The following is a 288358-nucleotide window of genomic DNA, read 5'->3' on the forward strand; positions in this document are numbered from 1 at the left end:
CAACATGGCCTTTCCCATGGCTGCAGTCTCTCCAGGGGTGTACCTGCTCTCTTGTGGGCTTATCCATGGCCTCACACTTTGAGGTGCTCCAGCATGACCTCATGCACAGCCGCTGATGCTTCCAGGTGTACCTGCTGCAGCATGGACGTATCCACAGCCACAGATGCTTCGAGGTGTACCTTCTCCTGCGTGGGCTTACCCTTGGACCACAATCCCTTCAGAGTTACACCTGCTGTGGCACAGACATAACCACGGCCACAGACGCTTCGAGATGTACCTGCTCTGATGTGGGTTTATCCATGGCCACAGACGCTTCGGGGTGTCCTGCTCCCACATGGACTCATCCACAGGTCACAGTCCCTTTGACTCGAGTTCACACTGGAGTTCCAGCCTGTCCAGTACAGCAGCACAGAAACAGCAGCGATGCCCTGGCCATCTGCCAGCCCAGGCGCATGGCCATTGCTGTTATCAAAATGTTCCCAGGCATAGCAGAGTAAGATGATAAGCAGTATGGCAGTACAGCAAGCAGCAAAAGCAAAAAGCAGCCACTAACGAGCACTAGACTCTAATAGACAGTAAGGCAAGCAAGCCCCATGGCAAGCACAGGAGCCTGCCGATTAATAGCTAAACAGCAATAACAGCTATAAATTTGATCTAGCACATTCCAATCAAACCTGTCGTTATCTTGAACCCTTCGAGCCCCACGTTGGGCGCCAAAAAGGACTGTCGTGGTTTAAGCCCAGCTGGCAACTAAGCACCACACAGCCGCTCGCTCACTCCCCCCAGGTGGGGTGGGGGAGAGAATCAGAAGAGTAAAAGTGAGAAAACTCATGGGTTGAGATAAAGACAGTTTAATAGGTAGAGCAAAAGCTGCGCAGGCAAGCAAAGCAAAACAAGGAATTCATTCACCACTTCCCATCGGCAGGCAGGTGTTCAGCCATCTCCAGGAAAGCAGGGCTCCATCACGCATAACGGTTACTTGGGAAGACAAACGCCATTACTCCAAATGTCCCCCCCTTCCTTCTTCTTCCCCCAGCTTTATATGCTGAGCATGACGTCATATGGTATGGAATATCCCTTTGGTCAGTTGGGGTCAGCTGTCCCAGCTGTGTCCCCTCCCAACTTCTTGTGCACCCCCAGCCTACTCGCTGGTGGTGAGAAGCAGAAAAGGCCTTGACTCTGTGTGAGCACTGCTCAGCAGTAACTAAAACATCCCTGCTTTATCAACACTGTTTCCAGCACAAATCCAAAACACAGCCCCATACTAGCTGCTATGAAGAAAGTTAACTCTACCCCAGCCAAAACCAGCACACACTGGAATAGACTGCCCAGGGAGGTGGTGGAGTCACCCTCCCTGGAGGTATTCAAGGAACTTGTGGACGTGGCATTGTGGGATGTGGCTTGATGGGCATGGTGCTGTGTGGTGTGGTTTTTGGTTTTGGTTTTTTTGTTGTTGTTTGTTTGTTTTTTGGTGGTTTTGGGGTTTTTTTTTTTTGTTAATGGTTGGACTTGATGATCTTACAGGTCTTTTCCAACCTTAGTGATTCTGTGATTCTGTGATTCTGTGGATGCATTAAGCTAGAGAGAAATAGTTCATCTGCAGCGGAGCACTTCAGATAACAGCCCTGTGGGTAAAGCTCTTACCTGTCCCTGTTGTGAAATCAGCTCTGCCACAGCCTACTCATGGGCCACCTCGCTGACCCGCTCTGTGCCTTAGCTCCCTCCCTGTGAAATAGGAAGGAGGGCATCCCTTTTCTCATCCCCTTCTCTTGTCCCCACAGCCCGTGGGGTTTTCAGGTGGGGAATGCTTCCTGCTGCCTTTGTGCGCCAGGTGCTGTGCTTCAGCCTCGCCTGAGACTCTGAAGTGCTGCTGTAATCTGTGCTGTTACTATTATTGCCTTGTGCCTGTTGTTTAGGGGAAGGAAAAAATTTAACCCTTTCACCTCCACCTGAAAAACAACCACTTCTAGTGGAAAGCTGCAGGTTTTACGCTGGATGGGAACAGGGGAGGACCATGGGCATTGCAAACTGAAGGCGGGTGGTAAGTAAGTAGGTAGGTGGCAATTGCTCTGTGCTGGCCAAGGATCGGGTCTCTGTTCCCTGTCTAAACAAGGGCATCCACAGAGCTTCCAGCCTTGCGCTTACCATCCGCTGTGGAAATGCTCCCTGGTGGGTGGCGTCTCCTGCTTTTCCCTCCCCTCGCATCATGGAGGCATGGAGCAGAGTGAACCAGAGATTATTTCCCTTGATATTTCCTGAAGAGGAATTAGGCCACAGGCAGCAGATGCTCCCTTATGCACTGCTGGTACCATGTCTGGATCCTGCTTCAGTTCATCTTCTTCCCGCTCTGGGGATTTCAGAGCTGGTCCCCATCACATGTAGGATGGAGGACACCAAGAGGGCATCATGCCTGCATTGCACAGCTGGCCCTAAACATGCAAACCTCGAACACCTCAGCTCCATCAGACCTCAACACAGCCCTTGCTTTTGAAGAGAGCGCAGAACCTGCCACCCTGGCTCTGCAGTCTCCTCATTGCAGGGGCCAAACCGTGCCTGACCATCCCTCCACAGATGGCTCTCCCCCATGGCAGCCAGGAGAAGTGCCTCTGTGCAGAGGTTTGATTTTCCTGGGGAAGCAGAGAATCAAGTGGTAAAAAGTGGGGTTTTTTTCTTGCTTGGGCAAATGGGCTTTTTTCTTTTTTTTTTCCTTTTTTCTTTTTTTCCTGAGCAATAGCACAGCCACTGCCTGCATACTAAGCACCCTGCAGCACTAATTATCCTAGCAGCACAGACAGCCCCTGCTTTTGCTTATGACTGGAGGGAACCACTGGGAAGGCAGACAGAGATCAGAGGGAGACTGTGGGCAATGCGATCGGGATGCAGCAGCCAGCCCACCAGGTCAAGCCTGAAATCCCTCCGCAGCATTGAGTGGAGGGCTGGGAGTGAATAGTCGTGCTGGGAACAGGACGACTTGCACTGGGTCCATCCCAATCTGCCTGGAGGTCTTGATTGCTCACTGAGGGGTTGTGAGTTTCTCCCACCGTGTGACAAATAAGGCTGTGATGGTGGTAGCAGGCAGTGGAGCCTCTCCTGCAAGGTTATGGATCAGTCCCACATCCCACCAGTCATACACCAGTAAATGGAGGCTCTCAAATTTTGAGGGAATTTTGTACTGTGGAGCTCTGGGGGAAACAGCCAGGAGCCTCTGGTAGGAATTGTCAAATTGGCAAAAACCAAGTAAAATGAGGCCATTCTCTTCTCTCTTACCTGTTACTCAGCAAAAGCAAACTGGATCTCTGTAGTGGTTGTTCCTCATTTAATCTGTCCTGGTTCCTAAAACTTCTTTAATTAAGACCCTACTGGGGTCTCATATGATGCTCACAGAAAGTCAGTTCAGAAGAGGCCTAATGCATTTCCAGACTCAGACCAAAAAAAAAAAAAATATGCTGAATTGAGGGATCTCAATGCTGAAATCCCATCAGGTTCCAGGTGAAGGACTAGACAGCAGACTCTTCTTAACAGACTCTGATTATTATGGGTGTCTGCCAGTGAAAGCCAAGTCCTGTCAGCAAAGGGGGCATGGCCAGAGTCCAGTTCTCTGTGATGGATGTCTTCAAAATGAAGACAGCCCCTGGCTGAGGCAGCCTCAGTCACAAAAGATGATGGACTCAGTGGAATAGGGGAGTAATTCAAGGCTAGAAAGGACCTTTCAGATCAGTCTGAGCTCCTACATCACCCATAGCAGGAAATCATGGTCAGTTCTACTTGCATAAACTATGCTCATGTCTCCAGAACTTCCTTCTACATCCGTTTTTGATTAGGGGACAATCCACTGTCTCTCCAGGGTGAGGAATCCAGTGACCCCTTTTGCAGAATATTCCAATAGTTAGTCTCAAAATCAGTCTTTCAAATTATTTCCCTTTATTCCTCATTTGTGTATGTCCACTTTCCAGGAAACAGCAACTTTGCTTCAGTGGTCAGATGGAAGAGGAACATAAGCATGACACACTGCAGTGTTGTATTCTATTCATTTGTCTTTAATAGTATGATTCCCCAAATTTTCTGCCATCTGCAGCTTTGGTTATGATAATTGAGTCTCGGAGGGACCTTGAGACACACAGTGTCCAGCCTCAACCCTGCTGGGCAGTTCCAGATTGATGTGCATCTAATCCGCTGTGAGATTCCTCTAGTCCCTCGCAGACCATCTAGCCCAGTGTCACATTAGGAAATGTCTCCCAGTTCTTCATTTGTACCTCCCTCAATTATATTGTAGAGTTTCATGTCTTACCCCATGGAGTAAAGCATATTACTTTCCCTGCTGTGCCAGCCTTCTACAGATTGAAAGGTCGTGTCATGCCCCCTCCTCAGTGGACAAAACACTCCTACTTCTTCCACCTTTCCTCATGGAGAGGGAGCCCTGGGATCAGTCTCCTCTTGATTCTTTCTAATGGGTCCATCTAAATGTCATAACTAAGCTGAAGGCCTCCCATTGCTCCATCGAGTAGAAGAAGTGCATTGAGATTAAGTAACCCCAAACAAGGCTGTTGTGGTCAATCTTCCCTTCATGGAGGCATCAGAAGGTTGTGCTGTCATGTAAAATGCCTCTAACCATTTTAAAACCCAAAGAGATATATATTTTCATCTTCGTAACCAGCCTTGTATGATGCATCCAAGCTACTGTTTATTACCCTGGCAAGAGCAATCAACTGCAGTCCCAGCAAATGTAAAACAGACTGTCTTTTCTTCTCTTTCTTTTTTTTTTTCTTTTTTGTTTTCACTTTTTTCCTTTCCTTTTTTTTTCTTTTCATAAAAGCAATAAGCCCTGAATAATCTCAACATCACCATTGACTTTATTGGTTAATCAAAAGCCTTTTTTTCCCATCTGAACTAAGCCAAGCTCTTAACTTCATATTTAATGGGCAGATATTTCTCCAAATGCTCTTTTTTCATTCTCATAAGCTAACTGTGCTATGGATAATGGCTTCTTTTTCCTGTTGAAGTGGGCTCTTTATCTACCAAGAGGTTCCAGCTGATTTAAATCCCTCTTTTTCAAGATGTGTAGATGGCCAATATCCCTGAGCTGAAGACAGCCTGCATCTGTTCTCCAGACCTCTCCCCTGGCTCTCACTGGGTTTTTTTACCCTAGTGCATATGATAATATTGGCATTGTTGCCTGTATATAGTCATATATATCTACCTCTGTCTATATTTTCTGCCTAATTACCGGTGCATATCCATCACCAGGTCTGCAGAGCCCTCACACTACCAAGCTCCGTCCTTCTTGGTAAGGAGTGGACACCTAAAATGACCCAACTGCAATTTCAGCATGGGCACTAACACCACAGTGGGTGGGTTCACAGTGGGTGCCAACACCACAGGGTGGGTTCTCAGTGCAGCATTTTGGAACGGAGCAGGATGAAACAGAAGTGCTAGGGAACAGCTCTGCTAGACAGACCTTCCCAGCAGGCAAACTCTTACCCTGGTCTGTGCTGGGTGTGGAGTTATCAGGAGGAAGGGGCTGGCTCAGGGGCCTTTCAGCAACTCCAAGTTCTTGGTCCTCGTGCAGCTCCTTGCACTAGTTGTTTTTAACCTCTTTTCCCACTCTACAGCCAAACCTATCCACTCATCTGTCAATACACATAAGAAAATTCACTGGGGCCTTCTTAGCAAGAGAATCCCAATGATAGATCCACCAGCCTGGAGACCAGTGTTACTGCTTTACCACCTGGACAGAGAGTATCAGCCCCCAAACTTTCTTCCGTCTTGATCTGGCTGAACCACATCTTGGGAAGTCTAGGCTCCAAACTGCCTGTCTGACTCAGGCTTTCACAGGCAAGCAAGTAACAAGAATATCAGTACTTTAGGTGGCTTCAGAAGCACCCGTCTTCTGCAAAAAAGCACTTCATACATGAATGTTTTTCACTCCCAGCTTGGATTATTTTTTTCATCTCCCGTCTCTTTTTCTGAGCTCATTACTGGCTTGGCTGTTAATCCCTTCCACGACTCTATCCCTCATCTTCAGGGGCAGTTTAGCAGTCTCTCTGCCTGTGAAAGGGCCTTCAGATCTGGGATCACAAAGCATTAATTATGGATCTGCAGTATCAACTCTGTGCCACTTGCCACATTTGCAAGCTGCAAGAAATCAATGGGCTGTTTGTGACAACTGCTGGCTGTGATTTAAGGCTCCTTCACAGGGAGGAGTCGGGAAACCTCTGCAAGTCTTTTGAGAGAGAGGTCTGATGAATGGGAGGTCACTGACAGCTTGTGACACCGTTATTTGGAGGGGAAGGGATGGCTTTCCACTAACCAGCACAGCTGATGTGTGATGCAGTTGTGGGGTTGTCTTTGCACCTGAGCATCCAGGGACAAGCAAACCTTTGGAGCTGACCCCAGGCAGCAGCATCCTGGCCCCGTGAAATTGCGGTTTCACAAAACCAGCAGAACTGGTCTAAAATCTTTTTGACCTTGCCCCTTCCTCACTCATACCATGTCCTTGGTGTCAGTCTGGCTCTTGCACAAAACCTCAGTGTGCCAGTTCAGTTTCCCAAAGAGGAATAAAATAAACCCCTCCCAAAACCAAACCCAACCCTGGTTTTCTACCAGGTTAATGTCTTGAACTGGTTCAGCACAGGACCAGGCAAACATCCACACCAGATCAGAAGGAAGTAAATCTGTAGATGTATTTCACTGATTTAATGTAGTTCTGTTCCAGTTCTGCCTGGAGTCCCCAAAAAACCTTGTGCAAAATGCTGCCCAAACCCTTCCCAAACTCCAGCCCCAGCTCTCCAAGGGAGCTCACAGCCTTCACAGATAATACTGGGAAAGGTTTTACAGCACGTGCATGGCCGCGTAAAAAGCTAATGGTAAAGGCAGGGCCAGAAACCAAGTCTCCTGGGTCCCCAGCATCCTCCTCCTCCTCCCAAGGCAGGCTGACATTGGGACCCATCGCTGTGCTAGACAACAGGAGAGTGCAGTAGGCTGATGGAACAAGATGCTTTATGGGGTCTGGCCCAATGCTGCTACCCGAAAGAGAGCTGCTACCCATGGACGCTGCAGAAAGCATAAACCTCCAGGGACCAGCGTTCAACTGTGCGTACATATTGAAATTAGACCAAAGACAGAAGGTGTTGCTGCCCTCTCCTGCTGCAAGCAAGGATCCACCTTTCTCCCTGCCAAAGCAAAGGTGCAGGTGGAGCAGGGTCTTGGTCCCAGATGTCCACCTCCCTTCGTTGTGGAGCTCCCAAACATGACTTTTCTCCATGGCCTCCTCCACACAAAGCCACCCACTGCCTTACGCTGAGCAGCTGGCAAAAAGCCGGGGACAAGTGACAAGAACCCCTTGGGTACATCCTGAAAAAGGGGGGGAAGTCCCTGTGAAAAAGGTGGAGCCTTTGCTTGAAGCAAGGAAACATGGTCCCGTCTTCTGTCCGGTGCTGGCTTTCTCCTCACCTCAGCTTTGTCCTGGGACAGGTTCAGATGCCTCCTGAGCGTTGCCAGTCGATGTGCCCTAGGGAAGGGTCAGGATCTTTCAGGAAGAAGCTGAATTCCTCGGAGGGGGAAGCCACCACCTTGTGCCTCGCTGTGCTCTGCTGCAGCACGTTGCTGCCATCGTCAGTTCAGAGGCAGAGACTGTGTGTAGGGAACAGGGACAGCAAGGCACCCGTGCAAAGGTGCTAAATGATCCCGCGCAGCAGGGACGGGGTCAGCACTTCGCTTTGTTCATGGGGCCTTGCAGAAGTAGGTGGGGGGCTGCAAGAAGAACCTTGCTCTAAATCCAAAGGAGTCCAGAGAGAAAGGTCTGCCAATCAGTTTTGCCTGCATCCTCTCTAAGGCAGGTTCTGAGCCACCCTGGCTTAACTAAAATGTCCCAAGAAGTACTGGAGGCTGTCCCACAGTCCAGTAGAAACCTCTAGGTAGACACTCCTCTGGTATCCCACTGTTTCTCCAGTCTTGCCCTGTCCTTGGGGAGGGGGAAATCCCTGTGAGGAAGAGCCTTCCCAGACCTTCCTCTGTCCTTGCTTCGCCCTGCTTAGCTCCCTCTGATCTCAGCTCATAAACCAGTTCTTCCAGGCCACTCCACATGTTTGGTTCTCTTCTCCACTGTCCTCTCCTGTTCATCATTATCCCTCCCCGTGAGGACAGTGTCTGTGGTGGAGCACAAGGGTCCAGCTGCTGTGGTGGAATCCACAGTCTCTGAAAGAGCAATGCATCATGAAGTCCCCTGATTTAAAAGACCTTTGGACTAGGCACAACAGTGCCAGTGCCATGTCTGTAACAGTGAGCTGCAAAGGAAATCAGAAAAGCCTGGAGTATTTCTTTCTCCTTTTAACAGCATTATTTTCATATCTGTGATTTTTTTTCCTTGCTTTTTTAATCTTGAGGAAGAGCAGGATAGCATGAAGCTCTTCCCTCCTTGGGGAATGTTCCTCTGGAAAGCCAAAGACAGAAGCTCTTGATGCCTGCATAGCCCTTAACTCAAAGAGCGTGCTGGGTTTGTAGCAAAAGTGTTTCTCCTCCCAAACATTCCACAGGCATTTAAGTTACATGAAGGTAAATGACAAGTGCCAGTTAAACCAAGGCTAAGAAAAAATTCTCCATCCCTAAATATCAGTCCCTTCACACTTTTCAGTGTTCAATATTGCAACCCCATCAGTTTTCCAGTCACCCATGGTATCTTCCAGGAATATAAGACACATACAAACAGGACAAGAGAGATCAAAATTATTTCTAATGCAAAAGGCAAATGGGGAGAAAATCATAACCTTTTACATCAGTCTCAGACATCATAAGAAAGCTGCAAAAAGGATTTAATTCAGTTCTGCTTTTCTTTCAGAAACAACCCTTAAACACAAGCCCTACCTGTGCTGATTTGCCTGGGAACATCAATTAAGCATACCGATTTGCTGTTTACCTATTAATCCAATTACTTCATTAGGCAGAAGGGTTTTAGTGATGGAGCCTTGAGACATTCAATACAGATAAGTCTGGAAAGGCTCAAATGCATTAAATACATGCAACCTATGTTCAGGAGATAGCAGTTGAACAAAGGCTCTAACCAAAGAGCAGATCCTGACACCAGCACAGAAGTGGGTCTGGTACCATCCCCTGGCTCTGCAGGGAAGTGAGCATTTCTGGCTGAGCCACAAAAGGTTTCATGGGTTCTTCCTTTCACCCTCTCACTTGAATATTCACTGTTTCCCTATGGAGAGCTCCAAGTAAAACACCACTCTAGTTCCTACCAGAGCATCATCTCCGGGGTCGCATTTCCTGGGACACTTGAGCTTAAAGGCAATGCTACCAGCTCTGATGGCTATTGACTCTTGTGGCTTTCTGAAAGCCTCTGCTTCTGGAGTCATGTGAATGTATTTTCAGCCTTTCAGATTTGCTATATTTCTTTTCAAGTTTCTGGCTCTTGTGTTTATAGTGAAAGGCTGGAAATGTCAACATTTATGTATTAAGTGTTAGTTGTTAACCACTGATAGTTTGTTGGGTTCTGGAAGAAAGGATGCTGAGTGCTTCCTCTCCTTTAACCACAAATCCTGCAGAGTGGTTGCTTTCACCAAAATCACAGCGCTTCACTCGGTTCCTTCCTTCCCACACATGAGACCACAGGTCCACTCCCACAAAGGTGTTCCCAGCCAAGGCACTGGTCAGGCAATCCAGGATCAGCTCTCTCGAGCCCTGTGACAAGGAAATTGCCTGTCTGGAAGCATTAGGGCTTCTTTGATCACAGCAGCCTAACATCCTTCTCCCACCCTAGACAAAACACCTGGCAAACTATTGCTGCTCGTACGACGTGGGTCTGGTCCCCCAGCTGTGTCCAACATGGGGTCCCAGAGCAGGAAAGAGGATCTAAGTGTAGGTGGGAAAGGGGAGGTAGGGGACATGGTTGTGTGTGTGTGTGTGTCCCATTCAGGGCATGAGACTCAACTGCCTTTGAAAGTCAACCTGAGCAGTTGTTTAGCTCAAGCAGCCAATTTTTCACTCTTGCTTGCACTTTCATAGAGTGGTCTGTCTCGGCAGAGAGCTTTTATTGCTGAGATGGTTACTTCAGCCTTGTCTCAATTTGCTTTTAGACTAACAAGCAATGTAGCTGCAAATTAAAAAGATGGAAAACAACAATAACCAAAGCTCTGCCTTTCTCCCCATCCCTCCTCCCCTCAAAGAGGATGCTGAAAGATTGAAAAGTGAGTCATTTAAAGATCATTCTAGGTCACGAAGACCTTTTCCTAATGCACTGCAAATAGAGGAAGGAAGGCTTTGTGATTGCGGTGCTGGGCTGGGACCTGGGTTCAGATCCCCGCTTGGCTACAGACTCAGAGCGTGTTTTACGTCTCTTAATTACAGAACTCCAGGTGATTAATTTTTACAAAATAGGTAAATGAGTCCCCTCTTTCCAGATTGGCTGCTCTATTTAGATGGTCATTTCTTTGGGACACAGATTGCCTTTCTGGGGAGGCTACAACACCAAGTAATTGTGCTACACCCATCAGCAGGCTGTAAATCACAGCCACAATGAATACCGTCAACTGAACTACAAGAGCATCACGCAGCACTCCCTGGCCCACAACCACCAGCCTTTATATTTTCATCCAAAAGAAATTTCACTTCTTGGCATTAGCCATTAGTGACTGCAATCGCACTGTTTGTAACTGGGATGGTTGAACTATTTGTAGGAAGGGGTCTTTTCTGAAGGAGCACAGTCGTGGTATCTAAAGGACGAACATGCTTTGAACACAAAGTCTGTTCTTCAGGTGGGAAACAAAAATTATAAGCTCAAGCAAAGAGTCGGTTGGGATCAATTTTAATAGAAAAGGGAGAGAATGTGAAGCTACAAATCCTGAGTTCAAGCCAGCTTTCCATCCCTGCAGAACCCAGCGATGTGTTTTGGCCAAATGGTGATGACCAAGGGAACAACACGACGGCAGCTGAGCATGAGATGGGTGTGAGCTGGACGGAAGAAGTGGGACTACTTAGGAAAACACGAAAGGGGTTAACAGGTTAATGGGCAACACTGTGGAGTAAAAATATTAGGCGGGTGGGAAAAGCTCCCTAAACAGTCTCTTGGATACATGACTGTTTTCAAAGGGAAATGTTGGAAGCAGCTGTTCCTGGAGATATTTTCAACTTCGGGGAGGCCAAACGCTATGGGACATGCTGAAGGGAACATTTGCATTAGTGGGGAGGGACAGCTCTTTCCCATGTGTTATTTATCTGCTTTGCTCCTCTCCCACTAACATTTTCTCCCCTTCTCGGCTTTGAATGCCGTAACACAGCAGATACCCACTGTGTAGAGAAATCTCTCCAAGGAGATGTGTTTCACAGCCCTCAACATCCTTCAGAAGTGGTGTTTCCAGAGCTGAGGCAATATGCTGAGCCTCAGGACAGTATAACCCTTGGGCTGGGCCATGGAGGTTGCTGTTGGACCTATGACCTCAGAAGTTCTCCACACCATAGAAAAGGCCAGAGAAGTTGAAGAAATAGCTTCCTCTGAATGGGATCCTGATAATAATGTAAAAGAGAGCTCCTGGGACCCTGTGGAAAGGGAAAGCTGCGAGAACAGAAAGCATCTCCTGCAAATCTTTGCCTCTTCTTGTGTACACTCACTGTACAGCAACCAGTGCTGTGCATCAAACACATCTTTTTCAGCATCTCCTCTTGGAAAGAGGGCATGGGTATTTGAACCCTGACTAACTCCTTGTGTCACAAAGAACCCTGACTAACTCCTTGTGTCACAAAGAACCCTGACACACTCCTTGTGTCACTTTTCTGGTGGGTAAACTTAACTCATGGTCTGAGACAGCTTCACCCTCTATTCAAATCTCAGCAACACATAGGGTCAGCAAACAACAGAGCTTAAAGGGACTTGGCAAGATCACCTAAACCATTCCCTCTGCTCAAAGCCAAGACCCTCTATAACCCTGTTGCTCCCAGCTAACATCAAGATCGGTTGTTTATTTTTTTAAAAAGTACCTGTGTGAAAAGCTCCCAATTCTTCTGCGTTTTTTTTCCTCTGTTCCTGGATTTTAATTAAGTTATATGAGCAGCAGGTACATTTCCTCTCATCTTTGGTTTTCTCTATTCTTCTTGAGGATAGACAAAAACCGGGACAGACGCAGGATTTTTTAGTTGTCCAAAGATGTCTCTGACAAATTGGTTAGTTGTTACTGACTCTCAGTTTCACTGCTGTTTGTTTTTTCCTATAGAAGAAAAGGCCATGCCAGAGGAATACTTATGAGCCTGCACAATGGGGAAATGGCTTGTAAAAGTATCTACAGCAAAGCGCACCACAGACGAGTCTATTTGCTAAGGAGCAGGACCAAGTTACTGAATCTCGGAGCCACTGATGTATGCAGTAATAGCGTGAAATCAAGCTCCAGAATAAAATGTGCAGTCAGGCAGAGACCCGAATGAAATGTCATTGTGGGATACAAATGAAAAATTATCAAAGGATAAAATGAAACCCATCAAAACACAATGTCCTTCAGTCTGTTGTTTTTATTCTAATTCAGAAACATTTGGGTTTCATCTCCAGCCAGGCCTTAAACAGAGGCAGACTTGTATGTTGTATTTCAGGCATTCTTTCCTCACTCTTTTGTTCTTCCATTTCTTCTTTTTAATTCAATTTTTTAAAGTGAATCCAAAAAGAAAAAAAATTCCTCCTTTGTTTCTAATCTGAGCATTTCGCCCTTTGGCTGCAGGCTCAGCCCTCAAACCCCTACCCGTATTCAGACCATGCTCTCTGACCTCCCACGTTACATGTCCCGATGGCTTCGCCTTGAGCATCCTTGTGTTAAGCCCAGAGCCTGGGCTGGGACAAGAGGATCTGTGTAAGAAAGATATCCAGGCTTTCCTTTCCGAGATGAGAATCCACCTGGTCCCTATTCTTTCATTTCTCCTCTGCCCTCCACTGGTAAATTGTTCGACAGAGTAATTGCCCCAGTTTTAAACACTTACATGTATTTCTCCTTTGGCTGTGGATACCAGCTGCACGGATCTTATTACCCTTTTGCTTGCTGAATGACCGAGCTCTTTGCTCTAAAAATCACTTCCCTGCATTATCGAAGTGACTTGCAGAGAGGAATGTGGTTGCTTTTTAACCCATTCTGCAGTGATTAGACTGAACTCTTTAATGAAGCACAGGATTTCCAGTCTTATATCACTAAGAGACGCTGCCAGTTGACTCCCTGGAGCAAGGGGGGGAGAGTTACCTGTGTTGTACTTGACAGGGAAGGCAAATTATTTGCTAGAGGTGATTTAACTAATCAAGCAGATTCAGATTATCCAGATGTCCTTCTCCCTGCCTGTACACCACCTGGGATGCAGGCTTGGTGTAAGCCACGCTTGAAATAGTGGTAAGCAGCTCTGGAGCCATGGTTTGGCTGCTCTGCATAAGTATCTGGGTCTGTGTTGCAAGTGCTACCTGCTGTAATGCGTTGCACCTGCACGTGCTGTTCCTGAGGACAGACAGCCCTGGGTGCAGGCTGGCAGAGGGTTTTCGAGGAGATGGCTCTGGACACTTGGCTTGTGCTGATCTTCTGGGTCACCAGGAGACAGCCACCACTTGGGTTTTGCAGGGACGTTTTACATGGGAAGTTCAGGCACCAGGTTTGTCCATTGGGCAGTGTAAGATGGTAGGAGACTGAGATCATTTGGGCAGAGCCCTGTGAACTCCCAGGGCTGCCAGCAGTGTGGTGGGACATACCCTAAAACACTGTGTCTTGGTGCAGGCAAAACCAAAGAGATTTGGGGGGAAAATCTCTGTGGCAGAATGTGGGGAGATTTCCAAGCCTGACTGCTGAGGAAAGCTCAGAAGTACTCTAGTGTTCAGCAGCTTGGCTGTTGGGTGGGATGTTGTCCATCAGACACAGGGAAGCATTGAAAGGATCACAGAATCACAGAATCACTAAGATTGGAAAAGACCTGTAAGATCATCAAGTCCAACCATCAACCCAACACCACCATGCCCACTAAACCATGTCCCACAATGCCTCGTCCACATGTTCCTTGAACCCCTCCAGTGATGGTGACTCCACCACCTCCCTGGGCAGCCTGTTCCAGTGTTTCACTACTATCTCAGTAACGAACTTTTTCCTAATATCCAGCCTGAACCTCCCCTGGCGCAACTTGAGGCCATTTCCTCTTGTCCTGTCACTTGTCACTTGGGAGAAGAGACCAACACCCACCTCTCTGCAACCCCCTTTCAGGTAGTTGTAGAGAGCGATGAGGTCTCCCCTCAGCCTCCTCTTCTCCAGACTGAACACCCCCAGCTCCCTCAGCTGCTCCCCATCAGACTTGTGCTCCAGACCCCTCACCAGCTTCGTCGCCCTTCTCTGGACACGCTCCAGCACCTCAATGTCCTTCTTGGAGTGAGGGACCCAAAACTGAACACAGGATTCGAGGTGCGGCCTCATCAGCACTGAGTACAGGGGGACGATCACTTCCCTACTCCTGCTGGCCACACTATTTCTGATACAGGCCAGGATGCCGTTGGCCTTCTTGGCCACCTGGGCACACTGCTGGCTCATCTTCAGCCTCCTGTCGATCAACACCCCCAGGTCCATTTCTGCTGATCTGATCAACACATCTTGTTCTAGCTGTAAATTGGGGCAGTCATGCTACAATTCATCACAGAAAACCATGGGATTGCCTCTGTTGAAGTCAAGGGTTAGAATATGTGGAGTTTTTTCCCATTGAGGTTTTATCCTCAGGGCATCCAGAAACATAGTCTCAGAAATCTCCCAACAGCCACTTCTTTTTAAACATGCTTCTTCGTATCTCATTTTTTCACAGTCATTTCTTAGCTCTTCTAATGAAGACATTCAGATACTCTGCTCTTTTTGACCACACAGATCGTTTCAAGCACGTATTATTGCATTGCTATGGTTATATTAGTATTGCAGTTTGCCTTCATATTTGGTTCAAAATCAAAACCAATTCTTCATACATAACCAAGTGTTCCAACATATAGATATGGCAATTGTTTTTTCTAGCCAAAAACAAACATCACTTCAACCCTTCTATGTAATAGGAGGGCTGATATGTACCAATTTACCCAAGCAAACTTTGTAGTCAGTTAAAATTCAGCTGCTTAACTTTTAGCTGGGTAAAATTAGAGAAGATGAATGCTGGCTGAAACACTCAAAATATGATATTTCCAAGAGAACATGCTTTTGCAAGAGTACATAAGATGAACAGTGAACAACTGTTGTAAAAAAGGCTTTGAGGTCAAACTATTTAAGCCCCTTTCATTTGGGTTGATTTCTCAATTAACTCAAGTCCCAGCATAGGATTTGGGAGAAAGAATCTTTTTTTGTCAGAGATTCAAAATGCTGTTCCTTCCTGCTAAGGTGAAAATACTCACAGAAAGTAGTTATGAGACTCCTGCAAACATAGTCTAACAAAACTCAGGGAAAATGAGACTTGGCAAACCAATTCTGAAGGCCAAAAATTAGTCTAAGAGAAAGATACTCATAAAAAACAAAACCCTTTAACAGTCAAACTTAAAGCTAAGGGCATAAGAGCAACTTTTAAGCACCTTTCTTGTACATCATGTTGGTAAGGGAAAGGAATACGTAAGCCCCACCACTTCTCTGATTTGTTTCTGTCCATTTTATGAATTAGCTGTGTCCATCAACCCAGCCTAAAGAGGCAAGCAAAATGTTTGCAAAAGCTGTATGAATCATGTAAATAGTCTGGAGAGAGAAAAGACTTTTCAGCCACACCAAGGCACTTTGGTTTTCTTACACAAGCAGTAATACTTATTTTACAGCAAGAAAACCAACTAGAATGAAGCAATATTAGGTACTCCCGAGGGAAAGCATGGTAGCTGTATCTCTGAGAACACTGTGTCTGTGCTTAGGGCCATGTTAAACAGAAAATGAGAGCCATAAAGCCCCCTGCCTAACTTCCATACAAGGCACAATGATAATGAAAAATATGGAGAAGTGAGCAAAAGGAAGATTGTAGTGAAAATAGGAGTCTATCTAACCGATAAGAATGACTGAACCATGAGATATCGCAGGTACTAAAGGAAAGGGTTCAAACAGTCACACTATCAACAGATACATCAGAGGTTAGATCAGAAGTGTGCAAAGCTGGGATGATCTGGGTAAGACCAGTTATCACTAGTGTGTGAGCAGCCTGCCTGAGATGCACTCAGGTCAACCCCCTCTCTGCAGCATTACCTCTTTCCTCTAATGTTTGGGGTTTCCGTCTAGCACTACACACTCACCAGAGTGTGAAGGTCTGAAGACATTGTTGGAAAAAGATGTCTCAGTATGACACTGTCCCTTGTAACCCTATGGAGACCATGTACTGTCCTGACTAAGGAGAAATTGAGGGATCTCCGGTTGTGATGCCCATCGTAAGTGGTGTTAGGTACGTATCTTCAAATCTCCGGATCTTCAAATGATGAATAGTCATGAAGAGCTCTGGGTGGGCAGAAGGAACTCTGAGAGCAGATCTCAAGCTAAAGCGGACAAGCTCACCAGGAGACCTATTAAGCATCAAGGCAGGGCTGGATTTGTAGCTGGTTCCCAGAGCAAACTGGTACTGTAGAGTTCAACAGCCCCGCTGGACTCAGCCCTGCTGCAAAGGGAATTTGGACTACCCAGCAGACCCTGGGAGTCAGATGAAAAATTCTGGTATACATGGTGAGTGGTCATAGACACTGTCAGCAAGAACAGCTTAATGCCAGCTGTTGCTCATCAGGAAAACCTTCCCCATTGCCTGGACAGAATCTTTCCATCAGAAATAGGAAATGCAAGGACATCATCTCCCATCTGCCTGCCTGAAGGGACCTCATTATCCACCAGTTGCTGGGGTGCGGTGGTCCCACCACCAGCCTGAGTCCCTGAGCAGGATTATTCCATCCTGGGGTCTTTGGAGAGCGACTCTTGAGGCTCGTGGGGACTCCTCTTCATGCTTGGGACTAGTATAGTGCAAAATCTCAGCACCCTTTCTCTTCTATCATTCCAGCTCTGGGGTGTTCAGCATCACCACCTCCCATCACAGCATCCCTCGAGGCCCTCTTTTGGGACCAGCCTCAGTCGTGGAGCTTTAAAATAGGGGGAATTGCTGCAGGAGGCATGCTCAAGGCATTACTGCTATCTTCCTTCCCCCATCTCCCCCTCCTCCTTCACAGTCACAAATACATGCACACACATTTGCCTAATGCATGGGCTTCTCCTGCCCTCAGCCGGCTGCATGCTGCAATGCAAAGTGCCCAGTTTGCAAAATCACACCGAGTCTCAAAGTCAGCTCGGTTTGAATGGAAGAGGAGCCTTCACCTCAGCAACGCTCAAGGACTATTTGATGCAGTCCCTCTCTCCGACCTTGCTTAAAGGGAGACACAGTTAGTGCTGGGACCGTGAGACTGGAGAAAGGCTGAGCTGGGGCTCAGCAAGGGGCTCTCCGTGATGATCTTAATTACAGTATTACAGTTAGCAGGAAAAGCATTGGAAACATGGAAAGAACTTATAAGACAGAGGTCTGATCTGTAAAACTTCGAGGGTAAACAGAGGGGAAAAAGTGATTTATCCTTGACAAGTGTGGTGTGTAGTGTGGGCTTCCAGAACACAGGGCACGAAACTCTGTGGGATCAGCTCATGGGCAAGTGGAAGGGGAAAAGTCCTCCCACAAAACATGGTATTTAATAAGGTGACTTACTCTGGCATTGCAATATTACTCAGACACAAACAGATTTACAGCAATGCTCTTATTTAATGTCACTATGACGACATGGGACTGAGAGGACATGGTCCCCCCCTAGGCTGGTTGTGGGTCCACATGTAAATGAGTTTAATGATTAAAAAGTGTCTTAAAGGTAGGCTTTTTGGAGCAGTTCCCCAGGAAAATGGAAGTGTCTTTCACATGGGTTCTGCCGATGTTGTTTAGAAAACTTGCTAACTTAGGTTTTCCCAATAAAGCTTTGCATGGTTTGTTTAGTGAAAGGAACCCAAAATCAATATCAATAATTACAACATCTTCAAACAACAACCTCAGAGTTAATTTGTTTTCCTCCCAGCTCTTGGGGCAAGCCTCTCCCCCGTGCCTCAGTTTCCCTCACCTGTGAAATGAAGACATTATTATGCTCCTCTTGTCAGCATACCTGGGTAACCAGTGGAGACCAGACCCCTTCATGTTGCTGCTCGTTAGCTGGAGAAGCACAGCACGAGCCTCCACGTCTGCCTGGGAGGTGTTGCAGGAAATACCTTTGCAACAGGGAGATGAAATTACAAATGGTTGCTCAAAGTTACAGCCTCTGGCTGCTGTTCCTGGTTTTCTGGGTCATGACCAGTTCCCATCAGACCTTCAGGTGTATTGGTGTGGGCATTCCTCTGCTGCCTCGGGTCATACTGGCTGAGAAAACAGTCACATTACACCCTAGTTGTGCTGAAGCCGCTGCTTGGTAAGGGCTCCTAGAATTTGGGACATGAGTAAAATAATGTATTCCTAAAACAATATAGGTTGGAAGGAACCTCTCAAGGTCTCTGGCTTAAAGCAGGGACAGCTTTAAAGGTACACTGGCTTGCTCAGGGCCCCATGCAGTCAAGTTTTGAATATCTTCAAGAATGGAGCCACTATAAGCAACCTGGGCACCCACGCCTGGGTTTGAGCACTGTCATTTTGAATTTATTTTTCCTAATATCTCATCAGAATTTCCTGTCTTCCAACTTGTCTTCATTCCCTCTTGTCCTATTGCTGTGCGTCTTGAAGGAAAATCCTCTTTTCTCTTCTCTACAGGCTCCCATTAGGTATCTACAGAGGGCAATAAGGTCTCCCCTGCACCTTCTCCTCTGCAGGATCAGCAGACCCAGCTTTCAGCCTCTCTTCATATGTCATGTGCTCCAGGTTCCTGAATATCTTGGTGGCTCCTGCTGGACTTACTTACTCCAGGTCATCAGTGCTTTTCTTGCAGTAGGGAGCCCAAACTAGGCACAGTATCCAGATGCAGTTTCACAAATGCAGCCTCTGAAAATCAGTGACGCAGCAGGGTCAAGACAGAATCATCTGATCAAATGTAGGTCTTAATGGTGAGCCCAGTCCTCCCCATTCTTCCCACCTGCATTGACTGGACCTCCCCTGGCATTAGTGGGAGTCATACTCAGATTACAGGGAGACACCCTGATGGTGAGCATGGGGACACCATGAGCATCTTCATCTGTGAGCTGAATCTCAACCACAGGCTCTAATCATTGTTTGGGCAACTGAATCAACTCTCTAGTATCCTTTGAGATGCCCTAGCATATCCAAAACCTTTCCTTGGGTCTAGTGGATATAACACAGGACTTACAGGAGCCTTGCGTGCTTCTGAAATGTAAGCTGGAGGTTAAAAAAAAAGACACTTTATGGCATCTCAAAAGCACCAATATAAGGGCAACTGCGTTGTACTTCAGGGTCTCTTTGTAGTCCAAGAGATGTGGCTGTAGGGCACAGCTATCCTTGTTCCAAAGGAGGCGTCGCAGGAAGAACAGAAATGTCTGTTCCTGTCTGTTCTGTTTCACAGAATCACAGAATCACTGAATCACTAAGGTTGGAAAAGACCTGTAAGATCATCAAGTCCAACCATCAACTAACACACACCACCATGCCCACTAAACCATGTCCCGCAAAGCCACGTCCACACGTTCCTTGAACCCCTCCAGTGATGGTGACTCCAACACCTCCCTGGGCAGCCTGTTCCAGTGCTTCTCTGCTGTCCAAACTGTTTGGTCATGTTCCCAGGAGGTAATATCAGACATGCAGGCAGCTAAAGATGCCTGAGAGCCAACATTGCAGCCACCTGGATGGTCCATTTGGGAACAACCCAAGCCTCAGCTCTCTCTCTGGCCTGGGCTTCTGTAGAGGAGGAATCACAGCAGAGCTTTCTCCAAACCAGCGCTCTATGGGAGCATTTTTGGAGGTTTTTCAAACGTCTGTTTTCAAGACAGCAGTCTGCCCTCAGCAGTGCAAGTGGGGAGAAGCTGACACCAGCAAACTCCATCAGCACCATGGGGAGTCCTCCCTCACCAGCCACCCAGATGGGGTCAAATGCAGAAAGCACAGGCACTGACAGACAGAATTAGAGGGCAGAGGAAGGCGATGCCTTCACACAGCCCTGCTCCATGTTACACCTGCTATTGGAGTTGATAGAAATGCAGTTTAACATTTCTTAGGGGATGCAGGGAGAAAGAATAACTCCTGAAAACAAGTCCAACAGCTGGAGAGTCATTCCAGGGACAGAGGATAAAATGGTACCAGACCCCTGGCAGTTCCTATGACAGCCTGCTGACAAACCTGAGCCAGGCTGGACACCTGGTACACGAGGACATCAGATAACGGCAAAGGCAGAGGTTGCACAGAAGGTTCAGTATCTTTGGGAACACGAGGTGGTACCTGTGACCTGAGAAAGTTTCCCCGTCCCAGGCACCTGATGAGACATTGTCTTGTTTCGCTTAGTGAAACTCCTCCAATGTTTTGTTTCGTGGTTTGTTTTTTTGTTGCTTTTTTTTCTTTGGCGAACACTAACTTGGAGATGTGTTTCTTTCCTAGAGAGCAACTGTGCTAAGTTTGGAAGAGGATATCCCCTCACTCATCTCTTCAATTCCCAGTGCCTCTGGTCTGAATGCAAATGTTATCCAGGAATCCCACTCCAGAGTTTATCTTTCCCTGGGAATCCCCTAAGCTTGGGAAAGCCAGATGTTAGAAAGGGATGTTTCGCTAAAACTACCACGCGAGGGCAGCCTTTTCCACGTTCCCATGTTAAAAATCCCCCTTCAACCTCCCAAGTCCAGGATAAAAGGCTCTTTAGTTTGTTTGACATCCCTTGGTGACAATATTGCTCTAGTGATACTGACTGCTGGCTGATTTTCAACAAGAGATGTACCAATATGGCCTCGTTATGAAAAATGTCATCACAGGTCTCCCAAAAAGGATGCCTGGAGCTATAGGAATATTGCTTAAGGACCGTGTTAATGTATTCCCACACCTCAAATTGTGAACACTGAAAGTGTCTGGCTAATGCAAACATAATTAATGTTACAACTGCTGAGTAATGGTTGCGTAATGCTGTGTTCCTGAGCAAGCCATCTCCAACAGGGACAAACCAGAGTCTTCTGGCTCTTACAGCAAGAACCACTATCCACAGCAGATAAATAAAAGCTGGTTTTGCTACCCAGAAGTTGCGGCAGATTTATCAGCTGCTGTTTGATGGAGTTACCGCTGGATGGGGAGAGAACATCTCGCTGAAGGGGTTGAATTACACACATGGGTCAAATATTTGCCCTGGCTAGTGTCCTTTTCTGCCATTCCCTGGACCTTTGATATGTGCATTCACATCCTGGTGGAGGTAAAATACCGGCCTTCATGGAGCAGAGAGCAGCCGAAAGAGCCAGAGTGGTTTCTTTCAGTGGTCGTAGCACTGCTATAACCCTGCTGTGTCCAAGCTGGCAGCCCTGAGTGAGGATGCCAGCCTTGCAGTCAAAATCTCTGGAGAGAGAAGGAATAGCAGCGAATATCATTAAGTAAACTTGTTTCTATGAACGCTCCTTAAAGACTGGTCCCAGATTTCTCCCTGGGGTGCCTTTAAAGAATTTGATGAAGTGTTATGCTTAAGCTCTGTGTATACGATTAGCCTCTGGAAGAAATCTGCCTTCACCTCTCCAGAGAGAAAGGGGTTTTTCCCATGAACTGAGGCTTCATCTATCAAAGCGCCCGGCATTCTCCCATGCTTGCTCCAACGCATACACAGTAGATTTGCCAAAAAGACCCAGAGCACAACCTGATGAACTATCACGGTCCTGGCTGTGTCATTTGACAGTGTGTAGGAGCTGAATTTCTGCAGAAAATCAAGCCTTGAGCCTGATTCCCCAGTGCCTCAGATCTGCAGACTGTCCCAGCAAGTTAATCAGGAAGATTATCAATTTACACCCACTTTGCTTGAGCATGAGCAATTGGCTGAGTATCAGAGACAGTAGTAAATCTGGCACCAGCCTTAACATGTTAAGCAAATTAAGAGCTGGAATAAAAATCATTATATCCGACAGAGCAATTTGTGGATCAGGATGGTTTTAATTTGTTGGTAAGGAGGGAGAAAGGGGGTGCAATCCAGTCGCTGCAAACCCAGAGATAACTGCTGTGTGGTTTATTGTGGTGCCGATCCGTCCAAATAAGAAAGAAATCATCAGGCAACTGCCACAGGTAGATAAACATGCAAAAGAAGAATTGGCAGTTTATTGCAGAGAGATTCGTCATCTCATCCTGGCACCACACTGAGGGAAGATGATGCACGGGCTGAAAGTAGATTAGCATCAGGCCACCCCAGGAATGGTTTGTGCAGACTTCAGGGATAGCTGTGAAAGTGTCTCCTACCTGCTGTCTTCGGGGCTCAACCAGGTTAAAACCGGAGCAGCCCACAACATAGAGAGATCTCCAGGGTAGGAGTGAAGGCTGAGTGATGGAGAGCTGATTATTGGCATTTCCTTTGATCCAGTCTGTGCACTCAAATGAGAGAGATGATACCCTGGCTCTCACCTTACCTACCCATCATCTGTGTGGGAGGACATTTATTAGCCTGAGATAAGCCCTGCACCTTTGTTTCAGCATTATGGAAGTAAATTTTTCCTTATGGGTGCCTCCTTTCAGGCTGGGAAGTGACCAGTCATATTATGTGAGCTCTCCTGCAAACAAATAGCAGGTGTGTATTAGCTTTTGTGTAGAAGCGCTGCTATTGATCCTATAGAAAATCAGTCTGATAATATGACCGTAATGATTTTTTCTTGAGGAGAAAAAAGAAAATGTCAGTGCAATACAAAACCAGAATGTGTGCAGTGGTGGAGGGTCACCAGAGGAAATACCTGGAGGGGGTTCTGGACACAGTCAGCATTTCAAAAGCCTTTGTTCTTTCTCTTTTCTGAAGCTCACTTGAGACCTATCTGTGTTCACAGCTGCTGCATCACGTTGACTAGGTTATGTGAGTTGGGATAGATCTACCCCTCCAGCGAGCAGGTAAATTTAGACTCATAGGGGAAACAAGCGAAGTCATGGGTTACTGTATCACCAGCATGAAGGACTTGGAGGACAATTCATCAACCTGTCCAACAGAGCAGCTTCTAGATGTCTTCTTTAATCTTCTGCCCTTTTTTTTAGGCTGCCCCTCAAGTCTGAGACACCACTGTGGGCTGTTTTCAGAGGTTGATGTTCTTTATGGAGGGATGTCAAGCAGCATGAGGGCCTTGATGAAGGGTGTCTCAAAGCCTCTGCAGTATCAGGTGCTTTGAAGGAGCACAGCTGAGTTGGACAAGACACCAGCAAGTTCAAACCAAGCTGCCCTGTGCATTAGACCCTCCTCTCAACTCATGGTGATATGACAGGTCTGAGCTGCTCCTGCTTCATCAAGGGTTTTCTCCTGCGTTCAGTGCTTGTAAGATGTCTGTAAGGGGGAGGCAGGGACAGCCCAGTATGGAGCAACTGCTGAGATGTGATGCCTTGGAAAGCAGAGGGCTTGACCGGAGAGGATTGGCAACCAGCTGTTTTCTTTTTCCAGTTCTGAACAATGATCTTGAACAAATTCAGTCCACCTTTCTCCAGCCATTTCCCTTCCTCCATGCTTCATCTGACATGACTGTCTAATTGAAAGCTTTGGGGTCACTATGTATACTACATATATACATTTAGCACCTTGAAGGTGCTCTCACAAGAGGATGACATTGGCTGACGCTGTTCAAAAGCTGTCCTCGCAGCAGTGAGCAGAGCACATCTCCTTGAAGTGCCTTTTTATTTTGTGATGAAAGGGGCATCTAAGGCACATCCTATAGTGCCTGCCGGCCAGAGCAAGATGCATTCAGCTTCTTGTTCTTCCAGCGGGTAATTCCCAGCACCTGAGATCAGCTCAGTTCATGTTTCTGCCCAGCACAATTAATCATGGTGTCACGCTGACCAGGGCAAAGCACTGCTTCACTCAAAAGTGAAGAAAAACTAAATAAACACACACGTTCAGAGAAATGTAGGCTAAGGCAGAGCAAAAGTTTAGCATTTGATCAACAAACAGCCAGGACAAACCTGTTTTGATACAGGGGAGAGAATCTGCATCGTTTTAAGCTCTTAGGCTTTCAATCCCTAAGCATCCAAGCACTGGAGCAAGAAGGAGCCTGTAAAATGGCCATGAGGTTTTATTTACAGGCTATGTGTCAAAAGCTGAGAGATGGAGGAAAAAGAAAGAGTGCATTTTGCATTTGAGTGCATCAGGGCAGTGAAGGCAAACACGGTCTTGTATCATGTTGTCCATTTCTCTGGTGTCTGGGGAGTTGCTGTCAGGGATGAGTTGACCTCCAGCCAAACTCCACCGTGATACCTGCACTATGGAAGTGGGGAGATACCTGCAGGGAGGCAGCTTCACCAGGAAGCTATAGGACATGGGTGGCATGGGCGTTCCCCAGACTCCTCCCACCACCTGGGAAGGGATAGCTGGAGGATGCTGCTGATGTTGGCATGGTGGGACATGGTTGGGAAGGGCCTGTTTCTGTTCTCTGGTGGGCTGGAGCCATTCCCAGCTCTGCTTTCTCATGCCTGTGCATGCTGAAGGATGGAGACTCAAACATTTCCATGGTTTTATTTCAAGCAAACCAAGGTTTCCCTTGTCCCTTGTCTCCTGACACCAAAGGAGAGAGGTTGTTAATTTTTCTTCTTCTATAGCCAACATCCTTCTCTTCCCCATACTGGCACCTTGGCCAGATGCAGGCTGGAAGGAGAAGGCCCCTGGAGCTGTACTGCTTTAGGAAGAATCTAAAGCACCTCTATATCATTTTGATAGACCCAAAGACATCCTGAAGCTCCACAGACCACTTCCTTTTAGGAGAAGCTGGCTTACACTCCATGCCAAAGGAGGTGGCAAATGAAGAAAGAAAAAAGCTGTAACTCTGTGAACTTGTAAATCACCAAAGTCCTGAAAGAGAGAAAAAAAAAAAAAACAACCAACCCAACATGGCCTTTTTGGTTTGCAGATAAGCACAAAGTTTGGCAGGAAAGAGATTAGGGCTTTTTCCAGTCCACCTCGCAGTCGATAATCCCCACAGCAACAGAGCTCTGGGTTACAAACAGCCTCACATGTTCCCCCTGCAGAAAATGGGAAAGACCAGTGGGGCAGGGGGATGGGGCAGGGGACGGTTCATGTTTAACTCTGTTTACTTGTTATTTCTTCAGGAAAGAAAGTCTTTGCTACTGCAGAGATAATCGTGGCCGTTACTAAGGGAAAGTCCTGACTGATCCCCCCACACACCTTCTTCTGTAAGCCGGGCTGCCCTCTAGAGAAGCATTTTTGCTGTCTTTGCTAATTCAAAGCTTTGGGACCCCTGTGATGCTTCTTGGGAAACTCGTCTCACTCTATCAACTCTTGCCAGTAGCCAAGAGTCGTTATGATTAATGACAGAAGAAAACTGCCAATTGTAGACACAAAGAATTAAGCTGTCACTAACATTTAGAAATCAACGTTAGACCATGGGAGGGATGGGGGAAGAAGACGATGGTTGTACACTATCTGCATCTGCAGCCTCTGACGCTCTCCACAGTTCCTCCTGGGGTGGCCTAAATCCATCCTGAAAAGAAATGAAAATTAAATAATAAAAAAATAATAATTTTAATATCAAAATAAATTTAGACAGAAATGAAATAATCAACTTTCTAATAAAGAGATTCCTAGTGTCACCGGAGATGCCCAGGGTCCTGCCAGGCACCCAACTGCTGCCCCAAAGGATGGAGGTCTCCCATGGTCACATCTGCTAGCGCTGTGTGGACATCACAGTAACCCTGGGACATCTCCAGTGGCATCAGACAGCTGTGTTCAGTTAGCTTGGTCAGCTCCCTGCAGCTCTTCCTGGGGCACAGAAACTGGAGAACCAAATGAGGGAGAACAAATGAAAAAGACCAGGGATGATGGATAAACACAGCAATAAATTCAAGCTGAGGGAAGTGGAAGGAGATACAGAGCAAAGTGTCCTCCCACTCCCTGAAATGTCTTCCCAGTGTCCACCAGGGCTGAGCCTGGGGATGTGAGAGGCCAAGGGAGAGCCCCGGCGGCAGCAAGAATCCTCTAATATCAAGCATCTTTCTCCAGGATGTGTGATCAGGGCTGGGGGATGACAATGAAAAGACCTCGTGACTCCAGGGAGCATCTTACAGAAACAGTGTGAATAAAATGGGAGAAGGGCAGCTGGAACTGCAGCAGGAGTTTCTGGAGAAGATGCTTCTCCCACCTCTGCAACCATTTGTGCTTCCCGATCTCACTGTGAACACGGGAGGATGGACCCTCCCAAAGCCCCTCCTGTCTATCCCCAAATGCCTTGGCCATGGTAAAGTTCCCACCCCTACAGCCCAGTGGCCTGAGGAAGCCAGACCTTCATCCCATCACTCCTCACATCCCTGACTCCCACAGGGGAAACGTGAAGCAGAGACAGGGAAGGGGACCGGGGACAGGACAGCGGGGGGTATTTTCCTATCTGAAGCTGATTAGATTTGGGCTCAGTGCTTCTTTCCAGAGCGCTCCTTGCAGCCACAGTGGGGAGGGGGTTGCCAGAGGCTGCGGTGATACCTGATGCAGCGAGAAGGAAGCGGTGGCCTCGGTGACAGCGACAGGCTGCGGGATGTCGGGTCACACTCTGTCCCTGGAGCGATCCCAGCCCTCTGCAATGCACAGATGGCTCCTTTCCGTCATCTGACCTCATTGTTTAATCTGACCTGATCCGGTGCTGTAATCTAACGGCCATTTTAATCACCACTATATGAAGCTGGGATTGTTTCCCTGGGCTCCACCCCGAATTCCTTCCCTGTGAGGGTGCACACACAGCCCAGATGAAATCCATCCGAGGGGACGTCCTCAGCTAACTCCTGTGTGGAGTCTGCGTGGGGGCTGCTCCCAGCTCACGTAGAGGAGATGCTGCTGCTCACAGCTGTCACTGTTCTCTGCAATAAAAGGAAAGTTCCGTCTCATGAAATCAGCAGAAGTTTCTCCTATAGTTGCTACAGACGCTCCTAGAGACGTAACACATCCCAGCCACCTGTCCCAAGGGTTTCCAAGACCCTTGGCAGCTTTTGATCAATGGTTCTGTAGCGTTTGGGGGGCCTTTTAAAAAGATCTGGTGGTTAGGGAAATAGCTGTGGTCTCAAGACACTTGGGTTCACATCATGCCTCTGCCACAGAGACCCTGTGCATGAGCTTGGTCAAGTCATTTAGTCTTGGTGGCAGCACCTAAACTGTAGGAAGCTTTTCCCAATTTCCTGCTCTGCATTTTGTTCTGGTCCTGCTCTGGCTCTCTGTTCAGACAAAGGCAGCCACACGTGATCCCCAGCCCATCATGGGAAGGTAGCAGATAGCACAGCCCCCAGGGAAACTGCAGTGGTCTCCAGTCGCCTGTCTGCAGATGAAGAACTCCTTGCCTCAGCTCTCCCTCTGTGAAGGTCTCAGCCCGGCCTCTCCAGACCTAAATCCATGGTTAATGCAGCAAAGAAGAGATGGGCAAGCACAAAAGGCAGCTGAGTAGGGCTCCAGACACTGATGAGTCCTAAAGAACTGCACCCAAATCAGGTCTCAGCCCACACTGCAGCATTCATCATGGTGCTGCCTGTACCCAGGCAAGTACAGCCGTACGTACACACACATTCCTCCATACAGCCAGAAAGGATTTATTCCACACACCCGCCTCTGCCCACAGCCTCAGAGGGTGGGAAGGGACCTGAAAAGGTCATGTAGTCCATTACGTCCCCGCAAGGCAGGATCAGCTCTCCTATGGCCCCCACTGACAGATGTTTGTGTAACCTGCCCTTAAAGACCTCCTGTAAAGGAAGGCCCACATCCTCCCCCCGGCTATCTACTTCTCGTCTCTCTGGGGTAACTCAGAGGATTTTTCCCACGCTGTCCAAATTACATTGCATTATCCCAAGCTACGGAGAACTGCTCTGCTCTCAGGGAGGGCAGTTGCTGCAGCTCTTTTCCCAGACTGAACCAGTAGAAACAATTTGCTAATACCTTTGCAGTGAGGAAAAAATCTATTCTAGGCTGTCTTTGCCTCACATCAACACACAGCCCCTAATTCACAATCCTGTCAGCATCTAGGAGAGGATATGGCTCCGCCAGGATCTGTCTGGCAGCAGAAGTGGTCCCAGCTCTTGCTCTCTCAAGGCGCAGAGCCCTGTCCCCTACAATCTGGTGGTGAGAAGTGAGAATAAAATGTTACTTCTTTTCTGTCCCTACCCCAGGCAAATCTGGAATGTCCCTTATTCAATTGCCTTGTTCTGCACACTTTGCCCTACTATGGTCTCCCCAAATCTTCTGTTTTGATAAACTTTGCCTCCACCTCTCTCTGTGTGCCTTGCTGAAAGGATACTAATAGCTCTGCTTCATGCTCCTACCAGGAATAGCACTCAGGTGAAGGTGGACATTGCACAGAGAAGGTCCAGCTTCCCAAACACCATGGAGTTCTCCATCCTCTCTCCTTCCACCATGGACAATTTACTTTGGTTTTCCTATAAGATTGAAGAGGTTGGCAATTGGCAAGTAAATCTTTATGCCCAGACTGATGGCTGGGGGAAAACCCTCTGGCTGGGGTTTGAGACACTTCGTTATCTTGGTGTTGATCCCAATCTGCGGTGTTTCCCACCTCAGGGCAAGCATCTCCTCGACCCCCAGTTTAAGTTTTATTTTAAGGAGGCTGCTGAGACCATGCCCAAGACATTTATTTGCCTTCTGATGGTGAAGCTGTCGTATTTGGCTGCTTTTCTCTGCTACAACTGCAACACAATTCTGGGAATCCCGCGACACACCATTATTACAGCAGCTGGGACTTTACCTCAAAAACACATACTCATGATCAAATTGAAGACTTAGCAATACCAATTCTTCTATTTCCTACAGTATTACATTGACTTTTTTGCTGAAACAATTTTCACTGCAATATTCTACCAGTGAAACTGCTCCCAGACGCCTGAGCTTTGACTACAGACTTGGCTGTGAAGCCAGGTTTCACAAGTGCTCCCAGGTGATTTCCTTTAGAGCTTGGAAATCCTGGGAGGGGGGTTCTGTGTCAGGTTCACTTTATTTGATTTGGTAGGCTGAAAAGCAAAAACTAGATCTCTCTGTGGCCCTATTTTAACTATGTTATTTAAATGTGCTGTCACGACGGCCTCAGTACTGCTCGAGAAATGTACATCTACCCCCTTGGAAAGATGTGGCTTCCAGAGACTGCAGACAGGAGGATGATTTCTTGGTGCAATCCACCAAAGGATTTAGATGTAATATGCTCTTTTAGTTCTGAGGCACTTCTTAATTAAGAACTGATTAAAGTTTGGGGATTGTTTTGTAACATAATCACTGTTTTGCAGGGACTGGTGCTCTGCCAGGGCTGGCTGCACTGGTTACACCCTGGACTTTCAGAGACCTCGGGCACCTGGGACCAGGTTCTTTTAACTGTAGATGTATTTCATTTGCAGAACAGTTTTCATTCCCCTTTTTCATCTCTCAGCCCTGTGGCACAGTTTGCATCTCAGGTGTGCTAGGCAAGCTACAAGCTATGCTTGCAGAGGGTTTAAATCATAGAATCATAGAATAGTTTGGGTTGGAAGGGACATTTGAAGGTCATCTAGTCCAACCGCCCTGCAATGAGCAGGGACATCTTCAACTAGATCAGATTGCTCAGAGCCCCATCCAACCTGACCTTGAATGTTTCCAGGGATGGGGCATCTACCACCTCTCTGGGCAATCTGTGCCAGGGTTTCACCACCCCCATCATAAAAAATTTCTTCCTTATATCTAGTCTGAATCTACCCTCATTTAGTTTCAAACCATCACCCCTTGTCCTATCGCATCAGGCCCTACTAAAAAGTCTGTCTCTATCCTTCTTATAAGCCCCCTTTAACTACTGAAAGGCTGCAATAAGGTCTCCCCGGAGCCTTCTCTTCTCCAGGCTGAACAACCCCAACTCTCTCAGCCTGTCCTCACAGCAGAGGTGCTCCATCCCTCTGATCATTTTTGCTGCCTCCTCTGGACCCGCTCCAACAGGTCCACATCTCCCCTGTGCTGAGGACCCCAGAGCTGGACGCAGTTCTGCAGGTGGGGTCTCACCAGAGCAGAGTAGAGGGGCAGAATCAGCTCCCTCGACCTGCTGGCCACGCTGCTTGTGACACAGCCCAGGATATGGGCTTACATGGGTGTAATGAGCAAACCAAGCCCTGCTCTCAGAAAGCACACAAAAACCAGAGGAACAACTCCCTCCTTTCACAGGCTATCCCATCTGATTTCAGGTCAGCCTGCCACCGCCACTCTATCCAGGCACCTTCCCTATACATGGGCTTGTCCATGTTAAATGGACAACAGCCACAGGGCTTCTGCTCCTCCCTCTGCATAATTCATAACCGCCACAGTGGCCTCAAATCATCTCCTAACCCACAGTAAATGTTTTTCTCTGCTCGGCCTCATCCATCTCGTTGAACTGTATCTGCTCTCACATTGTGGTGTTTACGTTCTTCAAAGAACTGAAAGTCGTTATCCTATCTTCGCCTTAGTCATAATTTGGCCAGTACTTATACATTTCTTTTTCCTTTTATTTTCTAATCTGCCCTCTCAAGTCTCTCCCTTCAGGAGATTGGTCTCACAGGCTGCTTGGGTTTCTCTGTTTATCTTGGACCAGGAACAACTTTGTGAAATCCTAGTAACGTAGATTTTGCAAAGCTAGCTGTGAAGCAAGAGACTTTCACACTCAACAAGCTCATGGGTGGCAAAGTGCCATGGGACAGCTGTTGAACTGAAAAGGGATTAGTGGAGCTAAGTGGATGCCCTTGAGCCATAAACTCCCGGTCCCTTGGGTATATCTCTTCTCCAGAGGAGTCACTGATGTGGGCTAGGCTGTCCCACCCTGATCCAAATTAGCCGGCAGGATCATAGCACGGATCTTGGCAACAAGCTCCTGTGAAAGCTGCTTGAAGAGCACGTCACAGGGCTGTGTAACAGGGGAGGGCAGTGTCTGGTCTATAGACCCCAGGCTGCAGGACCGGCTTGTCCCTGAGAAATGTGTGTTTTCCTGGGGCTACGTGAGACTGGGATTTAGTTAGATGATGGCATACCAGCTGATGGTGTGCTATGGTCTCACCCCTTCTCAGTCATCATCATCATAACACGCAAACGGGCAGGAAATCATGGCTCAGCTCAGCCTGCTGGGTCTGACTGGTGGGCTGTTGGAGGGAACGGCATGCAATAACAGCAGGAGAGAAGGAGGGAGTCAGTTCTGCAAGTCCATCACTCCATGCGTGAGAGGTGGCAGGACTGATCAATGACTGATGGGAATAACATGGGAAAAAGGCTCTTCTCACTTTGGGATAAAGCTAGATGAGACCCCAGGGGAGTTAATGAAATTAAACTGCTGCCAGAAAGCACTGAAACACTACAGCCCTTGGGGCTTGGATTATAGTTTTAGGCTGCCTGTAATATTATCAGTACTTTCTGTCCATGTAAACTGAAACCTCTTGGTATTCACTGCAACCTCCATCAAGTTTGGAATGGATCAGAAGCTGAAATGAGAGCAAATGGTACATGGAGGTCCCCTTTTGGTGGCATTAGCACTGGGAAGAGGTTCTGCAGTCTTGGCATGGTTGTGCCATTCAGTCAGGCCACCAAGAGCAAGGATATGCTTTCTGTGTAGGCTTACTCTTACTGAAAAGATATTAAAAACCAGCATTCCTGTAGACACTGTTTGTCTCCTAACCCTTGCAAAAATAAAGGTAGGCAGGAAGGCACTGCAATCCCAAGGGAACAGCCAGGACAGGGTCATAGGATACCAGGAATCCTGCTCTTCGCTCATCACAGACTTGTGTTGAGACTTTGGCCAACTCCACGGCTCTTCCCCGTTTTCCCCACTGCCTTTTGTGTCATTCCATTGGAAGTTGAGAGGAGGGTTTCTCTGTGGGCGTGCGTGGGCGCCCGCATGTGTGTGCAACATGTGCCACACACTGAGGTCTCTCAGTACAATGGCACTATAAATTATATTGTGTCAAATTCTTGGAGTGGTGGTATTGGAAGAGTTTTCTCCCTCAGAGACTTTGCAAAATAGCTACCTGTGAAATTAAATTAAACATTGCTTCTCTTGGGGTTTAAACAATACACTCCCTCTAGCTTGGGCTAAGGGTTTCTTTATACTATATTACTTTATAGATTAATACAGCACAGGAAATTAATTACTGTTTTTCAGTAAGACTCTTTTTTTTTCTTGCAGATTTTAGATTTTCAATTTACAAAGAAAACTTAGGGGGGACCGCAGGATATCCCACGTATGTGAGGAATGTAACCTTAAGATCGGGTTCCTGGTACCTGGTCTGCTCTGCTCCTCGAATCTGCTCTGCCTCCCCCAGCTGATAAGAGCGCTGCCAGGTCTGCCTGCCACGCACTATTCAATTACTCTTGACGCTGTCTTTTGTCTCCAGTGGGCCCTGGACAGGCACAAATCAAAGCTGTCACGTCCTGCAGAGCCCTGGTTTGGCCTGAAGTGCAGAGATCTCTGAACTCTGCCTTCTTGCAACCATTTGTTATGGGCAGGAGAGGTGTGGGGTAGAGACTGGGATGCTTCTTTTGCCTCATCGCCCAGCCTCAGACACTAATCTTGAAGGATAAGGTTTTGCAGCACTGCCTTGGCCAGAGCTCGTCTGGTGGTCCAGGGAGCGCAGCTGGGAGGGGAAGGGCAAAGCACGATTAACATCTGATCACAGCAGGGATTTGGAGGACAGAAAAATCTTCAGAAATATCCTTTTTGTCTTCCAGATCATCAAATCCCAGGTAGAGACCCCAAAGGAGTGTGTGCATGCACGCGCACATGCATGCACAAATACCCAAAATAAATCCCCTCAGGGAAAAATAAGAATCCCTCTGTCTCGGGACTTTTTTTTTTGTTTCTTCCTCTTGCTGTTATCAGCCAAAGCTTGAAATCTTTTTGGGAGCAGTTTTCTCAGCGAGCTCGGTGCCTACCTCCACTGCCGCCACGACACTTTTCTCCGTGGACCCTACAACCAGGGGAGGCACAAGAGCTGGCAGAAGGCAGCCCTGCTGGAAAGCTGGCCAGGACTGGGTTTGGCTGGCAATTGGCAGGCAGGTACCACCGTGTCCTGGAGGTCGCAAAGCCATTGCCAATGTTTTCTGTGCAGAGCTGGCTCAGGGAGGACCTTTCTGAAGTGCAGAGGGCAGCAGTTTTATCTGTTGCAGCTGGCTATCTTTAGATGATTTTAATAAATCAATGGGATTAAAAACATTCCTCCCTCCAGCCTCCTTGGAAGTGTTTAACCCTGTCAGGCTGTGTGATGAGGAGGAGAGCTTTTGAAAACCAATTGCATTAAAAAAGGAGATCTGGGGGAGTTTGCGGTCATCTCCTCTTGAGCAAGAGCTGTGTTAAAGGGATGATCCCAGCTTCCAAACCATCCTTTGTGTGTAGTAATACTTGTATCAGCCTTAAAGAAAATAAAGGTGCCAGAAGCCATGCACAGAAGGAAACCAGCATATCTGTCCTACCCTAGCCTCACTGGATGTTATCCCCATTGCATAGTATCAGGGATCTTCCTGTCATTTATTAAGCAGTGCGAATTGTTCCTGCACCTTCTTCCCTAGAGGACACGGCACACGCATTTATTGCTTGATTTTGGCAGTTTGGGAAGTTTGGCTGGGGATCTGGAGAGGATCAGGGCCATGAACCTCTAGTGAGCAAAGAGGAGGTAATAACTAGCCCAGAGGTGGCCTTTGTCCCCCTGTCCAAGGAAGTCCCTGGAAGATGGTCATCCACCTCCTGTCCTTCTGCACACCTGACGTGTCAGGTATAACAGCCCCACAGGCCCCATAGTGCCCTGCACAGCAGGTCTGGTTCCTGCAAAATGGCCTGCAAGGAAAAATCCCCATTAATTGTCATTGCAGGGACAGCCTGCAAGTGTCGCAAGTCCAAGCCTTTGCACATGGTAGAGCATGACAGAGGTCCTGAGCTTGACACTCCACATTGCTCCCCAGGGAACGCTGTCGTTTGAGTGACTCCCTGCCATCAGGGTATTTGCAGTCTGGATCCACCCCAAGGACCTCCACAAACCATTACCTGAGCTTACCAGCCCACCTCTAGGCATTGTCTACTCATCCTTCTAGGATGATTTCCCTAAGGAAATGTGCTTTCCTTCCCAGTAAAGCCTTTTCCACTGGCAGAGATGGAGCACTGGTGGATTGAAAGGTGCAGAGCTGGCTGCAAAGAGCTATCACATCCCTGCCCGGGTCTTTACAGAGAAAAGCTGCTCCATGTGGCACTTTGTTTGCTTACGTGGAAATCCAGACCTTCACGGTCTGTTTTCAGCTTCAAAGCTCTGCTCCACTGACCACTTTTCAGAAGTGGTCAAGTGTTTCTTCACACAATGACAATAACGGGCTCCATGTTTCTAAACTAACCTGTTTTTTCATGATGGGAACAATTTTCAGAAGCACAGTCACTAAAAGCACAGCTAAAATATGCCAGCAAGGCTGTTTCCAAAGGCCACGCGCACATGGGAAAGAAAGAACACGGGAACACGAACTGGGGCCATGGCTGCATCACACGACTGGGAATACATCTCCTGGACTAGCTATTGGTGGGGGGGGACCACAACTCCAGGGTAAATATGCACCCCAGCAGTAAATATGGCCTGAAGGACAATGAAGCTCCAGATGAGCAAGAGCAGCAGGAATGCAAGAATGTCCAAAAGAAAGGTGGGATGTGGGCCATGCCAAAGAAGCTAAGTAAAGACAGGTTTTTCTCCTCTTTTCCCACACATCCTCCATCTCTGGTCTCAACACAGTTAGGAGACAATGGGGAAAAGCACTGGATGGTTCTGAAACCATTGAACGTTGAGAATTCACCAGTGTTTTCTGCCCAAAATAGTCAGAATTTAAAATAAGTAAAGCTTTGACTTCGCTGGGTTTTGGAATGCAATGTTGCATTTGTTTCGATGCTTTTTTCCTAGAAAGTCTCATTTCTTTACAAACAAAACCCAAGAACCTCATACAACAGTCCCAGTGGCTGAGGATGAACAACAAACACTAAGAAAGTGCATCAGAATCTGCTGGAAACGTCACCCATGGGATTGCTACCTCAGTTCCCCCTTTCTCAGCTTTCATGATACACCATCTAAAGTTTCTGACCTGCGACTATCCGGTGGCATGGAGCATGTTCTTCTCCCGCTTCCTCCAATGGGCAACACAAAGTGAATTTTTCCTTGAGCTCAGGGTATATTTTGAATTTAAAATATGGTCCAGAGAGTGCTTCTGCAGCAGCCCTGTGCTTGTATTTTTCAGCTGACTGTAGAAGGGAATACAGTTGTGAAGGGGTAGCTTTCCTTGTTGCTGCTGTTGCTCTTCTCTTACAAATGGGGTCCTAAGGAGTCCAGGAAGCACTGAAGAGCTGCAGTGTCACAGGCACTAATGCAGAAGACAATGGGAAGAGTTTACATGATTTTAAAACGGAGGCAGAGTCTCATCTCATAGCTTTATTTGTCTGCTTTTATTGTCCATTGCTCCAGGTTCATGCTCAGATATTGACAACATGTCTACAGGGATGGTTAGATCCAGCTCTTGTTTTAGGTGCTTACCTCCAAGGATGGCTAATATCACAGCCACCTCTGTGAACGCAGATAAACTGGCAAATAACGCATCTCTGTGTGGAATAAACTGCTACAAGATCCAGCAAACATTAACTGGCTGCGCGATGCAAACCCTGACCATTGAGCAGGATCTAAGCATCACTTGTTTTCCCTGTAGACCTCTAATTCAGATGACTCCTCAACATGGAGAGCCCAGTGTGGCTTCTGACATCTTTTGTAGTGGAAGCTCACATCCTAATTAAGTGAAGGAGTGAGAAAAAACAGCTGCCTTCCTGAAAAGAGACCCTCCTTACAAATCTCTTGTTAACAGGAGGAGCAGGAAGATGCCAACAGCTGCATGAAATCACTATAATTAAAAAAAAAAAAAAAAAAAAAAAAAGAAGAAGAAAACTTTCCAGTAAGCAGATAGCTGTGGGCATCCTGCAGTGGGGAAAGGTTAATTCCAGCCTCATCTCCCAGCTGGCTCCATAAGGACAGAGGTTAAAGATGGAGCTGTAACATACACATGTCAACACAGTTCAGATCTCTGCCCAATAGTCATCCTCCTGGGGTCTGCCCTGATTAAACCTCTTCCCCCCTGTTTGGTAAAGAGAATCCACTTTCCAGCATGCTTTGATCGAGTTAAAAAATAAGTGTTATTAAATATGAATGCTTAAGAGATTGTGTCTCCACTTGAGACATCTGGTCTCATACCTTAGAAGACAAGTATTGAAAAGAGACATCCCTTGGGGGCTACTAGCTAGATAAACCACTGAAAATAACTGGAAGCTGGAGAATATCTGGAGGGAGGTATTACATGTGCTTGCCCTGCTTGGACGTCTCCCTTGGGGTCTGCTTGCAGCCACTCTTCTTTTGGCTTTCCTCTTACAAACAGGGTCACGCTGCCCTACCAAAGCCAAACAGATCTCTCTAAGAAGGGGAAAAGCTAGAGGAAGAAAGGTAAAAATCTGAAGAAAATTAAGATTTAAAGCCCAGATGCTCCTGAAGGTGTCCAAGGAGCTGGTAGGCTGCCAAATGTTGCTCTGTGTGGAGTTCTGGCAGGACAAGGGAACAGAAAACATCCCTGTTGCCTCTGGGATCTCCCATCCTGGTTTTCTCCCTTGCCAAGGCTGGGGTTGACAAGAAGATCCTGTTATTTGCTGAGGCCTTTGAAGAGGAAGGTATAAATAGAAAGGTGAAGAAAAAGAGCATCCAGGAACTCAACAAGAAGCTCTGGAAGAGCAGATGCAGCCTGGTTCATTTGATGCACTGCAGAAAGGACACAGGTCAGAGGATGCTGCAAACTATCGTGTGAAGATACCCATATGCCCAGCAGGAGCTTTTTTCCCAATATAAGCACAATCTAGGATGCTTTCTGGCTGGCTGTGGGCTAATACGCCTAGGTGATTAAATATAGCTTTGAGTGCACTTACACAGCTCAGTGATAGCTAAAACATCCCTGGCTGTGAGTTAGGCAGGGCACCCTCTAAAGTGTTTTAGACAGATGCAGCACTCTCCCCTATTTTGCTGGTAATTCCTTCTCTCAGCCCCTATCCTGGACTTCTTTGCTCCTCACAAACCTTACATCTCATCAGGGCCCCAGGATCTACCCCCACCCATATTTTCCTCCATGCAACCCTTACTGAACCTGCCGTTCTGACGCGCTTCACCATGCCAAAAGGCCACTGTGTTAAAACAGTGATATATCAAAGCAGCGTTGCTCAGTCTAAGGTACCAGAAGGCCACTGCTGCTCTGTAGGAGACCACAAAGCTGTCCTTGAAATGACTGCAAGGAAAGCAAATAAACCTGCCCTTACACAGGCATTCCCATAAGGTTAGCAGGTATGAGCTGGTGCTGGTTCACAGTCACCAGGGTGTCCGTAAGCAGATCCTGTGCTCATCATCTGCAGAGGGTTTTTTTCCAAGAAAATTAATGATTCCTTTATTACCAATCTCAATAAATGCAATTTAAGTTTAGAGTTTGGAAATTGCACAGGAATGTATGGTGTAAAAAAATGGGTAGTCTACACAGAACAGCGTAAGCTATAGAGCAGACTGAGAAAGACATTTACTAAATCCTTGCAAGACTGCAGAGCACCATAAATCTTATACCTGCTTGAAATTTGATTCTCTTCATGGGAGGTCTGGGTGACCTTTATCTCTGAAAGTTTCCTGTGGGCTTTCAACCTCTTGTACTTTGAGCTTTGGACAGCACTAGTCAGGGAGTAGATTTTTTCTTCTTCCTAAAATTTTGTCAAAAATCGGCCAGTGTTTTAAGTGATATTTTCCTTGGAATATGTGTGGATGTTTTTTCAAGTGACCAAATTTTTGCTTGTTTGTTTGTTTTGTTGGTGAAAGTGTTCTGTTATAGAGGTTTTTCAGTACGTTTCTGTTTGTTTGCTTGTTTTGCAAAATCCCCAGAAGGGGGAAAAAAAAAAAAAAAGATGTTGTTCACTGCATTCTCTAACTGAAAGGTTTAAGGACACAGTTTCTGGGAAAAAAAAAAAAAAAGGAAAACTGTTTGTGGTGAAGTGTTTGTGTGCAAAGATAGAGACAGACTTTTCAGTAGGGCCTGTAGCGATAGGACAAGGGGTAATGGTTTGAAACTAAACAAGGGTAGATTCAGACTAGATATAAGGAACACATTTTTTATGATGAGGGTGGTGAAGCACTGGCACAGGTTGCCCAGAGAGGTGGCAGATGCCCCATCCCTGGAAACTTTCAAGGTCAGGTTGGACGGGGCTCTAAGCAACCTGATCCAGGTGAAGATGTCCCTGCTCATGGCAGGGGGGGTTGGACTAGATGACCTCTAAAGGTCCCTTCTGACCCAAACCATTCTGTGATTCTATGATTCTATGAAATGCACATACTGATGTGAGTGTGTGTATATGTATGAGCATATGCGTATATAAGTGAGCTACCGACCACACCCCCATAGCTACTAAACCATTTCACAAGTCTGTTCGGTGGCCAGCAGACAGGGTGAGGCACTATCCAACTTTTTAAGGTCCCGCGCTGGGCCCGTGACCTGCCAGTTTAATAGGCTAGTGCAGACACAACCTGTGAAGTAGGTTACCATACATATCCTCACGAGTCTTAATGTCCCAATGGCCAGTGGAAATTTGGCTGGTAATTCTGTGTTTTAGAAACAGCAGCCTCAAAGTCTGTCGCAGCCATGGTCCCAGAGATCTTGGTCCTTATAGTACATGGCAGGTGACCACAGATCCAGCACTGCCCTCTGGTACACAGGATGAACCATGTGCTAGGTGGAATACCTTAATTTGGAGCCATTTTCTTCTTTTCTTGCCTCACCAAGAAAAGAAATACTGTTGTTTATACAGCACACAATTCAGACTAGTGCAAAGAGTTTTACCAAGTGTGATTAAGCCCTCCTGGGTCATGACGAGGAAAGAATTGATCTGAATGTGTGCACGGTGCCCAGTTAGGTGAAGCAGTGCTGTCTTCAGATGTGTGGCTTCACAAGGATGGTTCATATGCCCTTTTGGGGGCAAGGACAGCCCACTTGTCTGACAATAAAACTCAAGGAATGTTCTTGGAGGATTCCCTTCTCCATCACTTCAGCCTGTTTGGCCCATCAAACTGGACTGAGGGCTTCCACGTGGGGTTTCTGAGCCTCAGTTCTGTGGTTGGGTCTTCTCAATCATCCCCAAAATGGAGGATAGCACAAAATCCAAAGAAGAGCAGCCAACGCTAACAGCTTCACAGAGACACTTGATCCTGGATGAAGAAACTATGGGGAAAGACTGTGGGATGAGGCTGATGATAAGGAGTGAGAAACACTCCTTTCTATGTTACCGTGTTGCACCACTCTGAAGGCCAGATATCACTACAGTGCCATTTGCAGGGTTGGTTGGCCCAGAAAGCTAAGGCAGTAACCCATCTGGGTCAGTTGTGATTGATGAAGTCTCCATACACAGCAACCTGAATTAGGATAAACAGTGAAAAGCTAGAGAAGTTATCTCTTTGGGAACTAACAATATGGGGGAAGGGCAGTGATAAGAGAAGAAAGAAGCCCTCTACACCCTCATCAGGAACAGGAAGACCTCGAGTACTCAGAGATGCTGAAAAGCAGTTATTTCATCAGAGGTATTTCTAGTACCTTTCTTTTTACTCCTTGTTCTCTCCTCTCTCTTCACTCCATTATTCCCATCTGCCTAGTTTGTTGTCTCATTTATTATTCAGCTCTTTCAGTGTCTAGACAGCCTGATCTGGTTGGCAGGTCTTGCTGTGCAGAGACTCACACCAATATCTTGGTGTCCCACCAACGACTCCTAGAGCCTGAGCCCAGCCTCCAACACCTGCATCTTCAGGGCTTGCTTCTCTGCCATGACGCAGTGAAGAGCCACGTACCCACACCTACCAGCTGCATTTCTGTCTTCCCATGTAATTCCCCTTTAGTTAGTCCAACAAGGAGATCTGGCCTCCCACTCCTCAGTCTTTCCCCAGATGCAGCTGCTCCTTGGGTCAGAAGGGACATGTCAGTGACACAACCGCTTCCCCAAGACTTGGCAAGAAGTATGGGCTGTTAACAGAGGACAGGAGGGTCGTGGCTATCTCTTCCTTCCTTCCTCCCCCTGGAAAACATGATCCTGCCCATCCTTAGCCCACCCTTGTTGACACCCTCCAGAGAAGAGTTGTAGCACCAAGAAAGGGATTGGAGCCACCAAGTTAGAGACATCTCCACTGTCACTCTGAGGTGCAGATTTAGGCAAGAAGGATGTGCAGACTGTCATCCTCTACCAGCCTCATCCTCCCCTCTCTGCAAGTACAATGAGCCAAGCAGTCTGAACTGAAGACTGATGTAATGTAAGGGGAGCGGGCGGGGGGGCAATATTCCTGCAACCCCTCCCTTGCAACGCAACATAGACATGAGTTGAGCTCCTTTCCTCCATCACCCCTCCAGGTAAACCCTACCCTGTTATATCACAACCATTCTCAGTTTTCTCCAGTTCCGAGTCAGTGCTGTTGCTTTTCTTCAAAATAGGAAATACAGGGGGTGGGTTGGCTATTTTTTTTTTTCAATTGAGCACTCATTTGCAGCAAAGCGAGAAATGAGAACTTGCATCAGGCGAGCACACTAATGCAGAACAATAGCAAAGATCAATAAACAATTCAATCCTTTCTGAGAAAACAAGTCTGAGGCAACCTCTGGGAATCAAATAAAGTGCACATACACATGAACAGCAAAAACCAAATGTGCTGCATATTAATTCAAGCCAACTGCTTTTCCAGAGTAGAACTCGAAAAACATAAACAAGTTACTACAAAAACAGAGGAAACTGGCTGGCATTTCCCAGTCTTCCTTTCACAGCTTTTGAAGATATTTGATAAGAGATCCTCTCAGTCTTTTGAAGTCAGGGACAGTCCATTTCCAATGCCAACTGAAAGGCAGAGTCATCATTTTCAAAGGAAATAATGGATTCCATCCCTGCTACATAAAGACCAAACTCCATCTTATGGATCACAGCTCCTCCTCCAGTGGGACAAAGCAGATCAGAAGATGCCTGAGAGCTCCCAGGCAGAGTGTTTCTGATCAAGGGGACTGGTTAAAGAACAAATACGCAGAGGAAATGGAGTCAGGCTCTGAGAAAGTAGCCCCTTCTGAAAACAGACCTTTTATCACGAGCATGACACATTCAATACTTAAAGCCTTTTTCAGTCTCAAGTCCCAGTGGCAAAAAACCATTTCAAGCAGAAGTCTGGCTCCACCACTTGGCTATTTCCGTTGATTTTCCTTGGCAGCTGCATGGATATTCCAGGGACTGGGGCCACTGAAGGGGCTTAGCTTAGCTGTTCCCAAGTTGTAGAAAACCTTAAGGTCATTCAGAGTGGTCTATACACACACACATACACATGCAAGCTGAACCCATGCGTGCAAACGCACAGATATTTAAATCTGTCTTGGCATCTTTTCCTGGGCCAAGCAGGCAGCTGTGTGGGCAGCAAACACAGCTTGAATATCTCAGCTTCTTCTGCCCCTGCTCACAACTCAGTGCTGACCCAGGTGTCATTGCCAGGATGTCACATTTTCCTCCTCCTGGAAGATGATACCCCTGCAAAACAGTTTAGCTGGCAGATAAAATTACTTCTGGGTTGGACAGATACCCTCCTAAATACCTCTCCATGGCTCATAGCAGTATAAAAGGGATCAGCAGAGATACTACCACTTGCTGTAATGAGCACATCATTCTGCTGAGGGTGTGTGTAGTCTTGCTGGGCCAGACCTGGACTGAGCTGAGTGAGCTCCCCTCCTCCACTCTGGTCCTAAGAGAACATTTAAATCTGAACTACCACCAGGCCAACTATAGCTGTTGTGGATGGAAAGCAAAGAGACCATGGGTGTTCACATGTTTAAGCCTATTTCCATGGCCATGTAGACAAAGTCTATTCTTCCAAGTGTAGGCAAAGCTGTCAGCACCTACTCTTGAAAAGCATCTGTGCTAGGCTAACCAGCCAGTAGTTCCTGGGGAAATCTAGAGAGAAAGCTCATAGAAATTTCCCAAACTCTTCCCAGGGACATCAGGCTCTTAGTTCCCATTGGCTACAATAAGAATATGCCTCAGAAAGTGCTGAATAAAACATGCCAGCGGACCTCCACTTTGTATTCTTAGTAGGTGATGTGTTGTCCTTTCTTCTAAAGTCGTTAGCTCCTGGTGGTGTGAGTGTTTCTTCTGCTGGCCATTGGTAAACAACAAGATCACCTTCAAAAAAGCGGTGACCTTGCATGCCAGTCATTGGTACCTTTGTGCTTAATACACTAATTCAAGATATCCCTTTTTCAGCAAGCTCAGCCCATTGGCAGTGCTTCTATTTCCTAAGCAACCTCTAGAGTTAATCATGCCGCAAGTAACATAGAGACTCCATGAGGTCCCTCTCAACCTTTAGTGTCCGATCCTGTGAGCTGACTCCTACCGAAGCTCGAGCCAAGAGCGGACTATCTTGTACCTCACAGATCTGCTTCTCCCAATACTGTCCCTAAGACTGTTTATAACCTAAAATGGGATTTTACCTGGCCAATAAGGCAATCATCTAGGCTCCCTGCACAGACTGGAACAGGCAACTCCAGAATGCAATTCATCTCATACTACAACAGATAGACAAACCTGTGTGGGTGAACTGATCCCTAAAAGTGTCTGTTCCGCTCCTTTAAATATTAAGGCCGCAGAGATGACCAGATCACATGAAGGAGTCTGAAGTTAGTGAAAGCAAACTCCTTACCACTGTCCTGCCAAGACTAAAAGCTCACAAGTTTCTTGTAGTGCGACCCTTGGAGATCCCTGTCAGGGACAACAAGGCAGCATATTTCTTTGATTTTAAATATTTTCCATTTTAAAAAAAAGTTTATCCCAGTTGGTGTTATAAATGTGCTTGTTCAGCAGATTGGATGGGGAGGTCAAGCCACAAGCCCATTGACATCAATCGCTCTCACTCTCAGCTGATGCCTTGTCAGGAGCTGGTTAAAAGTACTCTTAAGGCTAAGAAAGATCTATGTAGAGGACAAAGAGCCTTCACTAGGGTGAATCATCATGTGCTTCAATAGGGACACATCCTTCCCTGGGCTACTGGGAGGACCTGTGTTCAAGAATGCTTTAATCTTGGAGGAAGTAATTTCCAAAAAAAAAAAAATATATACTAGGAAGGGTGGGGTCACCATTACAAGCTCTGATGTTAAAAATGAGTAAAAACTTTTTCATTAACCCATCATAAAATCTGCAGTAACTAACTGCCCATATTTGTGGTCTTAACACATATGAATTGCCGAAGTTCATCAGCCTGTACTACATCTGTGTCAGGGCTGGCTCATACCACTCATGCGAGCAGTTACCGGGGGCTCAGCTGATGGGTTATAGATTTCTAAGCCATGGTCCCTCAGTAGCTTTAGACCCTGTGCGTACCTGTCAGCCTAAGATGTCTGGAGAATTCCTCTGAGAGAGAAAGCTCATCTGGGACGTGCAGTTGTATGTCCTACCCACACCTGATCAGTAGGATACACAGCACTAAGCATAAAGGCACTCTCAATTTTAGCTGCCATCTGCACTGCCTGGGTTAATACCATTGCTAATATGCATAGAGGAATGGTCTGGGTTAAGGCATCACAACAGACTGCTGAGAGCTTGGCTACTTGAGATACAACCAGTGCCAACACAGCTGCACATACAAAACCATAACTGCTGATCTTGATCAATACTCTCAGCACTGTGGGTATGTGGGCATAGAGGAAATTGAGACAGTGAAGAGTACATGGCTAGCATGCCTTCTGTCACTGCTGCATTGATAAAAGACTGCTGAGCTCTGACTTACAGAAACTAATGATCCTCTCTGTGACCGAGATACATAGGAGGTGAACGAGAGGCTCTGGGTAAAGAAGATTTAGGTTCATGATGAGCAACTCTGAGGAAGGAAGCTCTGGGAGCCATTTGAACTGGACTTTGCTACATTATTGTGCATTTCTTGTCTAACTAATACTACCCATAAGGCTGGAGTGTGTAGTAGCCCAAGAGAGAGTATGTTTTCATTATCTATGAAAGCATAATAAAAGCAAAGCTTGCTCCCATAAAACTTTAGAGGCTTAGAAAAAAACACTGTTCCTATCTGAGAAGACAGAAGGATTAAAAAGAAAACAATGACATACCCAGGCGTAGACAGGAGATCATTGGTAGAGATAGGAGATGAACCCAGGTTTCCTGGTAGCCTATTGCTTTATTCTCTTGCCTACTCTGGCTGACAGAATCAAAAGCTGGAGGAAGGGAAGGACTGGCACATGACAAAAACAGGCAGATGTGATTTTTAGCAAGGACACCTGTTTGCACAAGTACCAGATTTCCTTATCTCATTGGCACTTCTGTTGTATGAGCATCATTATTCATCTCCCCATCTACTACCAATATCAAAAGCAGCAGAAAACCACTGACCCTCTTTTTCTGTGTTTCCCATCTCCATCCATTTTGCCTTGACATTTGCCATGAGTACGGAGCGTGCAGTCCAGTCAGAAGAGCAATGGCCCGCTGTGATGTACTGCATTTCATTCTGTTACAAGTATGCATTTGCTCTGCCAGAGATACAGCCCCGAATCGGGCAAGGAGCAACAAAGAGCCCATAAAGGAGATAATTTATCCTTTTCCCAGACACATCCATGAAAGCAACTTATCTTCCCCTTCATCCACCCAGAGTCAGGATGTGGCTCTTATCTGCCTGTAAAGCAGACAGAGTGGAGCATGTTGCCCTTTAAGGTCAACCTGCTGAAAAAAAAAGGAGAAGCAGCAGCATTTTTAAGCTTTGGTTTATTCCTAGCAGCTTGGGGGTGTTGGACATGCCTGTCATCATGGCAGTCACTGGGGAATGGGACTTCTGCCTGCCTTTTATCCTCCTTTTGGGGCACCTAACCCAAATATTTGAGCTCCGTTTGCAGGCAAACCCACTCAGCTGCTCTGCCAGCACAACACTTGCTGGGGTTCAGCTGTCTAAAAGGCTGATGTTAACGATGGGTCTACAAATGAACTAGCCACATTAGGGTCCTTTTATCCCCTGCAGAGAAGGACTAGGGGATACTGGTGGAAGAAAAACTGGACATGAGCCAGCAACGTGCGCTGGCAGCCCAGAAAGCCAATTGTATCCTGGGCTGTATAAAAAGAAATATGGCCAGCAGGTCGAGGGAGGTGATTCTGCCCCTCTACTCTGCTCTGGTGAGACCCCACCTGCAGAACTGCATCCAGCTCTGGGGTCCTCAGCACAGGGGAGACGTGGACCTGTTGGAGCGGGTCCAGAAGAGGCAGCAAAAATGGTCAGAGGGATGGAGCACCTCTGCTGTGAGGACAGGCTGAGAGAGTTGGGGTTGTTCAGCCTGGAGAAGAGAAGGCTCCGGGGAGACCTTATTGCAGCCTTTCAGTAGTTAAAGGGGGCTTATAAGAAAGATGGAGAAAGACTTTTTACCAAGCCGTCTAGTAACAGGACAAGGGACAACAGTCTTAAGCTAAAAAAGGGTAGATTTAGATTGAATATAAGGAAGACACTTTTTACGATGAATGTGGTGAGACACTGGAACAGGTTGCCCAGAGAATTTGTGAATACCCCATCCCCAGAAGTGTTCAAGGTCAGGTTGGAGGGGGCTTTAAGCAACCTGACGTAATGAAAGATGTCCTTGCTCATGGCGATGAGGTTGGACTAGATGATCTTTAAAGGTCCCTTCCAACCCAAATCATTTTATGATTCCATGGTTCTATGTACACACAAGGGAGCAGGCCAATACAGTCAGCAGACAATGAGGTATGATGCATCCTCTGCTAACACAAATGTCTGTAGTGGATGAGGAGAATCACATGCCTACCTCTCCTGACTATCTGTTGACTATAACCGGAGCCTCAGTCCCCAGCTGAGAAGTGCCCTCCAGCACAAAAAATGTCCAGTTCAAGTGGGGTGAATCCACTCTTAAAGCTAGGTCAGATGAATCCCACCCTAGTGACTCAGAGAGAAGGAATTGCATTAATACGGGTATGTGTGATGAAGTATTTCCTTTCATTTGTCTTCCAATCTGGTCATTTTACTTGATGCTTCCTAGTTCCTGTGTTAAGAATAATAGTGAGTAACCATTTCCTACTCATCTTCTCTGTTCTTCATCCACTGTTCATAGTTCTAAAGTGTGGTTTTAGAAAAAAAAAAGAGAATGATGCCACAAAAAGGATACAGATACACTGCAGATTTAAGCAGCTTCATGCTGTTACTTTCTGTTTTGTTCATTATTCCCTTCCAGTAATTCCTAACATTCAGTTCCCCTGAGGCCTGATGCTGAGATCTCTTTTCTGAATGGAAATAGCTACTTTAGAAACTACCACTGTGTATAAATGTTTAGGGCTGCATTTCCCACGTGAGCATTACTTTGCTTTTACTAACACTCAGTTTCACCTGTCTCTTTGTTGCCCGGTGTCTCAAGAGTTTGCGATGCTTCTACAACTCCTGATGGGAATATTAGTTTCAATTACCATGATTAACTCTGTGTCATCAGCAAATTTCATCACTCCTTTATTGTCAATCTTTTCCAAATCATTTACAAGTGTGTTCAAGAACACAACTCCCTGTGGAAAACCCTGCAGGACTCTCCTTGCAATGCTTTCCATTATCAAAACCAAGCAATTCTTTGTTTCTTACCTTTTAATCAATTAATAATCCACAAGAGCAATCCGTCCTACAACAATTTCACTTTTTGAATCCTCTGTTGAAAGACCTTGCTGAGAACTATTCCATTTCCACTACACCAGCTGGATCATTCTACCACATGTTCACAAAGTCCTTCAAAACTGTTTGATCTGTGGGGAATAATTTCTCTGAAAGCAGTGTTGCCTCTTCCTCAACATGTTGCATTTAACTCTGAGACTGTGGCTGCTGTTCCTCCATGTAGAGTCTACCAGTGTGTTTAATACAGATGTCAGCATTACTGAACCACAGTTTCCCAGATCCTTCATGGTGCCTTTCTCAAAAATTCACAACACAATTGCTGTTTTATATTCCCCTGCAGCCAAGTCTGATTGAAGTGACAAGTTGCATACCACGATCAAGAATACAGTAGTTTTGTATCTATCTCCATTCCCCTAGAACTCTTGAATCACGTTTCCTTTCTTTTCATTGATTTTTTAAAATTTATTTTACTAACCCTTCTGTTAGGAATCATTCCTTTGATTGACCCCCCTCCCTCTTTCTCCCCAGGATAAATGCTGATGTAGGAACCATCTTAAACTACTCCACAGTTAACATGAATGGAAGAATTCATCAAGCCTTTCTGCTGCACATGGCGACTGTGTCTTCCTTGCACAACTCTTTTACTCCAGTTATGTCTAAGTCCCACAGAGTTCCTGGCAGATTCTTGCACCAAAAGGTTTAAGTAAGGTTTTATTACTATTTCATTCCTTTAGCAAAATGATTCTCAAAAACTTTTCAGTTACACTACCAGATATAAAGCTCTTTTCTATTCCTCATTTCTCATTTAAATATTTCTAAGGATTCTCTTTTTGCTTCAATCACTTTTAGTCTTTTGCTAACCACTTGACTTATTTATCTAGGTCTAGTCCCTTTCAAAATCTTTTTAATACATGATATATGTTTATCCTCTGGGTCTCCAATTTGTTGCCTTCAAAGTATTTCCTGTGCCATCTATAGGCATTTTGCACCTTTTGTCATTTCTTCTAGCTTTCTTTTTGAAAGCTTCCCCCTTTTGTCTAAGTTAAACCCCTTTTGGACATAAAGTTTCATTAGTGGACTTTTATCTTTTTCTCTCTTGCAAGTATTTGAGCTTACATACATTATATTCACTATCACAGTACAGTGTAGGCTGCCTTTGGAAGCTGCTGGAATTCACAGATTTCAGGAACAAGGAAATAAAATCCTGTGATTCCTACTATAACATGCCGTTCTTTGCATAGCTTTTTAAACTGTTTTTATACCTCTGGTAGGGAGCAGAAAAAGCACTGGACTCTGACAGTCATTGATAAGAGTACATTGAGGCGTATCTACGGACCATCATTCAGCCATAGCCTGGAAAGAAGCTCTGAAGGTCTCTGGTCCAACTTTCTGCTGAAAGCAGGGTTAACTTCAAAGTTAGATTTGGTTGTGCAAGATCTCATCTAGTCAAACTTTGAACATCTCTAAGAAGGAGATTCTGCAGCTGTGGCAATAGTCAGTCATGTCCATGGTGAAGAATTGCACCTTAAATTCAGCCAAAATTTCCCTTTCTGCAACTTTTTACATGTTTCTTGCCATGTCATTGTTCACCTTTGAGGAGTGTATTCTCTGAGCAAAGTCTGTCTCCATCTTCTCCATAAGCCTCATAGTCTACCCATCCAGTCCGTCCACATCTCTCCAATTTGTATATAAAGACTATGTGAGACCACATCAAAAGTCTTGCTTAAGCAGAGGAAACTGACACCAGCAGCTCTTGCCTATCTGTAGAGCCAACCACCTCATCATAGAATTCGAAGAAGTTGTCCAAGCACAGTCTGTTCTCAGAAAATCATGCTGAATGTTCAGTCACCTTCTTGTCCTTCACGTGCCTGGAAATGTCTTGGAGGGGGACTCCATTGTTTTCCCAAGGACTGAGGAACACTTGACCAGATTTAAGTTCCTTGGACCCTTTTACTTGCCCCTTTGAAAATGAGTGTGATATTTGCCTTTTTCCACTAGGAAACTCCTGGAGTTGCCACAGTCATTCAAAAAAACTCACGATGACACTGACCAGCTCCCCCATCCCCCTTGAACGTGTTCTCTACTGTCTCTTGGACTTGTAGATGCCTAGCTTACCATCATAGTCCCTAACTTAATCCTCTTCTACTCAGAGTAGTATCTCTCTTCCCCGGCTACAAGGCAGGTAGATCTGGGAAGTTTGAGAGGAGAACTTGCCAGTAAATACTGAGGGAAAGAAAGCACTGTATACCTTGGTTATTTCCATATAAATAGTCCTACACAGTTTTGTGGCAACGGAGAAAGCAGCTGCCTCTATGACCTTTTCCTGGAGCACTTTCAATCAGAGACACTCACTTGTAAGGGCAGCTTTTCTGTGCAGTATCATCATCATTAGAACAGAGTTAACGAATACCTGATGATGATATCAGCTGCTTGTTTTGGAGCTAAAGCTGTTTTTCTCAACATATTGTGCAGGGCTGCATGCTCAGTAAATACTAACCTTTCCCACAGATGTCAGGGAGTTGGCAGAGCTGGGTTTATAGAGACCCCTACCAACAGGCCAGCCAGCGCTGGTATTGCTGACTGGGGGACAAGGAGAAGAGTAACCTCTTTGTCACTGCTGCAGGACAAGGATTCTCATCTATTGGTTACCATTTATCCCATGCTTCAGGATTAAAACCCAATGTATAACAACCATATGCTGCCTGGAAAGCTGAACTGGAAGAGCAGAGGAAGGAGTGTTGCTGCAATTTGTCATTTGCGCAGGATCACTTTCTTACTTTGGTGTAACTCAGCCTTTCTTCCTGATTCGTCTTGTACCCCAAAGCAGAATCTGGCTCTGTGTCCACACAGGGTTGGGTGGGGAGGAAGGTTAGGACTGACCCGTGCTCGCTCAGAGAACCATGTCTGGAGCTCCTGGGCTCCGCTGCCAATACGGGCCAATACTAACAAAAACTTAGCTACATTTTTAACCTGTTCCTCTTTCCACAGTGCTGAGCTCCTTCCTTTCCCCCAGCCCCAGCGCTCCTGCCTTAAATTCAGCCCTCTCCTGTTGGGGTTCTGGTCTGAATTCAAAGTGAAATCTGTCTTTCATTTGTCTGCCTTCCCACATGCCAGTCTCCCTCCCCTCCCTCTACTCCCCATAATTTATGTTCTCCCGCTTCATTGACATAGATGGGATTTTACGTTTAAACAATGTTCCACCATGTACCAGTTCCCCCGATAAGTAAACTCAGACCCAGATTGACTCAGCTCCTTGGCATGTAGGTAATTTCTCCAGCTACCTCCCATGGCATTCCTCCCCAGTGCCTGCATCTGAGAGATTCCCGCTGCAAGCAATCGGGTGTCTATGTATATCTTAGATGGCTGGATAGTTAATTTGCAGTGCACTTAACCTACAAAAATACAATGTACAGATTTAATAGAAGTGTCATAGCATATCTGTCTTGAAAAATCTCTTCTTGCCTTCATTAAAAGAAAGAGGCTCAGTGTTTAGAAAAGCATTGCCCAACAAGATGCAAACACATGCCAGCAGGTCCGTGTTGGTGCTGCTCTGAATGTAAGATGTGTGCACGGTGTGACCCACCTCCATCCCTCACAACTGCCTCACAGAGCCCCTCTTTGGTCATTTCAGGACACCGGCCACCACACGCGGATCACTGGAGCTTGAGTGATAGCCAAGGCTGGGGTGGATACTCAGCAAGTGGTATAGACCTACCTGCTGTCTTCTCCCAGCAGAGCACTAGGTCCTGGCTATTCTTCATCTCTAACCCATAACTCTCTACATGTCCATTTATGCTGTTGAATTTTGAAGATTTCTCCGTGGCTGTTTTTGAGCTGTCTCAGCCCTCAGAATGATTGGTTGAGATGGGTTGGAATAACACTGCAAAGGACACTGCCAACACAGATAGACATCACTACAGAGAGAACTGTAGCTTTTTTTTCCTTGAGCATGTGTTCCTCTTGTTCCCATAACTGGAATGAGCTTATGGAAAGAGAGCCAAGCAGAGTGTCCCAATTAAAGTAATAATTCACTCCACAGATCTGATGGGCTTGCGTCAGGATTACAAAGGCAAATCCAAGACAGTTACAAATCTACAGAGTAATATTGTGCTGATAAAAAGAAAGAAGGAGGAGGATCACATTCTTTGCAGCGAGGTAAGCTGACAGTGCAGAAGTAAGTACGCTTAGTGCTCTGTTCAGATACGTACACTAAGTCCTTTGCCTGGCAAAGTGTGTGAGCCTTATCAGCTGAACAGGGTCTTTGTACATCCTTGAGATCTTCACTGAGCCAGGTCACACTTCTGAGGTGTGATCCCCATCCCGGGTTTCTTTCTGCTTGGCAGCGGAATGATGCAGCCCCTGGGAAGCCATCCCTCCAACTCCTCTCACTTTCTTGGCCTCTCACTGCAGTAGGAGTGGCCATAAAGGTCAGAATTTCCCAGCTGGTGACTTCCCCATCCCCAAAAAAACATTAGATGGAATAAATTCGCCTTTTTTGCTTCCGAAGAGAATACTTTGGGGTTCACCCACCAGTGATAGAAGATCTAATTGTCCATTTTCCTTGTCCTTTTTAGCTCTGGTACCACAATGTCCAAAAACGTGTCTTTTTCTTCTTTTTTTATTTGAAATGGCAATGGCAGCTCATTGGCATGACTCCTGGACTTCAGGCTTTGAATACTGACACATTGCCTTTTTCCACTTGCCTAAGTCACCTTGTATGTGGAGAGAGGTCAAAAATGTGCTCATTACAGGTTTATCTGAAGGCTGGCAGATTTAGATGGTCCAATCTAACCATGGAGAGACATCCTCCTCCAGACTGAGTTGTGCTGGAGAGGATACTACTGGAAGGTACCGCAGATCTGCCTGTGAACTGCTCAGAGAAACACTCTCAAAGAAAAAAAAAAAAAATAAAAAATAAATAAATAAATAAATTAGTTGGAAATGTTTAAAGACTTTTTTTTTAATGATTTCCAAATTGAAAGTTTGACATGTTAAATTGCAAAACTGACTGTGATTTAAGTTGATTTTTCTTAAGAGTTTACAGAGATAAGCAAAAACGCCACCTCATTCTAATATGTAGTGTTTAATTTTAAGACAAAGCCAAAGTGATGACTCAACCTGATGTGATTTTTGCTTGCTTTTCTAGTTCTGTGAAGGAAGAAAGAAAACATTTCATTTTGGTACAACTAATATAAGTATTTTGATTTTGACTGACTGTATTTTCTGAGTATAGCTTCTGAGTGAAAAAATCTCCCCAGATGACGATATAACACCCGTTTTGATACTATGGTTTTCTGCCATTCAATGCAGACTACCAGCTGATAACCACTGGACACTGTTTGTCTATTCTTATGGAGATCATCTACATCTAGGTAGGTATTTTTGGCAAATATCTATGAAAATGGGAGTCCTCATTTCCCTGCATCAACAGCAAAATCAGAAATCTGTCCTAAGTTCCTGGGACATACCCCTGTGCTCAGTGTGCTGTGAATGACCCTCTATGGACACACCTGCATGTAGGGTACCTCCAAGGTCTTCCAGGGAAGGACCTTGAGAATGAAGATGAGCTTTTGATCCAACTAGAGAGACTGACTGAACTCCCAAGCAGCAGGTACCTTGCTTTCTTTCAAATTTATTTCCCATTTGACTCTACTTTTTATTTCTAACCAGCAAATCTCATAGGCTGACTCCCTTCACACATTTAAGATGCGCTGAAAATTGTACAAGTGCTTAAAAGCTGTTGGCCATGTCTGCTCTGTATTCCAAGAGGGACCTTAGACCAGTTCTCACATCCCAACACAGTCAGGTCCAGCTGCAAAGGTTAAGTGATTTTCAGGTAACGCTTCAGGAAGAAAACCAGGTGCACCAAAAGGAGTTTGTGTCTGGCCTGGTTACTTACACACAGATTTTTGAGCAACTGCAGCCTGAGCTCTGCGATCAATCTCACAAATCTGTGTTCAAATTTTACATCGCAAGTCCATCTGGAGAGCAGGAATGTCATGCTGGTGCCAGGAATCCATGTCCCCAACCCTTGAATCACCACAATTAAATCACTGGCAAGTCTTCCTCAGTGTCTTTTGAAAACAGAATAGTCTGAATACATACTTAGTGTTTGAACTATTTTAAAATATGAATCCCTTGTGGAGAAAAAACCGAGTCTGCAGCACTAGCGGAGAAGATACGGTCAGCTCTTTGGGAAAAGATGGTGTCTGTTACCACTTTCACTCCCTGCTTAGACTGATGCAGAGCTCTGGGGGAGACATACAGAGGCAGCGTGCTATTTGCCTGGAAGGAACATAACATCAGTGACTATTTGCTTTACCTTTGTGCAAACAAAGTGCAGATTCTTGCTCTGAACATGACTCCTGGTCGCGTTTAGCATCCGCCTTGCACTCAGTGTAGACCCAATCTCCGCTGCATGCATTAACAAAGAGAATAATAAGGTGGGACGTGCTTTATGATTAGTCACAAAGAAATATCAAGGCCCTTGGGCTCAGCTTTCCCCATCTGGTGGCTCACAGCCCGTTTCAGCAAACAGGCAGGTCACTCCAGAGCTTGGCGACAATGCTTGGCAGAGCAACACGATGCTGGATCACACCCTCTTAGCTTCCTGCTGCCACTGGCACAAAGCTAGCTCCTCCTTGCCAGGGCAGCACAGCAGCTCCCTTAGCCAGGCTTGAAATTTTGCCCTCAAATCCTCCATTTCTCCCACTCCTGGGGAGGCCCTTAAGTAGGAAGCAGCAGAAGGGTTCACCTGCTGCCCCCCAGTATGGGACATCCCTATGGGAAGAGGCAAGAGAGGGTACATTTATGTTGGTGAGTTGGCTGCACAACATCCACTCCCTTGCTTAATGCTTTGCTCTTCTGGTTACCCAGGCTTTGTCCCCTTCCCCAGAACCTCTCCACCCAACAGGTCTATCAGATCACACATCTCTTAAAAGGGTAGTTTGAGAGACATAGGCATCTCCCATTTTCCAGGTTGCTTCCATGAAGCCTTTCATGTCATCTGATGAATGAGAACAGATAACAACCACACGTGGCAGGTCTGCTGTGCTTTTCCAACCCCAGGTCAGCAAACTGGATAGCATTTTGGTCACCTCAAAGCTAAACGTCACTGTTCCAAATTTACATACAAGGGAAGGCCAGGGTGGACATGTGCCTCAACCAGATCCCACAACAAAAGGAGAGCCCAGCTTGTCTATCTTCTTGGCTCCATGTCAAACCACAGCTATCCCTTGCATGACCCTCACCATTAGATATTCTAAATATACACCCATGTCTTGGGCACAGCCTGATCACACTATTTTTCATTCCCATGCCATTTATACGGTGTGAACCCAAAAGTTTGCATGCCCCTTCCCAGAGAAGTATGGTGGCCTACCTCCACCCATCACCTTTTTGTGGCCCTCTTTGGTTGTGTGGCCAACACAAGAAAAGGGAACCCATGCAGAAAGACCTCAGCTGTCTGGCAGCATGAAGAACTCTTTGTGGTTCCTTCTGGATGTTTTCCTCAACCATTTATGCAGAGTGTTAAATCATGGGGATATTATATGTGTGTGGAAAATGTTATACCTTGATCCCTCGAACTTTGAAGTCACTTGGCTTTATTTGCCAAGCTGTTGTGATTATTGTTTCAATAGCCTACCCTAAAACTCCTCTCCTTGGTCCACTCTTCAGCCATGTTGACTATGTAAAGTTCATTCTGGTTTTGTGTCCTTGCCTCCAGGTTTCTCAAGAGGTTCCCCTTGTAAAGAGGGGGTGTATAAGTGGGTATAAATTATTTCCTCCTCATGAAGCAAATCTTCTTTGATTTCTTTAATAAAAATTGGTGAAAGTGTAGACCCACTCTCAGTGATGAACATGTTCTTTTTATTTTCACACACTCTTATAGTAGGAAGAGCATATTTTAAATTTATCCAGAAAGAAAACTCTACTGACTACCTTTCAGTTTGAAACTTCTTTCAAGTAGCTTGTATCCACTAATTTCCACTAAAAGAAAGGTTTACTTTAACAATGCATTTCATTATGTTCTTCAACTCTCAAGAGGATGGGAGTGTATAATGAAAACCCTGACTAAACAGAAGTTTATTTTTAATTGAAATATCTACAGAAATCATCAAGAAGGATGTTCCTCCAAACGTCACTGGTCTTGCCAAAAATATATGTCAACTGCCATTGTATGATGGTCTCAAGCCCACGGAAAGCTCTGCCTTTGAGGACAAACAGTGCACTCCATTGCCGTTCCAGGCTGCAGGATAGATGGAAACATGGAAGCTGTTAGCTATGGTTGAAGAGAAATACCAAAGGTCCTGAGAACTCATGAAAGTTAAGACGTGTTGGAACCTGTAATAAGATAAAAAATATCAATTCCAATGCTTTACCAGAATTATGCATGAACATACTCACCATTTCAGGTTCAGTAGGCTGCCTGCTGCAGTATTTGTCTATTTGTATTGTACTACTGTATGCACAGCAAGACTTTTGGAGGAGGAACCCTCTGTAAGATGTCTCCAGCAGGGCAGATGACCTCAGCAGTCCCATTGTGCAACTAGTGCAGCTTCAACTCTAAACTGGGCAATTTCTCCTAGACAGGGCTAGGGGATTTACTACTCTTTGTTTTATAATTCCCTAGTGCTGTTGGTTGAGTTTTGTTGGGCTTGGAGTTTTCAGGGTAGTAGTTTTGCTTGCAAACAGGTCAGTATTCAAAATTTGATACTGCAGACATTTTGTTTGGTCATGAAAGCCACATGGTGTCATTTAAGTACTCAGATGGAGGACCGTGACCCTTCAAAGTAAGTGTCCAGTGCAAATGCGTAGGTACATAGATACATGTGGCAATACATAGCATTTTTGTCCCCATGGTTGGAATTTTCTTTCTGTGAATGCATAGAGACACACAGCTATCGCATCACCATTGCACCAAACACATGCTGAATGAGCTTTAAAGTACATTGCAGTTCTGACCTCATCAGTAGTGTCAAACTTTGACCCAACAGCCTTTTTATTTAGGATCCACTATGACAGAAGTCACTGTAACTGTGAGGCACTAGCTTACCTCCAGCAGAAGGGTTTGAAAAATAACCTTATTTGCAGTAATTCATCTCCATCACTGAAGATGACTTTCATTGCCACAAATACTCTGGGAATATCAAGACTTCCTTGCCTGATGTCCATTAATTTCAATGATGTTTCTAATTTAAGCCTATAGAGAGAGTCCTAAATGACAGTGAGTTACACAACCCCAAGCATATGATTTAAGAGCAGACACAAGGATCTTGTTCTCAGAGGTTTCCTCTCTGTCCTGCCTGGCTGGTGAGCTCAGATATCCTACAGAATGCTGGTAGATCAAGTGCTTCCTGTGGCCGGAATCAAAACATGCCCTAGAAACAGTTTTCTGAAGACCATTCAGTCTAGTTGGGCCTAAATCTTGGCAAAACAGTAGATGGGTTAATTTATTTTTTTTTACAGCTGATGCGGATTCAGCTTCTCAAGCTTCTCCATGGAGCAGGCAAGGGTTGGGAGTGTGTGAGATGTGACAGACTACAAATGGTGCTCAGTGCAGGCTCATGTTGTGTTGCGATGCAGGAGAAATTCTTTTTGCCATATATTCTTCCCCAAATTCAGTGGTTTTCAACCCTACTGACCTCTCCAGAATAAGCCTGGTCAAAACTTTTCACAGATGAATCAAGATTTTTCAGCAGTGTGGTCAGAACAGAAGAGTTTCCCCAATACACTTCCACAATTGGCTCAGGGCATAGACCATCTCTAAGAATGGACACCTGTCCTTCTCTTTCCTCCCCTCTGCCCAGTGCCAGCTTCCCTCTCTGTCCCAGTGCTAGTCCAGCCATGACAAAAAGATGCTGCAGCAATAAATGAGGGGAGAGTGAGTGGCAATTTCTCTGGAAGCAGTTCTCCAGAAAGCATGAGAGCATCTGGCTGCTGCATGCCTCCAACCACAGGCACGCTGGAGCTCTGCACTGCCTCGCAGCCAGACATTTCCAGGAGCATGGACAAAGTCAGATGCACAGTGTGGATGCGTTAAAGCGGGCAGGGAACACAGCAGTCTGCAGGAAGAGGCAGGGCACAGCCAGAGAATAGTGCAGATAAGGAGTGTGCAGGTGATAAGCCAAAGGAGCAGTGAGCATTCAGGAACAGGCGGTGCCAGGACCTCAAGGACACTCTGGAGAAGTTCAAGATCCTTCTGGGCCATCCATGACTCACTCCAGAATCTGAATCCTTCCAGATTAATGTACTTGCTCCAGCCCTCACTTTCACTGTGAAAATCATCTCACTCTGTCCCATTACCTACTCGACACCTCCAGAAACTCCTTGTGATTTATTTCTTTGTTTCTCTCCTCTCTTCCCACTTCTGACCCTTCCTTCTAGTATCTTTCTTTTCATCAGTTTTGTACTACTTGAAATGATAGTACCCACAGGCAGTATTGTCTAGACCTTTGCACTTCCCTTGTCCTAAATGATTTCCACTTCAATTGAGTTTTACCAAAAAAAATATTGCCCTTGGTCTGGGAAGGATATGACAAAGGGTTTGTGCACAGGGTGAGAACACACACCCCAAAATCTTCAGGAAGCAGCAACTGCAGTAAGAATGACCTTATGATGTCAACCAGGATCTAGAGTATGCACATCAGCTTCTTCCCACATCACCTCTGGGGATGTGCAGATGGTGCCACCCAGGAACAAAGCCTTCAGCAACCCAAAACATAGGTGCCATTTCAGAAGGAGGTATAGCGGATGCTGCATGCCTGCCTAGGGTATCTTCTGCCCTTACCCAAAACAACCGGGTAAGCATGTGGTAGGTGCAGTGACACAGCAGCAGTGCCTTCTGGAAAATAGCCAGAAAGAGCAGAACTGTGTCCTGGAGTAGACTTTTTGGGGAATATCCAGGTCTCAGAAAACAAGTACTTAGTGTCTTTTTGGGTATTATGACCAGTCTTCTGCTGCCTGTCCAAAAAGGCATGGCTCTTCTCTAACTCCTACGTCATATCAGTGAGCCCTGTGTAGATTGTAGATCTTGCACAACACGAGGTGGATCTCGAGGTGGCCACAAGAGGTGGCCCTGGACATCTCTGTTTGGGAAATAGAATCCCAGCTTTCACATCAAAATTAAGACACCTGCATTTGGGTGTCTCTTTTTGAGCTGGGTGCCATGATAGTCAAGGGAGACTTAGAGCTCAACTCAGTTGAGGTCTAGTACCAGCTGAGATGCTCTAGGATATGTGAGATACAGAGAGCTTACAGACGTATCAGATACCTTACAGACGCAACTCAGATGGCCCAATAAATCTATGATTAGGCAGCTGAATGCCACCTATTGTAGGTGGCATGGGAAGTAGTCCAAAGTAAAGATCAGCTTGAGCAACAAGTGGCATGGAAGATGGAGGATTACCTGCACTGGCTAAGAGCTTCTTCACAAAGGGAGCAGAGACAGGTCAGGAATACCAGACATTATACGGGATTAGTATGCATAGCCAGAGACAGCTCCCAAAACAAAACTGGTCTGGCTCTCATAGCTTTGTGGGGGGCTAGTCCAAAGAAGTGGCTAATGGCATGATGAGATATATGCTGAGAACACGTCCTTGCCACTCCTTGTCCCTGTCCTGCCACTGTCCCCATCCCTCATACCCCACCTCCTCCCACCATGTAGGCAGCTCCTAAACCTTAGGGTCTGGGCACCCACTGGTGGTGTGTTTGGCTGTTGTTTATTAGGCACCAGCAGACCCCTGCCAGCAACGATGGAAACTAAATATAAACTGGCTCAGGCTCACGGATTGCATTATCGAGCTCAGAAAAGGAAACACCTGGAGCGAGGGGAGGAGGGGCTGAGCACAGGCAGCTCTGGTGCTTGCAGGGAATACCCGCCCCAGAGACACCGGCGTTCCCATCACAGCCTCATAACAAATAACAAATAGCTAGTGTTTTCCATTCCAGTAGCACGTCCCTTTGGAGCCACTGTCCAGCCTCAAGCTGTAATTACTGCAGCAAGAGCCGACCCATCATCCAGCACCAGGCTCCTGCAAACTCCTTACGCCGCTCATCGCACCGGGCTCTGCAGGTGCCATCTCTCATCGAGGGACTTGGAGAGGGTGAGCTAAAAAGATGCCATCTGCCTGCCAGCCCTTCATCTTCCACTGGCCAAGATTTCTCTCGCAGGGGACAGTGATGGCTTGCAAAGGACAATCCCCCTCCCCACTGTCCCCACCACCACCCAACCCATGGCGGTTGCCTCTTCTCCCCTCCCAGCCTCCAGCTCAAGCCACCTCCTCCATCCCCAGCCTCATCTCATCAAAGGGCTCTGTGTTGTGCCTCCCGCTCCTATTGAGGTCGGCACTACAAATTATCCTTTCATTGCTTCTGTCGTCCCCTCGGCACAGTGCAGAAGTCCCTGTCCCCCTCTACACTCTCCAAGTTCAACGCCAAAAAAAAGATCTTATTCTTTTTTCCCCCATGAAAAACAGTCCACCTGCTCTGACTTTCATCCCCACCCCATCTTCTGCCCTTCCTTGATGTTTTGCCTCTTCTTACAGGAAAACAGTCACAGTGAAAGAGATCGGTGGTGGCGGGGAGGGTAACACAGGAGCCAGCATCCATCCAGACAGCTGCTCCCGCTCCACAAGCGACCAATAAAGATTTTGTTTCCCCCTCTCCCTTCACATGCTAATCACCCAGCAGCGATTAGAGTTGCAGCCTGACTCCAAGGAAAAGAAACAGAGGCAAGGGGCCGAGAGGAATTTTTTCAGCGCTGAGTAGCAAAGGGGAGGGGGAGATATTGGGGAAGGGAAAACAAGACAAAGCAGCAAAACACAAGAAACACCAGGACTTGAAGAAGCCTCATTCCTTATGGCTGGTCACGTCCATCCCTTTCAGCATTCAATCTCGAAGTGACCAGGCAAGGGGCCTATTAAAGATTTCTGCTTTCTTATTAGTATTCCCCCTTCCAAGCCGGAGGAGGTGGCGAAGGGGGAGGAAAAGTGAGATGGGAGCAGGTTTGAGGAGGGCACTGGGAAATTCCTGGCATTTTTCTGCCTTTGTGTCTGGGGGCTGAACTGAAAGGGAGGGATGCAGAGCTGCATTAAGCCTCCTGCCCCCTCCAGCAGAGAAGGGATTGCGCTGGCAGAACTGAGAGCCTTTTTATCCCGTTCCCATGTCAGCTTTCAAGAAAAAAACCCTACAGATTTGGGGGGGGGCGTTTGAGAGAGACACAACTCTCAAGGAAACTCTGAGGTCTCCCTGCCATCTCCCTTGATAACACTGACTTATTTTGATCCCCACGGGAAAGGCCTGTTCAGATCTTCTCCCTACATCCCTTGGGGGCTGAATCCCTTCAGGTTTTTGCCTGGTTTCACTTTATAATTGCCATCTGATGGGGCTCCCCTGGCTCCTCTTTTGACATGATGCTACATTGCTTCATTTCACTGTCAGATCCCAGCTAGTCACATTCCTCAGGGCATAACGACAACTACTGTGGGTCAGAGCAAAGCCTGGTCTAAGCCACTGCCATGTCACCAGAGTAACTAGAGGTGGATAAAGAGGTAGAGTAGTCAGGGAGGAATATGCCTAGGGAGGAGTATGAGAATTGTAGCAATAGGTGAATTCCCCAGGAGCTCCGGCACGAGGATGTCTATCCAGAGCATCATGTTTATCATGCATTGATAGACCTGTCCTCCACGAGTGGTGGTCTTGGCAGTGTTAGGTCTACACTTGGACTCAATGATCTTAAAGGTATTTTCCAACCTAAATATTTCTGTTATTTTGTGATTCTGTGAATTTTTCCAATCCTTTTTCAGCTTTATACAAGCTCCTGCTCTCCACAGCATCCTGAGGCAGCGAGAGCCGCACCTGAGCTGTGCCCAGCTTTTGTTTGGCGGAGGGATGCCGCCCAGCTCCTGAGTTACGGGAAGGAGCAAATGCTCCTGCCTCCTCCCACTCCCCCCGTATCGCTCCGGATGTTGTGACCCAGGGGCTGTTCTCCTGCTCGGCTTTCTCTTCTGCAGACAATGGAGTCCCAGTCTATTCCCTAGGTAGTGCTTACACAGAAGTTGTTCAGAGCCTATAATTGTTCCTGGTGCTTTTACCTTTTCCAGTCCTATTGTATCCTGCTGAGGTGGGGGGATCAGCATTGTATACACCATGCGAGAGGTCAATGCCCCAGAGATTTACTCAATGCGGTGGGTGTTTATTTTAACATTATTCCTTTCTTTAAAACTCTAAACTTCTATTGGCCTTTTTGACTCTGGCTGAGTGCAGTGGTGACATTTCACTCAGCTCTTTCCAGGACACAAAGGTGTCACCCTGGGAATGGCTAATTTGGGGCCCATGCATGGGTCTTTTTTTCCATGTGCAGAAAGCATATTCTGGCAGAACTGAGAGCCTTTTTATCCCCTTCCCTAGTCAGCTTCCAAGAAAAAAACCTACAGATTTGGTGGTTTTTTGAGAAAGACACAACTCTCAAGGAAACTCTGGGATCTCCCTGCCATCTCCCCTGACTTACTTTGATCCCCATAGGAAAGGCCTGTCCAGATCTTCTCCTTACATCCCTGGTGGCTGAATCCCTTCAAGTTTAGCAGCATAGGTTGCTTTTTTTCCATGTGCAGTCTTTTACACTTTTCAACATCAAACATGGACTGTCCCCTTCCCTACTCACTTCTTGCAGACTAGAAAATCCTTCTGCAGTTTTTCATGCTGAGCTTTCAGTTGCATAAATCTCTACTGGTTTCATTATTCACCCCCCGCCCTCCCCCTTTGCCAGACCACCCCTGAAAAGACCGAGCAGAACAAGACCAGAAGAGGCTGGGACCTACCACAATCATGTCTCTACTGGGAAAATCAGCCATGCATTCCTGTTCTTTGTTCCCCAACTTTAAACATTTAATTAATCCACTGCATCTTGTGAATAACGATGATAGGATAATCTTCCCAGGAATTGGATCAATCCAATCAGATTGGATCTGACCCATGTGCCATCTCACCCATACTTTTGACAGAGCCCAGCGAAAGAGTCCAGAAAGCCCACAGTGGCAGGATGGCCTCACTCTTGATGTTCAGCCTACATCTTCTGGTGGCCATGAGTGAGCATCCCCACAAGAGACCTTCCTGTAATCCACATGATCCCATGAGAAAATGAATGTGCCTAACAGCATAAGACCCAAGCATTGAGATAGTCCCCTGAGCTCTGCCCAGATTGACTCTCCTTGGGGGACTCATCTCGCCTTCTCCCACCCAGCCTACCTGAAGGACACAGTTCCTGGTCCTTCTCCCCTCCTCCATCCAGCTGGCACCAGGAGGGAAAAATGTGTGGGATTTTGCATCATGGAGAGATATAAACTGTATCCAGATCTGTCGCGTGGAAAGAATTACGATGAGCCGATGCATCCACACGCCATCTGATAGTTAAAAATAGGAAGTGTCCATCTCAAATCACCAAGCCCCACCTCGGCCCGCCCATGGAGTGCCCGGCAGGATGCGTGTTTGCAGCAGCACAATGGAAAATGGTGAATGCTAAATATAGGGAGAGCTGCTCTTAAGCACGGGTAGGTGGGGTGGAATATGTGCCATTGCAGTAGCTTGACTTTTGGCTAGTAAATAAGAGATGACAACAGGCAGGAAGAACTTCATTTATCCCTGAATACATGTTGTCTTGTGCTTCTGTCTCCTGCCAAGAATGGCCTCAAGGAAATAGGGAGCTCCTCACCACCTCCTGCACCTCTCCTTCCCTGTTCCTCTTTCTGCTTTTGACTGGTTTGCAAGGGCCAGCTGGCCCCTCTGTTGACCATACTCAGAAGATGCACAAGCACTGTGTAGTTAGATTCATAGAGAATCTCTCTCATTCATTGACAAATGAATATCTCACATCAAAGTCAGAGCTCACTGGAGAGGAAAAACTCTCTGTGGCTAATAGACCAGAGGTTCCAGGCTTCCATTTTCTTTCTCATTATTTTCTGCGATTATTCCCTGTGCTATTTAATGAGGAATGGTTGGTCCTACCCTGCCTGGTGCTGTAGAAGCCAGGAAAGCAGAGGATTCAGACTCAGCGATGTCACATCAAAATAGGCAAAGAGAGATGCCAGCTTGGGCTAGTCATCACTGAGTCTTGGTTCTCTGGTTCTCACTCATCTGGGGTTAAGCACTCAAAAAAGACAACTAAGTTGGGAACCCACTCACCCAAGTTTGAGGGTGAGTTCAGGCCTCCCATATTTTGTTTTGCCATGTGTAGAAAATGGTAAATAATGTTTCCCAGCCTGTTTCCATGTTTGCCTTCCAGGACTACGTGCAGGCTGGGCACTTTGCAGGACTAAATGCTGTTCTGTAATGCCATCACATGCAGACGTGTTAAAGAGACAAAGAAAGCAGAGTTCGAAGAGGACAAACAGACTCTTTTCAGAGAAAATGTTTTCTTGTGATTCAGCGTGTGAACTATAAAGTTACAGCATCAACCTCTTCTTTAATCTGGCATCTTGAAAAGCAACATTAAGAGTTAACATCTAGGTTTGTCATCTACCCTGGTGGCTTCAGTCGCTTTGAAGGAGCTCTAGGGAAGATTCTCACAGGACAGCAGTTGTTTTCACATTCCTTGTTTCAGATAGGTTTTTCCCCATTATATAGCAGGCAGTTTACATTGATCCATATGAAGCTTTATACATTAGCTAAAGGGGTTCCTGGAGTCTAGGTAGGAATTAATTTTGTTCTCAAGATCTTTGAGCCAAAAGGAGCTCGAAGTTCTTGCAGCGTTACCCGATTGCAGTGTTACCCGACTCTTCCCTTGCAGCAGCACCCTTCTCACCCTTGTGAACCCACCCTGCTCCTTCTGCCCTTCCTACTGGGTGCTCCAGAGTATCGATATCACCAGCGTGGCCACTACACATGGATGGGCAACGCTGCCTTCACCAAAGCAATTCACTGGTTGTATCAATGCTTGAGTCCATTGTCCAGGGGCTTAGAAATATAGAAATAGAGCAGACTTACATTTTCTTTGTTGACTTAGGATCCCTAATATCTCCAAATACCAAGAAAGTTAGTATGCCAGTACCTTCTGGGGCATGAGAGGATAACTATGCCTCATCTAACAGGAGCCACAGAAAAAAATAAACATCCACGCTAATCTCTCTCTGTTCATCCCACTCAGGGCAATGTAGACTTCTAAGACTGGTGGTGTGAGTCATACACAGGGGAACTTATCCATCTTCACTGACTGGAGAGACCCTGAATGGAAAGACCCACTAGAAAATGGCCAGCTGCTGGTGAACTAGGACCTATAGGAACTTTACAGTAGGACATGCAGCACTTGCTGGTTGAATGTTGACCAAGACTAAGCCTTCCCTTTGACTGAGACCAAGATACTGCAGTATAGATCCCAGCTCCACCCTGCTCTTGGCAAGTCTGGGATCTAGTTCAAACCATGGAGTAGGTCAATCAGCCAAAGCATAGAAAATATCCATTCTTTCTCCCCTGCTGCCTGATTTGCCAAACCCATAAGCTTGATCAATCATCAGAGCCATGGGATCTCTCCAGCATGGTCACAGCTGGTAGTGGGTTTAGCTCTGGCTGTTTGCAAGCCTGTTGGAAAGGAATTGCAGGTGTTCTTTGAGTGGATTTGTCATTCATTAGCAGGGGAATCAATCACACTCAGCCAGCTAAAGAGAGGTCAAAGTCTTGCGTGTCCTTTTGCATCTTTTGCAGATGTTCTCTTAAGTGGACCGTAGCTCGCTCACATACCGGATGTAGTGGCATAATGACAACTTCCTTTGGTCCCAGAAATTTCAGCAAAGCTCTCCCCACAAGGGGGGCATTCCCACCATGTTTGTTACAGAACTAGTGAGCACGCTGGAGCAGGTCCAGCCCAGCCCCTTGTTCTTCCTGGAATTTCCTTTTATTGTTAATCTCAACAGTGTGAAACATAGACCTCAGCTGGAGTGTTCTTCTGGACTTTCAACTTTCTAACCAGCAACCCTTTTCTGTGATGTTTATTCTCTTCACTGGAAGGAGAGATTCAACCTGCCTCCTTGGTTAACTGTTATTTTAACTGACTCAGGAAAAACAGCTCTGCTTTGCTGTGCCCTACCTTGCACTTGGCACAGAGCTGAATGCTGTAAAACCCTCCGTGTTTCTCTGCAGTGTCTTCAGATCTTCCGCCTTTCCGCGTGCATGCACCATTGCATAGGTTGCTTTGTATAAATATATCTCTCAAATGCAGAAACACCAACAAAGCAGCAACATCTTTCACCTCCAGAAACACAGGACATCCCTCTGGTCCCCTCAATAAATCGACTGTCCACTTGAGATGCCCCGGAGAATGCCCCATGGCTTCCAGCTACTGCTCCAAAAGGGCACGTGCCTCCGCTGGTTACTGGGACACATCTGCCACTGTGGGTGAACATCCAAAAAATTGGCCACTTAAATCACATTCCACCCTTAACTTGTGCCCCAGAAGTGGTTGCATTTCAACAAAGGGCAGAGGGGGGGTCGTTGGATGTGATGTCCACCCTTCCAGGTTGCTATATCCATATTATAATCCTCATGTAACTGCAAGGACTCTGCTGCAAGGACTCCCAGAGAGAGGAGACCAGGCCACATGCCGCAGATTACTGGGCATTTATTGCCTTATTTGTTAATTTTCTTCTTTTTCTCTCCACCCTGGCTTTTAACTCTCCTCCCTTTACTATCTTAGTACAGCTGCGGTCCAGCACACTGCAGGACAGGGGGTAAGTGGGTGTTTTATGTGGTTCATGCAAGTGTAGGGGTGCACTTGCAGAGCTCCCTCCTTCAGGCTTCTCAATCTCAGAGGCAAAACTGACATTTTGAGGACAAAGCAACTCCCCTGACACTGCAGCCTGCATCTGTGAGCTGAATCCCTCCTCTTGCAGGTAGCAGAGCGCTGAGGTTCCTGCTGCAAAAAGCAGGGTTGTATCTGATGTAAAATATCGAGGTGAAGAGTTGTGAATGCTGCTAATTCTCCTTTGCAGTGCCTGGGAACAATCACAAAATGCCAGCTCCCCAGGTACCCAATTAGCATCCTTAACCCAGCCAAGAGGATGTGGCTTTACCCTGTGCTGGGACAGGGATGCTCTCCAACGCTTGCTTGCACAGCATCGAGCAAAAGGCAGCTTTGAATCCATTTGAGCTTTCTCAGATCAACCCAAAACACAAGAATGAATAGTAATATTCCTTAGCTCTAATAAGTCCCATTTCATTGCCAATGTCTCAGGCTAAAAGAATTTCTTTTTATTGGTATGAGGCTGTAGGCAGACTCCCTCCAGTCTGGCTTGATCTCAAGTGGGTGAAGTGTTTGCTCAAGGTCTCCTGGCAACAATTTCCCAGCGTCTGGGCAGTAGATTTGGAAGTGGCTTAACCTGAATCAACAGTGACTCCACATTTGGGGTCATCTGGGTTAATAACCCCTGCCTAACCTGTCCTAGACCTGAGCACGAGAGAGAAAGTTAAACCCAACACAGATAGCCAGCACCCATCTGCAGCAGGGAAACATATCATAAACCTTTCCTGAGGTGCACTCAGGTCAGCACTTTGCTGGGTGTCCTGGCACCCTGCAGAGGAGAGATGATGACAGGGTCTCACGTCCTTGAGGTCTTTTCCTTCCCAGCTGCTGGGCAGCTCTGAGATGTCTGTGGTTTTGCAATCACCATGCAAAAGTGTCACTACAAGAAGGACATTGAGGTGCTGGAGCGTGTCCAGAGAAGGGCGACAAAGCTGGTGAGGGGTCTGGAGCACAAGTCTGATGAGGAGCGGCTGAGGGAGCTGGGGTTGTTCAGTCTGGAGAAGAGGAGGCTGAGGGGAGACCTCATCGCTCTCTACAACTGCCTGAAAGGGGATTGCGGAGAGGTGGGTGTTGGTCTCTTCTCCCAAGTGACTAGCGACAGGACAAGAAGAAATGGCCTCAAGTTGCACCAGGGGAGGTTTAGGCTGGATATTAGAAAAAATTTCTTTACTGAGATACTGGTGAAGCACTGGAACAGGCTGCCCAGGGAGGTGGTGGAGTCACCATCACTGGAGGTGTTCAAAAAACGTGTAGATGTGGCACTGCGGGACATGGTTTAATGGGCATGGTGGTGTTGGGTTGATGGTTGGACTTGATGATCTTACAGGTCTTTTTCAACCTTGGTGATTCTGTGATTCTGTGATTCTGTATTGCTGATGTGGGCACCTGCACAGACCTGCAGGAATGGTGAGGGACTGGCTGGATTGAGATTTCCCCTGTTATCCTCACCTCGTTTCCCCTTTTCCCCACCACACACCTTCTTGCAAATGCCCCTGGCAGAGTAGGTAGCTCTTCAGCTCTGTGCAGGGCAACCATCAGAGGCGAGGGTCGGGGAGTGAGGCTGTGCTCCTGTAGTTCCACTCCGCCTGTATTTGTCAGTAGCAAAGGGACAGGGACACAGGGAGGTACAGAGTTAGGTTGGGTTGCATTACAATGCAGGAGTGAAGGGAAGGAGAACAGGCCAAAAAAGTGCTGTTAACTGCGTTAGTCTTCTTTTCCTGAGCCGGGCTTGGCAGCCCCTGGGAGAGGTGCTGGGTACCTGGATGTTCAGCAGTGTCATGTGTCTGGAAGACAGTGCACCTGAAGAAGTTGCTTCCAGAAGAAGATGATATATGGGGTGTCTTGGTGCAAGTAGTCTTTGAAGGATTTTGCATGTCACACAGGGTCTGGTCTCAGCAGAAAGACTCCTGACTACAGCAGTATCAAGGCACAATCAGTCCCTCTTTTCTCTCATAAGCAACCAAAATTCAGTGAACCCCTAGCTATCTGTTGCAGTGAATTCTTTTGCAACTAGAGAGCTAGAGAGCTTCAGCTCTCTTCTAGTGCAGAGGTAAGTATTGTGGCCAGATGTTGTGATGCAAGCAGGAATTTTCCTGTCTCCTCTGCACTTGTCCAGCAGGGAAATACAGGACTTGTATTTCCATCCTTATCAATCTTTTGGTGATGCTGCATTCACCTAAGACAGACTTAATTTCTCAGAAAGACACTGCTCCAGCCAGGAGTCACCAGCTACTGTTAGGATTCATGCCAAGGAGTGAGCCATCATGTCTTACTGATGCAGTTTAGCTTTGTTGTCCATTAAATATGGCAAATAAAAATGAAATGTGCTGTGGTTTGTACTTATCTTTCTTAGGTTGCAGGGATTTAAGGGGGTTCTTTGTGCAACCGATGTCCTTCTGTAATTCCCATTACTGCTGATGAGAATGACGCTTTTCCACTAACTGGATGAAAGTCCCTTAAATTATCTACACTAAAACATGGGAGTAGGGAAATAAAAGGGAGGCAGTGTTTCAATTACCTTCCAGTTTGTTTTTATTCTTGTCTTTAAATACAGGAGAGCTCCATAGAAAATATAAAATAAAAACCCCACTATTAAGCAAGAAGAAGAGCAAATTAGTTTATCTGTACAAACCTTTAGTTCTTGGAAATAATAACATTTATTATAGATACTGCATGTTCTTTCTGTAGATCTCAAAACCTTTCATTGATGCAGTTCACTACTGCCTTGTTATATCTTATTGAGATGCAGGATGCAATTTACAGCTTGTATGGGGAAACTGAGGCACTGGAAGAGAAAAACACATGTTAAAAACTAAACCAACATCAGAATTAGAAATGAGACTTAGGAGTGGGATTCACCTAATCTGGCTGCAGTAAGTGACTCACTGGCCTAGCTTGACTTCCCACCGAAGAAGTGAATTCCACTTACAAAAAGTGTATTTCTCCCACAAGAAAATGCCAGTGTAAAGATGGGAGGTGCTGGGGATGCAGGATTTACACCAGCTCTGCCATGTTGATGTCCCAGAGAGGAGTTTTTGGGGAGGAAGGAAGCCAACTGTGGCGATTCATATCTCAGCAACCCGCAGTTTGGACCTGGCATAAGGGGAACTGCTCACAAGATGAGCTGAAAGCATCAATGGGAGAGTCAACATTGGAGTAGGGGAGGGAGCATGAGATTTTTGATGGCACTGAAGTAGGTGGAGGGGTCAACCACGATTCTGGGACATGAGGTTTCCATTTGACCCCCTCTTTACTCTTTATTTTTCCATCATATCTGAAAAAGCACAAGGGGAAGTGGGAGGACGTGCCCTGAAACTCCTGCAATCCAGGACAGGACGAGAGAGACAAGCAAATAGGACTTGCCCAAGGCTACCTGACTCAACCTGACCATTAACCCTCCTGTCCTGACTCCCAGCTCACTGCAACACCCAGCACCCCAACAAAGCCCTAACCACGTCCTAAATCCACCATGCTACCAATGGATGCTTCATGGAAGGGGGCCCACAAAGAAAAATCACGTACAACAAGCTCTCCCCCATCCCTTTCCTCTCTCTAGGCTTCGAACGGTTCGCCTCATCTCTAATAATTCAATGAGCTTTGTTATGACAGGGCAATGCAGTTAATGGAGAGTGAAATTGAAGAAGAATGTGTGGAAGTTGCAGCTTTTATCTCTAAAACAAATAGTGAATTCCTAGGGGCGACTGCAGCCCTGAACAATGATCCAGGCTGCTGGACCTTTGCAGGTTGCCCTGGTAACTCCCAGGCTGTTTCAGGGCAAATCCTTGTCAAAGAGGGAAGAGAAGGCAGCAAAGCCTATGGGAAGAGATTCTGAGTTGGCGTTTGGAGAGCAGCATGCACCCAAGTGGGAGGCATGAGAGATATTTCTGTTGGAGGGACACGCTGCACTCAACGACAAGGCCCAAAGGATCATCTTGGAAAATTCCCACTGAATCCAGGAGACTGGGACCCCAAGGAGTTCCCCTGCTCCATCCAGAAGGAAATAACACTGGTCCATTGTCCAGCAAAAGGGAGCAACCCACCCCAAATCTATTTTAGACGTCTCCTTCTGGTCCTTTCCAGCCCACAGACCTCTGCAGGACTTTGCGGGGAGGATGAACAGAAGGTGCTTTGGAGTGATACAACTCTCCACTCACTCTGGGCTTGAAAAAAGAGATGCCTATTTAGCTGGAGATATGCAGAGCGACAGGTTTCCACTAGTGCCTATTTCTAGCAGCGGAAAATGTGTCTAGCTGCTTGCCTGTCCCTCCTAAAGGACTGTTTGTTTTTCTTTCCTGCATCCCTTCCCCTTCCCTTTTAATACAAACAATTAGGTGAGCTCTGTATGAAGGACAACGCAAGACAGAAGCAATGTGAAACTTCCAGATGTATCTATGAGTACTCCTTAACCCCAACGGGGAGAGTTTTGCCCCTCCACATTGCCCTTTCCAAAGCACCTGCCATACAACACCCATTAATATCCAATGTTGCAGCTCCGTATCTCCTCTCTGGGAACACACTTTTTGCCATGAAGACATCTCCAGTACCTGAGATGCCTCCAGGCACCTATGTCTAATCCATCCCAGCCCCACCACATCAATAGTTGAACCAGGGCTGCCGTGCAGCCTGCAGGGCAGGGGAGAAAGGTGACCATTTGGATGGAGTTCATCAAAATAGTTTCGCTTCTCCCACAAAGCCATGGAGATGTGCGGGCAGGGCTCAGTGCCTTCCAAGTGCAGAGGGGGCCCTGCCCTGGGAGGCAGCCGGGTTTTATCTCCTTGTACCAGGCTTACTGAAGGGTTTGGAAAGGATTCAAGGAGGAGGCACTAAGCCAATGCAGTTACGTGATCTGGTGTGCAACACGGGCTTCTGCTGATATTAGGTTGGTTCTTGAGCCATCTGAAAGCAGCACTTCTCCGTGCACTGCGTGTGGGGCTCAGCCCCAGATTCAGGTGCCTGATAAAGTCTTCTGCAGCCATCTGAGGTGCCCTAGGTGGTCTGAGACATCCCCCTGGGGCTGGTGGACGTGACATGGGACAGGTGAGACAACTGTGCACCCCTGGACTGGCAAGCAGGGGCTGGGCAGGACCCCTTGCCAAGCAGGATACCTATTTTTAGGCAATTGAATTGAACCCCAAGTCAAGGCAGTGAGTGGGGTTTAGACAGCGATTCAGCGCATCTGATGTCTTTGTGTCCTTCAGGCGGATAATTTCTCTCCAGGCTCTTTGGAGATCAGGATTCAGTCGCTTAAACAGAGGCTTAAACAAAGGCTGTGGGGTGTTGCACACTGTGGTGTAATGCCAGCTGGACCAGGGCTGTTGACCCAGAGGGCTTGGGTTTCACAGAAGCCTTGTGCAGCCCCATGAAGACATCTCTAGCACCTGAGATGCCTCCAGGAACCTATGATTAAGCAAATACACAGTACCCTCCTTTTCCAGTGATGATAATGGCAGTTCCAACACCATCTCAAATGGAGTTACAACTACCCTGGAGACACAGACACACAAATGTAGGTGTCTCGGTCAGGACCCAAATCCACCCACAGACGGGTACGTGTGTGCATCTGTGTGTGGTTGAGATGGTGACTGACCTCCTGGAGAACGTGCGTTGCAGGAGGGTTAGCAACATGCTGAAAATGAGGTTTCTCGCTTCTTCTCTTAAAAAATTAAACTCAAGAGAATCAGAAGTTATACCTGTCTGAGCAGCCAAGTCCAAAGCAGAGCGAAGGAACAGAAGTCCTTCAGTACAGGATCATAGTTGAGATCGGGAGATTATTTCAGAGCTGAGGGCTGAACCCAGATTTTATAAGTCTTTGTCTAATACCTCAATTCCAAAAGGATTTTTGCCTCTTCACTCGCAGGACTTTGGGAAACTGCAGCTGGCACGGAGAGACATATGCTGGACTGTTCTTAGCTTTCGCAAGTCAATTCCTGCTCCCGAGGCAAGCTGCATTTCGGTTCCTCCTGCTAGGTCAGATGCAGGCTAAGGAACAGACCCCCACATGACACTTCTGACTCCCCAACTTCTGAAATACATGGAAATCTCCTCCATTTCCCATCCTGTGCACACCACAGACTTTCTCCCTGTTCTTTTCTCATGAACAGCCTCTTCACTTTGGGTCTAGCTGCAAGCTTCACTCCATCAGTGGTCCCATTTCCTTGAGGCTATCTGTCAGGCAGACATCAGACCATAGGTATTTTTGTCTCTTGCTGAAAGGAGCGTAGTTTGCTGCAGGTTTTTTTCCTTTCCTTCCTGAAATAGCCACTGGTGATCATGACCCCAGGATCCCACGTGCTGTTGTTCACGCTGTTACTCATGCCAGAGGTATCAGCCCCATGCGCTGCCGTTCGTCTTCCCATCTTAACCCGGAAATTTTAATTCCAAACATTATTACTTTGTGCCCCTTCGCACAAGGAAGATAGGTGATGACATTCAATAAAATTGGATTACTGGCAAGTTAAATGATCCTAAGCTGGATCTCAGCCCGAGAATTTTCATGCTGCGTAGGCTTTCCTCGGTCATTTTCTGTGAAAAGAGGTAAATACTGCAAGGATGCCTGGAGACATCAGTCAAATGTTATGACGAATCTGAACACAGCTGAGAAGGAATTACATGGTACATAGAAGAAAAAGCTTTCTTTGGGAATTTAGCCCAGTGCTGTGAGGCACAAGAGCATCTCCTACCTTACGTTTTCTTTTCCTTTGTCCAGTTTACTTTTAAATGGCAGAAGAAATGGGGTTTCCATAGCCTTTGGGGAACCATGAAAGCCTCTTACGGTTTCCCCAACAAAGAAATCTTGTGTCATGTGAAGTCTTCCTCCTCCTGAGACAGTTTCATCCCAGCTGAGTAACATACCTTAAAACCACTGGCTCCCTGTCCTGCTCTTTCACAATCTTAGATAAATATTTAGCTGGGACACAAAGAACTAGGTGTACGTGAGTCTGTGTGTGTTATCACATCAATATCAAGCTTAAAAAAGACACCTGACTGACTTAAGCCTGTGAGATTCTAAATAATAATGTCAATAATAAATTTTAGAGTCAATTCTTATCTTTTTCACTCTCCAAAGGGTTTCTCTGCATCTCTAAGGCATGCCTTTTCATGTTCGGAGTTGAAAGCAAAAGCCTTTACATAATTTCCTGACCCCATGATGCCAGTATTTAGGAAAACCTCCAGAGCTGGGACACTCGTGATAAAGCTCCCAATTAGCAATGTTGCATGTCTTTGGTTGCAAAAGACGGTTTACCTGTTTCTATGAAATGCTGCTGCCTTTTTGACACCCCTAGAAGCACCCAGTTTCCCACATTAGGGCTTTTTCCGAGCTATTCCCCCAGCTGATGGTTAGGCATCGGAGCGGGATATGCTTTAACAGACATCCAGCTTTTGAAGCAGCTATGCTAAATATCCCTTTCTCTTTTCCTTCAGCTGCTCATGATTCATAGTCTTGATCTGACACCCTCTTAGTAATTATCCCCTTTGCGGCAGAGACGAGAGGCAGATCCCGAGCCGACGCAAGTGGGCAGGCGCCTATACCCTGCAAAGCAGCAGAAATAGTGCGAGTCCTTTCTGCTACCCCCTTGGAAAAGGAGGTTTAACACCATGTTTCTGGATGAAGCTGTTTTCCCAAGAAGCGGAGGACGTGCCGTTATTGTAGCCACCATGGTAATTGCCAGCAGCCAAGGCTTGCATCAAGGGAGGAGCTGCATGGCCGTGCAGCGGGAAGCAGTCAGAGGAGGTCGGAGACCCTCTGGAGATGGCCCTGCTGCGTGGGAAGCAATACCCAGCACAGATTGCAGAGCCGTTATAATTTGAGTATCCAGTGATGACCGTAAAACCCCCGGAGGAAGCTTTCTGCACAGCATCCACCCTCCCCCTGCGGTGGCTGCACCCTCCTCCTTGTCTCTTAAGGCAAAAGGAGGTCCAACAGGCATGCTGAGAGCAGGACCCTGCTGAGAACTGGCAAAACTCCCTGCGTAAGTGGCAGAGTGCCTGTTCTGATAATTTAAGAGAAATCCTACAGCCCAGATGAGCAATCTAAACAGGCTTATGCATCAAATGCTCAGGAGGTGAGGTTCCCTCCTCCCTCCACAAGGCCAAAGGACCAGCACAGCCCAGACCTGCTGATGAGACCAGCCAGATGGATTTCTTCTCCCCTTAACTCTCATTGCAGCACAAACCCACCGGCCTTGGAAGCCAGCCTGATTTTTAAGCAGATTTCAGGCCATTCTGTTTTCCTTAGGTCTATTTTAGTTGCTGCCAAGGGAGCTCTGCTCTTGTCTGTTCTTGCCACAGCCCTCACCTGCTATGGACACCCAACACACTTTGGGGGAGCCCCAGTCTCCCAGGAACTGTTACCCCAAAGCAATGTGCCGCGGGATATTTTTGCAGTGTATTACAGGTGCTGGTGCAGCGAACAGAGAGTTCGAGGAGCTCAGCATCACTTTCCTCCTCCTCTCTATCCCAGGGCCACTGTCACTGTACTGATGCGGCTCAGGTTTTTCCCTAAGCTGTCCTGACTCGGCAGCTAACATGGAAATACGCTGATTGGGAGAGTGTGTGTGGGGGGGGAAATGTGATCTGTTATTAAAAATATTCTGCAGGGAGGGAAGGAACGGCCTCTCTAATACTGGCAAGATTAATAATGTGCATCGACACATTCATTCATATATTGCAACTCCAGTTTCATGGCTTTTAGGTACTGTGTAATGCAGAGTTGTAGCAAGAGGAGGTAAGGCTGGGCTGAGGGACACGGAAAGTCTCGCTGCACTGACCCAGAAGCTAAATCAGGACGAGAAACCTTTTCTGGGGATGACACAAAGCAGGTAGGGAGGGCTGAATGAGCTAACCCAAGCTTCTCCTCAAGTCTTCTCAAGGTGACCTTGCAACAAGAAGAAAGTTCAGCTTTAACTGAAGGCATCAAGAAAACCAAATTTGAAGAGTCATTTTTGAAGTGAAGGTTATTTTTACCACGTCTGGGTCCAGGCTGGGAAGGTTCTTGGTTCAGCTGGATCTGCCAGTCCAAGGGGGAGGATTGGGTGCAAAGCTCTGAGCTTATTTTTAGTCTCTTCCTAGCTGCAGTGAACGCTCCTTGCCTGAACTCTAGATAAAAAAATTTCCAGTGCCTTTCCCGCTTGCCACAAAAAATGCAAAGATTTGATAATAATTTTGTTCTTAGTACTTTGGGCATGTTGCTTTCTTCGAGACACTCTCAAACTGGTGCAAACCTTTCTTAGAAAACATCTTATGCAAATGTGCATCAACTTATTTAAATACTATTTGAAAGTGTAGCTTAGTTTCGGAGGGTGTGCTGGGGTAATGTGTGGGTCCGAAGCTTGGTGTGAGCTCCGTGCCCGGCCTCTAAATCTAGGAATGACCACAGCTGCCGCAGAGGTGGGGTGCTGCCCCCCACCAAGGCAATGACCCCCGCAGCAAGCCCCCACACTGTGCATGCCCTGGGTCTTTGCCATCTCCTGCTCCAGGGACTTCCCATGGATCTGGGGAATTTTGTACCATCGGAGCATAGACAGTGGAGGGGGTGTACCTGCAGAGAGCAATCTCAAATTAACCCCCACCTCCAGATAAGAACCCCAAATCAAGCCCCAGCCATGGTGAGAATCCCGAATCAACCCCTATCTAGATGAAAATCACCAAGTAACCCCCACCCAGATGGGAATCCAAAATCAAGCCCCCATCCAGATGAAAATCCCAAATCCACCCCCAAATGCCTACCCTGATAAAAATCCCAAATTTCCCCCATGTAGATGGGAATTCCAAACTGACGCCCAAGTCCCCATCCAGATGAAAACGCCAAATCCACCCCCCCAAACCTCCATCCTGACAAAAACTACAAATCCCCTCCAAGCCCCCATCCTGATGAACACCCCAAATCCCCCCAACATGCAGGTAGAAATCCTATCCCCCCTCAAGCTCCCACCCCAATGAAAACCTAAAATCCAACTCCAAACCCAGTGAAGCCCCCAAATCCCCCCCAAGCCCCTAACTCCAACAACCCCCCCCAAATCCCCCCATGCAGGGCGGAATCCCACCACCCCTGAAGTCCCCATCTCGATGAAAACCCCAAATCCACCACCAAACCCAACGAAACCCCCAAATCCCCCCATGCAGTTGAGAACCCCAAACCCATCCCAACGAAAACCCCAAATCCTCCCCACCTCCCCAGTTCAAATGAAACCCCCAAATACCCCCTTCATGCAGGTGGGAACCCCAAATACCCCCGAAACATCCCACCCTGATGAAACCCCCAAATCCCCCTCATCCAGATGGGAACCCCAAATACCCCCCCAAGTCCCTATCCCGACGAAACCCCCAAATATCCCCCATCCAGATGGGAACCCCAAATACACCCCCCCCCAAGTCCCCATTCCGATGAAACCCCCAAATCCCTCCCATCCAGATGGGAACCCCAAATCCCCCCCCAGGTACCCATCCCGATGAAACCCCCAAATGCCCCCCATCCAGATGGGAACACCAAATACCCTCCCCAGGTCCCCATCCCTATGAAACCCCCAAACGCTCCCCATCCAGATGGGAACACCAAATACCCCCCCCCAGGTCCCCATCCCGACGAAAAACCCAAATTCCCCCCCATCCAGATGGGAACCCCAAATCACCCCCCAGGTCCCCATCCTGATGAAACCCCCAAATGCCCCCCATCCAGATGGGAACCCCAAATGCTCCCCATCCAGATGGGAATCCCAAATACCACCCCCAGGTCCCCATCGGAACCCCAAATACCCCCCCCAGGTCCCCATCCCGATGAGATCCCCAAACACTCCCCATCCAGATGGGGACCCCAAATACCCCCCCTAAGTCCCCATCCCAACAAAACCCCCAAATGCCCCTCATCCAGATGGGAACCTCAAATACCCCCCACCAAGTCCCCATCCCGATGAAACCCCCAAATCTCCCCCATCCAGATAGGAACACCAAATCCCCCCCCAAGTCCCCATCCCAATGAAACCCCCAAATGCTCCCCATCCAGATAGGGACCCCAAATACCCCCCCAAGTCCCCATCCCAACAAAACCCCCAAATGCCCCCCATCCAGATGGGAACTCCAAATCCCCCCCCCCACCCCGGTCCCCATCCTGACGAAACCCCCAAATGCCCCTCATCCAGATAGGAACCCCAAATCCCCGCCCAGGTCCCCATCCCGACGAAACCCCCCAATCCCCCCCGCAGGTCTCCCCCCCCCCCCAAGAGCCACTCTCCATCCCCAGCCCCCCCCCAGGTCTCCCCCCTCCGAGCCGGGGGGGCGGGGGGGCGGGCCGGGGCCGCGCTGCCCCTCCCCCGGCGGCGGGAGAAAGCGGGGCGGGGGGGGACGGACGAGCGGGGCCGGGGCCGGGGCCGGGGGAGGGCAGCGGCCGCCCGCCCGCCCCGCCGGGGAGAGAGCGCCGGGAGCCGCGGCGGGGACGGCCGCGCCGAGGCACCATGCGGGCACCGCTGCTGCTGCCGCTGCTGCTGCTGCTCGGTAAGTGCCACCTCCCCGCGCCCCCCACGCCTCTCCCCCCTCAGCTGCCCCGCTTTTTGCCCTCGCCTTGCTTTCCCCCCCGTCCCAAGCATCCCTCGCCTTTTCCCTTCCCCTCCTTTTTCCCTTTACTCTCGGCTAGTTCGAAGCAAATCAGGCAGAAAGGCGGAAAATAAACGGGGGGATGCCGAGTGCCCACCCGCTTTCTGGCTTCTTAACCCTCATATTTAGAAACTAAGCCCATCAAACCGTCCGCGGCAGCTCAACTTGGGGCGCAAGAGCCGCAGTGCTTGTTTCTTTACGCAACGCTATGAGCTAAACACGCCGCTTCTTCACTCCCTCATCCAGCTTCGCAAAGCCCCCGGTCAGGGGTTCGGGCTCTTGGGAGACCGATGTGCAAAGCACTGAGCCTCGCACCCCTCTTTTGGGGTCCCGTCGAGCGAGGGGCGACCTTCGGTTGGGTTCGGTAGGGCCGCTCTTGCAATGGTCCAGCGCGCCTGGTGCTGCACGCATCGAACGTGAGCCTTCGCCCTTGGTTGGTGGAGGTGGAGTGGGAAAAGAAGGGGGAAAAAAGCTGGTGGGAGACACCAATTCCCTGATGGAAGTTGATGATGGGGTTGCAGAAAGGATAAACTTCTGGAGACCCTTTGCTGTGGGGCAGCTGTGGACCCGTGCGGGATGGGGGCTGCATCCCGCTGGGGAGGTTTGGGAGTGGGAGTGGAAACGGTGCCTCAGGTCCTGCCATAGTGCTGGGGTTAAGGGTGCTGTGGAAAAGGTTGTGGGTGATGCAGCAGGAGGTCTGGCTCTTCAGTAGGGTGTTCCGTGGGAGAGATGGCCATAAACCGCACCGAAAAGTAGCAGGGAAAGGAAATGCACTGATTATTTTAAAAGTGAATAAAGGCAGGGAGGAGGGGGGTATTTCTCCCCTGTATTCAGGGAAGATGAGGAATGGGGAAAATAAAATAAAATGAAATAAAATAAAATAATCTAAAATAAAATAAAATAAAATACAAATAAAATAAAACAAAACAAAACAGAACAAAACAAAACAAAACGAATTAGGAGAAGGTGAAAACTTGCTCTGGGTCATGTCTCCCAGCAGAGCCTCTGCTGAGCTGAATGTGCTTTTATTCAAGGTAACAAAAGCTGGGGGACGCTCCGGAGGTAAAAGCACAAGTGGAGGCAGGGCTCTGGAGGGTTTAACTGCGGGGTGAATTCACGGCGGTCCGGCTGAAGCCTCTGCCTGACGGGTTTCCTCCTGCTCCTCTGGGCACCAGGGCTTGGTGGGCCAGCAAGTGGAAGCCCCCATCTCCCCCTGACACTGACATGGGCTTTAAAATAGCCCATTAAATCTCAAGAAGCCTCAGCCTCATTAATATTGGCATAAAGCAAGAGCTGTTAATGCAATTTTTCTTGTGGCGGTCAGAATTCAGCTGAGTTTAGCTGACTTTGCCTTCTCAGAAGGTTTTGTTCTGTTTTTCAGAACAGAGGGATAAATATGCTGGGATTGGTACGAAACAGGCTTTTAGCGGGAGGATGGTGGGGGGACCTGTTTCTACAGCACTCTCAAGTGATCCTATTACATTTTTCTCAGAAATTATTTGATTAAATCCTTCAAAACAGTGTTTTCTGCCATTAGTGCTGCTCTTAAGTTTTGAAATAAGCTCCTTAGAGGTGCTTTTATGTTGCTCCCTGAGTATTGGCACCAGGATTTTCTTTCTTAGGGGCCAAAATAGGCATCCTTCCTTGCTGGATGTTTGGGCTTGGGGTCCCAGCAGCGCTTACCTCTAAGACTGGTACCTCCTGCAATCATTTGAGCTACTCAAAGCCTAAAATGCATCTCCCTCCCCCCCCGCCCCCTTAAAATGGGAAGATGTTGGGTTTGTAAATGAAACTGTAAGATTTTTGGTGCCTTAAAAAATAGTAATTGGGATGGAGCGTATATGGTTTGCTGTTTAAATTGGATGTGAAATGGGCAGGTGAGCAAGGAGTTGGGATTTCGGAGCGTGGTTTTGGGTGTCATGAGGAAGAAGGTGAGAACATCGTGTGTGGGGCAGAGCAGAATCGAGCCCAAAGCCGCTTAAGTTTTTAAAAGCAGCTATTTTGAGTACGGCTATTTCACTAGCAATACTGGCTTTCAGGTTCGTATCATCCCAGACCCCTGATGCTGCAGAGATCCCCCCTAATTTCCCCTGCTGTAAATCAGAATAAAATCAGCCTCAGACAAGGCACAGCCAGTGTGTACAAGAGATGCAGCGAACGTGACATGGGGCAAAAAACATCTTTAAATTCAACCAACCTGCGCGGGGCTCAGAGTTCCCCATTACAGCCTGTTCACAGGACAGTTGATTTTATTTATTCTTTCCCCATATTAGATCTTCTATCCCACAGGGGGTACGATAGCAAAATTGCATCAGGAAGAGAAAAACAATACTTTTTATCCTCAGAGGATTAAAAAGAGCCACAGCTCAAACCTGTCCTGGGGGCAAAAAAGGCAGGAAGGGGTTTTACCGGAGACCAACCCTTTGCCTGGCTCAAAGCAAACCAAAGATTGATGGGTTTTAAACCCTTGTTGCCAAAACACCCCTTTTCATGCCCAAAGCTGCGCCGGCTCCCTGGTACTGGGAGTTCATGTTTGTCCAAGACAGGCTGTCAAAGATGGGGATTTTTTAAAATCCGTTTGATCCATTGAATACTAATCTTAACACGGGAAGGAGAAGGCAATTGGGGCCGTGTCTACAGGAGGGGAAAAAAATTGTTAACCAGAGAGTTTTAAAATCAGCACTGAGGCGGAGCGTGTCTTCTTCTTATATATTTGCTGTCAGAGGAACTTCGATAAGGTTTTTGCAACCTTTTTGCAAGCCATTTTAGCGGTGCAATGCTTTTGATTCTGCGGTGTCAAAGCAGATACAGTAACAAGGCTCTGTGAGTCTGTTTAGGAGGCTTAATTAAAGAGTTGTTTGTAAAGCACTTGAAGATCTTTGGATGAAAGGAGCTGGAACCGTGCAGTACACTGATTTAATTCCAGAGAGTTGCTTTAAAGGTTTATGACGAGGAGGCTGGTGATCATTCACGTTGGCGGTGATGGGAGACTGGCTGGAAATACCTGCTCTCAGCATTTGCAGGGGGGCTGAGGTTGCTCTTTGCTTATTATTTGCCCTATAAATCACGCATTTGCTTTCCCCATCTGCACTCTCTAAAATCACAGAATCACAGAATCACTAAGGTTGGAAAAGACCTGTAAGATCATCAAGTCCAACCATTAAAAAAAAAAACAAACAAACAACAAACAAACAAACATCCCACACACCCACAAAAAAACCAAAACCACCCACAAACCACAAAACACACCACAACCAACACCAAAACAACCCACCCACACCACACAGCACCATGCCCATCAAGCCACATCCCACAGTGCCACATCCACACGCTCCTTGAATACCTAAAAAGATGTAAGTCTGCCGACACAAGCTCTGGGGTGTTTTGGGGCTCAGGCCACGGGGCTGGTGGAGGTTATTTATAGCCCGCGAGGACCCCTCAGGCTGTGCAATAGCCCCTGTGTTGTTCTGGGTGTTCCATCGCTATACGACAGCAGAGAGGAGCTGTTTGGGTTTAGGTGCAGGACCGCATCCATCCCACCTGCTCGCATCTGCCCTGAATTTTGCCCCCTTCTCCATGACGCTGGACTGGGTGGCCCCTTTTCCCAGTCCCCAAGGATCTGGGTGGCCCCTTTTCCCAGTCCCCAAGGATCCACCGCAGCACCCAGAGCCCCTTGATGCTCTGCGGGGCTGGGGAGGATGGGGCGAGTGGGGCTTTATCCTTACAGGGTGGTGCCCTGGGGAAGCGAGATCCCCCCATAACACCCATCTGAGCTGCTCTGTGCTACAGGAGGCTCAAACCCCAAGCCCAGGTGCCTTCAGTAGCTACATCTCCAGGTGGTCCAAGCAGTAGCAGGACCAAGCACGTAACAAACAACCCACCCATGGGTGCGCAGAAATTCCTCCCTCCCAGCTGCTGAGCTGATGGGGAGCGACATACAGGCAGAAACGTGCAGGTTGGGAGCCTGAGTATCCGCCTCACCTTCAGTCCTGCTCCCAGCCCGACAGCACGCTTGCATGACAAGACGACCACCCTCAGGTCTGCTGAAAGCAGAACATCACGGGAGGGTTTGAACTTTGCAGGAATCTGGGTGGCCCGGTTTGGTCCATTCCCCATGTGCAGGCATGTGAAATCTCGCAAACCCTCCGAAGCGTTTTCACATGCTTCTGCCAACTTCCTCATCGAAAGCCTGTTTACGTGCACAGCTTCTTCCATAACTGGCCAATCTCCACCTAAGGATGTTGTTTCTGAATTCTTGCAATGCCTGCCCTTTCCTTCACAGAGAGCTCCTGACCAAACCTTGCTTTTTTTTTTATTCTAACGATGCACACAGTCATCTGGCATTTGTTGTTCTCCAGCTACCTGCACTCCGTTCACCGCAACCCCCAGGGCTTCGCCGAATAGTCCACGTTGCAGAGAGCAGTGCCTTTGGTTTTGGGATTGCCAAGCAAATCCATCGAGTCTTTCTTTCTCTTGCAGCTTGTGAGACAACCAGGTTCGAGCCAGATTCTGCATGGGGGTCTTGCAGATCCTACTGCATGGTGGGGTTTGGGGATGCACCACCCATCTCCCCAGAAACCCTTTCCGTGTGCCATAGGGGCTTAACCAAAAAAAAGAATCCCTGTCTTTTCCCCGAACTGCCTGGTGTGATGGTGTCCCACACCCCAGGGTGAGGTGCTTTCTCCTGTTGCTTCTTTGTTATTTGGGAGGGATGGGGACAGTTCATCTGAGCTTCATCAGGTTTTAACAGCTGTAATTGCATATTTATCTGTTGTAGCGCTGGGCTGAATCCTCGTGCTGTTTTGCTTTGGAGGTCCTTGAGGAATACGTAGATCCACTTAAAACTGGGTAGAGGCATGAGATGTGCTCTGCCCATATCACAACTCCAGTTTTGAGGTGGCTAAGCATCGGGACTAGCCTATATCCCAAAACACATTACTTTTAAGCTAAACAGCCCTGTCTGAGAAGGTAGACAGAGCTGGGGAGAAAAAGATGATCTGCCTTGTTACTGTACAAAAATCATACATGATCTGCTATGGTCTGAAGAGCTGTTTAAAGGACTGGCTGTGCTGCAGTTTCTCTCTCTGTTTTGCATGTGTCTGCTTAGACTACGTGCTGTTTGGTGGAGATACCATGCGGTGAGTGTTTAGGGATGGGGAGATGCTCTCAGCTGGGTCTCCGTGGCTGCTGCAGTACAAACAAATCAGTTTGTACCAGAAGTCCTGGTGAGTAGGGGGCTGCAATGCAACAACGGCTTTCCATGGCCAGAAGCAACCTCACGATGCTGCAAGGGGAGAAGTCACAAGTCACATTTAGAGGGCTTTTATCATGACACCTAGTAAATCTGGAGCTTGACCCTGTGCTGTGATTCAGGAGGAGTTGCTGACTTTGCACTGCTCGTTTCTACCCCTTTACAATGTGACCACCTGGGACCATGCTGACACAATGGTATTTTTCTTCTAGCTAAACTTCCAGGTGATGGGTATCAGTGTCCTCACCTCCTTCCAACAACCAAGGGAGAGGGACAGGTTCCTTCGAGGATGACTTAGCCTGCTTCAGGTTAGCTGCTGGCTTTGAATGGCAAATAGTGCTAGAAATAGCGAGTGCCTGGGGGAGTCTTGGAAAATGCCGATAGTAACATTACTGCCTTCTGGGAATGCAAAGCTCTGTGGTGGGTTATTTGGGGTGACCTTCTTGGGGGTTGCATGCACATATTGACTTGACTTGAGCCATAGCGTGTCTCAGAGTCAGCCTTCAGTACTGAATATTGCTGAAAGCCATTGGGAACCGGCAAATGCCTGGGTGCCCTACCAACCCTAAAGAGAAAAAACCCCTCTCTCCTTCAAGAGATGGAGTGAAGTTTCTCCAAACCCCAAAGGCACCAATATCCTCCATTGATCATCTGCTTATTGGGTCCCAAGTCTCCTCACTGAAGTTTTTCTCATCACTAAATGTGGCTGCTTTGCAAATGTTTGCATATTTGCAGCTCACGCTTCTCTGCGTGTTGCAGGCACCTTTTCTGTCCCGTAAATAACATCCGTCTCATGGCTTGCTTGGCCGCCGGCCAGGAGCACTCCGCAGACGCCGGTGACAGTTTGGTGACAAAGTATTGCAAGGAGTCAGGGAGAATGCAAACGACTTATTAAAATTAACTGAGTGTAACACCTTGATGCCCAGCATAGAGCAGAAGAGGTAACGAAGGAGAATGAGCCTTTATTTTGGGCGACGGGAGTTCAGCGCTGCTGAAGCACCTGCTTTTAGATGTGCATCCACAATAAACTGGCTGCGGGAAGGCAACATGCCAGGTTGAGATTTGGCTTTCAGCATGGCTCAACTTGTGCGTAATGTCCAAGGTCCCGCGTCTCGGTGTAGTGCTGGGGCTGGGCGGCAGCGGAAAGGGAATGGGCCCCGGTTTGGGCAAGCTGGGATGAGCTGCCTTGCGGAGGAAGGGAAAACTGGGACTCCTGGTGTTGCCAGCTCTTCTGCAGTTGTGGGCAAGTTGCTTTTTCCTCCCACTGAAAGACCCAAGGTAATGCCGTGTAGGTTCAGATACTTAACCAAGGTGTTTAAGGTTGGAGCTGAGTTGCCTTTGAATCTAGCTGCTGTAAGTGGAGAGAGAGAGGGGCATCTTCTGGAGGCAATTCAGATGTGTCTTGGGATGATTTGGCCACTAGAGATGCTTGTGTCCATACGTGCTCCCCAACAGGGTCTGATGTTACATCAAGGATCTGCCCCTGGAAACCCTTATGTTGCACAACAGTATCTGTATTTGCTTAAAAATGTAAAAAAATGTGGGTTTCAGGATTTGGAAGAACTTCTTGGTGGTGAGTCAGGAGTACACCCTAAAGACTGCAAAATGGAAAGGCGGATGAGAAGAACACAGTCTTTGGGTTTAAAAACCAAGTCTGTGTTTGCAGCCACGTGCGGGACAGATGCCTTAGAAATAGGCAGATGGGATCTGCGTTAAAACCCCCTCCAAAATGAAACAGGTAATTTTTAATTTCTGAGTTAGTCCCATTTTAGATGTTGCTTTGAGGTCTGGCTCATATTCTCAGCATCCTTAATAAAAATTGGATTAATCCAGAGGCTTTTTCTCTGTCTTAAAAGCTCTGTGTGCAGAGGCTTTGGTCTTACGCCACATGGCTCATGAGACTGGTGAAAGGGAGGAGGAAGGTCATTTTGCAGTGGAAGAATAAGGCCTTAGTTATTAATGGCAAAGGCTGAAATTTTCTCTCTCAGCCTTAATTGATTTTAGTAAAATTAGCTGGAGGAGGAGGTAGAAATTGTCTTAGAGTTATTAAGCTGCAGTACTTAAAGGTACATTGTAGAGAAATGAGGAAACAACCTTGTCAGGCATTTATTCTACGTGGCTTCTGCTAGATACAGGCAAAGAGAAAATGCTAGATTTCTAACTTTGACAAAGGGGACTTGAAAGACTCTGCAGAAGGGTTTAGAGAAACTGTGTTTGAGAAAGTCCTTCTTTGAAACCTAATAGCAAAGGCCACATTTTTTTTCTCCTCCCCAGAGTCTAAAGGCAGGAGGGTGAGATAAGGCATTCCACCACATACACAAATGGGGAAAAAAAATGGAAAAGTTTAAATGATACTGCTGCAGCCTGCCGAAAATGGATAGCTCTCAGGGTGACTATTCTACGCTGCTTATCAAGATACTGTATGCCTTGACTATGAGAAAAAGCAGAGTAGTTAAAGCAATGCACTGTGCTACCCAGCACGGATCCAGTTAGCAGTGGTTATACTGGAATAACATTAAGTAACTGAGGTCCTGGACATATATATAGAGTATATATATGAATATCTATATACTAAATAAGCAATTAAAGTAGTCCTTCTTGGACATTTCTGATTTATTAAGCAATAGAAGAAATGTTTAAAGCACAGGTAAGCGAAGCAAGTTTTCTACCCGGTACTAGGCCAGCTAATAAAGAGCATCCTCAAACCAGGTTGCGATTGCACGACTCCAAAACCAGCATTCTCATTCATGCATTTTTTCAGCCTTCCTCCCACTGTCTAGCTGCTGGTGACCTGATTTGGTTTTGGAGCCTAAACAAATAAAAATAACAAATAAACAAATAAAACCTTATTCCCATGGGTTTCTCCTGGCAAGGTGGAGAAAGTGGCAACACTCAGTAAATGCATGAAATGACCCCCCTCTTGTTTTATTTTCCCTTTTTTATTTTTTTCTTCTAATATTGCTTTAGTTTTCAGACGAATCAGTCCCCTGATCTGGCTTGACACAATGCTATGAAGTGCATTGTGCTCTCCGCTGCCTCTTTCAAAGGGCGCATGAATTTATGGCGGATGAAAGCAATGCCATAAATGCACCAACATCACCTGTGGCAGTGAAAAGCTGAGCGGCAGCGATGAGTGTGCTGCAAATGGCATGAACCAGCAATTGCCATGGGGCTCCCGGCAAAGCCTGATCCAGCCCAGAGACAACCGGGGCAAAACAAAAGCAAAATGGGACACGGCATCATATCAGCTGTGAAGCCGGCAAATGAAAATCAATCACACCCTTGGCCCCATTTTTCAAGCGTGCAGGAGTTAATCTCAGCCCACCATCACCTCCACACTCGCCCGAGCCTCGGGGTAGTTCCCATGCCAAAAAAGCAATGATGAGAGATGCTGACCTCTTTGGCACAAGTGATAAATTTTCCTGTCCTGAACGGTCATGTGTAATATTGTGGAAAACTAAGTTTTGAGCTTATACAACACCCTAGTATAGAAAATTATTTTGTTTCCTTAAGATTTTCTCAGACAGTTAAAGAAACACCCCTCAAGACTCTCAGTCTATGCAATTTTGAAGGCCTCTAAGATAGTTTCTACCCATGAACGGTACCAATAAATCCCCATTAACTGCATTCAACAGGAGAACATCCTTTTTTTCTCATTAAAGCCTCACAAAGGGTTCAAAACCTCATCTTATGGCAGGGTGCTTTGATTTAAATTGATGTGGCTTAAATTATGAATTTTAATCACGATTTAAAATACGGAAGAAGAAAGTCTTAATTTGAATGATTTGATTTTAATCATGGTTTTCATTTACAATTCATAGCTATATCCCTTAAACAGGGCTGATTCTCCTCGGTTGCTTGTTGTAAAACTTGGAGATTTATAGCCCACTCTTGCCTTTCAACTGTGTTTTCTAACCAGGCGGACACGCTATGAACGTATTTGTTTAAGCACTTATATAGCCTGCCACCGCTCTGTTTTGATTTCTAATTTATGCATCTTTTAAGTCTTCCTAAGTAACGATGAGTAATACTAGTTTCGGGCTTATTGGTGGCAATCACTCTTTACTTGTAGAGGAAATTTCTATTAAACTGACAGATGCAAAACAGCATTTAAAATTCCTTTAAGATACACCGAGTAACCAAGGGCCTGGATACCTAGCGCAGAAACTTTTCAACATACTTTTGAGTTTCATGCTAAGCAATTCATTGAGTAAATCTCGAGTGTCAATCTTTGATGGAGTTAGTGACTGAAATGAATTGTTTTGCTTCCCTCGAGAGTTTTGAATAAACAGGAGTCGTTCTCTTAAAACTCACTTTTACTGTTTAAAACGGGAGAGGAAGCAATTTTATTTTTCAGCTGCCATTTTCCAGTTGTTTTTGCAGCTTAGAATTAACTATTAATGGAGCAGCTGAATGTGTCTCCTTGATCTGCAGAGGGAATTTAAATGGCTAGCCGAGGTTTATATGCGTAACTTTTGACCGTCTAACTGAGGGCAGAATAACCCCACGCTTAGTGTCTGGATACCCCAGATATCTGCCCATAGTGTGGGCAGACAGCAATTAAAGGAAAGCAAAGCAAGAACTAATGAGGCTTCCTTTAACTGGCTGCCCAGTTTTCATCTCACATCCAAATCCAGTCCCATTTAGTGTTGGAAAATCCAAGTTCCCCAAGTGGGTGTCCTGGCTGGGTTTAGACCTGCTGCAATATATTTAATCTTCCCTTTGGTGCTAGATGGTAAAATTTGGCCTTTCACAAATTAGGAGATTTGGCCTTGGTGGATTGTGGCCCATGGCAGTGCACGCACCCTTTCCTAATGGGACAAGGCCAACTTGGAGCAATTCTTCTTGTGTCCAGGAAAACGATGTAGCCTAGCAGATGCTGGTGGACCTTCATCCATCCACACTGCATGCCTGTCATGGGGGGCTTGGAAGGATGGTAGTCATAAACTCAATTTCTCCTCTTCTTTCCAAAGTGAAACACTATTAATAGACAATTCTGCAAAGCCTGGTGGAGCCTGGAGCCCCTCATCACGCCTATTTAGCTGCATCTCTTTGCTGATCCTACGTGAGAGCATTGTCTCCAACAGGTTTGGCAAATAAAACATTGCTGTTTAAGGCATCAAACACGGGGAAAAAAGAAGGGGAAAAAAGAAGGGAAAAGAAGTCTTGACAACTGACACATCCTTGGGCCGTGTCTTTTGCTCCTCACTATAGGAGGCCCTTCATGGGGCCTCCCCATGAAGAAATGGGGGCATCTTAATTAGGCAGGAAGCTGCTGAGAGCAATCATTGCCATCAAGATGGTTGCAATTGCCACTCCTGCCATCACTGCTCTGCACGTAGATGTTACAGCTATTGGGGTATCACCTCCATGGTGAGGACACATCTGCTTCTGTTACAACACGTCAGTTGAGGCTGATAAAGTTGTCTCATACGCTGCAGTTAGGCCCAGCTGAAGATGGAGGATGCACTAACATTATTCAGACCCTGGGCCAGATCCTGCAGCCCTCACTCTGTGTTTCATCAGGCCAAGTCCCTCTCAGGCTGTTGTGGGGAGCAATATCCCAGGATGGCCATGTCCAAGAGAAGCTCTGCCTTGAGGAACGGTTCTCAAAGTCTGGCCTATAATTTACCATCTCACCCAAACCCCCTTTTTCTGTGAGGTTGTCCAACAAGGAGAAGGTTGATAGCAGATAGGATGGTGTTAAACAACTCCTAATGAGAGCAAGGATGGCCAATACAACCATGATTTGGGATCGTGGGGGATGATTTAGGGCAGTCGAGTTGGGAAAAAAAAGCTCTTTTTTTGGTGAAGGAAGTGGCACAACAAGAAGAAGAGCGGACTGGTGGGAAGGGGGTGGTGAAAAGTGGGCACGTAAGGTTGAGTTGGCAGAAAGAGAAGTAGGAGACCTCAAAGTCGACATGTACTTTGTACAGTCCTTTATGAATACCCTTTACAAAGGGCTAGGGAGGGGAATGCAGAAGTCCAAACTGATGGGTTGATAAAGAAAAGAGCTGGGTTGTTGGGTTTTTTTTAAAAAATTCCATCTCTTTTGTGCTCCCACCTATGAAGCCCGGCCATAGGTAGTTGACAGCTGCGCCAGGTAAAGTTTTAGCGGTTTTAAAGGGTTTTTGGTAGCACAGCCAGCCCCCAAGGAAGCAGGGCTCTCCTTCCCCTGATCACATTAGAAACGGAGATTACAGCATCACATCAGCATCTCTGATGGAAGAAAAGTGACTCGGCCCCGTCAGCAGCTCCTGTTCCTGCAGGACCCTCTGCACGCACTCCCCAGCCACTGCAGTAGCTCCCATCATTGCAGAAGACTGTGTGAACAACTGGAGATGGCATCAGGATGGGTGCGGAACCCCAGCACGGTGCTTACCGGTGGGAAAGTGGGGGGGGACCGCAGAGAGCTGGTGCCTTTTGGACAAGACCCAAAGCCACAGTCTGACGTGGTGGTTGCTGAGGTCCCGCTGCGTACGACTCTCTGTATCTCAGCTATACTCTCATGCAGAAAAATCCCGTTAATAGTCCTGATAAAAACCTGCAAAAAGCTGCCCTGGAAAAAAAAATGTCAGGAAACCACCAAAAGAAGAAGACGCGTGTGCCTTGGGGATTTGATGAGAAATACTTGGGGGACAGCCATGCCAAAGGAATGCCGGCTATTTCAGGGCTGTATTTGTGTTTGAGCTGAGAGATGAGGGTTGCAGCTCTCCGCTTTGTCTTCCGTGAGAGTGTTTTGCGTGTCTGGCAGGACCACTCCAATCTGATTAGGAAGGGGCTCGCCCGGGGGTGGGGGGCAGCAGCAAATCAGGGATGTAAGCTGCTTTCCCCAGGAGCAGGCACTGGGGACTGCCCCGAGACGGTGAACACAGCCCAGCTGGCCTTTTAGGGAGGGTTTCCTTATAATCCAGCTCAGAAGCAGTTTTGAGGCAGGGGTTTGTCTCCGTCTTGGCTGGGAGAATTGGTACCCCAAGGTGCTGGAAGAAAGGGGCCGATAATGCAGATGGGCGAGTGGGACCGGGGCTAGGAAACCTCTGCAGACAAATTGGCTTTGACGCTGGATTTTGGAGACTGCTTTTAGGATTGCAGTTTATCTATTTATTTACTCCCATCCCAAAGGCTGACACTCATCTCAGTGGGGAGCTTGGGGAAGGGAAGAGTAAGAAAAGTGCAGCTCATGAGCTGTTTCTGCAAGGATTTCGGCTTGGTCTGAGCAGAGGCACGCATCCCGTCGAGGGACAGGGCAGAGCAAGGGGTAATAAGATTTTGCCTCTGCCCAAACCTGACAAAAGCAGATGCTCACCACCTGCCTTTAAAGTAGGTAAAGGTATTCCTGCCACAGGAATTTATTTTATAGAGGCAGAGAAAGACCCTCAGATCTCTCAGCTCCTGTTTAAAGCAACAAGACTGGTCTTTGCGGAGATGGACGGATGTGTGCGAGATGCCTGTGGGCAGATTCCCCATATTTCTCCCCTCAAAAGGCAGGGAATGGCTTGTTAGAGCAACTTGCCACCTGGACCTCGCAGAACTTCCCGAAGTCAAAGGGTTACAAATTGTCCCAGCCCTGTTCAATCCGTGGCTGTTGCCATGAAACTACCAAGAGTGGGGAAAGGAGAAGCCCTCTCCTTGATAATATAGATTAGGAATAATGCATTTGTTTCGTAGCCATAAATAGCAGCCTTTGGATCTGGTTGGATGAGGATTTGAGCCAGCTTTCCCAGGGGTGAGAGTCTGTGTGTGCTTGCAGCAGTGCGGTGCCAAACGTCCTGGTGCTGTAACTCATCTCCATTGCAGGTGCATTCAGCCCTCCGTGTATCTGGGTTGTTTGCAAGATGGGGATTTGCTCCACTTCCTGCTTTTTTTCCAACACAGTTCTGCTCCCGTTTGGAAGAGCTGGTTCAAATCCTGCAGCAGCAAAGGACTTGGCCATCTGCTGCCATAGTCTCAAAATGCAATGCCTGGCTTCCAGCATGCGTGCCCTATTTATGTGGCCGTTGTGCTGTGCGGAAGCTTGCTGGGCAAAAGACCCGGCTCTGTTGTTTTGCATCATTCGAGCATTTCAGCCTCTCATCCGTGACACTGTGGCCCACATAGAGAGGTCTGGATGCTGTAAGGAACTGCTGATGGACAGACAGAGATGCTCATCAGCTGAGCAACCTCAGCTAACAGGGGCCAGGAGCATGCCTGCACCAGAGAGCAGTGTCTGGAGTAGATAGGCTTGCTAGTTATGAATTATTTAAAGCAATAATACAACAATCAATTACCAAGAGTTATCAATAAGCATTGCTAAAAGTCACGGTTTGCTTTTGATGCCTCAGCTCTTTCTTGCTTCCATGGTCAGCAGGCTCACGGCTTGATTTCTGAGAGCTGCCCTGATGGGAGTCAAGGAGCATTTTGCTCAGATAATAATTTCCAGAGACATCTGGATGAGATGGGGTTCAGGGTAACAGGAGGGTCCTTTTGCACATCTGATTGTGCTTCTCTGAATGTGGATTTGAAGTCTGTTGGGGGGGGTTTCAGTTGTTTCTTCTGCTTTTCTATAGTCAGGGATGCTGGTTTTCTTGTATCTCGTAAATAGGGTAGCTTTTGCTGCAAAGCCGTGCTTTGATTTGGCAGCGATCACTTGCAAACTTGACAGGGCTGTTATGTAGCTGCAGCCTTCACCAGTGTACCACGTCCCCAAAGTGGGGCTGCATTTACTCTCCCTCGCCCTCCCCACACCTACTCCCCAGTTCCAGGATTACAACCAGCAGCACCCACTGAATCCCAGTTCAGTGCCTTGTCCCTCACTCTGCTCTGCTGATGGCTTTCTGCAGGTCCCAACATGGACCTGACCTGCAGTCCCTGCCCTCTCCCGCCTCCAACCCCTCCGCCGCTCCAGCTCAGTTATCTAAAGGAAATGTCCAAGCTGATGTGTCAGAGTTCCACTGCTGAGCCAAAAGCAGGATCCAGTCTCTGCCGTCCGGAGAGCAGAGTAATTTGTATATTATCATGAAGCCCAGCCCCGCGTCCCCCTCCTGCACCCAGAGCTGCTGGTCACTTCTCTGGGTCCCTTCCAAGGTGAGAGCCCAGCATGGGGTTTGCAGACATGCCGGCCTCTTTTAGGAGAAAGAGGAGGATGATTAACAGCAGGGAGGGGATGCAGCTCCTTCTTCCTTCCTGCTTCCTTTGCTCCCTTCCCTTGCCCTGCCATGGCCTCCCTGCGGCACGACCGCCAGACACTGCCCTGCAGAGAAGGGTTTCGGTGGCAGGGAGATGTCAGTGAAGCCCGGAGCTCAAAAGGTGACATGGATAGGGGTTTTTTCCATCCAGATCACCCGGGATGTAAGTGCTGCAAGCTTTCCTTTCCATTAGATACCATTTAGCATTGTCCTCCTTCACCAGTGAGTCTCTTCATGCTCAAACCCACCACCTGGACCTACCTGTCCAGGGAAAGAGATGCTGAGTTTTTGGGGAGCTGAATATGATTACCATTGCATGCTATATTTGTATTATATATTATTATATTTTTTGCTGGAATTTCGCAGCATGCAACCATGCCATTAAAACCTACCGCAGCCTGCTTGCACTGAGTGTAAAGCGCTGCATCCCCGACCCAGCGACATCCCACAACTTCCCATGCTCTTCTGCTCGGCTGTAACCACGCAGGAATCTCACTCCTTGCTGGGCTGCTGGGTGGACAACATTGTTCCCCTATTGAGTCATAATAATGAGGTCACTGGGCTGGAAAGACAATGTCATTCAGCAGCCAAGAACCCAGCTGGCTGGTCCCCGTTGCGTCTCATCTCCTATGACAAAGCCACATTTAATTGACTAATTAAAGCCGTTGCAGGCTTCATCTTGGAAGAGGTGACCAAAATGCGCATAGTTCTTCGTCAGCATTAAGTCAGGCCAGTTGGCCAACTAATAACCGAGACCATTCTTCCTTCTCCACCTTGCTACTTGCTGCACAGGCCTAAATTCCTGGTCCTAGCAATGGAAAAAAACATCTTGGAGGTGTGCCACCGTATGTTTCAGAGCAAGCTAACTGCTTGAATGAGGATCCAAGGACCTCAAGAGAGCCCACCCAAAGCCCACTCTGCTCCAACGTGATCCAGCTCAAACCACTTTGGGATGGCCTCTCTGCATTACCATCCCACCTTTCATTGGACACTCAATATTCTGGGTTCCCACTTCCCATGGAAGTGTGATACTGCACCTAAACCTATGGCACTGGGATGCTCCTATACCCTGTATACCCTACAAGGACAATTTGCTTGGCCCACACAGCCAGTGGATAGGCCAACTTCAGCCCAGGACTGGCTGTGGACCAGGGGCATTTGTCTTCCCATTTATGGGTCATCTTTCCCTTTATGCACCTTTTGGGTGGTGCAGGCAGGATGCCTGCAGCGGAGGCAGAAAGCAGGGAAATGTCCAAGCAGTGGCAAGCTATGTGTTCACAGTAAATCTCTGCTTCCCTCAACTGAGTGCTCCTGCAGTGTTGGGACCTTCACTGTCCTCTGAATTAAGATGTTTCGAGCCCCAAGACCAGTGGGCACTTCTGCTCTCAACATTACTTGCTCTTATCGCCATTCTGAATAAGATCATCCTGTAAATAGTGAATAAACGTGCCTTAAGGGACTTCTCAGGATAAACGCTGTTTAGTGCTGCTAGGTTGCCATTTCCATTAAACCCTCAATTTTTTTCCTGCCTACAATGTGATGGTCTTAAATCAGATTTATCTTCTTTTTGCTGCCCAGGCCCAGCTGAGCAGGAACGTTGGGTGTATGTTTACCGCGGCTGGTGTCCCAGCCCTAAAGCACGGCAGCCGCTTCTTTTGAAGAACATACAAAGCAAGGAAGAGGAGCAATTGTTTGGGAGGAAGTCGAACCATAATGTAATAGGCTCTCATGGGGATTACTCTTAGTAATTATTTGTATTGCTCTGGCACCTAACCAAGGTTGGGGCCCCAGTTAGCAAGGTGCTGGACCGGCCCATAAATAAAGACAGCTCCTCTATCCGAAATCTATCCACTCTTACATGTAGAGACAGGGGAAACTGAGGCAGGGAGAGGTTAAGCAATGTAACCAGTGTTGCTTCTGAGGATTGTGGCTGAGCAAGGATGTGAGCCGGCGCATAGTCCTTACAAGAGCATCCTTCCTCTCTGGGGGGAAACGGTTAAGGCTTCTCTACTAGTGCTGCTCACGGCTACACATAAGAGGCCATTGGGTAATAAATATGCTGTGCTGGAGAATCCTGCGCTAGGACAGCACTGGAAAAGGTCATCTCTCACTGTTTGCATCTTTCATCAGTGGTTCTTGTGATCATATGTATTATATTAAGGAGAGGAAGAGCAGGAGCTGTTGAAGAACAGAAGTTCTTCAAATGGAAACTGAGTCCCAGTGCTCTTGAAAAACAAAATAAAACAAAAAAAAGAGCAAAAATGGATAGTCTTTTTCTGTAAAATCGACTGTTTCAGGAAAGTTAAATAATGAGGCAATTATGAATTTGCCAACAATAGAAGTTGATCAGATTACACAGCCTGTAAAGCCAGATCGTCACTGGAGCCATTTGGTGGGAACGAAACTCTGTGCCAGACAGTCTTTAAATAGTTTTGAATAGGAGGGAGGGTTAGCTGTGTCCTTCCCTTCCTAGGCTCTCCCCACCTAAAGAATAGCCCTGAGCCTCCTGCCAAGTCCGCCGTGTCCAGTCAATGCCCAAAGGCTCAACTCTCATGCACAGCTATATAAATATATGTAGGTGCATACGTATATGCGTGTGTATATATAGAGCTCTGAATTATCCAGGAAGACCCCACCCTGAGGGAGGTGTGGGTGGGGAGCCGAAGAAAAAAAGATGGGACCCGAAATAGCACTGACACACAAAGGATCCCAAGGAAATGTGGAGCCCTCCTTGCGGCATTAACAGGAAATCTCTGGGCTGCTGGCTCGGTAACCCCTGCTAGCCAAGGTCATGGGGGGCTGATCGCGGCAGAGGGATGGATCCTGCCACTCAGCTTGGGTCTTCTGCAAAAACACGGGGTGAGGGGCATGCGGTGGCAGATTTTATGTCGGTGAAGGTTTGCAGGTGTCCCAGACGTGCCTGCGGAGGAACCCGAATGAGCAGCAAAGCAGATGGCACTGGGGAGTGGGCATTTAACTAGGAATCACCCAGATTTTTACTTAGAGAGGCTGGGATGCTTGAGGAGGTCCACCAGTACCTCTTGGAGGTGGCTCCTACATCACTTGGCATCACTTGTGTCTTTAGCCACTTCTCGTCACAGCACCTTTGAGTCTCAATGGACCAAAGATCATAGAATCATAGAATATCTCAAGTTGGAAGGGACCCATAAGGATCATCAAGTCCAAGACATGTTCAGCTCATCATCTTTGGGTCCGTCCTGGCTCGGTGGTGGGCGATGCATGGATGGGCTGGCGAGGCAACATAACTCACAATCCCGAAAAGGTTAAAAATAAAGTTGCTGGCTGGAGGGCGTAAATTTGGGATGACTCATGACTCATCAAAGGCACTGAGTGCACAAAGGAGGGTGAGGCTTCGGATCTTATCGCCTCTTCGCCATCACTTTTCCGCTGGCCCTTTCTGCCCTCGGGGTGGGCAAGCATCCTCGAGTCTTGCCCTGAGCATGGCCCCACTGGGGGCTGGCAGCCTCCCCAGGGAAGCCTCGGTGGCAGGAGCACGCAGAGGCTGTTGCAGGAGGGCGATTCCTGCTGTAAATCTTCGAGTGAGGTGGGGAGGAAAGGGAGGTGCAAGAAGCGGGGGACAACGCTTTGCTATGCCGCAGCAGTGCTGTGTTCCAGCACAAACTGACCTTCCAGTCACCCGTCTCCATTTTATTTCTCCTTGCACTGGAGCTGACTGTGACAAGGCTGAGGTCTCCTCATTCCTGTAGGTTTGGAGTCTCTTCTCTTGTTTTCTGCCCCTTAGGGCTGCGCTTGGACCTCTTCCGTGCCAGGCCTCCAGCAAGTATCAGCCTCCAGCTAAGGTTGGCATCCTCAGTTTTGATGGCACAAGTTTGGGCATTAGATCCCTGCTGCTAATGCCAGCTTTAATTGCTCCTCTGTGGCCTGGCTTTGTTGGGCTGTGAGATCCCAAAGAAGCCAATACTCCCTATTTGGGTTTGGGGTTGACTCTTTCCCTTTAGGAAGAGCCCCCACCACAAGAAGGGGCATATTTCCTCCACTCCCCTTCTTCATTGCAAGAGTTAGTGTGATTCTTACAAAAAGTGGGGATTTTTTGGCTGCAAAACCTACCCACAGGAGATCTGCACGTTTTTCCCCTTGTGAGGCCCTTGCGGCCCTCGTCTCTCGTGGATAGTGTCTAGACACATCGCCGAGGCACGGCACCTAACGTGAGTGGCATTAGATGTGACAACTCTTCCCCGGTGCTGGCCAGCTGGCAGAGGTTCAGCCGACAGGATGAGTAGCTCACGGCCAACTCCTTCCTCGCACCGCTCAATGTGAACCCAAATATGAAACCAGCCAGCTGGAGGGGAGGGCAAGGCAATGAATTTGGGCTCCCCGTGCCACACAGCGAGGCTGTTTATCGCTGTGGATAGGCAAGCCCACCTTGCCTCTCTGTCCTCACATGCCTATCCTGGACCCCACTGCCTGCTGCACCATGCACCCACTCCCCAGTCCTGTGGTGTGGTTCACCCACTGTCTTCTTATTGTCCTGCCTTCCTCCGTGACAAAACCTGAGCAAACAGCAAGAGCTGCTGATGTGACATCAAAACTGACATCAATCAGAGCTTTCCATGTCCAGGAATCAGGAAAGGCCAACCTCAGCTGGGGAGGCAGGTGTGCCCCATCCCTGATATTTGGTCAGTGTCAGTACCCCATGTGTCATTTGGGGGCTTGTTTGTGTGGGGACCATCGCCAGATTTCTCCTGAATTAACTTCCTTAAACTGCATCAGCTCCCCCTTGTTGGCTTTCAGAGCTAAGGAGACTTTAATTTGATTTAACCTACTTCATTTTGGCTAAATTAAATGAGGGCTGATTTAAAACCAAACAAGAGTGGCCACCTGGTGGGTTGTGTGCACTTTGACTAATCCACTCTGAAATCATACCTTCTTTTAATTTTAGATTAATTTTCTTGAGTACCTCTGTGTAGACAAGCCATCATGCTGAATAAAAATCATTCCTGTCTCCAGGGCTTATGTCCTCACTCCTTCTCAAGACGTCTGGAGTAGTCCTCCAGGAAAAGCCAGCAAGGGATGATTCGTCTTTTTGGGGTGAAAAGCATGAGGAGGAACTTCTGCTCTGTCTTGATGAATAAATCTGTCCCCCACAGCCATCCCCATGAACCAAGCAGCAACTCTGGGCTGGAGAAAGGAGGTCAGGTCTCCAGGAGGGGCTGCTGCGATGCGACAGTTCAGCCCTCAAGAGCAAACCGGTGGTTTTGACCAAGCAGCTCTTAGTGTTGGCTTCTCTGAAGGTCTCCTTCCCACCACCTTGCTGCCAGCTTCATAGCTCCTTACTAGTGAAGTCAATTCATGGGCCAGCCTTCAGCCCTCACTGGAGAGAGGTGAAGCCAGGCGGTCTCCTCATGGAGTCAAGGTGGCATTGCCAGTCTGGCAGTCTTAGTCTCTTGGTCCTTCCTGTGGACCTAAGATTCCTCTCCAAATTCAGACAAATCTAGGCTTTTAATCTATTTACTTTTTTTAAAAAAACAGGCTTTTTTAGCAATCATATTAGCAGACAAAAGCCTGAAAGAGTATCTTAAAGACTTAAAATGTGGAAGTCATACCAGAAAAACCCTAAATGTTCTGTGTATAACAAAGTCATGTGGTCTCATGGCATTGTTGTGATTTTCAGTGTCGTTTTGTTTGATTCACGGCCGCTGTTTAGGGCCAGATGTAGCTGGGCTTTACCTTGCTGCAGAGCGACTTTTGTAGCCGATTACTCAGTGTAAACCTTGGGTTTCTTCCAAAGTCCCTGGGTGACTTTTGCCAAAATAGAGGGGTCTCTATGCTAAACGTACCGACGTCGTGTCTTTCAGCTGATGGGAGATTGATGCTCGCTTGATATGGCTGTACTGCCACAAATCTTGCTTTAAAGCAGCAAGGTCATCACGGGATAACTCCACGCTAACGGCGTAAAGGAGGCAGGAGAAGGGCAGGAGCGTGGCTATGCTCTGCTTTGGAGGGTCTGATCGGGCTGGGACGTGCAGCTTTTTTGGCTCATGCTCCCCACATTTCTGCTCCAGCAGCTCCGCTACCGTTTCCTGCAGGATGGGGCGTTTCTGTTGGGGCTGCAAAGAGTCCCCGGTTCGTTTTGCAGCCTGGGAAAGGTGCGGGGCTGGAGCCAGGTCCCTTACAAATCCCGTCATCCCCCAGTGGAAAGAGGATGTTTCCAAGGCTCGGTGATGAAAAATGTCTGGGGGTGGCATGGATAGAGGTGTGCATGTGTGTCTGTATTTGTTTGCCTCCTTGACAACCTTGTGTGAAGAATTTCAGACCTTTAGTTTTCCACACTGGTCTTCCTGTCTCCTTTTGATTATTTTTTCATCTTTCCCTTCACTTCTTAGATAGCTACAGACTTTCCATAGGAAGAGTCATGGAGACACCATCCTAAATAGAATGTCCTATGTTTATCCATAAGAGAAGCTAGACTGGTGCTTCCTCCCACCGCTGGCATCCCTCGCCTCTGGCTGGAGCTGGCCATGGGATGGAGCACTGCCTGGGATGGACAGTTGGGTTCATTTGGGTGAAAGATCGCAATTTTCTGGCAATAACCAGTCTTCAAGAAGAAAATCAGGAAAGGTCCAAGCATGGCATGGAAGACAATGAAACAACAATGTTTTTGAGAAGGTGGGAGTGAGGAGTGCTGAGATACTTCTGCTCCCTCAAATCCACTGTCTGGTCATTAATTAGTACAGCAAATGAACCCATTTCTGCCTCCCAAATGTGGTGTTTAGAGGGACCAAGGGAGTGAGGAGGAGACGTGTCAGGGCTGCAGGGGAAGAGGAGTATGTCCAAGTGGGGAGACATGCCTTGGGATGATTATTTTTAGCATTTGTCATAGTTCCAAACGAAACAGCAGACAAGCTGAGCTAGCTCAAATACTTGCAGAAAGAGCTGATGGGGAATTTGTTAATGAAGCAGGTTTCTCGACAGAAAATGCCACTTCATCAGAACATGGATTTTGGGGACATGTGTTGCAGTCCTGGCAGGAAAGGCATCTCAGGCTGCAGATGGGTTTCTTGGTCAAAACCAAGTAGGTTTAAAGGCTGTCGTGTGAATAAAATAAAGTGAGGCAGATCTAACAGGAGGGACAGAGCAGCCAAAGCTTGCATGAGGTTTGGTTCAAGTCCTCCTCTTTGAGCTTCAGGGTTACTTCCACTGGGTAAAATAGGTTTGAATTAAAGCAGAGCGGCTTTTGGCTACTGTAAGTATATGAGTGGCTGCAAAATCCTGCAGACTGATAAGAGTCGTCAGGATGATGCTAAGGTGCTGCAGGGACATGCCCTAAACCTCCAGCTGAGGCGTACCTCCAGGCTGGCAGTGCAGCCATGCAGAAGGAAGCCCTGGGTGCTCCTCTACATCTGGAGATGGAGCAAAACCCCTCAGGGCCTGAAGCACATCCTTTTTTCCCCTCCATGTCCAGCCGGTAAGGGCTTATTGGGTAAGTCCTTCAGGACAAAGGCTGTGGCTGCAGGTTCATTTCATTTGACAGCAGAGAAGAGGACACTCGTCAGTATTATTGCCTTGATTTCACTGTCACTTGCATGCAAGATCTATAAACAGCACAGATCTGAAGGGTCTTTTCAATAGAGCCTTTTCACAGAGGACTAAAGGAGGTTCCCTGCTAAAAACAAGCCCGGTGGCTTTAAATCAGAGTCCAGACATACTCGTTTCCTTCCTGAGTGATACTGTAGCACTAATTAGATCCAGCCATTATGTCTCATCTTTAATATTTTGCAGTGCAATTCTATCAAGACTGTTCTGCAGCAAGTTTTTATTCTGGCAGGGTTTTGGAGAGGACAGACATCCCTGCACTGGATAATTGGACTGATGGATTACGGCCTGAAAACGCCCTGGCAGTGGCTGTTGGACCTTTCCCCATCTTCTCACCCAGGATACCAAGTTGTTCTTTGGCCTAGGTGAAACCATTTCATAATGTTGATGGTGAGATTGGCAGCAAAGGGCTTGCGTGATGCCAGTCTGAAAGTGTATCTTCTGATGTGGAGACTGCCTCTTTGCAAGGGTGAAAGCTGGTGTGCACGCTAACAACATCCTCGTAATCTCAGCATCACTGAAATCTCAGCAGGTAGCTATGGAGGATGGTGCTCTTTGGAGTCCATCTTTCCCTAAGCAGATGGAAAAGAGTGAGCTTCTACAAAGGCAAAATTTAAAAACCCTGTGAGGTAACCATTTGCTTTGGTAGCCCAGCCTAATTCCAGGATAAATAATGCCGTTCTGTGATATTCTGCCAATCTGATCGCTCTCACAGTTTTAAAGGGAGGTGACAAATTTCCTGTCCGCTGCAGTGACTGGTCTCTGCTCCAGCTCAGACACGGCTGCATTGCGGCGGGTGGATAAAACCCTTCTTTTGCCCAGGAGCCTCTTGCGATGCAAAGAAAAGTCCAGGAGCCTCCTCACTCGCTTTGGCACGTGCTTTCCCCTCGCAAAGGCCACCCCTGGAGCCTCAGCCTCCACTTTCCCTTTGACAAACTCAACCCGTTGCCCCTATTTAATCAGGAAAGGCTGCAAAAAAGGGAAGGCAAATAGGAACTTCCTCAGGCCTGGCTCACATCCCTTTCCCTTCCCTGTGTTGCTCGGGCTCCTTAGCTTTCTCATCCCACCTTGGGAGGAGCAGGAGCCGGCTGGCGTAAGGCTCCAAGCTGGGCTCAGCCCGCCGGCGTGGGGTGTGTCACCCACCATTTCCTAAGTTATTCTTTTGGGTTTCCTTTTCTCACTATTAATAGATTTTCAGCCAATCTGAGCTGTTTCAACAGGGTGGACGGGGGGGTGAGGCATTACCAAAATAGGAAGCGGGAAGCTGTTGGGAAGGGAATTAATCAGAGGAGCTGTGCGGAGAGGTGGCGGCTTTGGGTGGGCTGACGGAGGAGGGATGGGACATGTCCTTTCGCTTTGTGTTTTGTGCTGGTTTGCTTCTCTTTTTGTGCTCAAGGCTGTGGCCTTCCCAAACAAGCTGCTTCCCCTGAGCATCTTCCCCAGCCTGCAAATTACCACTCAGCTACTACAATGAGGTTACAACCTTCATGGCGTAGTTAGTGGCGATGCACAGCAGCTGAAAATTGTGGCCCTCGGCTGATATTGCAAGGAGCTGCATTGGCACAAACACCACATCTTTCCTTTTACATTTTGGGTGGCTTTTCACATCCCAGCAGCTCCTGACCAGAGCAATCCCACACCAGCCCTGTTCAGGAGCACCCACAGCAGCAGGGACCGACAGTGGCACTTCCAGCCTCCCAAATATTGTTCACTGGGGGCCAAACAAGCCCATCTTGATAGCTAGCAATAAGGGAAAGTTCTCTCCCCTCTGGGGTTGTCCCCATCGTGGAGACACCGTATCGCAGGCAGAGTCATGGGATACACATATCCGGAAATTAAATCATATTTTTGCAGCGGACTCATTTCCTCTGGCCTGTTTGGCCGCCGTGCACATGGATGCGTGCGTGGAGGGCTTGCACTTCCCTCCTGCGGGTCTACCCCGCACCCAGCACAGAATTGCAAGGGTTTGGGGTTTTCTGAGTGATACATGCGAGAAGAGAGGTGCAGACCAAAGCATTAGACTCACTGCAACCAGTGCTGTCAAAATCACCGGTAGCTGCTATATTACTCTCATTTTCCTTAAAATGAGGAATTGATGATGGTCCAAAAAGTGAAATCAAAGAAGTGGACTTGCCCTGCCAAAGTGCAGACAGGAAGGTCGGGGGCAGGTAGTTTTTTCTGCCTTCTGGAAAACAGGGTGAGGGACTCTGGCTGAAATTCAAGTAAACTTTCTTTTGGAAAGGATCTCCTCCTGGTAAGGGGAGTGATAGCTTAGAGGACCTCTCCTCCATCCTCCTTCTCTCTCATAGCATGCGTTAAATCCTTTTATCTCTGGGGCTCATGGTGTGAAAAGGTCATCTGTTTCCTGCAAAAGGACGTACTGTATCTTTTGTGAGTAATTTTCATGCTAAGGGGCACCGAACATAATCCTGTCCTGTCTGGCTGTTATTACCGCCAATCTGTGGTTACAGGGTTTTCTCCTCCTTTGACCAGATCCTTTTTGTTTCTTCTGTTGAGGACAGTCGTCAGGCAATATTGGCTACCAGCCCAGGCAAACAGGGGCTCATTACCAGTTATTACCCCCGGGTCCGCCACCGAGATTTGGCACGGGTGGTCAGTTAGGGAGGAAGAGATAAAAAAATAGTTCTCTGGGGTTTGAAAGAGATATAGCACATGTGGAAGGAAAATGGTGACTCCTGAGCCTGCGGTGCTCTTGCTGTTTGTTCTGTATTTGTTTCTGCTTTGGAATTAAGTATTTGCTAGGCTTCTGAACATGAGAGCAACGAGTTTGCATAAGCCAGGTCTTCTGCGGGTGGTGAACCTGCAAGACACCAAAAATATGCAATTTGGTTTTCCCCCGTCTAAATAAAATACATTTTTTCCCAATGCTGCAGTGAGACAGAGTCCCTGGACAAACAACTAATATTAAGCCCAGAGCAATAAAACTGCAGAAAGGTGCGCAGCCCCACGGCTGCAGCAGTATCTGGCTCCTTGTGCAACAGCAGTGAGAAAACGCTTTAATTTAATGCAACTGGAGAGAGAAGGTAAATTTCACTGACAGATGGGTGCCTAAAATCTGTGGGACAGGTGTGGGGATGGATAGGGGTGCTGATCCCCTGTGGAAGGAGGATCTCACACAGCCGTAGCCGCGGCTGCTCTCCGCTGGCGTGTTGTGGGTCTGGCCCGCGGTGGTGCACATTGTCTTGAAGAGTGTCAAGTTTGCAAGCTGCCTGGATTTCCTCTTCCCATGGCCATCTCCGTGGCTGCTGTTCACCACAGCCATTGCATTTCAGCCAGCAATGATAATTCTTCAAAATAGTCTGCTTTGAGACAAGAAAGCTGTGGAAGAAGAAAAAGGAGAATAGGAAAATTTGGTAGCAGCCCAGCTGAGCTGGGGTGGAGGTTATTAAAGAAACGTCACCTTCACATCAAGTTTGGGATGGGACATCTTTTGCAAAGGGCTTCCCAGTGGTCCCATCCAGCCGGATACAGCAGGAGCAGGTTCCTAGACAGGGAGTGGTGTGTTGACGTGTTTTCTGGCTCATACATCATTTGTGTTGCCACTTGCCAAAGGAATGCAGGTCATTACCCACCAAAGGAGAGTGATTTCTACCTCTGTGGCACTTAGCATTGCCTGACCTCGGCCAGGCCCATGTAGCAGGATGGGTAGTGTCCTACCTGCCCACATGGTCAGCACCCATTGAATGCATCCATCCATCCATCCCCCTGCATGGTGGCTCACCACTTCCAAGCAGCAGTGTACTGGCTCCTCAGGTTGCTTTGAGCCCACTTAAATCACGGGTCCTGGCTTAATGAGGAAGAATAAATTGATCTTTCAACATCTCTTGACTTTAGCAACAAAGGAGCGCTAAGAGTGGATGCAGACATATGGAAAGATAAAATACTAGTAAGCTTTGTGGGCATCAACTTGAGTCTTGGTTCTTCTCCCAGTTGCTTTTTTGGTCTGTGTCACCCTGTGTCCCTTGAAAGAGGCAGTGTTACCACCCCAGCCAGGGCAAGCCTGGAGGATCACACCAGCTTTTCTCCATCAGCAGAGCAACCCCTCGCTTTGGGCTTTTCCCCCCAATTTTTTCTAAAAGTGGTAAAAATGTAGCTGCAGCTCCTCGGGGTGGGACGGGGAAGCGCTGGGGCAGGGATGCTGGTTTCTTGGCTTGCAGGGTCCCAGCTGGCCACCAGCGCTGGCCCAGAGCCAAAGCAAGGGCCTGCCCCTTTCTCTTTTGGACCGAGTTGAATTGAATTGTCTTTGCTACCTCTCTTTCGGTGCATGTTTGCTTCCTGCCCCTATGGGATGGGGCCGGGGCATGAAAAGGAAGAGAGAGCAGTGGGGGATTTCCTCCACCTTCCTTCCGACCCTTTCTTTATTTATGTCTCTTTTGTATTGTTTCTACCTTTAGGGGAACTTTTTTTTCTTTTACCTCCCTTGTTGTCAAAACCCCTGTCAAATTTTTACAGCCCTATTTATGGGATAAATCCATTTTGCGGCTAACTGGATGAAAAGTCCCTCCTAGTTTTTGCAGCTAGGTATCATCTGCTAGATGCCCATGCCTGTGTTTTGCTTGCTTACCTCTTCTTCTCCTGCAGACAGTGGTCGGTCTATAGGAAATACGACTTGTCTCCACAAAAGCTCTTCTCCTGCAGATGTGGTCTTGCAGCCTCCCTATTCCAAATCCCACTCCCCAGGTCCTGTCTCAAACATACCTCCACACCACTGGGTCCTGATGTGGTGGGGTTAGGTTTCCCCAGAGGTATGAATCTCAGAAGCTCAAGCTTTCATCAGATATTTGAAGCACAACCAGTGCTAATAAACAGGCTCTGTAAGAGAAAGTACTTTGCCAGTATGCCAGCACGGAGGAAGAAAGTAGATCTCTAGAGAGCAGCATTAGGATACGGCTAAAAATCAAACCTTGGATGTGTGACTCCTGTTTTGGAGGGTTGGAAATAATATACAAATGCCTCAGGGGGCAAAAAAATAGCCCTTTTCTGCACAGTCATCAAATGGAAGAACCGCCCCCCCTGCAGAATCAGGTGGTTGTTTTGACTCCAGACAGATCCACGGATGAAGTGGCTCAGTGCAGCCCACGGTTCCTGAAAGGTGAAAAATTGGTCGAACCTTTCCTGGGGTGAATTTGAGCAAGAGCCCAGAGCTGGTGGTTACCATGTGCAATGGGGGGAAATTACCTCCGTGGCAATTGATGGAGCTCCTGCAGTGATTACAAACAGAAAAACAGACCCAAATTTTTATATCCAGTCTAGTAGTGAATATAGAACGTTTTAGCATTGTGGGATGTTGCAATCTTTCGTCAGGCAAGTTGTCCTTCAGCTGCATCCCTCACTGAGAAACAGCTTCATAATTTGAAAATTTATTCTTCGGAAACCAACTGCAGATCTCCTTATGTATGACAATGTGAGATAACTGAGCAATGGACAACCCTCTTTGCTTTGAGATCGAGCTTTTTTCCTACTTGGGTCATGTTAACTCTCAGTGAAATACTTCAGAGAGTTCCTCAAAAACAAATAAGCCATGATAAAAGTAAAGATTCTACGTGATGTAAAAATGCAATGCAAAGACCATGGAAAAACACATGGGAATTTCATGTTTCAGGTGGGACGTTAAGGATTTGCGTGGTACGTGTAGGTAGAGCCCTTCGTTTTCCTGGCTTACTTCTCCTTTTCCTAAATGCATCCTTCGATTTTTTTTTTTAAGATTTTCCTTTGAAAGTGAACACTGACTTTACATATTTGTATGTGACTTTCTCAGGCTTTTCAGAATAGTAAAATAATCAGCTAAACAAGCATGTGATTGTAGATTGGTGATAATATTTGCAATGGGCAGCTGAACTGAACATCCTTAAAATCAAAACAATGCAGCTCCAAGTAAATGCTTTTTGTATTTACTTGCAAACTCTGTCCAGTGTTGATCCATTCTTTCAGACCAAGTAGAATAAATATCATTTCCACAGTTCTCCCAACTGGAAATTTCAGTGTGTACAATTTTTCATGGAATCAGAGAATGGTTTGGATTGGAAAGGACCTTTGAAGGTAATCTAGTTCCAACCCCCCTCCCATGGGTAGGGACACCTTCCACTAGATCAGGTTGCTCAAAGCCCTGTCCAACCTGGCCTTGAACAATTCCAGGTTTGGAGCATCCACAACTTCTCTGGGCAATCTGCTCCAGTGTCTCACCACCCTCAGTGGTTTGACTCTGTGCATTCAAGTGAGAGTGACTATTTTATGATGTTTTTATAGTAATTATCTGAGTTTGGGAGGGAAAAAAAACCTAAGCTGAAACTTGAGCAATTAAAGAAACAAAGCTTGAGCTTGCAAAAAGAAGATAACTTTCAGAATGGTCGGAAGTGTCACCTTATTTATCTGAGGCTCCTCACTACTTCAAGGATGTGAGAGACCCTCATAAGGGGGTTGGACAAACAGCATTTGGCACATCCTTTGGCCGTTCCCTTACAAGGGCTGGATGTACTTTATTTCGGGAATGACTTGCAGCGCTCTGCATGGGAGCTGGTGCACCTCCCATCTGAGGGGGACCTGCCTTCTGGGAACCAGCAGGTCTTGCCCTCCTGCTCAGCCTCCAACCCCTTTGAAATCCTGTGAGTTTGACTTCTCCTCCTCCTCTGCTCTGCTTTCTTCTTGATACGGTGATACCAGAACGTGGCATTTGCTATAAGTTTAGAGAGCATGAGACAAGACCTGAGTGAATGATTCATGGTTTCTGGTCAGCATTTATTTCTACAAATACCTGTTCTGGGTGGAAACCAAGGGTAGTTTCCTTAGTTCAAAGTTTATCTTGGCGTTTTTACTTTTCCCTAGGTGTCAGCTCTCAGGATGTTACAAAGTCAAGTCTTGCAAGCCCAGGAGAAAATGGGCAAATCACCACGACTACAGACACCAGCAAGATGCCAGGGACCACCCCTAAAAGCAATCCAGGAAACCCAACATCCACCTTTGCGATGTCATCGGCCACAGTTCAAGGGACCACCCCTACAAGAAAGCTGGGAAACCCACGGTCCACCCCTGTGATATATACTCAAAGGACCACCCTTACAAGAAAACCGGGAACCCCACCACCCAGACCTGAGACATCAACTGCCCCAGTTCAAAGGAGCACCCCCACAAACAACCCAGGAAACCCGTCACCTGCCCCCACGACATCACCCCACCAGGTCAGCTCTTCAACCAGCTCCGCAGCCTCAACAGCCACCACTGCTGCAACCTCCGGCACGGCCCAGCAGACGACCATCCCTCCAGCCAGCTTGCGAAGCTCGGCAGCTACCACTGCTGCAGCTCCTGTCCCCAGTCATACGAGCAGCCCTCCAGCCACCCCAGGAAGTTCAGGGACTGCTGTCACATCCCCTCCCAGCGTGGAAGCTCAGGGAAGCCAGCCTTCAGACCAGTTGACCAGCACCGCTGTGAGCACCAGAGTCCCAACGAGCAGCTTTACCCCTGGGCTCAAGAACTATGGTGTCTCTACTCCCACATCTGTTGCCAAGCAGCCTCACTCTTCTCCCAGTTCTCCAGTCCAGGGATTGGCCTCTTCCACCAGACCTGGAAGCATCAGCACTTCTGTCACCCCTTTTGATAGAACCGTGACCCCAACCACTACTAAAGCGTCTCTGTGTTTACCACCTGGCAGCACCAACAAGGTCTCAGAGGCAGTCACCACGCCGACTCCTGAAGCAGGTACCAGAAGACAAGAACCTTGATTTCTTGGGTTGGGAGGCCCTTTTGTGGTCTTTTCCTTTGGCTACCCTAAACACCTCCTGTCATCATGGGTTGTCATCACCTTGTCTCATTTTAGGACTTCCCAGCGTAGTTGTCTCCATGACAACTGGGTGTTTAGGTCCCTGTTGTCATTGGTAGAGATCGAGTCAATGCAGTTAGAGAAATTCAAGGCATGAATCAACCAGCAAAGCATAGACATTGGTTTTTGGACGGACCAAACTGTGCCTGAAGCACCATCAACTGCAATGACTCGATCTTCAGTGACTGCAAAAGGAAGCCAGCAGTGCTGAGTTTGGAGATGGAGACTGACATTGCAGAGTTGGTGAAACAGATTGACGGCACCCTGAATGCTGATTGTAGAAGATCCCTAGAACGGCTGACAGCTTAGTGAAGGCTGTTTGGGCATGTATAGAAAATAAGCTTTAGATGACTAAGGAGATTTTGTGGCTAAACTCTGAGTCTACACCATCTAAAGAGTCTAAGTTAGGTAGGATACTCATCATTGCTGTGGGGGGGTTGGCTGCTGGCTTCTGCCTAAGCAGCATCATGAGTGTCCATGTGGTATTTAGGATCTTGCTGAACACCATTAATATGTTTTCTCTAGACCTCTGGAGCTTTATAGAGCCATGTTAGTTCACAAGTGTCCCGGTGAGGCACAGTCTAGGGTCCCCTTTGGCATTTTGTCTAGTAGCATTTAAGGGGAAGCAATCACACTGTGGGACTGTAAGGGCTCCATGGAGCCTTCCAGACTTGGGTGGGATTGTGGGTTCAGCTCACATCTGGCTCTGAATAAAAGCTGTGATAACACTGAAGCCCTTCATTATCTTCCTCTGGAGAAGGTTGTTCTTGACCCAATTTTCAGCTACCTGCAATATAGAAGCCACTCAAAAAGCCATGTTCTTCCCCCTCAGCCTTCCATCTCCTCCTTGCTGTCAGCATCACTAAATGAGCCAAGGTCTTAATGGAAGACCATCTTCACTGGCTTCATCCAAGTCATGTTTTGAGCATGTTAGCAGGCATTAGGAGGTGAAATGGGTGTTTTCATGAAGGATCTTTCTTTCCCCTCCTGTTCCACAGGACTGTTCTCCATTAAAGGATGATAAATGTAATCATGTTAATTCAAATTTGACCTCAAGCGTTGAGCATGAAGAGGTTTAAAAAACCTCTACATTTAATAAATAGGTGAGAGAATGCAAGAGAAACAGATGGCTTTGAAATTAATTCTCGCCTGGAGCCTTCAGAATGTGTCTGGGAGAGAAATATCCCTCATCTTTTCTGTGGAAGAGGCAGAAGTCCCAAAAGCAAACAGGCTGTGAACAGGATGTGGCGTTTTAATTCTCTTTGTCACCATTTAAGAATCAATTAGGAACCCAGGGATGGAGATCCATTTCTCCAAAAGGATCTGGGGAGGCAGGAGGCTGCTATGCTCCTTGCACTACTCCCATTGCACAAGAAACTGTAAGATGCTACAGACCTTAACAAAGGCATCTGAGATGATCTCAGGTATCTGAGACACCTGCATGGGGCTGGTAGACGTGGGGCATGTGCCCTTCGGGAGTAGCAGGCAGGCAGGACACCCCCGGCTGTCTCCCATAGTACCAGGCACTACTTCCAAGCATGTCACCCTGGGCTTCTTCCATAGCTGATGGAGATGCAGTCAACAGAGGTTACGGCGTTTCATCCCGTGCTGACAGAGGCGGCTGCAGCTGTCAGTGGGATTGCACAATGAACTCCATTCCCTGGGAGATCCTGGGTAGCCAGCTCAGATGATAGTCTACCTCTGTTGTAGAAACCTCCCTGGATGACACCCCAGATAAAGCGAAATGAGGGCCGTCCCTTTTACCCAGCAATACTCCTTTTTTAAGTGATTACCCAGCTACCAACACACAGCTATCATAGCCTTTGGGTTCATCTCTCCGGAACAGTCTGATGAGTTTCAGCAGCAGAAAATACTATCTGCAATAATAGTTTTTCCATATCACAGTTAATTTAAAAAAAAAAAAAAAAGACAGAAGAAACCCAAAACCTCTCCAAGCTTTGACACAGTGAGCTTCAAGGCAGGGCTACAGCTGAAAACTTATTTTCAGCTGCTCACGAATGGACCTTTGTCAGCTGTACCCTCTATACTGTATCGGTGTCTGTCTGCTTGTTTTTTGCTGTATATTGGGGACCCAGACCAGGAAAGCCATGACGCCGGATCTGTGTCAACCAAACCTGCAAGTGCTGACCAGAGCCCTGCCAGTGCGCAGCCATCAGCCCCAGCCCCGGGGGACCAGACGGCGAGTAGCAGTCCTGGCCAGCAGCACCTTAACACTTCTTTCCACAATGAGGTAATGATGCCTACGGGAAGGTGGGCACTTCATCATGGTGTCTATTAATATTTAGCTGGCATCCCACGTACGTGTAAAGCCTGCAGCCCTTCTTGCTGTGCATGTCTGTGTCAGAGAGATCTGCCTTAGGGAAACACGAGGCAGCAAAATAATTCTAGATTAAACCCCTTTCTCCCATAGCTTTCTAGTGAAGAGACATGGAGGATGGAGGTGAAGGGGATTATGGTCTGGGTGCTGAACAGGGAAGAAGTGAAATCTGGGAAGAGAGAGGGAAGCATTATGGAGAGCAGACACTGTCTTGGGGTGGACTTGGACATGATAAGAGGGCAAAGATCACAATTCATCATCAACCATTCATGGATAATATTAGCAGAAAATGGTTTGGGAGCATAAGGAGGTCTCGAAACACAAGCCTGGATAACTAAAGTGCTAGGAAGGATGGAAGGGGATCCTTTTTCTAGATGCTTGTCTTTTGTACGGTAGGACTGCATCATGGCCCACTGGCATGGATCCTCCTACTGCCTGAGCTAATTCCTGCTTTACCCCGTACTGCAAATCCTAAGCCTGGTTTGGGAAGTGCGTTACCAAACATCCCATCAAGAACCATGTCAGTTACCTGTGAAAACCATTTCCACATGTAAAGGGTTGAGTGACGGGCTCCCCGGCCTGTCTCGTTTCCATAAAATGGATGAGAGCGTTGGTTGGGATGTCTCCTGGCTTGGGGCAGTCTGTTGTATCGATGACCAACTGTCCTTCCAACCTATGTCAACAATTTGAGGGTTGCTTTTCTTCTGTCTTTCCAGGTCATCTGTAAAGTCCAGGTGCAAAATAATTGGCCCACCATGTATCTGAAAGAAGCTAAAACCTGTGTAAGTACCACCCTTTTGGACTTCTGTGTAGGGTTAGCAGCTGTGTTGCTGTTGGAGATCAGCTTTTAACCTGTGGTACTCTGAGCATGTGAGTCTATAGAGATGAGAGGAATTTCATCAAAATAAGATGCAACCACTTTTGGGGTGTAAAATGGTAAATGCAAACCCACACTCAGCAGTATCACCCGGTGGGGGATACGGTAGGAGGAGAAGAGACCCATGTGGTCTTCTTCAAGTAGAAGGACCAGCTGAGCCTGCCCAGATCTCAGAAAAAAAGCAATGGGAAATTTTAGAGGGTGAAACTTTCCCTCTGCAAAGGCTAATGGGAAAGCTTTTTACCTTTGCAGAAGGGCCAGAAGTTCATCCCAAAACCCAAGCAAAAAATGTGGAGTTCCTCCACAGTTGTTGTGTACTTGGTGAGATCTTGCAACCTCACAGCTGGGGTAGGGTGGCATCCAACTGCAGAGCAACTGGGAAGCACAGCAGCCTGGAATTTGGGACTCACTATGCTCCTCGATGCTGTATCAGCTCTCACAGAACCCTAAAGTGAGAGCAAAAAACTCCATTTCATTTGTTTCAGACCCTCTACAAGACCAGGGAGTAGTAAAATATAGTGCTAAGTTTGGGAAAAGGCAAGCCCAACCCAAGACTATACACCAAGACCCCTTCTTCTGGTGGGTGGGTACTGTCTGCTGGCTTTTCTGAGGGATACCCACCTTCGGAATGATTCATGTGGAAACTACGAGTTTCCTATAATAGAGAAGATGCAATATATTGATAACTTTTAAATAGGCTGAAGTGTTAAGTTTATGACAAAGAGGAAGAGACACCACCACATGGCTGGTGAGATCTTGACGGAGTGATTGTATCTACCTGAGCTGTGGGTAGGGCTCAGAGGTGCTTTTTGGCATTATAATGCTCTGGTTTCTAGATCTCAGCACTGCCAAGACAGCGTAAGCACTGGGAAATTGGCACAGCATCAGGAATAGCTGCTCAGGTTCATGAACCTCTGCTGTCCCATTTGTAAAATGGACTGACTCTTCACTGCACGGTGGTGAGACACGAAGTGAAGCCACACTGTGTTCATAAAACCCCTTGAGATACATGCTGAGATGAGCACGATCGCTCCTACTGACCACAGCAGCTCTTGAAATTCCCTGTGGCTTGGTGGTGGCCCTGCCTGGCTGCCCTGGAGAGGGCTTGGACCTCCCAACCCACCCACTGTGCTCCTGGAGGAGGGGAAGCGCCTGTCTGCTGCCATCTCATGGTCATCACCTTCCTACTTTGGCTGCCTCTGGGTGTAAATGCTCCTTGCCTGCACACCTGCAGAAATGATGATGTTCTTAGCCATGCTGCCCTTAACACTGAGGATGACTCCAAGGAGAGACCTGGTTACCATAATGCTCATGGCCCAGAGGCCACAGCAGGACAGCCTCTCCTGAGAGCATCCCCTGCCCTACCTAGTGCAATGTCTGAATCTGCAACCGTGTCCATGCTGGGAAAGCTTCTCATCAAATATTACATTGAATATATAAAGATATTTCATCAGTTTGACAAAATCTAATTTTGGAGCCTAAAGCACCTGGGTGATTTGTGACCGTGCTGGTGTTTAACGCTTCCCTCCTCCTTCTGGGTGCAGTCATGCTCTGCACGGAGCCGCTGTCCTCCCTGTGGCTTCACTAGAGCTGTGACGGGAGGCTTTTTGGAAACAGGGATGGTAAGGCTGGGAAGTGCAGGTGCGTGGCGACGCGCCGGCGAGCTAAGGGGTGGGCAGACATCACGGCTTGGCATCATCCATCGCTCCTCTCTGCCCGCTCCACTGGGCGATGGCGTGCTGGAGCTGGCAAGCCAGGGAGTCTGCCGCCCTGTTTCCCTTAGATTCCTCTGGGCATAATAACGAGCCGAAGCATTGTTAGTACAAAATGCCAATTACACCTCAAAACAGCTGCAGAAAGACTGCAAGGGTGCATCCTCCCATTGCATCGCTCTCCTTGGCTGCCAAAACACCTCCCACCTGCTTTGCCGTTAACTTTCCACTCGGCATATTCCTGAAAACTGCAACAAATTTTATGCCTCCCAAGCCGAGCAGATAACAGAGAAATGGCACTATCTGGTTTCCCTGCTTTGTAGGCCCGGTAAACAAGGTTCTAGCCAAATCTTGACAGCAAAGTGAAAAAATCCTTTGCATTTCACAACCCGTGGGAAAACAGGAAAGTGCGTGCTATAAGGAGAAGTGTTCCAGAAATGGCTCCAATCCTGGTCCGCAAGAACAAGCCAGCGTCAGGACAGCATTGTGCTAAAAGCCCGGCTCCAGAGAGAAGCCAGGGAAGCACCGAGGGCAACGTGGGGGCCCAGCGGTGGGGGACGTGTCCAGATCACACGTGGCAGGGGAGGGGGCAATGCAGACTAATGCAGACCACCCACCCCCATTCAGAGATGGGCTCATGGGGCAGCGCTGGCGATGCAGGAACCCCAGCAAAATGGTTGGGATGGAACCCAGGAATTGCGGGCATTGCATCCTGCTGCACCTCAGTTTCTCCAGCTGCGGTAAAATTAAAAATAAAAAAAACCCCTCAATCTGTAAATCTTAAAAAAAAAGAGCCAAATACATGGTTGCTACAACTTTGTAGACCTTATGGGCTTGTTGGCTCCCACCATCCTTCCTCTTCAGGTGATGCTCTTAACCAGCGCTGAAGTTTGGTCCATGTTCTCCCACCCTCCCTTTTGCCTATTCTCCTTCCTTTGATTACAGCAGGATCTTAATGAGTTCCCTTACGAGGCTCATTAGCTCGATGCCTTGCGTTACATACAATGACTTTCCCAAGGTCCAGCTCACAAACGTATCTTCAGCTGGGTTTTTGTTGGCTGCTTGGGGTGCTCCAGCCTTGGGACGGATTGATGGACGGATGGATGGATGGATGGCTGCTCTGTTCCTCATCCCAATCCCAAAATGCCTTACGTGAAGCAAGAGGTGACCACGTCAGAGGTGGCTGCTGTCCCCCAAGCTCTGGTTGAGCCACACAACCCTGTGGCCACCTCCCAGGAGGCCAGCATGGCTCCTCCATCGTGTCCCCAGCCGGGACGCAGATGTGCCCAGCAAGGCAAGTCAGATGATGCTGGGGAGGACCAGAGCCTGCTCCAGCTGGGGGATGCAAAAGCAACAGCGGGACCACCTGGACCCACACTCAGATGCTCAAGAGAATTTGCGGTGTTACGCCCACCGGGCTGGGGACAGCAGGAGGGTCCCCGGAGCAGGGGAAGGGACCCCCCCACGGAGCAGGGTCGCTGTCCCCCTCGCCCCGTCCAGCTGGCGGGGGCAGTTTGTTGACTCAAGTGCTGTTACCTCATTCAGGGATGTTAGTTTTAGGTCCCCGCCAGTGTGGGAACCGGATTCGAGCTGCTCGGCAGCGCCTGTCAACTCTGGCCAAGGAATGTGAGCTGCTCCGGCGGCGGGAGGGGAGAGCTGCCAGGGCCGCGGCATCGCTGCCGGGGCATCCCTGATGGCTGCAGCGGCCTTACCGTGCCCCTCTCCAAACCTGGAAAGGGTAAATCCCTCCGGTTCAGCCTCTAAAGGGGTTTAGGCACTGCTCACCATCCGGCAGCAAAGCGGTTCGGTGCTCAGCTGGGTTTTAGCCTTGTGTCTAATTTCCCTTCCCAGCAAAAAAAAAAGGCATTTTAAAGGTCTTTTGTTTTTTCCGTGTGGGGTGGTAGGAGAAGTGGGTTATTAAGGGCTGGGGGAAGGCACAGCTGTGGCAAAACCTGGGGAAGGAGGATGCAGGGAGGCAGCAGAGAGGATTTTCATGCCTCTGCCAAGCAGAAAATGCTGGACAGGCAGGGAATGATAAACTGCAGGACATTCAAAGCGTAGGAGCACAACCCAGCGTCCAAAGATGATAAAAACACCGCCCCAACCAAGCCGTAACTCTCTCCTCCCTGCCCCACTGGGGACGAGCTTTCTAGGGGATGCCGCCTTGCCGAGGGCTCCTCTTGCTGCCCTGGCACAGGGCTGGGGCAGGTTTCCCATCCAGCTCTTTTCCCAGGGATGCAGCTGGGATGATGCGGACTCAACAGAGGGGCCCGGGGGAAGTTGCTCCCCTTGCAAAGCGAAAGGACAGGCAAGGGCCAGCGGCGGTTCCCAGGGACGGCCGGGGCCTCACGATGCTGAGCTTACTCTCGCTCTGCGCCTGGAACCGGTCTTCCGCTCCAGCAAGTGCATCCTGTCTCCACCGCCGCCACTTCCCAAATATTTAGATAAGATGGGGTGAGATTAGGTGCCTTCCCCGGCCAGGCAGCTCCCGCCCTTGTGGTGGAGGAAGTGGGATGCTGCCGGCCATCGGTGCGAGCGGGACCTGAGATGGATGGTGTTGCAGAGGGACAGGAAGGTTTAAGGTGCTGGAGCAGGCTGAAGGGCTGGAGCCCTTCCCAGCCAGGGCACGTGCTGCCTGGCACCTCGTATCAATGTGCACGGAGAACTTTTGCAGACAGACAGACAAGCGAGACTTTGTGCACATAGCATCTCTGCACGAAAGACTTGTGCACGCAGCACTTGCGCATGCACAACTTGTGCATGCAGTGCTTGTGCATGCAGCACCTGTGCACACACAACCTGTGCATGTACAGCCTGTGCACGTAGGAGCCATATATACGGCATCTTTGCATATAGGACCTGTGCACGCAGCACCTGTGCATGCAGAAGCTGTGAAGACAAGGTCGGTGCAGGCAGGATCTGTGCACAAATGATCTGTGCAGACAGGACCTGTGTGTGCAGGAGCTGTACGTGCAGCGCCTGTGCATGCAGGAGCTGTGCATGCAGGAGGGCAATCGTCTCTACCTTAGTGAGGTCCCAGCTGCTATGAAGCATCGAGCAGTTGCAAAAAGCCTCAGGAACATGTCAGAGGGGATGCAGGCTCCATCCACCCCTCTACTATTCCTCCGGCTCCATCCAGGCTAACCCCTCCAGGGATGCTCCAGTTTATCCGAAAGCAAACCACTTTCTCTTGCCTCTGCAGAGCCACGGGGAAGCTCTAGGGAGGAGAGGGACTCGTGCTGATGGGGATAGCGGGTAAAAATGCAGGTGGTGGGAGGGCCACAGATGCCCATGGGGGCACAGGGGGGCTGCACAGCCCTGTCCCGCTCCCGCTGCAGCCCCTCAGCCTCCCTTGCCCCTCCCGCCCTGCTTCCCTTGGGGACCTGCTATTCCTGTAACAGCAAAAGCTGCGGCCCTCAGATAAGGTTGGCGCAGGGCCCCAGTGAGGAATGACAGCCAAGAGCGCGGCTTCTCATAAAGAAACTACTTTTAAACTTTTCCTGTTCCCGGGGAGGGCCGGCGGCGGCCGGGTGGTGCAAAGGGATGGTGGAGGATGGGGATAGACAGAGCATCCTTGGCCATGGGGCGGGATGCTCCTTGGCGGTCTCCGGGTGGGAGAATGGTGCTGAGCCCCTGCTGTCACCACAGGCCGAGTGGAAGAACGCCAGCATCAACATCTCCTTCTTCGAGAGCTTCTGCTCGACGGGCCAGCACGCTTTCAATGCCAGCAGGGAAACATGCACAGTGATGCTGACCTCCCGTGAGCCCCGCTCCCAGCACTGGGCTGTGCAAGCGATCGTGCACCGTGAGTATGATCCCACTCTGTTCTGAGGGCGATGGGATGGGACCGGTGTTGGGGACCCCAGCCTGGGGATGCAGCCTCAGGCTTGGCAGAGCCCTTGGGGGCTGCTAGAGCTTGGCCAAGGGGCTCCTTCCCATGGGTTGCCCCATCTGAGAGGCTTGGGAGAGGCAAAACAACCCCAGGAATAAGCTTTGCTCCTCAAGGAATGCACCAGACCCCTCTCCCATCCATGATAAGTCAAGGCAGGGATCAGTCTCTAGGAGGAAAAAATCCTCCCAAGTGGTTAAAACCTGGGGACCAGCTCAAATCCTTCCCCAAGGGACCACGGAGGGGAGTTTCTTGCCCACCTCGGAGCTCTTTGGGGAAATCCTGCTCAGGCCAGGGGTGCTCAACCGTTGCTTTAGCACCAGGAGGATGGAGGCATCACGCTGCCTCAGTGCCAGGGGGAGGAAAGACTGAGCCCCATCCTCCTTCTCTTTGTCATCAGGCCAGGGCCTGGGTGGGGGGTCCAACCTCCAGCACCCAGCCATGGGCAGAGCAGCCGAGCCCTGGGGACTGATCCTGCACTGCTCCAGCATGGCCTGGAGTAGGCGGTTGTGGCCCCTCGCTGGTCCCACTCGCAAATCGCCCACCGAAGCAGAGACCCCCATCACAGCACAGGGCTGGGGGATGGTGGGGCCTGGGGGCTCCAGGGCTGTCCCCCTGCATGAGAAGACATCCCAGCTCCTTGTCTGGCTGTGGAGGCACCTGAAAGGGTTGGGTCCATGCCCACACATCTCCATCCACCTCCTCCGGAAAGAGGGACATCACCCCATCGACCGGGAGATGGTGGCAGAACCTGCCCTCCCACCCCTCTGCTCATTGCAGCCTCTTTCTTCCCCCAGTCCCTTTGGACCCTGAAAAAGTCCTCGAGGAGCTGAAGGAGAAGAAGGACAAGTTAGAGGAGGTAAGCAGGTCCCTGGGCACAGCACAGCTTCCCCGCAGATGTCCCCCGAGGTGGGTGGCAGGGGAAGCCCTCCTCGGGGCCTGACCCGTCTCTCCTGTGGCAGCTTGGCATTGCCAACATCACCTACGACAAAATGGAGAGGGAGATTATAATCAACGATGAGTTCAGCACGCCCCTGATCATCACCATTGTCACCCTGGCCGGCTCCCTGCTGCTGATCGCGGCCATCTATGGCTGCTGCCACCAGCGCTTCTCCCAAAAGAAGGATCAGGTAAGGTGGGGGGGCGGGGGGTGGGACAGGTACCCTGGGACCTTTTTGTCCCAGAGGCATCTTTAGGAGATGAAGAGCATCAGCATTGCCACCTCTGCTGGTGGAAACATGCTGGCTCACCCCGCAGGCACCACCCTCGCGTGTTGCTCAAGGGGTGCCCAAGTACCATGGATGCTCCGGAGGGGCAGGAACTGCCCTTTGGGGATGTTGGGGTGGGGGGAAGCCAGGATGAACGCCAGGGAAACGAGGGGCTGGTGGTGGTGGGGTACAGCAACGAGCAGCATCCATCCCCGCTGCCACCCAGGGCAGCTGAGCAGCATCTTTGGGTCATAATTTCGACAAGAAAGGCTTTCTCAACCCAAAACACCCCTCCAAACCCCACCCCCCCAAAAAAAATTCTCTAAATACTTTTATGAGTAGGGGAACATGGTTGGGTGCCCAGCATCACCCCAATGCCCTCCCAGGGGTGCCAGGGGCTGTGGGAAGCCCACAGCTGTTTGTGGGGTGGGAGGACGGCAGGAGGACGGCTGCAGGAGAGCATCAACACCATACGCTGCACGGGTCAGCCTTTGGGAGAGCTAATTTGGCCAGGGCCAGATTTCAGAGCAGCGGCAGCACAATTTAAGGAAGAGCAGGAAAGGATTTAAGGAAGAGGGAAAAAATTAATATTATTTTTATCTCAGGAAGCAATTCTGGGTGATTTTAGTGTAGCATCCACCTGCAAGGACTGGCCATTCCCATGCCCTTGCGGCACCATGGGGAAAGCTCTGCCAGGTACCCAAGGTGTGCATTGGTCCCCACTGCCCTCGCTGAGGATTTAGCTCTGGAGGAGAGACAGCAACAGAAAGGGGAAAAAAAAAAAATGAGGCCAACTAATGCAATCAGGGTAAACTGTCCTCCTGATAGAGAAACAAACCCCTGGGTCCTACTTTGAGTCCTTTCTCCCCCCCCAAACCAGCTCATCCATGCCAGGGGGTCCCCACCTCTGCCCTACGTGCCACACGAACACGAGGGACAAGGCAACCTTTGCTTTAAATGTTTGCAATCTAATGGAGACGAACACAGGAGGCAGGGAAGAGCAAACCCATGCCAGCATCAGGCTTGTTTGTACAAGGCTTGATTTTTCAGGAGGGAATGGGGGAGGACGCAAGACCTTGATAGATATTTGACCTCCACTGTGGTCCCCTTGGAGCTCATGGGGCTTCACGGCCGGGCCATCCCTCGGCTGAAATCTCTCTGGTTGGGATGAAAACCAGCCCAGCAGGGACAGGGAGCAGCGTAACACTCTTGCCTCGTATTGTTCAGAAAACAGGTAGAAATAGGGTAGTTTTAGGGATGGGAATGCGCATCCCACAAGTAACATGCTGCAGAGGAAGAGGTACCAGCCCTGGCTGGATGCTCTGGAGGTAAATACCCACCAGCCACAGGGTAAGGTAGCGAAACCAAAGCAAGGGATGCCAGTTCCTCGGTACGGCTCTTGCTCAGAGCACAGGAAAAGATCTTTTTCCAAGCAGTTGCAATAGGTTTTTAGAAAAATCAAACACATTTCTCCTTTCTGGATTTGTTTTTGGGTGGTTTCTTTTGTTTTCCTCCTGCTTCTTTTCCAAAAATGACTTGAAAGTTTTTTTTATTTTTCTCCAACCCTCCCTCCCCCCTTTTAAACCCTGCTGTTGTTTTACCTTGGAAATAACCAGCACATCCACCCTGATCTCCCCGGGTTTGATGATGGACATGTGGCCCTGATCTTTAATGTGAGTTCCAACACAGGGATCGGAGGGGCGGGCGCCGCATCCGTAACACCCCCAGCTCTCACCCCTGGTGCTTGGTAGGGTTCAGTAGCTTTTAACAGGACTAAAGCCTACTAAAGCCCAGCTTTAAAGACCCCTTCCCCTTGCTGCACAGGGTGGGGGTGCATTGCCACAGCAGGGAGAAAGCACTGCCTGAGCATCCATCCATCCATCCAGGGGCTGTACCAGCAACCCCGTGGGGGGGAAACAGCCCCTGAGAAAGCCCAGGTGCCTCCTCTGCTTTCGAGCATCCCGCCATCCCTGCCCGCATCCCTCCCACCACATGCAACCGAGGGGAGCCCCCAGCAGCGCCTTCGCAGCCCCCCTGCTAGCACCAAACCCTGCGGTTTCACTTCTCCATCCCTCTCCTTCTCCACAGATTCCCTCCCACGGCTGTCTCCTGATATTTATTCAGAGCAGTGTAATAAATCAAGCTGTAAATCCAGGTGGATTTTAACAGGGATGACTACTGGAAGCCATACACTGCCCAAAAAAGGGCTGCAGCTACCTGGAGAATCCCTCCAGGGCAGGATGGGGATGAAGGAGCTGCCGTAGCAAATGCAAAATTGGGATGGTCTGGGGGTCTGCCAGGGGATGAAGGGCTGGGTCGGAGCCTGGAGTACCACATACCCAAGCGCTGGGGTGATACAGTGCCTGATTCATCCATGAATCAGCCAAAACCATTTATGGCCAAAGGAAAAGGGGGTGGAAAGGCTGTTCCTTCCCTGCCTGGTTTCCACCGAGAGCTCCAGCATAGGGCTCCAGGATGAGGGGCAAAGGGGCCAGCAGCATTTGCGAGGTGGGAGCTGCCCCTGGGGTCAAGGGGGACAATAACAATAAAGCAGCTAAAAAGGGAAAAGGGGGGCAGAAAGGGGAGAGGAAGAACAGAGTCAAGTTGGGGAGATGCAGGGTCAGGGTACAGCAAAGATGCTCGGCCTCTTCCTGGGGGATGGAGGTGTGGGTCCATGGCCAGGCTGAAACTGGCAGCTGCTCCTGGAGGTTTTCCACGTGTCTCTGGCTGCTCTTTACTCCTTCCCACCATTAGCAGAGTCTTTCTTGCCAGCTCTATGCTATCCCCTCGCTGCGCTGGCGCTGACTGCAGCCCCCAGCCTCAGTCTCACCGTGGAAGTTTCTATATGTAGTTATGTACATCTATACGGGGCAGGAGCCGTGGCTGGATGGGAGGTGACAGCCCCAAGGTGGCACGCACAGCATGGCCAAGCTGTTTTTCACCGGGGTTTCTGGGTTTTCTTTCCTCGCAGCAGCGCCTGACCGAGGAGCTGCAGACGATGGAGAACGGCTACCACGATAACCCCACGCTGGAGGTGATGGAGACCTCCTCTGAAATGCAGGAGAAGAAGGTGAACCTCAATGGCGAGCTGGGGGACAGCTGGATTGTTCCTCTTGACACCCTTATGAAGGAGGACCTGGAGGAAGAGGAGGACACGCATTTATAGGATACAGAACTCGATCAAACAAAAAACGACCACCCCCCCAAAAAAACCCCACCCATAATCCCTACACGCACACACAACTCCAAAACAAGGCAAAATTCCCAACAAAGCCCAGAAAATCCCTTAATCAACTAATCACGGCCCCTTGTGCCACCACATAGGGTGCAAGATGGAAGAAGAAGGGACACGAGAGGACACCTCCGCACGCATTGTTAACAAGCCACCATGGTAGTCGCATCCAGACACTCCATCACCCATGGGTGCTCAGCAGGACCTACCATGCCAGACCTGACCAGGCATGGGCGAATGGGGTGGCTTTGCTCCCGAAGAAGTGCTGGTGTCTCCTCCAAGCATGTCCCCTCCTGTCCTGCGTCCAACCGCAGCCTCCAGCTATCAAGCAACTCAAAAAATGAAAAGAGAGAGATGTAAATAGGATGGGAGAGGGAGCACAACTCCCAACAGCAAACCCGCACCTGGCAATTAGAGCTAGAAAAATCCTCTGGCCCACATGGTTTAGTCATCGCTCTGCCCTCCCTGACAGGAAATGCCCAGGTATCGAGCTGAAAAAGCTGGAACAGCCTGTTCCTTTTTAATCCAGTTTCCATCCTCTCCCCATAAACCGACGGCTAAAACGCACAAGAGCCCCACACTGTGCCATAGGCAAACAAATGCATCCAGACCTGGGTGGACAGGGGGAATGCAGCAGTGCCAAGTGATGCTCAGTCCCGTGCCATCGCCAGCTGCGCCGCAAAGGGCTGCGGGACGGATCCTGCACCCAGTTGGAGATCAGGAGAGGTGCTGCAGCTTCTTGTATTGATGCAATGGGGAAGAAGAGGAAAAGGAGTCATTCCTTGAGTTCATCCCTCCTAGGAAGGGTTTAATGAGACCAAGAGCGATGCCTGGTCGCTAGCCCAGGCAGAAGGTTGGGGGTTTTGTGGTGCAGCAGACCAGCTCCAGCACAGGCCAGCTCTGCCGCTGCATTTCCCTACAGAAGTGCTGATTGCTTTGTAGTAATTATGCAGCAGCATCTCACGGCCCACATCCATCCTCCCCCGAGACCGTGGGTTGCGTGTACTGTGATGGTTTGTGATTTTTGTGGTCATGTTTCCTGCGTGAGAGATAAAAGCAACAGAAGCACGAGCCAGGTAGCTTGGTGGTATTCAGGGTTTTCCATCGGTACAGCCCTTGGTGTTTCCTCCCCACCAGGTTTATAAGCTCAGTTCACACTGTCAAGCTCTTCTTCAAAAGCTAGTAGAACAACAGAGACCTGCAAAGAAACTTACAGCTCAGCAGCGAAGCTGGGACTGAGCTTTGTCCTGCAGCCCTTGGTCTCTTGTCCAGGTCTCCCTTTGCTGTAAGTCTTTAGAGGGGAAAAGAAAAATACGCAGGAGCAGAAAGTGGCTGGACTGAGGCCATTTCTGATTTTCCAGTCCCCATCACAGCTCCTAAATGGCTCTAAAAGGATGGGGAGAGTTTCACATCTTTGCTCTGGCTTCGGTGAAGCAGCTCAGCCCCGTCAGAGGCAGAGATCAGAGTGGGGCTCCATCCTCCAGCACATGGGAAAGAGAGGAGAGGACCAGAAGGCCACTTGGGTGAGTGCATCTCCCAACACATGAGGATGGTGGTGGTCCCAAGCCCTCTGCAAGCCAGAGAAGCTGCAGATGAAGAATGATGCCCGAGCATGGCCCTTCCTCTCCCCTGCTTGCCATAAAGCATGCATTCACCAACGCGTGACGGGGTGAGCTCCTTTGGGCTCTGCCACCAAGTCAACATGATGGGGATCCGCTCCCATGGCTGCCCTGAACAAGGGGAAAAGCGGAGCCGAGCAATGGAAAGCTTGGAGAAACCCAGGTTGAGCCGGTCCTCGGGAGTACTCACGAAGGAGAGGGTCAGGGCTGTTTGCTTGGCCCCAGGACAGAGGCTGGCAGAAGATACGCTCTTCTCAAAGGGACTGGCTCTTCTCCCTTCTCTCCTGCACCGAAGGGCAGTTTGAAGTGTTCAAACCTATATATTTTTGTATGTAAATATTCCTGTTAATCATTAGCAATGTATTCAGCACACTTCACTTACCTGTGCACTGCACTACGGGGAAGTAATTTTGCAGGGGTGGGGGGAATTAAGAAATTAAAAAAAAAAAAGAAAGAAAAAGCTAAAGGCCAGTCCGGTAGGGCATCAAAATTCGACACAAAGTAGGAAAACGCCTCCCACCCAGATAACCCCATGCCACGGCTTTGTCCCTGCTCCAGCAGCATTGAGTTCAGCTCTTTAATATTGCAGCAAGGCTCAAAGAACCCATCTCGGCGTTCGCAATTGCTTTCGTGAGCACGTTTGCTTCCCAGCTGCCCCAAGAGACGAGCGGCGGGTCGGTGACCTCGCGTTTCTGTCCTTCGCAGAAAATAAACACAGTGACAACACGGGGTAGCAGCGAGGCTTTGGCCGCAGGGGCTGGTGTTGCCCTAAGGACGCCCCTGGCAGAGCATCTCCAGGCAGTCGGGTTTTGGCATGTGCCTAAGATCCCCCTTCCCAGTGAAGAGATGCCAAAGTGCTTTAATGAATCAGGTCCAAAGACTTTGCAAGAGAACCGTACAAAGGCTTGAGATCAAGCAACCTTAAATCTTTCCGAGCAGAGACCAGTGAAGATATTAACTGCTCAGCAAGTGCTTATAGTGATTTATATTTGAATAGGAATTGTACATTTATTTATTTTTCCAGACACCATATTTTTAAACCACTAATATTTTATAGTAGATTTTCCTTCCCCTATTTAAAGAAGTATTTCCACAGAAAGAACAGTATATGTTTTTTATGTTGAGAACATTCTTTTTGCAAAAAAAAAAAAATCAGGTAGGAAATGCAGCAATGAGCATCTTTGGCCTTAATCCTTCCCTTTGTAGACTGTAGCCATAATTGTTAGACCAAAAATAAATTTAAAAAAAAAACTACCCAGGCATTTCCTCCCTCCCTGCCCCTCCTCCCTTCCCCACGCTCCTCTTCTCTCCCCCAAAACAGCTTTAACATCCGACACGTTGTACAAAGACATTACTGCTCTTACCTTTCGGTGAGAGTTCTACAAGCAGCTCAGATGTCCTTGCAAAAGGACTTTTCTATTTTCAGATCCACAAGGAACGTGTAAATATTTTAGGACCGTTTATCTCCCGCTCACAGTGCCATGACCCCACTGATGAGGTTGATAACTGTGACTGTTGCCTACAGAAGACATACAGGAGAAGACACAATCCATAAGGGACTACAGAAGGAGAACCTATTTCCCAAGGCGGCTACCCGTTCAACCTTGCACATATACTAGAGCTCTTACGTACTGTATAGCAGCATCTCACGGGGACAGGAGTCTGATTTACACTGGAATTTACTGAGGAACTGGATTGTAGAGATTATTCTTGCATTTTCCTACAAATATATTTTGAAAGCATCATGTATTTCTGTCAATAAACATTCTTACATAAAAGATTCATTCCTTGGCTGAGTGAAAAGGGGTGGGGGGAAGCAGAGCTTGTGCTCAAGAGCCACAACCATCAGCTACGTAGGTGTTACAACTGGCTATGGTTTGAGCTGGTTTGGAAACCCAGCACAGGCTCTGCATGGTCCTGCTAGCAAGAACATGTGAAAACATTGGACAAGCAGGAGCAAAACCAACCCAAACCTTCAGAGTTAGCCAGCTGCAGAGGAGTTTGTATTTTTCCCACGCGGAAGAAAATAGGATAGTGGTGAAAAACTTCCCGTAATTAAAATCCAGAAAACCCAGAGGGGTGGGATGCTCAGTTGGTGTGAGTGAGGGCAGCCCCGCCACAGCCAGAGGACTGGTTTGAACTGTTAGTGTCTTCAGGTTGGAGGGAAGGGAGAGGGAGCTCGCCCTTGTTTCTGCGTTTCATCCTAACTCACCCCTAGCCGGCAATCCCTCCTCACACTTCGGTCAGGCAGCGGAGGAGGGAATCAAACCTCACACCCCTGAGCCAGAACACCCCAACGAGAGAGGGCCATCACACAAGGGCAACAGCAGGGTCAGCAGCAGCATGGGCAGTTCAGCATCTCCACTGACTCTCGAGTGCCCAAAATAGAACACTCTGTTCGAGGTTAAGTTTCCACTTTTACAAAGGGAAAAAAAAAAAAAGAATTTGCTTTTATTTAAATATGAGAAGTTGATGGTTTGCATTAGTCTATGTTCTAACTCTGTGTTTCTTCCCAGTAACAGTTTTTGCCACTGCTCAGCATGCGCTGGATTTATGGGATATGGACCCAGCCCTTCACTGGTTTCAGGGAACAGGGTATTTTCTCCGCTGTTCCACAGCGCAGAGGGACACGGCAGGCTCCTCCAGCAGGAACAGCGCCTGCGGCCCAGACATAACGCACCACCAGTTTCACAGTTTCTGCACCACTACAAGTCCTTCACAGATGTTTTTTCATTCTCAGAAGCAAGCAATGTTAGGACAAACAGATCTTAAATAAACACCCTTGCTAGCGTATACATTTTTATTAAGAAAAAAATGAACAAAATACATTCTCTCCTTATGTACATTACATACAACATAACTACATTTGTAGATATTCCTCATATCACTCATTCATTTATGTACAGCATGGGGCTTACATATCAACCCAGAAATTATCAAAGATGATTTATGCCAGGGAAGAAAATTAACATTCCAGGCTGAACAAAGATCACCCATTTAACTGTAAAGAAAAGGGCAGGATGGCGAATCACCAGAGTCCAGGAACGATGCCTGTGACCACCACAGGCTCAACATAGGACTAGTCAATGTTAGACTTGCTTATTAAAACACGTGTGCAGTTCACAGCGTTCAACACCCCACAGACGCTCCTTTCCAGCCCAGGGCTGTCTGCACCTCTCAGTTCAGCTCTCCTGTGGTCAGGTGTCCAAGACAACAACTGCAGGACAGACACTAAAGGGAATTCAGACAGACACCAGAGTCTGTGGGATTGCTGTAGAGATGCAAATGCTTCAAGTCGGATGCCAAAACAGAAAAATGGGCCAAACTCTGGACAGGGAGCGGACACTCATAACTCCAAGCACTACATAGGGAATAACTGGCTTTTCGGGACCACATGAGGGTGTAGAGGACGAGATAACGAACATGGAAGGTCCAGACAAACAAACCACCACACTGTACAGTGTTACGGTAAGAGCAGAGGCAACAGCTCAAAGAAACAGCTTGAAAAGCACCCCTAACCAGGTTACAGTGTCCAGCCAGCTGGTTTAGCAGTGTTTAACCCCAGGCTACCCTGATCCTGTCTATGCTGCCAACGTATCCAGAAGAGAGAGGTTTTTTCAGCAGTTTCAAAGTACAACGTCCAAAGGAAAAACATTTACCGAGACTAGATACTTCTAAAATGAGGAACGTTGCATCTCCGCATCTAAACGTAGAAGATGCAGGCGACCACCAGCCCACAAGGATGGGAATGTTGTCTCCCATTAACTGAGAATGAGCCAACAGGCTTTAATTTTCTGCCCTAGGCAAAGTGGTCTGCAAGGTTCGGGGCCTCCAAGACTCAAGACTCCCATGAACACATTTATTTGTACAATTAAGCTCTTTTCTCTTGCTTTTGGTCTCCCCAGCATCCCCTCATTTCCTGCTGTGGAGGAGGGTATGCTGGAAGACATAGCAGAAAATACAGCTTTAGTAAATAGTAACAGCTACTAATAACTAGGAGTTTGTTTTCGTTTCCACTACCCAGCACAGCAGCTTCTGAAGTGAAAAGTGTGTTGCACATCAAAACATCAACAGGTGGGAGAGAAGGGAGGAAGGATAGGAATGATGAGGAAGAGATGAAAGAAATATTCAGCCTCCACTGCTAGTTTGCCTTCCCAATTACCACAGCAGATGAGAGGGGATAACACGTCAGCAGCACAATAGTTATCTGCTTCATGGTTAGATAAAAGTCTTCTCCAGTACAGGAGTTCTCCGCACTGCCTGGGGAAGGAAATCAGGCTGTCACCTTTTGAATAGCGCCTAGTACTGCAGGGCAAGCAGAAGGATCAGCTGCTGTTCAGACTGGACTATTTGCAGTGAAGTCACTGACTTGCAGCTAAGAAAGCACAAGTTGATAAGAGCCATTCTCCCCTTTTAAGAGCTGAGTTTTTTGTCAAAACCTAAAAAAGAAAGAAACCACTTTTCACCCTCAAAGAGGCTTCCTTCAATGAACAGACCCTGTTCACACGCTGCACCACTCTATTTAGTGAAACACAAAGTAATTGATTGAATCCCTTGGGCAGCTAGTTACAAAGTCAGGATATTTAAAGTCTTATTTTCTCATCATTGGGGAGAAAAACCTGTCCACTGGTATCTGGGATGTAGAGAAGGCTGTAACCACTGGAGCCACTGTTGTGCTCTAGGCTTCCCACTATCATATTAATTAAAAAGCAGCTAATCTCCTTTAATCTCACCAGCAGCTTTCATCAGAAAAAGCTCAGAACATTTTTAGGTTTTAACAATCTCTTAAGACTGCCAGACCTGGTCTGATAGCTGATGGTGCTGCACAACCTCCAGTATGCTTGAATAGTGTTAAGCCCAGCTGGCTTCCTCGCAATCACTGCAGAGGGACTGGGGAGAAAAAAAAAAACACCTCTGTATTAGTCTCCCTGGTGTCTTTGGGATGAAGAGGGCCAAGGCTTGAGGTGGAGCTCCAGGACTAGGAGATCCTGGTATTGCATCATTCCACTTGATGAAGAGCCAGAGAATACAGCTCGCATAAAAGTATCAGCTCTAAATAGCAGACCTGCTTGTTAAGAGTCTTCAGAGTCCTTCCACAAAAGACAGACCACATCTTAAAAACATACTCACATGAGCCACCACTACATTATCCCCAAGCCTACTTCTCTCCCATCCCCTCTGCCCTGCTACACTGCAGGAATAAACCAAACATCCCAACTACTAGCTGTTTGCCTCCGCTGGTGAAAGATTTGGGATTACAAAAGCATGTGGCAGAAAACTACGGCTACTATTTAATGAACCTGAGTTGGTATAATCTTCTTTGTCTTCTGTCAAACAGCTACCACGGTCCTGCTGCCATGCCAAATAAACCCTGCTGAAATAGGAGGGAAGGCTCATCTCAGCCCTGAACACTGGATCGTGGAGGGGCACAAGTAAATAGGTGTAAGCTGCAGCGTTATGCTAAACCGCAAACCGTGCCGCTGCTGGGAAATCAGCTCCCACGCTTGCCCGTCTTTACCCCAGAGAAGGAACAGCCTTTGGGGAGAACAAGGTAAATCACAAGGATCCTCCCTGGCTGTTTCAGAGGCAGCAGTAAGGAGTTTTGCAAAGGAAGCAACTAGAGTATAATGATGTGACATGGAGAAACTGATGCCTCATAACCACCACACAGCTCTAACCTTTAATTCTTCAGTAGGTACTCCATTAAACTGCGGAAAGTCTGAAGGCACAGCATTTTAATAGCAGTGAACAGTCAGACAGGGAAAGAAAAAGTCAGAATAAATGGAGGAATACCCAAGAGACCAAGCTTTAACCATCATGCTGGACAGCATATATGCTGGTGATAGATTTTTCCTTTCAAATTAGTAGCAAAACCAAAAATCTAACCTGATAGAGCCAGTTTTGAGCTGTTCACTCACCCCACTTTTCCCAGGAATGAACTGCGATGCCATGCTAGAGCTGAACAGAGTCAACTGATTTCTGACAGCACTCAAATACTTAAGTCTCCAGGTCATCAGTAAAAGCTGTGCTGACTTACAGCAAACAGCTGGGAGCCAAGACAACACGTACCTTTGTCTGCACCAAGTACAAATTAAGATTTCAGGGTACTGAAGTGATACACTGACAGCAGCTTAAGCAAGTCTGTGGCTGTAGCTATTCAGAAGCAGAGCACTGAATTTGGGTCACAGCAAGTATCTGGAGTTCATCACTAACAAATCGAGTTTGAATATATGAAAGCAAAGTAGACAGCAGCAATGTTACCTTTAGGATCTGTGCTTGGGGAAGATGCTGCCTTGCAGATCTCTACACCTAAGCCATACAAGCTGGTGTTATATAAAACCCCCGCAACCACTATCCTCTTCAGAGGTTTACGTATACAACCAAAGAGTATGTGAATAATCCAAAACTCCATCCAGTTCTTTGACCTCTGCCAGGAATGCCAAAAGTTTACCTGCCGGCATCAACCATGGCGTCTTCTTTTGTGACTCTCAAACGGCAGTAAGCAGTTCATTAACTGGCGTCCACTCTAAAACTACGTTTGGATCCACTGCCTACAGATAAAATCATCTGGAGTCAATTTATCCAAGCGCTGAGCCATGTGCTATTATAATGGTTCCAGTACAGTAAACCTACTTTTTCCACTCCAACTTTTCATTATAATAGAAGCTTTCAGTAAAACAGGAATTTTGCCTGTCATTACCACTACTTGAATAATTTCCAGCATAACCTTTTCCATTACAGGATATGATCAGGTCTACCATACCCATAGGGGTTTAGATACACTAATAAGCTTCTGACAGTACGCTTACATTTCAACAATATTTACAGCCTATATACTACTATCAATTTGTATCAAGAACAAATCATACAGTTGTTCCTAAACTCTCCTTTCATAAAATAAGACCCGTCTCCAAATTACCACGTGTACTTACTAGAAACTCTGACTGAGCTTGGCCAATTGTATAATCTTCCCCCTAATCAGAACAGCAATCATTTTTTATTTTTTTTTAACTGGGGCCACCTCTGTTTCTGTTATAACTACAGCTATAAAACACCACAAGCACTTCCAGAGACATACATGAATTGCTTTTACTGTCAGGACTTCACTTGACAATAGCCAAACATTCCTTAACTCCGAGCCAACCACAACTAATAAGCTAAAATTCAAAGCACACACCGGGACTCAAGGTTTCACAAGACATTTTTCCACTGCTAAAAACAAAGGTACCGAATGGAAACGTATCAAATAATTTTTGCCATTTCTCCAGAAGCAGCACAGCATTGCATCAACAGAATTAGTGCATGAACAGAGATGTAGGAGACTCAAGTTTAAGGTTGCCCAGAGCTAATTCATACTAAAAGTTTCATTCGATAAGCTCTACAAAATATTTCCTTCTCAATTCTGAAATACAGAAGACGGCAAGAGAATTAATAGTATTAGCGTTACAGGTACCTGCCACCCTCCTGCATTTGAAACAAGCACCATTAACGCTAATCTTTCTTACAGTAAGAGCAGCAAACAAGTGTCAAGTGTTTCTCAGAACACTGCTCTGAATTTATCTCTCGTTGCCTACAGCACTCACAAGCACAGGTTTGCACAGCAGGGCAAGAACGGTGTACAACTTTGTGACAAAGAAAACTCCCTTCTACAAATTTGCACGCATCAAGAAAATGATTCAGAAAACAGCTGTTCCACAAAGCCCTGCGGAAAACACTCTTCCAGAGTCATTACTCTGCTTTGGAAGGAGTCTCTTCTCGAAGACCCTGACACTTGTGGCTGCTGATTAAAGAAAAACACAGATAAAGCTACCACGACCTCTTGCCACTAGCCCCAACGCCTTTACAAAGAGCCTGCTCTCCTCCAAATAAGCAGTCCAAGTCATTTGCTGACTCCTCAGCCATTAAATTTTCAGGCTAGGCTATTATAATCAATGACCAAAAAATGCCAGCCATCTAATGTAAGCCTCCCACTGCATCCTTACTCCTGTACAATCTGCATACAGGTAAGCTTTAGTATGTTCTTTGGGAAAGTTTCGTAATTTCACTCTAATTGCCAGTGTACAAGGAAAATACCTTAGAAAAGTCTTTCCAACTGGGTCTTCACAGATTGATTTTCCAAAATGAGAGCACAATTTTGCTAATCGATCTTCTGGTAGCTACCTCCAGCTTGACCCCTGAGCTAGGCACGTACCTGTATGCACACAGAGCCATCCTGGGCAAGCAGAACCAAATCCCAGACATTTATTTACGTGACTGGATATCACTACTTAAATGACACATACGGGATGCTGTCCAGAAAAAGGGCAAACTAAACTTCTCCAAGGCAAAGTTCTCCTTCCTCATTATACTCAGCAAAAGGAAGAGATAAGTTTAAGAATAAATACATCACAAATGTTATCTTTCAAAGAGCTAAAAGAGAAAAGCTACAACTAATTTCAATAACTACTTCACATCACTCTTCAGGTCTCTCCAGGAGCAATATTAATTAATGGGATCCTAAAAAAAAGGGCAATCAGGTGACTATAGTTTCCTCATTTGTAACAAAAACATCTAAGTAGGTCCTTCTGCCACAAGTCTCTTGAAAATGCGTTAGGTCACATTGCAATAGCAGTACTTGCTTGGAGAACGCATTTTAGGAGAAATCTTAAGGACTTCTGACTCGAGATGACTATGAGGGGTTGTATAAGACAAACATTAAGAAACTCACTTAATTCTGCATAATTCAGTCAACCAAAAATCAAATCTGAAGGGCTTTATTTCTCTAGGAAGATGTGTCACTTGATAGGAGCAACTTTGCTTAAAGAATAATTTCATGTTTTCTAAAGAGCTGATCTACTGAATAATACTGTAAGGGCAACTCTGCTGAAGGCCAGTGTCAGTGAACAACCGAACTCACGGATCTCAAAAGGATTTTAAAAAAAAAACCCTAAATCAGGACTTAAGTCAAGTTAATCCCACCCTGACTTCCTATAGCTTGGTAAAACATACAGGAACCTTGCAAGTTTGGCTTTAAAGACCCCAGTCATCATGAGTCCCTCTCTGACAAGGAACGATGCTTTCTTTTGCAATACCTTATTTACAAGTTAACACATAATTTAAACTACTGTAGGGCAAAGATTATGCAGTATCAAATCCATACACAAAGTCACCTTATAATATAAGGTAAAGGCAAATACAGTATGTTTGTCTTGTCTAAGCTAAAAAGCCACCTCTGCTACAGCCTGCAAACAAGGGTGAAGTTTGAAAACTTCGCACGTACAGCTTGTATATTTATAACATTGCATGCACTGTGCTGTGAAACATTTTCAGGTGGCTGTTTCCAGATCAAGTGGGTCTCTTTTCTGTTTGTACTTCAGTATTTTGTAATGCTCACATCTAACGCTTTCCTGGAATATCACCAGCATCTTTACAGATCTGCATGTAATTAAATTCAAATTCTCCCTGTAACTGCTTGTCAATAACTGGCTTATTTAGAAAGGAAATTTATCCTTCACTGCTCAGAATTTTTAATTAGCTTTTAAATCAGGTAGCGTAGCATACACCAATGCAAAGAAATCATTTGATTTTGACTCCTAGCTTTAAGGGCACAGAACCAGGAAAGACCTTTGGCAAAGCCACAAGAAACCTTCACTTTGGATTAACCTCTCTGGCCACAGGGTGCCTCTGCTGCTCAACAAATACTCCAAAGCTGAGCAAATAGTTTCTGCTGGTTAATCACCAGCTGTAATCCATAAACTCTACTCGTGCGAGCTGAAATCGATCAGCTCAGGATAAAGTTAGGTCAATATTTGATCATCCTGAAGTGCTCTCATTAGCTGGGATTGTCAGTTCTGCAGAAGCAATGTTCACCTCGCTCAGACAAATCATTCATTTACACTGTGCTACAAAAAACTGAGCCAGGCTTTGCATGCACCCCCAACACAGAGGACAATGAGTTTTGATCGACTTTCTATAACACAAATCAAGCCTGACACGATGCACTGCTCTCCGGCAACATCATTCACAAAGCTTTTGGCATTCCTAAGCTTCTGCTGTCTGCTTGCCTGGGCTCCTCAGCCTAGGTGTGTCTTTTGGGTTCAGCCTCACACATAGTCAAAGGTGTGAGCGTAAAAGTTTACAAATAACTTGGTTGATTAGAAAGCTGTCACAAAAAGCAATTAATCATCTGACTGAAGTTGGAGAGTACACAGGCAACGAGATTAAGTGATAAGGGAGCACAACAGCATTAAAATTTTAAGTACTAGAGGGCTGCAGCATTTTGGCTGGTTGCATTAAAAGTGCTCAGTTCAATCTCAATGGAAACAACGCCTCAGTTGGAATATTCCCCCAGTATAGCACCGCCAGTATCTACACTCGTACCACATAAGCTCTACTTTAACTAGTTAACAAAGTGTCAAAGGTAGCACATTGTAAAGCTTAGCAGTGATGTAAAACTTTCCATGTCACTGGAAAAAAAAAATGCAGTGTTTCAAAGAAACAATTTAATCAGATTTTTCATTTACTGCGCTATGTACTGAGTGGATTCTTCCACAGACATCTGATTTGCCATCCACTGAAGTATACAACGTCCAGACAGTCTCAAGTTACAGGTTACTTAAAAACAGTGTATTTTGTATAGTCCTCCGTGAAGACGAAGCAAAGCCCAGCCTCTAACATATTGCTCCCTTCTAAGTGATTAAACGCTAGCATGAGTTTTTAAATTTATTTCTAACGTACCAGGACTACAAAAGTCACACAAAGAACATGATAAAGAGGCAATACAATGCAATCAAAGGAAGCAGACACTCAAGCTCTGAAAAAGACACTTCACTAACTCTTTATTTCAAGAGTCCAAATCATCTTTGCACACACAAGACTTCCATCAAGTTCAACAGGAGTCGTGTAGCCACAGTGGGTGCAGCAATGATACCCTACTGGCATGAACATTTCTGGACATAAAGCTTTGCAGTCTTGTATAAATATTTACATCTGCCAGTTTGTACTGAATGCTCACTGACAGCGAATGCGCAGAGTTTCTAATGCTGGGTATGCGTATCCTTCATTCCACTTCATAGTGCAGCACCAAGCCCTTACCTTATTTCTAAAGAAGGCTTTCAGCGAGGAAGAATATATTTTCTATACATATGCATCAGCTTGCTTTCTAAGAGATTTATGCTAAAAAGGCCTCCCTCACATTCAGATCAGGTCTAAAATGCATTTAAAAGTGAATGAGCTGCACTACATAGGAAGGAGACAAGCTGTTCGGAGCAATCCTCTTTACACTTACACATTGACAAACGCACACAGAAGCATAGGTGCATGTAAACGAAGACAATCTGCTTCAGAAATCCTACACCCAACCCGGAGTCAGGTTGCAGAGGTTGGGTGCGCGTGTGGTGGAAGACCCAGTTCTGCCCGGCTCTGCAAGGACCTGCGCGGTTTCTCATCGGAAGAGCACAGCACTGAAAACAGAACAAACCCTGAAAAGGGGCCTGTGCAGACGATAACTGCACTCCCATTTTCCAGCGCTTTCTCTGAGGTTCCCACTTGCCTGTCAGGTCTAAGTGGAAGGCTCCAGAGAACAGAAGACAGGCATTTAGGTATTCAGGTTTAGACCAGGTATCAGATGCAACTAGACACTACTGTCAGCCCAGTTCTGGGATGAGGGGACAGAAAATTTGTAACATGTGCTCCCCTTCACACGACACACTGCGATGACAAGACTCAAGACACACAGATTACTATTACCTCAATGCGTGCCAGTGTCCTGCCTCCAAGTTATTCAGCTGCTGAGGATGGAGTTGTAGGATAAAGCAATATATCATGACTAGCTACAATTGAGCAAAGAACAACCTCCCCCCTTTCTCACGAAACCCAAAATAAAACCCATCATCTTTAATTCCAGACAACCCACAAATCTCAATTTTCCCCTACAGGCAAAAAAGATCACTATATGATTGGGTTTTATTTTTTTTTCTTTCCCCCTACCTTTTCATCTTACAGTTGCTAACTCAAAATCCAAAGTCAGAAAAAATATATATATTTAGTCAGAAGTATGTCAGTTACATTTTATTAACCTACTCCAAGGGAAAAGCTTCAGGGATTCACCATACAAGTATAAAACCCCTTTCAAACACCTAGGGGTTACTATGTTACTTCATCCCAGCAGTCAATCAATGCAGTAAAAAAAATTAAAATACTGAAAATGGATGCTTTTCCCCTCTTCCACATGTCCAATGATTGCTCTGTTACAGCGTGATGAGGTCTACCAGGTTGCCTTTAGGAGGGGTCATGTTGTCTGGAAAGAAGTTGACTAGTGTATCAAACAGCTGAGTTCTCTGGGCATACGTGTGGTCAACATCTGAAAATCCTGAGGGAGAAAGAAAAGGAGAAAGCAAGTCAGTGGTCACTACTTTAAATGCTCAGTTTAGTTGTGGTGTACGCCCGTTGTCCACTTTGGACGTATGTTAACTATTTGCTACTTCTGCCTCTGTTAACTACCCACTACTATGTGCATATACACACAGAGATCACGTCACCCCAGGCCAACACCGCAATCAAAATGCCATAAAAAGTAGTAAGCAAACGGCTGTCAAGCTCATTGACAGTCCTGAAGAAATGGGGGAAGCAAGACTCCTCAGGGGACTGCTCTGATGTCCCAGAAAACAAAATCTGTGTAGCTATTTTTATTTGGTGCCTCATTTCTTCTGTCCTCACCAGACCTGGTACTTTGTGTTGCTTGCAGTTTTTCTTCAGACAAGCTCTGCTGATGGTAGAAGTCCCGAGTCAGAGTTGCTATTTAATCACTGGACTCCTGCTGAGGACCCAGGCTGCATCTTGGCACAAGGGTGCTTTGCAAACTAGTTTTGTGAAGTGCCGCCTCCCAACAAGGAGGGTTTAGTCTGCAGCAGAAGCATTGTTTATCCAAATCCCCATACTTAAACCATCAACAGCAAGAACAATAGAGTGGGCATACAATGATTTCCTCTGCTTTGTATTACTTCAATCACTGGTATCTCAAAGGAACGCTTTTTAATCCAATGAACTCAACTCTTCAGTTAATCAAAGTCAACCACGTTAATCAAATCAAGAAGGGCTTAGGTTTTTTGTTTTATTTTCGAAGCACCACTTGATGTATGTATCCTATCTGCGAAGCCAATCTCTGAATAAAGTATTGTATTGTGTCAAGAACTAATTCATCTTTTAGAACACTTAAAACTGGGGAAAACACAACTTTCTGAAACTTGGGGTTTCTTCCTTTAAAAAATTCACCTTACAGAATCAACTAGATAACATCTTCCAAGTTGCACAAGCTCAGCAGAGCTTCCTTATCCAGCAGGGCTGGTAGTGCAGGGGGCTTTTTCCTTCCCTCAATTCCTTAGATTGGGAATTACACGTCTGTCAAAAACTGAAGTAATCCATGCTCCTAGCAAGAGCTTGGTAACTTGAGGACAACACATTACTACAAGAATGCAGGTTATGCCTATAGCCTTCCTATAGCTTGCCCAGGATTCATCTCTCAACTGTTTAAAAGAGTTAACTGGATAGAATAGTAAAATAAATTATGGCTTTGGCTCAGACCTCCTGTTTCCAGCCCTACACGCCACTGTTTTCTTCGCTCTTGACATTCTGCCCAAAGAACTAGTTTTGCAAAGAACAGAGCGAACCAAACTACTCCAGGAATTACAGTTATCACAGCAAACAGAGCCACAGCCACGCTGTGAGATTCCAAAGTGACATGACAGGAGGTGCTGTATTCTGACCAAAGCTTCTGTTTATTTGGGTAACAGTGAAGCATCAATGTAATAAGAGACGCAAAATGATCCCAGGAGGCATGGGTTTAAAACTACTAGTGACAGATGTTTTAAATATGGGCTTGAGGCATTGGACACTGGTCATTATAAATAATCTCTCAAATGTCTATGTAGTGGCACATTGCATATTCAAACCGAAAAAGGACTACAATATTCATATGAAATATGTTTGATATAAAAACCAGCAGAAACTAACCATAATTATCAGAAGGAACATACTTAATATAATTCTTCTGATATGCAATACTCACCAAGAGTGGTGAAATCCGAGCCAGACTTAAATAACGCCGAGGCAAGAAGCTGAAACTGCAGAAGAGGTGGAAGGACAAAGAAAGAAAAAATAGTGTTATTAACAGCACAGGAAAAAACCCCAAAAGATTCATAGAGGTTCAAGTGGCTTTAGAGTTGCTGGGTTTTCTTTGCACCGTCCTTAGAACTACTGTGCCATACATAGGAATAACAGCAGCAGACACTTTCATATGAGCAATACAATTTGTCACCTTGGCTGAGCAAGTTGAATGGTTTTTCCTAGAATTAGAGCAGCATTGAGGCAATGAAAGGTACTTGACTGGGAGCCCTAAAAGCTAATTTTTTATATATACTTCTTTGCCTCTCTGACAGATATCACAGTGCAGAAGTAAGGAGAGTCTCTTTCACACAAAAACATTCTTGGGGATGAACGTGGTACAGTCTCAGCAAGCAAAGGATTAGACGGCATGAAAAGAGCAACTGCTATGGTGCAGTGTGAACTTCTTGAACACAGAGAAAGCTTTACATGGCAACAACCTTTCTGAACCGCCAGAGAAGCTCGTATCACAAGTTTAAGGCAATGCCTTTTTAACTTTAAAAAAAAAAAGTTCCTCATTTGGGAACATCAGAATCATGAGTAAAAACATTTTAAGTAACACATTCACATTTTTATTCTCCTTTCATGATATTGATAGATGGCAAACACAGTACCTTCCTCTGCCCCCCGGCTGCTGTTTTCCGTTACCCACGTTGTAGCAAAGCTTCGTGCTTTGTCATGTTTCCTTAAAGAATTAGCGATACCTTAAAGGCTTGTAATCTTTTGTCTCCTGTCTGTGTGTCTTTGCAGCACACAGCCCGAAGGAAAGAAGGGGAGGAAAAAAGACCAGAAGAGAAGCAAATATGTTCAGGGAAGGAGTGGGAAGAACAGCCAGGAATTACATATCCATCAGTTTAATTTCAATTTCAAGAAAAAAATGGGAACGTAGACAATTTGCAGGCATCTAGGAGCGTAGAAGGTGACGAGTAGCAGCCAACGTGGATTTGGCAACAACAACTTGTATCGCATCAATCTGATTTCTTCTACAGGGCAGCAGGACCTACAGATGGGACTTGGCAATAGACACTGTCCATTTTGGCTTTCATAGGACTTCTGATGTTTTTATATGATATTTAAGGCAAATTATCGAGGCATCGCCTAGATTAAGTTAACAGGGAATGGCAAGTAGGTCAAATAACTTTACTGTGGGTAGCCATCAATGGTTTGACATCAAAATGGAGCCATGAATCAGAAATGATTCATCTGTGCCCCAGGGTCAGCATCATTCTGGGTTTTCGGTGATAACCTGCTTGACAGAACAGAACACATTCACTGAGTCCACAGACCTTACACCACACTCAAACAGACTGCCAGCATGGTAGCAGACAGGCTTCAGACTGTTCTTCCATTTCATCCAGCTTATAATGATGGATCAAGGTGCAATTCACTAGGGCAAAGTGCAAATCAACACAAACTGGCATAATCAGCTATACAAAACAGGTCAGGATACATAAGCTCCGTGAGATCACATTTAGGAGTTGTAACAGATCAGTATCATCCTATTGCAAAAATGACAAATGCATAGAAAATGCATGAACAGGAGTAGTATCTTCAAATAAATCAAGTATTCCTGCTGTTACCAAGGCTCGTAAATCTCATCTACAACAAGGCAACTGCTTTTGGATGCCCTCTATCAATTAGCAACATACGAGGAAAGCACAAGAAAAAAAATGAAGTGGTCTGAAAATCAAGCTCTATAAACAAAGTTCAAAGCAGTCAGGGTTGCAGAGCCTCCACAGAAGAATGTCCAAGGATGAAACTGCAAAAAGTCACAAACGTAAAAGGCCACTACCAAAAGGTAAATCTACAACCAAGTGCAACAAGCCACAAAAAATACTTCAGGAAGGTCAATTTCAACATGACACCAAGAAAAAAAAATAAGGGACTCAGCGTGCTGGAATAAATTTGCAGTCTTTGGGGGGGGGGGGGGGGGGGGGGGGGGGGCGGTATCACAGGAAGGTAGCACTGGAGGTATTTAACAACAGGTTAGAAAGATACAGGATTGGCAGACTGCAGAACAGGGGGAAGAGGTTGATTAAGTACTCTCTTGAGTGGGAGGTCTGGTTATATGAAATCAAAAGGGACTGCAGTGCTACACGTGTATTTCTGCTAGTGTAACTTGTAAGAGTTGCTTGGCTCCGAATCAGCAACCTACTTAAACAGATGCCCAGCATAAATAGCTCCAAAAGTTCCAATAAAATGGGTGGCTAAGTCTGTGCTGCTTCTGATAGCAAGTGCCCTGTCCTGGCCATCTTCCCCTCATACACAATTGCCTTACAGGCCTGCTGCCAACTGCCTGGTAGCACATGAAGCCGGCTACACTGGGACAAAGCGGATGCCACATGCTTCAAGGGGTTCCCTGGCCTCCCCCAGCAACGCCAGCAGCCATCCTGCTGCAAACAGAAAGCAAGCTGTGCTTGAGGCTGGATCTCAGGATGCCCAACTAAGAGACCTGAACAGGATCCAGCTAGTAACTCGATGAACTGAGACCAAAAATTGGTTGAAAAAACCCTCTGCCAAGTATTCCAGCCTCATCTGCACTACGCATGATGGATTTTCACGGCTACGAGTTTCTTTCCAGCTTTGTGGGGAAGGAGTATCTTGTCTCCTTCTTCACTGATGACACTGCATTTCAGTTAACCTTGAGGTCTGTTGTTTGTTTCGAAAATTTTTTATATTTTATGTATCAACTCACATCTAAAAAGCACTTTCTGATAGAAAAGTCAAGCACATCTGTTACAGACAGCACCGAGCCTAAGCTGGTTCACTCTGCATTTGCATTACAATGCCAGCTAACCATATGATGTTCTCCCAAAGGACCCCTACTTTCTTCCCCAACGCATAGGACTGTTACTGCTTACTCAAGACCAGGTCTCCCACACACCATTCACAGCATACATCCAATGCAGTATTTTCTTCATGAAGTTCAAACTCTGCTCTAAAGAAGGAATTAATTTCTTCATCAGTTTTTCTATCGTATTGTTATCATAACACATCAAACTTCAAATTGGTTCATTTTGGGTCCCCTCTTTGAAACTACCAGAACCTGTTTTTTCTAAATAGCTAGTATTATGCAGCTTCTTCTGAATTCACTTGCAGCCAGAAGAGCAAAGCCCTCAAGCAAATCACACCTCAGATCTCTCCCATCAGGCACCAGAATGAAAGACCCAATTAATGACCATCTAGGAAAAACTATTTGCTTAACATCACATAACAGAGGCAGGACCAGAATTCAATTATCCAGCAGAAGCACCCAACTGCTTTAATCACACCACCACCCGTTTTTTTCTGACAATCCCTCTGGCTCACAGGCTTAATCCACTCCAAATTAAGCCTCCGTTCAAAAGACAGCAGTTTCCTTCGTTACACAATTAACTTCTCCTTCGGAGATCCAACCCACCTTCTGAACTGAGGAAGGGGTTCCTTAGAGATAAATGTAGCTGGTTAAAGAACATAAGGCTATATTAGTTATATATCTGGTGCATTAGTTATAGATATCTGGCAAACTAATATAAGGTTAACTAATATAATCAACCACATTCAGAGTTAGGCTGAATTAGTATTACGTGGGTAATACTAATTCTGGCATTTTCCAACTTAAGATCTTCATGTTTCCAACATAATTGTTCTTTTATCAGCTGCATGGATTTGATCTAGGTTTCTACCTAAAGCAAAAAAGCAATTCTGGTGTGTGGCAACCCATATAAGTTTTAGTATATTTGCTGCATGCCTCTGCCGTTTGCGCAAACGAAACTGTTAACACTGAGGGGAACGAGTAACTCCTGTTTGGGATACCTGGCAGGTTGTATGAATCAGCTAGAACTCCTCCTCCGTAATGTCTGTACGGCGAGTGCTCAGATCACAGCGTAAAACAGTTTCTCAGCTTCGACCAGTTCTGTTGGGACGGTGCCTCGTAGCGTAGGCTCAAAGAAGCAACGAGAGACTCAAATTCTTTGAGGATGGAGCCATCACTAGCTGAAGTTGGGAAGGCTGAACGTCGTTTTTGTAAAGGCTCCTCGGTTCCAAAGCCTCTGCTTCTGCAGCACTCAGACTCTGAGGCTTTACAAAGAATCACAGCAGGACATGAAGAAGAGAAGCATGCTTTTCTTAGCTCCTTCCTAGAACTACTTTTCCCATTTGGGCTTCAATTTTCCCAGAAATATCAGTCTAATGCAGACTCAAACAATACTTTTGGGCCCCACTGGCTTTATCTGGCAAATTTATTGAAGACAAGGTCTTAAGAATGGAAAGTATGAAGCAGCCTGGAACAGGGGCCTCCAGCCTCAGCCTACAAGCTAGTCAGGCCTCAAATTGGCCTCCAGGTCCTTTCTTTTTCTCCTACCATGCTCCAAGAAAAACATACTTGCACTATGTATCTGTTTTACAGCAATCATGGGATTAAGCTTCACCAGTAGTTGAATCTCAATCTCAATGTACAAAACAATCTTACTCTCCTTTACTTGGGCAGCACGGGCCATTCCTTGTATCGTCTTGATTTCTTCTATAGTCCACTAAGCAACTGCAAAGTTCTGGATATGATTACTCCAGTGTTAAAAGAACACCACCTTTAGCCTTGTATGTGATATACTGATGTTTTTGTGCTTTAATAGCACCTGTTTTTTTCCTTGACCTTAAGTACAAAACTTGGAATTAATTTTTATTTTCTGTTTTGACCATCCTTTTACCTTTAAAAGCCTTTACTTACAAGCTACCACCAATACACATCTCTGTGTACATCAGAGACTCACCTTTAAGATCATCAAGTCCAACCATCAACCCAACACCACCATGCCCATTAAACCATGTCCCACAATGCCTCGTCCACACATTCCTTGAACACCTCCAGGGATGGTGACTCCACCACCTCCCTGGGCAGCCTGTTCCAGTGCTTCACCACTCTCTCAGTAAAGACATTTTTCCTAATATCCAGCCTACATGTCCCCTGCTGCAAGTTGAGGCCATTTTCTCTTGTCCTGTCACTTGGGAGAAGAGACCAACACTCACCTCTCTGCAATCCCCTTTCAGGTAGTTGTAGAGAGCGATAAGGTCTCCCCTCAGCCTCCTCTTCTCCAGACTGAACAACCCCAGCTCCCTCAGCCGCTCCTCATCAGACTTCTGCTCCAGACCCCTCACCAGCTTCGTCGCCCTTCTCTGGACACGCTCCAGCACCTCAATGTCCTTCTTGGAGTGAGGGGCCCAAAACTGAACACAGGATTCGAGGTGTGGCCTCACCAGCGCCGAGTACAGGGGCACGATCACCTCCCTACTGCTGGCCACACTATTTCTGATACAGGCCAGGATGCCGTTGGCCTTCTTGGCCACCTGGGCACACTGCTGGCTCATATTCAGCCGGCTGTCGACCAACACCCCCAGGTCCTTTTCTGCAGGGCAGCTTTCCAGCCACTCGTCCCCAAGCCTGTAGCGTTGCATGGGGTTGTTGTGACCCAAGTGTAGGACCCGGCACTTGGCCTTGTTGAACCTCATACAATTGGCCTGGGCCCATCCATCCAGACTGTCCAGATCCCTCTTGTAAAGCCTTCCTACCTTCCAGGAGATCAACACTCCCGCCCAACTTGGTGTTATCTGCAAACTCACTGAGGGTGCACTGGATCCCCTCATCCAGATCATCGATAAATATATTAAACAAGATCGGCCCCAAAACTGAGCCCTGGGGGACTCCGCTTGTGACTGGCCACCAACTGGATTTAACCCCATTCACCACAACTCTCTGGGCTCGGCCGTCCAGCCAGTTTTTTACCCAGTGAAGAGTGCGCCTCTCTAAGCCACGAGTCCCCAGCTTCGCCAGGAGAATACTATGTGAGACTGTGTCGAAGGCTTTACTAAAGTCCAGGTAGACAACGTCAACAGCCTTTCCCTCATCCACTAGGCAGGTCACCTGGTCATAGGAGATCAGGTTGGTCAAGCAGGACCTGCCCTTCATGAACCTGTGCTGGGACATGACATAGAATATGACATAGAACACCCAGGTCACCAGAAATTTTTACACTAACAAATGCCAGTCTTTTGTACAACTTTAATCTCTCCATGAACTAGAATACACGGACAAACTTCCATGTGCTCTGGGGATCTACCTTCCTTTACACACAGTGTCAGAGCTATTAATCCACAGCTAGTAAAGAAAGATTCACTGATCTGAAAACACTGAACTAACTGAAGAGGTTTATGCGATTTCAAGCAGAATCACAGTTAAAGAGAACTGGATCTGCATTTGCAGGCAACAGCAGAGACAGAGCTGGCATATAGCCTGTGGTTACTAAAAGAACAGCTATCACAGGGGTGCTTACTTGCAGGCATCTTCTTCACTTTAGAATAATAAAAAAGGAAATAAAAATATAAACCTATTAACATCCCTAAAATTCACAACAAAATGAAAAACTCGGGGTATGTTCCTACTGTCAATCATTCATGCTACTTTAAACAAAATTGCTTACTAACAACAGAGTTTCAAGAACAGTCTGTTTATTTTCTTTGGCACCTAACTCAAAACAGCTGAAGAGACTTGCCTAACAAAATTAGAAGAAATTACTTCTATTATAAAGCAAGTAAGCCTTACCTCAACATGAAATTCTGCTTGTATTATTATATAACACTACCCATATCTCGACCCATAAAACACGAAATCGTATAGACTAGGCTCTAAGAGAACTGTAGCACAAAGTCAGTGATGAACCTATCCAGCTTGGTCCTTCCCAAATTTAACAGTTGCCCTGGAGAGAGGGTAAAGAACAGGGGAAAAAACAATTCCCTTAAGATTTGCCACACTAAGAAGCCTTACAACGTTCAATGGCTGTAGCCAGCACAGAGCAAACCAATGAGATATATAGCCTTTGATATTAATTAAGACAATCTCAACTACAAATAAAGACAGAGTATGTAGGTGTCTGGGCTGAGATACACAATCAAGCTGGTGCTTGAAATTTGATATGGAATCCAAAATGCCTGCGTCAGTCCTTTGGAAAGCACAAGAGCTATTTGAAGATGTAATGCCAGAGCAAAAAGCCAACTCAATGTGATAACCAGAAGGTAAATTGACGTCAACTGGAAATACATCCAGTCACTACCAGCGCAGTAGGTGGCTCTGTGCCATATACCTGGCAGATCTGTTCCAGTGCAAAAAGCTTTGGAAGTTAAAGCTTTTTGACCAGCACAATTTGGAAAAAACAAAACCAACAAGAACACCCAAAAAAACCAACAAACCCCAACCCACAAACAAAAAGCCTCCCAGAAATTGTTAAATGATTTTAGGAGACCACTGGAACCGACGCTTTAACTCTGCTGAACGGTATGCGTTGTTCAACGGACCAGCACAACAGACAAGCTACTGAATTTTGTACAGTCAGGCATTAGGCTTACAGAGAAAGGATTCACAATATATTCACTCAGCTGGACTGAGCCTACCTAAGCTCATATGCTAGATCATTAACTGCAGAACATTAGTACAGTCTGTGAAAAGGGCTTTTTTTTTTAAAAAACGTTTTATTCTATTTCTACCTTGTATGATAAAGCTACTACTTTTCCCCAAAATCTCAGAGGATTCCATACAGTCAGGTAAATTCTTCATTCTTACAAGGTGGAGAAGTTAAATAATACACACTGAACTGGGAATATCAAATGTAGAATATGAAATTATTTCCTATGCCAGATGTGGCTTACCAGCAGACCAAAGGAACTGCCATAACAAGAGGCAACAAGAACTAACATAAGAAGAGCTTGCTGATTAAACCACAGATGTTTTCTGTTCAAGCAATAAAAAGGCACAGCCAGCCACGAGATGCAAGGTCGCTTTAGCAGTAACTGGCCAAAGAGAGACATGGCCTTCACAGGCATGATGGGGCTACCAGCACACAGGTATGACGTGGAGAATAAGAGCAATCAGAGAACACAGGACAGTCTTATAGTGGGTGGGAGGGAGAAGGGGAGAAGAGAGCATCAGAATGGTTGTTGAATGTTATAGGTTATTACAGGTTCAGTTAAGAAGAAAGTGCTACCACTCTGGTAACACGGGGCATAATTGGGCTGAGCCCCCTTGAAGCATGCTGCATGGGAGAAATCTCCTTTTTCCAGCTGAAGAAAAGCAGGATTATCTGTTATTTGTCTTTCCTATACTAGAAATGGCTAGAAAGATGTGAAAGTACTTGATATGGGACAAATCTCAGTGACAAACCATCTAACAGAGAACTTACAGGCACAGCACTTAAATGTTTTATCAGCCCAGACATTTATAAAAGGCTAACCAGAATTTATGACAAATGTGATCAGTTTCAAGATCCTGATATTAGTAAGTATTTTGCTTAATTTTGCTAACCTTACAATTCTATACTGTGCATATGCAAGAAGGATATTCCCCCCAAAAAAGCTTTTAGTGCCTGTATAATGATCTTTTCTTTATCTGAAGTAATGAGTTAAAACCAACAGATTAAGTGATTTAATCCAGAGACTCAGCATGGAATAACAGCGCCCATTCTCTTATCGCAGTTTTATAAAAGGAGCTGTCAAATCACTTCCAAAGTCATTAACGCAAGAAGAGAGTAAGAACCATGGCTTCCTCTTCCTCATCTACCCGTCAGCAGCTAACGCCTGTACATCCAGATGGCTGCCCCAAATTCCATGTGAAAATTAATGGCAGAATCCAATCAACCACCTCATCTGACACTTTTCACTATTTCTTTAATCCTTTTTGTCAAGTGACACGTACTGCGGTAATGGAATCAAAACAGGAAATGGGAACAAATTCCTGGAACAAATAAAAGAACATGCCCACACGGGATAATATTCAAAAGGCAGAGGAAATAAGAGTTTAAGGTTAGCAAGCAATGTATATATACAATCTACTTCCAGAAATACTTATCATCTAGAGAAAAACCTCTTTCCCTCCGCCAGAGCTATTTAATATTGACAAGCCAAAAGGCAGCGTGAATAAGAGTTTCTATTCGCTTTCTACCACACAACCAACTACAGACTCGTGACATTTCAGAGAGTTTACATTTCAATTAAAGCTCCCAAAATACACACCAGTACATTGGAATTAAAACAAAGGCCTAGTCTTCACTATTATGAGTACAAAAGCTATTTTATCTGGAACTGCAGTTGTAAAATGACTGTTTCTAAAGCAGTATGATCTTTAGTGTGGAAAAATATACAATACAGCAAAGTGTCATGCACCTGTAGAGCTTTTTCAAGCTGAATAAAAACAAGGTTTAAGAGGCTTAAAGCTTCCATGTGAGAAAACAGTTTACATTTCTTTGTAAGACAAAGATCATTCATCACTACCTCTTTTGTCTCCTCTGGGTCTGAGTGATCCACAGTTACATACAAATCATTCTGCAGGTACTTCAGTGCACTAAGAGGGTCAGTCTGAGCTTTCTCTTCAAACCTGCAAAGAGACAGAAAACATGAGCGCAACCATTTCCTTCAGGACTAAGTACTACTATTTCTACAAAGAGCAAAACCTATTAAACGAAACTTTCAGCTGAATATTTCCAAATAAAACAATGTTAATGGCAGCTCAGTCTCATATTTCCTGGAGTACGTGTTTTCAAGTCAGACAAACTCAGAGGAGAGGTTTTTTGGGGTGTATGGGAGTTACAAGGGCAAACTATTATGCTCTTACTAAAAATGTTCAAAAGCATATGTACAGCAACTTCTTAATACATAAACCTAAAACACTTAGCACAGTTTGTTTTCCACAAATAACGTAAGTGCAAGTAGCACCTCATATGAGGAGCACAGTTCAGATGCAGGCAAGCCTTGAGCACTCCAGTCCCAGGGATATTTACATTCCTGACTGCGCAAAAGCATAACTGGAAGTACAGGGATGGAGAATAATCCCTGCTTCTGCCAGACAACAGAAAAAGGGACAATGGGGGTGAAAACCCCTGGATTCCATGAATACTGCGCCTTAACAGCCCACCTTTGGAAAGAGCACATGTACGTAAAAATCCTGTGGACCACCCCTATTATTTTCTCATTTTCTTTTAACGAACAGAAACTGTAACTTCTGTGAATTCCCTAAAAAAAGCTAATATAGCCCTCAGAAAATGATTCTGGGCTCAGCATCCTGAGTGAGCAGAACTACTTCCCTGCAGCACTGAGTTGGGTGCACAAGCCTAGGAAGGATGAGGTTTAAAATAATCTATTTTTTTCCCCTATCATCTACCCACCGAGTACAGTATCGCACTCTGTTCGTCATCTTCTGAATCACCAATACACAGTATTAAGCCTCCCCATGAAAACAGCTCAGACAATTCTGGATTCCAGAGATGAGGACCCTAAAAACCATGTTCTCAGTCGCTTAACGGCCTTGTATCAACTGCCTTACAGGAACGCAAGGTGTTTTATTCATAATATATTTCAGTTACCTTTAACAGGGTATGGCTTGTCAAACTGAAAGAAGTCACACAGAATAGATTTAATCATATTGCTTTTTTTTTGGGGGGGGGGCGGTCATCTACTTGGCTATTTATACTGTGGTGGACATCTGTAGCCCAAATTTTGAAATTGTGTAAAGATGCAAGTCGTTGAGCCAGTGCACAGAGCACAAAGACTATGTCTGTTACCTGATGTACACAATTTTGTTTATTAAATGTGATTTCTTCCAAACATTCACACAGATTTTCTTAGATGATGTTGCCATGGTCCAGAGAGCTGAAGTACCTTAAATAAGTGGCACCACCGACACCTTGCTCTTCTGTGCTTGGCCAGCTTGGCTCTGCTATGGCCGACTGGTACTAAACAAGTTAATAAGCCAAACAGGACTCCAGCTGATGCAGTGGATTTGCTGTGTATGCAAGCCAAGTACCTGTTCTGGTACCTACAGCTGGAGGGAGTGCAGATAACAGGCAGCCAAGTGACTCCGCAGCAGTTCAACTCCTGCCCTGAGAGGCACACGAACTCCAGCAAAGCACCCATCATACCAGTCCCTGGCTGGTCATGTTCGGCTCCTTAAAATGGACCCCAATAAATGGGAGCATGGTGCACAAACCCCAAACTTCTGCCAGACAATATGCAGCAACATTTCCTTTGAGTGCAATTTAAGCAAATAAAAACAAGCAATCCGGAGCTGTCTCCAGAGGCTGTACAGCTGCATTTGCATACAATCACACATGGGTTTAATAAGCCTCCCAGATTACTGGCAAAGGCCTTTAGTCAGTCTTGCAGGTATTCACATCTATTGCATGGCTAATCTTGCAAAAGGCCTCATCCAGCCACAGTGATTGTGAGTTGAGCATAGCAATTTGCTTGCTGCCTCAAAAGTAAAATACCATCAGTTAAAAAAAGACCTCCAGCTCTTGGCAGAACCTGATAACAAAGTATTCTCACCAAGAATGCAGAAAGAGTTATTTATTGGCTTCAAATAATTTGCTGGGTCTTGAAAGACTGCCTCACTGCTGCAATTTCTTGCCTAAGGCAACACCATAAGCTTGATTTTGAAAAGCTGTTGCCCTAAATAGCAAATATAAGGCAGCTCTGAAACATCCTGAGTGCAAGAAGCATCACAGTGTAGCTGAACTCTGCATAAGTGAGATCCTTCAAGCGATTCTGAATGAGAAACTCTGATGACCTCACCACGGTTGAGTCTCAGATGTGCAAAGGAATCCAGCCCCCAGACTTCATTAGCATCCTTGCGAGCTGTTACTATCTCCTAGCACAGTGTTTCAGAAACATACTCCATTTCCTTGGGAGGTGACAGTACCAAAACACATGTTGATGAGCAGCAGAGTGAAAAGGGAATCTAAAAATTCCCCATGACTCCCCACACAATAGCCAGATTTTTCTAGTTTTAGAATAACATAGTAAACCAGAATGAAGTTAATTTTGTAGTTTAGCCCTGCCCCACTGCTTTTTATTACTAATTTTTTTAAAAATTAAAAATAATCAAGAAACCTGCAGACCATCATGTAACCAACGAAGTGACATTTCCCAACACAGTCTACAAGATATTCAAGTTTTAGCAACTTAAAAAAGTCACTTCGGAAAAGAAATTGCAAAACATCTTTTGCTTCTATACCTGTGCTTTCTGATGAGGTATTTGCAGTGTCTTAGCAGGTATTCCTTTGAAGGTCGACAGAGCTTCAGAGACCAGAAATCATCTAATCTCATCTTTGGAGAGCAGGACTTACCAGGATTCCCTCCAAATAAGTAATGAACCTAAGCAAAAGAGAGGAAGATCAAAAAGTTGATTGTTTGTGTACATATGTTAAACAAAGACTATTTACTACATCAGTATCTTTGGAGAGGTTTATTTTGGAAGGAGAAAACTCTGCCTTTTAGACAAGCTGCTCCATCTTATTATAAGCCTTACGTTGTCCCCCAGGAGATACAGAAAGTTCTCTTAAACTGCTTACATTTTAAGACAATAAAAAAGCTGCACTGTTAGAACCTCTCTCTAGCAGATGCCTGAGATATTTGTAAACATACACAAACCATGCTATCTCTTTAAGAAAAACCTAAATCCTTAGGTAGGTAGGATACGTCCAGAAAAGAAGGATCTAAGCCAAGTCTTGTTGCCCTCTTCAAAATACTTAATGCAAACAATATTCAAACTGATGGATTACCAACCTCTTCTCCAATCTTGTCCTCAAAGACTCCAAATTCTCGTTGTCATGACAGAGGCTGAATTAAGGCCCCTGTATAAAGCCCTCCTCTAATTTGGGGATGAGCAGATTATACCCATATAATTGTGAGATGACTCCAGCAATCACACATTTTCTTTGAAGAAGAAACGTTTATGCTTGTAAGCAAGACTCAGAAAAAAGGGACTTAGTAGACTAATGCTCTGGCTTCAGTCAGAGCACTGTTGGTGAAGCTGCGCTACTAAAGCACCACAGTTCAGACAAGCAGTCTTATCCTTGAGTCAGCGAAGACCATTATCTTCCCCAAAGACAAGGCCCACTGGCAAAGTGAGCGAGAAGTCTTAAAGATGCTCAAAGTGACAACAAGCCCAGTCCAGCATAATCTTGGCAGATTACCAACAGGCCTGTGTCCCCACGGGTCCTATGAACTCTACAAAGCCTTAATTTGACTTGCAGAGAAAAATGTTTCCATGGTCTTTGGAAGGGCAGATTCGTCTCACCTCAATATGTCAGCCTAGCTGCAAGACACTCCATACACTGCCTGGACATAAAGGAAAGAGCTAACTGAATAAAGAGTAAAACAAAAAGCCAAAACTGTAATCCTAAGAAGAACTGATGAAGAAAAGACCAATCTTATTTAGAATCAGAAGTCACAACCATTACTGTGATTGTCTTAAAGTTCTAGCAATCCTGAGATGCCAATCATGGAAATACTAAATATACCTGTATGCAAAATTCATTTTTTTTTTTGTTCAAGGTAGCTCAAATGAAGTAGTCTTTAACAGCCATTCTGATGATTTCAGGATAAAACACCTTTGTAATAATGCAAGGCTGAACTTACAGAGCGAGGCAAATCTCAAGAAAAGTGGAAGCGTTAAAAAAAGGACTGTTTATTTCTTCACTTTTTTTTCTTCACATCATTTGCCATTTCAGCCTCTGAACTGTTGATATTAAACATGCCACAAAGGGTCTTCAAATACTGAGGTTCAAGAAGTCCAACAGGCTACCTTTCTCCACAGCTTTAAAAATAATCACTCAAAACAATGTATTCTGCATCCCACTGATGTAGGCTCTCCTTATTTATATCAGAGGAGTTTAGAAAGGTCATCTGAACAGAGGTTTCTAAAAATAAGACTCTTCAAAACAGTACATCAAACAGCTCCTCAGATAAAGCTGGGCAACTGCCATGATTTAGCAACCTTCACAGTAACTTATAAAATACTACTCTCAATCTCACAGTACCCTACACTTAGAAGTAAGCAATTGAAGGCAGAACAGTATTTACTGTCCAACATCAATGTCCATGATGCAGACAAACCACACAAGTTCTCCATACAGAAGCTACACCTATTCCTCCTTAAACCCCCCCTTATCCCTAAACTTTCAGGCTAGTTGGGTGTCCCAAATTTGATTAACATCCCATGGAATGTTAAGACTAAAGTATATTTATCTTTTTCAGTTCAGACTGTTTTAAACTAAAAAAAATTTAGAAAAAGTTTATTTTAATTGCAAAATATCCATGAAAGGTTAATAAGTATATCACGGTAATTTAAATTCCCAGGTTAATGAAGTTATGGTAACCTAATCTGTGGGTTTGTGCTTTATTGGTTAATATGCACAAAGCCCTAAGTTTACTGAGCAGTCATGTACGCTACAAACAATTTTAAGTACATTTAAGCATGAACGTGTCCATTGAAGTCAGACAGTGCTAAAGAATGACAGTTACTTCTGACATGCAGGGCAAAGTGAGCCATCTCTTAGAGCAGATTCTTAACAGTGATTAGTTCATTCAACACACTTTCTCCTGGAAATGTTATTAACTATCTGTGACCACTTAATCTCACAACATTAGTGACTAAGTCCCTGAAGATAATGAACGAAGCTTCAAGTGTTCTCAAGTATGAGAACAGCTAGGAGCTAGCTATGTGACAACTGTGTAGAGGTTTAGTATATCCCATTGTCTGAATTTTGATTTCATCTAGGAGCTATTATGTCTACTTCACATCGACATAAAAAGTAGCTTAGCACCTTATTTCAAAAGATGATAAACAGTTAAATGGAAGTTATCCACATTAACCCAAACATCAACACTATACAAAAAGCTATATTCATTGTACCGTCTTTGAAAAAGCAACTACACCGGCAGAGCAGTAAGACTAAAACAATCACCGTATATGTATCTGAACCCTCATACCTTGTGCAACTCATCGTACACCAGTTGATGAGCAAACCTTGGGCAGGGCTCCTCTTCCTGAAGGCTTTTACCTGGATTCTCCTTTGCTGCTTGGTCATTCTTATAGACACAAGACCTGAAATACAAGGCAGTAAGTAATTAGCAGTAGTACCTACAGGAAGTAGGGAAAGTTACTTAAGGGCTGTAAGGAACAAATCATGTCAATTTGAACTGCTTGGCATATAACATCAAAGATTTTCTTCTCTATATATTGTCCTCTATTACCCCATCCCCATTCTTAGCTCTACAAAGAAACCCATACAACAATCAGAGAAGGTCATCTTGGCTGAACACAGTCCTCAATCACAAGTCAAACAGGAAAAAATTCCAGAATTTTTTTTTGCCATGAGCTTTGGAGGCATCTTTAGATATTGCATTATTTGTTAGTAGAATTGTCAGCATGAAGTATTTTTCATTACAGAGAATACCACCTCAGACACAGTAGAGCTACAGGCCAGAAACAGCAAAGCTAGCATTTCAATCACTGCTTTCCAAGCAGACTTAAGTTGTTTCTTCCAACTGAAACACCATTTTTAAAAAACAGCACTCACACCCTTCAAAGTGATTGGCTGCACATTAGAAGAGACCTTGAACACAAAAACGCTGCCAGCTCTGGAAAGGCACAGTGGCAACCAACTACCAAATACCACACAGGAAACAGACGAGGAGGTGTTTTCTCAGAAAACTGGCTCTAGCAGCTACCTGAAGCACCACTGCATGCAGCCTGGAAAGAGCTGATAGATCTAGCATGAAGACTTCCCCATCACCGTTCATACAGCAGACCAGTTTCCTTAGTTTCTAATAACTAGTACCATGTACGCTGCTATTAACAACTTACATTTCACTGAATTTGCTGCACTGATGATGAATCCTGGCCTTGAACATGTCGTACAGGAAAAACTTCTTATAATGCCTTACTTCCCCTCATCCCCTCCACCTGCCTCCAATAAAGAAGTTCACATGATTTCTCTCCCTCATTTGGCTTATTACCATGGTGTCTCTAAAGACTATGGGAAAAAGAGGTACCTCAAGGGAATTCAGTTGTCTTCAACATTACCATGCCAAGGTTATAAGAGGTTATAGAGTTACCTGGGAGACAGGATCGTGTAGGATTGTATTGTAAAGAAAGTCAGCATAGATGTTAGAAATAGCACCCCTTTCATCGACTTACCAGCTGTTCCTCACAATGTCATAAATCCAGAAGGAATTCCTTACATTCTCTTCCCGCTTCTCCTTGTCTTTACTGAGCCCTGACAAGACATGGATTTCATTCAGTTCTGGATCAATGGTAGCCCTCTGAGTGAAACCTGTCATTGGAACTGACAAAAAAAAAGTTACACACTGAAAACAACAGAGGATACGGGAAGGGATCCAAGCATCTGACAAATGCATTTCCCTCCCCCTGCAATTCAGCAGATTTTCTAATATCCGTGGTACAAGCATGAGATTTCACATAACTATGTCCTCAGTATTCTGGGATAAAGAGCATCCTAAGTTTAACATCACTACCTAGTTTGTCCATTTTCTTCCTTTTAATTACTGTCACCTCTTCATCTTTCATATAAAACCAAAACTTGGGACTGAGTGATCTCAAGCTGGTATTTTCTATGACCTCTCCTGCACAGCAATCTCATTATTTACCACAAATTAAAACTGAAATGGCTCATCTCAAAACAGGAGGCGTGCAGAAGTCACCAAACAAACAATTTGCTTCTCATGCAAGCCCTCCAAAGCAGGGTGATAGGGAGGAAGAGGAGAAACATCACCCAGAGGCTGACTCCTTCCCTGCTAAGGACAAGTCCAGTGCAAATTCTCTTCTTCCCTTCCTATTTGTGACCCCTGGAAAAACCATTAACCATATGGAAAAACCATAAACCATTCTGAGAGCCGCTGTTTCCTAGGGAAAGGTATGGGCAGAGCTAATTGGGAGGCTACCAGCTCAGAAACGAGGATTAAACTGCCTCAAGATAGAGCTAGATGATCCTTGTAGATATGAATGGAGTGATTTTGTTATTATCTCATCCATAAAAGGAAGCACTGATTCCAGAAAGCTTAAATGCAAAAGCTGGGAAACTCAAAAAAATTCAAGACGAACTCAGGATTACATAGCTCACAACCTTGCATTGCTCCCTTTAGAACAAAGATGTCAAGGAAGTTTTTTGTATTTTCTAAACAGTTGTGGTATAATTACCAAGCTATTCTTCTGTTCCACCTTCAGATTTAGAAATATGGTGAAATACTGAGGATTCCAGCAGTTTTCATCATAATTCCCCGAAAAAAGGTCAGCAAATTTGTTTGGCAGTCCTTTTTGTTTGTTGTATAATTCCCCATTTCCTGTTTCCCTAGGCAACCATCCTTCCAAAATGTATTTGTGAAGAGCACGTGATCTTTGTTTACAGATCCTGTTTGTCTCATTTCTCTTTCTGGGTCAGTTTACAAAGGCTGGTAAAGGTTCCTGGCCTTCGATCAAGATTTTGGCATGAAAAATTCTCAGAACTCTTGTATTTTGCAAAGTCTTCCCTGCAATTAACTGTGAACTGCACACATGGCCCAGAAAACAAGCCCTACACTAATAAGCCGTTTAATATTTCCGTTCAAGAACACACAAAACGGTATTTTGCAAGCCCATTCTGTAATAGGTTTTAGTCTCGTAATTCACTCTTCTCATTTGGTAGGCCAGGAAAGTAATAAACATCAATTAAAAAATTCTGAGCAGCATTTAGTTTTCTACAGTTTAAGCCCCTACCAAAATGTTTAGCAAAGCCAAAAAACCCAAACATTACTTTAAAAAAATAAATGCTTAATTCTTACATAAACTTAAGCAGAAACTGAAATATATTCAGATAATTCGTTCTCAGAGTCCTGTTGACAAAATGCTTGCTTATGGTTCTACAGAAAAGCACGAGGCATAGCCTTTGGAACCCTCATCAGCATAAGCCTGCCTATTTTGACTCCAATTTTGCCACAAAGTTTCAAAAGAAAAATAATCCGGTTTATAAGCAAATGGGTGGCAGAACAGAGGGGGAAAAAAAGCAGTGAACAATGCTGGCACACCAACAACTACATACCTTGTCTTAGCTGCAAACCACAAAGAAGTTTTTAAATAAGACTAATGAGTACTGTGAAAGTCACCCAATAAGGAAATTGAGAACAAAAAGACAATTATAGACTAAATATCACTAATTTTTGAAAAGTACCATGTAATGTGTTTGCCTGCATAGTCAGGGACTGAATCATTGACCCAAAAGGATTAAATTCAAGGCATATTTGAGACATTTCTGGCAGGAGAGCCGTCTAAATTTGATCAGCAATGCTAATGTACATGGAAAATGTCTTTGCAACTCTATCTGCTGCTTTGAGCATTCAAGACCATGCTGGATTTTTTTTAAAAAAGCACACAAATCTTCAGAGCATTAATACCTCATGCTCACTGAAATGAAAATTATTATAATCATGAGGAATATGGTTGCTATATTACCATTGATACAGAAAGCGTATGAAACTTGTCTATGGAAGTCCCATCCCTCCTCCTGAAATGTTGTTAAATAAATGAATTTTGTATCTAGTTTATGCTCGATTTCCTGAAGCTGAAATTATTATTTTAATAATGAAGGAGGGAAAAGCCGCCAAAGTGCAGCGCGTCTCTGTTTTACCCTTAATAGTAAGAATAGGATTTATCCGCAGCAACTGCAGTCAAAACCAAATTCAAGTCAAGTAATTTCAGGCTTCCCTCAGTTGCAACATCAATCTTTTCTTGAGACTGTTTGAAATGCAGAATGCCTAGAAAAATAATATAACCCAAAATATATATCCCTACATTTCATAGGGGCCTAAGACGAGGAGCAACTTAGATAACCTCTTTGACCTATCTCGGCAACTGTGTAGAAACCATATTTAAGTAGTGCCTCAGGCTAGACAAAGTTGACATCTAGTCTTTTGCAGAGGAAGGTCGAACTAGAAAGTTAGGTATTATATGATTAAAAAACACAAGACAACACAAATTTGGTAAGCAAGTCCCTGAAAACAAAACAATGAGGAAATAAGGCAAGCTACTACAGAGTAAGAGGGAGATGCCATGGTATTTTAAACACAACAGAAACATCAAAAAGATGTTTACCGAGGAAGTCTGGTCCTTGACAGAGCGAAAGGGCTACACAAAATCCTCATGACTGACAAACACTTCCACTAGGGGGTAAGAGAGCTTCATAATCGGCAAGTGCAGCGGACCTGCAGTAAATGCTGGATATAATTCAAATGATTGCGGTCAGCATATTGGAGAGGGACACGGGCTGTAAACTTGTGAAAAGTACTCGTGATATTTAGCTAACAAAGTTTACGTTGGGAAGGAAATTTAATTCTCCATGGGAGACAAGATTGAACCTATGACAGTAACTGATTGCTTAGGATATATTTTTTTCAGTTTTAAAACTCAGAGTAAAAAGTCGTAAACAACAAGGGGTGGGAATCAGACACGGTAATGCCAGTGCACTGCAAGAACTATTATTTGCAACGTACTAGATCTAAGGGGTGCATAAAGTGGTAGGAATGGCTCCATAGAAGTTCACTTGCTCTTCTGCTTCTTCGCATAAATGTAGATGTAAATCAGCTGTAAATCAGATGTAAATCTCCACTGATTTTGCACCATTCAGAGGGCCTCTCAGGCCCAGCAATCACCCAAGTCACCTGTGGGCAAACAGCTTGAAGGACATAAAACAGCAACTGAGGACTTAGTCCTGATTCTTTTGAACACGGCACTGGCCTGTCGCTATGTGATATTAACTTGGCTCCTATGACAATACATTACTGATTGAAGAGGAAAAGCTGTACAGAGAAATTACTAAACACAATACAATCCCAAAAAGCCTAGTAGATGGTGAATGCTTTTCTTGTGCCACTGCGGTTTCCCCCCCCCCCCCAAAATCTCATTAACCAATCCAGGGTAGAAAGGCAGTAACTAATTGAAAATAAAGAGGTCTGAATCCGCTCTCCAAAACTTAACTTTTTCATTTATTTTTATATAGCAAAAATGAAAAGCTCATGGCCTCAATATCTAAAAACAATATTCAGCCACACAGGCCTTGAGTCAGCAGCCAGTTACATAAACAAGTAGTAATTCCTGAGAAAGCTTCGATAAGATGCTATGTAACCCTGTACAATTAATTTGCATTTAAATATAATGCATGGGAAATGCTTTTCTACAAAAGTGACACCTAATTGTGAAACAGATACGTTCCCACTACCACAGTCCCTACTTACAGGCATTGATTTGATCACAGTGATCATTTCAGCAAGCTGAGTATTTTTTGGCTTGGATGCGCAAACAGCTACAGTTGTTTCAAGCGCAACATTGGCTGCTGCCAGTATCTAAGCAAGAAAACAGAGCTTTTACACAGAGGCAGAATTTGCAAAGCAGTAAACCGGAGTTCACACAGATGTGGTTCTCATAGTACAAGACAGAGGTTTGGAAATTAAATCTCATCGCTCTCAGTTGAGAGGATACTATAGCATGTTTTTAAACATGATTTGAAACACAGCACTGGCAAAACAAGGATGAAACTTGTAGTCTGCAGACCACTTCTGAAGGATTCGTGAAGGAGAATTAAGGGAAGCGAGTTCACCGACAGCCTTTTAGTGCCACCTAAGTTACGAAACCCTCAGAACACGTCACTGCTAATCCCACTACAAGTGACTTGCAAGTATCCTCCCTCCTTGTGATGCCTCGTGATTAAAAAAATAGGAGAAAGCTACATCACATGGATATTGCTGTTCACCAGAACCTGGCACCTCCCTGATGGTTTAATTTAAAAGAAGTGGTAGGTCAGCAAGTTATTCCATACCACTACTTGTAATCCATATAAAGCCGAAGCAGCACCTCCCCTGAACTTTAATGGAGCAAACCTTGATGAGTGATAGAGATACCATGCAGGCCAGCTGTTGACACAGCAAGATAATGATTATCCTCTTGGATTTTTCATGATGAGACTGCGTTTGGCAGTCAGCCAAGGAGCAACTAAGGAGACCATTTGAACAGTTTGGTTGTCATGTTGAAAAAGCAACAACGCTATGTCCAACGCTCAGTTCTCTCCCAACCAACATGAGATTTTTGGAAAAAAAAGGTCAGTTAGTATATTTGAATGGAATTCTGCTGCTATGACATCTCTGTAAAGCATCCTTAGGATTTGGTGACTGCCTGCTCTCCTCCTCACCTTCATAGGAGGAGGAAAGTATTTTGAGACTGGTTCAGAGAAGCACCTCACAAGATGAAGAGCACATAAGGTCCCTCACAAAACAAAGTGCTTCCATGGGAAGAGACATGCTTGGCCACTGGCAAGGTAGACCTTGAACTGAACAAGGGCAAAACATGTCAGGTGTCAGAAACAGATAATCAAAATGGGATATTCAGACTGCTTGTCTGACCTGGATCCTGGCCATGCTGGGCTAGCTGTGCTATTTTGATTTATGTTTTTCTGACTTAGTCTTGTTTTAAATCAGGATTTCCTGGACTGGGCTGTGCCGCCTCTGTCCGTGGTACTTATCCATGAAACCTCCAGTCTGTCAGGTGCACAGCTCTGGAATGAGCGCCTGCCCCAGCAAGAGACCTGGCAACTTCACTGGTAGCTAAAAAAAAATATTTGCAGTTTGCCCATAAGAACTACTTCACCATTAAAAGAAGCCACAAGAATGTTTAAGGCTTGTTCTCATTTGACTTTGGAAGTCACTCGATGCCAAGGGATATAAGATGATCTTGATTCTCTTGCAGAAGGAAATTCTCCCTCTGATCAACAAGCTCTGACACACCACCTGAGTCAGGGCCAAAAAAGGATTATCACAGGAACCTTGACCACAAGTGTTCCCATTAGCTCCCTTAGACCTGAAATGACCACCCATGATTAGTCATGGATTGCATGCTAAGCAAGTCAGGCAAGCTGTCAATATAGCCTTCTGAAGACATCTGATAGTGGTGGCATCTAGACCATGTGTATGCTTCAGAGATACACTCTGGCATATGCATGTTGGGTGTGTTTGAGGGTTTGTTTTGTTGTTGTTTGTGTGGTGGTGTTTTTATAAATGTAATTAAAAGTATACGACTGCTCTAAAAGGGTATGTTCATCAACACACACGTTTCTGCCTCTCCTCCAACCACAGGCTCTATTCAACTGGACTACAATTCCTCCCGTTTGTACCACTACCGCCTTTCTTCAGATGCAACTCGTTATCACAGTTGCATACTCTTTTCCTCAGTCCCATTTTGTCCATTCTCCAGCTGAACTAACAAATTTCTTGCTCCTAACAGTTATCATGCAGCAGAAAGATAACCATCCGTAATGGCCTATTTTTCACTGTAGTGCCCTCCTTTGACAGCTAAGAGAAAGCACCAGGTTTTTTGATGCAACGAGCTGCAGAAAGCACCCATGCTCACTGGCAAATGGCATTTGCCAGACACGAAGAGCTATAAGGCCTACCCATGTTCAAAGCAGACTGAGTCAGGAGAGATTTTTAGTAGGCAAAGCTGTGTGCAAACCCATCTTTTAGAAACTGTACCTTGATCAAATTTTAACTTTTCCCAGGAGTGAAAAGAGCACATCTAAGCTTGCTACAATTACTGTCCTTTACTTCAAATTAAGAAAATTTAAGTGATATTTATCACCCAATATCCTCTCAAACACATCACCTATACCAGGAGCTGGTTCCAGGATCAACATCAAAAGCACAACTAAGAGCAAAGAAACACTAAACGGCATAAATATCTCATCCAGAAGATGACAGCAGCAAAACCAACAAACCATTACCGTAGTTTTCTAGCATTCCAACAACTCCATATTACTGATAGTCCTTAACTATCCATTTTACTACTTTTTTTTTTTAAATCTCCTCACTAACGGAAATTTTAAACAAATGCACAATTAAGTTCTTTTAGAAAGGGTAAAAATCAAAATAGCTCAACTAAGAATAGAACTGAATGCCACATGCGAGCCAGGAACTAAATGCAATCATGGGACTTTATAGGAACATTTAGGTCAGGCATCCTCAACTTGACTCATCACACCGAGCAGCTTAAAACTTCACAGCGACCAGTCAGGGAATCACTTTGTTAATACAGATCAAAATGGTGTATCAGTACCTAACAAGAGAACAATAAAGACTTGCTTTTTTGGGTGAAAATAGTGCTGTCAGCATTTGCTGTCTGAATGTAACAAGCATTTTGTTCTCTTCCTGTTAAAATGCAAATAATCCTAGCATTTCCTTTCAAAAGCAAGGGAAATGTTCAAATCTGTTTGTTTACTTTCTACACATAGGAGAACAGTAAACTGAAAATCTACTTGTGAATTATTTCCAATGAGTCATTTTCTTACAAAGTCTACTATTCACCACTTCAGGGCCCACGGGAATGGGGAGGAGGGCTAAATATTATAGTCTCATTTGCTTAACCGAACCTTGCAGTTAATGTACTTGCTGAGAAGCAGAGCTCAGTGTCTTCTCCAGCCACAAGACATCTTTAAAGCAAGTTAAGTTAAAGTAAGTTAAAGTTAAGTATCTTTAAATTTGAAGTAGACACATGCGTCAGCTTAAAGCCACGCGTTTTAAAGCTTCTGGCTACAAAGAAATTAGTTTTCAAAAAAGCAAAATGGCAGAATGCTAGCAGTTTCACAGGAAAAAAAATCAATTCTTTAAAAGCTCTAAGGACAACAAACAGTGCGTGGGTGTGTGTAGAGCAGCATCAGGCAACATGCAGGCACCTTAATAAAGGAGATCGTCAACAATACAAGCTGGTTCTTTCTTGGAAGCACTCAAGTAAATAAATGACTCCAGAGAATAAGAGCTTGGGTACTCTTATCCTTCATTAGCATAACTAAATTAATGAGCAAACAATAACTCATAACCATCAATAATTCACTTCAAAACTTCAGCAAAATTACTTGCTAAAAATGAAGCCTGATCAAAATAAGGAGGGCAGCCTAAATTCAAGATAAATTAGCTTCCTAGGATTTTGGTAACTGAAAGAGGAGAAAACAAGATCAGGACTAAATATACAAACATGAGAAATATTCATAACTTCTCTCCTATAGTAGCACACACTGCAACACAAATTTCCACTTCTGAGCTGTATGCTGAAAATCAGGATATTTGCAACACAGGAAAATGATGTATTTATACATGCAGAAATCTTTCTTGGAAAAAAAAGAACATTCTTCCCTGTGTCATTTGAGGAGAAGAGGTACAAAATCAGTTCTTTATGGTTGTGTTACAATGCCTTTTGGGTGTTTTTAAAGGTTGCTGGTATACAGAACTATGCCTGGTGTATACAGCTCCAGTGGTACGAACCAAACAGGACTGAAGCCTTGCTCCTTCCTCCCACTTTTTTTTGCCCCTCCCTGATCATTTAGTACAAGAATAACAGGACAACAGGTCTCATCTTTCTAGACAGCTCCTGCCAGGCAACGTAACCTCTGTCCTACTCCAATTCTCTGTCTCTGAGCATCTTGCCTGCCTTTCTGCATCTCAAACCAAGCAGATTATTTCTATTTTATGGCATCTTTCACTTGGTGAAAACTAGGAAAAAAATTGCTTTCTCCTTTCCTGGTTTAAAGAAAAGTATTTTTTCAGTCTTTTTTTTTTGTCTTTGCTGGAGTGTCAAAGGAGATATTTTTAGTTCTTTTGCTGATTTTTTTTTTCTTTTGAGGGGCTATGTGGTTTCATGCATCAATTATTTGTGTTGTGCTGAAGTTGGTGAGTGTCAAATGACAGGAAGGACAAAAGAGCTGGCATAAGTTTAACCTATATACCGTGGAGTTTACTTGTGTACATAGGGCTAGTTAAGGATGCTAACCTGATACCACAGGACACTGAAGCTGGCCTTTCACCTACTTAACAATACATTTCTCATTTGTACCAACAGGAAGAAATGAATACGTAGTTATCCTCTTACCCATCCCTGAATCTTTCTTCGTGCCGTCTGATATGATATCCACGTGATCGCTGTCTACATCGTAACTGAAGAAGTCATTCAAGTAAGTCTTCGATCTCTGGCCACCAAATACATATAAGCAGCGATTTTTCTAGAATTGAAAAATACAAGCATGTCTTTACCAAGCTCAAGAAAGTATGTTGGCCAACTGTGACCATTAACAGAAACATTAATGAATCAAAGAGTAACAGATATGTTTCTTGTAAGTTTAAAATCATGTCTTAACTATCAGATCCAGCAGTCTTAATTTGGTAAGGATCTTTTACTGTCACCTCCACAAAGATTCACAGGAAACAATTAGGCAGAACAGTTCATTATTCTCAAACTCAGTAAAAACTTAAGAATTCTTGATTGGATTCTTGATCTTCTTGATTCTTGAATTCATGATTTCTCAGTTTCAAGAGCTAAACCATTAAGGGCTCACAGCTTCTCCACCCCAAAAAGCCTCTTATAAATGTAATTTTAAAGACTTCTTTTTCACGATCCATATGAGACCACAAACCTGGATCCAACAGTTTCAGCTCCAGAGTGACTAGGCAGATTTTACATAGTGAACTATTGTAGCCCTGCCTGATTAAGCTATAACTTCAGAACATTAGAACAGCAATTCATTTTTCAAGTTTAATATTAAAGAATTAACAGTCTCCACGTCTAAAACCCGTTAGATCATAACTTCACTGTTAAAAAAAAACCCACAAAAGACAGACTGTAAGAGAAACCATCCAGGTACCAACACATTTCTAAACTCAGAACAGGCAAATGGCAAGCAGCAAGCCAAGAATAACAGGTTTATTACTTCTTTCAAGTTTGCCAAGTGGAAAGTCCCTAAGAGGCAGATTATTTTTCTTTCAAATGGTTGAGAAAATGGCAAAGGACCTAAACTTCCATGACCTGTGCTTACAGAAACCTGTATTCTTAGGTTTACCACAGACATACACTTGAAAAAACCTCTCGTACCTGTGCAGAATTTTATGTGGCAATATGTTTTTGGCCAGATTTTAGAGAGCTATTCAAAACAAAAATGAAATTGAAAGCTCTGAAAGCACAGTATTCAGTATAAATATTCTTATCTTTCATTTGAAAGGGAAAGAGAAATAAACTCAATAAATTGTTCAAACTGGTCGGTTTTCAACTGATGGTATCACTACACACTTCAATGCCACAATATTAATTTTAATTCTCTTCCTCCCCACCCCCAAGTCAGAGTTTACTGTCAGGAAAACAGCCCACAGTTCCCATGTTCTCCACTTAAGCAAACATGTGGTTGATGAGCACAACTGGAAAAGCAATGGAAGGATGTCGGGTTTTTAATACCCAATACTAAATAAAGTGCTACACAGCCCCTCTTCACCCATCCATCAGGCTCTGGATGAAGTGCCCACAATGCCATCTGTGCCCAGCTGTTAACAGCTGCTCAATTCAACAAGCAGCAGCTGGGTGCTCAGCACAGAGGAATACAAGGCCTACGCATCTCAATACACACCCAGCAAGTCCCTGCACTAGCCAAGTGTACCATTCCAGTAATCACATCGGGTATTTACTAGACTAGAAGCTTCTAAACTCCTCTACCAACTATTAAAGAAAAACTCTTTAGATCAAATTGAACCGTGGCCTTTGGTTCTATTTACCATTATTCAATTAAAATCAACTATTTAAAATTCACCTTGCTTTTTACTTGAAATTTTATTCAGTTGAAGACATGAAAGCTCCAAGACTTGAATTAATACCACCTGCACTTACCAAAGAAGCATCAGAATGTCAGCGAACATAAAATCACATGAGACAACACACCACTTAGGAGATTAAGAGCATCAAGCTTGCAAGAAAAATCAAAACCAGATGTTCTCCTTCAAGTCAGGCATCATGAATCAAAGTATGGTGTGGATACTTACAGAATGGAACAACATACAGTGTCCTATTCGGGACTGGATATCTTCAGGTCCAGCATTACAGGAATCCTCTCTCAAAAGCTTCCATGTCTGACACTGGCAGTCAAAAGCAAACAATCCACTGAACTGCGGTTCACTGGCTCTGCTGTCATCAACGCTGCCGTTGCAGGTCAGAATTCTGCCTCCGAAGGTATATATCATGTGTTTTTCAGAATCCATACACATCTAAGAACGAAAGAAATAGTTTTAAGCCAGCACATTAAGACTTGAACATGCTGAGATTTAAGATCAAACATCCCTCCCCTGCAAATGATACCTAGTAAGACAGTACTCTGCACATCTCCTGAACCTCTAATGAACAGAAAAGAACACATGTCTTCACCATTGACAGGTATTCATCTCAGAAAACAGTCCTTTATTTAAAATGTGAGTCTAATTTTAACTTGCTTATTTAATAATAAGGAAAAAAGGCTACATGCACCCATCATCACGTAAAAAACTTGCCTCTAGCTGCTGGTTTTATGGAAAAACATTTTAGAGTTTTTTCCACCAGGATCCATAGCCAATTCTGTCAGAAAGTTAACAGAATATCACCTTTGACAATGGCTATGCAAGGGAAAAATTCAAAATAACTGCTGATTTACTGACCACCACTCAACCGATCCAAAACCAGCCTGCGATTTGTTACTCAGATTCCATCCCAAGCATGTATTTACTGTTACCCCCATTACTTCAACACAAAGTAGGGGAATAAACTGGCCAAGGAATTTCGATGAGACTGCAGCAGAAATATGTCTATCCCCAAAACCTGAATTGAGGTTATGGCACACAAGAGACACACGGCAGTACAAATCAGACAAAACTCCCTGACTCCAGATGATGTTTTCAGACACAGTGTAATGCAAAGGGTTGCAAAACAACAGGGGAAAAAAAAAAAACAGACAAGATTACAGTAAGATAGAGATGCTACTCAGCAAAGCCTACACTAAACACTTCCAGTGCAGCACATTTTTGTGAAGGTTAAACAAAAACAGCTATCGCAGTAGGTACTGAGGGAGAGAAGAAAAAGAGCTGCAGAATGATAAAGAATTCAGGGAGGACATTCTTTCCTAAGAGACAGCAGGGGTAAAAAGAAACAATTTCAGAAGCAGGCAAACAAGGTACCCAGAGTAGCCTTGCCAGCTGACAATTTACTTGTGCCTTTTCCCCAACACCTGGGACATTGGTATTCGTTATTAATAGAACAGAAAGACTGATTGGCTTTTGTTCTGCAGACAACACGTATCTTTAATTTTCAGTGTCAGCAGAAACATATTGTGCTGGCAAACAGCAGCTTTGGTTACAAAACAGCTAGTACCAATAAAAGCAGTTCTTGGGCTGCTTTAAAAATGAGTACTGATGTACCGTTTCTTGGTCATGCTTTATAAAACCAATTAAGAACAAAATACCTTTTTCAAGTACACAAAAGCCATTAAACACGTAAGTAAAACAAGTATTCAGTTTGAACACACGGACAGGTGCAGCTTTTTAAAAAATGCAGCTCTTTTAAGAAAGCCACTCCTCTAAGGTGTTTCAATGTGTACAAAGCAAACGCATGCTACAAATTTTGAAAGATAACTAGTTTTGAAAGAATTCTGATCCTCTTGGCCTCATTTCTGCGGCTTGCTTATAGTATTCTTCTGAAGGTATCATACACAGCTTTGCAAGTTGATCCCCAATGCCCTCTGAGTAGGCAGATCTGCAAACGCAGCTCAGCAAGACTGACTAAAACCAGATGAACTGTGCTTTGAGCTTTAATAAAACACGTCTTAATAAAATGAATTAGTTTGCAAAGGTTTTTGAGTCTTCTGACTCGTTTGATTAGAATACCAGTAGTCAGAAGCATTAGACAACAACGCTATAAGAATTTAACTGAGTGCAAATCACAGCCTTTCTCATCACTGCTATGTTACCTGGTACAGAACTTCTAAATCGCAGGAGGCTACGGCCAAAATTGATTTGCAAACACTGCAAACTTGCACTAAGAGTATCAGTGTAGCTGACCTGATGATCAAACACCAGCTTTGGACCTCCATCCGCTGCAGTGTCTTCACTTAGCAACATCCATGTGTTCGTGTCAATGTCATAGCGATAGAAGTCACTTTTCAGAGATTTGCTGTTCCTCACGGAGGAATCCAGATAGCGTCCCAGCGTGTAGATCTGCCTTCGCTGAATGTCAATGCACATCTTGTGACAAGATCTGGCACTCGGACCACTCTAATAAAGAAAACGACCACAAAAATAAAGCGAATAATAGATTTAATATTGCTCCAGGTAGGTCACTGCACACTCACTAAGGGCAAATAAATACTATCACCAACTGGAAATCTGTTGAGAATTCAAGAAAATCTGCTTGTAATCAGATAAATACAGGATTAATATATAAGTATCTATATAACAGGACATTTCCCAACTTCTTTGTCCTTTAGAATGACACCAGCAAAAACCTTAACACATTTTTTACAACAAACTTATGACTTGAAGCCTTTTCCTTAGAAAACAGACTGTTTCCTCCAGAAGTGATTCTCAGAGGCGTGTGAAAGCTACTTGATCTTTTAAAATAACAGAAGTTGATGCACATGAGAGGTAAATTAAGATGTCACAGCCTATAAATAACTACATAGGAAGAAGATTAAGAAGTGCTCTATTACAAGAGCCTCTGCTTTATTAATAGGCTGTTTTCTAACAGATCATAACCAGACACTCCCACAAGCAATCATAACGTGTAATAGGTCTTTGAAGGTAACAAAAGCACTCCCTGTCCTTCACAAATAGATACGGCCATTCCAGCCTCCAACGACACGAAAGTTTCCCACGGTAAGCAAAACTGCCGTGAGTTACGATCTTCAAAAGAAAAAGAGGGCCCCTGTCAAATTGTTATGTTCTTATCCATCCAGGAGCGCTAAACTTAAATCACAGAGTAATTTATTCAATGACATCACGACAATGCTGCAGTGCTGGGCAGTATCCCTTCTGCTACCCAAATGTAATTTCTAGAGTCTTTGTACACTCATCTTGAAGCCTGAGAGTGATATTCTCGTACTCCAAAATACTAGAAATCAAGATGTGCAAAGCCTTATTTGCAAAAGATCAGACAAAAATTAAAAACTGGCATCATGCTTATAGATAAATTATACAGTTTATTTGGCCTTAGTTTGTATAATTTTGGCACTTTATAAATGAGGATGCAGAACAAGGCTGGCTAGCTAACTCTGAGAGGCTGGAAACCAACATGAAAACTGCTAAGATTTCAAGAGACAAAAGAAGGTAAGATGTACAGAAGACTGATGTATGAAAGGAAAAAAAAACCTATTCAAATCCATTGAAAAATAAAGATTACACAATGAGGTTAAAGATGTAGCAAATCACCATTTATTAGAAGACTTACAGTTGAAGAAAAGTAGTCATGCCACACCAAATAATCAGCACAATATTTGCTCCATGTGCTACCAAATACTGCCTTTACAGAAAACAAATCTTCATAATTGTACCATTTCATGTAAAAAATTATACTGAAATTACTACTGAAACTTAAAATACACTGATGGAATACATTTCACTAAGTTAAATAAAATATGAAAGGAAACATTACAACTCTGTAGTCAAAACTTTACTACTCATGTTATAGAATTCAATTTCTTGATTAAAGAACAGTTACAGGAAACTGTTTACAGTAACTCAAATGACAATCTGAAGAGGTGAAATGAGTTGGTCATATTTCGTAAATATGAAGCATTATGTCAGCAATGATTACAGCTTTGAGGATTAGTTACTTCATGGTAATTAAGATAATTTTCTTCTCTAAAAAAATACTGATGGAAGCAAAACATTAGCACAAAATCCCAAAATGCAGCAAAAATTCATTCATTGATCTTGGTCATATGGAAGAAGCTGACAGAGAAGACAGTGACATACTTCACCTTGTTCCTAGAAAATACAAATCAGTATCTTCCAGAGGACCCTGTTCCAAACACACGGGGTAGTTTCTTTGCATGAAAAGTACCAATTTGAGTATTCACAAAGGTTGTTCCTGATTCATAATAAAGTAACCCCAGTAGACAAAAATCCATCTCTAGATATGTAACTGAGACACTTAAGGATGCGCCATTGATCCCCTGCCAAAGAGCACATATTTGCCTTGGCACAGCTGTCATTTAATTGAAACATTAAGACCTACCTGTGCTTTCTGACTCTCCCACCTCTTTGCCAGGTCATTGAAGTTTTTTAATTGAACCTGCTGATTTAAGTATCTTGCCCCACTCCCTCACCTCTATATGCTCTATGGGCTAAAGTAAATCCTACCAAATTTGCTCGAATAATGTCTTTGGCACTTGCAAGAATAAATGTCCAATTTAGCAATTTCCAGACCTGCCTTGCCATGAAGAGCTGCATCGTCAACTGAAATTTGTTTGAGTACAGACATGAGGCTGAGACACTTGGCACCTACAATATCAGTTTCAAGCCATAGGCATCAACAGCACAGTTGCTACACTGGCTAAATACACAACATGCAAATTTCAACTCCTAAGACTATGTTAAAACAAGAAAAGAATTCAGGAAAAAAAGATCTTTCTTGAATGATGTACTGGTCATGTCTCACACAGTAACATCTGCCTTTTTGAAGAGCTATTAAAGGTTTTACGTTTGAGCATTTCATCTATACAGGCACAGAAACTTCATCTCAAGTTCACTTAAGAACTTCAACTCCACCAACTTGCAGAGCCTGCCATAACATGAATTATCTCTTGTAATAAAGAAAACTTCATCCACTTCATAAGCTTTTCTCAAAGAAAACTGGAGTTATTTCTGCATATCACTTACAAGATTACATGGAATCTGCCAAAAGTTTCCAATTCAGTCTACATGTTTACCCATATGAGTAAATAACTCCAGTGATACACATTGGTTTGACATTTGAGGGAGAAGAGGGGAAAGGCCTAAATCTATGTTCAGTTGAGAGCTCCTCAGTTTGACTATGGAAGTCCTTGTAGTATGTCTATACCTCAAAGGAGGACACAAAGTCCATTTACAAAGACAGAAATGGGCAGAGACTGAAAATGAATAAAACACTTCAAGGCACACGTGGTTAAGTGAATCAAGAGCCCGTGGGCAGCTGCAAATGTTCATCCAAAGACGTGTACTTCATGCAGTCACAATAGCAAGCCTGTTGTTCAGACAAAGAACACAGTGCCAGGACTTGTCATGGAGAAAGTGACCCACCATATTCAAATGGGAAAGAGTTTGTTGATTCCAGAAGCATTCAAAGAACCCGACCTCTTATAAGCAAGAAGTGAGAAAAATTGACCATAATAGACATGACTCTTTAACCTATGGTTGAAGAGATGAGGTGTGCTTAGAAAGCAGGAGAACAAGCTTTTTCTCCTCCTGTCAGGATGTAGGCTGGTTGACAATCCATGAGTTCACATGCATGGATCTCACTAGAGATCTCTATACCCTTACTCAAACCTGGGCCTTATCACCAAAGATAAACTGCAGACACACAAAACTGTCTTCAGAGTTGTTAGCACGTGGGATCTGCATTTTTGCACTGACTGACTGATTTAGTAGAGATATTCCTTCCTAAACAGAGTGCATTTTAGTTAAAAACAGACTCCAGTAAGTCACATCCAGCAACAGCGCCCAAACTATCTGAACAAACACCGGCTTTGGGGACTCTTTCCAATTCTCATCAGGAGGCTCCTGGCACGCACGTTGCAGAAACCACACGTGAAAGAAGCTTGTGACTAGGCTAAGTTCTTATTCAGATGGCAAGCAATGTGTTACGCTGCTTTGGCCAGTCCCTCCACTTATGCCAAGGCTGCGGTGGCAATAGTAAAGCATTAGCATATCACATTTCTAACCTACAGGACACCAAACAATACCAAAGATTACTAAGCACGGGCACTGTTCGGTTTCTGTGGAACTCAGTAAGTGCCCACACGGAGCTAAGACTAACCTGAACAAAATGGCACTCTGCCACCCAGCACCAGTGTACAATTAGCACAGCATAATAACGGCTAAGACAGATTAAACAGCATGTGCCATGGCCCCATTTTGAAGTGCTACAAAATACCAAGCTTCTGTGCCCTACTCTACTATCCTTCCTCAAACACGTTGGTCTCGATGCAACTCCTCCGGTCTCTAAAATACAAATAAATGCCCTGACGAGAGTGGGATGGTAGGGAAAGGAAGAGAGTATGTATAGGTAGGAGTACCTAAGACAGACTTTCAATCCTTTAAGTGCCCAGAAGCAACCAAGGCCAAATAGGATTTTTTGGTTTCGTCAGTGCTACACGAAATTCAATTGTGCAATGCCAAGTGAATACACAGTATACTTTATGAAAAGCCTTCTCAACATGCTAAGCCACTTTATAAAATCTAATTAGAGCTTTCTTCATTTAACTTGCAAATGCTGAAAGCAATTATCCCACTTAAGGGCTAACTTACAAAACGTTTTCAAAAAGCAACACAACAGCACAGAGAGACAACACTGCCTCCTTAGAATAATTGATTTGTTCCTACACAGGAGAGAAAGGATTGGGACTCAACTCCTTAGGGTAGGGTCTGCTCAAATAACTATTTATACCAGCATCGCATGCATCATCTTAGCAACAGCATCCTGGCATGCTCCGCTAAGGCACAAACATGATAGCTTTCATTTTTTGTTTTGTTTTTAAGTGTCCTGTGAACCCGCTTTAATGCGAACAGGACTGCAGGAAGGCGGTTCCACTCCCCATCCCACCCTACAAACAAAATCTGGGGGAGCTTGGCTTCTTTTGGTTATCATAACCTTTTGCAAATAAAGGGTTTTCAGTTGCGAGAAAATCTGTTTTATTCAGACTGATCCAGATGAAAAACCTCAGGAGCAAGCCTGGACCCTGTTCAAGAGTCAGGGAAATAAAAACAAAGAACAGCTGACTAATTCTCCCTTCTTGGTGCTGTAAAAGACTGAATGGAATGTGAACACTGCCTCCAGTATAAAGTTCAAAAATAAGCATCATGAGGTAAATGCTCTTGTCCTAAAGCAAACTAGGACGAGGACATAAAAAGACACAAACAACCTACTTAGTTTCCAGTTCTGAGCGCAGGCTGTCATGCAACAAATAGTCCCTCCTGCCTACACACAACTGCAGAGATTAATTGCTCTCATTTCCCAGTTTCAGAGTATAATTCATTTCCTCCTCCACCCCACAAAAAAAGGGAAAGTTCTCTACAATCTTGAAAATGAAAGGAAATGCATATTATTCTTGGCATTCATTCAAGTCTATACGCTTTTAAAGATTAGAGCTTGTTTGTGCTTCATCAACACCAGTTTTCCGCTTACACGTACTCCCAAAATGTTTCATCTAAGCTGTAGCTCGAAACAATTTGCTTTACTCTAGATGAGTACTAAATTCAGCAAGAGAAACAACTACAGACATACACAAAATAAAACACTTTCTTCCCATACAAAGTTGCTCGCAGAAGGCATTTTAAGTTTCTCATAACCTAGGGTACCAGAAACCTAATGAAAGAATGGAATCTATTGTTTTTTACGGTAGCATAGGGCATTTGACTTGCCCATCAGCCCAAAACAGAAAGCAAAGTGAGTGGAAGCTGATGTATTGCTTCTAACCCCACACGATCACCTACCACGTGCCAGGAGCACCAAGTCACGAGAGGGAGCAGGGTCTTGCACGTTCAGTCACACAGCAGGAGCATCATGACAGCACTCATGGCCAGAGCAGCCCAGCAGAAGCACACGGCTAGGGGTGTGCACCGTCTATAAGGGTTTCTTAAGCATGCAAGACCCTCCCATAAACAGCATATCCCAATCAGTGCTACATATGTCATCTGATGTCCAAGACTTGACGGCTCTAGCACTAGACTTAAAAACCTTTGAATAGCACACAGGGTAGACAAAGCAAAGGATTAAACTGGGATCTTAAATGTTTCTAGGAGCACAAGATGGAAGTCTAGCTCCAAAAACCATATTCGGGATGCTGAACGTACACTCCATTCGTTCAATTACTCTGCAGGTTTGCCTTAAGTAAAAGCTTAAAGCAGCATATGAAGCTAACAGTTACACTAGGTCAGCAGCCACATTTCCACTCTAAGATATTCTTGCCACTATTTATGGAATATAACAGATATTCCAATTTACTTTTACAGCTGCTGTACCAGCTATAGAGAATACTCTTTGAGAGTATGCAAGATAAATATGTTCTGCCACTAAATATTTTGGGAAGCCTATAAAATAGATCAGAACCTGGCTAAGAATCATGACGCTTAAAGCTCCCCAGGACCAGTACTGGAAAGCCATGGGTCTACACAATTTTTCCACAGAAAACAGTTAAATGTCTTATGACAAATATAAGGTTTGGATATCAAAAAGTTTCTGACAAGTATATGCAAATAACTGACAAGAAGTCGAGCCATAGCTAAGACAAGGAAGATACCCTTCGGTCAGGCCCTTGACATAGTATTTGAGCTATGGGTAATCTGCTTACAAGTACCCTCCTATAGTAATGCAACTAAATAGATTTAGTTGCAAAGTCCTTTCTGGGCGTCTGATTCAGACATGATGGAGCAGATTAAAGTCAGAGGCAGCTTTCAGCACACCGTTTTGATTCATCTCCAAGGTGGGAAAACAAAAAAAAAAAACCACACAGGATGAAGCTTTTTTTTTTCCTTCCTAAAAGCATGCACACGTTTGGGATAGTCCTAATTTCTCAGTGTTGATACTTCACAGCCTCAAGCTGAGCCTTCCACAAAGAGACTTTTCCTGCTTAGACTAGAAGTACAAAAAATAAATGGCCTGGTGTTCTATTTTTGAAAGATGGTTCAATGAGCTTTTAAGTCAAACGATTAAGCTCAGAGATCATACTACATGATCCTTGTGATAGCAGCAGACTGGATTTGATTACCCATGAGGGGCCCATCCCTTCCTGTCCTATCTAAGACTTTACTCAGTCTGTTTACTCCGTCCTTAAGGGATCAGTGCAGGTTCATCACAGCACAGACGAGCAGAGACTCAGTGCAGCACATGAACACTGCTATGAAAACAAATAGATCCTTGATGTCCAATTCCCATGAGCTTACCTGTTAAAAATTAGTCTCCCAGCAGGCCTGCTCGCAGAAACGACTAAATCCAGAGTGTTTTCATAAAGGAATGAACTAGCACATGATCTGTTGGCTTCTCGTGAACCCTGATTAACGCACCTCTAAAGAAATAAAGCGTGCCCTATGAATTGACTTGTGAACTTTCCAAAGCACCGATATTCTGCTTTTGATAGCTGTGTTGCACGAGTTTACCTACAGTGCAGAAGCAATTTTGGCAACCCATGCCTGCATTACTGCCAGTGCAGGTAGCTGCATTCCTGGGTCATTTCTGAGCTATGTGTTCTCACTTGGCTTGCTCTCACACCAAGGTACCATCAAGGCCTTCCAGCAATGCACAACACCATGGATCTCATGTTGCAGTAAACCAAGGCATCCTCTGATCAAGAGAATTTCTAGGCAAGCAAGTGGAATAGTGGAAAGGGGAAAAAACTCAGAGCTTCAAACATGCAAACAGCATGAAATAGTTCTTTCATTTATGCAAAGTAGGTTGCAGGAACACATATGAAGGTCTTGTCTAGGCTTTAGTTTACAGTCAAAAATAAGTCATCCAGCCTAGATGATTCAGCTTACAAATGCAGACAAGAAAAGCACTGAAGTAATACCCTAGCACAAGACCACCTTGAAGCGAACGGACATCAATACCGTGCTATTTCTAAAGAAAAGGCACAACTTATCTGCAAACCGAGCGCTACTCACACTGATGAAACATGAATAAAATCGTAGCTTCTTAAATTTAAGAAGTACATTGTTGCTTTGGTACACATCTACTGCTCAGCTTTGCTTTCAGTAACACTGATGAAGTAACAGACAACCCACCGCAGAACCAGAGCTTTCACCAGCTCTGAGAGATGGGCCCTCAGGACAACATCCCTCATGTGCCGAATTTAACTAACCCCACTAACTATTGCAGGATGTTGAAGGAGGTCATTTTTGCATACATCGTAAGGTCACGCTGTCCTCTCATTACCAGTAACAATGACTAGTGAAGGTCCAGCCAAGCGATTTTTCCATAGATCCAAACTATTCGGCTTAGTTAGTGTCACACTTGCAGACCAACAGGCTAGCAGGCTGAAAAAAAATTAAGTAGTCATTTATGGACTGTTTAGCCACAAACATGAGGACACAGCAAGACTAGAATTTCTGAAGGTTTTTTTAATTAATTGTCCTTGAAAAGCTGGTGATAGATAAACATGAAATTATAAGTCTAAATACTTTGACAGCCACAGGCTCTCAGATGTTTCTGAAAAATGAAGACAGTGTTAAACAGATGACAAACGAGTAGTTTATACCCAGAGGTGTTAGAAAGACATTAAAGTGGCTGTATAATTTTTCCCCTCAGGCTAACCCATGGCTATAAGACTGCCATCTCAGGGATACAGATACTAAGTACAGTTTAATGCAGGCTTCCTCTGTTAGCTATTACAGCAACATGGCAAAAGACAAAAAAATATATATATCAGAACAGAGTATTTTCGGCCCTGAAAAAAACAGAACTGTGGAAACTGCCATGCCTTCTTTTGAACTAAGTGACAGATAAGAAAAGATGTAGCTTCTGAAATTTTTGTTTATATCACCTTTCAGCTATTCTCAGAAGGTAATTTAGTTATCCAGCTGCAGGAACCGCATCAATTACCACTGGAAGTGCAGCACACAGCTAGCCTCTGCTGTGTCATAGTTTCAGTAACAATGCATCCTCAATTTTGCAATAACTTACACAGAGGAAAAATCAGCCAAGAAACAGTGCAAGTCTTTTCACTGGAGGTCTGTGAAGGACCATGCAAATGCTTCTCTACCATATGTTAAGAAGACTAAGCATAACACATGGCAGCAAGCACACGTGGAAGAGCTTTTAAACACAGAGCACTGAAAACAACGCATGCATGGGGCAATGCAAGGACTAGAACCCAACAGCTCCCGAATCCCAGTATCAATAAAATCTCCATCACATACAAGCCCTGGAAAATTCATGGATTCACTCCTATTAAACATACTAAGCTCCTTCAGGTCTGATAACTCAACGTATCAATGCACTATCCATTCTGCTAGTATATGCTCTCGAGACAGTCCAGAAAGCTTAAGTCCTAATTACCTCCAAAGCCCGGTGGCAGAAATACATTATTAGCAGCAAGGTCCACAAAAACTTACTACATTTTCAAGCATGTAATTATCCAGACAATTTATCTAAGGATTCGTCTATGATACTACTTGAGAATGCCTCCCCTATGTTACCATATTGGGATAACTGATATTTCTTTAGGGATTTCTGTATTTGTACAGCTTGAGGAGTGTTAATGGAATGGAAGTCTTTCACAGTCTAGCTGAAATAAGAGACTACTCTACTCCCAAGGCAAAGTTGACGGGTGTGTGAAGCTACTTTCACCTTGCTGTCAAGAGAATAAGCTTTCCTCCCACCTTCTATCCTCATATACTCTTCCTGTTTCTTTAAAAACCTTTTTCCACATCCATTCAGTGTGAAACGCAGGGTTCCAGGGATTCAAGCTGGCTCTTGTCTTACAGGCGCGTATTTCTGCGTCTTTAAAACCCAGAAGTATATAAATCAGCGTTCCCTATACCAATATCCATTGCTTCACTAAATCCTTACTTGAAAATTCTGTAGTACTTTAAGCAGTTGAATAATGCGTCATCTTCCCTGAGATGCAGTCACAGCCAGCCTAGCGTGCCTCTGTATACTGCCTCATCTGCAATTTACAGGGAACTGGATGATGCAATAACTTCCTAATAAAGTCATCTAAGTAAAATAAAGCTGCATTCCAGATCAGAGATCAGAGCAGTAAACTCATCACAAGCTAGAGTTGAAGTGATGATTTTTATCAGAATATAAACATCACAAATCAACTATACATGATACATTACTTCAAGTGTAAAAGTAGTTTACAAGCTGCACCCTTTGCAACTGAAGGCTTTATGATGGTTTGGAAATCTACGTATCTTCTGAAGACTGGCACACACAAGCTCCAGGACTGCCAAAGTTTTGCAGCCTTCAGAACACCATGTATAATGCATTTATTTAAGTACGCCCTTCTCTGTGAGGCTGACTTCAATATCAATGTCTGGAGGAAAGGGACCTCCACACATTGAAACGCCTGGTGTTAGGAGTAACTGACATTCAGCTGGTTTTCTGCGCTTTTTTCCATGCTGGAAGCAAGAACTACAGGCACCTAGTGACGGAACTGAAAAACTTAACACTCAGAGCTGTTTTAAAAAATGGATGATCTTTTCTTATAAGAAAAGTCAAAGTTAAAAAAGACATAAACAAGAGTTAAGAGGACAGAGCTCCTTATGTACACAGGTACCATAAGCAAATAAGAAGTTACCTTGAAAAGCTGAAAACATTTTTTTAAAAAGTTTATTAAAAAACCCACCAGGTACTCCTCCCTCAAGAGGGTCTTTCTGTTTTAGACTGCCTATGTGGAAATCACTGGAGAAATTAGTCAGGCATATCTGAAAGTCTCTCTCTAACATTTTTGAAGAAAGAATACTGGCTAGAACATTTTAAAACCATTATACTACTAAGCAGGGAGGAAAATAAAACATTAGCATGCGATATTTAGGATCAGCCTAGAACACTTTTCATTTGGTTCACTTCAGCATCTGCCTTCTTTGTCCCTACTTTTGTAGGCATTTACGCTATTTAGGAAGTTGGCTCAGAGGTGTGTCTGCAGTATCCAAGTTTCTGTTGCAGGCTTTTGGGGACAGCTGCTTTCTCCCTATGTGCTTTTGTGGCACCAGGCATCTTGTACAACTGAGCATCTGTACAACTGGAACTACTCAGAAGTAGGACATGGCAGATTCAGTATATTAGATCTCAAGTCCATAAACATCACAGTATTTGAAACAAAAACCTCAAGGTAGTTAAAGCGTCTTCCAAACTGTATCACCATCTGTGGGAAGGAGTCAATATTTAAGACTAGTTCAGCTCCTACACTTAACACAGCATAGGGTAAAAACTTTACATAGATAAACTTACATATTTCTGCATCACACCCAAAAAAATCAGTCATAGGTGTCACAAATGCTTACAAATGCATAAAATGCTTGTGTGGTAATATGACATTGGAAGCTTTGGGTAAATTCATCCATGTCAACAAACGTAAAGATAATGCATGCAGACACTGTAAAAAATTTAACTGGAAATACAATAGCAGATGAACTTCACCCTGGCTCTCGCTATTATGAGATCTTTCTACACTTGTCAGCTTTTACTTTCAGTAACCTGGAAAAGCACTTGGTATTAGCAGCGAACTGTCACCTTACAATACACTGATTTTCTGGATCATTTTGAACCTACTGAACAGTAGGCACTTGTTGACCTACACTTTCCTTCATTGTGAGAAATATTTTATCCTCTCAACCAGTTAACCCATGACAAGACCTTCACTTCTACCTAAGAGCCTTTGGCAAGTAACGCTTAAAAAGTTTAAGAAACACAGTGTCACCTAAACCTAACCTATTTACACAATTTCCACGTCCTTCACAGAGCTGATCTGTGAGCAGGACTTTCCTCTAAAAAAGCCAGAATGAGGATGAGTCAACATACCATATTTACAGATATACACTACAGTAGCTACCAATTCATGCAGTAACACTCTTTGAAAGCAGATCCTGTATCTCTTCTCCTGTATCTACGAAATACTGAAACAAGGTACAGGAATACTAGTGACACACCAAATATGCCAACTATCACAATTCTTTATTCTCATTTATCAAGTCTCTGGCGGCAACAACATCCCTCAGCATTTCGATCCTATTTAAAAATCCACATAACTATCGATTTACACCAAGCAAAGTCTTTCCTACAGTTCACTTAAACTGTCCTCCTGTACTGAATTTCACTAAATTAGCCTTCAAAAGAGAAGGTTGCTGCTTGGAAACTAGAAATATTAGGCACCAAAACATACACATTAAGTTTCTCTATTAATTGACATTGGCCTAGGATCAAAATGCCCAAGGAATGACAAAGTTTGTCTTTTCAAAACTATTTATTCCCAAATCCTGAAAAGGTCTACAACCACTAATAAACCCTGGAGACAACGGCATTTGTCAGAACATTCCACTTGGTTCAGGGTAAAAACCCTTAAAGGCTCTTAGACTTCACATGTTTTGGCTCTGCCTCATGCCAACTGATTTGTAGAGCTGTTGCATACTGGAGCACTCCACGGAGGAGAGAGGACAGAAGTTGTGGGTACAGTTGGGAGGTCATAAGCTGCTCCATGGTGCATCTCCTTGGAAGGATGGAGGCTTGGAGGAGGATGATTTGACAAGGACTGCAAGAGCCTTGCCGGATCCATACACTGAAGGGACGGCGGGGAAGTTCTAATTCAGGTCTGTTTGTCCACCAGCTGCTGTGGTATGTACACCAAAGGTTCAGACAAGCACTGCAAGCACGTCCTCTAGACCCCCTTTTTAAGACTGTAAGCGATCAGCTTCTCCAGCAGTGCCGTGAGCACTTTTTCCTGACGTAAAAAAGGGCTATGGAAAATTAGCTTTGGTAGTCTGTTAAAAATCACAAATGCAACTTCAGGTGACAAAGAGACATTTCTCCAGCTGACTGGCAAATTTTGAAAAACAGCAGCAATGGAGTTTACTAAAAAGGTCACGCAACCTTTTCGTAATACATTGCAACAGAAGCTACCAGTACCTTTATCCCAAAAACGTTACTGGGTGTTACCCCTAGGACAATGCTGGATAAGATGCAACTTCTACCATTTTCTGCTCTTGTCCAAGCTTAATTATTCAGTGGCTAATTTAACTATTGTCACTGATTAATTAGAACAAAAGAGCTAGACACAGAACAAGCACAACACAACACAAAAACAAGACTAAGTTCTACTGGAATCTACTCTGAATATTTTTTAAAATTCCATGTCAACAGACATTTCCTTTTAGCAAATTGTTTGTGAACAGTTGATGTCCCTATTAGAGAAACATCTGGAGTCTTTGTTTTTGAATTTACTTCTCAACATTTGAGATTGACCTTTTCATTTCTAAATCAGGTTTTATGCAGATCTCTTATTAAAAAACGCACTGCTGTTGTGCAAGTACAGCAGCCACCAGTTCACTGTACCTCAGTAAGTCACCAAAACGCTGGACTATGCCTCGGCAAGAACTCCATTTCTAAAGCCACACACATTTCTTCACACTTTTCTCTATTAAGTAGATCTCTTCTTCAAAATTCCCCATACATTCAACTCATTCTCCATTTCTTTTAAATTCCCCTATCTTGCTTCCTCTAAGCCCAAGACCCTTCCCATCTTCCACTGGAATTTCCTGACCTTCCAACTGCACCCTGTAATTTTTTTTTTTCCTCCAAAATCCCTTTATAGCCACTTTATTGTATCAACTCACAACTCTTCTACTGCGTCTCCTCTGCAGCCTTCCTTTGCATATCCCTTCTTTCCCCCATCCCAGCGTTACCCTGCTAGAGTCAGGCACGAGTAACTTGAAGCAAAAACACACGCTGCTCCTGGCACTGCTGATGCCTTGCATCCCAGCCAGGCCTCCCAAGCTTTACAGAAGCTCAACTGGATGAGGCAGGATCCCAGCAAGAAAGGAAATCAATCCCTTAAACACCAGAACTACCCACACTGGTTTGTGCAGGAAAAAAACCACAGTAACTCCTTTTTGACAGGAAAGCCCTATTTCACCGCATCCTGAGACAAAAGTACACACTAAGCAGCTACAAAGCGAGAAGAAAAGTGAAAGACAAGACAATTAAAATTGTTGTGCCTTCTTTTCTACCACTGTTCTTCACTTTCCCAACCTCCTTATAAAGGGAGACAAAGGAAAGGAACATCTAGCTATTTATCTTTACCATATAGTTCATAAAAGAGATGAGTCCCAATTTCCCCGTGGTACTATGTCACACATACCCCTCCTTATCTTAAGGAGGTTACCTGCTGGGTAAACAGTGAAAAAGACAGTAAAACCCATGGTTTGAGACAACCAGAAGCAACACAAGCCCAGCCTACAAGACTGGACCATGGAAGATGAAATTTGACTTCAGCATCATATCAGCAAACATACAAGTAGCCACGAGCAGTGATGAAAGGACTAAGAGTAAAAAACCAACTTACAGTAAGACGAAAAAGGCAACTTACAAGGATATAAAATGTAAGGACAATTTTACCTTTATACAGCTCTATTATTATAGAAACCAGAATATCACATTCAGTTTTGTTATTGCCCATTTTGTAAAGGATGTTAAAAACAATAAGTGCATGACACACAGAGATTTGAAGGCTATGGGAAGTGCCTTACTACGAGATTTTTTTTCAGCTCAGGCTATTTGTCCTACTTGCTTACAACCTCTAAACACCTTTGCAAGGAAAAAATAGCAATATTAAAGTGTTATTTAATCTGGTATGAAAGCTCACAAAGTAAGCTATGACAAGAAACTGGAAAAATATAAATGGGAAATAAGACAGTTTTATACTTTTTTCAAATAGTTGAGGAAATCAACCCCTGAATTTGTCAAAAAGTGGAGGAATCTCAAACTTTTCATACCTTCAACAAGAGGCTGCATGAATTTCCTGAAGTTATGCTCGGACAAACAAGTAACAAACTCAAAACACAATAACCACATGGAACTTTAACTTTTCACAGTATACAGCAAAATGAATTACACAAGCCAAAGGTCTTGGGACTTTTTTTTTGTTACCTTCTATAACCCAAGCTACATTCATTTCAGAGGTTTCATACGTCAAATACTAAGCAAAACAGGCCAAGGCAAATGGCTCGAATACCATGAAAGCTCTCGGGATTGCGTGGCCTCTGGCAGTTACCCCTGTCCTCTAGATTTCCGTCTGTTAGTTGTCCATTTCTACACATTTTTGACAGAAGCTAAAAAAATAAATGATTTGTTTCTGAAGCTCAACACCAGCATCAGGTCTGAAATGTTTATTAGTCAGTCTGGTTGTTCAGTCCTATCAAATTATTTAACTCATGTTCTACTCACTGAACTGATTTTTGGCCAGTCAGTCTGCTCTTAAGAAATAAACCTTTCCCCTCCAGCAATCTTAAGACTTCAAATTCACATCCATCTCATTTTCCGAATGTAAGCATTTCAAAAGCCTTCAAAACTTGCAGGTCTGAATTTTGTGGCTCCCACTGCACGCTAGAGAACAATACAAGCACTTCAGAAGCATCGCATTCTTCTGTGCAACAATTTATATATTATTAACAATACGGACATTTGCAGAACTTACCTCTTTCTCAGTATCCCTGGATATACAGGTCCACTGGTTTTCCTTCACACTGTATGCCCAGAAGTCAGCCAGATCCTGAGTTCCATCCCAGCCACCAAACAAATAAACAGTTTCTATTAAAAAAAAAAAGAATATGTTAATTGTAGTTTAAAAAGAGAACCTTTAACAGGCTAATACCTACAAAACACCTGTGACAGATTATCAAAAGAGAAAATTAAACCGATTCTTACTTAAAGCACTGCTCCTCTTTGAATGGAACCAGTCACCAGGACAAAGAAACGTGGTGCGGTTTGGTTTAGTAATGGAAATTTTTAGGATCGAGGGACAGCCAATTCTCAAGGAGTCATTTTCTATTTCTACATATATGTAAGAGGCAATCAAATCCACAGTCTTCTGATTAGAATTCAAGACAGACAAGTGAAGAATATTTAACATTTTGGATACCATGCATTTTGGTCTATCAATGACATCTCAGCTTGTACCCCATTTGGTGCAAGATCTATAGGTTAGAAGGACTTCTGAGATAGCAGCAAAGCTCTTCTGTTTAGTCCATCCCTTACAAAGGAAAATTTACTTCAGCGACGAAATGCTCTTCAAGGGAAACGCCTTGCATAAAGTAACTTACCTGATGCTGCAAAAACAAGTAAGTAGAAGAGTTACAGATTTAAGTCAGTGTTTCAGGCCCATCTTCAGAGCCTGTTACCTTAAACCCACAACTGCTCCATGCACAGCAAGCTCAAAGGCTTCTCAGACTTGCTGATAAAACTAGATGAATCCTCTGAACATGGGAAGCATTTAAGGAAGAAGTCTCTGTTCTGACATGAAGAGATAACTAAGCTGCTCCCATTATAGAAACATCACTATCTGGTCTCAAATGCTAAAAATACTTCATTTTTAGACTGCATTAAAACACAACACAAAGCCAAGTCGAAGAAGAACAAGCCACTGGAGACTTGCAGAGCTTTGAAAAACTCCTTTAAAATCCACGGATCAGTCCTATTATGGAGGTAATGGCCAAATTTTAATCCAACACCAATTAAAGAGCAGAGTTAGTAGCTCGATTATAAAATGGGAATAGTCCCTGACCCTCACCTACCATCAGGATAGTGGTCATCACCATGGAAAGGTTACCCTGGTTCATTAACTTTAATTACCCTTCCTCCTGGACTCAGGGCTCCCAGTGTTCCCTGCAAAGAGCAGGTCCCTTTGTGCGCGTAAATTCTCACAGCTCACAAAACCCACATTACCACAACAGCTTCATTGATAGCCGAGAAAAATAAAAGATTTGGCACCAGCTAAGTATCCTATTGGGGCCTTGCCAAAACGTCATGCCTGCCTGTAAAGGCTTTGTTGTCTCAGATGAAATTTAATAGCAAACCTGAATGAATCTGATGAAAACTCAGATTTTGAAAGTTACCTAAATCAAGTTGACAGAACTAAATGGCATGTAAGCGCTGAAAAAGGGGTCCAATCATACAGCTAGTGCGAACTGTGAGCATCCCCAGAGTCCAAGAGCAACCATGATAACATAAGTGTACGTGAACAGTGTGCCAAACTTATTTTTCATCTTAATGTAAAACTGTAGCTCGGATGCAAGAAAGGCTCCATCGCTATCTAGACTCAGAATTACTACTTATCCCTTATGACTTATTGCAGAACTACATATTTTTATAGGAAGTTTCTGTATTTTTAAAGCAAGATTTCTTAATAAAAGCATCTGTTGCTGGTAACGTCAAGAAAGTAGTATTTCATAGATCTTCCAAAGTTCGCAATTGTTCTCCCATGGTATAAAGAAAAAATTAGTTGTTTGGTATTTTCAAGGGTTTCTTTTTTTTTTTGGGGCGGTTTTTGGGAGTGTTTTTTTAAAAAATAAAAAGAGCCAAACTTCACTCTGTTCCCCAACCAGTATCACACTTTCTCCTCTATTTGTCAATTCAGATTTTGTGGGGAGGGTTTGTTTTTTTTTTTTTTTCCCACCCTGCACGCAGAGGTCCAACCAGGACAGACCCAAGATGCACACCCAGCACTCCCAGGCATTGCCACAACACCTAAACAACATATCAGCAAATATTCAAAGAGGAGGGCCGTCACAGGGAAGAGACCACAAACTTCCAGGCAGCAGGAGTGGGGAAGCTTAAGGGGAGCACAGCAGTCTCGCATCAATACAACTATTTCTACTTTAGTAGCACTAGGAAACTCAAGATGCAAGCAGGACATCTTGCTCTGGCAGAGAGAAGGATTCTTCCTTTGTATCCGAGCAATATGTAACACAGCAATATCGATGCTGCTTTATTAAAGCAAGCCTCTATTCTGCTTTAGGGAGAGAGCAGAAGAATTTTCAAATCTACCTGCAAGGCAACAAGAAGAACATGAAAGCAGTTATATTTACCCAAAGCTTATACAGCTACATTTAGGAAGTCAAATCTCTCCTCCAGCATCTTAACCTTATCTCCTCGAATTTGTATTTGGAAATAAATGTAAACACTTTGAATTAAGTATGTTCTGTGAATATTTCTAAACTGCTTGCTCAGTCAAAAATGTTTCTATAATATCTGAATTCTTTTCTTCCCTTACTCTCTGGAGGACTAGAAGGTGCCAGAGCACTCCTCAAATTATTAGAGAATGTACATTCCCAAAAATAAACATATTTCCTGTCAACCTCTCCTTAAGCTATATTTTTTCAGAAAAGTATGCAAAGCAGCCTTCTCCAATCCCTATTAAATACCAAAAATCCTGGGGTAGTTTCAGTCTAGGTTCACATAAGTTCTCCAAGTCAGTTTTTCTAACTTCTGTTAACTCCATCTTCTCTGGGTGGTGAAATCCTTGGTGGGATTCTGGTACAGCGGGTCTTCCTCATCCAATCAGGATGTTACGTGGCAAATTGCTAAAGCCAGGCTGATAAAAGATGCTTGTCATGCCTGAGCATCCCTGGTTTTACCTTCTAATAAATAGGTACCATGAACACATTCCAATCCTGGTGACATATTTAACTAAACACTTTGGTGAAACAGTACTTTCATGTCTCTGACAGAACAGTTCTCCATAGACTATGAAAGAATTATGGACCTATAACACCTCTACAACTCATCCAGTCCATCAGTCATCTCCCCAACCTCTCACAGCAGAGATAACTTCAGCAATAGACCAGGTTGCACAGGGAAGCGTTCAGTTACACTTTGAATATCTCCAAAGACGGGTATTTCAGACTGTCTGGACCCCTGCTCCAATGACTGATCATCTTCCTCAGGATTGTTGTTTCCTAACTGGAATTTTCCTTGCTGTAATGTGTCCACTGCCCTTTATCCTATCCCTCTGCACCCGCCAAAACAAGTCTGGCTGTCTTCTCCATGCGCTCCGACCAGCTAGTTGAAGACAGCTCTAAGACCTTCCCATAAGCCTTTTCTTCTGCAAGCTGAAGAAAACCAGTTCCCTAAGCATCTCCTCATACATCATGTGCTCCAGCCACCCACCACCGTGGTGGCCCTTCACTGGGCTCACTTTCAGATTGTCACCACCCTTATTGTACTAGAGAGCCCAGACTGGGCACAGTACTCCAGATGTGGCCTTAAGCACTAAATAAAAGAACACCATCCCTCCCCTAACCTGCTGGCCGTAATTCTGCTAATATCGCCTAACAGGAGGTTGGCCTTCATCACCACACGGACACATTGCTGATGCACATTCAGCTGTCTACCACCTTGCAAATCTTCTTTCCATGCAGTCAGTCCCCAGCCTATACTATTGCGCAGAGATGTTACATCCCAGGTTCAGGACTCTGCATTTGTCTTGGCTGAGCCTCACAAGGCTCTCCCTGCAACCCACCAGGGTCCCTTTGGCTCACAGCCCTATTTCTCTAGTTCATCAACCACTGCCCTCCCAATTTGCTGCCAGCCCAAACTTGCTGAGGGTGTATTTGAGAATCAGTATCCCTAGAACTAAGAAGGGCTCATCTCAGAAGTAAAAAAAAAAATCTAGACGTAAGATATCTCAAAAGCCTACTACGGAAGGACGTCACTTCCCTATGTAGTAACCATAGATTTAGTTATCTGCAAGCAGCATCGTCCATTTTGTAAGGAGCACTTAGAGCACAACTATAAAGCCAGACCTTAAATTTTCTTCAAGTATCACACCACTCAGTTTCTGAATCACAGTTCAGTTTAGATGGTGTAAGTTTTTTCAGGCTAGGGTTGGTCTGGGTAGGCATACAGTCTTCCTCTCAAATGTGAAAGCATCATGAAAGTTGAGTAACCTCCAGGATTCAGCAGCTGTTTGTGTTTCAGAGCTTAGAAGCCATCTGTGTTTTGTTTCAGAGATCTCTTCATCTTGTACACAAGTCCTGTCTTTAAATGTCTTATGGATAGCAATGTTTTCCTCAGGCAAAACAGCATCCCTCATGTCTGCTGCTCTCACTTCATCTTTTTCATCTTTCCAAGCTACTTTTGAGCCAGCCTCCTAATTTCCACTGTGTTGCCCACACTGTGCTCACGGCTCTCAATCTCCCACTGTTTCCAATCTACAGATTTGTTCTCACTTATCTAATAGAATAAAGTAAGCAGAATTCCTTCCTACGAAAGGAAAAGCAAAATGATGTACAACCAAAATTACAGAGTAGTTTCACTTCAGTGAGTAAACAGAGGTAACACATCAATAAAGACCATTTCACTAATATTTTCCTTCAAAAAATGTTTCATTTGCCAAAGAGAAGAGAAATGCAGACACAAAAGTCATCCTGGTTGCTTAGCTATTATTTCTACCACAGGCTCGTCAGAAAACTTCAGAAGGCTTTATCTATATGAAATAAAAGATGAACGTTTAAACAAACAGGATATATCACTAAAGATTCTTTTTTTAATAGCATGATTTCTATATAGTATATAATTCTGTTACAAATTAACTTATATGGCTTTATGAACTACACTGTCTTCCACATAAAATTGTGATTGCCCTATAAGAGCAGAGGAGATCAATTCCACCTCAACTATGAACCAAATCTCCAAAACACAGTACACAAACTCCTCTGAAGTACAGACATTATTCCTTAAAACTTGAATTTGGCAATCCATTTACCCATTCCCACTTTCTTCCAGAATAAGCATTGGTATTTTGAAATGCATGACATTTCTGAATTATAGAAAGGCCTGAGAGAGCACAAGCAAAGTTATGTTAATCGAGGTACCGGAGCTAGATGCCTACATCCTCGTCCAAAACTGCATTAGTGCTCGATGCATCTGCGAACACAGTACTATATACATGCCTGCATTTTACTGCTTGAATGTTTCACCATGGCCTACATAAATAGCAGTATAGCTGTTCATGACTGACATTCAGCGCACTTAGCTCAGTATGTTTTTGTGTGGTTTTGGGGTTGTTTTCACTTTTGGTGTTTTGGGGATACTTTCGTTTTATCTATGCACCTGAGTTGTGACTACCCTTTCCTTATAGAAAAGTGCAGAACACTCTCCAGCCTCCCACAGGGAGAACTACATAACACATGCACCTTGCAAGAAAAAGCAGAAATAAGATAAGCTTTCTGTTTTCATTTACAGTCTAAAGCTTTAAAGTATGTAACAGTAGTTTCCAACTATAACCGGGAATGCCTCTTAGTAAATGTTTCTGCATACACATACCAAAACCAACTTCCTAATTCTGCCATCCAGAGTCATTCCAGTCTGAGTGTTAACATGATTAAAAGCATAGAAGACATTGTGAGAAGCAGTAACTCTCAATTTTTTTTTAATATAGGAAGATATCAGGCTCCATTCTCAGTTCTGTATTCCAAAATGCCTACACTTTCATTTCAAACTGCTTTAAGAGTTTTTCAAAGCACTAAAACGACTACACTTTTTCTAAGACAGCTGCAGCAGGTCTTACGAGCATGAACATCAGATGGAAATGAGCTACAGCACAAGTTACTGGTTGCCAGCAGAGATGCCAGAATTGCTCTTTCAGTTACTTTCAGCCTACCCTAATTGGAAGGTAAAACATGCTAAAAGGCAGTTTAGACCAAGTCAAACTATATTCTACCTGAAGCTCAGAGTATAAACAGAGTCTCAACGACCCAATGCACTATCAGTAACTTGAGATCTAGCTGAACTGCTTACCAGCCCGCATCCCCTATGCTAACACTAACACATGTGCATCTCACAGGCTCAGTATTATTACAGAACTTATTAAAAATAAACTTCTATTTTTGTAGTCAGCAATAACTGGTTAATATTTCCTCGAGGTTAATCAAAAAGCAGAACCATTTATAGTTCAATTATAGCTACAGCAGGTCTGGACATCAGAGATTAAAATTTGCTTCCAACACCTATTCTATGCGATATGAAACTTCAAACTTCAGAACCTCCTTATATGTATTATTTCGGTGTTTCACTTCATTTCTAAAAGATTAAAGTTGAAGAAAATACTCATTTTTTAAAAGAACCTCACCCCTCTAATGAGGAGTACAAAGTGAGCTTATTTTTCCTCGGTTGCCAAAGACTTCTGAAAAAAAAAGTGTGTGGGTAAGGAAGGGAGGATGTCTTTGAAGGAAAGACTATGCTGCTGCTCCTTTTTCCATTAACAGTAGATTTGCTCAAGGTTAGCCAGGGAGCTTTACAGCTCCAGTCTGTAAAACACATCCTGACATAACTGGCTAAATTCCCACAGTCTCATTAAACACTACCTATATTGAAAAGGAAAACTCAAGCAATCAGCAACAGCTGGTTTGAAGAATAACAGCACCAAGAACTTCCCCAGCCTGTTCATGAGCCAAATTAAATGGCAAAACTAATCATCTCAAAAACATTTAGCCTTTTACGAGCCTCAGTGGGCCTGGAAGCAAAACTAAGGACAACTGCCCGAATATCCCACAGAGAAACTTTCTGAGGGTATCCCACCACCACTGGATAGAGCTGCAGCAAGAAAGGACTAGCATGACGGAGGGAGATCCAGTTTTCCCACACTGGGACTCTACCTCCATAGGTGCTCCCCAGTCAGTTTTGTGCAAGTAAAAAAAGGTATCAATGCTTTCTACTGCCTTCTTAAAGCAGAGTGAAAACGTTAAAGTCAAAGGCAGTCATAATAACCTTAGTAGGACTTAAGAAAACCAACAGGAATGGAAATGAAGACTTACATTACCATTTTTTGTAATGATTGGACTTGATGATCTTACAGGTCTTTTCCAACCTTAGTGATTCTGTGAACATATTTTCAGGAGGTCTATAGGATTATCATTTCCAAGTTGACAAGACTCACGTTTCTTTGGCACGCTTGTGAAACAGTCAGTGTCTACTTATTCACCAAGGCCACTAGGGAGCGTTCACAGCTGCTTTTGTAGGCAAACACCAGCAATCCTCCAGCAGCATTTTATTCTAACGAATCTCAAACCTCTTCGACCAAAAAAAAAAAGTTTGCTTTCTTACTCAAAATAACTCGAGTGCTTCCTCTAAAGCAGTAACTACACTCTGAGTAAAAGCCAAAGACTGCAGCTACTGCTGCATTTTTGCTTGTTCACTGTGACTTAGCAAATTACTCTCGAAGGTACTATCCTGTCACATGCTTCAGTCCCCGTCCGTATGACCACAACAGACGTGGCCATGGTAATTTTTGCCAACTCCCTCAATGCCACCCTATATTCCTCTCTGCTACTCATACCCCAATCCTTTTTCTCCCTTCCTAAGAACAATTCTTTCACTCATACAAATCATTTACTTAGCAAAGATGCAGGCAGATGCCTTCCTTATTTTAGTAAGGAATGACATACCACAAAAATCTGATTAAATAAAAGCAAGACAAAAATACAGAAATTATGGAGAACAACAATCACCGGAACCATTACTTATACCCCCCACACCTTTCTTTTCTCTGCGGGGTCTTTGAAACAGAGGCTGAACCATTCTTTAAACTGCTATAAGGAAACATTTTTTACGAAAATGTCTAACAAATTATATTTAACAGGAGTTTCTTGCACACTATGGAAATTAGAAGCCACTCCAACCAAAATACAAGGAATGTTTCAAGACGTCAGATCTACTGCTTGAGCACCATTCCAAAGAGCATAGTATGTGGCAGATAAGGGAAATTATCATCCCTAATTTCTCCTCTCTTGTTTAAGCTCCTTGCCCAAAGAGGGAAGGAAGGACAAAAAAAAATTAAAACCAATTGTTATTAGTTTCTTACTTAAGACAACGACTAAGGCGTAACAGAAAACTAATAAGGAAGAAGGGGGGTGGGAAAGGCAGTTGGAATATAGCTCCAGAGAGAAAGCAGAGTATTCAATCTAACTATTAGAAAGTTCAATTTCTTCCTCAAAACCTGAAGTTAAGACAGTCTCTGAAGAAAAACACATTCGCATAGTTATCTGAAAAGTATCTGATTAAATAATTAAATTAGTTAAGAAATTTAGCAACTACTCACCTGTCTGAACATCTATAACCATCTGATGGCCACCTCTCATCCCTGGTCGACTGTCTTCCCCATCACCTTTACAAAAGAGGGAGGGGAGAGTTTTCAGTTATAAGATTGGTTTTTGCCTTTTTTTTTTAAACACCAAAGAAAGATATAACCTCACATATGACATAAATACTATATGGAAGCAGAGCAACTTAGTAACTCACCATTCTTTAAACATTAGCACAACACTTTTTCTAGGTTGTATTCTTCCGTGCGTTACAAAACTGTACAGAGTTTTATACTGAATTATAGGGTGACTGATAGTACAGACAGCTAAAGTGAATACAGTACTCTACTGCAATTCTGAGAGCCTTGGAAAGGAGCCTGAGAGTTCCTGAAGCATGCAGGTCCACACAAATGACACCTGAGCTACCTTTGCAGCCCTCCAGCGGTGAGGACACAGACAACCTTTTGCTCCCCCTTCCATCTCCCCCTAACTGCGAGCTGCCTGAAGGCTGAGCAGTGAGAACAGATACTCAAATGACAGGGCAATGTTCCCATGGGATGGAAGCAAAGAGGTAACCGTATAGATATAGCATAGCTAGCTTTGCACCAATTACTTAGTCTCACATATAAGGGAATTCCAACTGTCCAATTAAAGCAGCTTTCCAACCACTTTACATATCTTAAGCATTGAGGACAGGTGTCACCTATGGGAAGCAACATTAGAAAGGTAAACCACGTTCTGCTGGAAAAGAAATCTGCTTGTATTCATAGATAACCCTTCCCAAGAGGTTTGGGTACAGCGCTCCATGTTTGGCGATAGTCACTTTGAATCCTACATTTGCTGTATGACAGTGATTTTTGTACTTTGTAGTCAAGGCTGCCGCTACGAGTCTCAAGGCAGAAAGCAATGGAAAAAGATTCTGCAGGTTAGATTTACTGTATAAGAGACCAAGACTTCAAAAGATGCGTCTCAAATTTAAAATACTCCCTGTTAAGATAATGTGTTTATTTGCCACTCTTTGCTGTACATTTAAGTTGACTCCATGTGTTAAATCCCATCATACAGGTAACTGCTCTGATGCTTAACCTATAATCGGACATTGGTTTCTGAAACGATTGGCTATCCTTGAACTTACAGCTGGTGTTCTGGAGTGTTCCTTACTCAAGCAGAAACCAGGCTGCATTTCACTGACTTTGCAGGCGAATGCAGATTTTTCATACATGCACCCATTCCCTAGAACAACTGTCCTAGAGGAGGCTTTCTTCCATAATTTTCTTGCTCAATAACCTCAAAGGAACAAGATAGAACTGGCAGTATGTGGGTTATATCTTAAGAAATGTCCTTACCTTTGGTGCTTTTGGGGATGATCTGCCCCCAGCGAGGTTTGTATTCTTGTTGACTGATATACTGATTGAACAAGCCATCTGCAAAACAAAAATTCTGCTGTATAAAACGTTTATACTTCCATTATAGCAAAATTACTTTTAATGCAGGTAATTTTAGCCTAACTCAGTCTGCACCAGGGGAGGTTTAGGCTGGATATTAGGAAAAATTTCTTTACTGAGAGAGTGGTGAAGCACTGGAACAGGCTGCCCAGGGATGTGGTGGAGTCACCATCCCTGGAAGTGTTCAAGGAACGTGTGGACGTGGCATTGCGGAACATGGTTTAGTGGGCATGGTGGTGTTGGGTTAGTGGTTGGACTTGATCATCTTACAGGTCTTTTCCAACCTTAATGATTCTGTGATACTCCAAAGCCTTCGTTTTAAGTAAATTCTCTATATATGTCAGTTAGTTTGTTAAACTTGTGTTAATGAGCTAAATGTGTAAGCACTAAAATAAAAAGAATACTCATTACTAGATCAATCAAGAATTACCCAGTTTGCCTGCCAGGTCATGCCAATTGTCTATAAATCTCCAGTGTGAGGTATTTAATTAAGAATAGAATCCCTCCCCCTTATTTAAGCAAAAGGAAAGTTGCCAGTGCATTTACAATTCAACCATTTTAGTACACGTTAAGTTAAAACTAGGTCAGGCAGCATCTCTGGAGTTTCTGGAGTTTCATCTAAGAAGAAAAGGGAAGAAAAGCAGATTGTTTAAATGCAACGATATGGGACAACAAAGCACTGGATGAAAAACAAAATAATGGTTTACATTCTCTTCAGAGAGTTAAGCAAGAAGAGAAACAGAAGACGCATTAAGTCACTGGCCAGATATGCCAACTGCAGCATTACTGTAAGCAGCATTAACTCCAGCACTCTATCCAAGCTCCCCTTGTGCCTTCCTCTCTCCCTCTGTACACCTACCACATTTCACCTCTCCAGCTTTGAGAGCTCAGTTCCTAATTCTGGTTACATGTTATCAGCCTATCACACAAATGTTAAATTTTTTGAAAAGGAGATTCGTAACACCAATGCTCTCCAGAACCGCTCTTCAGCCTGGGAAGGGCTTAGCAAGCATTTGGGGAACTTGTTGCTCTTGTTCTTCACATGTCTCCTCTAAAAAACCTACCTTACCTTCTGCAGGCACAACAAACTATTAGATCACTAATGGCCAGCCTCTTGACCACTGCTCACCTGGCTATATCCCACCCATCACCCCACCATCTCAAGACACAAGCTCTTCATGACAAGCATTAGTTCTGCATTTGTGTATCACCTGAAAAGAATGGGAGTTCAGACACCCAGTTTACGTCACTAGTATGGTGATAACTACCACAGGCAGATTGAGGACTCAAATGATAGATTTACATGGTTTTGTACTGAAACAGTACATTGCACATACACCGCTCAGATGCAGGATGCATTCAGGGGTCCTTAATCACATAATACCCAACAGCTATGCTCTTTGGTAGAATGGTACCCAGCAAACTTGCTCAGGAATCAGTTTTATATTCCCCAGCAGAGAAAGGAAAAATGAAATTACTAAGTTGCATCTACTATTTTTTTAGTTCTTCTGACCCCAGTAATTGTGGCTTTCAGGTAAGAATTTAACAGTATATGAACGCCTCCATTTATTTATACAAAATCCCTTGGTAGGCATACAGATAAAAAAAGAATAATCCTTACTGCACACGTCCCTATTTATTTACAAAAAGGTAAAAATCTTTGTTAAGCATGACACAATGTTCAGAAAGTATTTTAAAGCATTTCCTGGCATCCTGTAGTTTGTCGTGACTGAAATTCAGGTTTTAATTAAAACCCAAGCCAGCAAGCACTTCCTGGGAGAAGATAAATACTCTGTTTAGAGACCACCTAATCGGAAAATAAGGGCACTCAAGAGCTCCTGAAATGTACTGAATTTGGTCTTAAAATACAAAACTGCTTTCAACTTTCATAAACTCAACTCTACAAGTTTTTCAAATTAAATACTCTGTGAAAACAGGGCAGATTTTACTTTCACCTGTCTTAGAGTCAAAAACATCATCTCTTTCCCACCATTAGGTAACTGAGGAAAGCCAAAAGTTTGCTCAACATCTGTAGAAAAGTGGTTTATTTTGGTTTTAAGAGTAAGGTTCCTAACTCCCACTTCTTCAGCATCTATGAAGTTGGGACAAGACATGAGAGGCTTTAAGCTTGAGATTTCATGAATTCTGGTTCAGAAAAGCCAAATTCCAACAGAACAAATGCATGCGTTGTAAGAAATCCCATACTGACTCAAGCAGATTTTTCTAGCCACAAACCTAGACAGAAATCCAGCCTTTCGGTTATCATTAGAGCGTTCGGTCTTCAAGATAGAATGCAAAACCGTATTTACCCCTATGGCAGCCAATAGATAATTGGACATAAATAGCTCAAGAGGATGAACTACACCACATACAATCTGAAATGGTGATTTAACCTCTCTCCCATGCTCAACACCCACAGACTGCACTTGTCAAGATATGACACTTCTCCCCTACTGTGCCTTCAGCCTCTTTTAATAATGCTTCTTGTCTTCCATGGGACATTGGTTTGGAAATACTCCAGCTTGCTTCCCAGAAATGTTTCTTTCTGCTGGAAGCAGCTCCAAATTCATTCTACTTGCACTGCAAACCAGCAGCAGCTTGTTTTGGAAGCTAAATCACCACCTGTCTGACACCACCAGGGGAAAAAAGGAGGTTTTCTAGGTGGATTCTGTATCCGATGCCAGACCTATTCTAGTGCACTCCTTATGTTTCTTGCCAGGATAGCACTACTGACCAAAAGGTCTTCAAAGCTTCTGTGAAGCAATGAAGATCAGATCTAGGCCTGCTCAGGTTTGTCAGCTGTTTCCAATGAATCAGTAGTTTAAAATAAATTTCAAGTTCCCTGTAGAAAAAAAAGTGTTAAGTGCAAGTTTTTAAAGGAAGCCTTTTCCTTCATCCCAGAGGCCTCTCATTTCAATGTCCGTATTTACTCTCTAAAATTACAGCCAAAACGAGTATTCTTATTTCGTACTATTTTCAAGCCCTTCACAGTAAGTTGTGACGCATTTTGGATGTAACAACATGAAGTTCACAGTGGTTAAAGCTTAGTAAATTCTACCTCCCTGATAACCAAAGCCTTTATTTTGTCAGCCAATTACAGGTTACCTAGAAAGGATTAGGACAAACATTGCAGACAAAAATATTTAACTTGCTGAAGCCAATCAGGAACAAGTAAAGGTTGTATTAAGTTTCTTTCTAGACAACACACATCTCTAGATAGGATTACTAAAATCTAATCACTTCACTGCCAGTGATTGAAAAACCTTCAGAGGAGCATTTAGCCCATAATTTCTGGGTGTTGGGGTTTGTTTTTAAGATTTTTCTTGAACCAATGAAAAATACCCAAAACACCTAAATAGATTGAGGTTTTTGTAGTCACAAAAATCCTTCTAAAGAAGAGCTGAAGCAGAAAACAAAGATGACACCAGATAAAAATCCAGCCATTACTTGACAATTTCCTCAAGACATGGGAGCAACAAAGAAATGCACAATTCTTTTCCAGCCTCAAAGCTGTAATATTCTTTTGCACTTTCTTCTTAACAAAAATTAAACAAGTTTTGCTTCAAATGCCTACAAGGTATGCTTCGTCTACACAAACCCTACCATCTACTTACCATAGGCTTTGGATCCCTAGCAAGCCTCTCCCCTCCATACATCCCAGTACTACAGAGCAGCAAGCCAGCATCCATTCTTTTTCAGAACCAAATCCAAACATATTTGATGATAAAATTAAGGTATACGTGTCTGTCTAGAGCTTCCAGGAGAATACAACTGTGCCTGTGCATCCTGAGTTTTGGGAGACATGCCTGCAGACTGTGCATCACAACTTCTTGTTTGTCATATGGGGACGACTTGTCAACAGATAAACACATATCACACACTGGCAGAAGAACTGCCAGAAGGAACACCTCGGTCCCCAGAATACTAATATGAAACTAGCAGATCTTCAAACCATTTCAAGCAGCTTTCCATGTCTACAGTAGCTGCAAACAGTTCAACTAAGCAATTTGCACTCCGTATACTCTCTGTAGGAATATTAAGCAGATTTTTTCCTTCAATAATATAGGCCGTCTGAAAGCTATAGGAATGAATCCAAATGTGAAGCATTTGAACCAAGTCTGTGAACCAGCTGAGATTTAGGGAACCTTTTATTTTTGAGAGGAAGTCAGGCAGCTGCCAGAGTTTCCATTTGCCCATTTTCTGAGTGTAATGCACAAGTCAAAAGAATCTGCGGGAAAAGTGTGGCTGCCTGCCACTGAGCTCTCAAAAGAAATCATCTAGTGATGTGAGGTGGAAGACAGCGTTCATCATTAGCAATGCAAAAGAACAAGAGTTAGCTCTACTAGCACTAATTCTTGACCACCTACTCTTTTTCTACATGACTAAGCCTATGGAAATAGTCTGCAAGAGATGCATCGCATTTCACTTTTTAAATACCTACCACTGCAAATATTAGCCTCTACGGAAGACATTTTGGGCTGAACTGAGTATGCAGTATCTCTGACAACCTCACTGCACTTCTGTTTGTTCCTTTAGGGCAATGAACTCTCAGATCAGCGAGAGATCAGAAGTTCACATATTCACATCTAGTCTGTTACAGAACAGTTTGCTCTTTGAACAATTTCAGGGATAATTTAAGGATCTGTATATCTCAATTAACTCTACACTTCAACTACACTACATGGACCATACACAGGACTAAAGTTAATCTGCTTGTCTTTGGAAAAACAACACAACAGAGAGGAGTTCAGTTGTAAGAACACCCACACCTTAGAGACTAAGCAGCAAGTTATGGAGACTTCAAAACAAAGCTGCTAAGAAAGTAAAATGGTAAAATCCTGGGTGCTAATGAGCCTCTTTCAAACAGAGCAGCTTGGTAGAGATGCAGAACTGAGCAAGGACAGGTATCTGCAGAGAACCACAGGGAGCAGATGGCAGCAATACTATAGGAGAACGCATTGAAGGCTGAAAACATCTATTCCCATCCTACCAAGAAGGAGCATGCAGCTGTTAAATACACCTTGATTTTCAACTGTCATCTTGTACAACTCCGGACAAACTATTCCAGCTGCAGTTTCAGGTTTTTTGTGGCTATCCGAAGAGGTTTGTCCCATCCTCTCCCCCATCGTAGCCCGATCAGCTCCCTGACCTGGTTTGCCATGTGGGAACACGAGCACCAGTGCCAGCAAGCAAGGGGCCAGGGGACACACTGTCCTGAGTAAGGGCAGGATTGACCCAGTTTGTAAAAACCCGTAGTTGTGTCAGCTTAAAGCAAATACGGGACACAGCCTCAGTGTCTCAGGATAGACAGCACTTCTCTCCGAAGGGTGCCGGGAGGCGACAGAGCTTTAAACGGATACAGAAACTGAAGACAGCATAAAGAATTGCAGAAGGATGGGGGCAGGAAGGTTAATGTATTCAAAACCAAGCAAAATCATTAAGGATGAGCAACAGAGCAATGGGAGATGCATACACTGACATTTGACTTCAGCTAGTCAGGTGCTGGATTAAAAGGAAGCAATATAAACATCCTCATGCGTATTATTCTGCCCCTCAGAAGCACTGACACAACTTAACAATGCTACTTGAAGACTCTCCTGCTAAGTTATCCACAGCATTACTAGAAGTACTTGCTGGAACAAAAAAGAAGGACGATAAAACAAGCTACAACATATTTCTCTGGTTTGCTTAAGTGATGCTGAGTTCCCCAGCCTCTAAAAAGGGACGTGATTACAAGAACCAGGGAAGCAGGATTATTCTCATCAAATCTGACAAGAAGTGTTGTACTGTCTGACAAACGGACACTTACAAGACCTACAGTTTCCTACCAGATGAGTCCTTTGCTAGTACTTCCACATCTGGAAAAGCTGAGCACTGCAGACAGCAACCCCCCTCTCAACATACAAGGGGAAACAGAAGCACCACCTCAGCTCAAGTCCCAGGGGAAAACTGCTGGATAGAATAAATGCCGTATGTTAAATATTAAGTAGTAAAAGAAATCAACATAACAGCTCAAAAAATGAGGCCACAAACATTCACTTCATTAGTGCCCAAGAAAAAAAAAAGGTCCATACTTGAGAGAACTTATTCAGCACATTCTAGACTTCTAGTGAAATTCCATTCAAGAAATAGTTTCTACTACAGCCTGCAATGAAGTGGAAAGAGGACAGCCTCTAGGCACCGACAAGATTAAGCTACAGCCAAGGCAGCAGACCAATGCATTGATAAAATCATCACCATCAGCATATAGTACTTCTCCAGCTCTCAGCAGATCCTGCCTCATACTGGTGGGCTCATCAGCTCTCCCCAGGCACTCACGTCTTTGAGAAAGACTGCAAAGACAGTAACCGCCAGCCACAGCTCCCTGCTGCTTCCTCATCCTGCAACCCTCACTTGCCCTTAAGATTCAGGAGGAAGCTGCCAGTTGCAAAATGCCCCTGCATTGCAGGAAGCTGTTCACGCTTCCATCCCAGCCAACACCACTACATTGTCTCAGGAGAGCAGGCAACACCGGGAAGGGCAGGGATAAACACTGGCAAGTCTCAGTCTCTGGGAGCTCAGGGCAGAGCTCAGCTGTTCTATCTATACAGTTGAAAAACCTTGAGCCAAAACCCATAGAAAGCCATTTACTGCTGGTTTTGATGACCTGTTGCAGTAAGTTCCCTAACACTGTGCTTAGTTGAACAGCTTCCTCACAAAGAAATGGTCATTTTCACGGAAGATAATCTTTGATTTTAAAGCTGTCTTTTCTATCATATCCTGAGAACCACTTACAACTTCAGTGGTATAAACCACACTGCTGGAGTCAAGCAGGTTACTGGCATCTATCCAAAAGGTATTACAAAATGATTGATTAGCCCAGAATTAGCAAAAAACATCAGACACAAGGTTCTCTTCTTATGCCAGCACAAGTTTCCCATGAAGAGCGAGTGCATGTAGTCAAAAAGCTCTACACCCACAGCCAAGAGTACCTCCGTTTCTCGGGTTCTGATCCAAAACCACTGCACAGGTCTTCAGAGACACTTCAGTGCAATAGCCCAATTCTTTCTGCATCCCGTTCTATCAGCAGAAAGTACATCTCCCCCATTTTAGGAGTTGAGAGCTGTTTACACACAGCGTTAAGTTGAAAGTTTCTAAATAAAAAATTAATAGCAGTTACAATGAAAGCAGCTGCCAACATCCTGCTCTGCAATGGCAGATGGGCTCTGCCTCCAGTCACTGTGACTTCTTTACACCATTCTCCAAGGACTATTTTCCCCATAGACAAAGACAGCATTCTCATTCAAATACAGCTGAAAACTTCTGCCGAAACAGCAACTAGGCGGTAAGCTCTAACCAGAAATCACAATACAAATCATTACTGAGAACTCACAAGTTCTATGCTTCCCTGCTCAGCACTCCAGTGACTTTTCTGATAGTTATGCCCACCTTCAGCTTGCCAGCCACTTACATGAAGAACTTGTCTTTACCCACTCTTAAGTGCACCACGTTGTCATTTCTGGGGGAAAGAGACTCCAAAAGTAACAATGATAAGAGATTTCATGGCTGAATTTTTAGCCTTTGTCACACGCATGCTCACAAGTCCAAAAGCTGACAGTAGACCACAGTAGATATGAAATAGCACATAGAATAGCCTGTTCCTCTACTAAGTACGTTAACATTCAAAGCAGTAACATTTCAATGCTTTTTCAATTAATATACCAGACCCCTCTGATTCTCTTACCATTCACAGCTTTTTCTATCAGTTCTTCACAAGCATCGAAGTCTCCCTTCAACACCAGTTTGTCATGCAGGTCTGTCAACATAGGGTGCTCCAGAGCAATCTTGGTTTTCTTCTGCAGCGACTCAAAAGCTTCGGTGTAGTTGTGCTGACGAAAATGCTTTAGGCAAAGGCGAATGGCTTCCTGTTCACGGTACTACTGGAACACAAGAAAACCTATGAGACATGTAGATTTTTCTTTTACCAGCACTGCTGGGAGCTACCTGTGAACCTGCCTGGAGACAGAAGCAGGATCTTATATACACACTGCACATAAATTGCTCACAAGCTTACAGAGGAACGCTGTATGAAAGACGTTACAAGCTGTGCAGGCATTTATTTTCCAACAGTATAGAAATTATACAACTTGATATCATCCAATTTAATAAGTATACAAGAAGAGAGTGCACAGTGTCCCAGATCTCTGGAGTGACCATTATTTCCCCTCCCATCTGCTTGGCCCTGCTGTTTGAGGCCCACACGAAGTATAGAGCAGGAAAAAGCCTTCACTATCAGCATTACATAATTTGATTGTATGACTCTTATATAACAAAATAATTTAGAAGAGTAAGTAGGTCACAGCTTCTCTAGAAGCAGAAGAAAAAAGCCCACGAGAATAGGAATACTTGCAATGACCACTGCTCCTGCAATGGAAAGGCAGAAAGCAGGGCTGACCTCAAATCCTGCAGGTTCACGAGTGTTTCCCATCAATGGCAGCAAGGGTTTACGTGCGTGCCAAAGTTTCACTTTCAAAATATTCCCGTGCACCTTGAAGCAGAACCCCTGCTTTCATATCGCAGATGAGCCAAAGCTGCCCATTTCCCACTCCACAGTGGGAAGGGGTGAGAAAGGCTAGAGAAACCCATGCCGGGTCAAACGTCCAAGCACAGAAACATGAGGGAATAGTAAACTCTGCGTAAGAGCTACAGCTTATGCTTTTAACCTACCTAACCACCCACCACTGCGTTTTCAAAGCTGCTAACAATATGCATAAGTAACACAGATTTTTAATTTTATAAGTAGCAGAACCACTTATTTTAAACAGACTCTTCAAACCTAAATTCTAAGGCATGAAAGAAAAAAAAAATCTCAATTTCCATCTTCAACACACATCTACTATGGTAAAAAGCAAATGTAACTTAAGCATCTATAAGACCAATCAACTTACAGACAAAAGATTTTACTCCTAAATGGACACCATTACTAAAAGCGAGGTTTATGGTATTTAAATGAACAGAATCTTTCTAAAAACCTGGAACTAACATTCCACAAAAATTACCGTTCTTGAAAGAATGGCTCTGTATAGCAAGAACCTCACAAATTGAAGCAGCTAAAAAGAAACACGGCCATGTGCTATATTTGTAGTTCTTAATCCATCAGTATTTCGCAGCTGCAAATAGCCAGAACTACGCATTTTTAGAAAATCAGTTCCCAGCCCACATGAAAAAGGCCAAGGACACATACTGATAAAAATGCAAGACTGTGGCAAAGGAATATTAAAGCTAAAACAGAGTTTTACAGCACAACTGAAAAAACTCTTTTTTTATTTTCTTTGTAAGAAATACCTAAGACACTGTCTTTAACCAAGCGTTCACTTAGATCAGTCAAGGCCAAAACCACATTAGATTCTTTGTTGCTCAAAGGGATATCAAGGAAAAGGATAGCTGCACACCAGTAATAACCAGCTTCTGCACTTCCAGCTCCTCTCGTTTAGCTATTAGACAAAACTCAGACTTGGCATATTTCCATTGAGCCTCTCATGACTGATAGACTTGGCTTATAAAACATGAAACAACTGCTGGATGCATGTTGGCCGCCCAATGCAATATATGTTTGTATTTAAGTGACACCATAGTAGTACTTGAGATAAATGTAAAACTTTTCTATGCAAAAAGGTGTATAAAAAGCATATAAAAGGCTCCTTTTTAAATGCTGTCATACACATTTGAAGAGATGACACCCAAATAATAGCTTTGATCTGAAGCTGTAAATAATTCCTATGGTTAAAAACGTAACAAGAGCATAAGACTGAGATACTTACACTGTCAAATACACTAGTAGAATTAAAAACATTTAAGTGTTCATTATCAAAAACAAAGGTGATAGCCATCAATAAACTGCCACTTCTTAGTTAGAATCACAAAATCGTTTAGGTTGGAAAAGACCTTTAAGATCATTGAGTCCAACTGTTAACCTAACACTGCCAAGCCCACCATTAACCCATGCCCCTAAGTGCCAAGTCCACACATCTTTTAAATACCTCCAGGGATGGTGACTCAACCACTTCCCCGGGCAGCCTGTTCCAGTGCTTGAACTAGTTGCTAAAGTATGCCCACTAGTTGCTAAAGTATGCCTACTCTTCAGTAAAAGCAAAGTGGTAAGGCTTTCAGGAGGCAGCAGGCTGAGCTAGACAGCAAGGAGAAAGCAGTAGGGAGGGAACTGAGGAACATGCCTGCTGCTTTGAGTCTTTATCTGTTACCCTCAACTCCACTCCCTTCAGGACAGGGAGGTTTTGTTGGTTGAAGCACACACAACAAAAAGGATGAGGAACCATGTAGAACCTTCCTCTCATCTGATGTCTCAGGCAGTAGAGAATTATTAGATTTCAGAGCCTTTGAGACTTCCAAGAACATGCATGAAGATATTCACATCATCTCAAAGAACTGGAAGAAACAGGTCAACCTTTCTGCCTTTCCCCAAATATGGGTCAGCACACATCCTCCGACATGGCTCTTGGGAACAGTGGCCTCTCAGGACTACGAGAGAGGAGAACATCAGTGAAACATGCATTCACCACCAAAAACTTGGCAACTGATCCTAGTAGTCGTGATTGTCTGGGCTCTAAGTCCCTGCCTTGCTGCTTTAAAGCTCTACACTTTAGAAGAACAATGCTGGCACCCCTTGAAGAAGCTGTCACTACATACATGCTGACCATGAAAAGTGTTGATTCCATGGGATAAGACCGAACAAAACGGATTCTGACATCATCATCAGACGGCTCCTGACCAAAAAAAAATAAAATTCAGAGCTTCCTGGTTGCAGCAACTAGTCAAAATGCCAGAGACACCACCATGTGCAGAGGCAACAGAAAGGAGCAGAGAAGACCATCAGCAGCCTCTGTCAACTGGACTTTCCAGAACTGGACATCAGTAATCAGCAGACTAATGACCACAATACCATTTTAATTATAAAACAGCTACAGACAACTTCCACTGTGATTGTTAGTGCTGTTTTTAAATCCTCCATGAAGAAGCTTACAATGTTGGTATAAACACGTATGAGCCATATGCATGGCCACAAGGTTTCTTTACCATACTGGCAGCACCATGAACTGGTGAGGGAGTCTCAGTACTACCTCACAGAATCTTTATCCCCTTTTAAGTTTTTTCCTTCTGGAAGCAGAAATATGCTGCTCCACTACTCAGTCTTATTCAGCTGGGAAGGACATCTCCTCTGTAACACAATATGAATTTCATGAATTGTTCCAAAAGATCTACGCATAAAAGCAGCAACAAAATGAATTCTGGTTGTCAATGTGCACTTCCCTCCCATAGGAGAGGCATCTGTTGTATTCAATTAAATACAGTTTATACAAATAATGTTTAGAACTCTTTGAACTTCCTGCCTATCAAAGTGACAAATGGTATAAATCATCCCATCTCACAGTCCAGTAGCATCAGCTCCCCCCTGTTCCAGAGTATTCAGCAAAAAGACAGTAAGAGGGAAACATCAGAAGTGCAAGGAGCTGCAGCAGGAAAGGCACCAATGTGGATTCGCTTTAAAACAAGCTCATTTTTATACCCTGTGACGAAAGCTGCATATGTAACCCAAAAGGCTCTAGGCTCACATATAGCTCCACAGAAGGACTGGTATGGTAAAAGAACAACTAATCAGAAGTCAAGAAGAGGGAGAAATGGAATCTGGTTTTAAGATTCATTTCCCTTCCAATACAAATACTATTTTACTAATATTGTCCCTTTGACTCAGTGTTCTTTTATGTTTTTCTTGTAATATCTACCTAGCAGGGTTTTTTTGGTAGGTTTTTTTTTTTTTGGAGGTGGTGGTGGTTTTGGGGTTTTTTGGGGGTCTTCTGTTCTGTTTTTTTTTTCTGAAAGAGAACAAGCAGATACAATTCAAAAAGATTCACTTAGAGTCAAAGTCAGCCATGTGGTTTGAGTTTTAACTATGCGTGTTTGTTGTTTTAATAACTGATATTCAAGGAATGAAAAGGTCACGTAATTCCAGTAAGAGAAGTTTCACAAGATTCTGAGACTACAAATCTTCAAACAAACAGGCACCTAAAAGGTCTAAACAGGCCTACCTTGCTGTACCAGTTGAGGCACGGTTGGACCACATCTGGATCATCAATGCCATTAAGTTCAACATACCAGATACTAAAATTGAAGCTAGGTCCCCAGGATAAGAGCGGAACTGGAGAAGAAAGGAAAAGGAGAAGAAGGATTCATAAACATCAAACAACCACTGCATTAGTCTCATCAGGCTATACATAGTACTATTTCAACAGAATGCTTTTAAAGTTACACAAAATACAGTATTTCTGATTTGACATAAGTTCTAGTTCATTTAAGTAAGCTTAGGAAAATTACCACATACATCACATTAAAGTTGTCATTTAAAGCAACCTGTGCCAAGCAACATTAACACAGCAGATCACTACAAAGCAGAAGCTTGCTTTAAGCAAAAGAGCACAAATACTACCATTTAAAACAGCTCAACGAGGCAACAAGCTTTGACATGGATGGGAATCACGAGCATACTAGCGACAGTATTTGCTCCTCATAGTACATTTATTTCCACATTTGTCAGCAACAGTTATTTTCCCTAATGGTGAAGACAAGAAGCTTGGGTATTTTAAATTTTACAAAATTAGTAACGTCTGCAAGTTGTGGAGGAGGGAGGAAGGGAAAGCTGTCAGTTTCCAATTTAAAAACTGTATCTAATTTATTTTTTTTTTAAGCTTAAATCTGTGCAGCTTTTTGGCTAATACTGTTTTATCTGCATATTGGAACAAACATATTTAAAATATTAAACGACCCGTGAAACAGCCTCTCACCTAAGGCTTCTCTACCACTCTGTGTTAACATCCATGGTCTTGCACTGATCTATTGATTAATCTGCAGGTTAAGACTTGGTTCTGCTTTTTGAAGCAACTCCAGCTCCAGAAAACTTGTGTGTGAACTCTGACTCCTTAAAACTGCAGTGAAATCAAGTGGTTTCATTTCAAATACTTTTGTTTCCTTTTTATTTGACTGTAGCTGATAAACAGGAAAAGATAGTATTAGAGACGAATGAGTAGTTACTAGCAACAGCATGGAATCCACCACTTTCTCCCTTCCACAGAAACTATTTTTGCCACAGAGAAATTGCTTGTTGTCTTTCAAACCACTATGAAATACCACTGAGATTAACTTGTTGAACTAAGGGTTTTCTGACCTACTCCTTGAGGAAATAAAAACCAAAATTTGTCTTAAAGTTGTTCCTGAGCTCTTAAAGGTTCTTAAGTATTTATACTTCAAACAAGCTAGATCTATTATTTTCTGGAATGTGTTTGGGCACAAAGCATCTGTTCAAACACATGATTTTCTAAATTTTAAAGGGTGTTTCTACAAACCTATTGCTAACGACTCATGACAACTTCTGGGAACAGTCATCAAGAGAAGAGATTTTTAGAAAAGATCCGAAGAGACTTTGAATATGTGATTCTTAACTGATTTTAATATCCACAAGTAGGTACTTTATATGTTACAGCTCTCAAATCATCCTGTTCAAGCAGTTTCTTTCTACTTGATGGTTCAGCATACAAAGCAAGATGCTTTCAGAGCAGTTCCTAATAGGTGCATGTTTGTGGAGAGAGGAGAGAAGTGAACCGCTCAGAAAAACCAAGAGCCACCTGTCTTCCATCCACATTGCATATGCTCTGCCCAAGAAACTTCTTTCTTGCTTAGTTTTGTGCTCTGCACAAGGTGAGTGCTGCCAATATGGTGCCTTAATACCGTAAAACATTACTGCTTTTAAATCCAAGTACGTAGATAAGTTTAATCTCAGATATTCCACCTATTAAGGCAGCAGACTGACAAAATACCACATGTAAGGGTAAAACCTTTGATCTGTCTCCAGACCTGAACACGTAGACAAGACCAAACTGAAGTTAAATTTGGTATTTGCTCAGCTATAAAGAATCAAAGTCTATCCATCAGCTTATTGCACTGAAACACTGAACCAAACCACAGACCACCTCAAATGGACCAAGACTGTAAGTTTCCTGCTGGTGAACCTGAGGCCAATTTCATAACACTGAGTTTAGTGGGTGAAAAACCAAATCCAAGTATTGCCACCTTCTCACCTCATTCCAGAAAAAAACACAGAGGTATTCACCTCTATTTCTTTTCAGCAGTTCTCAGAACTTATATGAACTTCTCCCAGAAAAATTTAACAATTCACCCTCTCATCTTGGTAGCCAACTACAGCATGATGTTGGCTACAACACGTATGGGGATGTGCCTAAGAATCCTGAGTAGCTATCACCACAAAAAAATGCAGAGCCATCAACTTGCTAACACTTCCTGCAGTTAACTCAGCTTTCAGTCTTGTTTACAAGAAGGAAACGAAACACCAGAAATGGTGATTTTAACATCCAGGTTTTCATGGTGCAATCATCTACTTTAAGGAAAGTACAGACGTTAAGTTGTATAGGGAATGCAAATTAAATGCTTCCCCAGTGGTGCACAAGCAGATTAAACTGAAGGTGATGTTTTTAAGCTACTCCATAGGAGTAGGAAAAGAAACAAAGCAGAAGGGTTGAAACTGTAATGTGTTTTCTGTTCCAGTTAGGAAAGATCAAATGTCCCACTGGATGATCTCCCCATTTTTGAACTCTTCCCTGGCTCCCACACTACACAAAGGAGATGCCTCTCATCCATTCCTCTGCCCTCTCCTTTTTGAAGCCTCCACAGGTGTGCTTAGCTCTTTAGACAAATCTCCTTTTTAGAACAGCCACAATCTAACTTAGACCTGGACGAAGGAGACACTAACTGCAGCAAGAAAGTAGCAATAGTCACACAAACAGCGACAGGCATTACTTATGACACACAAATCTCATTTTTACTTTTGCACAAAGTTTGGAGGTAACAGCGGTCTACGACTGGGGGTGCAACTCCATTTCTTTTCTCAACAGCTGGTTTTTATTTGTCCTCCTCTTCACCCACTTCAGATTTCACACCGCAGACCAGGTAGATACAAACCTACTAGAGCCTCTGCAAGAGCTGAGAAATGTCCCCGTCTGAAAATCATTGAATACCCTATCCTGCAATACAGTTGCAGAGGCCCCACCTTACGCTATCCACTCTTTGCTACGTTGCTTTTTTCCCCACACTCACATCTTTGAGTTGGAAATACACTACAATTAAAGGTGTTGAATCTGAAGCCTGAAGCTAGAGTACTCCTCCAGTTTTTACCGTAAAGCCACCTCAGCATGGTTTTTTTGCTGCAGGTACTACAGCAATCAATCCTGAAACATGTGTAACTGTTCAGACCAGCTGAACTGTCACTCCCCAGTGAGAGATGCCCAGCAGAGGAAAAAAATAACAATTAAAAAAATCAATATCCCTTTAACAGAAGTGGAAGGTATTTAGGTCACTTAACAGTTCCTTACCTACACGAGGATGATTTTGGGGGCTATTTCTCAATAATTGTAAGCTATGCCTAGAGAAGGACTGCAACCCTGTATACTAGAGAGAACAGTAGCAGAGGCGTTAAACACAGCACAATAATTTCAAACACCTCTCAAGCTAATTTTTGTGTCCCTCATCTACAGGCACTAGACACACAAACAGCATACATTTGTAAAAATGCAGGAAACATCCTTAAGAAAGTATTGCTCATTTCTATTACACCAAAGCTTGAAAATCTTGAAGCCTAGTTAGTAACTCCCATGCTAGTAACAAACTGGCATGAGAATTACACCCGGCATTTCTTCAAGATCTTTCACAGCAGTCAGTCTTTACAACACCTTCTGCTTTCAAGGACACAGTACAAAGAAAAATCTCTGCTTGGAGTAACCACAAAAACAGAGCCAGAAAGAAAGCTCACAGACATTAAAAAAGATTATTTTTTGATATTTTGTCCGGATAAATATCTTCTTCCCCCTCCCAAGTTCTTTAATGAGGTCCTCCATGAAATGTAAAAATTACTTGTCAAGTAGGTCAAAAGCCTGCACAACTGGGCATTTCCGTGCTAAGGAACTGAAGTTGAACTAATTAAACTAAAAGAAGTGCAAGTCTTTTCATGACAAAAGGAGAAAGAAGTTATTTTTTCTTCTTTCTCCGAGTCTGAAACTTCCTCTAATACGTGAGCAATGGAAGTTGTAGGAAGTATTTTCCCTCTCACAGATGTACCCATGTCATGTTCCTCCTGCCCTGTCCACCCACATAAACCTCAGCATTGTGTTATTAACAGTGGTGTATAGGTCAGTATGCTTATCTGCAGGATTATAAAGCAAATGCCTGATGCAAGTCGCTGCCGAACTAACTAATGCCTTTCCCAAATACGCAAACCTCACTGATAACACTAAACTTTTGCTGTGTTGGTCTCTAAGAGTCCAAAAGGGCAGATTTTGGCCCCATGTTTACTGGCAACATTACAAGGAACACAGCACGGTATTTTGAATTTTGAGTTACTTTGGCTAGCAGCTTGGAAATTTTAACAAACTGAAAACATATTCAAGCTGTGAATCTGAAAAATAACAAAATTTCGTAATATCATTTTGCAGTTGTTTCACAGCAAAAAACACTCTCACAACTTCATAAACAAAATGACACTAGCCATCACCTACAGGTTTTAATAGGTTTTGGTGAAAAGATCATTTTAATTTCTGTCCTAGCATAGGAATTTCTTCACAGACGATAGCTTCAAGAAACTAAAGACTATAGATATAGCTAAAAAGGAAAACTTAGCTCAAACCGTAACTAGTGAGCAAGAGACAGTTAAAGACAAATCTAATAATACTGTAGGTAACGAGAATGCTTATTGCTAAGTGAGGAACCCATCCCAACAAAACAAGCCATGTAACTTAACACTACTCACATCATGTCAGAGAAAAAAATCCTGGTGGTAGAAATTAATCGGCATTTCTCTTTCCTAACAAGTTTCAACTTACTGCTACACTTCCTAACATCACAACACATTTTGCTGGAATACAATTTACACATCCAGAGAACTAGCTAGTAATCTTTCCATTCGCCCCTTTAGCCCTCCAGTAACTACTTGCTGGTTTTTAGCCACTGTAAAATAAAATTTCCCAAAATCCTGATGCAGGAAGCTTCAGAATACGTTTTAAAAAAAAAATCAATTTAACTTCCCTGATTTAGTAAACCTTTAACTCTGACTATTCCTCTGCTCCTCTTGATGTTTCCTAAAGCCAAGTGTTACAGATGCTTCCAAAAGTAGCAGCCAAAAACAAATCCAATGAACAACCAATTTCTCTACTTTAAGAAAGGGAAACACTACCGTTTATGGCACACAAATGATTACTTGATTCCCAGCCTGAAGCTTTCAATTCCTCAGGCAAACATGAGAGGAGATTCAGAAAGCTGTGTAGAAGACACTAGAGCAAAGGGCTCCAAGGGGAGCCCCTACACAGCCACTATTATCCAAGTCTTGCCAAAGGAATTACCCAACACTTCAAAAAAACTCCTAAATTCATCTAAATTAGTCAACGGGATCTTACCTCATTTTTCAGCAGCTACCTCCTGGCTCTGTTCTTAACCTTAAACAGCTAGTTTAAAACCAGTCAGTCTTTTACTGTCTCAGTAGGTAGGAAGGGGAAGATAAATTTACTGAGCTACGACAAGCTGAAAGGCTCTGAATTCTTGGATTAAATCCAACCACTACCACTGACGGCCACTGTCACACACTTGTTCTCTCCGGCCTGCATGAAGTAAGGAAGAGAGATCCTCACCTGCTCCCATGACAAGTCACAGTAACTGGCCTTCGCTAGCACCCCCTTTAGCAAGCTTCACCAGAGAAACAAGACTACACATCACGGGGTATAATTCTTCTTTGCCCCTGGATGTCATCTTTAGTCGAAGATGAGAAATAATGATTAGAGTAGCAGGAAGAGAACAAGGCAGGCTTCTGCTGTCGTTCTACATGTTGTGAGCGTGTCTGAGAACAAAAGACTCCAACCTTTTTCAAACTCTAGGGTTGTCAACGCTGAAACTTTTACCAGTATTTAGCTTAATGATTTTTTTAAAGCTCTATATAGCAATTCATAGTAGGACAGTAAGCAGCTTCTCCAGCAATTAGTTGACTCAACAACTGTATCTGAAAATTACTGTATTTCGCTTTCATTCCCCAGGATTTAAATTACAAAGCTATTATTGCTTAGTAACAGGACTTCACTGTGTTCCAATCTAACCAGCCTAAAAGATCATGAAATGGAACAGCTATTGTGGATACTTTGCCTGAGTACAATGAAGTCACAAGTGCCAAGACTGGCACAAGTATAAGAAGAGATTATTTTCTACTCAGAATGCTGAAAAAATGCATTTACCTATCTTAATGAATCGACAGGGGAACATCTGTTCATCAATTTTATGCTTCAAGGTGAATGTTTCTTTGTTATAATCATTCTTTAAGCCACTGTGGGAAAAAATAAATAAGGTTACTAAATCTTACCTTGTATTTTAGGACTAGCTAATAAACGCAATCTAGGTCATGCCTGAAATGCGAAGCTTGTTTCATATTACTATGAATCATAAGTACGCATGCTGGACCAATGCCTGGACTGCTATCCACCATCTTATCTCCCTGGGAGGCAGCACTGGCTAGTGGTTTCAGGAGGGAACTGACATCGGATCGATGCTGCTCACCTGCGCCTGTAACCCCACAACTTCAGCAGGCGATCTGCCTGAATCACACTTTTCCATTTTTAAGAGGGAGATGGACCAGCTCTCAGAATTAGCACACTGCCAAAGTGCTTTCTGATCCATTCATGGGCATCACTTTATAAAAATATCAAATATTTAGTATAATTTATCAAAAATCTTAAGTCCATTTTTACTGAAAACGCAAGTACAGGTCCCAAAATAAGGATTTTTATTAAACTTCAGTACAAGTGAAATAACATTAGATATCAATAATTACTATGCTACTAAGACCCACAATTCTAGCAGCAATTAAGTCAAATTGCAAGACTGGTCTATCTAAAGAGGGCAAAAGGACAGGAAGGGTTGTGGCTAGTTTCTCTACGGTCTTGAAGGATACCTGCAACAAAGAACTTCCCATGTTTCTCCATGGCTATTCTGCTTGACTACAGATGATGTACACCCATACATTCCCTGGAGGTGGACTTTCCTTCTGTAGGCCTCCAAAAATAGACTAGGTCTTGCTACTCATTTCTCTTGTACTCCTAGATACTTAAATATCATTTCCCTTTCTGAAACAGAAGACTCCTTAAAAGGCCCTTGCAAATTTATATTAGCAACTACTCAGAAGCTCTGGGTAGCTTGAATAGCCAAAAGGTTCCTTCTTTAGTCCCTATCAGTACAACTACCAAATCAAACTAAACAAAGGCAAACACCAGTTTTCCATTTGCTTATTTGATTTATTTACCCATCTGAAGAAAGGCAAAGCAGCTGACTAGTTCAGACCTTTACAGCTGCAACAAGGTTCTTGACATAGGCAGGTTACTTGGGCTTTTAAAAGCTGCTTTAAGTTACCCAGACCTGGGGAATCATTCCTCTTGTGCCTCAAGCACACAGAAGAAAGGAATCACAATCCAGCAACCTTGCACCCTGCTCTCAGCTCTTCCAAATCTCCAAGAGTTCGCTCTCCACAAATCCTCTGTGGTTAGAGCAGAATAAGGAAGGCTTCCCAGAGCGAGTGTTGGGATTGCTGCTCTCTGACCTGACCATAAACACAAGGGCAGCTAATTGCAGGATCACAGCCACAGCTCTATTACACTGTTAGCCACGTGTCTGCTCGGGAGTAAAGGGGAAGAGCATTTTGGTCCAGCCTTTATGATTACCATAGCTGATGAAATCACATCTTACCTGGATAAGAGATCTGTCATGTTTTCCTCATTCATCCCACCAAAGACTTTAAACTTCTTTAAATTGCAGACATGTGTTTTCTCGTATTTGCCAAATGTGATACTCTGGACTATGGCAGGTCTTTCAAGTTTCAGAATCAAATACTACGGAAGAGAGAACAGTAAATTTTAATATTAAAGCCAAGGCTGCAAAACACACTAAGGGAGAAGCATTACAGCTTTTAAAAATTCAGTTTACAAAGCCAGAGAATGAAAGTTAAGATGACTCCACCACCCCATTATTATATTTTCTCCTTTGTTCCTGGAATGAAGCAAAGGTTTTTTAGGAATATTACTTTAAAAGCAGTTTATCCAGGAAAAAGATTTGGTTGAACTACCTATTCCTAGCATTTCTATTCAGGGCTAGCATATATTCCTTCAAGTTGGATGCAAGTCTTCCTGAAATCTGGCAAATAGGATCAAACTATGGAGAGCGATGATTCAAACGCCCACTACAGCCTGAAATGAAACCTAAACTGAATACACAATTAGATAAATACAGTATGTTCCACATGCTAAGAGAACATCAAATTACTTTTCCTCTCTGGGCTGACACTATTTAACCACTGAACACAGACTAAGTTTGATGTGTGGCTAACATAGGAACCAACTGCTTATTAACCATGCCAAATAAAACCAAGCCACTTAACTGATAATAAAGGGCCTTTACACATGAAACGATGAAAATGTTCTCCCCCTTCTGAACATTTGCTCCCCCTTTACACAGATGTCCCCCCCACAGCGTATGAATAGTCAGATTATTTATATTCAGGCCCCAGCTACCAGCTTCACCAGCACTGCTGGAGGGAAAGATCTGTTCCACTTGAAAAGCATACACAGAGAAGCGCATGCACCATTCATCGGGCACCATGGAGCACCCAGTTTATTTAACCTTCCCCTACAAAACAGGTCTTGGAGGGAGTCTGGAGACATCCTGTTTTGCAGAATACATCAAGTTTTATACCTGAAAACAATGTGCTTAATTTTCTTCCCTAACTTCTCAGAAATAAGCGGTACACAGCAGAGAAAAGAGACAAAGTGCAGAATCACAATTACTCATCATGCTGGATTTTGTTACAAAACCCTGTGATCAAGGAAGGCTACAGTACAAGCAGATCAGCAAGGCGTTGTAGGACACCTCCCACTGCAGGCACTGCTGGTGGCCCTTTCCTCTAAGAAGCAGCACTGCCAAACAAGACGTGACACAGTATTTTGAGTCTTCATCAAAATCAAGTAGAGTATTTGCATGCATGTGGCTGCTTTCTATGGTTCCCAAGTAGAGACTAGTATCTCCCCATAAAGTGTCATGGGCATCACTCTGCTTGTGCCATACAGCTCTATCTATGGGACAATCTTACTCTAGTGTATCTTTTAGGTGAGAAGCAGAACAAATTTTCCCCTCCATTTGGTTCTCAGTCTTTCTGTCATGGCCCTGTAAAGCAACTAATTCCGAATCTAGGACCAGTACTGACGTCCTTCTAGAGAGCATCAGGATAAACATGTGATCTCAACGGCTGGTTCTCACTACATTTACAAAAAGCTTAGCTTAAAAGAAATACTCATACATGTTACAGTTGATAATGCAGACTGGATAGGTACCTATTTAGAATAAGGAGGATTTATTGACACAAATGTTTCCAGCAACTAGAAATTTTTCAGAACGAAGAAAATAAACTAGTATCAGCACTGCTAGGGTGCAACAGAAGAATGCTTTGGTGCTTTCCAAGTTGTTTTTTTTGGATGAAAAATTTCTAGTTTTGTGAAGAACACCATCCACCTAGATGTCAGAACCCACTGTTAGTTTAACTAGCAGCAAGCCATGCTTTTGTCTCAAAGTACTTCCCAAACTCCAGAAAAAACAAACTTCTATACAGAAAACAAATTTTCTAAAGCAGAGAAAAGGAAGTGATAAGCAAAAGGATGGTCCTGTAATGAGCAAGGCAGTACTTGATACATGGCACAGCCCGCTGCCAAAATTCCCATGCAGAACAGACAGTACACAACAACGTCGAAGAACTCCTCCTACACCAACTATCTTCCCTGCACATTTCTCGAAGCCGAAAAAGTGAAGCTAGCACTAACCAGCATCAACAACTGCAATTCTTAATCTTGCTGGCATCACAAAACTAATGCTTGGGTCATGAAGACATACTTTCTCAAGTACCACGCAAGATTTGCAAAAGCTTGGCACAAGCTTCATCCGCATTATTCAATTCTTACCCTAAATTAAGGGAGAGAAATCCAGGACTGCAGTTAAATCCTTTATCTTGGCATACATGCCTAGAAGTATGCAAGGCATGGCAATTACTCCACGTGGCTAGCAGTGATTTCTTAAGCCTGTGGAAAGGGAAGGAACTCTGCAGCCCTCCATCCTGCTTCCACACATCCCACCACCTGCTGAATCAGGTGGATGTTACAGAAAATATAAGCACAAAAGCTAAGACAACCTTTTTGTGAATTTATCTGCTGACTGAAACAAAAGACAGGTTTGCTTTAAAGCCTGTGGCCCTATACCTGTACCTGTGTATGCATTTTTTTAATACATACACACACATATATATATATGCATAGATGTACTTTTTGGTTTCCTGTATAAACACAGACACACACTGCTGCCACTGTGGGTACAGGCAACAAATCTCACTCATGTCGAAAAAATATATTGCCTCAAGAGCTGCAAACAGCTGGCTGCATGGATATTTTTGGACTGCTACCAGGATTTTAGATGTGACAGACTAATCTCTATAGCTTTGAAAGATGTGACAGAAGTGTACGTAAGATCAAGTGATTTATTAAACCTGGAGAGAACAAGTCTATGAAATTTCAGACAAATACATAAACCAAGATATTTGACACTGTTCCAACCTATTGCTATAAGCAACATCAGTACGTTTAATGTCCAAGTATTCATGAAGTATTCCAAAAATCCAAATTATAAATGGAAGTGTTTGTTCATTAGAGGCATGGCACACAGACACATAGACACATAGACACACTGCAACTGTGCAAAAACCTCAGCCGAATTGCTAAGCCTCAAATTACAACACTTACAAAAAAGGTGCTACAAAACATTAGAAGAGTAAAACTTCTGGTGTATGATTAAACACGTTTGTAAGTGAAGATGCACAAAGAGCAGAGCAAGTGGCACTTCAGCACCTCAACAGCTTGTTATGGTACACCCAAAAAAAAAAAGCAAATCCAGACCCGTCACACTGGGAGCTGCAGCAAATCTGAAAAGTTTTTGAAGCTCTGGTCTGTGCTACCATTTGATGACAACCATATGCATGCTTCGGCATCACACAACTGAGTGTAAATTTTATTAATGTACTTTAAATTAGTTCCTGATACGATCTACGCAGCAGGATGGAAATCAAGAACTGAAAACTGGTCTTCTCCGATACAAAACGGAAACCAGTTGTTTGGACAGTGCCACTAACTTTATACATATGCTCTTTTAACTGTTCATAATTTACATCTCCACATCAAATACACTAGACCAGATTCCAAACTGCACTACGCAAGCTGCCTGTGCAATTACGGTCACATTGTATTTTATTAATTTCTTTCTCTTTAACCATTTCTGCTCAAGCATTTTTTATTAGGGAGTAATGAAACTTGTACTGCATGTGAAAATAAAACCACAAAATAACCAAGATACTCGACAGGGACTGCCCTTGTCCACCTACCCATTGCTTTTGCAATTAAGCTTATGGCTAAATAAAAATCTTATCCTTTTGTTCTACACATTAATCAAGCCACTCAGGGGAATTAAATGTTCTTCCACACACAGTCTTCCAAGTCATACCACCACTGGAGCCATCAGGATAAGCATTTATGACAGGGCCGTGGTCTTCAGCATTACCAACCTTATTGCTTCACACTTCCTAAGTAAGCCTAGAACTAGTTTAAAAATAGAATGATCAGCCCTCTTCTGCCTGAATAGGTTACTACTTAACAGGTTTGTTATTGAATATGTAATTTCTGGGGCATTCTATTTCAAGACTCAAGAAAGATACCTTGTTTAATAAACAGAAAAACAGCTGTCATATGTATTTCCTTTCACTGGCATTCATTCATAACCAACTGGAAGCTTTCATGGCCACAAGAATTATTTAACTCTACCATACCCATACAGCTAGGAAAACCCTTTACTAAATATAGTCACGTGGCAGCATTTAAAGTGTCTAGACTTTCACTTTCATTTTCTTTCCCTTTTCAAAAAGGTTTAATACGGACTACTCCAGCACATTTACTGCAAAGCATGGATCTTCGTTGAGCTACTGAACACATTCTCAGATTTTTACCTATGTTGTTCTGATTCACGCTCATTCTAGCAAGAGGAACACTCTGAAAGAAAAGGTGCCTGGAGAAGTTTCGGTCCACTCAACAACAAAAGGGAATAACTCAATGTTTAGGGACTGACTCATATTTTTACCTCTAAGCCAACACAGCACCACCACTTCAGCAGGGAATTAAATCCTTACATTAAGGTGAGACACTCTGATAAGACAAACACTAGCGATTAGGGCTGCAGAGCTTATTAAAATATCTCACAGCACATTCCAGTGAGCATGACTGACATTAGCCCTTGTGTTGTGTCTTAGCCCTAGTTTCAGCTAACAAAGCTGGAAACAAGGAAAGCTTTATTTTACCGAGTTTTAGTTCACTTCCTGTCCCGGACTATTATGGCCGCCCACACATTTTAACAAGTGCGTCACCACAAAAGCAACCAATTTTTAAGCTAAGTGATGCCAACACACAAGCCATAAAATGCTTTCCAACTTCATTTTCCATAGGATACATGACGTTTATTCTGGGGGTTAAGTCATGTGTATATATCATCATTTTTTGGAATATGAAATACCCAACTTCTAACATAAAGCAACTAATTTTCCCCCAACTTCTCTCCTCACCACACTTATAATTCAGTCACCTGCTATTTCAACTGAAGTTTCCCAAGCTAAGAATCAACCTTAAGACCTTCAGCCATCTGCAAGAACAAGGAAGCAGAAAACCTGTATAAAAGTTTTACCTGCACTAACACGTGGCACTCTTTCAATGGGCAAGGTGCACGAACTAGCTATTTTGAGCAAAATGCAACTAAATCTGATGTTCTTTCGTCAAGTATGAGACAACACATTTTGGAACTGTTTGTCTCTATATACACAGAAATAACCAAAACTGCATTCTTTGCACACAGGTCTCTTCTGCAAATTTGAATTCCCTGTTCCCTCATTCCAGTTAATTTTTCAACAGAGAAGTTACACTGTAAAAAATGTTTTACATGAATAATTAAACATTCAGGTGGGAAGCACGAGAATTAGCTAAAGCCCATATTACAGACACTGCAAATACATCATCTCTCTCACTCAGCACTCAGGATTCGGCTTGCTAAATACATGAACAACTACGCAGCATTTTATAGCCTCACTATTGGATACAGAAATTCCAGTAAGAGGAATCCAGCAGGATGGCCTTTTCCACTTAGGCAGCCAGGTTTTCTGTTGGTATAAAACTTACATACTGCCTTGCCAATCTCAGCTGCCACTACAAACATTAACTTTTTGCAAGTTTGGAAGATTTGAAAATCTGGATACCTCATAGATATATAGATATTTATGACATGCATAGATAGATATATATGACGATGTTAATTCATCTCTCTCCTGTCAAAAAGTTTGGTTTAAATGACTTGCTTAGCATGCAGGGCAGTGCCCAGCTCTCCAGGGTTGGATTCAGTAGTTCTGCAACAACGTCTTCAGTCAGGTCATGATGAATACACATAAAATTGTTGGAAGACATCTCTTTTAACAAGCTGATGTGGTTTGTACAGAAGTTTACCACTCTAATTATTACCTGCTTAATCTACATGCCGGAATAACTTGTATCACTGCTTGTCAGCTTTAAGCGTAGGTTGGGAATATTCTAAAGCATCCAGTGGCAAGATATGTATTCCCATTCCAGAATGAGATTTTTAAAAACACAGAGTATTCAGGATGGCTCAGAAAATGAAAAGGCAACTTTTAGCAACAACTAAGAGCACCTCAGGTGAAAAATCCAGTCCAAAGCTACACCACAGGCCAACCTTGCTTTGTGAACAAGAGAGCTCTAAGAAAAACACGCGCTTCCTGCATCAAAGGAAGTAAAGGATGGCACAGGCTGAGTGAGATACAATACATGCTCAATACCCGTTACCCTGCAACAATAGTTCCTAGATAGACTAAGACTGCTTCAGGCAATGAATTAAATTCCTATGCTGTTTATCAAAATATATATATGTAAAAAAAAATCAAATTAAGAGCACTACATACACAGAGGCACCAAGGGTATCAAAATGAGTCTTCACAAGCAGGTTTATGAAACACGTTAATGATATAAACAAAGTATTTTTCCCTTGGGTCCTAAAAAAAACCCCACTTTTACAGACACAACAGTATACAACACTATCATGAAAATCAAGATGAAAGCCTTTCAGCTGGATAGGATGACCTGCTGCTATAGACAGCTACCAGTCTAGACTACAGATTTTTAACACACCTTCAAAGCAAAGTAGCAAGATTTACCTAGACAAAAATTCTGTGAGACTTAACTCATGAGGAATACTTGGATTAAATAAGTAGATAAGCAGAAGAACTTTGTATGAGAGAGATACCGCACAACACACTCTGCTGTGCATCAGTGTTTTAAACAAAAGAGTTTAAAACAACCAGCATAAGAGATATAGAATCAGAGTAATAAGGTATAGATCTAACAAAGAGAAGGATAACACGTTTATTGGAGAAAAAAAATTAAGTAAAAGGATAAGCGTATTTTTTCTGGATAATCTAACAATCTAATTAATATTGAAAAAGCAAATTAGATGCTGAAATCAACACAAACCTTATTTTCATAAGATGATTAACCAGCAGAAGAGGTGACATTCACGTCTCTCTAAACAGAGTCTACATTTCTAAATGCGCTATTAGGGGAAACAAATACAAGCTCCTTAAATCTAGGATTCAGGGCCAGCAATCTACAACAGTTTCCAGTAGTGCTGACAAAGGGGGACCTGCATGCCTCATTAGCAGCTTAATCTAACCATGAGGTTTGATTATTTCCAGTACGACCACGACTGTCAAGGATGAAACGCAAAACTTCCCCCGCAAAAAAGCATTTCTTGAAGATCACAAATAAATTGCTGGAAGTGTAAATACCCAACGTACCAACACAGCAACCTGCATTTTACTGAGAGAAAGCAGCCTATAAAGGCTGTCAATAGAAATAGTAGCAGCCTACATTTAAAATAAAAACTCCAGTATATATTAAGTTGTACAACACAGCTATCCAGTTGCAGAGATTCAGACGCTTACCTGGGGAGGATAATTGCTTTCTGAAGACCATCTTGAGGACTGATCACTGGGCTTGTCCACCAAGATATTCCTAAAAAATGAGAAGCCAGAAGTAATTTAAGTAACTGCCACGTTCCATTTTACCTCTCCAATAAGATCTGTCATACACACAGAACAGTAACATTCTCATGCAACTACCCAAATCTCTAGCAGAAAATAAGGTTCCCCCCCTCTTTTATTAAAAAATTTTCTACACCGCTATTTTACAGGACCCATCAAAATACGCCTCCAAGCCTTGTGGTTGTGAAATGGAGTTCCAAGTTGAGAAATAAAAAAATCCAAATTGTGAAATAAATGTAAAACAGATGAATTTATGTAGGCCCAAGTCCGCAATGAAATGGAAAAAACGGTATCATTCACCTCAATGGAGTAAGAACTTTTCAGTAAGGTTAAAATGATGAGCAGTAGAACAGTTAGCAAGCCAAAAACTCTCCTTTACTAGACAGGCGATACTGGAACAGAGAGAGCGAGCTGCTAACCTACTTAAGCTTTCTTGGAGCATGGAAGATGACCACCTAACTCATGCCAAATTTTAACAAGGATTTTTCATATGAGCTACAAGCCTAGAACAACACACAAGAAAGCAGAAGTTCAACTCTTCAACCAGCAAAATTACCTCTGAGTTGCTTTCTTACCATTTGGAATAGCACAGCATTTACGTAATTAACATAAATTCAGAATAGGTTTTTTGGCTAAAACGAAACAGATTCATCATGATAGTCATTTGAGGGATCTGCCTTCCCCTCTGCTATAACAATGCGGTAAGGCTCACCTCCCAGATTAAATTAAAAACTAAAAAAAATAAAAAATCCCTAAAATATATATAATTATTGGCGAGGTGACGATGCACCACCTGGTGGACAGGGCTTACGAGCTCTACCACGTCCAACTACCGAACTCGCCAGCTTGTAAAACTTATGTAAAAAGAAGGAAGCAGTCATCAAAAGGCTTATGCCATCTCCATCTGCTGTGTAGGAGGAAAAGAACACGAGCATCTGGATTACTACAAAGGACTGGAGGAAAAAACACTCATATAAAAGCTCAGAAGGGAAAGAGGTTAAGTCAGAGGTTGAGCATTAACAGACAGAGAAATTAGCTCGCCCTTTCCACAGTGGGCAGACCAAAATCACCACACTAGCAACGGTATCCAAGCAGTCCCGCGCCCTGACAAGGGACACAGCAAGCAGCTAGACCAGGGTGGCCCCTCAAAATACATACATTTTAGAGAGCTGGTCTAGTGGCTGTCCATCTGCGGGCTTTACAAGAGACATGTCATGATTTTTACACGGCATAGGAACAAAACTCAGGTTCCCTCTCCCTTTAGCTAGTTTCCACCATAGCATGGCATTTATTAACACAGCAATGCCAGCGCTGGCCCAGGCCTGCAGCTGGTTTACTGACACATCCCCAATGGGAAAAACGTGTTTGAACAGCATATGGACACGCACGACCCTCTTGCTCTACCCCCATCAAAAAAGGGAAGTCAAGCCATTGGTCTGCATCATTAAACATCCAACTAAGTACATTTAGTTTGCAGCGTGAAGAGGCTCAACTCCAAGAGAAAACCTAGCCCTCATCTTTAATTACAACAGGGACAAAATGAACCAACCAAACCAAAGGGGAGAATTTGGGAACTGATGAAAACACAGATTTCTAATAAAAGTAGCCAGCCTCAAAGCTAAGCCACCACTAGAAACCAAAACGCACTTGTTTTGATAGGAATCATACCTGCAGTCTCCTATACCATGCCACGGGCAAGGCAAAAAGGATATTTAGGAATTTCTAAATACCTTTTAATATCTGGAAAGAGAGAAACTGCTGAACTTGAAGGAGATATGCATCTTATATCAAATAGTTAAGGGACGCTAAGGCAGATAAAACCAGATAACACTGTATGGCTTTTCTTCTTTATGGAACTTCATCCCAGCATGAAACAAGACAATTTACCCTACAAAATAAATTTTATTTATGATGCTATTACATTTGTTTAAACATTGGATGATAAGCCCTTCATATGTTGAGCAACATTTGCAGGAATTGGCACTGTTACGTGGTCGGATAATGCCCTGCTGGAAAGAGGCATTTTATAACTGGGACACATCCCAAAGATCGTATTTTTAGAAGTAGATTTGTTTGCTTCTCCAGGTCAAAGATCAGTTTGCCACAACCAAAGAAGACCTCAATCAGTACAGATAGACAAGATAAAAATCCTTCTGCCAAGACAGAGAAAAGGGACAGGCAGCTCACATAAAATTAAGGCTAAAAAGTAATGTAAAAGATAAATATAGCAGTGTCAACGGAGTTATGTTTAAAAATACATGGTTTATTAATTTATTAAGATTAAACAAACACTGAAGACAGAAGTCCGTATGTACAAAGTCAATTCACCACAATGGTTTAGGAAAATTTATGGGCTTGGAGGAATTCAGGCATTCCAGCAGTCACAAGACAGTAAGAAACAAACAGATGCGTATCCTAATGACAGACGCCTCTTGCCACGTAAAGCCCTTTTCCTGGGTATCACAAAACTCTTACACAGTACCTGGAGGCAGGCTTTTCAGGTATGACACCTGAATTAAACTCTGAGAAACTTTAGAAGTGAAAATTCCACTAACTCGATGACTTTCCACATAATTTTCACAAGGCATTAGAAAAGGTATTTGTAAGCCCTTTAGTTACCGCAAGTACCGAATAGTTTTACACAAGCTTTTCCTGTGAAAAAAAGAAACTCATTAAACGTGGTTTGAGATAACTCAAACTGTAGATACAAGATCTAGTCTAGCATAAATCTACAACACTGCCAAGAGGGACCATTCTACCCACTTCCACCTGATCCTCTCCCTCCCTACACCAGCAGCTATAATAAAGATTAGCATAAATAACTTCAGTCAGATCAGTTCTCCAATTCAGCTTCCTTCTAGTGCCAGCACAAAAGGAGAAAAAAAGATGAGGAGCTGGATGCGGGCAAGGGGTTCACACTGGAGTTAACTCCCAATACTACTCTCTCGCTGGCAAGTAGCTACTAAAAAAATTAGCTGTTGTGGTACCTCTGCTACTTTGTGGGCAACCCTACCCCCCACTAAAAGCTAAGCAGAAGGAGCCATTTTATGCGCACCAAAAACAGTAACATGTCCAGCAGTAGTACTGGTGTGCCTTAAATTCATAACCTAACTTCCTTCACGGCTATTAGCATCTAAGCCTTTACTGTAAGCATTCCCATCGCTAAATAAGAGAAGCGGATCATTCCAGCTGCTTTATGTAGAATGCCCTCTTGGCAGAACACGCTGGAAGTTTCTTTTTATTACCCATGCAGACACTGGTCTTGCAACTGCTGGAAGTAGATAATTTTTCCTTTTACCATCCCAGAAACCGTCATATCCGTTGCACCAACTGCTGGCTGATCTCTGCTGGAATTACAGAGATGTCCCCACACTTGGTATTACCAGAGCACTTCTCTGTAAAAAAGCTCTGTGGTTTCAGGCATGACAATCACTAAGGGAGAGTTCTTCTTTGCTTTAGGGGGGAGGAAGGGAGAAATAAGATGACTTTGCAGAATATACCGCAAATGAGGTTTAAGGCTGCTATAATTTGCATCTAACCTAAATATTTTCATGAAGCTGCTATTAAAGAAATCCATGACTTTAGGAACAAGTCCTTAAGAATAAACAAATCCAAAACACTAGCTTTGCTTGGCACATTCAAACTGCTCTTCAGAGAGCAGCTGTGCAGAAAAGGGCACACGCGTCTCCAAGAGGACTTGGAACTCAGACACAGCTCTTCCAGAAAAACGCTGAGGTACCACGCCATTACACTGCAAAAAGCATTTGGAGTGCTACGACAACACAGCCTGACTGAAAACGGACAAAATACTTTCTTTGGGGTTGTCTACGTGATGATTTTTTTTTGGTTTTTTTTCCTACAACCACCTCAAAACAGACCAGCAAGAATACAGCAACTAGAATACACGGACTAAGTTTTCCACTAAGTCCACTTTGCAGAGGACTGTAAGACATGGTGGGCCAACTATTTCAAACACGTGGAACCATCACACCAGCCAGTACAAAGCATCAGCGGAGATACTCTTGTCCAGCCTAGACACTGGAATGTACACAGAGTCTTTACCAAGAAAAACAGAAAAAAAAAAACCACCACCAAAAAACCCTATTCCATGGATCTGAAAGAACTAGAAAAATTTTTCTCCTGCACCACCCAGAAACTCACTGCAACTAATGCTGATTTCAAACCACCTAGTTGCGATGTTTAAAAAGCTGTAGGTACCTATAGCTCTCCCCTAAAACAGTTCAAAAAAAGCTTTTTAGTTTTTGTCATAAAGTTTCTCTCCTTTCTATTGGAAAAGTTCTCTGCTTAAAATGGCATAAGGACATTAAGACTTGAAAATTTCTTGGTTGAAACACAGTAAAACATGCACAATTATTATGCAGTAGGCAGACCCGTTCAGGAAACAAGGTTTTTTGTGTTTGGGTGTTGGTTTTTGGTTTTGCATTTTTTAAAACACAGGACTTCTTAATCCCACTGCTAAGTAGTACAGGAAGACCTCTTGCATAGTAAAATGAAGTTTGAGTTAAACAAGTACACAAGTGTGCAATTTTAAATAATATACTGTCACAGGATTTGCCAACTTACTGCTCAAATTTGCTTCCATCTCCTCAGCAGCAGAGTTTCACACAAAGATCCAGTATATTATAAATTCACTTCTATCAAAAGTAAAATAGCTAAACAAGCACAGCATACAAAAATAATGAATTTAGAAATTACCTTACAGAAATATACTTATCAGATCATAGCTGGCTATACTGGACAACAAAACAGGTATCACTTAGCTCTGGCCTAGAAATAGTGCCATTAAAACCAGTTTCTTAATTATTTCTTTCAATGAACAATTTACTTTAAGCTGCCTCTCATCGCTGCCAGCCCAATGATACACAAAGGCCTTTACTAGAAAACAAACTGCTTCTTAAACACGAAATGACACTGTTGCAGACATTTCCAGTAACACAAGTTCGGAAGTACTCTTTTTCACTCCCTTCACCTAGTTACGGCTTCTGACACACAAGGAATTAAATGTTACCAATAGTGACTAAAACTGCAGCAGTATAGTAAATTCCCAGCAAGTTATCAGAGCCTGATAAATAACTTCTATTCCAGTGACACTCAACAACCCGAAATCAGGGATTAAACTTTTGACTGTATCACAGCACTGAGCAACTCAAATCCTTAGCGGCAAGAGCTCCCAGCTCCAGGTTGGCAACATCAGTATTAGCACAGCAGAAAAACAAATTGGAGAAAAAATAAAATAGTCAGACTTATTTGCCTATGTTGGCAACCACAGTAACTTCACACATCGCAGATGATTACCAGCCTAATTGTCCCAATGTTTAGGGATTATACTTTAGATGCAATTTAACTGGTAAGTGATGCTGAACCTTTAAGCTTAAAAATTATCCAGGTTTGTTCTCTCCCTACACTAGCTTTGGGTTTAAAATTAAGAATTGTTAGATTGCTCAAACAACAGATCTTCTCCATGTACTTACAGTCTATCTACTTTTTGAAAAGAAAATAACTTAAAAAGCTGATGAAATCAGCAATTATGAAGACTGCTTCACCTAATCATTTTGGTGAACTGGTATTAGCGAATATAAGATTACCTGGAACCATTTCTTTTGCCCATTTCTTTTCATACTCAGTGTTCATTTGTACATGTCTAAGCCATGAGGATATTTGAAATCCATCCTTTTAAGTCATCCACAAAGTACTAACACAAGCTATGTGGCGTGCATGCAGCCTAGCCTAGGTGAGGTTCCAGGAGGTTCCCTGAGTAGAAATTAATCCCTGGCTTGATAAAAAGACCAAGAATAGCATGAATTCTACCCTTCAATAGTCAAGGAAAAAAGACGAACTTATTAGATTCTTCAGCTCACTGGATTTGTAGCCAATAAATAAAATATTGTAGTACAATTTGCCAGAATTTAAGACATCACCAGCTGCACCCACTTTATAACAAAGCTCAGTTTTCATTTAAAAAAAAATCTCACATCTTACGGGGAAAATAGCTTAGACACTGTGTGAAGATAGGGATTTCTACTGCCAGCAATCACCAGAAAAGCCACTGAACTTAGACTTCCCAAATCTTCCACAATACTGGTGGTGTAGCGCACCTCTGTACTGCACTGCTCCCACTTCTCATTTCCAAAAGCATTTTCTTGGAAAGGGACAGGCCCTCTGCAAGAAGGTTAAAGGAAAGCAATGTCTAGCACACATCTTGTAAATCCCCCATGCAGTATTTTGGAAGCATCACAAGCTTCGTGGAGTATTTTTGTTTGACTAACACACATATGGAAAAAATTTATGAAGGCCAGGAAGTAGATTTAGGTCTTCCATGATTTCACAGCATTGCAACAATGCTTTTACATACCACAGTATTAGCAACATTTCCACTCAACAGAGGAATCCACAAAAACAGACTAAGTGATCACACGTAAAGATATAAATGCCTAATGTAAGCCATAAACACATCTTTAATATTCATCAGCACTGTAACTTCACACTTAGTAAAAAGTTCACCCAGAAAACTGATGCCTGTAAAAGAATTTAAAGCAGACTAGTTCAAAAAAACAGACTGAAGCCCCCTCACGCCCAAACTAACATCAGGTATGGAGCTTTTTCACCAAAACTGTACGGAAAATGCCTCCTGGTTCCAGGTGGGACCACTTTCACTGTATTACCTTTCCTTTCAAAATTAAGGTTCTCTCACTAACAGTGCAACTCTACTCAAGGAATCCAGAAGACAAAATATTGACCTGGGAAAATAAAGAAATATCAGCCTGTCATTAAGGACTGTTTATTTGGGGAAATGTGTTACAAGTCAGAAACATTTGCCCCTAGAGCTACATTATGGAATAATTCTTTATTTTGGGGCAATATAAATAATTCATGCTAAAGGGTACACCGGTTCCCAAGCCAACATTACTTTCATATTTGGCAGTTTCCAAACCCTGTACCAGAAAGGTGGTTTTTTTAGGAGACAAAACATGAAAGCTAGCAATAGCACAGTGTCACGAAAGAGCAGGGTGGGAATTCATTCAGCAATTCCTTAATCACAGGTCAATTTACCTAATCCAAATTTTTTTCTTCCATTCTAACACTGTGTTAAGAGCACATCTTTACTAATACGACTTTCAAATGTAGAATAGGGTAGGAAATTAGTATTTAAATAGTTACCATGAGAGACAAATGCTGCTTAAAGCATGTACCTACAGAAAAGCATTCAAGAAAAATACAGGTAATGTCCTAAGCAGAGTTTCAGTGTTAAGCACCTTCCCAGAGCTTGAGAGTGACACTATGAACCCAGCAGCCAGTCTGGGGAGAAAAGGCAGAGAGGACTGAGGAAAACACCACCAAACTCAAAATTACCAGAGCACAATTTTTCTCCATTATCATGTCATTTTCCAGGAACTGCAGAACACACCAGCAGAGGAGGAGCAAGTGCTATCACCCAGTTTGCTTTTGCAGTTTAAATTCAGACATGCAGGCTGCTATCCACAATTTAAATATATGGTTGTGCTCCTTGATTTAAATTGACCCAGGGAATAATTTCTCAAAGATTATGCATACTGAGTTTCAAGTAATGACTAAAACAGTGACTACCTAAGGTAACAAACCACTCTACATCTTCAGCACTCCCTCCTCCCCTTCCAGTAACTCGTGTATTATTGAATTCAGACCCAGCTGAACTCACAGTCCACTGTTCCTACAAAATTCAATAAGCTGTAGTCAAAAAAGCAAAACTACCTCTGGTTTTAGAGGTTTATATTAACATGCAATTAAAGTCAGTCAAGCAGTGGCTTGTTTTGGAAGTTTGGAACATGCTGACCTCTAGATAACTGACTGAGAATCAATGCTGCACACACCACTTAAGCTCAACAGAAAAATCTTGATCACATCATAAAATCAACAGCAGTGATAAACCTAACCATGCATTTTAACAGCGATCTGCTAAAAAGAAGATGAATGTACAGAGTAAGAAACTATATTCTTTGCCATGTAAAAAAAAAATCAGACAGTACATGCTGTTTCAGCAGTAACAACAGTTATCCCAAGGAAAACGTGCTCTGTTCGAAAGAATGTTTAAATCTTTAAGCAATTAGTAATGAGGAGCTAGAAAACCTTTATTAAGCTTGCAGGATATAAAGCCACATACAGAACAAGTGATCCACAACCTGATGATGTTAACACCTCCTATGAAAATTTTACATTCTTAATGTTCCCCAAAAATGCCATCCCAGAAAAGGTTGAACATCAGAGTAATACAGGTTCTGCCAGGTTAGTCACACCAGGGAACTAGAGCAATTAGCATCTCACCTTCATCCTTCTGCCAGTGAATAAAACTGTCTAATCTCCTAAATAATCACTATATTTTACCTGGAGCTTAAAGAAATTTCTTCTCATACAACAGCATTTGTTCTTTTACCTGGGAGGCAAGAGCTATCAGACTTCTGATGCCAATGTAAGGAATGAACAACTTCATAATTTTGTCATTTTTTCCCTCCGTCCACCTCTCTGACCTTTTTCTTTCTCACTACTTCACCTTATCAGACACTAGTGAAGCACCTAATACTTACATATCCAATCTGTGGGCAACTTTATTTTCTACAGTAATATTTGGGTTTTGAAGTACGCAATTTGAGCTTTCAGAGAAAAATCCTAGCCTACAGAAGTGATGTAAGCAAGGGGGAAAATGCTTGTCAGGACGTGAGATTGTCTAGAAACATCCAGAAAATTCACACAAACAAGTGGGGAAAAAAATACTTTCCACTGGACACTGAAAAGGACGAGAAGCAAAACTGAGAACATTTCTGTACACAGGATTCATCAGAGGGGAACAGAGTCCGTCAGCTGGCTTCATTAGCCAGTGGTTGCATTCCAAGCTCATTTTAGTAAACGTTGAAAGTATTGATCAATATTGCAAAGACATCACAAGCATGTAATTACCGATAGCCATCAGGTGTGCCTGTTCATTCTCCCATATCTAAAGGCAAAGCAATTAGAACAAGGAAAGGGAACTGGCTACATTAAAATATTCCAGTAAAGCTAGAAATTCCGACAACTTAAGTTGAAAAAACTACATTCGTGCTTATATGTGCAAAAAAACCCCCAAAGTCGCAGCTCTACAACTAGAATGGAAATCATCACTGCTACGTAACTGAAGTTATTTAAGAAACCGCGAGGCATAAGCAGTGTCATTAAGACCTTTACCGTATGGATGATGAGCGCAGGTCACCCTGCCAGAAAAGCTCTAAAGCACATTTCATTAGTCCACCATTTTGGACTGGTTTAGATAGCTTTAAACTGCTGAGACCTCAACAGAAGGTATCTTCACCTCATCAAGGAAACAGAGCTCGGTATCGGAAAACAGAAGAGAAAAAACCTAACTTTTTCATTAGTCATGACTGATCTCAACTTGAACATGAGATTCTTCAAGACCTGGATGCATCTATAACAAGATTTACGAACCTATAAGGTACAAATCTGAATCATCGGTTTCACGTGGTGGGAGGAGAAACTGAGAATCACATTTCACTAGCCACAAATACATGTTTCTTCCAGTTACAGAAATCTCAGAGAACAGGGTAGCTGGAATTCAGGTTATTTTCTGGTTGTTGTTAGTTTGGGTTTTTTTAAAATCGTTATGGACTTTACCCCAAGAAGTTTGTTACACATGTTCTCAGTACCTTCTTGCTAATGCTTTGCAATACCTTAGATCTGAAAACACAGGAGAGTACATCTCTGTTTCAGAGTAAACACAACACAGCAGTAGATGTTCAGTTACACTGGGCAGGAACTTACTGTCACTTCCTCTTAACTAAAAAGCAAAATATTTGCATTCTCAGTTTGGAAGGCTACAAGTCACTAATATTTTACTATCAAAGTATCTTTCACTTAGTTTACTTCCCCTGGTTTGATGGAAATACAGAAAAATCAGCAAAAATGCACACAATCATTTTAAGTGTATCAAATCAGCTGGATCTTTCTCTCTTTCAGTATGCTTTCTAGGAAAGAGACAAGAGAGCCATCCAGCCTTCAGCATTTGATGCAGTACCACATACAGTGTCGAACTAGAAAAGACTGGAATTCCTAGAATAACTGAAGTGAAATAGATAAAAATGGGTTGCAATGAAAAAGTGACTACCAATTAGGAGGAGGTTGCTAATGGTATTTAATTATTTGCTAAGAAGCCAATCTTATTTGTATTCCTAATAACAATCTTAGCACAAGAAATAATTGAACAAAACACCAATAAAAATCCTAAAGTCAAATCTAGGAAACATACTGATCTTCCTCTACAGAGATGTCATACAGGAAAACCTGAATGACTCTAAAGATCTGAGCAACAGAAATGGGATGAAGCTTCCTCACAAAGGTACATGACTAGAATAACACCGTAAAAAGCTCTTGTTAGTATCTGAAGTGGGATTTCAGCTGTATAAAACAGTGACAGAAGGACCTGAGTGCATTAGCCAACTACAAGATATCATCAGTCACGAGTCTGATGCAACCACTAGAAACCATGGTCCTAGGGTACAGTAATTTAGCATTTAGCAATAGAAAAGGGTACATGACTGCCATTGCACAGAGCGCAACACTTCACCTCTTATTCACCTTAGGAGGCAGTTCAAACTGGAGCAGGTACAAAAAACGGCTATTAAAAATCATCAGGATATGAAGTGCTTCTCTCAGAACAGAGCAATAGCTTTTGGTTCTCTTCCTTACAAAAAAAACCCCAAGTTTGAACAAGGGTTATATTACCTTCTATAAATTGTTTATTCCCTCCTTGACCAAAAAAAGAAGTGACTGAGTTCATCACTTTCTGCAGAAGACCAGAGGAGAGAGGGGAATAAAGTCCAGGTCTCTCTCCCTCAGCGTATGTCAAAAGACACCAGTACTAGTTTGTGTAGCTCATGTGGAATGACTGTCGATGGTGGGGAAATCCCTAGGCCGGTCCCTTGCCTTGCGAGACATCAGGGAGCAGCCTCCCAACATGGCTCCATTCCCTCAGGAAGAACTGCGGAGAGGCAAAGAAGGGATCCAACGGAGGACTCTCAGGCGATGTGCTGGGTTGAACGTTTTCCAAGTTGGACAAACTGAAGCCTCTCAACGCACTGTTGCCTCTGCACAGGCAGAGTGTCTCTGCAAACACCAGATGTTTCAAGAACGAATTTCCTCTTGGATCAATTTTCTTCCCAAAGGCACAACCTCCCCTACAACGCAGACTGAAATAGACACTATTACTAGATTAACTCTCACTTCTACCCACAGAGTTTTTAAAATAAATACCCAAGTTAAGTCTTCCTGCTGGTATCTACAAGACAATAGAGGACAACTCCAGCAGTTTGAAAAACAGTAGAACTATTCTTTTGGAGACTGGAGAAGGACAATCTTAATTTAATGTTTGGAAAGGTCTTTGCAAACGTGCAGGTAGCTGCAGCACTGGTAAAACAGCCAGAAATTGGTTCCAGCACTAACTAATCCCCTAGCATCACCACCAAACACAACAGGAAAGATGCTGGCATTCACCAGAAGAAACTTCGCTGTCATTGAATGAAATCGGTGTTTTTCCAATAGACTACTGATCCTAAACTAGAACATGACCAGAATGGTCTTTGAAAAGCACTTCTGTTTGGTTTAATTAAAAAGAGCAGTTATCAGGCCATTTCAGTGTTCTGAAAAGTTTCAGATCAGTTCAGCTTCACATAAGCAGATGCCTTTAAGTTACTAGACATCTAATTTCTTCCCTGGAAAGCAGTGATGAAAGTTTTATGTTTCATAGCTGTGTTTTACATTTAAAACCATAAAACTACTTCAGAAGTGTGTTTAAATCATACTTAGCTGACAAAGAACATGTGTAATCTACTCTGTTCCTCTTCCACAAGCACTTTGTGTGTACCACAGCTCCCAACAACAAGCAACATTATTAAAGTAGTGTTATTCCTACATACATTACAGCAGAGTCCCTCTTCTACTTCAAGGTTAAAGTAGCTTCTTCTTAGCTAACTACATTATAACTAGAATTCCCAATATCCTTCCAGAAAAGCATCATTCTGTTCCACACACAACTTCTAGCCCCATCTGCGTGTTGGTCCCGCAGTATGTTATGTTCCTGTCCCAGCAATTTTAAAGTTTTCCATCTTCACTGCCTCCCCAAAAACCCACCCTCCCATAAGCTTCTTCATAAATTTTCTCTTTTCAAGAATCTAATCTTAAACAGCAGGTCAAAGCCTCCCCTTTCCATCTCAGATCACATTTAAGCTCTCTCCCAGAACATGGGAATCAAAAGCTAACAGAGAGCAAGTAAAAACCAAAACTTCCATAGAAGACAGCACACAAGCACTAGGACCAGCATCCCTCGGACCAAGGTCAGCACGCCGAAGAATAACCCCACCGCTGGGATTATTGAACACTGCATAAGAGCCATTAAAATTGTTTTTACTGATGATAAGCACATTTAAACAACATCTTAAAAAACAGCCGAATGCAAGGTCACACATTTGTAAAACACCAGCCCTACTATAGGAAAGGGAATTGTATCACGGAAGGCAATGACATTAAGGTGTCTGGGCAGCACTGCAGATACCACGTGAACATTAATTCCTGACACGAGCCTCTAGCAAAAAGGACTAATGGGAGCCTTGAAAAGGAGTATCAAGGAGAAAGATGGCATTATCTCTTTATATCGCATCAGTGAGATCAATAATGGACTGTCACCCTTCTATTCAGGGACCAACACCTTAATACGATGTTGAAAGCCAGAAATGCTGGTAGAAATAAATACAAGCATGATCACAGACCTGAAAGTCAAGTCTTTTTAACAAAAAAGGTAGAGGGATTACTTAATTATCACCAAACGTTACCAATTAGAAAATAATCCAGTTATTTTTATTATCTAACAAAGCAAATGTACAGAAAGATACAACGACTAGGAGTTCAGTCAGAAAAACTTTTTTTTAAAGTTTCACTTCATTTTGGGAAGTGGAGATAATTCATGACATTAATAATTAACAGATAATGCAACAAAGACATTTCAATCAAAGGTTATTAAATTCAGCACAATCAATGATTAGACAAGACTCTACAGCCTGCAATGACTAAGGCGTCCAAGCGCTGTACTCCTAACGGTCCTCCCGACCTCCAACACTGAAGCTAACTTACCGAAAAGGTGTATGGAAAATAGCACACCTAGATCACATTATAGTCACCCCGAATTTTACTTTCAGTAACTAGAGGAATTTAACAGGTATAGCTGGACTGCCATATAGCCAAGTCTCTCATTCAAGACGGGTTCACGTTACTGTGGCAGCGCAAACTGACGACTGTAAAACACACAGCTCCAGTTTCCTTTTGCCAAACCAAAAGTTAGGTTTTTCAGTTTAAAAGTTAGGATTTTTAGTTAAAACGCAGAACACGAGGGCAGCAGATGACCCCCCCTTCCCCCAAAACCACACACAACAGGTGACAGTAGCCCAATGAGCCTCCAGCGTTTCAGAGGTCAGGGGCAGGAGAGGAAGTCCGGCTGCCAAAAAACACAGTGTCCACAGGCACCTGACATACCCAAACCTCGGGTCAGGGGCGGGGGGAGGTTTACTTACCCTTCTCCCCACTTAACCTGTTGAGCAGCCTCTCCCACACACAGTGCCCATTTTTCCCCCAAATCTGGGGCCAGCTTCCCCTCCGTACGTGCATCCATCCCCTCCTTGCCCATACCTGGTGATCATCCCATACAAAGCCCCCCCAAATCTGTTGATCAAGGTTGGTTCTCAACTCCCTCCCCAAACACCCTCCCAATCCTGTTGACCACCCCCTCCCTCCCACAGCCCCCCCAAATCCTGCTCTACAGACCCACCCCCACACACAGCCCCCCACATCCCGCTGGCCTCCCCCTCCCCCACACACAGCCCCCCCAAATCCTGCTGTACAGGCCCTCCCCCACACACAGCCCCCCCAAATCCTGCTCTACAGACCCACCCCCACACAAAGCCCCCCCAAATCCTGCTGTACAGACCCACACACAGCCCCCCCAAAATCCTGCTGTACAGACCCTCCCCCACACACAGCCCCCCCCAAAATCCTGCTGTACAGACCCTCCCCCACACACAGCCCCCCCCAAAATCCTGCTGTACAGACCCTCCCCCACATACAGTCCCACAACCCTGCTGACCACCCCCTCACTCACATACAGCCCCCCCAAATCCTGCTGTACAGACCCACCCCCACACACAGCCCCCCAAAATCCTGCTCTACAGACCCTCCCCCACATACAGCCCCACACATCCCGCTGACCTCTCTCCCCCACACACAGCCCCCCCAAAATCTTGCTGTATAGGCCCTCCCCCACATACAGTCCCCCAACCCTGCTGACCACCCCCTCCCACACACACAGTCCCCCCAAATCCTGCTGTGCAGGCCCTCCCCCACACACAGCCCCCCACATCCCGCTGACCTCCCCCTTCCCCCCACACAGCCCTTCCCCCCCTCCCCGCGCCTGGCGGCCGGGCCTCCCCTCCCCAGCCCCTCCCCAGCCCGGGGCTCAGGCCACCCCGGGCCGCCCCAGCACCCCTCGCCGGCGGTGGCGGGGCCCGCGCTCCCCACGGAGCGGCCGCCACCGCAGCGCCGCCCGCCGCGGCCTCCCCGCGCAGGCCACGGCCAGGGCCCGGCGCAGGCCCGGCAGCCCGCCGCGGCGCGGGGCGGCCCAGGGGCGAGGCCGGGGCCGAGGCCGGGACTCACTCGGGCAGGTAGGTGGAGGAGAAGCTGCTCCAGCGATGCAGGGTGTAGCCCAGCACCCGGCTCTCCGGGCCCGCCGGCCCCGCCGCCGCCATCTTGTTGTCAGCAGCGGCAGCCGCGGCCCCGGCAGCGACCGCGGGGGGCGGGGCCGTGCTCTTAAAGGGGCCGCGCGGGCGGGGGCCGGCGGGGCCTGTGGGGCGCGGCGGGGGCGGGGGCCTGAGGTGGGGCCTGGGTGGGAGGACGGGCCGTGGGGCCTGGAGGGTGACACCTCCTGGAGTTGGGGGGCTGTGGGTCTCAGGGAGATGCCCCGTGGGGCTGCTGTTGGGCTCAAAGGGATGCCCTGTGGGGCTGAGGTGGGGCTCAGGGGGATACCCTGTGGGGCTGAGGTGGGCTGTGGGTCTCAGGGAGGTACCCCGTGGAGCTGAGGTGGGGCTCAGGGGGATGCCCTGTGGGGCTGCGGTGGGCTGTGGGGCTCAGGGAGGTGCCCCGTGGAGCTGAGGTGGGCTGTGGGGCTCAGGGGGATGCCCAGTGGGCTGAGGTGGGGCTGTGGGGCTCAGGGAGGTGCCCCGTGGAGCTGAGGTGGGGCTCAGGCGGATGCCCTGTGGGGCTGTGGTGGGCTGTGGGGCTCAAGGAGGGGCCCTGTGGGGCTGAGGTGGGGCTGTGGGGCTCAGGGAGGTGCCCCGTGCAGCTGAGGTGGGGCTCAGGCGGATGCCCTGTGGGGCTGCGGTGGGGCTGTGGGGCTCAGGGAGGGGCCCTGTGGGGCTGAGGTGGGGCTCACAGGAGGTGCCCTGGGGGGCTGAGGTGGGCTGTGGGTCTCAGGGAGATGCCCCGTGGGACTGCTGTGGGGCTCAGAGGGATGCCCTGTGGGGCTGAGGTGGGCTGTGGGTCTCAGGGAGGTACCCCGTGGAGCTGAGGTGGGGCTCAGGGGGATGCCCTGTGGGGCTGCGGTGGGCTGTGGGGCTCAGGGAGGTGCCCCGTGGGGCTGAGGTGGGCTGTGGGGCTCAGGGAGGTGCCCCGTGGGGCTGAGGTGGGCTGTGGGTCTCAGGGACACACCCCGTGGAGCTGCTTGTGCGGCTCAGGGGCACGTGCCATGGGGCTGCCTTGGGCTGTGGGGCTCAGGGGCATGCCCCATGGGGCTGAGGTGGGCTGTGGGGCTCAGGGAGACGCCCCATGGGGCTGGAGTGGGGTGTTCATTGCTGGAGGGGGCATCTCCTTTCCTGGCCCCACAGCAGCCCTGACCGCGGGTGGGTGCTTGGGAAAGGGATCTAGGAAAATCCCAGTGGGATTTGATCCCATGCCGGCTCCTGCACCAATCCCTGTCATGGGTAGCACAGTTATCCTCCCTTGCACAATTTGCTCAGCCAAATACTTGTCCATGTATTCTTAAACTTCCCAAGAAGCTTGTTTTGACACTTCTGCCAATTTTTTAATACTGGGTGGGTTTTGGTTTTTTTCCGAGAAGGAGTTAAAGCTATTAAAGTCACCATAAATAACAGTAAATAGATAAATAAAATAACAAGTGAAATGAAAATGCGGATGATCGAGTGGTGCCCAGATTTAGCATTTGACCAACAGTCCCATTCGAAAACAATTGCAAACTGCGCGCTGGGTGCCCGAATTAATCAGGGTTTTTTTCCTTGGGTCGTTTTTTTGGTCCATACAGCAGCTTGTCTATGTGCTTCATAGAGAGGCAACCTGGAAGTCCAGGCTGTGGGAAGGAACCGAAGTGGTTTCCCATGTCTTGCGCGCTGTTGTATTTAATAACACCTTTATTTCTTTTGCTGTGGATTCTAGGGAATAACTTGTTTTTAATCATTTCCTCCTTTGCAGTTGATGCTGCTGAATAATTCGCCAGCAGCACTGGTACCTCTGTGGATCTGCACTGCCGTGCTCAGTTTGGAGGGAAACTCCCGTCAGGATCTCCAGACCTGCACCAGGGTGTTTTTCAGTGCTTTGGCCCACTGCATAGCTGCATGCTAGGAGTTTGGCTCTGAAACCCCAAACACCTACAGGACGGGCACATAAGTTGGACATTCTTTGATGTGTTTCTCCATCTGAGGTTGTTGTAGGGTTTTTCCTGAAGAAGGGAGATGGTTTCACCCAGAGCCTCCACCAAAGCAAGGGGGAGGCTCGGGACATCCCTGGGGCAGCTCTGGGCTGCTTGAGAAAGCAGAGGAGGTATTTCAAGACCAGGGGGAAAAAAAAACCAAACAAATAAACAGCTGTCTGTTGGAAATGACAGATTGGAGAGATATTATCAGGCAGGACAGCAAGATGCCTGGCTAGATTAAATTAGCACAGGGATTTTTATTTTTTTTCCCCCTTTATTTTAGGAAAGTGAGTGAGAATGTGGCAGCAAAATCTGCCTGTGGATGAAAAACTCGTTCAGCAGCCTTAGAGGCTGAACATCTACTGGGTATTTTAAAAGCGAGATGGAGCAGTGAGTGCTTTATCTCAAGACCCCTTCCCAGGAGGGGTGTTTGCAGCGTTTTCACTGGTATGAAAGCCACACAGCTCTGCAACAGCACAACAAAGTCAGTGCATGAGGCACAAACATCCACACCTCCCTCCGCTGCTGCACAAACGAGGCTTTTTGAATTTTGTGACCTTCCTGTGGCATTTCAGACTTCACTTATCCAAACTTCTGACTGCGGGCATCCCCATCCCAAAATTACCACAGGAGTATTAAAAGAAATAGTTTACTAGGGATCTCACTAACAATATACTCCCAACCCCAGAGGAAGAGACCCTACCTCAGCATTTGGAGCCTCGCTAACAACCAGCCTGAGAAGAGCAATGCCATGTAAAACCTGTGACATTCGAATATGAAATTTAGGGGATTGCGAGCGACCGGTGGGCCGCAGCCCCGCAGCAGCTGGGAGGAGGAGAAGGAGGCGTACGAGGGAGAGCCAGCAGCCCCCGGCTCACCGCTGCACAGTGCAAACCACCCCAGGAGTTTCTCTGCCCGGTATCCTGTTACCACTTGAATCAAGACCTGGATGCCGAGCCAGCTTATTTTTAGCGCATTGTGGACTTAAACTGAAGCGAACGCTGGTGAAATACGCAGTACTGACAGCCCTGGAAAATCTTTATTCATCTGCAGCACAGGCAGCAGGAAAGGCTGTGAGGAAGCAAAGCAATCTCGAGCTGCAAACCAAGTCTCCCAGTTTCTCAGGCTCAGCTTGCCCAGCGCTATGCAGTTACTGACAGTCGCTGGGAGAGGGTTTTTCCACGCTCTGAGTGGACCAAGCATGGTGGGGAGGAGCGCGATGTGCAGAGGAGCGTCGTGCTGCAGATTTGGACAGCCTGCAAGTCTCCAGCTGAGCTCTCTGCATCCCGATCAGGGCGGCTGCCGGAGCTCAACTGCGGCAGTGGTGGGGCCATAAAAATGGGAGAGACTCGGAAAACATGAGTATCTGAACCTCGCTTTGCTAGTCCAGGGCCATGCTGCGTTTGCTGTGCTAATGCAATGCCAGATCCGTGCAGCCTGGGGGGTCCAATGGCACCGACACTGCCCCGTGCTGCCTCCGGCAGCAATTCAGACCTGCTGCTTTAGGGAAAAACCACAAAAAGGGCACTTATGAAGCAAACAGCCTGTTTCTGATCCCCCCGCTTGGGACCTTGCTGAAACCATCCAGCATGACTCGGTGCCTGCCAAACCTGAGATGGCAAGGTAGATCCATGCTGCCTGTGGCTGGCTGCTTTGGGAGGACGGGACCACAGAGGGGACCCGAGAGCTTTTCTGGCCGCAAAAATGGATCCCTTTGGCATTTGGGGCACAGCCTGCCAGAAAGCCAGGAAGACCCTGGACGGGTGCCTTGGACAGTAGCTGGAGTTGCTGGGAGAGGCCGGGGTGACCACACGAGATGTCCCCCACATCTCTTTCTTTGCCAGGAGGATGCACACACGGCGTTCACATGCTTGTCATCAGTAAGCTTGAAATCCAACCACGGGCAGCTCAGGGATTTGACAATTGTTTATGTCTGCTTCGAGACAAATATCTCATTCCCCCTGTCACAAACTTGCTCCTCTACTGCGCGTGTGTTTCAAGTTTCCTCATGCAAAACCTGCGTGGGTGTTTGGATATGTAATGAGCACATAGTTCAGGATGAAAACAAGTTGCGTGGAAGAGCCAAGTAACGCCAAAAAAATGAAAGCAATACAAACAACAACATGGCACGCGGCCATACCAGCTAGATCGTGGGCCAGCCGGATCTCACGTACTCCCCGGAGCTGCAGAGCCGATCAGCTGTTGGAAAAAGAGACCTTTAAAGACAAGCGAGAGGAAATAGCACTGGCAGTGCAGGCCACAGCATGTTTCCTTCCAAAGCAGGACAGAGCCAAGGACATTAGGCAGAGCTGTAACATTTGGGGTCTCGTTGCTCAGCCGTGAAGTAAGGCAAAAACCTCAAGTGGGCTGCAGTTGTGTAAACTCCTATGGTTTTCTGAGCTGAAGTGGAGCACTGGCCTGACAGGATATTGTCGTACCACATTTTGGCGATGCTCACTCACCTAACCGAGCCCCTCTGCAAAGCCAGGGCTTCATTTTAACTTAGTACATGGTGCAGGGGGAATAAACCCACCTGCCCATGCTAGACCTGGGCTGGAGACCATCTTCCCAAGCTAAATGTGTGATCCCTCCCATAGCGTCATCAAAGAAAATTACCTCTGACCTGTGGGCAAGGCTGGAGCGGGACTAGAGGCAATTCCAAAAAACTCCCCAAACTGACCTCACTCATCATCATCTCTCATTTTGATGTCACGATGGGAAAAAAAGTGGCAAAGCTGATTAAGAGACCTGTTTTCCGTAGGGCCTCAATGCATTTCCCCACTGAAAAGGGGCAAGAGCAGGCCTCAAAGACAGGTTATTTCAATTTTGCCCCATTTGGGGAGAGGGATCATCTGTGCCTCCTTACAACATGGTAAAACAATACCTCCTTCAACGTAATAAAATAACTCTCCTGATCTAGGCCCTGATCCAAGCATCTGCTCCTAGGCCACACACTTAAATACCTGCTTGAGTCCTCTTCACCACCTCTTGTAGCATCCGTCCTTTGGTTAAAGGCTTAAATCAGTGAAAGAGCTCACTAGCAATCCAGAAGATTGAAAGGGGCCTGAAATACCAGCGCCTCCATATGCACATTGGCATAATTCTTCGCATAAAAGCCAGCTTTAAAAGGCTTGTTTTACAAAGCACAAGTATGCATTTTTTCGAATCAAGGTCAGTAACTCAGCTTCATTCACCAGTCTCCAGCTGCAAAACAGCATGCCCCAGACAATGGGGGAGAGTGTATCTGAGTCAGAAGATGCCTTTTAAGGGATGCAAGTGGCTCCAAGCCACATCGAGGAAAGAAGATCTCCTTGGTACCCTTGCGTGCTCAGCCCCATCTGAACTGAAACAGGGCACCCGAGGGCAGGAAAAGCTGGTGAGATGGGAACAGCAGCACAAATCGCACTCGCACCCTCCGTGCTTTGGTAAAATGCACTTTTGCGATGTCACCCCCGTGTCACCCTCTCCGTGCCCACCAGCGTGACACGCCCCCACGCTCGGCTCCGCTCCACGATTCAGCGAGCACTCGTAGGAAGCAGATGAGATGCTTGCGGCTGCGCCTCGGGCTAAAAATATTTGCTCCTCTCTTCCCCCCAGGCAGGTGCGCTCATCCTGGGCAGGGCTGCTCCCCCAGGGATGGTGCTTGCACGCCAGGCGTGCGCTGCTTATGGCACACTGCAGTTCAACGCTTCTCCCTTTTCTATGTGGAGTGCTTGGGTGGTGTGATTATTTCTCTGAATCACCCAAAGAGGATGCTCTGTCCTGTGTTTCAGATGCAAAATGTGCCTTGGAATTCAATAGCTGCTATAGTGCCATAATTATACATTTTGTGGAGTACTTAGTCACAATGGCTAGAGCTCTTGTTATTAGGTTTGGACTCCTGTTGCTTTATTTTAAAGACCTTTCTGATAAAAACTTTCTGCATTAAAAATAGTTTATTTCAGCATTTGCTTCCTCCAAAGATAGCCCCACGTCATGGTTGTGATGGAGCACTGGTCACCAAATTGATAGTAGGAAGGATGGGGCTTGCAGCCTGCTTTCTGTCATGGTGCTCCAAGACGCACATCGAAGTCGGCTTCAATGACACCAGTGAAACATTCCCCAGGATCCAGGAGCCCTTGAGCGCTGATCCTGGCAACGTTGCTATCTGCGGTTTGGAGACGACTCACACTGTCTGCCTGGAGCATCCGCACCTTCCCAGGTGCTCCTGTTCCCCTTGGCAGTATGAAGAAGGTGGACTCCTTGGGTGATCCTAGAGGATGATTCAGCCCATCACAATGGGACACGTCTTGGGCGAGGCTGAATCACTCTCCGGAGGTGCTGGTCTTTTTATACCCACTCTGGAAGAAGCTCAGCTGTAGTGCAGGCAGCTGAGTTGGGTAAGACAAGCCCAGCGCTCAACATTGCTCCTCCGAATGGCAGGGATGCTCTCCACCCTACACGGTAGGATTGGCCTTTCCCCTATTAACCTCTTTTTGTGCCCGGATTTTCCCGTCTGGAAAATGGAGCTAAATGCTTAATTGCCTACTTTCTAAGGAGTCAGGCAGGATAATTAGCTAATGTTTGGGTAATGCGTCATAGGGTAAGAGTGCTAAGTAGTATTGCTGTCAGCAGCACAGTGGGAAGTGAAGGACTCAATCTTGTTTTTCAATCAGGAATGTCACGGTCTCCCCTAAGTTCATTGTTCCCATTAACTAGTCTGCGGAGGGCAGGGGACTTGTGCAAAGTGTTTAAAGGAAGAGGATGCCAGGGGACAGCGGAGAGCTGTTTTCGATCCAGGAGAAGAGCTGTGAGAATAACTGGGTGGATTTCGGAAAGAGAAAACTGCCAATGATGACAAAAGCAGGGAATATGCCTGAGACTGCATGGAAAGGGCTTACATCTGTAACTGTGGCGTAAATATTCAATAGCAACATCCTCTGAGTAACAAAAGTGCATCAGGGAAACTTTTCTTGCACTGCATTTATTGCATTCATGCAGTGCAGCAGGAAGCATGATACAGACACCCATCTAACTCGCCCTAGGGACTGGAGTAGATGACCTAAAAGAGATTTCACATCTTTAATTTTTATTATTCTGCAAATTACGTTATGGATGAACTTCAAGCCTTTCTCATGTCCGCTGATCATAATTGATGAGATTTCAATTGTGCCTCCTTGAAGTTAAACATCTGAGAGACACTTTGGTTAATAGTTTGCCTTTCAGAGCAGTGCATTAGCTCTCTTGTGCTCCTGTCCGCTTAATTTAGAGCGAGTGCCCAAGAGTGGTGCAATTAAGGAAGGAATCTTGGGCTGAAGCTCTCGATGCTTTCAAATGACCAGCAGACCCTTCAGTGCCAGCTTGTTTTTACAGTAGCTGGAACAATGCTTTCCGTGACTCACTACTAATTATGCTCTGGGTTCACAAACAAATGTTTTTAACCTCTTCTTACTGTATCTGAAAATTATTAACCATCAGTGCTGTCCCAGTGCCCTCCTGGTAGTGCCGCTGTGATCTGTCATCCCACCTCTGCAAGCCTGGCTCTTTTGCTTTCTGGCCGTGCCAGGAAAGCACATTCTCCCTTTGCGTCTTTTCTAAACAAGCTGACATTTCTCACACTCTCTATTTATTTTCTTGTCCTGGAGACAGTCTCATGCTTTGATCCATGCAAAAGATGACTTTTCCAGTGAGGTTGCTGGGCTCTCCCTGTTTCCTGTTGAGTGTCCAGCCACAGGCCATGTGGAGATTATGCCAACTCCCTTCTCTTTTCCCTGGTGATGGTTAGCCACCATAAACTGTCTCAGCGGCTTCTGCCAACGGTTCTGCACCCTGTCGCCCTGTATGGTGCTTGGGATCTCCATAGTCAGGAGCCGGGAGAGGAGGAACATGGATAACCTGGAACTGATCCTCTCCACCACTTGCATTCCCCGGTCTTTGCAGCACGGTCCATAAGGAGGAGTGATGCCTGACTTCCAGAAAATGAAAGCATCCTTTCACTTGCCAGGCCTGACAAAATGAAAATCTACGGACACATTGCCGTGGTGCATTGCCTGCTGTAAGACAGCCACGTGCCAAACCCGCCACCCCATCCCGGTGCTCCCTGTGGAGGGGTTGTGCCCAATCTCTGAAGTCTCAGAAAGGCTGCTTTATTCTGGAGAGTTACAGAATCACAGAATCACTACAGTTGGAAAAGACCTGTAAGATCATCAAGTCCAACCATCAACCAACACCACCATGCCCATTAAACCATGTCCCACAATGCCACGTCCACACGTTCCTTGAACACCTCCAGGGATGGTGACTCCACCACCTCCCTGGGCAGCTTATTCCAGTGTCTCACCACTCTCTCAGTAAAGACATTTTTCCTAATATCCAGTCTGAACCTCCCCTGGTGCAACTTGAGGCCTTTTCCTCTTGTCCTATTACTCATCACTTGGGAGAAGAGACCAACACCCACCTCACCGCAAACCCCTTTCAGGTAATTGTAGAGAGTGATAAGGTCTCCCCTCAGCCGCCTTTTCTCCAAGCTAAACAACCGCAGCTCCTCAGCCGCTCCTCATAAGACTTGTGCTCCAGACCCCTCACCAGCTTCGTCGCCCTTCGTCGCTTCCTGTTGTGTCTATTCCTGGTTTTGTACTAAGTAGGTGGAAATACCAGCAGCAGTTCTGGGAAGGGCAGGGCTTGGTGAAGGATATACTTATTCATCAAGATCACCCTCCAGGCCATGGCTAGATGCTCCACTTAAGACCCTCTTCGGCACTCAGGCACTCATGCTCCACTCAAGTGGAAAATAAGGGGAACACACTGCTCCCATGAAGAGGAATGAATTTTCCTTCCACCAAAGAGAGAGATAATATTATGTGAAGGAATAAGCATCTTCTCTCCGTGCAAGTCATTAAGGGGATCTCAAGTTGCATTTTTTTCCTCCAGAGGTTGTCCCAGCAGCAAATCCACCCAAATAGCCTCCTCTGTACTGTTCAGAGCCCAATCCTAAGGGCTACTCCCTGCCAAAAGACAGTTTTGGGGGGATTAAGGTGACACATGGGACAGGACTGTTTTTCCTATAGTTCCAGAAGTTTTCAGTCCATTGCAGGACAGCATTTCCATTTTCTGGGGAGACGGGAGGGCCGCGTACCCCGCAGGAGGCTTTATTTCGCACCAAGCTCAGTTTCTCCTGCCCCGTAGGAAGCACTTTCGCAGGAGCCACAGATGGGCATGGACTGGTGCCTGAGCCTGTTCAGACACTGCTAGTCTCTGTGGTTACGTGGTTTTGCAATCTGCTTCCTGGGAAGAGGAGAGAGACAACGGTCCTGTGGCTGCTGAAGGCTTGGGATGGACTCATGCTTACGGGCAGTCATCTGTGTGGGCTTGGCAGCCAGAGCTCAGAGGTTTGTGGGCTGCATGAGTGCCATCCATGCTGCTTTCCCAACCTGCTCCCACATCCATGGATTGGCTGTGGGGCTCAGGGGCCTCCTCATGTAGTTGAGAATGAGGAGTCCAGTGCCAGATGTGCCAGAGAAGGAGGATACCCTACCCAAAGCCAGAGAAGAGAGACAGGAGAATGACCCAAGTCCTTCACTACGGGCACCTGGAAAAGCGCAGTCCAGAGAGTATCAGCCCAACACATGCTGGAATAAAAAAAGCTTCCACCTAACCCCATCCAGTATGGATTTTCCATTGCTGGTTTAGACTGGGACACAGGACAACATTCAAATCGTGTCCTGAAGTGGTGCTGCATGCCACAAGACAAGCAGATCCCATTTTCTCCTGGTTCAGGGTGTAACAGGATGGACACCTGCAAAAGGCAGCTTGCCTTTCTTCAGTCTGGACACCCAGCAAGGGACTTTGCTTCCTGCACAGGTCATCTCGCATTACCTGTTGATGTATTCATGTTCTTCCAGGCTTATGTGGGGGAAATTCAAGGTCATTGGTCACTGCTGGGAGAGAAGGAGTTTGCTTTGCATAAGCCCCAAGGTAAGAGCCTTTATACGAGCACTTTGTTCTTGGGATTTGTCTCAATGGGGCCTAAGGCTGCCTGTGCCCTTCTGCAAGGGGAGCCCGTGGGAGCTCTCCAGTTCATCCTCTTATCTTCCCTGAGACCCTTATTTCTGCCCTTTGCCATGAATTCAGTCATCTTTGTCAAAGATGGAGAATCTGGCTCCACGCAAAACTGGAAGCTCGAGGGTGTGCCGTAACCTCACCAAGTATGTACCTACACATACCCCAAAGCTACGGATTTACTCACAGTTCCTAACTCCCTGCTTGCCCTGTATGTCTGGGGAGCACCTACCACCCATGCCTGCTGTGGAGCCCTAAAAATGAGCCCAGGGGAAGCAGAACAGCCGTGCCTCCTCTGGCAGGACAGCAGCAGCAGACATGGCTCCCCCCAGGAATACACAGCTCCGAGGATAAAAATAACTTGTTCTGGAAATGGAAAAAGGCAAAGCAAGCAAAGAAGAAAGCATGAGTCAAGCCAGGTTTGCACAGGGAAAGGGAAAGTGAGGGGAAGAGCAACAACAAAATACTGAGCCAGAGGATCAATTCTACAGAACAGTTAGAGGGGGTCGAAGGGCTTGCAAAAATGGCAGCCCAAGAAGTACCAGAGAGACAAGTCTATCTCTGGAGGACAAGGACTAGAAGATATATACTTGCTCTGCCTGACATCGCTTGGGCAATGCTGGAAGGGATGGCCACAAAAAGCACATCCCCAGGGGTGCTCTGAGCCCCGTGCAAGGCTTTCCTCTCACAGCACTGGCCCCACCAAGCTCCTCCACCCCAAGCACCTGCCCCAGCTCCCCACGCGGCTCCTTTGCTGCCGACCCTGTGGCCATGAAGAAGGGTTTCCTCCTCCTAAGCCGACTGAGTTGCCAACATCCAGCCAACAGAGAAAGTGGCTGGGTAACGTCAGGAACTGATGAAGATCACGGCCACGGGCAGACTGGAGGTGCCAAACCTGCCCACAGTGACTGCTGGGGTGTCTTATGTCGAGTGATTCAAGCCGCCCACTGCTCCTGCCCGCTTAGACCTTGGCTTCCCCTGCTGCCAGCAAGAAGCAGTCACGTCTCGCTGTGTAGGCATCTAGAGTACATGACTGAATGCAAAACCAGCTAGCGATTAAAAAGAAGGTAACTCCAAGAAAATGCTTGCATGTATTAGAAAAGGACAGCATGTACTCCAGACTGCTGAGAGAGGAAAAGAAGCAACAGCGGTGACCTTTTTTACACGATGGAAAACCTGGGAGATAGCTGGGAACTTGGAAAAGAGGTCAGGAAACGGAAAGAAGAGCAATCTTGGAAATTTTTACCTGGCAATTCTGACTTTGGTCCTGAATACAGCAAGGGGAAAGGCACAGTGCAACATAAATCTCTGACCATTTAAAGGATGATGGAAAAACAAAAGTTAAGCTGTGGGGCTATCAAGAACACGTAGATGGAGAGATTTCTTATCGTTCTATAAAATGAGTGGATGTGGGAACACCGTAAGGCAATATATCAACTCACTTGTGAAGAATTTGATGTAGTGTCTAACAAAGCCCTGGGTTTTTTAAATTATTTTCTCTTGGTTTGGATCTGAACATCGGCACACAGGCTGAACATTACAATTTAAAGGTCCCCTCAGATGACCACATGGTATCTTGATTCCTCCCAGATAAAGTTTAAGCATCTCTGTTAATGACCCCATCCCTCTGTTGAAGAAGCTGTCCCTCTGCAGACATGAAACCACTGCATTCATCTGCCTCCTCCAACCTCAGTGCAGAGAAGACTCGGCAAAACACCGCATCCTCAGGGACGGAGGCGGGGAAGTGAGAAAGCCAGCAAATGAGTCATCCGAGCCTTACAGGCAAGATTTGCCTGGGATCTGCGCTGTGCAGGAGGAGAAGAGCCATGCAAGGGGCTTGCAGGAAGCTGATGCTGGTCCTGCAGGGACTCTGGTCCCTGCCCAAGGACCATCCTGTGTTATCCTCATCATCATCAAGACCTTAATGAAAGTGTGCACCAGACCCTGACATGTCCTTATCTCCCTCTCTTGTCCTGCAGGTCCAGGAGCCATCTCTGCTGGCTTTCCGTCAGTGAAGAAGTGCTGCCTTCTGAGAGGATGCAGCAATGGTTTGTGGCCAAAATCCTAAGGGATGTAAATGTAGGCCACGATGCAAGACAAACTGGCTTTCCAACTGTGCGTGGCAAGAATGGCCCCTCATTAAGGAACTGAAACGCAATCCATTGAGGCTGTCTTTTGCAACATGCCGAAGACCTGATTATGGTCATTTTCCTCCCTGCTTCCATTGCATGCCTGGGAAAGGGATGCAGTAATTAAAGTTTGAATCTCATTAAAACCCAGAAAGTGCTTGGCTTTCTGAGAATCCAATTATCACAAATGCTACGTAATGCCAGTCAGGGCACGGCTTGTTTTTGGTGTTTGGAATTATTTTTGTTAAACATACAAATACGGTGTGAAATCAAATTTTCCAGACGATGTTGAAAATCCAAAGAGGGCACAGTTACAAAAGCAATGCAAGGCCTGGAGAAAACGCCTTGGAGAGGGAGGCAGAGGCTGCAAGCACTCCGCTCACCAGAAAGAGGAAGGGGGGGAACACAGCAATGCTGCAAAAGGGGGACAAAGCAGCGGTGCCCGAGCAGCAGGGATGATGTTCATCCTGCCCAAAGCCCTCCAGGGCCAATCTGGCTGGGTCTGGACCAGCATCCCATCGATGTGGTAGGTCCCAGCTCCTGGCTGGTGACCTTAGGCACAGAGCAGTGGCCTGCCTGCCATGGCTCAACCACGTCCTGACCTGTGCTGGCTCACTGCACGGCTGTTTGGGTTTCGCAGGTGGAAAGTCCTCGAGTTAATGGGCAGTCCAGTGTATATCCATGGGATGGGCATGAACTGGGAAATGACGTGAGCCCGGCAGCAAGAGATGAAGCTGCTCTTCCTCTCCCTCCTCAATGTAGCAAGCTCTACAAAAACGCATTGCTGGAAGCAGAAGCCTGCCCCCTCAGAGGAAATTGATCTTTCTAACAAGCGGTTGACCGTGGAGAGGGAAGAGGTGGGGTCTCCATCCTTCGCTGGGATGGGAGCCTTTCTGAGGACACAAGCCACTTGTCTCAGCACACCTACAGCCAGCCCCGTGGCCGCGGACCTACTCCGTGGTCTTTTCCCCACGCACTGGCAGGCTGCAATATCTGCAGAACCCTTCTGAAACATCTTCCCCCTCTGCTCCCAGCTTGTCCCCGGGCTGTGACCCCAGGGTTTTGCTGACAGTGAGTGTGGCAGCAGCCATGCAGCCAGGGGTTATAGAGCATCACCCCTAACTGGCGCCGGCAGTGGGACTTGGGATGCCTGGCTTTGCTGTGCTGCTCGGATGCTGACTCACCAGGGGAATGGGGACAAGGCACTTCACTGCTTTGTGCCTCAGTTTTCTCAGCTGTAAATGCGTATTAAAACAATAACCTAATTTGCCAGGGTGCTGACAACCTCCAGCAGTGATAGTGAGGAGCTCTGCCAACCTGGGGTAAAAGGTGCTAGTTAAGTGCAAAATAGTATTATGCTTTTTGTGGCACAGTGTGTCTGCCATACATTACACTTACATAACATTACTTAGCACTTAGTCGGCACTTCACATCTTTAACTAATTACACACAGTCGAGCCATTTACCAGCGTGAACAGAAAAACATCCAATAATGACTGATCTGGAAGCGTTGGACTGATTTCCAGGCTCCTCCAAGAGTCAGAATTGCAGAAGATGGGAAATAGGATTTTGAAAAAGAAAGGCCAAACAAACAAACAAACAGATGCATTAAAAGAGAGAAAAAAATATCAAACCGTGTGTCTGCATCGAAGGACTTGCAGGGTGAAAAAGCCCACTGCATTTTCTCATGGAAACAACCAGCCAGAGCTCAGGCTGCAGCATCTCCAAAGTATATTTAAAATTCACCTCCTCCTTCTTTTTGCAATTAAACACATATTCTTATGCACCTCGACTTTTAAAATAAATAATGAGAATTTTTAGCGCTAGCAATTAAAAGCAACACTGTTTACATTTTAATTAGCTCCTTCAATGTGACTAGCTCAGCTTCTCTCAATCACAAACGGATCTATTTAGAAATGAGACATCTTTATATGCTCTTTGGTTTTCTGTAAACAGTAGCCCTGCTCTACTTTCAGGTTCTGGGGGTAGAGGGAACAGAGAGGCAATCTGCTGGATAGAAAACTCTGCACAGCTTTTCTTCCCGGTGGCGATTCTCTGTGGGACTGCAGAAAAGGAAGTTTATTTTGGAAGTGAGAAAAATAAAGCAAGGTTTTGTTCCAGGAGAACACAAAGATAAGTAGCATCTGTGCAGCTGGAAGTGCTGTATGTGGCTGTGAAGACCATATTTACAGCTGCAAAATGCCAGATACATTCTCACATCCTGGTAAGACTTCAGAAGGCATCAAAGTGCTACCAAGCCGATTTCCAAGATGCATTTTCCACCCACCTTTGGTTTGCGCTTGCAAAATCATCAATCATATTTCGGCTCGGTGCCATCTGTAGGCCTTGATTCAGCGTAGTGAGAGTCGATGAAAGCTTTACCACTGATTTCAGTACAAATAAGTGTTGCTACAGCCTGGAGAATACAGGTGGGGTACATTGGGCTCTAGGGCTCTACATATCAAAACTGTTTCATCTGAACCTTCTTCCACAATTCAACGTCTGCAGGTAGCAGGTTGTAGCCGGCACATCTGCATCTCAGTTGCGAACCTCTTGGAGAAGAGGCAGATGTCAAAACATTGCTAGGAAAGCTTTTGCTGCTAAATAATTCTTCCAAATAAACAGCAACTGTGAACGTGTTGATAAAGCGTGCGAAGGAGAAGCAGGTTCAGAAATCCACAGTTAACAGGAGCGTGGTAGGGTTTTAGCGCTGCTAAGCAATATTCTCCTTTCTGCATCCTCACGCTGCTAAGTGAAGAGGTGTCATTATTTCTGACTCACAAATAAACTCGGTGGCTTGCCTAGGGCAGTGGGGGAAAGCCTCTGGAGCTAGGACAAGGATTTAATGCTTATTTGTGGGAAGTTCTGCCCAAATATCTCTGTGTTCTCTTTCCCAGTGATTTCAGCCCTGGCAGGTTGGGGGAGGAGAAAGTCTAGAGGAGCCACAACGCCTGGGAGCTCTAGCATTGAAAAATGCGTTTACCTTGTCTCTGCCTCAGTTTCCCTCTGTATAAACCACTACAGAGCTCCCTGGCATGGGGTAAATGTAGGGAAAATGCCCTCTAAGGACCAACTATTGTTATGGAGTTGGGAGAGGAGAGGCAATTTGCTGTGATTTGAAAGATAATAAAGTATCCTTGACATGGCTGAGTTTGTAAGGGGAAGGGATGAGGTGTTTGTGTTTTGTCTGGGGTATTTCCATGGGAAATCACGCCTTTGTTCAGGAGAAAAAGGCTGTAAAGATCCTGCCTTGGGCGATTTCTGGTGGTTCCCCCCAGGGATGGCTTCTGCAGAGCTGCGTCCAGGGTGGCAGTGAGTGAACCCCCAGGCTTGTCCCTGCCAGCCCCAGGATCCCCTAAGCCTGTGACCTTCCCTCACTGCTTAGTCTCCTCTAGCTACACAATAAGCAGATAAAATAGTAAGACCTTCAAGAGCTTTGCATTAGCTCGTGCACGTCGTGCACCAGGATCTGCTGGGTGCACGCAGTCAAAATCACACCTGGTTTCTGAGTTGCTTTCAGAGAAATCCTTTCACAGCCTGGTGCTGGGGAAGAAGACCTGAAAGCTAAAATACATGAGAGCCATCCTATAGGGGAATGCAGGCTTGCAGGCTGACATCAATGCTCCCGTTTGCCCCGCGAGGCGATGACCATCGAGTCCGTGTGATTTAGTGATTATTCCCCATGACAGGGCTACAATCTGATACTAAATAGCCGTGGGTTCTTGGTTTAATCACAATAGTGATTTAAAGTGGGATGGTTTTTCCATTTTTTGTGCTTTCTGTGTAATGGGAGTGGTGCTTCAGGCATGAGATGGGGCTCCCAAAAATGCTTCTGCGCTTAAAACGCTCCTGCTTCCCCCTTTCCACAGATGCACATCTGGATGGTGAGTGCAGAAACGCCGGCACAAAGTCTGTCCCCCACAACAAGGCCAGCGCAGGGGACATCTGACCCAAAGCCAGAAGCCTCCCCGCTATTTTGGGAGCAGCCCTCGCCAGCGTCTCTCGTTGGGGCACTGAGCTGCAGGCAGCCCAAAGTGACGAAGCTGTCAGCAAGGGCTGATTCCTCCAGGTGGTGTAGCAGAGCCTGGAGGCAGCACGGCAAGTGTAGGCAAAATCAAAGCTGTCACAGCTGGTTACGGCTGTGTGGTGTGAGGTTGAGTCGCCAGTTCCTTGGAGCCAGAGGATGGCATGATGCTTTGAAAAGGAGCCTGTGGCTAATCGGCACCATCCGTTACAGCATCAGTGCTAGGCAGCTCCCACTGTAAGCCTGAAGGACCACCCCAGCCTCCCTAAACTACTGCGTCGTGCTGTCTTGCTGCTTCAAGGCTGCACTGAGTTTTATATTTTTCCAGCCAACCATCCACCCCCTCTCCACTTCTCTCCAACTCAGCTGCTCATCCCAATGCAAGAGTCTGCCACATGCACTCTTGTGATGAGTTACACTTTAGAGGACCTTCCTAAACCTGATTCTCACAGACTGGGAATGGACGGGCAACCTTGGACATGCAGCTTGTGAATGGACCTCAGCAGGGCCACGGAGAGGATTGCATAGAGATAGAAAGCAAGTCAGGGATTTGGGTTTTTTTAAATCTATGCTTGAAGGGACAGTAAAAGCCAGAGGTGAGGAAGAAGGCTGGAAAATCCCATGCAAGGCTCTACCCAGGGCTGAAGGCCAGGAGATTGTCCAACGTAAAAGCTGGCCAAGGCTGAGTCTCACGAGGCTCCACAAGGATGGGGAGCCATGGACAGATGTGCTCTCCTGGATCCTGGATCCACTGGGCGTGCTCCCCCTCCAACCGCTCCTCCCCACCCACCAGCTGCTCCAGCCTGTTTAGCATGAAGCAGCATCACTCATCGGAGCGGACGCGGTGGATTTGGTGTCAGGATGGTACTCGCCATTGACAGAGTGGTGCAGATTGTCCTTTACAGCTGAGGACGGTAACAATTAGCTAGGGCACGGTGACATTTCCAGCTGGTACAGCCCTCTGCAGAGTGAACATCTGCCCATGGCTGGAGAATAGAGGGAGATAACCAAGCAGGAGCCTTTTGAGACAGTTAAGGCTTGCTGGGAGGAGGACAGCAAGCCAGGCAGCAAAACTAGTTGGACTTCGTTGAAGGATTAAGAAATGCTTTTACACCCAAAAATGTAGCAGGGAGGTGAGTGAGGGGGAAAACGACACTATTAGCAAGCCAAAAGGGCCAATACTCTGAGCATTCCTTAAAATCTTGTCCTCCGAGTGCAGGGAGAAAGGAGAGGAGAATGATAAAGAGGAAAAACGGGTTCTTGAGAAATTTTATATTTAAGAAATCAATCTGTGTAGGTTGCAGATATCATCTGGTATTCATTTTCAGCTGCTAATAACAAGATTAGTTAATGAACATATTGATCCTTGGGTGGCTATATTTTAAAAATCTTTGGACAATATGATCCTGAGAGGCAGAAGAAAGGAAATGTGGTGGTGATTTAAAACAAAAAAGGGAAGAATATAATTCTGGCAATCACCAGCCTATAAAAATAATAGAACGAATAGTTAAGAAAAAATCATGATGAAATATTTAGAGCTTGGTTCTGTCCGCACAATAGTGTCGATGGGGAGAAACTTTGCAGAAGCCAGATGCTGAATAAAATTACCATGAGACAAGAGTCAGACTCAAGGGATGATGGGCACAGAAAACTGCCAGGTTTTCTTCTTTTCCAGCTCTTTTTGGTGCGAAGAGGAATGCTGTTAGAGAATGGCACAGCCAGAGGATGAAGACAGCACAGCCTTTATGGACATGTGTTTTTATTTTGACTAATATATTTTGCTTCTTTGTCTTAGGAAATAAAAAAAGTAGAAAAAAATGCATTGGTCTGAAATGTGGTTTGTACAAACTGAAAACGCATTGAAATGCAGTAAGTAATCCTAAACAAGAGCGTGCTACATTGAGCAAGGCGCATTTATCGGGGTAGGACAAGAGTCAAGGCCAAAGATCAAGTTTCATTAACATCTTTGCTAATGATCTGGAAGGACGATGCCTTCCAGTATAAAATGAGATACACAGGTGATAGTAAATTTGAAGCAGTTTGGTAAATAATAAAGAGTTTTCTCTGGTTGAGATCCACTTTTGTTCCATACACCTGGAAATTTCCATCCAATATAAAGCAGCGTTCAGTACACTGAAAGATCTCATCTTATTGAGTGACATCTTCATTACTCACTGCTTAGCCCACTCAGTCTCTCTTTTTAACCCTCCAAATATACTTACGGGTGTCTTTCACGGGTATTTCTGCAGACCCAGCCCTCCTCATCCTTAGCTGGTTTGATATTTAGAGATACGTTTCTGGAGCAAACAGGGCAGCTCTGTGTCCGGGTGCACACAGCTGCCTTCTCCAGGTTTACAGCCTTCCTCCTTTCCCCACCTGCAATGAAAACCGCTTGAAAGGCTGGTGACGAGCAGCCCAGCAGCCCATCCAAGAACAGCATTGTGCCTTCAAACGCATGTCCCATCTCCACGTCGCCTTCAATGCTCCAACCTGCTAGTGTGGCTTAAACTGGTTCCACCAGAAACCACCCAGGTCTATGCTTGCCTACACGCTCCCCTGGCACCTAAAATGCTCCCTGACCGCCTTCTCTTTACGCTACTTGGGCGATTCACGGCTGTTGCTCAAGACCTTTCCATCCGTGAGGTCTTGAGCAACAGCCGTGAATTGCTCGAGTAGCGTAAGCTGTGTCCTTGGAGTGCTCAGTCGAGCTCTCCTGGCCGTCAGGAGAGAGGGAGCAACAGAGGACAGAGACCTGGGAGCATTCCTGCCTTCTCTCAGCAAGCTGGAAGGACACAGGCTGTTGCTGGGGCTGATTTAATGACTTTTTGTCGTTCCTTGCAGATAAAGCTCAACGGTGCAAGGAAATCGGGCTGGCGATGGGAGCCACGATGGGAAGGAGAGACCTTCTTCTGTCAACCTTCTCAGGATCTGCTGGGGATGGAGGGTGGAGGGAGAGGAGGAAGAGCTTGAGATGGCAGGAGATCTGCTGTTTTCACCTGCGGTTTCTACAGCAGGTCCCAGCACCCCATCCCCTCTGCCGGCTCTGTCTGCCTGTAGCAGATGCCCTGGTTGGGGCATCACCACTTGTCCTTGGGGCTGCAGCACCATGATGCTGGTGTCTGAGACACCAGCACCACACTGGGAAAAAGAGGCCTGAAGAGCGGAGGTAAATACAGCTGGGACACCCAAGAGGTCTGGAGATGTGGTGGGGTCCATTTCCCAAGCGGTGCAGTTTGCAACTCCCACAGCTTTTGTAAAGCCTTAAATGGGGGGTGGGGAGTCAGAAACTATAGGACCCTCCATCATCACCCCTGGGAGTCCTTCCTGGGAGGTCTAGAGTACCCCTGAGTGGAGCAGGAAGAAACCTGCAGAGAGCAGAAAAAAATGGATGCAGCAACTGATGGGGGGACCAGGATCAAAATTGCAGGAATGGGGTCTGGGTGGGTCAGCCGTGGAGGCTGTGTGCTGCGAGGGGCAGGAGCAGGCGGCACGGAGTAAAGCCTTCTGGAGAGACGATATTTATCCGTTTTGGTTTGCGGCTGCTTGAAGCCTGCTGGAAAATTTGCTCCCAAACAACCAAACAAACAGAGGAAAAAGAAATGCATGTGAATGGATCCAAATGTCTCCTTACAGTGGTTTTTTTTTTTTTCTTAATGAAATGTGTTGATTTTGCGTTTGCAGCGCGTCAGGGCTAATTTTAGGCATGTGCAATTATTTTCTTTGAAAAAACCCAGGGGGTTGCAAAAACCCTGCAGAAGATAATACGTGGTCTTCAGCCCCGAAGGCTGAACCTTTTGCTTTCCTGCCAGAGAAGCAGTGATCCCCAGGGTGGAAGGGCAGGCTGTCTGCAAGGCCTTTCAACCAAACTGTGATCCTCAAGCGGGGCAGGAGACCAAAGAAAACTGCTGCCTCCCAGGATGGGAAGCAAATGCAGGGTGGCCTGCCTGGGGAAAGCAGCTCTGGGATCACCAGGAGCCAGTGGGACCTGCTGTCTGATACGTCCTCATCCCTCCTAGCCCCCAAGGGACCTCCCAGGTTAGGGGGGGACAGCACAAGCCACAGCTGACCCTATCCCCTCCCTTTAAGCTGCTCTTCCAGGCCACGCTGGAATTGGCTGCAGCCGCCTCATTCTCTGACTCAGTCATTATATCTGGGGAATTTATGGCCTTTCCTTCCTGCCAGCCTTAGTAAATAACCCTGTCATCTGACTGGGTTTTGGGAACCGACCAGGAGCGGGAGCCTCGCAGGCATGCTGGGATGAGGACCTGCGTCTGAGCAGCAAGCAGCATTGCCAGAGCCAGGGGCGTCCCCAGTGGGACCCTCGCCCATGGCATCACCGTCCCCAGTGGGACCCTTGCCCATGGCATCACCGTCCCCAGTGGGACCCTTGCCCATGGCATCACCGTGCCCAGCAGAACCCTCACCTGCAGCATCACCATCCCCAGCAAGACCCTCGCCCATGGCTTTGCCATCCCCAGCAGTACCCTTGCCCACAGCATCACCAGCTCCAGCGGGACCTTTGCCCGTGGCATCGCCGTTCCCAGCGGGACACAGAGCCAGGACCAGGGGGGCTAAGCCAAAGCGTGTCCCCACTTCAGGAAAGCAAATGCTGGGTGCAGCATCGCTCCCACACCTGCGACGCATGGCTGGGATCTGGCTTTTATTTTGCTTTTTGTTGGAAAAGCATCCATGAAACTGGGAGGAGGGCGGATTGAGGCCACTGAAACCCCAGGTCTCCATCAGCAACGTGCTTCAGCACTGCCGTTACCTCCTCTATTTGCTTATTTACTGAGTAGGAGCTGCCCAGGTAGGGAGATGCTTTCGCCCAGGGCACCCCATAGAGCCTGGGGCTCTGGTGGGCTGAGCGGCGGGCTGAGCGGAGCAGGGAGACTCTGTCTCTGCTGGGGATACCTCGCTGCTCCTGGAAAGACTGAAGTCACCTATACAGGTTCCCTATAGCTAATTTAGGCATCCTGGCTTGCCCCCTGGAGGCAGCCCCACGCACCGTTGATGGAGGTAAATAAAAACGATGCTAGTAGTAAGGAATGTGAGGATAAGATGATGGAGAAGTGTAAGCACCTCTGAAGGGCTGCAGGGAGAAATCTGCCCTTTTGGGATGTTGAAGCAGCTCTTTCAGGTAGATGGGACCATGCTGGACTTGGGATGGGATGAGGCAGAGTCTAAATCCAGTGTCTAAGCTAAGGCACATCCCAGTCCTCCTGTGCTCATCCTTCCCAGGAACACTTTCTCCCGTTATGCATCACTTGAGTACCGCAAGGATAACGGGCTTCATGAGCAGGTAGGTTAGAGAGGTATTTTAGTTCCCCGTGGTTAGGGAGGTCAGGCTGAGCCTCGGGAACTGCCATGGAAACTGCGACCTCTGTGCCAGGAATTATGTGCTGCATCCTCCTGTCATGGGCGCGGGAAAGTGCCTCTTCCTTCCTGGCTTTCCTCTTCCCCGTCATGACCTCTGCAGGCTTTAAGGACTGCTCCAAGACAAGGTATCCACTCCCCATGGCGTTTCTGGAGCCCAGATGCCCACAAAATGCTGTCAGGTGACAAATGCCATCTCTGTGCCTCCCCTCCAGGAACTTACCCTTATGGAGGGTCTTCCAAACAGCCCAACCTCACAAGAAGACTTTTGCCTGATGCCTCCTGCACCAGCCGGTGGCCTCAAGCCCCATCCTCACATTACCTGTCGGTAAGGTTGCCGTTCCCGATTTAACAGCTCCACAGCCCCCAAATCCCTCACCTCACTGCCATGGGGCTGTGCAATGATCTGAGCTGGGGAACTGATCCAGCACGAAATAACCTTGCAAAGAAAAACCCTCACCAGGCCGTGCTTGGACAGCATAGCTGTCAGAGAAACTCTCCCGGAGCCATTAAGAGTGGGGCTGGTTTGGTGACCGGGCACATCCCTCCATCCGCACATTGCTCCCAGGAGGCTTCAGCATGTGGTAAATTGGAGAAGCACTGAGGAATAGCATTAAACCACACGAGAGCCGATCTCCAGGTCGTGGGGTACTTGCGTGTATGTATGCATACTCTTGGAAGCCAAGCTGCAAAAGGTGTAAAGTATCCTCTGTCTAGTGGCCAAGCATTAATTTACTTTCTCGTGAATGGCTGGCTGCAGATAGCATATAATTAGTTTCGTGTCCAGTGTGCACTTATCTTGTCTGTGTGTTCGGCACATTTGGTGGTGAGTTCATAAATCAAAAACTGTCAAGAAGTCTTCTGCCCCGAAGCGTTTTCATGGGCAAGCAATCCCCAAGTGGACCCATAGCAGTGATTAATAACACCCATCTCTCTCTTTGAGCTGGTTTAGGGCAGCGTGAATTACCGTTCTCACTAGATCACTGAGAAATATGTAGGTTGGCACAACTTCTCATCCCCAGAAAGCGCAAGGCAGCAAACCCTGAGAAACACCAGAATCAAAAATAAATGAAGAAATGAAGAAATGAAAAGGGCTGCTGGAAGCCTGGCAAAGACCCCACAAGACAAAAATCATAAAGACAATCAGTAAATTGCCACTCCGGACAAAGATGCGAAGGTAGTCTCTAATCACCATCCTGATGTAGGGCTGCCTTAGTCATGCTGTATTGATTCCCTTTTCTGGGGACGTGAATCATCAGCTCCTCATGGGGAAGAGCTCTCCAGCTCCCCGGATCGGAGAGACACAAATTACCGGCGTGCACGTAAGCAGGCACAGGAGAGCCGAGATGCCGAAGGAGATGCTTTCGGTCACGTGCCCAGCAATTTGGAAAGGCGATTAGCGCTGATAAATGATGAGACCAGAAAAAAGTAATCGGTGGCAAAATGACCTGGCCGAAAGGCAGCAGGGATACGGAGGAGGCTGCTGGTCTTCTCCAGGAGATAAAGTCATCTCCTGTTCACCTTCAAGGGAGCAGCCGGGGAAGGGGTTTCCACTTTTGAATGAGCACACTCTGCTCATATTTGATCAGGCGAGAGGCTCCTTGAGTCTTCACCCATGCTGAAGCAGCCAGGAGCACATCAGGAGCAGCAGCTTGAGGTCACCTACATTGCTCCAACTTGATTTAAAACCCTTTAAACCACCCATGCCCTTTCACACCTGACCCATACCCTCTCCTGCTCTTCCCCTGAGATTGTCCGTTCAGCCACAAGAGCCGAAATTTCCTCTCCTCGCCACATGGCCATCCCTGATCTCACTGGGAGGTCTGTGGACGGAGCAAGGGAGAAAAAGCAGAGAAAGCAACCAATGAAGGATTTGGACCTTCTGGAGAGGATCGCAAGGAGACCGGTCCTCGAGGAGCTCTCGTCGGGCTCCGCCGGCAGCCAGCTATGAGCACAACCAGCTTCAAGAGCAGCTGCAGAGCGTCCTTGTTGCTTTGCAAACACAAACTGCAGCAATAACAGAGGCGGTGGGTGGAAGAACGGGGGCCGAGCGCCAGCCGAAAATCTAGGAGGGCTTCCTAAATGGTCAGGGCTGCCTCCTAGCAATTAACCCCTGGGGCACGGGAAGGCACGCACAGGCTGAAAGCCATCCCCGCTCCCCTCTGATTTTATTAGCGTGCCTTAGCTGGGGAGACAGATGCCGCTGCAAGAGCAATGCAGGCGGTTCCTCTGCAATCCAGAGCAGAGCGAAGGCGAGCAGGCGCTTCCGCTGCCAGGGAACGAGCTTGAAAGGGATCCAGCGGATAAAGAGATATTCAAAGTTCAGCTAATGAGTGAGATGACTCACTGGCTCAACGAGACAAAGGTTAGGCTGGAAAATAAAAAAACCTTGCTGCAAGGAGCGAGGTTGGTGGGGATGCAAAAGGCAGAGGATGAGGCGTAACCGAAGGCAGCCAGCGCTGTTAGGGGCAGAGGGGCAAAACAATGGCTGTGGCTTGGATGTTACCCCAGGCTGGCACTGGATTTGTCCCAGGCTGGGTACATGGGGGTTGCGACGGCAGCCGTGGATGTTCGTGCTCCCCCCGGCAGGCAGCCAGCCCTTCTGCAGCCCTAACGGCCCCTCTCCTGGCTAAAGCACATTCATCCGGTGGCCCAAGGAGATGCTGCTTGCAAACACAGCAGAATGGCCCATCCTTCACCTCCTTCACCAACCGGCACTGCTGAGAAGGGACAAAGGATGGTCAGACCTCAAAAAATGTAATAATTAGTCACTAGGAAACATCAGCGTACTTCCAACGCTCTCAGCGTTACCACTGTGCCCAGGGAAGAGAAATACTGTGCTAAGTGTGGGTCCTGCTCCAAAGCATCCTGAAAATGAGGGCTGGAAAACCATCACGTTCCTGCTCATGGGGGATGCTGGTTGGCTTGGGGGTGCCCCAAACTTCTGTTAGAGCATCCCTGTGTCAAGGCTGAGCAAAACAGAGGAAAAGATCTTCTCTTCCCCTGGTCTTTATAGTGCAGAAACAAGGAGATGCAGCCTGGGATCCTATAGACAGCACAGCATAGGCATACGTGGCACAGAGCAGGTGCAGTGTTGTTAGTTATGGATCTTGGGACTTCATTTTTGGATGTGCTTTTCTTTTCTTCACTACTGGGTTCAGCCCGGGCCAGCCAAGATGCCACCTGAACTGCTAAACTGATGTGGGGCTGGAGGTGGAGATGTGGGGCTGGAGGACAGAAACCACCTGCCCTGTTTTTCCCAGACACATTTTTTTCCCCAACTTCATAGTCTCCTTTGTGCAGCTTTATAAGCAGCAAGGTCTGTCGGTACTGGGAGACCTGCCAGACTGCTGGAGCTTTGCTTCCAAGCAAGGTGCAGGCAAGGAGGCAGCTCGGCTCGAGGGAGCAGCGGGCAGGATGCTCACCCTCTCCCACAGCCCCCTTCTTTCTCTCCAGCTGCCTTTAATTTCCACGGCTGAGGGTTGGCTCCCCAGGCACAGACAGAAGTGAAGGGATGGAAACCAAAGGCAGCATGATTGGCCAGAGACGCTGATAGAGGACCAAGAGACTATCTGTTTGCTCCTTTCCCATATCCACCCTTGCATCTCTGTGCTGCGAAGCAGGCTTGGCTATGGTCTCCAAAATCCTCGTGCTATCCTTTAATGAATTTTTTTTTGGAAGCTGCACTAGAAAATGAACAGCACAGGAGGGAAGAGAGCGGTGCAGCAAATCCTAACCTGCTCCAGCTCCTCTCCTCCCAGGGGAACCACGGCACAGCCCAGGCTTTCCTGAGCTGGCTGCATAAAACCCCTGGAGTTCAGGAGCTCAGGTGCAGCATCCGAGAAATGGTGTTTCCAGAGTGGGCAGGACGCTCTGGGTCCCGCATCTGGACCCTGTGTGCCCGCTCTGTATTTGGGTGCTAATCTCACTGTCCCCAAGGGGATGAGGCAACAAGCTGGTTCCTAAAAGTGTGAGGTTGCTTGTAGTTTATTGCAATGTGAGACGGGGATTATTCCAAGGGAAGCAGGATGTCATGCAAACATTAAATCGGCTGCACTCGCAGACTTTTATGGTCTGCAACAGGCTTTGCAAGCCTTAAGTAATCAAATATTAGTTTTGCGCATTCACACCGGCTCTGCTGCTACAGTAGCTCTGCCAGCCCAGTGGCCCTCTGTCCACCGAGACCTGTAGGACAGGCTATAAACAGCGGGATGTGCGTGCAAATCCTTCATCCTGGGCAGTGGTCAGCTAAGACCAGACCCAGGGGACAGGATATGACCCAGGAGGGTCCTAAGCACTTGTGGCAAGGGACATCATTGCCTTGTCCTGGTTTTGTGCAGCACCAGAAGGGTCTTGTTCCTTTGTGTTGCTGCCTCCTTACAAATCAAAGATCAGAATAAAATGGCACGCAGGATAGCAAGGGAGGCTTTGGACAACAGCAGATTGCCAAGCCTGTCGTCTTCTTCATTGAATTGGGCTGCTCTACCGCTAATTGCTGATACTCGGTGCTGAAGCATTAGCGAGACTTCAGGATCCCTCCTGCCCTTTGCATGCAGTGCTCAGGACAAATCAATACGAGAGCACATGCTCTTCAACAGCAACCGACTGCAAAAATTACCCAGCAAAGAAACACAGCTCGGGTTCAATGAGGCAACCTTAAATAGCAGCAGTCACCGTCGGATCGACCGACGGATTGAACATTGCTTCGGATGGAGGAACAGAGCAAACAGCCATGCTGGTCCATGGGATGTCTTTCTACTCAGCTTGTGTCGCCACAGACAAGGGCCAAAATCAGCTTGGACTTGCAAAAGGGCAGCTTTCGGTGAAGGCAAGAGAAGTTGCATGGTTGAATTGAATTTAGAGCTTGGCTGAAGAATGCAATTTCAGAGGTAAATGTGCAACCAGGGAATGAATGCCTGAGCTGGGCTTCCCAAAATGCAGCGCCTGTGTCGGCAGTGTTAGAAAAGCCAACTCAAAGAGGTCTGTGGCCTCATCCAGCCCCAGATGCTGTCATTGCCAGGACCTGGACCTGCTGTTGTCACCAGAGATGATGGAAATGCCTCACAAGATGTGAGGGAATGGGTGGGTTGAATGGCAAATGGATCAAGTCATCAGTGAGTTCAAAGAAAATGGTGACAAGTCAAATTGTTTTTAAAAATTATTTCCATTTTAGCGGTCAAAGACTGCCACGGATTTCTCTCAAAAGCCCTACTGAAGGAGAGTGACTCAAAATAATGCTTTCTGTTAGTAAAAGCGTCGGCATTTCTAAGGCTGCACAAAGAGGTCCAGCCTGCCATGAAAAGATTTTGATTAAAATAAAACAACCCCAAGACTGATTGATGTTTACAAAAAAGAAACGTGGCTAAAAGGGAGCGGCAGGAACAGAATTAGGCTCCTCACAACAAAAATCCTGAGAGTAAGTTTACCCCTTCAACATGGCTGAGCGGCACAGAGGGGAATCCAGCCTACAGCATGGAACAAGCCATATTACACCAGGCTCAAATCCTGCCCCCACCTCTGGTCCTGTGCCCCCCGTGACTGCAATCAAAGCCCATCTAACAGCTGTAGACTGTAGTGATTTGGCTATTTTGGTAACAGTCCTACCCAGGGCTTAAACAAAGTAGTAACTGGCAGAAATACTCATGCAGATGGGGCTTGGAGAAAGGTTTCCTTGCAACAAAAAGTTTTGCCTGTGCATATATTCTTGCGCATCTTGAGCTAATGCTTTCCCAGGGTGGTGCTGAGGAGCTTATTAATTTTCTAAAAGTGAAAAGCTACTGAAATATCCTATTTGCTTTCATCTATTGGCCCTAGGTACACGTCATTAAAGCGAAAGCAAAGGATCTTCTGCCAGAGCAGCAAAGTCCTCGGCAGCTCGTGGTGCTGGAAGAGCATCATCTTAGCTGCCGAAGCCAGAAGCCCCCCCAGGGACACCACGAACAAAAAACACCTTATGAAAGCTTTGAATAAAATGCCGCTTGTAAAGACGTGAAATACAAATGGGTTTGTGTCTGTACAGTCAGAGTGAAAATGAGACGAGAAGGCAAATGAAAATAAACAGGTTGAGTTTAAGAGTAATTTACGCCCAAGGGAATCGGCTGCTGAAGTGAGGGCTCGACTTTGAGAAGTCAGAGCCATGTTTTCACCGTGGGCTTCCAGGCAGTGACCGTTTCAACAAACATTTACCCTTTGCATGAGTTTATCACACTTTTTCCACCTTCAAGCCTAACCTGGAGGAGACTGGCCTTGCCCAACAATGGATGAAAACCCTACATGCGTGCCCTGGCCGAGCAGAGAGATGTGAGGAAGGAGAGGACCTCATGCGGGGAGTCTGCTCTGCATCAGCTCAGGCACCTGGGAGCATTTAATTTACCCAGGTGTTGCTCCCAGGACAAACAGAGGTATTAGCACAGTCATCCCTTTAACGTGACATTATCTCATTGCTGCTGTTCACTCCCCTGGTAGTAGCTTGGAAACAAGCTTTACGACGGATTGCCGAGGGGATAAATGGGAATAAAGGGGTGAAATGAAGAGAGCAAGAGTTTAGGTTAAATGTTGAATTTTCTCTTGGTGGAAGCACTGGCAGTTGCTCGCAGCACGTAGACTTTGACAGGGCTGAAGACCAGTAAATGCACAGAACAACCCTACGCTGGCAGGGACGAGGGCTGGGTGACCTGTTATATCTTTCTTAGCTCTACATTCAGGGCAAAGGTTTTCCTTTAATTGGCTTTAAACCATCTGTTTAAGTCACTTCTATGGCTCCCAGAATGCTAGGACCTGAACGACATCCAAGCTTTTAATGTGCTTTTCCTCACCCTGCTCTGCAGAGGTAGGAAAATACCAAGACCTGTTCTGCACATGGGAAACTGAGGCAAAGAGAGACCAAGGGCCTTAGCCAGAGCTTGCAAGGTGGAAATGGGCACAGAGCATTGGTACAGTTGTTGCTCTGCTTGGCAACCAGGAGCAGTTAGAAGAAATCAGTTTGTTCTTCTCTTAGGAGAAATCAGATCTCTCTCCTAGGTGAATGCTCGAGTCACAAGGTTAAAACTGAGCTTTTGTGACTCTAGGAACTACAACCACTGTGGAACCACTTCACCATTGGTAGGACACAGTGTCCCCTCCAAAGAAATGTCAAAAAAAGTTGCACGTCCCTGGGAGATGGGGAAAGTGGGCAGAGAACGGCACTGACTGTGGCCAACCTGGGGCAGGTGCTGGACCACTGTGTAGCAAGAAAGAGGGGCACATAGAGGAGGGCGTTACATCCCTGACCATCCTTGAAATAGAAAAGTAGGTCCCCTGGTGCATTATAAAGGCAAAGCACAAGGGCATCTAACTCTGCAGGACGACTGGGGCTGTGAACATGGATTGAACTAAGCCCAAAGAGCTCTTCCTTCAAGCTAGCTGCTTGGACCTTTCTGAGATACTTTGCTCTCCCCCATTATCATAGCAGGCACCAAGGCACATTTGCCAGGCTTGGAGGACCTACTGTGGGCCCAACAGCAGTGATGAAGCTCAACTTCGCAGCACTGCTTCCCAGAGGGCACCCAGGCAGCCTGTAGCAGAGGAGGGAAACGAACCTGCGTGTTCTCAAAGTGTGGACATATGTGCCAACCACATGTGTCAGCAGCCTCCCTCTGACAATGACTTAGCCCTGAAACTACTTTCTGCTGGGGTTATGGGTGTGTTGCTTAAATGGTCTCCACCTCAGGTTCTTTATTTGTCAGTTAAGTGTGTCATGTACAAGCTTGTCGCTGGGATTTGGCTTCGGTGGACAGATCCACGTGGCCATGGTGCAGCCTCCATGCATGGCCTTGTCTCAGATCTCCAGCTGGCGGAGGTCATGTTGTGGTGACCTCCCTTTTTTGGAATCCGGCATGTGCAAGTTTGAGCACAGTTTCTCAACTAGGCTGGGTCTAGCCTGGCCAGATGTCAGTGGTGAATTTTAAGGTGTTGTCTACTTGTGTGGGTTCACCCAAACATGCCACATGTGCAACAGTGTGACTCATTGCTCCAACGCCTGCATAACACTGCCTTCTTCCAAATCCTGAAATGTGCATGACTTCACACAATTAACCAATCATATTCTAGAACAGCAGAAAAATATTGCTGGCAACTTATATGAAATACCTTGAGCACCTCTGAGTCACTTCAGTAGCATCTTTCTCTTGGAGATATATAGTAGCACAGTTGGATGCAGGTCTATTACTGCTGGATTTCATGTCCAGTTACAGCTTGTATTATGCCCACACCTTTCTCAGTAAGCCCATCAAGGACATTGCTCTACGGCACATCCAGCAAACACCTGCCTGGAGAGCTCTGCTCTGAGCTGAGATAAGTACATTCTTCAACTCCCTCAACAGAACAGCTATTCACTTGAATGTTCTGCATGACTTGTCCTGCTGCCAGATTTTGAGCTTTGGTCTTCATCCAGGAGAAGCAAAGACCAAGTTTGGCGGCTTGTGCCTCAAAGCATCCAAGCACAGATTCCAGGTGTTGTGCTGACTAACCAAAGGGAGCAACATCATCTGCAGAGCTAAGGTCGGTGAAGGTCGCTCTGCTGCCGACAGTGACTCCTGAGTGATGCGTCAGCTCTTCTCGAGCCAATGGCACAGCGCAGTGGCACAAGGGATGCCAGTTTTCCAGGCGCCTGCTGTATTGCGGAGCCACTGCCCCTCGCCCCCGGTGGCCTCTTCCCTTGTAGTCACGTGAAGGTAACTTCTCAGTGAGATCCCAAGGCGATGGAGTCACAACCAAGGGGGAGGACTTCACTCCTGCCCTGTCTTTGCAACTAGTCCGGGACAAGGTTCAGTGTCCAGACGTGTCTGACTGGCAACGAGATGGGATTGTTCAGGGCAATCTTTGCAAGTCAGCAGTGGCTGAGTTTTGGCAAAGACAACGGTGGCGAAGCCTGGCACAGGAGCAGTCGGTGACGCGGTTGGTCAGCATCTGCTGCAGTCCGACGGTTGGCCTTTTCCTTTGCGCAATGAGGAAGCAATGTCCTCCCTCCATCCCAGGAGGGCGCCACCAGACCCCAGGCAAAGGGGCAGCACTCATCTCCCCTAATTTTGGGTGTCAACAGCAGACATCTACTCTGGTCATCACCCTCAGCTCTCTTTAGTCACCTGCTAATGGAGAGATGCAGGTGCATCAGGAGATTGGTCTGTCATTTTTTATACCAACGTTAACATGAAGCAATCAAGCCCTACTACTGCGATTGGCATTTATAATGCTACGACCCTTGTTTCTTGTGAATAATAAACGTGCTTCAGTGAGACACTCCACAGCCCACCCACAAAACCTGACCCTTTACATAAATGGCCCTATTTGTCCTATTAACATATCCAGGTCCTTTAATGTGTCAAAAGCTTGGCAGCCGTTTAAGGGGTACCACGTGCCTGTCGAGTTCAGGGGTTAGTACCAAGTTATTCTCTACAACAGCTTTTCATTGCTGGGGAAGTACCTCTACTTATATATTATTACAATGGCCAGTTCAAAAATCTGTTAGTATGCTACCATACATCAGAAGAAGATTCCCACGAGCCAGTCCTATCCTGGCTCACCAGAGAGCTCTGTGCAAAGCAAGGCTCAATGCTTCATTTACTTTTTTCCCTGAATACGTCTTATGGATCTTCAATAACCTTCAGGGCTTTGGTTTCTGCCTCTGGCACAGTGCAGATGATGTCGGTCAACCTCCACTGAGCAGTGGGGGATCACAAAAAAGGTAGTTTTGTTGGCAGATGTTCTACCGGCATCTCTCAAGTTGGCCAAGGCATCTTCTGTATTGCAGCGACGTTGGTTCTGCATTTCCACACCACACGGGGGAGGAACGGGGTTGTGTTGAACAAGGGAGCCCAGCAGGACTCTCATGGGTCACATCCGATGTGCTGGGAAGTGCGTGAAAACAATGGTTTGTATTATCGAGTTTGAGAGCCATCAATGACACGGCAGGGTCTAACAGCTTTATCCAGGCAAGCTATAATACATCAGTGGCCCTTTTCATTCAGTTTTCTTTTTCTTAGCTAATGCATTGATGAAAGCCTCGCCCTCTGAACTAAGACCCTGCACTGGTGAGATCGTAAGGGGTACGGAAAGACACAAAGCATTCCTGTGCTTACAGTAGGTATTTCTAATTTCAGTATTTCCTCATTGTCCTTAATCTCATAAGGATGAGGTCATAATTTATTGATAGTTCCGTAGTTATTTTCATCACCTGAACTCTTCAGAGACCCTAAAAAAACTGTATGCTATGATTTTCTGGTATCTTTGATGGGTGGTTTGTTTGAAAGAGCTTTTGGGGAAGAACAAGGGAAACATCCCTGAGTCTAATCTGGAAATTGGATCGTTTGAAGTGTTTCCCTTTCTGTTTGACAGTAAGCTGAGCTAAGCTGCTCTCTCCTTTGGAGCAGTTAATGCTATTGAGTGATAGAGATGTATGGTTTTTAACTTCTAGGTAGCACTTCAGGATGGGTTAGTAAATCACCCAAAACTTCCCATTAGAAGATGTATCATCTTGCTTTTAATGTTGCAAACGGAAAAATTTGGGCAGAAGTTTTCTATGCTGAGCGTTTTGTACTGCTGCTTAACCTTCAGCCAAAATCATTCAGCCGTTTCTAAGAACAGGGGTAGGGAAACATAAGATGTTCCTCCCTTTTAGGAAAATATCTGTAGATTCAAGCTTTGGAGTAGGACTGTCCTTTGGATTCCTGTGAATATCTGCCTGAATGCAATAATTTTCAAAAATGGCCATTGGCGAGATGTCTTTGATGAGAGCAGCTGAAGCCCCAGCAGACTCAAATCGCACCAGGTACCCTCCACCTGGAGACAGAGCAGGACTATCGCTGTGCTGTCAGCGCTGTCAGGTCCATCGGCGAGCTCTGCGGGGTTCGGCAGCGAGCAGCCAAAGAACAGCACTGATTAGCTGCTCATTAACTGAGCACGGCACATCCTGAGCACTGAACGAGGCAGCAGATCAGTGCAAAAAATAGCATGGGAGTGCGTAATTAAGGGCTATCAGGACTCACCCACACAAGATGGATCGTTGCAGGTTGCACGGATATTTTTAAGCCAGGGTCTTCCCACCTTGCGTTTGCTCATCTTTGCTTGGCTAGGGTGCTCCACTGCAAACGTGCCTGGGTGCGAGCTTCTGAGTTTATCTGCTGAGTTTTTCATATCGTTTTTGAAAAAAGTACTAAAATTAAGGAAATATAGGTGTCTGTTATTAGTTAGTATCATCAGCAGTGATTTCTTCTTCCCAATGCCCCAAAAGGACCTTGCATCACCCAGACACACCGTACGGAGCATGGCAGGGCAGAGGTTTCATACTGTCAACCCAAGAACAACCACACTCCTTACTCCCAATCTGCAACAAGACAGAGCAAATGTCCCAGCAGCACATCCCAAGCGCCTGCCCCATCCCACCAAATATTTGTCACAGGTTTATCCATGGTGGGTGTGACCCTGTCCTCATTCCCCAGGGCCCCCTGTGTCACCCCATGTCAAGCCACTGCTCCAGTTTCAGGGTGGCCACATGGTGCTTACTCAGAGGGGATGAGGTAACATCCCTGTCAGCAGTGACGCCACCACCTTCCCCTCAAAGCACCCTTCTTATCGGCCTCTCAGTCATGTTTTCCTGGCAGGCAGCCCAGCCAAGGGATATGGTAATCTCCCAAATGGCATCAGACAGGGCAATCAGCTGAGGCTGGAATATATCACTGCAACGTTTAGAGTGATAGCATCCATCCGCATGGGCAGATGAAGGCCAGCAAAACAAGACAGAGATTTCTGGCTCCCTCACCCCCTCTCCCTCTCACCTCCCCTCATTCTCTGTCCGCTATCCCCATGGCTCTGTCCTTTGCCAGCAGGCTCTGTCCCTGCCTCGTCTTCGGTCCCTGCCTTGGGCAGACCCCTGCAAGGCAGCAAGTCCCTCCTGAGCTCCCTTCGCTCCTGAGGACCTGAAGAAATGCTGAGTCTCTTTTTGGATGGTTTTTGGTCTTATGGTATTTAAAAGGAATAAAATATTGGCCAGCAATAGGAGAAAGCTTTGGGTTTGCCTTGACCAAGCCTGGATTTGATGTGGTCCCCATCTCCCAGGCCAATAGCAGCATGTGGAGGATCCTTGCTTTTAGACCTGTCAGAGTTAATGGGATCAGCCTGGTGCTCTCATCTGGCACTTGCAGGGTGATACAGCATACAGGTGGTCTCCATGGGGTCCTTCATCTGGAAAGGGACTGCGATCCTAGACAGCAAGTGTGGAGGCAACATGGGGACACTGGAAGAGCAACAATTCATCCCACAAGTCCTGCCAAGAGACCAGAAGGATCAGTGGGTATTGTTGGGCTGCTCGACCTTCTTTAGCCCCAGGCAGGAGATGGATGCTCTCCTGAGATGCAGAAGACACCAGCGCCTCTTCAGTGGAGATCACTGCCGCACCATGAAGACCTCCGTGGTGGGATCACGTTTCGGGTGAAATCAGCTCCCACAAAGCAGCCAGCTGTGGTGAGCAGCACCCACCCACACCGCTGGCAGATCGGCCCCATCCTCCAACGCAACAGCTGGATTGAGAAGAGGACATGGTCTGCAGCCCAGCGGGCTGCCCGGGCATGGACCCTGCCTTGCGCAGGTGGGAAGGATGGCAAGAGCAGACACTTTGCAGATGAACCCCTTTGCTTCCAATACACAGCAGAACAAAATTGGGTTGTCCTAATGCGCAGCCCAGCACGGCTTTTAACAGTCGGGCTTGTTTTTTTCTCCGGATGGCATACTCGTTTCTCATGGTAGGTTTCGGCATTGCTGACTTGTGTAATTTTATTATAAATCTTGTGATATTACATGCCGTCTTTGGCGCAAGGGTGCCTGGAGTCACGTGGCTCTGTAACAAGGAGCTATTATTAGGGGCAAAAATAGACCGGTATATTTGTGGTCCTCACGTTACGAGGAAAGCAGGAAAATATGCCCCCTAAAGGTTCAGAAAGTAGGCACAGAAATAAAAAAAACCAAAACACCCCTCAAATCTGTATGATCATTTTATAAAATCCCACGATTTTTAACCTGCTGTGATTTTTCCTGATGCTGGTTCACATCTCCTGCTCTCCCGAGGGCAGCCGCTGCAACAGCTTCCAAGCTGTTCCCTGAAATGTGGAAATCCCCCTTACACAAACAATGGCACTGTTAGTTTTGCTGATTTTCTGGAAGCACAAAAACATGTTTGTTTTCAGCCATGATCCACTGAGGGAATTTCCTCACTGCTTTGGAGTTTGGGAATTTTTTTTATTCCTCTGAAAGCCATTTTGCCAGTTTCCAAGAACCTTAATAAACTACAATTACCGAGATTAAGAGCATAATGTGGTTGGCATCCAACACAGAAACGGACCCTGAATTGTGATCAGTTCGGTGGAAATGGGCAGAAATAGCTGAGTGAAATGACCCCTTTTCCTGCACAGAGGCTGAGAGCGTGAAACCGATGTGCTCCTATTCGGGACAACAGGTTGCCGTTGGCAGGGGCTTTGTGTCGATGAAAGTGCAGGCAGCTGCCCAAAGTGCTACGCTGTGGCTGATGGGCAGAGGAGACCCGCTTGCACGACAAAAAGGTGCTGCTGGGAGGTTAGCAGGTTCGTGGGAAGGAGGTTCAAGGGCATCTCCCAATAGATAAATACAGCGTGAACCCTCACACACCAGCGGGTAGAGTGGCTGAGCCTCCGAGGGTGCAGCATCTCATTTATCAAGGGAACAAGCACGCTGGAGTCCCTGTCTTCACCCAACGTGCCCCAGATGTTGCTGCTGGCCATCACGTCCCACGTGTCCTCTCCCCAAAGCAACACTGTGCATGGTTCTCAGCATGAAGTCGATGGAGGGATGGGTGAAGAGGAGGGCAAAGGACCCAGGCCAGTGCCTGGACGGGTGTCAGGGAGGAACACGTGGTCCTCACAAGGAGCATGGGAGTGTCATTCCTGGAGCCGGTGCTGGCTTTGAGGGCATGGAGTTTGCGACTCATCTGAAAGACAATCTGTCCTGGCATGTGGAGGCTGGAGGAAGAGCTGCTGCCTGGGAAGAGCATCTCCAACTGCATCACTGGCAAATGGTCTTGTGGTTCCTGGAGCTTCCTTGACGTTCTTGCTTCAGCTGCTTATGTGCTCCTGTCTGGAGGAATATGGGCAATATCGAATCACGCCCAGACCTAGCAGGGATGGCGGTGTGCCACCAGCGGATAACAAATACTGACCCATCTCACTGAGACTTTTTGTAGCCAGACAAGCTGTAGCATTTGGAGCTCCCAGTGCCGCCCTTCCTTCCTTTTACGTTTTACTGACGACCGCAGCCACTCTTTCCCTGTGCTCCGAGTCTCGATGGCATGTCGAACCCTTTGATCCCTGCCAAGAAACCGAACGGTGTCTGCGTGCAAAGAATGCCGTCCAAGCCATGTAGACACAGAGCAGCTGGCAAGTCAGCTTTGGGAGACCACTGGGTGCTTCAGCAGAGGGATCTTTGCAGTGTGGAAGATCTGAAGCGAAGTCTGATCCTCCCGGGAGCTGCAGAGGTGGGGAGTACCACGAAGGCTCCACGCACATCCCTCCCGTGGGAGGAAGAAGCTCCTCTGCTAGTTATATGTACAGATCTTCCCAGCAGGGAAGACGGCAGCTATTCAAGAAGGAAGTCTTTGAAACCATACTGCGCTGCAAGTAACTCAGAGACATCCTGAATGACCCCAGGATGAATGCGTAAGGAGGTTTTTTTCCTAGAATAGGTTAAAAGATACATGGAATTTCCTAAAATCATCAGCAAGGGACACATTGATGTTCATTTGTGCAACCACATAGCTTTGATTCCCAAGCTGTCAGGCACGTTAGCAGCTCACCATGTCCATTGGAGGATAGCAATTGCTGCTAAGCATGGTGGGCCTTTCCACCCCAGGCGCTCAGTGGAAACCCAGGAGATGCTGAAAATTTGCCAACATCCGTTCTCATTCAGCCACCTGCAACCGCGCAGCTTTACAACAACATCCACATCCACCCTAAAAATTATCCCAAGGGCAGTGCTCCCCTCTGGCTCCTGAGCTCCAGTCACGCCAGCAGCTCGACGGTGGGATTGCAGACAGCACAGAAGAAAAGAGAAGCCCCTCACCCCCTTCCTGACTCTCTGGGCTGACTGTGAGATGTCTAGCACCCAAATACATTCTGATGGGCTCAGGGGAGCATCCTGCAGACTGATGTCCAGCACCCAAACACATCCTGACGGGCTCAGGAGAGCATCCCACAGACAGACACGCTGCTTTTCCCACAACGGGTTTCCTGCGACGCTCCACCAGCATGATAACTGCTTTGCCTGCGAGGGAGGCAGGACTTAATTAGAGGAATCTGGAGAAAGGCAGATTTTGTCATGTAAATGATTCCTGTCACAGGACATGATCTAAATTTGGATTCTGAGGCTGGGGCTGAGCAGAACAATCTCTGCCGTAGCATGGCAGCTGTCAAAGGTAGGGAGAAGCTTTGAATGCCTACAGGAGTGATGGCTGGTGCCTTTTATTTCACTGCGGGGTACATTTTGTCCTCTGAGCACATCAAGTGATTATATATTGCTGGACAGGAAGGATCCTGTGAGACAGGCTCTATTATGCCCACTTCTTTTAGCTAAGATAGCCAAAAACCCAAGTGCTTGTAGGCAATAAAAGGAGTTGTTATCAGGGACATGATTTGATCCTGGGATTTCCAAACTCCCAGGCCTGTGCTCAGGCCACAAGCCAATATCACAGCCTGTTTCTGTTTAATATTTTCTTTCTCTGTTGCTCAGTACCACACAGCATCACAACGGGAGGCAGTGCTTTCTGCTCAGCTCCACCTGGTAATGGTGTCTCTCGCTGTGTTTTCCTTCTGAAGCTGCACCACAAGGTACTTATTCTTTTAAAATAACAACTTCTGAATAAAAAAACCCCAGTAGTTCTGATAGCAACAAATCAGGTCTCCAGTAAGGACGCCTTTTGTGTGTGGATTCTCTGGTGCCTCGTAGGGTGGAGGCTCAGGCTCACCTCGCTTACAGGTGAAGGTCTTACAAGACTTCACATCTATCTGGATTCCCAGGGGAGTTGCGGTCAGTCTGCAATCTTTCTCTTCCTTGCTGCTCCCCTTTGCCTTCTTGCTTTCATTAAACTTCCAGAAATTTTACACTTCTGAGTTCTCCATCTCTCCGTCAGATTCAGCTGAAGATGTCCAACAGGTTCACCAGATGCAAGAGGTGTCTTAGAAGCAGGTACATAAGCATGAACCCAAACTCACGGTGCTTGACGCGTAAGCCTTGCTTCCTTGGGAAGCCAAGCTTACAGGGAAAAGTGAGAATTCACCTTGGAAAATGGCTGGAACAAATCTTGTCGAATGTATAATGTGGGTAATCTTCCAGCGGCTGGGAGAAGCGTTACGATAACCAGAGCGGAGCGATAAAGCACATCATTCATAAGCACCAGCTTCTTTAACAAATGTGGCTCCTTATTATGCTCATGAAATATACATGGAGAAATCACAATTTCTGACGGCGCTCAGCATTTGCAATCGCTCGGTTCAATTGTTTAACTCTGCACGGACCAGGCACCGGTACTGCTCTGGAGCTGATCCCATTTGGATGGGTTTGTTTTGGCTGGCCGGAAAGCATGGCTGCTCCTTGACTGACTGATTATTTAAACAGCTTCAGCCTCAATGTAAATCCCTGGGCTGTGAATATTCCGGTTGTAAATTTCACATACAGTTTCTATATGCCAGCAAAATTTGACCTAGACCAGTAAAACTCTTAATGAGCTAAAAAAAACCCACCCACCCAAACACAAATCTAGCCAATCTCTTGGACCGTGGAAGGAAATATGGGCAAAATACTGTTGGCAGCATTTGCTGAAGGTCCTTCATCAGCTTTTACTTTTGTGACCCATAGAGCACTTCCAGGGCGTATTAAATCAAACAGACCAGCCTAATAAATCATTTTCAGGAATAAAACCACCAAGGAAGAGGTCCAAAAGTCAGACCGCTTGCTATGCCATCGCGTACAGCAGCAATCCGCCCTCCCCCTGCCCTCTCCATCTGCAGTGTGTGAGAAGTAGCAATTTGCCAGCCCTGGGGGAGTATTCCCTGCTTGGGCTGAATGACACCCCAAGCCCAAAAAGTTCAGGTGTGAGCCCTGTTTCGTAGGAAACCTGGCTTGAGTTCAGCCGGCCAGCAGTGAATTGAACTCTGAGGTCAAGCTGAGTTTGCAAAGCGGAGAAAGCCGGCGAGCAGCAGCCTGAAATCATGCCCCGAGTGCCCCAATCCCGGAACGGTGGCCGAGCCATGTGTTGGGCTCCAGGACTCCAGGTCCTGGGCTCTGGCCCATCTCCCACTCAAAGTCGCGGTCGTGATTTTGGAGACCTGATCCTGAGCTTGGCTGGCTTCCAGGATGGAGGAAATGACTCAAGTGACTCTTTGGCAGCAGCAGCGAAGAGGAAATAATAAAGAAATCCTTGAAAATAAAAAAGACAACATCATTAGCAAAGAACTGAAAGCCCAGCAGAGTTTTTATGGGGTTTTTTTGTAAGGTCCCTATCTTGCTTGGCTGAGCAATCAAACCCAGAGAGAAGCAGCACATTGTTCGTATTCTTCCTGTACCTGGGGACTGTACATATGGACCAGGACTCGGCTGTGCAAGGAGCTGTACAAATCCAGAGCCAAAGGACTGACCTTACCCCAACAGTGGCTTTTACCTTCTGTGTTTAACACAGTAGACAGCAGATGGACTCAGATTTAAGGACAGATAAATGAATACGAGATTTCAGTGACAAAGCCATCTGTCTAGCCAAAGTCACCCACTTCTGTAGTCTGTGAGGCTTGGATCCACCCACTTGTGTTGTAGAGCCAGACTCTAAGCTCAGTAATTTTACTTATGGTTGAGTGTGATGTCTGTTTTACAGGGAGATGAATTGTGCCCTAGAGGTATGTACTTCTGTGCATTAATTGCAAAAACAGAGCAGGATATAGCTCTGATTTTGTCATCTATAGTCAACATGTCCCAGGCAGATGCTCAACAATATAGTTCTTTCCCCATTAGAGATAACTTGGTTTGGTGTCTTGGTTCATTTGTATTTAGGGCTTAAGAGACACACAAGCAAAGGGGATCTTCAGGGCACTCTCATGAGTTGACCCAATGGCAACAGGACTGGTGCTTAGAAGGTCCAGTCCTACCTCTTCTCACCCACTGCCACCTGACCAGTGTCTTCTTCTAGCTTAAAAGGCCTCTTAGGAACAGAGTTAAATGAGGCGTTTGATATTTCGGTGCAACGTGCTGTTCCAGCTGGAAGAGAGGTGAAGTTCCCTGCTGTGCCACAAGTTTGCTTTTTGTTTTTGTGTGCTTGGCCATGAAGAACTGACTGGTCCCCCGCCCATTCATCCCAGTTCAGTGTCTCCTTTGAGCTCCTCTACGCTGGGAACTGGCAGGGACATCTTGAATGCACTTGGGGGCACATGACCAAAGAGAGAAAACACCTCTTGGGGCAGTAGAAACAAACCAGCCAAGAAGCTCCCATTGCCTTTGGGTTAGGCTGGCTTTGTGGAGATGCTTGTGTCTGTGCATTGACCCCACAAGCAAACTCTGGACCAAAGGCAGAGCCCCTGGTGAGGGTCAGGCTGCCACCCTTCCTCCCCAGTCCTGCCACTCGCAAGCAGCTGGCTGACAAAATGAAGTTGCAATGAATCCACCTCTGCAAGTCCCTAATTTCGGCTCACGTAAATAAATCTGCATCGGGCAGCCTGGTCCAGTGGGTGACAAGGGATAAGACCAACCACTTCTGCTCGTTTGTCCCTCTGGATGGAGGGGGCTTTGTACGCCAAGGGATCTTAGGTTTTGGTAGGGGTTTATTTTCACACTGTTATTTTGAAATGTCAAGGTCACGTTGCATTTTGATGCTAGACGTCGGCAGAAGCAGCCCCACCATCTGTATGTGACAGGACGAGGCACGTGCAGGGAGCTGGGTCCAATTCTGGCAGAGGCTCAGAGGCTGCAGCCCAGGACAGGTTTGCAGAAGCCAACTGGGAGCCCGTGCAGCGTCTCAGTATTACATTCAGGAAAGGCGGTAGCTCTGCTTCCAATGTGTTTCCTTTGCTGTCCTCCCACCCTCGTTCCTACGAGCTCCTCATCATAATTTTTACAGCACAGCTGACAATTCCCTCCTATATTTTCTGTCCCTGAGAACTCTCTGTTCAAAGCGCCAGCAAGAACTGCCAGGTATTGAGGCTGAAGGCTCACACAGGTGCCTCTTAAGAGCTGTTTATCCACTATTTACCTGCTTTTTTGTGTGGTCTGCAAAGTATTTGAGCGGGCAAAGGCATATTCACCCTCTGGGCTCCTGGGCTTTTTATGGAAAAAGCATCAAAAGCTCTAACCTTTCAAAGCTGTGCTGCAGAGCTTCTTGCGGAGTCATTGCTGTCCTCTGCCACATCGCTGGCAGCTATTGTCTCGTTAAAATACAGGTTCCCATTATCTCTGACTCGGCCAGGGGTGTTACAGGTGCCTTGATAGTCCTGCACGTGTTTCTCCTGCAAATGCATTACTCCCCTTTGGTCTGGCTGATTTTCCAACCCTTCCCACAGTCATTCATTGATTCTTTTAAGCAAATTGCAAAGCAAACAAACAAACAGAAACAAACCAAACCACAACCCCCAAACACAACGCAAAACACAAAATAAAAAACGCAAGCCTCATCAACCTGAATAGTTTAAAGCCGGAGAATATATTAAAAATTTCCATCATGGAAATTTCCTAGCTCAGCATGGAGATTTCCCAGTATATTAGACTCTTCTGTTTTTCAAGGCTGCAAGCAAAGAATGGAAATTTCCAATTACTGCATCAAAGGCTGCTGCTCTCCTGACAGTCTGCCTTAGCAGGGGTCATCTGCTCCTGCAGGACATTAAATAATTTAAGGGAGGGACAGGGAGGATTTGCTCAGCTGCACCATTTCCTGCACAAGGCACGAGCGTTTCCTCTGGTGCTTGGTGGAAGGGAAGCAGCCCCGTGGACCAAGCAGCAGCGCGGGGGTCAGGGCTTGGGGGGATGCTTCTCCCCCATCCCGGTAGGCTTGGTGTGCAGAGGTGGGACCCGGGGGAGCCCGGGCACCTTCGCCTTCACCAGAGCTGTCCAGCCCTCAACCTGTTGCACGGTTGACGTCCCACCACCAAGATGCACATGCAGAAAGCTCCTGTCTACTGATGGATCATCATTTTTTTATTCCTTCCAGTGCACTAGACTGGGAGGCAAGGGGAAGAGGGAACATGCCCAAGCAGCTGCCCCCACTTCATAGCTGCCCCCCACCACTACCCTTGAACTGCAAAAAAAGCTCTGCTGGCCATTTCTAGCCAGGCTGTGCATGGAGGGAGTCAGAAAGGCAGGAGAACCAGTCCCTGCTTTCATCTCCTGACTCCACCATGGGTTCGCAGCACAGGCTGAGCAAAGCAGACCGAGCCTCTGCACGGTGGTTGGCAAAGGTGGGTGGTAGCTCCTACCAGGCAGCGCGTTGTGGGGCTTAATCAATTTGTGCTTGTAGATGGCGTTGGAGTTCTCAGCTGAAAGGTACTCTACAAAAGTGCAAAGTAATGCCATTACACGGTGATTTTCTTTAACAAGGCTCGGTGCTGCAACACGAGAAATGTTCAGGATGATGCCATTAACGGTAGCCAGCTCATCTACTTTGGCAAAAGCAGCGGGGAAGGAGGAAAGGGAGAGAGGGAGGAGAAATGAATACATATGAGTCCTGGGAGAATTCAGATTTGGACTTGATGTCTAATTTTTACAGGCCATGTCTTATCTGCATTTGTAAATCTGGCTCCTGCGCATTTATGGGAACTCGCTTGTACTAATACTTCTTCTGAACTGTGGTAGTTACAGTGTGTTTTTTGCGGGTCCCGGCTCATTACAGAGGTAATCATGTGAGCCAGTTTATTTAAAGGGGGAACTAGGTCTGAATGTTCTTCGAGCTGAAAACATCTCTTATGAGCATGAGCTTGCAGCAGTAACTGTCTGTACTTTTGCAACTTCTTGCATCCAAGAAATTAAGAACTTTTTGCAAAGCAGAGTTGATGTTGTTTCCCTCATAGCGACGGGGATGTGGAGAGAGAAAAAGTGGTTTGTCTCAAGGTTTCTTTGTGAGTTACTGGTAAAAACATGATTAGAGGCTTGATCTTGAGGCATGTTAGCCCAATACACCTTCTATATCCTCTTGGTTTTTAAAAGAAGTCAGGCTGATTGTAATCAAGCCCAAGAGCAAGTATTTGTAGCATCTGAGAATCAACATGGGTCACAGAGGTACAGAACAGAGTAAAATGAGCTTTTCTGTGAGTCCATCTTCATAATATGTTTCAGAAAATACAGCTGTTGTTAAGCGGAACGTCAGCATGAGTCAGGTATGTGACAAATTTCAGGCAGCCAGCAGAAAAAACATCCGCAAGCCTTCTAAAAATTAAAGGTGATCATTTCCGACACAAATGGTCTTGCACCAAATAGGAGCCAACTGGTTCAAACCTCATTATGACAGATAAAATTATAAATATCACTGGACTGAGAGCTGGTGGCTGTTCACAGAGTTGTGAACATCACCTGCGACAGCATTTGGTGTGAGCTAAGAGAGAACAGACTCAAAGAGAGATGCAGCAGCTGGTAGCACAGCAGGGACCGTTTTCCCAAAGCTGTGGCGAGAAACGGGATGAAACATCGAGATGAAACCCCTTGGATGGAAATGGGAAGGTTGCAAAGAAGAGTTTTTTGGGGATGTCCAAAAAACTACAGCGTTCAGCGTGATGCTCATCTTGGGTGAACAGCAAAATGAAAGCAGCAAGAAGAAATAAAAAGCAGGGGAAAGAGGGGATACAGCTACTAGGTAGAAGGTGTCATGTAGAGAATAATTAGGGAAACTGTAGCTGTGAGAGGCGACATGGTGGTGGTTAGGCTGAGGAGGATAAGGAAGATAAGGAGAAGTATTTAAGGTATATGAGCAGCAAAAGGAGTCCTTGTGATGGAGATGTTAAATTATTACTAAAAGGGAAGAGGGCTATCAAGCATTAGCGTCTGATCCAGCTAGCTATTTTGCCTTTCTAAGCAGTTGATGGAGAGAGACAGCTCTTCTGGAGGGTGATTCAGTCACTCCAGAGATGGGTGGGATGAGCACTTTCTAAAAGTGCTTCCCTCCATTGACTAGAGAGGGGGAGGCTAGACACTTGGCTCACACCGAACACCTGACTTTTCAGCAGCTAAAATTAGGTGAGATGAATCTCATCTGTTGGTAGAACCAAGGAGGATATTGGATATCTACTACAGACAAATATTTTTAGATCAGTCAGCTAGGAAATTTGCATCCAGGGTCCTTAAAAGCTGCCTCCACAGGCCTCTGGACTGTTCATGTTAATTTTACTGCAAGCCTTAGCGTATGGAGGAGCTCCTGAAGGCCAGGAGAAGGATAATGTGTTGATGAAAAGGCAAGCAGGACATCACAGGCAACTATAGGCATGACAACAGATCCCATGCAAAACAGTGGAAGCGCTACATACAATTCAATCCATATGGAATTAAATGACAAGAATATAATCAACGTCAGTCAAGTTGGTTTTGATAGAAAAACAGCATTTTCAAATGAGCCTGGCTTATCGCTTTTGAATGAGATTACAGATTTGTTTGATAGAGGTAATTACGACTGTACAATATGCTCAGACTTTTGTCCTCATACCCCTACTCCATACTTAACTTGTTGGTAATACATTTCCATTAAAAAACTGGCACTCTAAATTATCAAAACCTGTTTGGAAGATAGATTAAGAACTGGCCGCCTGGCAGACCTCAAAGACCAGCGTCAGCTGGGAATTATCACCAAACACAATGTCGAAGGTGAGGTGTCACAGGGATCGGAAGGAGGTCTGACAGTAAATACAGAGTCACTGCCGGTGATATGCCACTTTCGGATGACATGTGGGTGGATGAATAGCCTGACTCGGGCTCCCCATGCGATCTGTGCTGATTCAAACAGTCGCCAATGGAAAGTTCTCCACCTAGGGAGAAGGACGGCAGGTCGTCCCCGTCTACTGAAGGATTATACTCTGAAAAGCTTAACTGTGGAAATCATTCAGGAGACAAGGAATTCAATATGTGAGACCGGTTCATATGACTAATGCAAACCTTCTGTAAGAAGCACATCCTCCTCTCCGCGCATGGTGGGGAGCTCTGCTCAGCTCGTGGTTGTGAAAGGATGTTGCAGAAGGGGTAAAAGAAACAGAAGAGAAACATCGCATCCAGAGAAGAGCAATGAAGCTGGTGGAAGGGTCTAGAGCACAAGTCTTACGAGGAGGGGCTGAGGGAACTGGGGTTGTTTAGCCTGGAGAAGAGGAGGCTGAGGGGAGACCTCATCGCTCTCTACAATTACCTGAAAGGGGGTTGCAGAGAGGTGGGTGTTGGTCTCTTCTCCCAAGTGACAGGACAAGAGGAAATGGCCTCAACTTGCACCAGGGGAGGTTTAGACTGGATATTAGGAAAAATTTCTTCACTGAAATGGTTATCAAGCATTGGAACAGGCTGCCCAGGGAGGTGGTTGAGTCACCATCCCTGGAGGTATTTAAAAGACATGTAGACGTGGCGCTTGGGGACATGGTTTAGTGGGACTCGGCAGTGTTAGGTAAATGGTTGGACTCGATGATCTTAAAGGTCTTTTCCAATCTAAATGATTCTATGATTCTATGGTCAGTGCTGCTCAGGGGCTGGAGGCAAAGCTTTGGAGGGAGAGGTGCAGAAAGCTCTGGCTTTTTAGCTGGTCAGAAGCTAGGCAAAATAAGATTGCTCTTCATGTGTACTTCTACAGGATGTGGGCTACTACAGTCTCATGGGCTTCTTAAACATCAAAACAGTCATAGCAAGAACCGATGACTCGAAGTGGAAGCCAGACAAGCTCAAATCAGAGAAAAGCTTCAAGACTGTAGCAGGAAACCTGATCTACCATTGGAATGAGTGGCGAAGGAATGGTGGCTCCTTCCCTGCGTGATGCTTTTCTGGGCTGGAGCACGTGCTTCTGCTGGGCACGCCTATGGGCCCCCACGCCGGGTGAACCAGGGAAATGCATCAGCTCGTCATCTCAGAAAGGTCCAACCACATGATCTCATGCACCATGCATGACTCCGACTTTGAACTCCCCGCATGCCTTCCCGGGCCGGGGCGCTTGCCAAGCCCGTCTCCCCTCGAAGGGGAGCTCTGCGTCAGCAGAACGAGCCGCGTGGAGCCAGCAGTGCCTCCTCCAAGCCAACTGTGCGCCACTCACTTTTGGGATTCGCTCCAGTACTTCGGGCTTTTTAGCATTTTCCTGCTCCCGGTCACACGCCTCTGACAAGGACCTGACTCACGAAGGGATGCATCTCGTGTGCGTGACTCCATCTGCCTCCCTGACCCATTGCTCATGCGCATCTAATGACTGCTTGGTGATTTCAGGGTTTGGACGTTTTCCTTGCACCAGCTCCGGCTCCTATGACTTCAGCCGTAATATTTCTCCGAATCCCGCCGGCTGCTTTTGCCAGCGGCTGCTGCAGACATTTCAACACCAGCAGCTGTTTGGCAACGTGTTGCGCTGCTGCGGTTGGGATGAAGGATGCCGACCACACCGGTGGTGAACTCTGGGGCTTGCAGCCTGTGGTTGGGGTGGTGACACCCCAACCGGTGCTGCCAGCCCCTGTCTCGTTGCCAGCCAGATGACTCCTCGTGACTGCTCAGCTCAGCAGGGGATGAGCCGTGCCACCCCCAGTCTGAGAACAGGCTGAGGAGGGAGGATGCTCTGCCTCAAAAAGCACTTTCCCCCACAGGACTCTCCCACCACGTGAAGAACTGGGTAGCTTAGAAGATGGTGGCATGACCAGGTCCATCTTACAAAGTGGGATTTAGCCTCCTCACAACTAGGAAAGGAGACCTGCGAGAAGCAGGCAGATGCTTTGGGAAGTGCTGTGTATAAATTAGCGGATGATGCTTCTTGCCTGGTGTGAGCGGGAGCTTCTGGAGCAGGGGCAGGAGAGGGAGATGGCATGAGGTGTAACATCCAAGTGGAGGGAACACAATCCATTCTTGCTATGTCCAACATCTTGGGTGGTAGCAAATCTGTATGCTTGTGCCCCTGCGTGTGCCTCAGTTTCCCTTTCTATAAAATCTGGTGCCATAACCCGAGCAGTACACTGATCCCCAGGAAGCAGCGCTAGATAGAACAGCTGCACCTTACAGGTGAGGTAGGAAAGAAATGTGATGCCCGTGGACTGCAGAAGGTCTTGTTCTTCCAAATCTTCTTGGCTGGACCTGCTCATTTCTTCAGGCATGCTTTGGATACGTGGTCACCCAGGTGCAATTTCTCTGCAGCCTCCATAAGGAATGTAAAGTGGATTTCCTCCCTGCCCCGTACAGGCAGGCTGTCTGTTGTCTCATTGGAGGCATCACCCAGCGTGGCGGAGGGTAGGGGCCTTCTGTGCATCCATCTAATCCCGTAATTAACCACTCTAAATAATGAAGAGGTAGCTGGGTAGTTCAGTCTAACCTTTCACACTCGAAAGATAGCGTTTTATGGGCTGTAACACATTTTCCAGCTGGGCCCTACTGCTCTCCTGGTACCACTTTGGACTTCCAGGGACTGATATGATATGATATGATATGATATGATATGATAGAATAGAATATAAAACGTCTTCATGCCAGCCAGTTATACTTTTAAAACAAAGTAAAAGATGTGCCACACGAGATGGCAAAAATTACTGCAGTAGCACAGGGGATGAACTGCACAAGACTTTTTTCATGTGATGCCCAAACAATGATGCAATCTACCTGATGCCTCTTGCAGCTTCACTATATCACACAGAGACAGCAAGAGAAATGTGCAGAAAGCATCCAAAAGTCCTGGGCTGAAATCCCAGTAAAGCCGGTGGCAGGATTTCCATCCATTTTGGTAGAGCCAGGATGTCTCCCCAGAGAATTCCTGTTGGCTCTGCTGGGTTGTGTGTCCGTCTCCAACTTCTTCTACGTTATCCATAAAAAGGGCACAGGAACACCTGTTTTACTCATAGGGCTGTTGAGCAGTTTAACTCGCTCATATCTGCATGGTGCCCGGGGATTGTCTGTTGAAAGAGTCAAAATAACCTCATTATTGTCGGTATTGCCTGAATACCTGCTCATGTTATAAAGGCCAGAGGCAGATGCACGCTCCCAATCTGTGCTGCGCCATCAGATGTGAAGTCCTGCGCGTGGCATCTCAGTTGATGGTGTCCTGTATCTCTCTCTCTCCATCCTTGTGCTTCATCTATCACTACAGTATCTAAGCGCCTTCTGTGGCCAATTAATATCTATAATGAAATCAGCTGTGGCTTTTCTTGGAGGCTCTGGTGTTTTCTTTATCCTGCCTGGGGCTCAGGTGTAGTCTAGCCCATGGGGACGCCTGGGCTGGAAGGGGTGCCAACCTTGTGCCATTGTCACAGGGGGGTCCATCTGCCCACCCGCTAACCATCTGGACAACTCATGGGTTCTGATGCTCTACACTTTCTGGTCCGAAAGGAAGGTATAAACTCCTTGTATGTTTTTTTTTAGACGCTTTCACCGTGCAAGTCACTATTGCTTTATGTTCCTCCTGGAACTTGGGTTTATATTTTTGAAAAAGCAACAAAACCAGGACTCAGACTGTGCTGGAGGGGTTTTCTCTGGGAAGGCTTTACAGATCTTCACTGCCAATGGGCTGAGCAGAACTGTGTCGAAAAAACAGTTCCAGATGGTTCCCAATTGAAACTCAAGGTGGTTGAAAATCCCCTCAAATCAAAGGATGCTGGGGGTGTCCTGCACCCTCTCAACGGGACAAGCAAGGGAGAGCTATTATCTGAACAGCGTGTCTTGCCCATGTCTTCCTGAAAAGGCAGGAGACATTTGTGTTTAAAGCCAGAAATAACTTTTCCTAAGCAAAAGAGAACTGCCGACGCAGCGTCCCTGCGATACAGAGACAACGGGAGAGAGCTCAAAGTTCAAAGAGACGGAAGTGGGGAAGAGACTTTTGCCATCGGATGTGTCACGAGCACTGGGCTGGGTGGTCAAAGCCAAGAAGAAGGTGGCATCGCAAGTGCATCACCCTGCAAATACAAGTCGTGGCTAGGAAGGGAAACCAAGGGATGAGTCACAGCCAGCTGCTGGGGAAGGAGACAACACTAGTGTGCTTTGTGCCGGGTCTACATCGCCTTTGCTATCTAAGGCAGAGGATTTCCTTGCTTGCGTTTATAGCTAGCTCAGCGTAATCACCTAGCGAGGTCCTGAAATCTTCTCTCTGGGGGTATGGACTCAAGTATTCGGAGCAGGAGGCTGCAATCTAGCGCCGGTGGGATCTATCCCAGCCTTACCTCCAGCATCCCGCGTGTCCTCCGGGGTCCCATGTCCGACCCTCCGAGAGCATCAGCGCCCCAGGTGAAACGCAGGTGTGATTCCCCATCCTCCGCGTGTGCTGGAGCAGCACCCGGAGCTCGTGCTGCGAGCCCGGAGGCCGTCGGGAGCGGTCTGCATGAACACAGCGAACAAAAGGCAACCCCGCAGAGCTCACGGGAGGACTCACTGCAAGTATTTCCCGGAAAACATTTTTAAGGCTTCATTAATTGCCACGTGCCAGGCAAATGCTGGCCTAGGAAGCGCTCAGGTAAGATGCCGCAACTCTGCCCGACAGCTTTTTGCATGCGGTAATTCAGATTCTGCGTGTTATTTTAGCCAGGACGCTTTGTCTTTATGCAGTGCGGAGGTAAACGCTGCCAGGAGTTTGTAAGTTTTAATATTACTGTCTAATGGGAGCCAAGATTTTAGTAGTTCAGCATTCAGGAGTGTTAGAAGAGCTCTAAATGGCCGAATTGTTACTTGTGCTGAAAGAAGCAGGCATGGTGTTTCCAATTATTCTTCATTTCAGACAACAGCTAGCTGTTTTGGTTTATTGGAGCAGTAGCCGGGTAGAGGAACAATATTGAGTAGACGGTGCTGAAAAAGGCTCAGTGTAAGGCAACAAATTTTTCTGACATAGACCCAACCTTACTTTGGAATATTGCTGGCAAGTCAATAATAGGTACAGCAGAAATCAATCGGTAATAATGTTGCAAACGAGGCAAAGAGCACAAAAAGTCCTTTCAGCACCATAAATAAATCTCTGTTTGTTCAAACAAGTAGCATTTATGACATGATATGGTGCTTCCAAAACCAGACATTTGGGCAAACAGAGAAAGACGTTGAGTTTATTAAGCTGAAAAAGAAATAGGCAACCTCTTGTAGAGGTTGTAGAGATAAAATATTAGGCACAAAATGCAAGCAAAAGGATCTGAAGCTAAAGCATCGTACAGAGAGAAGCAGCTGGGGGGAGGCAGTGTCCTGCTCAGAGAAGATGCTCTCCTGTGGATAAAATTATTTTTAGGATACAGACCTACGGTACGATCCTATAGAATTTAGCAGGAAATTATACCTTTCTGTTGAGCTCTTAGTTGATATTAAATCAGTGCAAAAGAATTTTAGAGGTTATTAAAAACTCCGCAAAAATTAAATTATTCTCTGTTTAACTCTACAGCATTTTAAAATAACTTCCATAAAACTGAGTTAAATTTCTACTGACTCCCACTGCTTTCTTTCCTCACCCAGTTCTACGAGATTTTTCCTATAAAGGTGTATTACGTAACATTAAAATTGCATTTGATTTTCATTTGTAAGTGGACTATCTTTCAGCTATTTTAGTCTTTATTAAAATATACAACTCAATAGTACGAAAAAATTGGTAGCACGACAGAAAAATCCTATAAAACATTCACAGATGCATATTCAAAGAAAGGCATTCTTAAAATCCCTCAACAACTTTTGAAATCGTAGGCTTTAGACCTTGGAAGGTCTGGTATAACCTGGATATTGAAAAACCTAAGGGACAATTCAAAGCGCAAATGGGGAAGGGCATTAGAACAAATAGGAGTTTTTTTAATGTATGAGACACAGTAAGGAAACCTCCTAGGAAACTGGTAATCTTACAGCCCATCAGAGAGTAAAAGGAGCAATTACGATGTTGCAGAGAAGAGAAATTATTTCTTTGTATCTGTTTCCAACCCAGACATTGTCACTGAAATACTTGTTCTGTGCTTGCTCATTGCATGTAATAAATCTGGGAATATTGTCAAAGAATTAGGCTAAGCCCGTGCTTAAACATTTTGCTGGAATAACAGTGTCAGCAAAAGCCCATGTGCTTTTTATACTATACCAGCAGAAAGTCAGCATAATGCAAAAGACAGCTTGTTCTGCTAGGGGAAGCTTGTTTACCCAAAATTAACAAAACCCAAAGCGTCGACAAAAGACAAATATGTGTAATACCTCCGTAAAGGCTGCACAGCCCCTGCCTTCCAGGATGGGTCATGAAAGACCTGCAGGGTTGAGCAGTTCCTTCCCCATCAGTGGCTTTTGAGTCTGCCCTGCAGAAGGGTTGGATAGCCAGGAGAGCTGGTGCTAGCCCTGAAGGATGTCCCTTGGTAGCGGTTGACTGAGAGGCACGTAAAGAGTGAGGAGCTAGCCAGGGAGTCACAGGAGGAGCCAGCGGTGAGAGCACGGGTAGGGTGTCCATGCTGGTGCTACCTGGTGGGGCTTGCTGTGGTACACCTGGTCCTCTTGCTATAGGGCTTGCTATTGCGTGGTCCTGGTCCTCTCCTAGCATGGAACACACTGTGGCTTGGGTGTCCTTTGCACACAGGACAGGCTGGTGCGTATGTTGGTCTTTTTTGGATGTGGATTTAGGACACGGCCAGGGCTTGCTTGTCTTCCTGGACCTAGGAACCGGGGAGCTGGTTTCTCAGTATGGGCACTGCTACTGTTCTTTTTAGGCACCAGAGCATCCAAGGCTGAGCCTCATTCCACGTGGTGGATGGAGAGAGGCAGGCATCAGTTGAGAGCGCATGCCCATAATGCCTAGCCCCAGTACCTAAAGGACATTTTTGAATGTTCTCAAGTGAACCACATCCACAGTCCCCAAGGAAGAGAAGGCAAGTGCCCTGGGCTATGTCCCAGCCATGGCTTATACACGCTGGCTGTGTTGCCTGGGGCTCTGCTTTGGGTCAATCCCAACTACCGAGCATTTTCTAGCACCTCTCTCTGAGTGCTGACAACCCTTCCTTATCTAGAGAAGACATATGAGAGCAGAAAAAGAGATGCTGGGAAAAAAAGGAAGCGTTGAAGAACAAGAGGTCTTCTGGACTCGCTAATGTACCTTCGTGTATTCTGGGGAAAATTAACTATGAAGCATTAAGCTGCTAGGAAATATATGCCTTCTTTGCGTTAAAAATCTGCGACAAATCAAAGGACTGGAGTACACCTGGGTAATGCTTCTTGACAGCAACTACTGTGGAAGAAGAACCGAGTAACAGCCAACACTGACTGTGTTCCCTGGTCCTGAGTCCAACTGGTCACCGGGATAAACTCTTCTACTCTCCAAAACAGGGACCTTATAGTCAAATCACCCATGAGGAGCATTAAGCTCAAGACTGTGCCCAGATATGGTCTGGGAGAGCGTTGGTTAGCCTCAGCCAAAACTATACCGGGGACCACACTAAAAAATTAAGTGTGGGCAACGCTTGACCCTGTGCCCTGACCCTACTTAGTCACTAGTGTAGACGTAGCTGTTGGATCAGACTACGGTCCAACCAGTCCAACAGACGACCTCCAGCGATGCCCCTATGCGCATCCCCACGCCCATGGGACTGTTTGCAATAAGCAGGTCTCCACCCAGGAGAAATTCGTGACTGTGGGATCTGTCTCACGTCCTGCAGCATTGCGCAAAAACAGGAAAGCTGTGCAGTCACTGTGGCTAAAAGTAAATTCACGATTAGCTAATATGTTTTGCTGTAATAGTAACACAGTGATGTCTGGTGCTAGCTCAATAGCCAAAAATGACTGGTGATAGTTACACCCTGTGCTTTGCACAGAACAATAAATAAATGATCCAACAAAAATGCCTTGCTCAGTTTGTCCCGTTTCCTTGCTAAGGTCCAGGCAGAAGTGCCAGTCCCAAGCTCTTGGGGGCAGGACTTGTCATGTTTTAGGCTGAGACGTCCATCGTCCTCCATTCATCACTGCCCTCAGCGGCTTTCAAAAATCTCAGCTATGAAGCAACTATCCCAAGCGAGTGCAACAGAAATAGTTGTGCTGGTAGAGGCTCAGCTTGTGCCCCGTGTGGTCACTGTTTACAGCAAAAGGAGCTGCAGGGACGTGCAGAGGAGACGTTTCTCAGGTGCATCATAGGCCGAACCTCATGTTAGGGACAGCTTGCGACCCCCAGCACTGTTGCTGAGTGGATAGGGAGGGTCAAGACGTGGCCTTGAACTCCTTCAAGGTGCACCATGTCCCTCCACCAAGACCAACGCGATGGGATCCCATCTCTTTCCACAAAGTATAGTCTATAAAGGAGAATAGCAGCACGGACCCGCTAAACCTTTTCCCCTCCTGTTTCCAGATCCAGAGCACTTCCCAAAGGAGCCAGGCAGAATCTGGCCCAACATGAATGATGTGGCTTTTGGCTAGCCCTTTTCACCCATGACTCTCAAAGCATTTGGCAAGGCGCTCTCTTCACTTTCCTGTAATTGCAACAAGCTAAGCAATGTGCATCACGATTCAGAGTTTTTGTAATTACATACCTTTGTCCACAGGACATGGTACAAAACCGTCTATCAGCAAGGCAAATTAATCTCCCCTCGTTAAGGTTGCAGTCGTGAGTTAATTGCACAGAATGAAAATGCAGAAGACTTCAGATGCTATCCCAAGAAATTGTTGCTGTCATTCATCCAGCTGGTCAGGATGTGATGATCAGTATCAGTTACTCAGCAACTGATCTGGCATTGGTCTCCTTTGATTTAAGGTCCCGTAGACTCACTTGAACTTGCACGCAGAAACAAGTTCTCCTAAGGACAGACAGAGACTCCTCTTGGAAACGTAGTATTTCTTGTGAATCCTGGGATTCCTTCGAATTGGAGGGAGGAGTTTTTTCCACTGGGGAGCTGACTGCTTGTGAATCAGCCTTCTGAAGAAAAATTAAATTTGCTGGTAATTTAAGGTTTAGCTAATGCACAGGATCATCTTTTGGCAACGCTGTGATGCAAGCTTGACGTTTTCAGGTTGTAAACCTCAAGCAAATAAAAGGAGAAGGAAGAATGGCTTCAGAAAAGTTCCATCGGGCTATAAGTCAGAGACTGTTCCACAACATTTTATCTCTGAAATGTCATGCTGTACTGGCCTCAAAGCAAGAAGAACAGACGGTTCATCTAATACAATTATTTTAGGATCCTTTCATCATAAACAGTGTGCATGCCAAAATGAAAACGTATCATGGGAAAGCATTTCTCATTGAAGCCTGAATCTCCTCCCTAATGTTTATTCTATGTCATGGAGAACACTAGGGGCCAAATACACTCTGGGTTAAAAACACTGGCATCAGTTCTTGCAACACAAATCTGGCAGGGATTCAGGACGTGACAGCCGAAGGAGGCTGCAATCTCCCTTGTACCAACAAACCAGTTGATGCCTAGTGCCGGCGAGTGAGGAAAAGGGATGGTGAAGAGAAATATGAAGCATGCCATGGAGGCTCGCTCCCTTCTGCAGCTGCTGGCTGGCATCCTGGATCCCTGCCGTGGCAGTGAAGCGGTGTCCCAAGTGCCTGCAAGGTGCAGAGTAGGTGGGTAGCAGCAATATCCTACTCTTGGATTGATATAAATCCCTCCATGCTGATGATTTGCACCTCCTTGCAACACTCTTTGAATGCCATCCTGGGTGGCAAATCAATCTCTTCTCCATTTTCAAGAGCGCCACAAAGTCTTTTTCCTGAAAAAAAAAAAAAGCTTTCAGTGCTGTTAGGTGAGTTGGGGTTGCTGCAAAACTCTCCCTTATTCTCAGCATGTTCCCATTTAGCTGATTATTTGGGCTGTTTCATTGCTCCCACATTCTGGGCCATTGTCTTCCAAACATGATCTATACTTTTAAGAACAGTGACGCTGCACTTCGTTGTATTTAGATTAATCTTATTTCCTTGCCCCTCTCCTACCATGGGTCTGTTAGGACTGACTTTCACGTCATCTGCAAGTTTATTGGTGATGATTTTTATCATTTCCTCTGGGTCAATCCTAAAGACACTGAAAAATCCAGGGCCCAAAATAAATAAATGGAAGACTTCAATACCTCTAGTATAATTGAATTTCAAATTACATTATAAGATGTCTTGCTGAAATAGTTTTTAATCCATTTAGTATACCAGATTAGGTTTTGTACCATTTTTCTTTAATTGGGACTGTGTTCAGGAACTGTTCAATAACTTGCAGAAATCTAAATAATTTATAACAGCCTTATCTTTATTAACCAAACTTACATTCTCATTAAAAAAACATTCATTTGTTTGACATGACAGGCTTTCCATAAAACTGCTCAGGCATATCAATCAGGTTACCATCCTTTAATTCATTACTAATCATAGCCTATATCAGATTTTCTTTGATATTGTTTGGAATCAGTGTTAAACCAATGAATTCGTAATTACCTGGGATTTCCCTATTATATGAAATACAGTCTCCTGGTTTCTGCACAGAGTATTCGTACAAGTTTACGCACACAGAACCAACACGCTGGGGCAGTCTAGCAATTTTGTTGGCAACCAGCTGGAATGAGCAAGACAGCAATACAACCACCCCAGACCCATCCGCACCGGATTCCAGCATCACACAACAATTTGGGGAGGGAAAGAGCTCCAGGGATCTCCAGACCAACCTCCTCTCTCACAGCAGGACTAACTTCACCCTTCAGTCAGATTGCTCAGAGCCTTGACCAGCTGAGTTTTGCAAGGATGGAGATCCCAAAAGCTCTCTGGACTCCTGTTCCAATATTTGACCCCCTTCATGGTAATTTTTTCCCCCCTAATACCTAGTTTCCTTTGCCGCAACTTTTGTTGATTGTCTCTTGCTCTATCACTATGCATGTCCAAGAAAAATCTGACACTGTCTTTTCAACAATGTCCTATAGGTAGTTAAAGACAGCAGTAAGACTTATCGTCTTAAGCCTGAATAACCTCTACTCTTCTGTAGAGAACCAAGTGTTCTCCGTAAGCTCAGCGCTGTAGGTGCATGCTGGCTCCGATGGGGCAAAACGCTCAGCTTCACCAGTAGCCCCACTCTTGAGGAACAGACTGCTCAGAAACTGAGAGCTACCTCTTTACTGTTCTTTGCCAAAACGGAGGTTGACAACTATATTCACCTGGCTTAAATGCTACCTAAGTCCTTGCACCTGCTCAGTGGAGTGTGCTCGTGAGTCTGGAGAGCCTAAGGAAAGCCTTGAGCAGGAGTCACCTGTGCTTAGTTAACGAGAAAGAAGAGGTAGGTGGACGTAGGTGGAATTGCAGGGCTGCTGCTTATGTGACCTTGCAGGTTCATGTTCTTCCTTGTTTAGAGATGTAATCATTTTATGAAGAACAGTGACCCAAAGAGCTAGGAACTTAATTTAATACATTTCATATGGGCCTGGGTTTGTTGTCTGATTTACTAAAAGATATCAACACAATTTTTGGTGGGAAAAAAATGCCATCTGTGTGCTGGATGCTATAAATCTCAAAGGGTAAAGGGATGTTTCAAGGCACAGTACACTCAGACCTCTTAATTGCCTTGCCTAAATGCCTACTCGGTCTCCCACCGAGCTGGAGAGGGGTGCCTCAGCATGCAGGTGACCTCTGTAATGCTTACAGGAACTACTGTATTAATCTACCACCCTAAAAAGAATTTTAATAGAGTCTGCTAGCTACTTTCTATATCTAGGCACTGGGAA

At 45.5% G+C, this 288358-nt stretch overlaps 2 protein-coding genes across 2 annotated transcripts; one reads left to right on the forward strand and one right to left on the reverse strand.

Moving 5' to 3' along the window:
* The first annotated feature begins 77010 nt into the window (after positions 1-77010).
* PODXL (podocalyxin like) lies at positions 77011-123626 on the forward strand. The gene is made up of 9 exons (XM_059816941.1): positions 77011-77056; positions 105989-106858; positions 109076-109230; positions 110034-110099; positions 115555-115711; positions 116593-116654; positions 116758-116925; positions 118620-118676; positions 119975-123626. Exons 1-9 carry the CDS (start codon positions 77017-77019, stop codon positions 120167-120169), a joined length of 1770 nt encoding a protein of 589 aa, XP_059672924.1. The 5' UTR covers positions 77011-77016; the 3' UTR covers positions 120170-123626.
* Positions 123627-133670: 10044 nt separating this feature from the next.
* Positions 133671-232013, reverse strand: MKLN1 (muskelin 1). Its single transcript, XM_059816184.1, has 18 exons — positions 231922-232013; positions 217087-217156; positions 209700-209842; positions 208199-208287; positions 201950-202059; positions 197593-197785; positions 189771-189848; positions 188442-188507; positions 180042-180154; positions 164719-164931; positions 162679-162900; positions 160748-160877; positions 151991-152138; positions 150781-150895; positions 148022-148161; positions 145285-145387; positions 135899-135953; positions 133671-134203 (listed from the first exon to the last, which is right to left on the reverse strand). Exons 1-18 carry the CDS (start codon positions 232011-232013, stop codon positions 134082-134084), a joined length of 2202 nt encoding a protein of 733 aa, XP_059672167.1. The 3' UTR covers positions 133671-134081.
* Between the last annotated feature and the right edge of the window lie 56345 nt (positions 232014-288358).

Source organism: Gavia stellata, chromosome 4, assembly GCF_030936135.1.
Source record: "Gavia stellata isolate bGavSte3 chromosome 4, bGavSte3.hap2, whole genome shotgun sequence".
NCBI classification, from domain to species: Eukaryota; Metazoa; Chordata; class Aves; order Gaviiformes; family Gaviidae; genus Gavia; species Gavia stellata.

What these genes read in the sequence shown, in the direction of transcription:
- PODXL (XM_059816941.1), top strand. Translation starts at nt 77,017, where the DNA reads ATGCGGGCACCGCTGCTGCTGCCGCTGCTGCTGCTGCTCG. An exon ending in AGAAGGACAAGTTAGAGGAG is followed by an intron (nt 116,655 to 116,757) that starts GTAAGCAGGTCC and finishes CTCCTGTGGCAG; the next exon opens with CTTGGCATTGCCAACATCAC. An exon ending in TCTCCCAAAAGAAGGATCAG is followed by an intron (nt 116,926 to 118,619) that starts GTAAGGTGGGGG and finishes GGAAATAACCAG; the next exon opens with CACATCCACCCTGATCTCCC.
- MKLN1 (XM_059816184.1), bottom strand. Translation starts at nt 232,013, where the DNA reads ATGGCGGCGGCGGGGCCGGCGGGCCCGGAGAGCCGGGTGCTGGGCTAC. An exon ending in AAAGCAATTATCCTCCCCAG is followed by an intron (nt 209,843 to 217,086) that starts GTAAGCGTCTGA and finishes TCTCTTCCGTAG; the next exon opens with TATTTGATTCTGAAACTTGA. An exon ending in GGTTATAGATGTTCAGACAG is followed by an intron (nt 180,155 to 188,441) that starts GTGAGTAGTTGC and finishes TTTTTTTAATAG; the next exon opens with AAACTGTTTATTTGTTTGGT.